Here is a 288,358-nt window from a genome sequence, read left to right on the forward strand (position 1 = left end):
TCTACAGCGTTCCAAAGCTACCAGTTTCTCTTTCGAGCAGGCGAGTCTATTTTGACTAGTAAGCTTAGACACTGCGCTAGCCGAACACACAGTTGACGTTGTGTTGGTACACTTAAGATTGATAATGCTTGTGACACTTCCGCTGTGAGATTTCATAATACAGGATGTTTATAAATGAATATAGGGTTTTTAACGCTTTATAATATTTATTATATTAAACTTACAGTTATAAATGATATGTCAAATGAAAGAGCAACTCAGACAGTGTCACCAGGAACCTTATAAATGTTCAATTTGAAGTATATAGCCGAGTTCTTCCCACACGTTGATAAGAGTGTCTTCAGTGATTGTAGCAACAGCTTCTACAATCTGGTTTCTTAATTCATGGATGTCTGCTGGTAGTGGAGGCACGTACACACGATCCTTGATGAAGCCCCAAAGGAAAAAATCGCATGACGTTATATCGGGTGAACATGGAGGGTATGCAAAGCAAGCCCTGTCATTGGGCCTCTGCAGCCTATCCAGCGCTTCCGTACAGTGAAGTTCGACCAGTCGCGTACTTTGCTATGCCAGTGAGGTGGCGCACCATCTTGCTGGTGCCAAACACAACTGTTTGAAGTGCTCTTTCCTTTGACACATTGTAACCCCCCCTCACTTATCGACCTTAATGACAGTGAAAACTTAAACCGCGTGTACCTAATGGAAATTTGGAAAAAGCACTCGTCACCGAAGTTAATCTGTCGGTAAAGAGGGAGGAAAGGGTTACATCTAAATTAAAGGAAACATGCAAATGAAACTGGTGGAAATTAATTTTGAAAAGGGGTAAAGTTAATAAAGAAACTAAATGTGCGGCCGTTACGTTAACAATTAACTAGCGGTAATTAGATATTTGAGATTTGGGGCAAATTACGGTCGCCAGTCCTATGGACAATTACTATAGTAACTGAAAAAGAAAGGTTATTGCACATACAATTAGCACTAGAAGCGTGGCAACTGAAGGTTGACGCGTGTAGTGTGAAAACTGAAAGTTTGTCAGAAGTTATAAATTTCGGTACCCGTGGTCTAGGGGTAGCGTCTTTGATTCATAATCAAAACGTCTTCGGTCCCGGGTTCGATCCCAGCCACTGCCTAAATTTTGATAAATAATCAGCATTGGCGGCCGAAGACTTCCGGCATAAGAAGTCAGCCTCATTCTGCCAACGGCCTTGTCAAAGAGGGCGGAGGAGCGGACAGAGGTTCAGGGCACTCTCTTGTCCTAGTGGGTGGGAAATTGCCCCTAAAGGCGGAAGAATCAGCAATGATCAACGACATGAGGATGCAGAAGGCAATGGAAACCACTGCATTAAAGACGCGTAACGTGTATCCACAGGATATGTGGCCTGTATTTGAAGAAGTGTCATGATGATCTCTCCATTGGCAAAAGATTCCGGAATAGTCCCCCATTCGGATCTCCGGGAGGGGCTGCCAAGGGGGAGGTTACCATGAGAAAAAGATTGAATAATCAACGAAAAGATAACGTTCTACGAGTCGGGGCGTGGATTGTCAGAAGCTTGAACGTGGTAGGGAAACTAGAAAATTTGAAAAGGGAAATGCAAAGGCTCAATCTAGATATAGTAGGGGGTCAGTGAAGTGAAGTGGAAGGAAGACAAGGATTTCTGGTCAGATGAGTATCGGGTAATATCAATAGCAGCAGAAAATGGTATAACAGGTGTAGGATTCGTTATGAATAGGAAGGTAGGGCAGAGGGTGTGTTATTGTGAACAGTTAAGTGACCGGGTTGTTCTAACCAGAATCGAAAGCAGACCAACACCGACAACGATAGTTCAGGTATACATGCCTACGTCGCAAGCTGATGATGAACAGATAGAGAAAGTGTATGAGGATATTGAAAGGGTAATGCAGTATGTAAAGGGGGACGAAAATCTAATGGTCATGGGCGACTGGAATGCAGTTGTAGGGGAAGGAGTAGAAGAAAAGGTTACAGGAGAATATGGGCTTGGGACAAGGAATGAAAGAGGAGAAAGACTAATTGAGTTCTGTAACAAGTTTCAGGTAGTAATAGCGAATACCCTGTTCAAGAATCACAAGAGGAGGAGGTATACTTGGAAAAGGCCGGGAGATACGGGAAGATTTCAATTAGATTACATCATGGTCAGACAGAGATTCCGAAATCAGATACTGGATTGTAAGGCGTACCCAGGAGCAGATATAGACTCAGATCACAATATAGTAGTGATGAAGAGTAGGCTGAAGTTCAAGACATTAGTCAGGAAGAATCAATACGCAAAGAAGTGGGATACGGAAGTACTAAGGAATGACGAGATACGTTTGAAGTTCTCTAAGGAAGATATAGGTACAAAGAAGGTAGCAGCGAAGAAACCATGGGTAAAGAAGAAATACTTCAGTTGACTGATGAAAGGAGGAAGTACAAACATGTTCCGGGAAAATCAGGAATACAGAAATACAAGTCGCTGAGGAATGAAATAAATAGGAAGTACAGGGAAGCTAAGACGAAATGGCTGCAGGAAAAATGTGAAGACATCGAAAAAGATTGTCGAAAGGACAGATTCAGCATACAGGAAAGTCAAAACAACCTTTGTTGACATTAAAAGCAACGATGGTAACATTAAGAGTGCAACGGGAATTCCACTGTTAAATGCAGAGGAGAGAGCAGATAGGTGGAAAGAAAACATTGAAAGCCTCTATGAGGGTGAAGAATTGTCTGATGTGATAGAAGCAGAAACAAGAGTCGATTTAGAAGAGATAGGGGATCCAGTTTTAGAATCGGAATTTAAAAGAGCTTTGGAGGACTTACAGTCAAATAAGGCAGAAGGGATAGGTAACATTCCATCAGAATTTCTAAAACCATTGGGGGAAGTGGCAACAAAACGACTATTCACGTTGGTGTGTAGAATATATGAGTCTGGCGATATACCATCTGACTTTCGGAAAAAGCATTATCCACACAATTCCGAAGACGGCAAGAGCTGACAAGTGCGAGAATTATCGCACAATCAGCTTAACAGCTCATGCATCGAAGCTGCTTACAAGAATAATATACAGAAGAATGGGAAAGAAAATTGAGAATGTGCTAGGTGACGATCAGTTTGGCTTTAGGAAAAGTAAAGGGACGAGAGAGGCAATTCTGACGTTACGGCTAATAATGGAAGCAAGGCTAAAGAAAAATCAAGACACTTTCATAGGATTTGTCGACCTGGAAAAAGCGTTCGACAATATAAAATGGTGCAAGCTGTACGAGATTCTGAAAAAGGTAGGGGTAAGCTATAGGGAGAGACGGGTCATATACAATATGTACAACAACCAAAAAGGGGATAATAAGAGTGGACGATCAAGAACGAAGTGCTCGTATTAAGAAGGGTGTAAGACAAGGCTGTAGCCTTTCGCCCCTACTCTTCAATCTGTACATCGAGGAAGCAATGATGGAAATAAAAGAAAGGTTCAGGAGTGGAATTAAAATACAAGGTCAAAGGATATCAATGATACGATTCGCTGATGACATTGCTATCCTGAGTGAAAGTGAAGCCGAATTAATTGATCTGCTGAACGGAATGAACAGTCTAATGAGTACAGAGTATGGTTTGAGAGTAAATCGAAGAAAGACGAAGGTAATGAGAAGTAGTAGAAATGAGAACAGCGAGAAACTTAACATCAGGATTGATGGTCACGAAGTCAATGAAGTTAAGGAATTCTGCTACCTAGGCAGTAAAATAACCAATGACGGACGGAGCAAGGATGACATCAAGAGCAGACTCGCTAAGGCATAAAAGGAATTTCTGGCCAATAGAAGTCTACTAATATCAAATACCGGCCTTAATTTGAGGAAGAAATTTCTGAGGATGTACGTCTGGAGTACAGCATTTGAAACGTCCCCTTTGAACAATTATACACGACTGTGTTTAAAGTGACACACAATATTTTTAGCGCAACGCAATCTGACTTTCAATAATCCCTACAAAAAAATGGCCCTGACTAACATTAAACTATACCTTTCACAAATCACTTACCTCACAAAAATCATCGTTACTCAAGCTACTGCAATACAGCGAGCCCCACTACTTCCAGCTAAATAAAAGATTCAAACTACAGAAGGCACTAACTACTGATAGGCATAGTTAGCAAATGAAAGATTTTAATAGAGAAAAAACAATGTATTTACCTTAATATTGTTCAAAAGTCATAATATATATAGCAGTTCATGACATCCAGTCTTACAAATATCAACACTCCGCCATTTCTCTCCCCACATCCACCACTGCTGGTGGCTCACCTCCAACTGCGCAACGCTACGCGCTGTTCGCATCCAGCTGCCCAACACTACAATGGCAGACAACAATGCAAACTAGCCACGTACTGCACACAGCACAGCCAGTGATTTTCATACACAGCGCTACGTAACGTTGCCAATAAGAAAACATAAACAGCCTACTTACATAGCCGCCATGCTCCCCACAAAAAATTTTACAAATTGTTTTGGGCAGTGGCCAAAAATGATTTGATAAAAATTTTCATAATTACAATAACAAAGAAATCAAATGCACACACTGATTGATACAATGTTGGTCAAATGCTAAAATTTTCTCACAGCCCATAAAGACAGTCCTGATCATTCATCACAGTAAAATTGTTGTGTTTTTCTCAAAGTCTGAGCAGTAAAAGAAAATGCACATGGAAGTAGTGGATTTCCATGCAGTCTTGAAGAAGTAGTGTTGTCCTTCCAATGGAATGACAGTGCTGACTCTCGACATGTAGACAGGTAATGGGCCACAACAGAGCAAACCCACAGCAGTCATTCGAAGTTTTCAAGAATATTGGTAGGTAGGTCATCACAGAGTAGACCCACTGTAGTTCTGGTAGAGATTACGGTATTGGTGGGCCTCCAGAGGTGCAGACCCACTGCAGTCCTTGTAGAGATTGTGGTATTGGTGGGTCATCAAAGATACAGACCCACTGTAGTCCTTGTAGAAATAATGGTATTGGTGGGTCATCAAAGATATAGACCCACTGTAGTCCTTGTAGAGATTACGGTATTAGTGGGCCTCCAGAGGTGCAGACCCTCTGTAGTCCTGGTAGAGATTACGGTATTGGTGGGCCACAAGAGGTGCAGACCCACTGCAGTCCTTGTAGAAATAATGGTATTGGTGGGTCATCAAAGATGCAGACCCACTGTAGTCCTTGTAGAGATTACGGTATTGGTGGGCCACCAGAGGTGCAGACCCACTGCAGTCCTTGTAGAAATAATGGTATTGGTGGGTCATCAAAGAAGCAGACCCACTGTAGTCTTTGTAGAGATGGCCAGCAGCCATCTGCTGCGACTGTGCAGGTGCACAATCACCATCGAAGAGTCTTGCGGGCACAATAGCAAGTCCATAACCACCACTTGTGCACTCACAAAGTTTTTGGAATTGTCCTTAGAACCAGCAATGCTGTTATCCAGTCCCTTGCTGAATTATTAACACACTTGCAAAAACTAACAGTCCCTACTTTTCACATATTGTCCATATACTATGACAAACAGAAACGTGTGCAGTGAAATGGAACTTACAAGTTAATAATATGATGAACTGGTGTCAATTACAATTTTATAACATAAGAATACAATTACAAAGGTACAAAACAATACAGATAACATTTGTAGTACAGGCTTTACAAAAGAATGGAAATAACATATACATCAGTGTTACAGGAATTATGACATGAGTACATACATAAAAGATCAGAATAACTTTCGAAACATCAACTTCACACATGAGCATTAAAACAAAACAGAATAAATAGTGTCTAAACATCGTTACAAAGAAAATAACATATTATCAGAAAAATTCTACAACATAACTCATATCAGCTAAACACATAAAGACAGGAAATACACAAATATACAAGAGTGCACAAACACATAGCAGAATAACACAAGAGGAAGGGGCAAGGTTTGTTTTCAGTGTAACATTTGGTACTGCAGTCCAACCCATAACTTCATTCGATAGATCTTTCGTCTTATTTCAACATTTGTTTCCACCAAAAAAAATCCTATCCAAGCATGCTTTCTGTATTTCTATGTTCACATATTTCTTACCTCATTATTTATTTTCCATTATCTTACCTCATCATTTATTTCCAAGAAAATCCTACCTAAACCTGTTGTCCCTAAACCCTAATTTTTGTTCATATCCTCTTTCAAAATCCTTTTTTGGCCAAACCATTTTCTTATAGCTTCTCAATGCATTTCATTCAGTTCATCACAACTCGTTCTCATATATAGCCTACCCCATCTTAAGCTAACTTAAATCTACTGAGCTCAGATGCTAAACTAAGGAACGAGGCAATGCAGCAGCATAAAACAATTAACACACACAGCAATGACAAAAAAAATGGAAATTGGCAAATCAATTGCAATATTACGACTAATATAAGGCAATGCACAGCAAACAAGAATAATAAATTCGTAGTAAAACTGGCTTAACAGAGTAATGTAAAGTGAAATTTAGTAGCACTATGCCTGGCAAACAGCAGGAGCAAATGCAATAACTTATATCTATACATGACATAGCTCAAGCAGAAAAAATATTACACTAAAAATGGCCATGTCTAATACCTATGTCACATTTTAACATTAGAGTGATGCATCACAAAAAACTTACTCTGCAAGAAAGTTACCAAGTCATTAAAAAAATTATTTATGCAATTCCTGTGAAGGGAAATGTCTATTTGTGCTCTCTTTTCTAAGAAAGTATAAGAGAAACGTATTCTTCACTGGGTCTGTAGACAGAAAATAGTGATATTAGTACACATATTAAATTTTATAATAACCCATACTGCAGTGCAACTAGAAACTAGATATTAAAGAAAATGAGCAAATATGTACAAAGGAAGGCATGAAACATCATTCATTAGCCATATGGCATTTCATAAGGTAGTAAAAAAAATCTCTCAACTAGAAAGACAGTAGTCATAATCAGGTGTATAGACATAAAATATTTCTCGTCATTTCATTAGACATTTCAGTAAATATAATAAATTAAGAGCTCCACAGTGTTATCATATGTTTCCAAGTTTGAGCGTGTCGTATTTGCGATGCTTTCTACAAAGGAATGTCAATAGCGAGGACAATGGCCTTTTTTTCCACCTGTGCCTCTGAAAGGCACACACTAATGGATTTTTCTCCAGGTGACTGGCACACCTGGGCGCCACCTGTGTCACATAGGTTCCTTACCGAAATATTTACGACAGCAGTTTGCACTACAGTGACAGTTTCATATAAAAAAAAATTTCAGAGTTCGAGAATTTGTGTTACGAATGTGTAGAAACAAAATCCTATAAATATAACAGCGTCCAAAAACACTTTGCCGGCATTGTGATACACTACGCATACACATACATTTCATGACTCTTAAAGTACGATTCTTGGTTTCCAACAACATTTTACACAAACCAGAGTCCCTAACCACTACTCATTATTCCTTACCTTATTACGTATACATATTCGTCTACACTTATTCAATACTTCATCCTAAGAAATATGTAGCATAATCAAATTCCTCATATACTGTATCATCATCTTATTGATCATAAACATACCTCAACAGCATAATACACATCGTCATCGTAATAATACCATCATAACAGATCAATCACATCTCAGAATCGTTGCAGCTTCTTTCAATAATTTTAAGACCTTCAATAAAGTCATCTACCTCAAACGTACTTCAAAATCATGATCCCATACCAAATACATCATTCAGAGCTCTCATAGTATAACAATGGTTCCGAAAAAAAATATGAACATTTCACAAAGTACAGACAAAATACGATTTCATAAGTGTGAAGTTACCCAACTGTGTAATTGCGTAAACATCTGTCACTGATGTAATAAAAAAAATGTTTGTCTCTTAGTTAAATGATCAGATAGCTGTGTAATTTATGTGTTAGAGAAATACGGTACCAAAGTGTAAAGTTGTATAAGCAAATACCATATTAGCTAGGGCTCCTTGTGCTTGCCAAAGACATGGTACACAAAGTAGGCGTGGACCCCCCTGACGATTAATGTAATTATACCCTCAGGTGTTACAGATTATTGCAATGGAATGAAATGTATCAGGGAAAAACTTTATATCATTGTACTTCAAATATCATTAAAAATAAATGTATTAAGTACAAAATTAATCACTCAAATACGTGTACTGTAGCGCAAAACTGTGTGTCTTGTTGTAAGATAATCTCTGTGGAAGTGTCGTAGTTATCATCCTCCGAAAGCTAAGTTCTGCAGAAGTCAATGTACTTACCTCATGATAAACAAAAGTGAAATGCTTTGCGTATGGATATCGTAGTTATTACGTACCTTACCATGATCAAGAAAGTACTGTAATGTAACGTATTGTTGTGCTACGGAAAAGGCTGTCTCATTGTAGCTATACTAAAGCATGTTTTACTTTCCAGAATAATCCACAAAAACTGTGCAGATATAAAACAGAAACACCGCAAAAGCAACACTGTAAATTGTCACTCATTAGTAGCGTCGTGATAAAATCGTGTAGCTGTCACATAAACTAACCACTGTGTCATCTGGTATCTCACAGAAAGTACTTTAAATCGAGAATGTATTTTCAAGTAAACCAAAATGTTGCATTAAAATCTTATTAGCAGTACTGGTAAATGTTCTAAGTATGTGAGCCTTATAGTCGTTGCGTAATCATGCAACCAATAAGCAAGAATGTACAAATAACAACACTGTGTCATCTGCTCACTATAACAATGCTTTCATAATTACTGTCTAAATATGTTCCCTAGGTTCTAGACTGGATAGTTAACTGTAAAACATAGTTGCATGTTAACCGGTTCTAAGTCTGACGAAGCGTATTAGTAACGTGAGGTGAATAATTTTATAGCAAAGACTTAGTTAAAAAGCACATTATCTCCCAATAAACGGTTTTACGTGTGAAATGTGTTGTACACCTTTACTCTTCCTAGTGCGCAGAGTTCCAACTTGAAGGCAATTATCATGTGGTATACCTCGGTAAAGAATACTGGAATTTTTCTCAAGGTTAGCGTCTATGTTATTTTTCGCTGAGCCAGCCGGCGCACATGGCTGTCTGCGGGTGCGAGTTATTGTCTGTTTCTTTGTTGGCGCGCGTCGTTATTAGGATTAGGAGACCTAACTTCTACAAATTCACCTTGTCGAGAGTGCCCTGCTCTGTTTGAATCTCGCCAGTTCTGATGCAATTCAAGTCTGTCGTTACAATTATATCGTCTGTCGTCATGTCGGTAGTTCCTGTAGTTTCTTTCTTGTCTGTTAAGTGGTGGAGAAATTCTGCATGGTGGACCGTTGCGTCTGAAGTTATTTTGTCTCCCTTGATAATATTTATTTTGGTTCCCATATTGTCTGTTTCTCTGATTGTCTCTGTGATAGTCATTACCGTGGAGAGGTGATCTTTCCCTGTAGTTATTACTACTCTGCCAATGGTTGTCGTACGGGAGGTGTCTGTTTTGGTCACGATTTGTGTTGTGAGAATAGCCTTGTCGTGTCCAGTTACTATTTCTTTCATCGCGGAATTGCGACGGATGTGACCTGTAATTGTTGTGTTCCTGTTTTCGCGTTCCGCGATGATCAGTGTCAATTTCTAATTCTTGTAAGAGTCCCTGAAAAGCTTCAATGTCGTCTTTGCAACGTCCTGCCAAAATAATATGTCGTAAATGTTCAGGTAATTTGATTAAGCAAATGCGGATGAGTTCTGAGGGGCTGTATGGGTTTGACAGGTACTGATTCTTGTGCAACATGTCTTCAAAATATTTCACAAGACTGGAGAATTCAGATTGTTCGAAATGTTTCATCATTATGATGCTATGGTTTACTCGGTCTTGTGTAGCTTGAGACCAATATGCTGAGAGGAAGGCATGATAAAATTCTCCTTCACTGTGACAATCGTGAACGACCGATCGCATTCTTACAGCTGGTTCATTCTCTAAGTAGCCACATATAAATTCTAATCTGTGCTGCAATGACCATTTGGGAGGAAAACAATGAGAGAATTGATGAAGCCATGCTCGTTGATGAATATCGTTGCCAGAATTCTTAAATGATTTGAATTTACGTGTAGTAATAAACAGCTTATAGTCAAAATCATCACGTCGGCGGGTCGCATATCGGTCACTGTTACGTCGTTTCGGCGGTTCCATTTCAAAATTCGGTGCACCTTGCCAATTTCTTTCATACTTTCCGAAATGCGCTGTGTTATTATTTTGTGGTTGTTCCGTATTTCTATGTCCCTCTTTCCGTACTGGAGCGCGAGTGTCCTCTGAAATATGTAATTCTTATATTACTTGTGCCAACTGATCTTGTACTTCCCGGATTTCTCTTTTGTACTGTGTATTCATTTGACTTTGATTTTGAATTTTCTAATTTGTTCATACTCTTCAGTTTCCGTGAAGGCTACAGGTCTTGTGTCATTCAGATCATCATCTACCTTTGTAGATAAGTTAGTGAACTGATCTGAAAGTTCGGCTACTTTATCCGTTAGTGAAATTATTTCCTCTGTGTGTTTTTCTGAACCAAGTTTCAGAGTGTCCATTTGTGTTGAAATCGTATCTACTGTGTCCTTTAAGTTTTCCTGAGTTTTTGGAAGTTGCGTAACCGAAACGGTAGGTGCAACTGAGTCAATTTGAGCTTGCAAGGTGTCGTGATTTTGATGCAGTTTTTTTATGGCTGCTTCGTGATTCTGTAATGCATTTTCATGACGCGAAAAAATAGGTTGGAAATGCTCACAAATTTGTGTTTTTACGTCATTACAGACTTTTTGACATTTCGATTCAATGTTATGTAACTCAGTAGTTAAATCTTCACGTGTTTGTTCAAGTGTGGTGTCTAACTTTCGAAGATTTTGTTCCATTGTGTCTAACTGTTGCTGTGTTTGTCTCTGGTGTTGTTCCATTGTGTCTAACTTTCGAAGCTTTTGCTGTGTTTGTCTCTGATTTTGTTCCATTTGTTGCATTAATTGCAATAATAATGTATTAGTGTCTGGAATGTGTTTCTCTTTGCTTTTTGGCAGTGCATTTTCACCGGCAACATTCACGTTTTGACAAGCAGAAAATGTCTCTTGACTCATTTGAGAAAACGGTGAGGACCCAAAACCTGAGTCTACAGTATTTGCGATATTGTGTTCTGTCATTTCGGATTCCTGAGGTGAGCTGTTGCCGACCGATCGATCGTTAATGCTTCCCTGTTCACTAATTGTTTCACTGCCTACACCATTATTTGCAGCCCACTCCATTTCCCTATGCACAATTACCAAGTTACTACTCGTACTTTGAACATTAGTTAATTCATTGCTCTGCGGCGCTAACGCACTGCTTTCGTCTTCACTGTCATTTCTCAGTTTACTTTGAAACCTAGTATTACGTTTTTCACACGCCATTATTGTCACAATATTTCATACGACAACACAGAAAAGCACAATTTGATGAGCAAAATTAAGAGAACACATTAACATAGCACTGAAAAAATGTCTAGTTAATTGCAAGCGCAGCTGCGAAATACTTGGTGCAAATTTACATGCATTCCAGAACTGTTTTACTGTACAACAATGAAAGACTGCAACTACAAAGGAGATTCTCTCTACAATTACGCGCTAGCAATAAACTAAAGCTACACTAATTACACAAACTACAAGAAAAAATCAGAAGTTTCCAGTGAGGTATCCTCGGCTAAGGGTCGACATATGAAACGTCCCCTTTGAACAATTATACACGACTGTGTTTAAACTGACACACAATATTTTTAGCGCAACGCAATCTGACTTTCAATAATCCCTACAAAAAAATGGCCCTGACTAACATTAAACTATACCTTTCACAAATCACTTACCTCACAAAAATCTTCGTTACTCAAGCTACAGCAATACAGCGAGCGCCACTACTTCCAGCTAAATAAAAGATTCAAACTACTGAAGGCGCTAACTACTGATAGGCATAGTTAGCAAATGAAAGATTTTGATAGAGAAAAAACAATGTATTTACCTTAATATTGTTCAAAAGTCATAATATATATAGCAGTTCATGACATCCAGTCTTACAAATTTCAAAACTCCGCCATTTCTCTCCCCACATCCACCACTGCTGGCGGCTCACCTCCAACTGCGCAACGCTACGCGTTGTTCGCATCCAGCTGCCCAACGCTACAATAGCAGACAACAATGCAAACTAGCCACAGGAGTATGTGGGAAACACTGACAAGGAGAAGGGACAGGATGATAGGACATCTGCTAAGACATGAGGGAATGACTTCCATGGTACTAGAGGGAGCTGTAGAGGGCAAAAACTGTAGAGGAAGACAGAGATTGGAATACGTCAAGCAAATAATTGAGGACGTAGGTTGCAAGTGCTACTCTGAGATGAAGAGGTTAGCACAGGAAAGGAATTCGTGGCGGGCCGCATCAAACCAGTCAGTAGACTGATGACAAAAAAACACTCTGACTTAATTTAGCAAAAGAATTAATAAAACCGGAAAATTGAAAGTTAATTTAGTGACTGAAATTAATAGTGAGCTTTGTTTCTGAAGTACATCGAAATTCAGTAAAATACGGTTGGTCTTGGGCTACCTCAACAATCATTTCAAAAGCTACTTGAATCTACGCAATTTAGAAATAAGTGATTTAACTTTGAACTTGAATTAAATGATTCTGGATAATTAACAATAGTAACTTTTAGTACGTACCAAGCTGAGCTGCAGTTACAGGTAAGCTAAAATATGCTAACAAAACTCGCACTCTTAATTTGTGCTTGTATAATCTAAATATTGTAGCCAGCTATGAATACTTTAACTGAACTTTAAAATTAAAGCAGTGAAATGGAATGATATTACTTTAATGCTGGCGTCTGAATTTCAACGACACTCGGGTTCATTTCGGGAAAGGAAGGGACCCTGCTTGATAATGCAATTGGGACAATGAGCAACAAAGGTTCATGCTAAGTTGCTGTAATTTGGTGATGCAACAATTTTAAAAGCTGAGGTCTGCCATACAGTTCTAAAACTTTACGTGCTTCCAGTCTTCCTTGTTGGTTGATTGAAGGTTTGCAGTCGTCGGTCGAGGAGGTGGCGACAGTCATTCACTGTCGGCCGTCGCTGTTGCAGAAGCTGTATGTTGGCGCGCCTTCTTCTCGACACTGTCACCAGGAGAAACGGGCTCTTGTTGTGCGCCAGCTAATGCTTCCCATCCACGACACCGTATTAGAAACTATCATAGCAAGTCGAGCGCAATTACATGCTGCCAAAACCCGAAAGCGCGGCAACCCGCGGGAGCGTCACACAACACACCTGCTCATCACCACTACTCCAGCCAGACTCCCCTCTGCCCGCGCTCCACGCGTCAGAGTTAACACTACCAAAGATCCTCAACACTTTGGTTCTCCACACGACCTATCGATGTATTCGTTCGATAGCATAGTTTTCCCTAGGCCAGACCCAGCGTATAAATACAAATAATATTCACAAAACAAACCAATTATACATGACATAAATGCATATATATATACAAATAGTAAAACAATTACAATAATCAAAGACACAGAAATGTTATATCTTCAGGTAACAAAATAAGGAAAAAATTTTGCAGTGCAATAGATGGAAATAGGAGGATATGCATTTCCGGCGTTACAACATCATTTATAACTGTAAGTTTAATGTAATAAATATTATAAAGCGTTAAAACCCCGATAATCATTTATAAACACCGTGTACTAAGAAATGTCTCATTGACTTTTACAAATGAGCAAAGTTTGAAATCTGTGCGTATTGTACTCGGGTTTCGGTATTAGGTCCTATATTCTTTTCACTGTATGTCAAAGATGAAAACCCTCACTGACACGTACAAATTAGCAAAGTTGAAAATCAGCACTCAGCGTCCCCAGATATTAGATCTTATACTCTTTTCATCATATGTCAGTGATGTGTCATCAGTTTGTTCCTACTGAAAATATCAGATACATGCTGATATACTCCCGTTGTTTCTCAGTACAGAACCAATAACCCTAAAGACAGCTATCAAAAAAGGTACAGAATATAGGGTCAGAGCTCAGACCGTCCAAATCCCATGCGGTACTGGTTCTAGGCTCATTAGCCCGAAATATCTGGAATCACTACCATCTTTAATCCTAAGTGAGTCAAATACTAACGTCTCCCTCAGAAAATAGTCTAGAAGTAATAAAAGATAAGGAGCTAAATTGGACTAACCACGTAATTGCAGTGTCCAACCAGGTATCAACAGCCTCCCATGCCATACAAAAATGTACAAAGCTGTTATCTCTCTACCTGGAAAAGAAACTTTTACAAAAACCTACACTTTCAATTATTGATTAGAGTGACGGTGTCCTGCAAGGTCTTTCTCAGGAAAGCTCACGTCGCATGGAACCGGTTCTGAATGTCTGCATTCGATGTATCTGTGATGTTAGACTCTTTCAACGTGTTTCATCACAACATGCACCATTCTGTCTGATTGAACGTAGGCACATAGATTTTATACCCTTTGCCTTTCCTAGTGACACAAACATAAGCTGTCCCCCATGTCTTTCCTTGACCTTAATGCTCTTGTCTGATCAACATGGCAGAAAGAACCGTCCCATGAGAGAAAAATCGTTTTTGTCCCACTCCATCGTTCAGCCACTTTCTCCAAGTCATTCTCAGTAGCAGGAACCCGGCTCTGCATACTTTAGAGAACTGACTAACATTTCCAGTCTAAAAGCCAGTTAACAACATATCTATCGAAGCAACAATAATGATTGTCATTGTTCCTACGCAGTCGTTACCCCTTTACATCCCTCTTGGTGCAGTCTCCTTGAATTTCCTTTTCCCAGAACTCGCTGTATCACAAAGCATCTATTTTTACGCCCATAAATTCTTTTTATGTCTGCCACTATCATTATTGTTGTTAAGTAATTATTATTTTTTGTTATTGTTATTATTATTATCATTATTATTAGTCGCAGCAGCAGCAGCAGTAGAAATACTACCAATGTTAAATTTATTAGTTCATAGTCAGTGTTATTTAGTCACATTCTCTCTATAGACAAATGATAACAGTACTATTCACCATATTAAAATTCTTTTTCTTAGGTAACTACGATACTATTTCTCGTATTAAAATTGCTGTTTCTCGAGTAACTATGATTTAAAGTAACTATGACTTAAAAACTGTACTGCATATGTGAAAACCTGGTCTGATGTAGGAGAGGGCCTGATGGCCCTAATCAGATCATGTTAAATAAATAAATAAATTAGAACGGACTATAATTTCGAATAGCGAGTGGCTTCAGAGATGACGATGCGCAGAGCGGTCCCGATTCCACCATCCAGCCCAGCTGCCAACAGGCAGGTGCTCGCCTCTCACGATCCTGCAGTGCCCTGCTGAGGTCCGTCCCCACCTCCGCCCTTGTCGCTCTTGTCCGCCCCCGCCATTTATCACCCGACCGCCCCCGGCTGTCTGTCACGTCGGGGCTCTCCAGATGGGATGCCACTCACGGCTGCTGAGTGTTGTCATCCATCTAAAGACAGCTTAATCGATGGATATACCTCAAAGGTATGCCACGATTCGCGTATGAGACGTACATTACAAACATCCTTGTTATGATAAACTGACGAGGGTGTATCAACAGAAAGGCAATTACCTTGTTCAAATTTGTTATTCAGATAACCTGTTTCGAAAGGGACACGATCATCATCAGACCATTCAAACTCTATGAGAAGAGTGATACTAAGTTTCAGAGAACTATACTTAAGCATAAATGTAAATAATACTAGTAATTTCAAATACGATTCCATATCTATCCGTGGGAAAGAATGACGAGGAGCAGCCTGCTATTTCGTGACAATTAACACTGATGACTGGTACGAGGCCTTATTACCGAAATTAGATGAGTTTGTTAACAATGCAGAGAAAGCTATCGCTGCCGCGAATATTGTTGAATAAGGTAGTAATAACATACAGTAGACCAAAGTAGAACATGTAAGGGAGCGAGACGCACGTTAGAACATTTTTCAGACGTTCGCCTGTAGCCTGCCCTGCAATATAAGTTTAACTTATTTTGGCCGGCCGGGGTGGCCGAGCGGTTCTAGGCGTTACAGTCTGGAACCGCGTGACCTCTATGGTTGCAGGTTCGAATCCTGCCTCGGGAATGGGCGTGTGTGATGTCCTTAGGACAGTTAGGTTTAAGTAGTTCTAAGTTCTAGGGGACTGATGACCTCAGATGGGACTTTAGTGTTCAGAGCCATTTGAACCATTTTCTGTGTGGCAAAGAGTTACGAACGTTGCCCTGCTTTTGCAGTACTGGCACTCTTCGCGTGCTCTACATTACGGTTGCGACACGCAGTCTTAGTCGGACTTAGTCCCAAAGTGCTCAGAGCCATTTGAACCATTTAACGTATTTTGTTATTTCTTTTTGAAATGATAGCATTCACTTTATGTGTTTGCTAGTCTCTTTTTTCAATTATACCAGAAGAGTAAGGTTTTTTAAATTCGAGAAACTGTTCCAAGGTACAAATGGGCAGGTAACTTGGAACAAATATTTTACTCAAATTTAGAATAATTACAAGCGAGAAAATCTTTTAAATGCTGCATTTAATAGTAATGTGTTACATTATTACTCTACAAAACGCCGATGATCAGTAAATGAAATCATATTAAGAAGACATTGTGTCGAAATCCCATTAGAAAGTAAAAATATTTTGAAACGGTAGCTGTTGGCAATTTTACGTGTCCAGGACAGGGAAGAAAGACAGAGAAGATCGTTAGGACATTAAGCAAACTCAGTTTAACTACAGCCATTACTTGTTCCATGGTAGAGACCTTCCGTTTCTAGGTATGGGATGGTGCACGACTTACGAAGTGTAGCTTAACTGTCTACGAGATACGTAACTAGTTTTTTTTTTTAAAATAGAGAACATTTTTCAGCATAAACCTCTGTAACTGGAGAATTAAAAATACCTTCGAAATAATTTTAACGTTCAATACTGCACTTACCTATGTAGAACTCGCAATATTTGCAGACTCTGCACAGAACTTAATCGCAGGTCCCACAACAACAAAACATCTTTCCATTAGGTGAGCGGCTAGCCTCCTGACAAGAGGTCACAAACAATTTTCACGTGGCCGCTATGTATATGTGTAGGCAATGGTTTTCAGGGGGGCCGTTGCGACCACAGGATATATACTTTATTTTCTGATCGGCCACTAAATATAAGTTATATACCAATACGTTCTGCTCACCTGAGAAGAGAACACTACTAGGCTTTGCCAATATCACAAATTACAAAGCATCGAACCAATTCAGTTAATTGATCTTCACGTCCTTACTGAATGACCACCCAAAGCAGGAGTGTAAATTTCCCAGTAACCTTTATCAAATGACAACCTTATTACAGTAGGTAGTCTTTTCACAGTGTCGCATGCGTCTCATAATAAAACTCAATTTAGAATCCAGAGCTCAATTCAGAATCACTACAGCCTGTAGCATAAGGCCAACATACGCTGAGATTACAAAGGCCACGGGATAGCGATTTGCGCACATACAGATAGTGGTAGTATTACGTACACAAAGTACAAACGGGCAGTATCTTGGTGGAGCTATCATTTGCACTCCGAAGTGATTATGGCCGCAAGACAGGAATTAACAGGCCTTGAACGCGGAATGTTAGTTGGAGCTAGGTGCATGGGACATTCCGTTTTGTAAATTGTTAGGCAATTCAATATTCCGAGATCCACAGAGTCAAGAGTGTGCAGAGGATATCAAGTTTCAGGCGTTACCTCTCACTGCAGACAACAAAGTGGCCAACGTCCTTCACATAACGACGGAGAGCAACGGCGTTAGCGCAGAGTTGTCGGCGTTGACAGACAAGCAACACTGGGTGAAATAACCACAGATATCAATGTGCGACGTACGACGAACGTCACCGCCAGGACAGTGCGGATAAATACGGCGGTAATTGACTATGGCAGAAGATGACTGACGTGAGTACCTTTGACAACAGCATGACGTCGCCGGCAGCACCTCTCCTGGGCTCCTAATTGTATTGGTTAGACCCTAGACAACTGGAAAAACCGTAGCCCGGTCAGATGAGTCCCAGTTTCAGTTTGTAAGAGCTGACGATCTGAGGATAGAGCTCGAGTATGGTACAGATCCTAGGAACCCATCTACCCAATTTGCCAACAAGGGTTGTGCAAGCTGATGGTGCCTCCATAATGGTGTGGGTTGTGTTTATATGGAATGGACTGGGTCATCTGGTTGAAATAACCCGGTCATTCACTGGAAATCGTTATGATCAGCTACCTGGAGATCATTTGTTACCATTCATGGACTTCATGTTCCAAAAGAACGATGGAATTTAAACGGATGACAACGAGTCATGTCACCGGGACAAAATTGTTTGAAGAACATTCTGGACAATTCGAGTGAATGATTTGGCCAGCCAGATCGCCCGAAATGAATTCCATCAAACATTCATGTGACATAATCGAAAGGTCAGTTCTTGCACAAAACCCTCACCGGCAACACTTTCGTTATCACACACAGGCTACAGAAGCAGCATGGCTCATTATGTCTGCAGAGGATTTTCAACGTCTTTGTGAGTCCATGCCACGTCGAGTTGTTCCAGTACTTCGAGAAAAAGGAGGTCCGACAACATATTCGGAGGTATCCCATGACTATTTATACCTCAAACTATAATTACTCCTACTTCTTATCCCTGATCGGAAGAAGAGGGTAAAATATTCAAACAGCAAATAAAATTGGCAGTAAGCTTACTAATGTAATCGTGTCGTGTATACATACACGAGAGGCACAGTATTATCAAATGCCCCCGCGTCTGAGTGTTACAGAACCAACTCAGTATCGCCCTAGAATCCATTAATTCAAATCAATTTCCAGCAGCCGAGCAATCTTGTTAACTGAGCCATACACTTTCCGACATGACAAGAAGAGGTTACATGAAACTTAATTCCTATAAAGTAACACACCCCACAGCGTCTGCTATTATCGAAATCACTTTAGTAAACAGAAACGACATACCGTTTAAATTAATCGTAGATGGAGTATGTTTTAAGTATGCACAATCATTTGTTCTTCTGGCAGTTCAGTAGTCAGACTAGACGTCCATGAATTTCCAACAAATGAAACCCATTCAGTCCTGGCATTAATCCAAATTTTGTTGACATCAAGAAACTGAACACCCGACAGAGCTATAATCAAACTCTGAGTCCACTACTACACCTATCCGTTGGACAAACTAGCCAACGACAGGCGACAACAACCGCATTCTCTACTCAGTACTCAATCACCACTTCTCCCATTCCAGGCCCAGCACTCCGCAACGACTCACAGGTGGCGCATGTGACATGGTAACAATGCATGTGTCGTTAGCGCCACACAGTATAAAAAGCCGGAAACTGCTTATAGTAGTCTCTAGTGTGCGTCTCTTCATTTGACTCGGTAACTAGACTGAAACATCGACCAGGAAAATTATGAATTCCTAGGTACGATGTCCTCCAGGTACGCTCCTTAAAGAAAATCTTTTGCCAATTTGTAATACGTAAAATGTGGTGTAAAAAGGTATGATTATGATAACCATATTCTTCAAATGTTCAAAGATACGCCTTATTTTATGTCAATAACCTATAATATCTAGAGCTTTGCTACTACTGCACAATAATCACCAGTACTCGTAAATAGTATCATTATTTTCCGTTCACAACTGCTTATGTTTCTTTTTTGTGCGGTGAACCAGACACTGGGGTTGCAGGGCCCCGACAGTGCAGGGCCCGTAATACACTGACGGAAAAAAATCGTAGCACCAAAAAATAATTAATGTAGGGTAGTGTAAGTTCGCAAATGTATTTGCCTAGGTGTTTAACATTGCAGGATCACAGGGCAACTTAAGTCCGAGATAAGCCTTTTCAAATGTGAAATGCTGGTACGTTAATAGCTTGTGTAACCGCCAGAATGTTGAATGCAAAGGTGCATGCATTGTTTTGTACAGTTGGTGGGACGTCAGTTTGTTGCTACTGTTGCACGTAGTCGGCCAACACAGAGCGGTTAATGCTGGTTGTGGAAGACGGCGAAGTTATAGTCTGATGGTGTCCCATGTGTGCTCTATTGGAGACAGATCTGGTGATCGAGCAGGACAAGGCAACATGTCGACAGTCTTTAAGGCATTTTGGATTACAATAGTGTTATGCAGGGAGCGTTATCCTGTTGCAATACACCGCTTGGAACGCTGTCCTTCAACGGCAGCACAACAGGTCGAATCGCCAGATTGACGTACAAATTTGCATTCACGACGCGTGGGTGACAGTTAAAGTGTTCCTGCTGTCATACAAAATTAAAGCCCAGATCATAAATCCAGATGTACGTCCAGTGTGTCTAGCACTTAGACAGGTTGGTTGCACGCCTTCAACTTACCACCTTCCAACCAACAAACGATCATCATTGTCACCGATGAAACACATCATATCCCCACACTGTCCTCCAATGAGCTCTCGCTCGACACCACTGAAGGCGCAAATCGTTGTGGCTTGGGATCATTGGAATGCACGTTACATGGCGTCTATCTCGGAATTGTCCACGAAGTAACTCATTAGTAACGGTTCGTTGTTCACTGTGGTGCCAACTGGTGCTCAAATTTCTAGTGAAGAGGCAGTATGACACACCAGAGCCTTATGCCGAAAACGATAGTCTTCCCTGTCGGTAGCACCATATGCCACCCGGTGCTCTCTTTTCTTACCACCTTACACTCTGCTGACCACCGCTGCCAGCAATCATGTACAGTGGCTACATTTTCGCCAAGTCTTTCTGTAGTATCGCAGAGAGAACATCCAGCTTGACGTTGCCCTATTACACGACTCTGGTGAAACTTAGTGACGTATTGATAATTGCTTCTTTTTTCACCTTAAGGCATTCTTGGCTAATATCAACTCATCCTGTCCAGTGTCAAGGGTAGCTAACGCTCACGACCATCACAGTTTTTATTTAGAGCAAACCTGGTTTGCATCCTCTTAGTGGCTCTACTAGCGCCACTCTTACGCGACTGGCGCGAAATTTTAACAGACATCACCTTTCCGACGTAGAAACACGCCTAACAACTCTCGTGTATGTCGTACAACTCCTTCTTGATATTGCGATTCTTTTTCCGTCACTGTATGTTGCTACATGGTCCACATAGGTAAACCGTCTCTGTGTGCATTGTTGCCGTATACATTATTAAAGCGGTTGTTCCATTCTGATTCAAGAAAAGGAGCTAGGTAATGTACATACTCCACTTTCACAGGGCTCTGCGTCACATAGTCTCTAGTGCAGTGCTACTGTAGTGTGGCCGCGGATACCAATGTGTACCAGACCTTCAGAAGTACTTGCAAACAAACAAAAATTTAGCCACTTAACTTTATGTTTTCAAGAAGATATTGAAAACTCTATTTAATTAATTGTTCTTCATACACTATTAGCATCATCAGATCTGCCAAAACGATACAATATTTAGTGCCAAAAAGTGAGACATGGGGGAGGGGAGGAGGGTACACTTGTAAAGAACGATTGCATTACAGAGTGTTCTCTCATATGTACCATTTAAGAGAGTCTGTGACGGGTTTTCAGGAAGACGTTGAACATATCAGTTTCAAATATAGTGGCTTAAATAAATCTGTTTCTGATTTATCTCTAGGAGATGGCGACAGATTTTATACGACAGTTCTGTTTCTCCAACGAAGCCAGCACAGTGGATGGATCTTCCGTAATTATATGATGAACGCCAGTTTTAGCATATAGAATAGTTATTATCCAGCTAAACATTACACTTACAGTACACATTATACGCAAATTAGTACTGGTGATTTCTGTTTTGATTCTTTTTATTGTTTCCGACGATAAAAATTCGGAGATTCCGTTTATTTTGGAATAAGATACCCGTGATGCCTGGTAGTTCATTTTACTGAATAATTTCACTTCATTTGAATTCTTCACATAATTCCTCTTTCTATCTGCACTACACTGATAATTTGTGAACAGCGCAAACACCGATGATACATGCCTTTTGTCTTGTTACGAAACGATTACGTTCCGTTCTCACGATAATTGTTCCAAAATACTCAGAAAATGTCCCTCTATCATTTTCCAAATTTTATCGCGTAAGTTCGGATTCACATTGAATTCCGTATTGAAGGGTTTCCACATTGCCATTTCTCAGATGTTATTTGCAGTACAGCAGACAAGTGATTTCGAAATTCTACTCCCATGTCCTGCTCTCATTTCTTCAGAGCGGCTTAAATGAAAGCCGAGTTTAGTTCAATTACAAGACAGACGGAAATGCTCAGATGCACTCAGTAACATGTGTAGGAGGGAAACCAATCGCGGAATTATATGTGTAGTGAAAGGCCGCTGATTGCCGTCATTCCTTGACCACCCTTGCTCACATTCCCCATCCACATTCCCCATTGCTTTCCCAATAAATCCGACGTCGGCTCTGAAGGATGTCCGCCGGCTCCCCCTGCGCAGATGGCAACCAGCTACCCACAATACTTGCCCACTCGGTTCGCCGCTACGCACAGTACCCGGACTAGGCACTCGGTTTGCCGCGCCGGTGCTTTGGCGACGGGAGCTCTTTAAACTGTCGTAGGTTCGGCCGTCGTAATTACGGGCCCTTTGCAGGCCGGAGGGCTCAATTTACCAGCACCACTGCTGGAGGTGGCTGTTTCAATTGCAGAAACAAAGAAAACCGCCGGCAGAGAGGAAGAAAGGATGATAGCGGGAGAGAAGAGGCATGCCAGCCCGCCCGCTTTGTTTAGGCTTATCTGTTTAACGTCCCTTCTCCGTAACTGGCCCCATTCGTTTCCTTTGTAGTCCTTTCGTCTTTTTAATCTGCGTAGAACTGCCTTTGTTGCTTAGAGCCATTCTCGAGCCCTCAGTCAGGAAGTTCTTCCCTTGCGTTCCATCCACCTGTCCTGCTCCTAGATTTGTTTTGAAGACTTTGACTCTACGAGTATACAGTCAGAGGGCTTTCGCTATGATCGTATCGCTGTATTGCTGTAATATCCACAATCTGATACCTCTCCTTACGTCGATATTGCAATGTCTGTGTTGTTCAGAATTAAAATGTAATGTTCCTTCTTACATTCTAGCATGTCCGAAGGAACAGGCACAGCCGCGACTACAGTCGTTACGAAATACATGAAATGTATTCGCAGTGGCCATTATGGACAACATCGGCTATATATGGAATGACGACAGTGAAAACGACGACACTGAAAGTTTGTGACAGACCGGGACTCGAATCCAAATTTCCCGCACACCGAAATCTGTCGTGACCACTGTGGAGCATTCTCGAATAGCCTAACGCCAAGGCGACAGATAGCGATAAGGGGTGAGTCCGGGTTCTATTCCTGGTCCGCCATAAATTTTCATTTTGGTTAGTCCATTATACAGCTGATGGTTCTCCATAATTGTGTATACATCTCATGTAGTTCGCAACGGCTGCAGTTGTCACAGAGGACGTTCCTTCGGACATTCACGCATCTCTGAAGCTTCATTGCATCGTAATTCCAGACAACACAGGCAGTGTAATATCATATTTATTCAACATCGGGCAAGCTACTTGCAATTAAAATGTCCCCACTGTACGGGAATATACATAATACATATACGAGTGTGTTTTGTAAACATTAGGTTGACGACATGTGGAAATTACGGTCTGCCGTAGAGTGTGCTCGGACAGCCTAATAGTAAGGCGACAACCTGCGTCAAGCTGGAAATGTGGGTTCGAGTACCGGTCCATTATACAGCCGATGGTTGTCCATATTCGCACCTGCGAATACATTATATGTGTCACATCACATTCTTCAGTCTTATTACGTAGAGCTATCATAAGCTATAAAGAAATGTAGCTTCATGGATTTAGTGTCATAGTTTTACACACATTCTTAGCTGAGGTTCCTGACAATAGTGCGACTGACAAGGGAAGCGGAAAGGGTACAGAAGGCTAACCTAAGGTCCAGGCTTTGAATCCCGCTTTGAAAAACTTTTTATTTTTTTTTTCAATTTTACGTTACTCACACTATATATAAAATTAAATAATGCTCAATACATTGTTCTTACTCATATTTTCATAAAAGGCATGAAGAGGAAAGGCAAAGGAAAAGTTGGGATTGCAAATAAATTTCCAGGAAGGGATTGTAAGACGTACACGAGAACTTTGTATACAAAATTAGATAGTTTTATTACTTTATAGTTGATGGTTTACAAATGCTGGAGTGATATTCACTCTACAAACGCGGGTAGCGGTAAGTTTTTCGCCATTTTCAGACGATATAAATGCTGCATTTTTACAGTTATACGCTTGTTTAAAGTTGCTATTGAAAAAAAAAACTTTGTTTACGGTCATGAACTGGTTTCTGTACGCACAGTTTGGTAGCAAACCAAGCGTAACGCATCATTTCGCCAAATACTGGCAAGTATATTTCATGTACAATGGAAAGTATACTTTATGCAGCCTTCTCGATATGTGATTTCTTTTTCGTGATCGATAAGAGCAGTTTTGAAGTTTTTTGATCGAATTCTTTACATGAAGTCTTTTAAGCTTTAATTTCATCTCCTTTTTGGAGACTTATTTGCAAACTCATCGGGGACGCTGTAAGTAAAATTCTGCCTTCCAATTCTTTTGCTATCGCAAATGTTCGTTTGTATTTCCTTTTCGTGCCCTTTATGAAAACATTAATAACCACAATATAATGAGCATTGTTCGTAATATTTGCAGTGTAAGCCCAAAAGAAAAACTTAGAATAGTTTCTGCGTAAGGACTCGACCTCACGACACTCTGATTACCATTCTGTACTCTTACACTGCGCAAACCGCTGCTGGGAAACTGCGCTAAGTAACTGCTGCCCCTCTCTCGACCCGCGCCAAAAATGATATTTTTTTAAACCTTTGGAAATCTGGATCTCCTACAACTTCAGAGCCTTGCATATACCCAAACTTTGCACGAAATCGCTGGTGACAAATAGGCGCAGTCCACGTGTGAGCTAGATGAAAAGGTAACTGAAGTTATAATCACCAGAACGTATCGGGAAAGTTAACGAATGCCACACCGGTGTGTGAGTCAATGTATTGTGTTACATGTCAAATACAGCCCACAGAACCCCATCGAGTCAAGATACACAGAATTAACCCGAATAACACCGAAAGTATTCCAAAAGGTCTTAGGGGATATTTTCTGAGTATGGGCTTCGGTGGCTCATAATAGTTATTTGGTTTGATTTATTTTCTCCTTTTCTCTTCGTATCTGCATTGCATTACCATATCTGTAAGCAGTGCAAATCTTAACGGTATGTGATATGTGTCTTAGTCGGGAACAGACGTATTCCACGGTACTTGCTGTAAGCAACATTGAAGCTCAATTTTTTTTCCTCCCCTCGAACTTCGATTTAGTATTGCTTATTTCTGTCCACGGAATTTTTTTCTGACAGTGTTTCGCACGCCAACAGCTACACTTTCCACTTCATAAAGTTTATCGCGAATATGACGTACGAAACACGTAAATTACTAAGTTATTTTTTAAAATTTGTCTCGATCACAAAGAATTTGAACAGAATTACCGATTTCGTCTATACAGTGGCCCTCGCCACAATCTACAATAAATGTGGCATACGTTTTTATTACTCACATATAGCCGAGAAAACTTGAAAGAAATGCACTTTTAAATCGACCTTCATTTAATTACCTTGTATAAGGATCTATGCTCATGCTTGCACCAGTAACCTGTACGATCACTTTTTATCCTATACATATCCGGTTAAAGCACGCATGGCAGGTTTGACATATATTTCTACATAATTCTACGTGGTTATAACGTTGCAGTGCAGCAGAATGACAGATATATTTGTGTTTATATTATATGTCGTGGCCTTCGTTTTTAATCTCTTATTGTAGTAGAAAATAACGCTTTTAGTTTTCTTTTTTATTTTCTTTCTACTGTAGATTCTGAAGACCGCAGTTGCAAGGCCGAAACAGGTAATTTTATTCAAAAAAAGACTTTGAGATCAATACAATTAAATAAAAAATTAGGTACACCGTATGACTGCTGTCCACATTGTCGGTTCTTTCAAATTTTATTCAGGTATGTAACTAACTAGCCAAATATAGGCGATCGAGAATTATTTAGTTTTGAGGATTCAAACAAGTTATTTCCATATTGAGCACGATATATTTGGGTTTCGACAACGACTAAAGGCACTGAGGCAGCAGTTACCCGCCAAATAATAAGGCATCGTTTACTATCGTCCCTTGCTATCAGGTTAATCACGCTTTAGTTGTTAAGAAAAGTCACCTTTTCTGTCGACTAGTGGCAGCTGCTGCGTTGGCAACTGCGGCAAGGCTTTTGGAAGTTCTGAGGTCGGTTCGCAATCCTGAGAACCTCACCGGGAGGGATGCTTAACTGGCACCTGGTCTGTTTCGCGGGTTGTCTCCTCCCCTGCGGTGTTGACCAACAGTCTGAGGCTGGAAACTTTCAGGTACCAGCCAAACAGCGCAGAGAGTAGACGTGGACAGTTCACCTAGATAGCTAGCTACCTGCCTAGAAATCCCTCGCCACTGTTCATACAACTCACAGTTTCCAGCATTGCACAATGGTGATGTTGTCAGAAGCAGCTGATTTAAAAATACAAAAGACGGTATATTTCGATTATTTCATTTCATAGTGTCATTTTTCCCAAATTTATCACGCCAAGCTAACGTTTTTCGAGTCCAAAAGCGTGTAATGCGTATTTCCTGTGGCATGAACTCAAGAACATCTCGCAGTCCTATTAAAGAACTGGAATTACTGACCATTTCTTCCCATTATGTAAATTGCCTGATGAAATTTGTTATTAATATTACATCTCTTTCACAATTTACTTTAATTTTTGTCTCGCATTAATAAGATAAAGTATTTTGCGGGAAACAGTTATCAATTTTAATACGAAGACATTCGTTTTGTTCAAGTGACTTCAGTCTCATTGACAACCATACGAAACTATAAGTCGTAGGAAAAGCTTAATGCATAGTTTTTGATGTACTTAAGCATGTTACAGCGACGCAACCACGCTCTCTTGGGTCCACTGTACCGATGCTTTTGTTTCTTTTTTATACATTCGTTACGATAATCACATTCCCCATTAGTGAACGTGCATCGGTTTAGTGAATTAAAATCACTCTTAGCAGTGGTGCATCAAAAAAATCTGTGTTAGTGAAATGATTTTCCAAAAACATTTAACACTTGTTACATCAAGAATTGGATGTGTTTATTGAATACGTTATATCGATGATGTCTTTGGACAGTATTCCATTCGATGAAGTCTTCCCATTGTGCTTAAGTGGGAGCGTTATTGTGTACATGGTACCATCAAGCAAGTCAAATTATAGACTGTTGTTAGCATATTCTATAACTTCTCTCTCAGTTCGACTATGTAATGAATAAAGAAAGAATAACAAATTGAATTACTTACCATGCTTTCTTTGCTGTTCGCCTGAAAGCCACAACCTTTATCATATTCTACTTATTACATCGAAAGGGCATCAGAAATATAAATATGTGGCCACATTATAATGTCTTAGGAACCAACGCAATTATGTGATTATAGATGTGTACATAAAAACTGGAGACCAGTTATTATGCAAGACTATATTGGACTTGCGTTAAGTTTTGGAAGGTGACAGGTGACTCATTTACCACACTGACAGCAATCACTAGCAAATATACCACTTGCCTATCTGCCACATGTATCTGCTAAATTGAATTTGCTCTTTAACTGTGTCTGTTATTGACAGTCTGCATTAAAGGTTATCACAGTTATCAGAATCTAAATGAACGTGAATGCTGAAACAGTATTAATGAAATGGTGGTCCTACCATTATTTCTGTCAATGGTTGAAGTGTGTTTAATATATATATCAACATGAGATTCATCTTTTATAAAAGCTATGATACATGTTTATTGGTTAAAAATTGGACAAAGATACATGTTAAGCATGATGACAAAAAGAAAACAGGATCTGATACCAGCAAAAATGTTGAACAAGAGGTTAACAACCCTGTGTGGCTACTGGCTAGCAAAGACGATGTTTCATCTGATTCAGTTATTTACTCGGGCTGAAAATTTGAATAACGAAACATGAAAATATCTAAACTGTGTTGACCTTGATGGATTTAATCTACACAGACGTTATACTATGTTGGTGCCGCTGAGAACAAATGGCGATAATGTGATCTTGTTTGCCCTAACAAGCCCGAGCAGCAATACAATACCCCTTTTCTCGATATGACTCCCTGTCTCGATTGGTGGTCATGGTTCAAGCATCTGCAGAGATTTGCAGCACGTGTAGTTCTCTATCAGAGGCATGAGATGTGAAAAGTCGCAGCTGGTGATCCGTTAGACAGATTGCAATTACTCTCTAACAGAACCCTTAAATCTCGGCAGATTCCAGTGTGTGACACTTCCATTCACCAGCCATACCATGGGCCAATGTGACTCAGTTATACAGCAGCGCTCACAAGGAGATCAAACATCAGAGCAGCTGACCCGTCAGAGATGACTGAGTTATAAACAGTCGATGCAACTAAGTCCTCACCAGAGGCTCTAAAATTAAGACCAGTGCTGGTGCAAGTTCATGCCCAGAACGAGCGTCCCTAGTGCAATCCAAACATAACAAAAGTCAAGACCAGAATCCTCACCAGACTGGAGCGTGAATCCAAAGGCACACTCCAGAATCTGAAGATCAAGTTTCTCCTCCCTTCACCACCCACAAAACCTTGGTAAACTCCCCAAAAGCACTCCTGCAACTGCTAACCTAAGGGTTTCGTGCCAATAACAAGCTCCATGAGTTCCATGTCTCTCCTGCTCATCTTCTCTACTCATTGGCCAGTCCTAATCAAAGTTAATAAGATTCTCGTCTTTTCAGGAAGAGTGGTCAATCCCAGACTCTCAAACTCTCACAGAGAGAGAGAGAAAGACATTATGGTCCCGACTTGTTTTTTTTCTATTTCCATGGCCACTAGAAGCAGCATGTTATTTTGAGTTTCCATATAGCTACAAAGCGTACCATACATCTGAATGGACTGAATGTCCGAGGGGCCCCAGGTAAACTAAGAGAAGTGCTTTTTTATCCCTACAAAGATCATTTCAGAGCACCATAAATGTTGCATTCCTTCTAAAACAGTTTTTAAGGCGTAAGGCTTCCTGAAAATCTCTGCAGGTCAAGGGACGACACAAGCTAACAGCTACCTTGATAACTTACGATCCATGGTAAACATGGAAACTCGTGAATTTTTACTGTCGCCATCCCTGTTCAGATGATGGTTCAGATGGCTCTAAGCACTATGGGACTTGACATCTGAGGTCATGAGTCCCCTAAACTTAGAACTACTTAAAACTAACTAACCTAAGGACATCACACACATCCTTGTCCGAGGTAGGATTCTAACGTGCGACCGTAGCAGCAGCGTGGTTCTGGGAAGAAGCGCCTAGAACCACTCGGCCACAGCGGTCGGCATCCCTGTTCACAAAGAACGTTTACGACGCTGTCGTAAGGCACTGACTGGGCGATCTAGATTTCTCTCAGGTCCTGCCTCTGCTGTGGCAAGAAGTGCCCAACAGGTAGGTCCAGGTATTCCGTTTCTGCACCTCTTTGACCGAATGCATTGTCTGCACATTGTGGGAGAAATTCTTGGGCCCAGCATTCTGTCCCCAGTAATTGCTTTCAGATGGTTCTTTCCCTAATAGCTGCACATTGCTTTCAAGCCCCAAACGTCCACTGCAAGATTTACGGTTAAATGACTAAACTGCTTGCCCAACTCCAGGAAAATACTATTCGCAAGGCAGCCATCATAAAGATACCACATGCATTAACAACGTATATGCTTCCATCTGTGCCTGCTCCTGTTGATACCTTCTAGTTGTCTCGCTAACACGATGTTATGGGGGAAAAACTGATATTAAATTTTGGTTTTGAATATAGAGAATGGTGAGTGAGTGACTCGTCCTCTCTAACTGCCCCACACCTTGATTGATTTCTGCGTGTGTAGTGTCGCACTTCAAAATGTCATACTATGAAACAGAACAAAGGAAATCAACAAATAGTATTGAGGTCCCACAAAGATCACATGAGTGTCGGGGCCGATTTGGTCAATTTAGACAAACATAAGGAAATATCCTAACTTGATCTCGTTCACCTCGGGGGTCACTCGCTCAAACAAAGTTGCATGCCTGCAAGATACATTGGCAAACAATGCTGAGTGCAGTGCGACTCTTGTGAACCCAAGGGTCGTTGCCACACCCCAGCCTTCTGATGGACAACTACTAAGCACTTAAAAGGCGATGCAGCAGTACACAGTGATTTATTCCTACTCAATCATACACAAGGTTTCAGTCATCCTTGATACGTAAATGGACAATAATCATAACTTAAGAAACATACTCATTCTCAAAATCTAAAGTAGTAAATAACCTATGTCATCTGTTGCGCTTATTTCCTAGGGCAGTGTAATATTGTTTCTTCTACCTCCAATACGTTTGGCAACCACTCTCCTTCAGTTACTCAACCAACACTTCACAAAGTATGTACCCTACATTAGCTGTAAAAAATTACTTTCACAAGAAAATATACTGTATTACATGAATGTCTGAAACGTGAATCATCCTACTGCTCCTTCCACAAGGATCCCTGGGGAGACATGTTACATTTATAAATACCCACTGATAGAATATGGCACTAAACACACACAAATGCTCTCTGGACTGGGTGAAGCATCAAGGTGCAGCAAGGTTGCACCAGAGTGAGGGGCGCCCTTCACTCAGCATTTGACGTAGGAGCATCAGCAGTCTGGGCCCCTGAGCTCAGTTCAGTCAACGTGCAGAGGCTATCAAGCCACAGAAAGGTGTCAGTTAATAAAAAGCGCCGTCACTTACGACGAATTTCTATACAATCCTGAGACAGCGGTGAAAGCGCTGATAAGGTAATGTAACTACCACGCACCTCATTTGAACACGTTCCTCAAGGAGTCTTACCATTAGCTAATAAATGACTATACAAATAAATCAATTTCAAAAATTCTATAAATGAATAATGTAGACCACATTACACAATATCATCGAGAATTTGCTAATTCCGTGATGATCTATGTACAGACTGATTCTAACATAACTGAACTACTACAAACACCTGTTCTGTAAATGGTTTCACATGACAGATATGGTGAATAACCAGAGATTTCCTCGACTTCCAGGTTTAGTGTCATTGTGTTTATGTGAGCGATCCTACGGATTCGGACAGGTCCACTGTACACATGGTAGAATTTTTGGCACAACTGTTTCTGCTTGTTAGACAGACAGAAACTTTTAACCAAAACGTATTTACCAAAGCATAATTCTCTTACGCATGCCTTTCTATTCTAGATCTCCTTCCTTTCCACTCCCGCCTCACGCAACCTCCTGAGTGCCAGGTCAACAAATTCCTCATGTTGCTCTCGGGTTCTCGGGGGGAAGTCTACGACTTCACGGGTTAGATCTCTGGGTTGCCTGTTCTTGAGAACAGTCATGATGCTGTCTTAGTGACTCCATTGTGGCAACATGTTTATAACGCCCTGGAAGTTGCATAGGAAAACATCCCAGGTGGAATGTCCTTTCGCGCAGTATGTATGGCAAAGCGTTTCCAGGCTGTTCATTATTTTTTCTGATGAGGACGACTGGGGATGCCGTATGGATGCGTATATTGGTTTAATCCTGTGTTCCCTTAAAAAGCTTTCCATTTCTCTGACCGGAACTGGGATAGATTGTCGGATATAATCCTATCTAAATGGCCTACCTGGGTGAGGAAATCTTTGGAGAAGGCTCAGTACAATATCTTTGTTGTTGCCTTTTTCAAGGGGTTAAGGTGACATACATGGATGTCAGCACCGCTAATACCAGGACCATTAAATCGATTGCAGCGAGATATTTTAGTTTGGTTGGGATGCAGAAGTGCCGGAATTGTCCTCATAGGATACTTTGATTACTGACAGGCTTCGTACACCACCAAAACCTTCCGAATTTGTTGCCCATATTTTTAAAGTGGCACAGTGCACTTATTTCAAGTAGCATTTCCTGGTTCCAAAATGTACATAGCTAAGATGAGTGTGCCAGATAACATTGTTCACAAGTTCATTTGGAATGCAAACATCTCAGGGCGCTCCTTCACCTTCACTGCGAAAGAACAAGATTCCCTTCAACAATGGTTAGCATTGCCTGAGCTCAGTTTCCGTCCTGTCCTTTAACATTCTTTCAAAGCAAGCAGGCCTGGGTTCTTGTCTTGCTTCGTGCTGATGTCCTTCCATGGTGATTTAATTCTCAAACGCCACCTATTTAATATCATGCAGGCGTGAAGAATCTGACAAAGCAATAAAAGACTTAGTCGAATCAAGGCCCCAGGAGTAGACAACATTCGAATAGAGCTACTGATAGCCTTGGGAGAGCAGGCTTTCACAAAACTCTTCCATCTATTGAGTAAGATGTATGAGACATGCCGGCCGGAGTGGCCGAGCGGTTCTAGGCGCTTCAGTCTGGTACCGCGCGATCGCTACGGTCGCAGGTTCGAATCCTGCCTCGGGCATGGATGTGTGTGATGTCCTTAGGTTAGTTAGGTTTAAGTAGTTCTAGGTTCTAGGGGACTGATGACCTTAGCTGTTAAGACCCATAGTGCTCAGAGCCATTTTTGGAGCAGTTGAAGGTAATTGGCAGTGTCTTGAAAGGAGGGTGTAAGATGAACGTCAACAAATGTTCAAAATTAGGGACAGCCCTCGGTGTCGGCAGAAAAACATCCACGTTTTCAAGTAAAGTTTCTTCCAGGTCTTCCTTGTCATTCATTGAAATGTTTTCTAAATTCTCTGAAATGTTAGCAGTCGTATTGAGCACCTCCCTACGAGTTTGTTGATCTTACTGCGCGGTGCGATAACACTCATCACGCCAAAATTGATTACTATCTTCCTCCCGTCTTGTGTTGTAGTTTAAGTTGAGGCATTCGCTAGAAATTTGTGCCTGTATTGAGTGATCAGCAAATGTACATTTCTTGGCAACATCTTTTTGCAATGTGAGCTCTCCTTGTCACGTCGATTACGGCCAGATGTTTGTTCAGGAAATCCATGAGATTTCGGTAGCTCAGATGGTAGAGCACTTGCCCGCGAAAGGCAAAGGTCCCGAGTTCGAGTCTCGGTCGGGCACACAGTTTTAATCTGCCAGGAAGTTTCAAATCCATGAGAATACTATTTCAATTGCCAGCGAAGGGACGACCAGAAAGTTTGTTTACAAAAGTCACTTGAACGCCAACCAACCAGGTTTGAATCTGCACCTCCGTGTGCCTTCCTCTCATTGCGCCAGTGAGTGCTGGCTATGGGTGATTTGCAGTGCATCTCTTGTACGGAGACTCCGAGACGGCCGTTACGTGGCTTCCATCGTCCACAGTTCCGGTGAGGTATGTTGCCTAGGGTGACGTGAATAATAGGATGTAGGTCCGGTCGTCTTATAACTTTTTTTTCCTCGTGCAAAAGTACTCTTGTATCTTTATATTCTAGCATGTTGATGTTCCTCGTTCCGATTGTTCCTGCGATCTAATTTTGAGGTGTCCGCAGCAGCTGAGTGTTGGTTTCTAACTAAGCTTCTGCTTCGTTTCCCCTGTGACGGGTTGGATTGCCTAATATGGATACCATGATTTTGTTGGCTTTCATGCTGCCATTGGCTGTTGTTCTCCCAGTTGTTTCTTTGCTGCTGTGGTTCTCCAGTCTCCCGCTGGAACTGATTTGGTCTTCGTTGTTCTCTCCAGTTACCTTTTTGCCGTTCGTTGTAACTGCTTCGTCTACCTCTGTTCTCCGACGGTGGCTGGTTACTCCCTCTATAGTCCGAATTGTTGTTATTTGCCTGTGCTCGATAATTTCCTCCATTTCGTCCGTTGTCGTTCCTTGCTGACGAACCTCACCAACTGCAGTCATTGTTTCTCTTTATGTCTCTCACATTTTGTATCTCTTTGACCCAGTATAATTCGCGTAGCGCGCTCTCGAAGGATTCAATAGAATCGTTGCACCTTCCCATGAGGAAATGTTGGTATTTCGGTTGTAATTTAACGTAACAGTGCGTCGCAATTCTCTTGTACTGTATGGGTGGTCCGAAAACCGATTCTTCTTAATTAGCGACTACGGAATCCTGTCGCTTCTAGATCTTTGCCCAGCACAGTCTCCTGCTTGATTCTTCCTTGCACCTCTCGCAACCATTATGTGTTGTGGAACGCGTCATTATGTGAGCGACAGCTCTCAGCAAACACTGCGCATATGTTCAGCAATCAGTCTCTCTAAAAGTTCGCAGGTAAGTTCAGGCTTCTATTTCAGCGGCCACAATTTCGGTGTCACTTTATCGTACTGGGCTATCCAATTTTTTTGATGTAATGTATTGTTATTCTGTTTGTAAGTTCCGAAATTTCTACTAGATAAGAAATATTTGTGGTCCATTGGTTCGACATTTGCTACGAACGAATTTTCTCTCATATCTGCAGCACGGGTCTCTATAAATCGGTGTCCAAACGATCCTCGTGCATTGTTAATACGACCTTTTGTGTCGTCAGACTCATGGAGTAATGTCACCTTTCTGCGGAGAGTGCACAATTGTATTCTGGTTCGATTTCTGCCATATTTTGCGTCTTCGACGACGCGCGCTCTGACGTGCGCCCTAGCGCTAGGGGTGTATTCCCCTGCGCCATTTGTCTTTTTGCTGGTGAAGTAGCCCCAAGCTGCGCATCGAAATTTCGTAATATATACTCTTCTCTCCTTCCCTGATCATTGGGAAATGCTGCCGTTGCAGACTGTGATTCTAACTCCACAACCCGCTGACGTGCTTGCTGTTTTGCTGTGCTGTGATTCGAGTCTGCTCTTCTTTCACCTATGATATTTCTACCTGTTTGATCTCGATCTGCTAGATGCACTTCACGTTTTCGCTAATTTTTTCCTACGTTTCCTGGACGATCCTTCTTTCACGTATTTGGAGCGTGCCGAGAAACGTTTTTGTTTTGCACATCTCGGTTTAGGCCTCTTTTACTTGTTCTTGCGTGCACCTTTGGCTATTAATCTTACCGTCCTGACTTCGTGTTTTGCCTCATTCGCGGCCTCTCGCGTCTCAGTTAATGTCTCCTTCAAGCTTCTTACCTCTTATTTAATACCCGAAACTTTCTTCTTAACCTGATCTATACTTTCAACAAACTGTTCTGCTACCTTTCGTATCTGCTTCGTCTCCTTAGTGATTATGACCCTCATCCTTGTCTCTCTCCTACCACTTCTTCTCCGGTTCCTGCCTCTTGTTCTCCGCTTCCTTCATAAATCGAATGAGGGCCTCAAATTGAGATCCTCTGCTAATATCTCCAGGACTAGACGAATGCGATTCCATCGCTCTGTGACGTTTTGTTCGTGAGTCTGATCAGGTACTCTCGCTCACGGTACGTCTTGCCATGCCTGGAGATTCTATTTGGCGATGTGCTGCGGTTTCACCTTCGCTTTCTTCGTCTGACTGAAGTACCTCGACATAATCAGTAAATTCGGCGTTCGTCATATCCACAAGGTCAGCTACTACACGCGTCTGAGAATTCTCCACAACTTTCTCCTACTCAATGCTACCGGTTTGACACTGATCCATTTGTGATGAGATTCGAACATGCTCACTTCTTTGGAGCATACGTGCCTTACTTCTTGTGAGCATGGACTCAATTTTCTACTCCTGAGAAATTTAAATTGCTCCTCCCAGCAATGCCACACAATTCTACTCCGAAGTTTGCTCATGCAAGCCACTAACACTAAATCCCTGATAACGGGCATCAAATAAAAACAAACCTAATCTACAATAAATGCAACAGCCACAGATAAACTGCCATCCCAGGCGTTCTCTGTCAGGATCAATGAACAAGCGGCACAGATATCACAACAACAAACGAATGAAAAGTAGAAACCAACATTACAAACAAAATTTACAGATCATCAAGATACTTAGTGCCAGCAATTGTTATGATTACGTGAAGTTAATTTGCTACAGAGCACCAACTGAATTTCAACATGTGAAGAAAGAACTCTGCGAACGGAAATCGCATCTGACGGTTACAGAAGGTACCCTCGATTAAGGATCCTTACAGCGGTCGCCAAACTGCAAGACTACACTGGAAGGCGACAGGCGACTCTGAGTCACCGAACTGCCAATAGTCACTTTAACCTGTAAAGTCTCCACTGGACTACCTGCCCCGTGCATCTGCTAAATTGATTTTGACCTTTAACTGAGTCTATTGTTGACAATCTGCATTAGAGGTTATTTTAATTATTAGAATCTAAGTGACCTTGAAAGTTGAAGTAGTATTAATGAAATGGTGGGCCGGCCGCTATGGCCGAGCGCTTCTAGGCGCTTCAGTCCGGAACCGCACTGCTGCTACGGTCGCAGGTTCGAATCCTGCCTCGGGCATGGATGTGTGTGATGTCCCTAGGATAGTTACGTTTAAGTAGTTCTAAACCTAGGGGACTGGTGACCTCAGATGTTAAGTCCTATAGTGCTTGGAGCCATTTATTTTTTTTATAATGGAATGGTGGTCCTGCCATTATATCTGTCAACTGTTGATGGGTGATTAATACATCGATATCGATCTTCGATAAAAGCTATGTCACACGTTTATTGATTAAAAACTGGGCAAAGATACGTATTAAGGGTGATGACAAAAATAAAACATGATCTGATGGCAGCACAAATATTCAACAAGCAGTTGACTCTGTGCGGTGGATGATTGACAAAGACTATGGTTTGTCTGACAGAACTATTTACTCAGGCTCAAAATATGGATAACGCAATATGAAATTATCTAACACTGAGTAGGCCTTGATGGATATATTTCGCACAGAAGTTACACTACGTTAATGCAGCTGAGAAAAATTGGCGAGATTGTTATCCTGTTTGCCCTAACTAACGAGAACTGAAAGCAATACCCCTTTTCTTGATATGCAGTAGAGTCTCAGGTGACGATCGTGGTTCAGCCGTCTGCAGAGCAATGATGTGCAAAACCTCTAATTTCCTGTCACAGATGCGAAATATGCAAAACCGCAGCTGGCGATCCGTTAGACGCATCCCACTTACTGTCTGAGCCCTAAAATATCGCCATATTTCAGCGTATGAAATTCCCGTTCGCCAGTCATACCACGGACCAGTCTGACTCACTTGTACAGCAGTGCATACAAGAAGGTCAAAAGTCAGAACGGCTGACTTGTCACGATTAAGATTCTCCTCCGCACAGTGAGTTGTCTGAGATGACTGAGGTCTACACTGTCGGTACAACAAAGTCCTCACTACAGGCTCCAAAGTCAAGACCAGTGTTAGTGTGAACTCATGCCCAGGAGAAGTGCCCCCCTAGTGCACTCCAGTCATAACAAAAGTCAAGACCAGAGTCCTCTCCAGACCGGAGTCTGAATCCAGAGACCAACACAGAGTATGAAGTGGAAGACCAAATTTCTCCTCCGCTCACTTCCATCAAATCTGTCTAAACTCCACAAAAGCACTCCTGCAACTGCCCCCACGATGGTTTCATGCCAATTACAAGACTCCACAAGCTCCACGTCTCCCCTGTTCGTCCGCTCTACTCATCAGCCAGACCTACTCAAAGTTAAGATGTTCTTCTCTTTTCAAAAGAAGCGGCCAATCCCTGACGCTCAGATTCCCGCGCAGAGTGGAGGAGACGTTGCACTACCGAGCTTTTTTTCCGCAGCCACTTCAGTCAACATGTTATTTTGTGTTTCCATACAGCTCTAAAGGGAACAACACATTTGTCATGGAGATAGTTATCTGGATGGCCTTAAATTATCGCAAGTCTGAGGAGCTCCAGCTAAACTAAGAGAAGTGCTTTCGTGTCCCAACATAGACCATTTCAGATCCGCCATAAATCTTGCATTCCTCCTACATTTGTTTTGAAGAACTGAGGCTTCATCACCTGACAACCCTCTCGATAGCGTCTGGTCCACGGTGACCATGGAAACTCGCCAACTTTTACGGCCACCATGCGTATTTACAGAGGGCGTATACGAAGCTGTTACAATGCGTTGACTGGGTGACGTAGATTTCTCTCAGGCCATCAGCCCCAGCTGTGGCAAGAGGCGCCTAACAGACGGGTTCAGGTATGCTGTTTTCTCGCCTCTTCGACCGAATGCATTGTCTGCACACAGTGGGAGAAATACTTGGGTCCAGCATTCTGTCCCCAGTAAGTGCTTCGAGACATTCTTTTCCCCAAATGTCCACTGCAAGATTTAATATTGGATAAACAAACTGCCTGCAGAACTCCAGAAAAATACTATTTGAAGGGGAGCCACCATAAACATCCCACAAGCATTAACAATGTACATGCTTCCGTCAATGGCTGCTTCTGCTGATAGCTTCCTATTGTCTCACAAGCTCGATGTCTTGGGTGAAAAAGCAACATTAAGTTATACCTCTGAATATGGAGAATAGTGAAATAGTGACTTTCAAGTTCAGATTTCTGCTACCTAGGACACAAAATTACTCCATGGTGGATGAAGCAATGAGACAAGGAAAAATTATTAGCACAGTAAAGAAAGCATTCCTCACCAAGATTAATTTCGCGGAGTGGCCGTGCGGTTCTAGGCGCTAGAGTCTGGAGCCGAGCGACCGCTGCGGTCGCAGGTTCGAATCCTGCCTCGGGCATGGATGTGTGTGATAACTTTAGGTTGGTTAGGTTTAATTAGTTCTAAGTTCTAGGCGACTGATGACCTCAGAAGTTAAGTCCCATAGTGCTCAGAGCCATCTGAACCAACCTCACCAAGAGAGTTCGTTACGTATTCCATAGATTATTTGAACGATTCTTTTATCGCAACGATGTGGAATGAGTCAGTTTACAGGTTACGTATACATGATTAGTATTAACATTAATGAACGCATTATCTTTTTTTTATCCTACTCATGCAACAACACTTAAAAACAAGGACTTTTTTTCATTGGTTACCATTTTTAAGTAGAAACTCCTCAATGGAAAAATAAGAGTTTTCCAGAGGAAATTATTTTAAGTTTTATTTAAAACTTGCTTTCCTTCCTGTCACATATTTTATGTCATTGGGAAAATGACCGAATATCTTTGTTTCTGCATATTGAACTCTGTTCTGAGCCACTGACTTTTTATTAGTGATTTATATAGGTCATTTTTTCCTGTAGTGTTGTATGTATTGTTTTTCTCAAACTGTGATGGATTATTTACGACGGATTTCTTAAGCAAAGATATGTATTGTGATGGCGCAGTTAAAATAGCTAGCTAATTCGAGAGGTATCTAAAGACATCGGTGGGTGAAAACCACATATTATTATTACTGATAGATTTTGTGCAGTCAGTACTTTTTAAGTGATGAGTTACCCCAGAAGGTTATTCCATGTCATAGAAGCCCAGCAATATGGTTCTTTCAGGTAAAGTTCTTGTTAATATGTACACTCAAGGATTTGGAGCATTCTTCCCTGTTTACTGAGTCCTGTTCATGTGTTACATCAATTGTTTGTATAACTCTGTACAGAACTGAATATAATGTTGGTTTTTTTTTTCAAAATTAAGAGGGAGTCCATTTTCTGAGAACCATTTTATAAGTCTTTCGAAAATACCATTCTGCATGTTGTTCCTTAAGTATGATTGAAAACAGCTGTGTAAAGTCATGAATTCCATGTTCCAAGAGAATGAAATACTCTACACAGTCAAACGTCTTGGAAAAGTCACAAATAATATCAACTAGCGTTGTTTTATTGCTTAAGGTTGGTACCATTTTATGTGTGAATGTATATCTAGCATTATCAGTCGAGCAGCCCTTCTGCAATGCAAACCGTGATATGCTAAGTAAATTGTTTCCACTTAAGTATGAGATTATTCTTAGGTACATTACTTTTATTCTTGGGTACATCACTTCTTCGAATGTTTTCGAAAAACATATCACTAAGGAAACTGTAAGACAATTGTGTAACTCTGTCTGTTCATGAGGTCGGATAACCAGACGTACGAATTTGCAGTCAGTGTGCGTGAGACAACCAAGCTTTACACAACAAAAGTCGCAAATGGCGGTGGTTTGGGGTCACCGGAATACACAGTACAGGGTGTCCTGCTCGTGGCTGCCCTTGAAGTAACTGATTTTAAACTGTTCCTTGCGTCGCTGTGGCTCAAATTGCCGCTCAAATTACTGCTGCAGTCGCAGCACGGTGCGCCAGATCCATTCGCCATACGCGATGGTCTTACCTCTCGGTAGTGCCACGTTTCCGTCCAAAGCCCTGTCTTCTTACGCCCGCACATTCTATCGACAAACGCTGCCAATAATCATGTACAATGGCTACGTTGCTATCAAGTTTTCATGCAGTATCTCAAAAGAAACATCCAGCTTGTTGTAATTCTATTACGCGACCCCTTTCAAACACAGTGAGGTCAAGATAACGGAGTCTTCGTAGCCTTAAAGACCTTTTTCACTAATATCAACTCACCATATCCCATCACGAGGGTAACTAACGCTCACGACCGTTACAGTATGCATTTGAAGCAAAAATGATTTGCATCCTCATACGACTGGTGTGAAATCTAAATAGACTCATCTTTCAGATGAAGAAACACAACTACCAACTTTACTATATGTCGCACGTTTCCTTCTTGGTTTTACTTTCTTTCCGTCAGTGAAACAGAGTAACAGAGGAAGACGTAAGAGAGAAATTTGTATGGAAGACAGATATTGGAGTATATCAGACAAATAATTGGACCGTTATGCGTAAAAATTTCCATCACGCACAGCAGCAAGGAGCGAAATGCATGCAGACAACTTGTGAACCACCTAATCTCTTGGTCAGTACCCATAAACTTACATCATGACCTTTTTTCTTTACTCAAAGCACGTGTTAATGATCCTGTACCAGAAAATTTTAGTGCTAACGTTATGGGCTGTCCTTAAAGATAATCGCTCTCCGCCATAAGTAGTGCGCAGTTTATAAGCTGGGACGTTAAATGTGCGAATAGTGCATGAAACAAGAGCGGGCGCAGCGGCGCGCTATTCAGCATCCACAACAAAGAGCGGCGCACACCCTGGGGCGCTGAAAGCCGACCGTAATGTGGCGTCGGCGATGACCGCCGCCAGGAGCCCGCCACACAAACGCTGGCCGCGATCGATGCTCATTTAGCAGACCGCGGGCCGCCACAAAAGAACAACAAACGCCGATTTACCGACGTACTGCGCTGCAGTGGCGGCGTGCCTAGGGGATGGACACTGCCGCGCGACCGGCGAATATGGCAACCGTGATAGGCTGCAGCCAGTTGGGGAGAGCGCGCTGCGGTCGTTATGACACTCGAGTTAAGCACGCATGTTATGACCAGATAATCAAAAATACAGCAGCAAAACCGGAATAGCTGTGGCTCGCCGCAGAGCGGTTGTGGGTTCCATGTGCGCCGGGATTGTGGCTGCTTATCGCAGGCAACTTTTGCAACCCATAAAACACTTTGTTCGTTGAAATCGTTGATTGGAAAAGTAAAACACACTGCATGCCACTGTACAGTTCACCGCACCAGTACCAGTATCAGGATTCAAGTCAAGCCGCCATCCACCCTCAAGGTACGCGTGGTTTCACTAAATCACTCGCGAACTGCACAGGAGATGCTGATTTCATTCCCAACTCCATGTTTCCTTTCTACTCCTACATCTATATCTTCATCAATATTCCACATTCCAGCTTGTGGTGTGTGGCAGAGGGTACTTTTTTACCACTGTCACTTACCACTTTTTCTGTTCCAGTCGCGAAGAGTTCGTGGGGGCAAGCCTGTGGGAACAACCCTGTTTGTGAAGGTACAAGGAATATTCGAAAAGTAAGGAAGCGAAAATTCGATGAAGCTTTCCGCAGATGTGTTGGGAAGTGTCTCTAGTATCCCCGTAGATAGGGTCACGTCGCTCTTCTCAGTTCTGAGCGCACAGTGAGCGGAAACAGATCCCTAGAAAGTAGTGTCTCCCACGAAGTACTGGTACCCGCCGAAAGATTTCGCCTGATTTCACGCAACCCTGCGTAACATCATGCATTTACTTCTTCATGACAATCCTCGGCCACATACTGCAGGAGCAGTGGGCACGCTTTTCATCACACACCATACTTGGCTCCTTCTGATTTTCATCTCTGCTGAAATGACCCGCCGGCGATGAAATCAACATTTTGGCACAGACAACTAGCTGTAGTCCGACGTAGAAAATTGTCGGAAAGCACAGGCGGCTGCCTTCTATGACGAGTGTATTGGAAAGTTAGTATAACGCTACAGCAGATTCGAAGGCGAAATGGCGACTCTGTAGAGAAGTAGCTGGAAGTTGTAGCTAACGGTTGCAAATAAAACACTTTTGATTTTTCACTGTTGTTCCCATTCCGCGACCGATCGTTCCTTACTTCCGAATGGCCCTCTTATCTAATTTAATCCATCTCTTAATCTCTTCTGATCACGAAGTTCGTTTCATACTTACGAATAGACCGAGAGAAAATGTCTGTATGTAAGATTCGGCTTGCACCATTACATCTGTTGTGTGGTTCACATTGCCCGTACAAGGTACATACGGCGGACTAACCATAAATACAGCCTACCTCGATCAATAACAGAATTTGACTTGAGTCGCATTTCTTCCAAACATTCTGCTGTTACCACATTTAAGTGCCGTAAACAAGACTGTTTCATTTTCGGAAGCCCTTAAGTGACGTTCTACTATCCTAGCTAAATGTTTCCGAATGTCTTCGTTTTCTTATGTCACACCAACTTGCAGAGGTCTGCGTGGATGTGGCTGTGGAAATCTATAATAACATTGGTTCTGCCTTATAAAAACTTGTGCCGATGTCGATAACCGCATTAATAATTACTTCGTCGTTAAATGTTAAAGGACAGTGAAGTTTTGCGTTAAAGGTGTTGACACTAATGGTTATTACTATTTGTGTCATTATTATTAACAATTATTGACGGAATTTCGCTTTATCGACTTGAGTTTGAACTATGCTAGAGACACGTTGTAGAATCTGTGGTAGCTAAGGATTGCAAAACAGGCATCTTCCTGACTTTGCGCACAGTCCCATGTACATGTGGCTTCGTGTGGCAGCAGGTAAAATCTTAGAGTTGTTTGCTTGCTCTGTAATTTTGTAAACTGAAAATTTTGGTAGCGTTGTGCGATTTTTAGATACTACAGCCATTTACTAGCGGCTTGAAAACTATTCGTGTGGATAGCTAGAAAGCGACGGAGAACGTACTGTACGTAGTATTCGTTCCACAGGCCCTCTTCTCAGCTCGCCTTAACTGAAATAAAAAGTTCTAATTCTCAAAGAATAATGCAAAGGAGTCAGTCTACTGTCGTTTAACGAAACATCATATTATGATAAGCATTCACTTGCACAAGAATAGGTATGGAAATCGTTGAAGCTTGTCTAGCGTATACAGCACTCGAAACAATTGAGAGACGACTTCTGCAGTCTGTTTCCTTTTACATGTAGGTAGTTGCTAGCGCTTAGAAAAGGAGAATAATCTCGGACACTTATCATGCAATTTTCTACACCGATGGAAAAATATCGCAGCACCAAGAAGGAATTTGCGACATGAACGAAAGTGGGTAGGTCCGTTTCTACTTTGAAATGTTATGTCTATTTCCAGTTTTGCGCCGTTCGCTTAGGAGTGGTGTTAATAAATGAGGATTCAAATCATGTTTGCTTTAAATGCACGCTTTAACGGTCGTTAGCTTTAGGTACCTTTGAGAAACAGCGTGGTGAGTTGATGTTAGTCAAGAATGCCTGTAAGGTGACGAAGACGTCTTCGTCAACACCTCACTCAGTTTACGCTATGTTATGTAATGAAACTACGAGAAGGTGGATGTTCCTTCTGCGACATTCCAGAAGAACTTGGCAGGAGAGTAGCCACAGTACGTGATAGCTGGGAATGGGGGTCGCGAGGATGTACGGTCGAAAGATAGACTGGGCTCTGGAGAATAACGCAGCACTACCGAGAGGTAAGATAATAGAGTTCCGCGTACAGCAACGGTGTGTCCCAATGTCTCCACAGCAGGAATCTGAGCAGCAGTTGGCACGACAGTGATACAACTAAATGTTACAAACGCCCAGATAGAAGTTTTATACCATGCATTCCACTGAGCCCAAAACACGACCACTTCCGACTTCAGTGGTGTCAAGCGAGAGCTCATTGGAAGATCTTCCTCACTGGAAGTGATGGCCGTGTTGTGGTTAGGAGGAGGTTGGTTGAGCGCCCTCAAGCAACCAGTGGGCCTGGTTAACACACAGGAACTACACCTGCAGTTATGGCTTGGGATGCGATTTTGTATACCAGGAGCACTGTCGTGGTTATACCACGCACCTTGACTGCAAATCTGAACGGCAATCTGGTGATGCGACTTGTTATTCTGCCAGTCAGGAACAGCATTCCTGGGAGTGTTTCCCAATAGGATAACGCCCAACCATATACCGCTTTTCGAATCCAACATGCTCTACAGAGTGTCGACATCTGTACGGCCTTGGCTGCTCGATCACCAGAGCTGTCTCCAATCGAGCACATATGGGACTTCATCTGGCGACAACTCCATAGTCATCCAGAACCAGCATTAACTGTTCCTGTATTGACTAACCACGCTCAACAGGCATGGAACTCTATCCCACACACTAACATCCACCACCTGCACAACATATTGCACGCACTTTTGCACTCTTCTGTAGATGACATCGGTTATTTATGTACCAGCATTTCATACACTACTGGCCATTAAAGTTGCTACACCACGAAGATGACGTGCTACAGACGCGAAATTTAACCGACAGGAAGCAGATGCTGTGATATGCAAATGAGTAGCTTTTCAGAGCATTCACGCAATGCTAGCGCCGGTGGTGACACCTACAACGTGCTGACACGAGGAAAGTTTCCAACCGATTGCTCTTACACAAACAGCAGTTGACCGTCGTTGCCTGGTGAAACGTTGTTGTGATGCCTCGTGTAAGGAGGGTAAATGTGTACCATCACGTTTCCGACTTTGAAAAGGTCGGATTGTAACCTATCGCGATTGCGGTTTATCATATCGCGACATTGCTGCAGGCGTCAGTCGAGATCCAATGACTGTTAGCAGAATGTGGAATCGGTGGGTTCAGGAGGGTAATACTAAACGCCGTGCTGGATCCCAACGGCCTCGTATCACTAGCAGTCGAGATGACAGGCATCTTAGTCGCATGGCTGTAACGGATCGTGCAGCCACGTCTCGATCCCAGAGTCAACAGATGGGGACGTTTGCAAGACAACATCCATCTGCACGAACAGTTCAACGACGTTTGCAGCAGCATGGACTATCAGCTCGGAGACCATGGCTGCGCTTACCCTTGATGTTGCATCACAGACAGGAGCGCCTGCGATGGTGTACTCAACGACGAACCTGAGTGCACGAATGGCTACACGTCATTTTTTCGGAATAATCCGGGTTCTGTTTACAGCATCATGATGGTCGCATCCGTGTTTGGCGACATCGCGGTGAAATCGCATTGGAAGCGTGCATTCCCCATCGCCATATTGGCGTATTACCCTGCGTGATGGTATGGGGTTCCATTGGTTACACATCTCGGTCATCTCTTGTTCGCATTGACGGCACTTTGAACAGTGGACGTTACATTTCAGATGTGTTACGACCCGTGGCTCTATCCTTCATTGGATCCCTGCGAAACCCTACATTTCAGCAGGATAATGTACGACCGCATGTTGCAGGTCCTGTACGGGCCTTTCTGGATACAGAAAATGTTCGACTCCTGCCCTGGCCAGCACATTCTCCAGATATCTCACCAACTGAAAACGTCTGCTCAATGGTGGCCGAGCAACTGGCTCGTCACAATACGCCTGTCACTACTCTTGATGAATTGTGGTATCGTGTTGAAGCTGTATGGGCAGCTGTACCTGTACACGCCATCCCAGCTCTGTTTGACTCAATGCCCAGGCGTATCATGGCCGTTATTACGGCCAGAGGTGGTTGTTCTGGGTACTGATTTCTCAGGATCTATGCACCCAAATTGCGTGAAAGAGTAATCACATGTCAGTTCTAGTACAATATATTTGTCCAATGAATACCTGTTTATCATCTGCATTGCTTCTTGGTGTAGCAATTTTAATGGCCAGTAGTGTATATGCAGTGGCTTATCTCGCTCTTGCTTTAACTGTGATCTGGCAGTGTTAATCACTTAAATATTTTAAGTACACAAATGCATTCCCTAAATTTCAATACTCTACATTAATCATTTCCTGGTGTTGCGACTTTTTTCTGTCAGTGTATAATATAGCGGGCGGCACACAAAGCAGAACATGGTTACCAACTGCGGGGTTTCCAGATATTTTCTTAACTCGAATATATTCTCTTTTAGGCAGTTTCATAAGTTGTACGAGATGTTGTTCAACCGAAACACAATAATTTTAGCTTTTATTAGCGCCAAGCAAGGCATATGTGGACATGAACAGCTTCACACTAGAGCGTATCACATTTCCGTTTGACTGACAACCATCGAATACCCTCTTACGTGCAGACACATCGTTATTTATATATGCTCAGTCCAGGCATCTAAGGGAACGATTGCTTCGAAACTGCTTCTAGCACTCGCAGCAGCATCCAGCCAGCATCCTTTATGAGTAGAAAATTATTCATAACGTTGCTAGTTCAAGACTAATAACGCTCCCAACTTTCCTGTACGTGTTTCTGTTCTCTATTTATGTTCTGTTAAATTCTTAGCCAGATAGCTCCTAACTTTGAACTACAGAATTTTACAAATGTAACCGACGGCTAATGGCGGCCTCTAAACTGCCTCTGCTTTTATCTTCTGTGCCGTGAAGCTTTACAATATTATCTTGAAACTTGACACATCATCAGCATCACTTATGAATATAGTTCTGTCATCTTGGCTTTATAGCTTAATAAAAAAGGTTTCTTAATCCAACTCGTTTTACAGAATACGAGTACAAAATTTTGGTTTCTCCTTAATACTACAAAAAATGTGATGAGGTATCTTCCTGGAAATTTCCATCATGTGTTTTTATGATAAACTGAACCCAAATCCAGAAGTTAAACTCGGTAACGTTAATATTATGCACGTATAATATTCCGAAAAATGTTGAATAATTCAAAAATTAAGATTTTAGCTTCCTGTAAACTCTACAATGATAAAAAAATTAGAAGTTTATAGCTTTAATACTGTAAGCCTCTTAGAATTTTACAAAAAAGTGGATTTTTGAAGTACCAACTAACCATTGGCATTTTGAGATTCACAGTGTTTAACATTTTCACAGTCTTCCGTACTGATATTAAAACATTGAAGTTTTACTTAAGTATATGGCGTAATCTCTTTGATAGCGGCTCACAGCACACGCTCCGCCGCTCTCTTGGACTGTCCTTGACATAGCGACTGGAAGCGAAATCAATATTTTACTCGCCACACTAGCATGGGCTTGTTTCCCTAAAGATTCCACCATACCGTCAGTTGCCTTACAACAGAATAATCCTTGTCTAATTTACATGAGCAGGGATTACTTACGTAATTATCGAAAACTACCACAAAACAATGTAATGCTATTCTAGCACACTTCATCCGTTTCAGTTTTCGCTTACTTTTGTGTACCACGAAAGTCATTTTTAATGGTCGGAATAAAATCAATATTTTGTAAGTGCGGGTTAGACAAAGCTTCCCTGATTAGTTATCAGGACGTCGCGTAGTGAGTCTCTAACAAATAACGTGTTAAGTAGCTGTACCTTTTTCTGTGCAGTTATATCAAAGCTGATTCGTTGTGGTGACTGGTAAATAGCTTTCTATGATTTAGTTTACAAACTGCAACGGCTAAACTTTTCACACTAATCAAGGCCATTAAAGCATGGTCTTTTCTGAATATACACACATCAGAAAAAGTTTCGCATCACCCCGGTTCCCAGAACTCCTGATGATAGACGTTGAATGTGGATATATTGTATCACAGACACAGTCCCTTTGACTGTTCAGTCATTAAGCACCCCAAAAATGTAAACAATCATGCAAGAGCAGCGCCTATTAGACAGAGAGGGTCCGACAGCCGACCAGCTCCAGTCATTCCACCAGGAAGGAGGAACACGCCTCGTGTTGTCTGTAGTTCAACCATGCCCAGACGGTCAATACCGCTGTTCGATCGCGTCCGCATTGTTATTTTGTGCCAGAAAAAACTCTCAACAAGGGGAGTGTCCAGGCGTCTCGGAGTGAACCAAGCGATGTTGCTCAGACATAGAGGAGATGCGGAGAGACAGGAACAGCATATAGGCGAGGCATTCGTCCTCATGGACGACAGTTCCCGACCGCATCGTGCACATCTTGTGAATGTCTTCCTGCAGGATAATGACACTAGTGTGGCCAGCATATTCTCCAGATATGAACCTTATCGAACATGCTTGGGATGGATTGGAAACGGCTGTTTATGGACGACGTGACCCACCAATCGCTCTGAGGGATCTACGTCGAATCGCCGTTAAGGAGTGGGACAATCTGGACCAACAGTGCCTTGATGGACTTGTGGATAGTATTCCACGACGAATACGGGCATGGTACGAATACAGGCATGCTAGTGGGTATTAGAGGTAGCAGTGTGTACAGCAATCTGGACCACCACCTCTGAAAGTCTCGCTGTATGGTGGTACAACATGCAATGCATGGTTTTCATTAGCAATAATAAGGGCGGAAAAGATGTTTATATTGATCTCTGTTCCAATTTTCTATACAGGTTCCGGAACCCTCGGAATCGAGTTGATCCAAAACTTTTTTTGATGTGTGTACTTTTATCCAGAGAGTGATTTTGGTAACTGTACTCGGTGCCTGTAGTTAATCTTTCCTTTTGAGTTCTTATGGTGATATTTCTATACCAATTTTCATCCCTAACACGTATTTCTCTAGTTATAACAGATAATTCAAATATCAGATTTCATAGATTCAGCTATAAAATGTCTTACTGTAAATAAATATTTTCATAAAAATGTTCATCCCCTATTTTCCACCTTTAAGGATTGAATTTCCAAAGGCATTGAAACACACTTTTTTTTAATTTCTAACTCGGAACTCAAATCCAAGTTTTCATAGATTTAATTTGGAAGATTCTATCATAATGAAATACTTACGTTACAACCTTCGTCACCTATTTCACCCCCTTAGGGGCTGAATTTCCAAAAACACTGAAACACGGATTTTCATATTTCCAATCGAGAAACCAAATACAAATTTTAGTGGGTTGAGTTTTAAAAATCTTTTCACAATCAAATGTTTTCATAAAACTTTTCATCCTCTACTTTGTCCCCTTAGAGTTTGAATTACCAAAACCACCCAAAACTGTATTCTCTTTATCTATAACTGAGAAGCCAAATACCACTATTCACAGATGTAGCTTTAAAAGTGGCCTGGTACTTCTGTAATATCGATTTATGTTGAAAATGAAATTCACTCACTTATGGAATGAATTTCCAGAAATCATGAAACACACAATTTTTTTATTTGTTACTGAGAAACCAAACGCCAATTTTCGTAATTCTGACTTCAAAATTTCCATAATTCTGATATATTTTTACCCTTTGGGGATAGAATCTAGAAAAATCCGTTCTTAAGATATTCCTTCCACTCTCTTCAAATTTCAAGTTTCCATCCAATAATTATTAAAGAAACAACTTTCGCTTCGATTATAGCACCGGGCTAGTCGTATATTTTAACATAAAAGCTACCAATGCATTGGTTACTCAGTCATGACAACATCCGAACATAGATATGTATACAAGGTGTCACAGGAGGAATGTACGTTATTCAAGGATAGACAGCAATAATCATTTGAAGCAAAAAAGGCTAGTAAACTTTGGAATTAAAATGCGTAATTTAAGAGCTATGAGTACCTGGACTTTTCACTACTGTGAAACACATCTCTTCCACTAAACAAATATTTAAAGCGCTTGAAGTACTCACTTGAGAGCGTACTTTTACTGGAACTTTTTTCCTTGCTTTTTTTACGTATTACCAACTCTCGAAATATGCCAATAAAAGAGCTAACAGTAGACGAGATTTGTTTTAATCGAAGATGAAGAAGTTCCCGTAGCTCTTGAAGTATACATTTTGCAGCCCATGTTTATTAGACTTTCTTGCATCGAATTATCGTTCCAGTCACATCCCTGAATATTGACCATTCCTTTTGGGACACAGTGTACCTTCATAACTTCCAAACCAAACACGTACCGAAAAAAAGCATATATAACAGTAGAATGACCAAAGTATGATGCAACATGCAAACTACACTCCAAATGCCATCGAAAATAGGGGTAGGACAATTAGAGGTAATTATAAAATACAGGGTGAATCACCTAAAACTTGCATCGCTAAGGTTTCGGAAATGCAAAGTGCTGTTGATGGCCGGCCGCTGTGGCCAAGTGGTACCACGCTGCTGCTAGGGTCGCAAGTTCGAATCCTGCTTCGGGAATGGATGTGTGTGATGTCCTTAAGTTAGTTAGGTTGAAGTAGTTCTAAGTTGTAGGGGACTGATGACCTCAGATGTTAGGTCCCATAGCGCTCAGAGCCATTTGAACCATTTTTTGTTGCACGAGTGTAGTGCGAGTCATTTATGAGATATCGTATTTTGAAAATTTTCCACAATGACACTTGCTTGTCCCATTCAACCTACGTCGTTATGTTTGGTTACAGTGTACTTGTGTTTTCCTTGACTGCATTGCGACTTGCTAGTCAGTTCGTGTGTGACAGTCCAGGCAGTAGATCGTGAGTATATATGGGATTTACCAATACAAAAAAAAGCCGAAATGCTCCTGGTGTATGGAAAATGCAGGAAGAATGCGGTTCGTTCTTGTAGGGTACGTACACACCGACTGTTTTGTTGAAGCGGTAGCGCACGGACTTTGGTGCACCCAGCGGCAAAGCTGGACAGACGAATGGCAACTTGTCGTCGTTTCAGATCAATTCCCGTCTGCGCAAGGCCTCACGATGGGCGTATCTATGTGGAAGCTGTGAAGAGAACTAATGTTGACAGATTACAATCGTTACTGTTATATGGGCGAAGCAATAGGCATATTGGTCTGAGGTGCTATCTCATCTTCTGTTTGCCTTCCAGTAATTTGAACAGTAGCAGTTAGGCCACTGAGGTGTTAAAGCCGGTGGTGGTAGTCTATCTGGATGGTCTCCGTGAATTATCTTTCAACAAGATAACACAAAACCGTCTCTGCTGTCCCGACGTATCTTGATAGTCAGACTTTTCGACTGTGACGCTGGAAAATACGTTCTTCAGTTGTCATATCTGCTGAAATAATTTTGTCGTGGAATGAAAACAGGCTGATGCCTCAGGTATGGATGATGATGCTGAGTAAATTCTTAAGAATACCAAACAGTTAAGGTCATCAGTCTCCTACTTACCCCCTGGAACAGAAGCAGTGTCGACAGTTTATGAAAAGATTAAATTCGTGGGAGCCATCCCGGTATTCACCTAGTGAGTTGTGGGGAAACAGCCTAAAAACCACATCCTGGCTAGCGGGCACACGGAACACTCCTTGTTAATCCACCAAGTGGATCCGATCTGGGGTCGGCAAACCTCCCCGTCGTGCATGTGGTCGCATTAATACTTGCTACCCGGGCGCGTACCATTTGCTACCATCGATAAACAATGGCACAGAATTGAAGCAATTAGTATTGATATACAAGTCACCCAAGCTCACTTCCATTCTTTATTTTTCAGCTGAGTTAAGGTCACTGTTCCCGCTAGAGGTAGAAGCCCGCTTACTGAATTTTGCTCTTTGTATAATCCGAAATACATGTAAATATGCGGACCAGTCACACTAATTATACTACCGGTCAAAAGTCTTAATTACGACCTTGTGCAGCGCGGACGCGCAGCAGGGGAGCCAGTGAGGTTCTGGAAGTTACCGACAGGCATGTGGAGCCCTGCCAATTCCAGTGACGTGCTAGTTTGTGATAGAATTCTCGGTTGAACATCCATGGCGCGGATAGCTCAATCAAAGTTGTTCCACAGATTGTCGATTGGGGGTGTTTGATGTTAAGGAAGTACTATAAATTCTTACTGTTGCTCTTCGGACTGTGTATGTACACTGTGGGACTAGTCCTGCTGGTAGATGCCACGACGCTGAGGAAAGAGCGAACTATATGGCGCATGGAGATGGCCCCAACCACAGATTATACTTTTGTTGATACTTGTCCCTCCCAAAATGTCGAAATCATTCAGAGAATGCAGTGAATAGTTTTCTCATACCACAAAGCTCCCACCTCAGGCCTGGGTCCTTCCGATGATTGTTGCAGGACCGTGTATGCCAGCGACCATGTGTCCAATGGAGCACAAAATGTGATTCATCTGAAAAGGCCACCTATCAACAATCATTGGACGCCCGGCTGCAATACTGCCGTGTAAATTCCAGCCCTTGGCGCCAATGAGGCAGTTATCACGTGTGCGTGAATCAGGCACCCGATACAGAGGCCCATACGCAGCAAGTAGTTGAGGAGACTCTGTTGGTAGTCTCTCGGGGTCATTCACGGTATACTTTAACCACGGCTGCACGTAAACAGTTTAACTTATCCGTTTCGAAAATGCTTCCACCATTGGTCCGAGAGCCAATGATCACGCCCTTTTGAACGTCAGGTAAATCGTCCAGTTTACGACAATGACTGCATTGTTTTCCGCATTCTCCTGACGCGCTTTACACAACCTCAGTTGCTAGTGCTGACACCTGCTGTCTTTGAGTAGTTACTGTACGTTGATGTCGAGCGCAGGTGACGGTCACAGTAATGTGATTGCATCATGTATAATCATTTTTCCTATTGTAATCAATAAGCACAAATAGCAAAATTTCGTTATTTGTTACGCGTGTGTTGCGATTTTTGTGGCCAGTAGCGTGTGACACGAGAGCTGTTTTGCGCCTACTACGAGGGCCGTTCAGAAAGTAAACTATTTTTCTACATAGTCTCCATAGCGATTGAGGCACTTATCGTATCTCTTCATAAGCTTTGAAATTCCTTCTGCATAAAAATCACCCGCTTGTGCCTGGAGCCAGCATGTGACCGCATCTTTGAGCTCTTCGTCGTCATCAAACCGCTGTGACCCGAGCCATTTCTTCAAATGCATGAAGAGGTGATAATCACTTGGCGCCAGGTCTGGGCTGTAAGGTGGATGGTTGATAACGTCCCACTTGAAGGACTCAAGAAGGGCCGTTGTTCTGCGAGCAGAGTGAGGACGGCCGTTATCGTGCAAAAAAACGATACCGGAAGTCAGTATACCACGGCGTTTGTTCTGTATAGCCCGTCGTAACTTTTTTATTGTTTCATAGTACACGTCTTGATTAATGGTCGTACCACGTTCCATTAATTCAACCAACAACACCCCTTTGGCATCCCAAAACACCGTCGCCATCAGTTTTCAGGCAGAAAAATCTTGCGAGGCTTTTCTTGGTTTGGTAGGCGAATTTGAATGTGCCCACATCTTTGATTGTTCTTTTGTCTCGGGGTTCACGTACTTAATCCAGGTTTCGTCACCGGTCACGATTCTGTTTAACAATGGTTCTCCTTCGTCCTCATAACGTGACAGAAAGTCTAATGCAGAGGCCATTCTTTGAGTTTTGTGGTGGTCGGTAAGAATTTTGGGCACCCATCGTGCACAGAACTTACGGTAACCCAATCTTGCTGTCACTATCTCGTACAAGAGAGTCTTAGAAATCTGTGGAAAACCAGTAGACAACTCCGACATTGAGAAACGTCGATTTTCACGAACTTTTGCATCAACTGTCTGAACGAGTTCGTCAGTCACCAATGATGGTCTACCACTCCTCTCTTCATCATGAACGTTTTCTCGTCCACTTTTAAATAAACGTACCCATTCACGGACAACTCCTTCACTCATAACTCTTGGTCTGTACACAGTACAAAGTTCACGATGAATAGCTGCTGCAGAATATCCTTTGGCTGTAAAAAACCTTATGACAGCACGCACTTCACATTTGGCGGGGTTTTCTATTGCAGCACACATTTCAAACTGCCACAAAAACTAAACTAGCGCAGGTACGACGTTCACTCGACCACGGCTTGATGCCGACTGACCTGTTGAGTGCGTGAACGCACAGATGGCGTCGCTACTCCCCCCACAACCCGCACTGTGACCAATCGAAGGTTACTTTCTGAACCGCCCTCGTATAACCATGAAAGCTGAAAGCTCTAAAAGATTCTCATAATTTCTTTCAGTGAGAAAGATGGTAATAACATACGAACTCTGTCCTGAAGTTTTCTTATCTGGCCTACCAGTAAACCACGATTCTTTGAAACATCGACTCCTAGATGCAGAACTGCTTCAAATGTCTGGTTAATATCCAAATAAGTCTATGCTTTAATAATTAGATGTTAAGCACGTAAACGAGAAAACGTTTCAGATGGTTTGAAACTATGTTTTGCGATTGTTGGAAGTAACTACGTGCTCTCATTATCGAACGCTTGATGTGTACAGTCTGGGTAAATTGCGCTCCATTTTAAGCTAAAGCTACTTTCTCACGCATCGCAATGTTTACGACGTCGCATCTCCTGAAATGTGTATCGTTCGATGATATAATTTTGCAAGCTTACTCAATGGTATATTTGGATACTGAGGCTGGAGTATTAGTGCATGCGCAGCGAAAATATAAGCGACAAACCTTTTTCCTTTTATATTTCTTTGGGAGGAGTCAACGAAAAAAGATTGGTAAGGGTTTGAAAAATTGTGTGTACAGCTTGATGATTGTCGCCAAGTGCCGTAATTGTCCAGTATCTTATGAATAATATAATTATACACAGTTTCTAACTGTAATACTTGTCTTACTGCTTTAAGTCGTTACTCTTAATGAGCAGATTATGACAACATTTTAAATATTTCAAAATAAATCAATAACTATATTGACGTAAAATATAGCTACACCAAAAATTAGTTAACGTACAGTAATGACATTCTGGAATTCATTTATCTAGGTAATTGTAACATTGAACGATGACAGGTTAATGTAAGCGTGAGGTAATCCACTGAAAATGGGAAATACTGGTGCATTAATAACCGGTGTCACCGACAGAATGTTGCATGCAAGAGTACAAACGTGCGTGCATTATGTTGTACAGGTGGCGGATGTTAGTTTGTGGGATAGAGTTCCATGCCTGTTGAAAATGGTCAGTCAATACCAGAACAATTAATGGTGGTTCTGGACGACTATGGAGTTGTCTTCCGATGAAGTTCCATATGTGCTCGACTGAAGACAGATGTGGTGATCGAGCAGGACAAATGTGTCGACACTCTGCAGAGTATGCCGGATTGTAGCAGAGGTATGGTTCAAATGTCTCTGAGCACTATGGGACGTAACTTCTGAGGTCATCAGTCCCCTAACTTCTGAGGTCATCAGTCCCCTAAAACTTAGAACTACTTAAACTTAACTAACCTAAGATCATTCCTGAAACAGACAGGCCGCAGACGATGGAAGAACTTCTTCAAAATTTTAATGGTGTAAAAGTGTTGTCTTCCATTGATCTCAGATCCAGCTTTTATCACATCGAACTTCATCCAGAATGTAGAAAATACACAGCTTTTCTTTGTTTCGGCGTTTGCCATCAATTTCGGAAACTTCCTTTTGGTTTGAACATTTCTTCGGCAGCATTCATTCGCGGGCTAAATTCCATATTACCTGAGTTCTTAAAATGTCACATCACCTTATATGTGGATGATATTCTAATAGCAGAAGCCTCATGGGAACAACATAATCGCATCCTCAACAGTTTGTTACGTATTTTTGCAGAATCTGGAATTACAGTTAACTTGGAAAAGTCTGAATTCGGTAGGTCAAAGGTGAGGTTTTTGGGACATATTATTTCTTCTGAAGGCATTCAGCCGGATCCTGAAAAGTTAGAAGCAATCAGAGCCATTCCAGTTCCATCCACAAAAAGACAACTCCGCAGTTTTCTAGGTCTCGTAAATTTTTACCGTCGTTTTCTGAATTATCAAATTCTAGTTACACCAAAACTTTGTTCTCTCACTGGAAAAAATACTATTTGGAACTGGAACGAACGAGCACAGTTGGAATTCAATTCTTTGAAAGATTCGCTACTTAACGCGCCAATACTAGCTCATCCAGATCTCTCACAAGATTTTTGCCTTAGCACGGATTCTTCTAAAGTCGGTCTTGGTGCCCACTTATTTCAAGAAGCCATAGAAAATGACACTACTGCTCAGAAAACCATTGCTTTTGCTAGCCGAGTGCTAACAAAATCTGAAAAAAATTATTCCGCTACTGAATTAGAAGCTTTAGCTATCGTTTGGGCATTTAACAAATTCCGTTTCTTTCTTTCTGGTAAGCACGTAAAAGTATACAGTGATCATCGTGCATTACAATTTCTTATGTCTTCAAAATTAAATCATGACAGGTTAAAACGTTGGGCATTGTTTCTGCAAGAATTCCGCTTCACAATAGTCTACATTCCCGGCAAGGAGAACATTGTTGCGGACGCACAGTCACGCGCACCGGCTGGGCTTGAGAAAAGTAACACAGAAGGCAACCTCGAGAAAAATTTCAGTATTCTTTACATTCAGAAAGTCGCCTTTGAAAACTTCATCACCACATCTTTAAAGGACATTGCTCATGAACAAGATAAAGATCCGATTTGGAAAGACATCAAAAGTAAATGGCATGAAAAGCTGCACACTCAGATTCGGCATTATTATCTGGTTAGAAACAACATACTGTTCAAACGCTGCACTGTTGATGACAAGCTATGGGTACTTTGCATTCCTGACGATTTTGTTAATAAGCTCATTTGGTACATTCATTTCAGCTATGCACATTTTGGCCCACGAAAATGTTATCATATTCTTCGAACGACTTGTTATTTTAACAATATGGAAAAGAGAATTAGAAGAGTCTTGTCTATTTGTAAACTTTGTCAAAAGGCGAAACCATCTACTATCTCACATCGTGCTCCGTTGTTTCCTATCATTCCTTCTAAATTAAAAGAATTTGCTGCTGTTGATCTCTTGGGACCCCTTGTCAGAACATCGAATGGATTTTCGTAGGTTCTAGTCGCTGTTGAACTTACTTCAAAATTTGTGTCTTTCACTCCGTTACGCAAAGCCACTGCATGGTCTGTATCCATCGCCTTTGTTAAAAATGTCTTATATGAAGTTGGACACGTTAGTAAAGTCATTTCAGATAACGGACCGCAATTCAGATCTGCTGTTTGGTCACGCATGCTTCGGAATCATAAAATCAAACCGGTTTTTATTTCATTGTACTCACCACATTGTAACCCGTCTGAACGGATTATGAAAGAAATCAATAAGCTTTGCAGACTTTATTGTCACAGAAAGCATCAGCATTGGGACAGATACTAACACGTATTTCAAAACGTGCTGAATGAAATGCCTCACGACTCCACTGCTTTACCACCTACTCTTGTACTAAAGAATGAAGTACCACCGAACAGAATCAGAGAGCTTGTACCTTTTCTGAATACACGTAAACTTCGACACAAAGACAAAAGGAGAAAACTACATGACAAAGCAAATGCAAAGACATTATATATTGGTCAGAAAGTTCTCATTAAAGCTCATTCATTATCACATAAGAAGAAACTCTTGAGTCACAAATTCTTTCTAGTTTACAATGGACCTTACAGAATCCGACGTATACCACATGATAATTGCGTTGAAGTTGAAACTCTGCGTACTAGGAAGAGTAAAGGTTTACACCACATTTCACATGTAAAACCGTTTATTGAAAGATAATCTGCTTTTTAACTTTGTCTTTGCCATAAAACTTTTCACTTCACATTTCTAGTATGCTTTCTCGGACTTAAGAAATTGTTAGCATGCAACAATGTTTGAAGTTAAATATTCAGTCTAGAACCTAGGGAACATTTTTAAACAGAAATTACGAATGCATTGTTATAGTGAACAGACGACACAGTGTTGTACTTCTACATTCTTGCTTGTTAATTGCACGATTACGTAACGACTATCAGGCTTACATACTTAGGACATATACTGGTACTGCTAATGAGATTTTAATGCTGCATTTTGGTTTACTTGAAGATACATTCTGGATTTAAAGTACTTTCTGTGAGATACCAGATGACACAGTGGTTATTTTATGCGACAACTACACGATTTTATCACGACGCTAATAATGAGTGACAATTTACAACGTTGCTTTTGCGGTGTATCTGTTTTATATCTGCACAGTTTTTCTGAATTATTCTGGAAAGTAAAACATGTTTTGGTAGTAACGTTTGTGGTATAGCTACAATGAGACAGCCTTTTCCGTAGCACAACAATACGTTACAGCACAGTACTTCCTTCATCACGGCAATAAGCATAATAACATATCTATACGCAAAGCAATTCACTTCGTTTATTACAAGGTAAGTACATTGACTTCAGTAGAACTTTGCTTACAGAGGACGATAACTACGACACTTCCACAGAATTATCTTACAACAAGACGCACATTTAGCGCTACAGGACACGTATTTGAGTGATTAATTTTGTACTTGAACCATTTATTTTTCAAGATTTTTGAATTACAAAGGTTTTCCGTGAAACATTTCATTCCATTGCTGTAATCTGTAACACCTGAGGGTATAACTACATTAATCCTCAGGGGGACATGCCTACTTTGTGTACCATGTGTTTGGCAAGCACAAGGAGCCCTAGCTAATATGGTATTTGCTTATACAACTTTACACATCGGTACCATATTTCTCTAACACACAAATTACACAGCTATCTCATCATTTATCTGAGAGATAAACTATTTTTACTACATCAGTGGCACATGTTTACGCAATTACACAGTTGGGTAACTTCACACTTATGAAATTGTATTTCATCTGTACTTTGTGAACTGTTCGTATTTTTTCAGACCCATTGTGATATTATGAGAACTTTGAATGATACATTTGGTATGGGATCATGATTTTTAAAGTACGTTTGTGGCAGATGACACTTTTGACATGAGCAGAGAAGTTTTTTAATTATTGGAGGAAGCTACGACGATTTTGTGAGTTGACTGAGGTGTTATGATGTTATTTTTACGACGACGATGTGTATTACACTGTTGAGGTATGTTTATGATCAATAAGCTGATGCTATATGAGGAATTTGATTATGCTATGTATTCATTATGATGAAATATTGAAGTGTCGTCGCAAGATTGACATGTCGACGAATATATATATATGTAATAAGATAAGGAGTAATGAATAGTGGTTAGGGACTGACTTGTGAAAAAGGATGTTGGAAACCAAGAATCGTACTTTAAGAGGTATGAAATGTGTGTAAATGCGTGAATGTATCACAATGCCGGCGAAAATTTTTTGGACACTGTTATATTCATAAGATTTTGTTTCTACACATTTGCAACGCAAATTCTCGACCCGTGAAATTTTATATATGAGACTGTCACTGTAGCGGAAACTGCTGTCGTAAATATTTCTGTAAGAAAGTTAAGTGACCACCTGCACGTAATGTGTTGTGGGCACCCAGCTGTGTCAGATGCCTGGAGAAAAAGCCATTGGTGTGTGCCTTTTCAGAGGCACAGGTAGAAAAAAAAGGGGGGAGGCCATTATCCTCGCTATTGACATTCCTTTGTAGAAAGCATCGCAAATACGACACACTCAAACTTGAAAACATATGATTACACTGTGGAGCTCTTAATTTATGATATTTACTGAAATGCCTAATGAAATAATGAGAAACATTTTACATTTATTGTCTTTCTAGTTGAGATAGATTCTTTTGCCTTTGGAGACGACATTTGCCCAGTGAATGACGTTTCATGCATTGCTCTATATAGGCTATATACACTGCTGGCCACCGTAAATGCAACACCCTGAAGGAAGCATCCGAATCAAGTGAAATTTACACCATGGGTTTGCAGCGATGAGATATGCTACTGATTAGAATTTCAGCGCAGACGCACATCACGCGCGCCTGTGGCGCCACCTCATAGCGCCATTTAAGGCTTGGCGATTTCGACGAGTGTACGTTCGGCACGTGTGTTTACCTTGTGGTTGTTTCACAAGACGATCAGTTATGCCTCGTAGACAACAGCAAACATCGTTTGATCAAGTATCCGAGTTCGACAGAGGAAGGATAGTGGCTTACCGAGATTTTGGATTATCATACAGAGAAATCGCTAGTCATGTTGGACGAAACCAAACAACTGTAATGCGGATATGTGACCGTTGGATGCAGGAGGGTACGACGGACCGACGTGGTTGATCGCATTCACCTCGGTGCACCAATGCACGTGCTGATAGGCAAATTGTGCGCATGGCAGTGACGGATCGCTCAGTGACATCCCGAACCATAGCACAGCACATTGCGTCTGTAACAAATCATCCAGTGTCTGCGCGTACCATTCGACGCCGTTTACAGCAGAGTGGTCTGTCCGCAAGACGTCCATTGCTTCATCTACCACTGACGCAGAACCACAGATGTCTCCATCGCCAATGGTGGGATGACAGACGGATGTGGACGGCAGAATGGAATGACGTTGTCTTTACTGACGAGGCACGCTTCTGTCTGCAGCACCACGATGGTCGGATTCGATTGTGGAGACACCGTGGAGAGAGGATGCTGGACAGCTGCATTATGCACCACCACACTGGTCTTGCACCGGGTATCATGGTATGGGGCGGTATTGGATATTACTCTCGCACGCCTCTAGTACGCATTGCCGGTACTTTAAATAGCCGGCGCTACATATCCGAGGTGCTGGAGCCAGTTGTCCTTCCGTACCTTCAGGGCTCGGCCACAGCCATATTTCAACAGGATAATGCGCGACCACACGTGGCACGCATTGTCCAAAGGTTCTTCGTCAATAACCAGATTGAATTGCTTCCCTGGCCGGCTCGCTCTCCGGATCTTTCGCCTATAGAAAACATGTGGTCCATGGTTGCTCAACGAGTGACCCAGATTACATCCCCAGCTGCCACACCAGATGATCTTTGGCAACGTGTGGAAGCTGCTTTTGCTGCTGTACCCCAGGAACACATCCAACGTCTCTTTGACTCAATGCCGAGACGTGTGGCAGCAGTGATCTTCAACAATGGCGGCTACTCTGGCTACTGATTCTGGCAGGAACCACATGTCACAGACGTCTGTAAACGTAATCATTTGATACTTGGTCAACATGTTATCTACAAAATAAATTTTGTTGCGCTACCTCTTGTCTTTCTTGGTGTTGCATTTATGGTGGCCAGCAGTGTATATTTGCTCCTTTCGTTTAGTATCTAGTTTCTAGCTGCACTGCAGCATTGGTTAAAATAAAATTTAATAGATGTACTAATATAAATATTTTATGCCTACAGATCCAGTAAAAAATAACTTTATAATGGATGCACTCCAAAAAAAAAATGAGGGAGTACAAAAAGACATTTCCCTTCAAAGGAATTGCATAAATAATTTTTTTACGATTTGGTAACTTATCTGCTAGCGTAAGTTTTTGTGATGCATCACTCTAGTGTTAAGATGTGACATAGGTATTAAACATGGCCATTTTTACTGTAATATTTTTTCTGCTTGAGCTTTGTCATGATTAGATATAAGTTATAGCATTTGCTGCTGCTGTTTGCCAGGCATAGTGTTACTGAATTTGACTTTGTATTACGCTGTTAAGCCAGTTTTACTACGGATTTTTTTTTTTTTTGTTTGCTGCACAGTGCCTTTAATTAGTTGTAATATTGCAATTGCTTTGCCAATTTGAATTTTTTTGTCATTGCTGTTCGTGTTAGTTGTTTTGTGCTGCTACATTGCCTCGTCCCTTAGTTTAGCATCTGAGCTCAGTAGATTTAAGTTAGCTTAAGAGGGGGTAGACTATATAAGAAATTAACTATGATGGATTGGAAGAAATGCATTGAGAAGCTATAAGAAAATGGTTTGGCCAAAAAAGTAGTGTACGGTGAAGAAAAACTATTTTTGAAAGAGGATATGAACAGAATACAGAAAGCATGCTTGGATAGGATTTTTTTTGGTGGAAACAAATGTTGAAATAAGAAAAAAAAGATCTACGGAATGAAGTTTTGGGTTGGACTGCAGTACCAAATGTTACACTGAAAACGAACCATGTCCTTTCCTTTTGTGTTATCTCACTATGTGTTTGTGTACCCTTGTGTATTTGTTTTCTTCCTGTCTCTGTGTACTGTTTCATAGAATTTTTTTTTCTCTTCTAATACTAAGCTACATTCACTATGATGAGGAATACTGTTATCCTCAAATATAACTGGCATTAATAATATGTTATTTACTTTGTAAAGATGTTTAGACATTATTTATTCTGTTTTGTTTTAATGCTCATGTGTGAAGTTGATGTTTCAAAATTTATTCTGATCTTTTATGTATCTACTTATCTCATAATTCCTGTAACACTGATGTATATGTTTATTTCTATTATTTTGTAAAGCCTGTGTTACTACAAATGTTTATTATTATGTTTTTAATTATGTATTTTGTACCTTTGTAATTGTATTCTTATGTTATAAAATTGTAATTGACACCATTTCATCATATCAGTAACTTGTAAGTTACATTTCACTGTACACGTTTCTGTTGGTCATAGTATATGGACAATATGTGAGAAGTAGGGACTGTTAGTGTTTCCACGTGTGTTGATAATTCAGCAAGGGACTGGTTAACAGCATTGCTAATTCTTAGGACAATTCCAAAAACTTTGTGAGTGCACAAGTGGTGGTTATGGACTTGCTACATTATCTGCAAGACTCTTCAATGGTGATTGTGCACCTGCACAGTCACAACAGATAGCTGCTGGCCATCTCTACAAGGACTACAGTGGGTCTGCATCTTTGATGACCCACTAATACCATACTCTCTACCAGGACTACAGTGGTCTGCGCTGTGATGACCTACCTACCAATATTCTTCAAAATTTCGAATGACTCTGCGGTGGGTTTGCCCTGTTGTGTCCCATTACCTGTCTGCATGTCAAGAGTCAGCACTGTCTTTCCGTTGGAAGGACAACACTACTTCTTCAAGACTGCATGGAAATCCACTACTTCCGTGTGCATTTTCTTTTACTGCTCAGACTTTGAGAAAAACACTGCAATTTTACTGTGATGAATGATCAGGACTGTCTTTATGGACTGTGAGAAAATTTTAGTTTTTGACCAACATTGTATCAATAAGTGTGTGCATTTGATATCTTTGTTATTGTAACTATGATAAATTTTTAAAATCTGTATTGGCCACTGCCCAAAACAATTTGTAAAATTTTTTGTGGGGAGCATTGGGACTATGTAAGTAGGCTGTTTATGTTTTCTTATTGGCAACGTTACGTAGCGCTCTGTATGAAAATCACTGGCTGTGCTGTGTACAGTCTGTGGCTAGTTTGTTGTTGTCTGCCATTGTAGTGTTGGGCAGCTGGATGTGAACAACGCGTAGCGTTACGCAGTTGGAGGTGAGCCGCCAGCAGTGGTGGATGTGAGGAGAGAGATGGCGGAGTTTTGAAATTTGTGATACTGGATATAATGAACTGCTATATACATTATGACTTTTGAACACTATTGAGGTAAATACATTGTTTGTTCTCTATTAAAGTCTTTCATTTGCTAACTATGCCTATCAGTAGTTAGTGCCTTCCGTAGTTTGAATCTGTTATTTAGCTGGCAGTAGTGGCGCTCGCTGTATTGCTGTAGCTTGACTAACGAAGATTTCTGTGAGGTAAGTGATTTGTGAAAGGTATAGGTTAATGTTAGTCAGGGCTATTCTTTTGTAGGGATTTTTGAAAGTCAGATTGCGTTGCGCTAAAAATATTGTGTTTCAGTTTAAACACAGTCGTGTATAATTGTTCAAAGGGGATGTTTCATACTTCTAACGAACACACGGCCATCACTGTCACCGGACACAACCAGCTTTTATAAGAAAACACAACAGACGTCCATTCTGCCGTCGAATAAGTTCTCTCTTGACACATTTGAAGTCGCAAATGGTGGTGGTTTAGGATCAGTGGAATGGATGTTTCAGGGAGTCTGGCTCTGGCTGTCCTTAAGAAACCGACTTGTAACAGTTCATAGAGTCCCTGTGGTGGCAACTACTATTCAGATTTCTGCTGCAGATGCAGTACTGATGCGCGAGAGACCATACGACGAACGCGAGATCTTTCCTCTCGGTAGTGCCATGTGGCCTTCCGGAGCCCCGTCTCCTTGCCACCGGGCACTCTCGTGACCACCGCTGCCAGCAATCATGTGCTGTGGCTACATTCCTGGAAGTCTTTCTACGATATCGCAGAAAAAACATATAGCTTCTTGTAGCCCTGTTACACGAACCTCCTTCAAACTCAGTGAAGTCAAGATAATAGCTTCGTTTTGCCCTTAAAGCCTTCTTGACTAACACTCACTTACCAAGTCCAATCTCAAAGGTAACTAACGTTCATGACCGTTACAGTGTTTATTTAAAGCAAACCTGATACGCTTCCTCATAATGGCGCCACTAGAGCCACTCTTATGTGTCTGGCCAGAATTGTGAACAGAAACCACCTCTTAGATGTAGAAAGACGCATACCAACTTTACTTTATGTCGCACAACTCCTGCTTGGTGTTGCGATTTTTTTCCGTCATTGTATTATCATCCCTCAAAGCATGTACCTTTCCTCCTGAAACTCATATAAGTGATAAACGTTTTTCCTTTTGTCATTGTGTAGGAAGTGTCAATGAGAAAAACCATTGTAATGGTTTAACGTTATGTGCACAGTTTGATGGAAATCGCTAAGTGCTCTCATTCTCCAGTAATGGATGAGTAAGGTCTGTGTAATTTACTCGCCGTGACTTAATGCTGCCTCAAGACATGGATACAGCCTCTAACTGTAATGCCTGTATTGGTGGATTAAACATTTAGTCTTGATGAGTAGATTATTATAACATCTTAAATCTTTAAATTCAATGAATAATTATTTGAAATATTGGAAATCAAATTTCTTTTGCACCCAGAAGCCATTGGATAGGTAACCTGCAACTGGGGCTGACTCACGTAAGTCGTTAATATAGATCCAGTGCTGCTCTGCTGACAGAAAAATATTTTCCTTTTTATGTTACGTAATATACCACTCAACGTCATACAGATGTGACTAAAATGGCACAACTGTTCTTCTGTTACAGTTGCTGCGTCTCCATTGGCAGCTGGAGTGCAAGTAGCTGTAGCCTACCCTGTGACACTGGTACCACGGCAACAGCTAGCAGGCGAGCAGACATCACCAGGGGTGGCCAAGCTCTAATGCTGGCAGGAGCCGCCGCGCCGCCGGACATGCTACTTCCAGCAGGACAACGCACCCCTGCCGCCATCGCAGTCGCCCCATCCGCCCACGGCTCCCGGACCACGCGGCCGGAACGCGTCATGTAAATCCGCACCAGCGCTCTGTCGTTGTAGCATGTAACGCGCCGAGTCGCTTGCAGGTAGCCACGAGTAGAGGTAGACTCATAGATCGCGCCGCGCGTCCCGCACCTCAGAGTAGACAACCGCGTCGCCGTAGGCAGTGAAGTGCGAAGCAAGTGCCGCCACTTTCCTGTCGCAAGTGCACAGTACACTACAAGAGAGTTTGCTTGCTAGGCATAGAGTCACTTTTAAGAGAAGCTACAGGCTCGTTTAGAAACTGCTGAGCAGGCCATCTCTCCCGATGAACTAACAGATACCATTAATTACAAAGTATCGCCTGCTACGTACCAACAGAGTAATCATATTCAGAAGAAATTTATCTGCTTGTCGTTGCGAAATCAGAACAGGTGCTAGCAGCAGGTTCTTGAATTGCTTGCATATGTCTGGATCGCACTAGACAATCTACATACAAACTGCATTCATAAAATAATAGTTTATGTTTATATTGGGCAGCAGGCATCTGATACGCGTCAAACTAGAAAATATCTGAGGCAGTTTAAGCCTGTCTCTACAGCTGAAGAAGAGAGTATCTTACAAAAGTGCTCTTTGGTTTGTGTAGGACCACATCAACTTTGAAATTAGTGTCGCCAGCGAAGGACAAGTTCGTATTTTGAAGTAAAACATCAGCTCCTGAAGTTGTCCAGACGCTTCTCAGGAAAGGTGCTTGGTAGTTAGCAGTACGTGACAATTAAAGGATCCGGCAGCTGAACACGAGAATCGTCGACTGCTCCCCAGAGATTCCTTACCAGCAACTGAATCACCAGTCCAACGAGTGAGTAACTGTCGAGCCACAGAGTGGACATCAACCAGAATTACCAGCTGAACATCAGTGAGCTTCTTGATCAGAAATTCACGCCATCTCAACAAGAGAGAGACTGTCTCTGACCTTAGACAGATACCAAGCAAAACTGCGAACTGGACATTCAACCACTTGACCAGCTCCTGAGTTCTCAAGAAGAGAAAGAAATCCCTGACTCCCTGATCGTGTATCAAGTATTATACACTTGTGACACCTGCTCTCCAGTTCGACCCCAGTGCGAAAAGGTATAAAGCCTCTTGACTCATAGTTAGGTGAGAGCAGCAACCAATCGGCAGGATGAGCTTCTTCAACTCGCTGCAGCAGTACGTGACGAGCAGTGTGGCCAACCTGAGCCTGTCGCCCAAGCGCTTCACGCGCGGCGGCTCGGGCAGCTCCACCGAGGGCGAGCAGGCTCCAGCCGCCGCTCCGCCGCCATCCCCACGCAGTTCCAGTGCCGGAAATGTGCAGCACGGCTTTCCCAAGGTAAGCACCACTTGCTAATCACATTTCACACGTGGCAAGCGAAACACGCTGAGGTCCATTGAAGCACAAAGTGAAGCAAAGAAACAGGAACTTTAAAATGTATTGCGTGTATAAACTTCTCCTCCTCTTACTATATTTAGAATGCTCATTTAGCAGCTGAAAATTTAAAGAAGGCCACCGGAAATTATGTACTTGGGGGTGAAGAAGTTACGTACTGATGAAGAAGTGAAGTTTGAAAGCAGTGGCAGTGTGCATATAGCTAATCCAATGATACCGTTTATATCCTGGCAAAATGCAGAGTATTAACTTCTGATAACAGTCACGTTGGTTAAGCTACACCTCCAGCTAAATAGTTTCTCCATGTTCTGTTACGTAACATTTTCCTACACAGTCTGTGTAATCTCACTAAATAACTACACCCAGATTGAAGACAGGCATCTGACTAAGTCGATTCTCACGTTTGTGCACGGGAAAGTTCTTCCGAAAAGTTTCTAAGTTATTCGCACAGAGAGAGCAATTTTATCAATCCCTGACTACAGACTTCCGAAATACACACCGGCACGTAGGAGAGCTCGAAACTCGCAACCTGCACCCCACCAGGGCTACCAACTGACTCCTCTACTTCTCAAATCGTAACCACTCCAACAAACTATTCCCATTGTGAAATATATTCGCAAATTGCGAGTGCGACCCTACATCATCTGTGTGGCTTAAGACAAACACACACAAATTTGTTAAATGGCTCTGAGCACTGACTTAACATCTAGGGTCATCAGTCCCTTAGACTTATAACTACTTAAACCTAACTAACCTAAGGACATAACCCACATCCATGCCCGAAGCAGGATTCGAACCTGCAACCGTAGCAGCAGCGCGGTTCCGGACTGAGGCGCCTAGAACCGCTCGGCCACAAAGGCCGGCTTAAAAATTTGTAACCGACCGGGACTAGACACAGGATTTTCCGCTTATCCCGATTAGTCGCCTTAACCACTTCAGATATCCGTGCACGTCTCCTGGACCGGTTCAAATTTTCATACGTCCTATAGCGCTCACCCACCGTGCCGACCGGTGTGGCCGTGCGGTTCTAGGCGCTTCAGTCTGGAACCGCGTGACCGCTACGGTCGCAGGTTCGAATCCTGCCTCGATCATGGATGTGTGTGATGTCCTTACGTTAGTTAGGTTTAAGCAGTTCTAAGTTCTAGTGGACTGATGACCACAGATGTTAAGTCTCATAGTGCTCAGAGCCATCACCCACCGTCCCTGTGTTTCCCGCATAAGGAGGACAATGTTCTTCTCATCAATTTGCCTCACTTTGGCATGAAATATAGTTAGTGCAGAGTCTGTATTTGACAGTGTTTGTATAATTCGATTGAAATGTCATTCACGAATGGATAAGGTGACCGCTCACGGTAAGTGGAAAACCCGATTAGAGTCCCAGTCCGCCACAAATTTTCATGTGTCTGTAGTAAACCATATAGCACATGCAATATCGTATTCGTAATTTGCACACACATTTCATAATTTATTACGGCTCTAGATGGTCAGCAGTGTCTGTTCCTTAAGATATGCATGCTTCTCTGAAGGACATTTCCATTGAACTATACGGACACCATCAAACACAGACACTGCACTAACTGTTAATGACTTTAACGTCCAGGCCTTTAGGCCAGGCCAACCAGCCTCCAGAGGAGAAAGAAGGTATTTCGATTGGACATTTCATGTTAACGTTTACAGTAGGGGCTACTGGCTGCCAACACTTTCAGTAGTTTTTAGCTATGGATTCTTCCGTAGCTTCTTGATACAACATTTCCATATTGAGGGTTGAATAACACTTAGGCGGTTTTTTGTTCTACTGACTTTTATTTGTATGAACTAGTTTTCCGCTTATCAGGCCCTCTTAAAATATCTACTGGCTATTGTTTACAAGGAGCTTGTGTTCTTGCAAAACAAACATTCTGGACTAAGACAAAACGCACTTAAATATCATCTTTAGTTGTGGCATTGTCTTTGGAATCGTCAAACGGATCTTTTGACTTTTTGTTCTGTAAAACAGTTCTATAACATAATAAATCACATTTTATGGTTTGTCAATACCATGAATGGCAACAATCAGAATTATTTAAAATACATGTTATAACAAAATTACAGTTATTCTTTTGGTATTTGTTGTGAACAGTTGACTGGACACAAATTGTTGTTTGTACAACAGCGATGTTTTTTTTGGGGTTATATTTTGTTATTAGAAAAATTGTGCATTAATAAATACCAACTATTACACTACTGTGTCTGTTGTTGTGGGCTTTCTGTAAATTTTGAAAGTATGTGTATTTGTGGTGATATCTATGTTAAGGTCTAAAAACAGTAATACCCTTACGTTCACAACGCCCAATTACACACAACCATGCAGCCTTCAATTCCATGGCGCATCGCCTCACATCCATACCAATGCCAAAACAAAATTTACAAACAGAAGTAGAAGTAGTAGTATTGCGTATAACAATGGCTATAGCCCTGAATTAGTTGACAAAATCCTGCACAAGAAACAAAGAAGGTAAATCTTGCCCTACATTTATGCCCCCTCTGCAATAACAACCACACCAGAAACCAACCTGTATCTAGGTAAGCTATCAGACAAACTAACCAAAACACTGAAATCCCAAACCTATAAAACATCATTTTATGTAAAAGGCACTACAGCTAATCTCCTATTCAACAGCAAGGACAAAACTGATAAACTAAGCAACAATGGGGTCTACAAAATAACTTGCACTGACTGCAATAAAATGTACATTGGTCAAACGGCCCGGGCCATACCAACAAGGTTGACTGAACATGAACGCAGCTGGAGATTAAATAAATCAGACCCCACCTTTGCTGAACATGTGCTCAAAGAAGGACACAAATAACTAAGACACACAGAAGTGATACATATAGCCAACAAAGGCAGAAAACTCAACCTACTAGAAGCATTTGAAATTAACAAACACATAGACCTAATTCCCCAGCTGGTTCTAAATGACCAATTGCAACTGAGCACATCACCACTCTTAAACTTTACACAATACGGTAAACCTGCTACTGACCACAAAGTGTCCCAATAGTAAACAAATTCACTCCCCAATGTAATGTAATATGCCTTATGTCTTTACATTCCTAACTGTAACTCAACTGTAACACAGAAATATTTGGTATTTATTAACGAACAATTTTTCTAATAACAAAATGTAACCCCCAAAAAAAGCGTCGCTGTTGGTACTGACAAACCATAAAATGTGATTTATTATGTTAAAGAACAGTTTTACAGAACAAAAAGTCAGAAGTCCCGTTTGACAATTCCGAAGACAATACCACAACTAAAGATCGTATGTTAGTGAGTTTTATCTTAGTCCAGAATGTTTGGTTCGCAAGATCACAAGCTCCTTGTAAACAACAGCCAGTAGATATCTGAAGATGGCCTAATAAGCCGAAAACTAGTGAAACGTCCCCTTTGATAAATTATACATGACTGTCCTTAACCTGACACACAATATTTTTAGCGCAACGCAATCTGACTTTCAAAAATCCCTACAAAAGAATGGCCCTGACTAACATTAACCTATACGTTTCACAAATCACTTACCTCACAAAAATCTAGGTTACTCGAACTACTGCAATACAGCGAGCACCACTACTGCCAGCTAAATAAAAGATTCAAACTACGGAAGGCACTAACTACTGATAGGGATAGTTAGCAAATGAAAGATATTAATAGAGAACAAACAATGTATTTACCTTAATATCATCATACATATATATATATACCAGTTCATGACAAATTTCAAAACTCCGCCATCTCTCTCCCCACATCCACCACTGCTGGCGGCTCACCTCCAACTGCGCAACGCTACGCGCTGTTCACATCCAGCTGCCGCTGCCCAACACTACAATGGCAGACAACAATGCAAACTAGCCACAGACTGCACACAGCACAGCCAGTGATTTTTATACGGAGGTGGTGTTACCAATAAAAAAACCTAAACAGCCTACTTACACTAGTTCATACAAATAAAAGTCAGTAGAACAAAAAACCGCTTAGTATTATTCAAGTTTCAGTAGTTTCTTCTCAGACGGTATTAAGCCATGCGGTGGAAACCACACTTCTTTGAAAAGCACCTTGTCGGGTCAGACTATCTCACTGTAGCCCGATTAGAGGAGCCCCGCCCTATTACTCCAGGCTGGAGAACAGCCGCAGTCCCGCGGAAACCGGAAGACCGGGGCTTCCGTTCAATTTAACGACCAGCATTCGCCGACGAGCTAGACCAGGAATTATCGCTGTTTGTCACATAGTTTCAACCCAACAATACTTCAGTACGCATTCGTCCTGATAATTGTCTTTAGAACAGTAGTTTCATCTGGTTATCGTCATTCTGGAATATTTTCCAGGAAATTTACTTAATCTTAAATCAAATACAGTTTCGGACAAGTACTATCTCTTATCGTGCATGAGCTGTTATTAAACTCTTGAGCAACTAAACTACTCGCATGTTTCGTTCATAGCTTCTCCTTCCATTATTTTTCGCAATAAATTATAATACACTTTTCCTTTTTGGACAAGTCACAGAAATTTAAAACTTAACCACATTCGTTTGACTATTTCCTAAAAGAGATGGCAGATCGGCCGGCAAGTCAGCTGGGCGTCGCTGGACAGAAAATAAACCTGGACGCCACAAGCACCACACACTGGAGGGTCCTCTCGCCGGAGCAGGAAGCCATGCGCCATAGGACTGTGTCCTATCCGAAGCCGAGTGTGGAGAAACTCGTCCCTTCTATAGGGCTGGGAGGAAGTGCACCGCACTTGCATTGTGGACTTGACTAAATGCCTTAAGTGTAAGAAGAATAATTTTCTCTATACCTCTTTTCACTCAGTATTCATTCTAGCTCCCATCGCGCCACGCTTCCATTCCTGCTCTTCGGCTCTTTTCCCTCAGACTCGAACTGAATATTTAAAACCACACTTGCACTCATATAGAAAAACTTGTCTCCCAAAGATCTTGTCACGCTGGTCGACATGGTAATTTTACTCATGGCAGCCATTTGAAACTGGCAGCGTTGTACTGCAGGCACCAGGCAACGTTTGTTTAATAATCTTCTTTAGGTAGCGTTCCACAGGTAATAGGAAATACGTTTTTATGTATACCGCTACAAAGCTGCTAAAATTTTTATTATTCTGGTGGATGTAATGTTTTTCTGCTAGAAAACAAAATCTATTGATTAGGTATCTCCGCTGATTCGTATCTGTGCAGGCGATCCCTATCAGAAATGATAAAATATTTTAGATCCTAAAATATCAGAAAAAACAGGAAATGATTAAGCAATAATACAGGACAGTAGAGAAGACTTCCAGTTTGCAGTACATCGGCTAAAACAAATATTTACAAAACTGATTGCATTAGACGAGGGCTTCAGAGGATGCATGCTTAGCGAACAGACGGTAACCACAGAACTGCGATCAGTGTGCACTATACTCGCACCTTAGTTTCAGGAAGTGCAGTGGAGAGTCGTGTTGAGTGCTATGTAAAGTAGAAAATCGATCCTGAGGAGAATATTGCAAAAATATGTAGTGTCTTAATATTCCCTGTCGTCTTGCAGACAAATTAGTTCCAGCAGCAGATCATCACATATTGGCTACTGAAAGTTTTATTTTGCAACTCAGTTGTGCTACGAGTCCGGATTTTTTCCCAACACGATAAAACAGTAAATTCCATAAGAAATTTTCATTTTCTACACGTTTTCAGTGACGCTTAGAATGTCACGTTTTGAAACTACGAAATTCTTAACACTGCAGATCAAAGTTGCGAAGACCTTGCTGAGTTACCGCTGCTACTATTAGATGGTAACACTGTCAAAACTGACGCTCCCGCTACGTCACAGTTCTCCCGTGTTGTCGCATCACGTGGTGCGCTCGCATCTTCTTGACTCCCCACGACACCGCAACAGCTCTGCTCGCGACCAAGAGCCTGAGCAGATGCTAGTGCTCACGCTCAGAATCAGCAAGTTGTTAGACCCTACATTAAACGAAAGCCCTAGCTTTTCGGGGCGAACACCCAGTACCGTCGAAACAGCAATTAACAACAAAGTAACTGTAGAGATATGGTAGTTTAAATATCCGGTCTGCGACGCGAGTTGTGGTTATGAGAAAAGATGCACAAATTTCAATTCAGTGGAACGATTTACTGGCCATCGGGGATCAGTTCGAAGCAGGACTCATCACGGAAGACAATTATACTCCAGTCAGTGAGATTCCAGACTGAAGGCGTGACTGAAGACGTGTCTGAAGACGCCGGGGACAGTGGAGGGGTTCCAACCCGCCGTAAGGCCCCGCAACCAGGGTTGACTTTTGGTTATGGTCCTCGGCACCCTTAGAGCACAGCAATACGTCGACGATATTCATCGCCCCTTTTGTTGCCCTTCATGGGAAGCCACCCTGGACTTACATTTCGGCACGATAATGCCTGATCCCACAGAGGGAGTGTTTCTACTGATAGTCTTCGTACTTGCCAAAGTCTACTTCGGCCAGCACACTCGCCAGCTGTCTCCCAACGAGAACTTTTGGAACAATATGGGTAGGGTCCTACAGCAATCTCAGGGAGCTAAATGGACAGAATTTGGCCCTATGTCCCAATGGATGATACGAAGTAAGTCTGTGAATGCCAAGCCGAATAACTGCTTGCATAAAGGCCAAAGGTGGACCATCGCGTTTTTGGCTTGTTCAATTTGTGAAGCTCTTTCTCTTGAATAAATCATCCAATTTTTATGAAATTGTAATCGTTTGTTTGTCTGTACACGTAAATCACATCTACCGATGTCTATCCCATTCGGATAATTCCATCGTGATCTATTTAGAAGAATTACTAGAACTTAATTTACAAAATTCTGTATTAAAACTTCACACATTATTATAAAAATATTGAATATAAATATTCAGGCGTGAAATACTAGATTCTTATGGATACAATTTTCTTTTCAATTTTTCTTTATTTAAACAAAGACTTCGATACCGATGGTATCATAAGATTCCTAACATAGCACTGGCTTTATTACAACTATGGCGGACCGTAAGTCCAAATGGAATTAATTTTAAATTATTTATTACACCTTACATGATGACCCTCTCCTAGTTTTGATAAATATCAGACTGGTACTTCGTAATGTAACAGCAGATGTTAAATGCACTTGCCGAGAAACTCAGTCTGTACGCTCATGAACAAATAAACTTTCACGTACACTAGCTTTCGTATTTCTGTCTGGGATACATCGTTCCAGAATTCAATTACAATCAGTTTCCAAACAATATCCTCATTTTCGCCCAAGGTGTACAGAATGTTTCCCTTGATTGTAAGATAAATGAAGAAACTTGAAATCTCTCCTAAATATTCCCAACGTGGATCTCTTTTGCTCCATTACCACCTCGCCTGGTATCTGGCCTTAAAAGTGCCAGATTATTCATAGCAGCAAGCCGTCCTAAGTCTCGGAATAGATAATTAGAAGAATTAAAAATAGAAGCATTTGCATTAATGGTGTAACACCTTCCATTTCTGTCACTGTGTGATGGAGTAGAAAGTATCTTAGAACAAAATTTCTGAGAAAGAATTGTGTATGTGTGTGTGTGTGTGTGTGAGAGAGAGAGAGAGAGAGAGAGAGAGAGAGAGAGAAGGGAAAAGTGGGAAGTCCAGACGGATTCAAATGGTATTTTTATACAAAAAACTTAGAAAGTTATTAAGAAGTGAAAAGATTGAAATCTTCTGCATGAGTATAAACTGACTTCGTGATCTATGCAATCCTGTATTTTCTGTTTTTCTAAGAGTAATAGTTGTTTCGGACAGACATGTGTGTTATATGTTGATAAAAAAGTAAGCCCACAGATGTGGAATGGGCAAATAATATTGTGTATTCGTACGACAAATCTTATTTTTAAAGTTCACGTAAGAAGATGAAGTGGAATACAAACTATTCTTACAGGTAATAAGCAGAAGTAATTAACTTCATGGCCTCCACTACCGCCTCATGTATACAGTCTATGGCTAAAGCGAGAACCATACCAGTGTAAGGTATATTTATTTTGTCAGTTTCTAGGTGATTTCATCATATTATTCACTGTAAATAATAGTTCTGCAATAAAACGGGTACTACAGAAGAACAATTTCAGCTATGACAGATCTGAAAATCACAGTAACCATCCAACAGACCATCTCAATATGCATAAAGTTATTCTAGCTTTATTTCACATCTGCAGAATTCTTGTCCCTGGTATATAAAGATATGGATAATAACATAACGTCACATCGAAAAGTGTAAGTTCTAACTCTATTTTGCATGCAGACTGAAGTAACACACTGAGTCAGCTCTTCCCATATTTCTTACCCCACCATGCACTAATATTTTTAATCCTTGTATCTGTTGATGAACGAATGTTTAAGAATGTTCTAAAACGTTTGTTACGAATATGCATAGTTCTCTGGCCTTCGCTTATTCGTCAGTTACGATTGGGAACAACCCTTGTGCTCAGACTTCTCTCTCTCTCTCTCTCTCTCTCTCTCTCTCTCTCTCTCTCTCTTTCTCTCTGAGGTTGCGTTGTGTTGTTTGCGGGAGGAGACCAAACAGCGAGGTCATCGGCGTTTCGGATTACGGACGGATGGAGAAGGAAGCCGGCCGTGCCCTTTCAAAGGATCCATCCCGGCATTTGCCTGGAGTGATTTAGGGAAATCACGGAAAACCAAAATTAAAGCGGGATAGAACCGTCGTTCTCCCGAATGCGAGTCCAGTGTGCTAACAACTGCACCACCTCGCTCGGTTGCTCAGACTTCGAAATGGATTTTTTTTAAGTACATGGAAGGAAATTAGATGAAGAATTTTGGAGAATTTGTTCTGTAGTAACGAGTGTAGTAATAGTCACGTAACAATGATTAAACTTACCAGTGTATTTATACGTTTTAACATGCATTCAGTTTCGGACAGCCAAATACGCTTCCTCTGATATAGGCAACAAGCGCTTGTATCTTAGGACACCAACCAACAGGACCTAGAGGAAGGGCTGGGGAAAACTATTGAACATCATTTGTTGCCAAGTACTCTTTACTGGTAAAACAATTTCTGATTCAACAATAATTTAAGTTACTATTGGTTTTTCCGTCTTAACATTATTGCAATTTAATTAAAAAGAATATTACAATAGATGCGTTTCGCTTTCATTTATGAAGCATCTTTAGTGGTTATTCTGAAAATCTTCCACAACAGCTGTTAAAATCAGTTGTAATTGGTTTTCCATTATAAGTTTACTGCTATTTAATTAAAGATGGCCATCAAACGATTATGGACGATTGGTCAGGCATTTCCAAGTGGCCTCTCATGAGGTTTAAAAGAATACATCTCAACCGGGATAAATCTGTCCAACATAATGTTTAATAGCATTTGCAGATAAAATAATGTTATACTGAAATATATTGATGTTTATGTTAAATCTAAAATAACCAAAAATATACAAACACATGTATCCAATTTGTAGAATAACCACGGAAGATGCTTTATAAATAAAAGAGAAACAGGTCTAGTCTAAAATTCTCTTTAATTAAATTGCAGTAAGCTTAAGACGAAAAAACAATAATAGCTCATTTTAACAGCTGCTGCTGCGGTAACATATTAATAATTTACGTTGAAAGTCGTGCCAAAGCACACCATAACCTAAAAATTACAATAGAGTAAGAGGTTGAAACCTCAGCCAGACAGCTGCACACAAATGTTTATTAACCCTTGACCCTTTCGATTTTTGTAAAAATATCTTCTTCAGAAGCAATGACCTTATTACATCACATAATGGCACAATAGATTAGATTAAGCCATGGTCAAGGGCTAATAAATCTTTATTAGCAACTGGTTGGCTGATTTTTCAACCTCTTCAGATTTTTTTTTTTTTTTTTTTTTTTTTTTTTTTTTTTTTTTTTTTTTTTTTTTGTCATCAGTCTACTGACTGGTTTGATGCGGCCCGCCGCGAATTCCTTTCCTGTGCTAACCTCTTCGTCTCAGAGTAGCACTTGCAACCTACGTCCTCAATTATTTTCTTGACATATTCCAATCTCTGTCTTTCTCTACAGTTTTTGCCCTCTACAGCTCCCTCTAGTACCACGGAAGTCATTCCCTCATGTCTTAGCAGATGTCCTATCATCCTGTCCCTTCTCATTATCAGTGTTTTCCACATATTCCTTTCCTCTCCGATTCTGCATAGAACCTCTTCATTCCTTACCTTATCAGTCCACCTAATTTTCAACATTCGTCTATAGCACCACATCTCAAATGCTTCGATTCTCTTCTGTTCCGGTTTTCCCACAGTTCATGTTTCACTACCATACAATGCTGTACTCCAGACGTACATCCTCAGAAATTTCTTCTTCAAATTAAGGCCGGTATTTGATATTAGTGTTCTCTTGGCCATAAATGCCTTTTTTGCCATAGCGAGTCTGCTTTTGATGTCCTCCTTCCTCCGTCCGTCACTGGTTATTTTACTGCCTAGGTAGCAGAATTCCTTAACTTCATTGACTTCGTGACCATCAATCCTGATGTTAAGTTTCTCGCTGTTCTCATTTCTACTTCAGATTTACACAATTACTATTCCGCAGCCATGTTTAAGATTTTACAATAGAGTAATAACGCCGCCACACGTCAGCTCAGGGCACAAACCCGCAGACGAAACAACAGACCCCAGACGTAGATCACGGGACCCAGTTCCCCGGAGACAAGAAGCCGAGAGAGGGTAGGTAGCGCACTACAACATATACAGCATAGCTCGATTAAGCAGTAAACAGGTGAAATAAAACCTAAGTCTTTGTCTCGGCTCTAAAGGGAATCCAATAACAAATATTAAGTTAAGATTAAAGTGACGCTGAATGTTAACTCGCCTCACGGTGCTGCTTAATGTTAATAGGTTTGAGCGAGGTACATACTTAAACCCGGAATTGCTACCGGCCAAGGATAAAAATTATTAGTATCTCAAGTATAGATAAACATCACCCCAATCTTAATGAATGCAGAAATAGCCTTCAAGTAAGTGTCCATAAAACAAGGTATACAAATGGACCTTTATTAGCTTAATGATGAAACCAGAAGCTTCCAGAACCTAAACTGTCCCCATGGGATTATTTTTAACACTGTTTTACATATAAGTTAACAGAGGAAAGCATCATATAAGAAATTCCACTTATTTTTCCTAAACGTTGTTGAGGTATATGAGGAAGAAAAATGTACTGGCAGCAAGAAACTAATTAGTGTCGCTAAATAAAGTGAATCCCTTTTCTTAAGAGCAACATAGTGATAAAATGTGACTTAGAATCGAGCACAAAACTCTAGCTTTTCAAAATCAAGTTGAATGGGGAATGAAGGAGGACAGCATAAATAAAACAATCGAAAAACCAGGAGGAAAGGCAGGACCAGGTGGTTTCAGACACAACCAATAGCAGGCAAAGGAGACAAATCTCACCAGAGCATGCAAATGACCTACATAAACATATGAAGCGGAACAGGACTCTTTCGTCGACCAAGGAACCCGAACAAGGGTTTTATTCAGTGCCCAGAAAAATCCTGTGGTGAAGGTGTTCCGGTCGTCTGGTGCGGAAGGGGGCAAGAGCGATGGCCTTGGCCAAATTGCGACAAACTCTCTGGAAGGAAACCGGGTACGGCACGAACAAGTACAGCCAGAACAGGACTAGGCTAGCCCAGCACAGCACGTCAACAGCCCCTCCGTCCTGCACAGAGAACGCCAACCGCCAACGCTCACACCAGAAAAACGGTGCTCCCGCAGTGCTGACCATCCACTTCTTCTCTTCCGCCAGAGGGAGTACCAAAGGCCCTCTGACTGGCAAAGAGCATGCCGAACTTGCCAGGCGAGAGCTGTTGATCTCGGCGCTCGACTCATTCTCAATATCGGAAGTTGATATTTTGGTGGGACGATCTTTTGCCCTATAACACGGAGTTTCATATCCGGGAGCTTGCTATTGAATAGATATAATACTCTCTAACCCCCCATGAGTTCCAAATCGACTAAAGTCCCAGAGATAGTAATTGGTGTCAGTTCTATGTCCTATCGCCAAGAAGACGGGAATCTGAATACCGATCAGGGATTGAACTCTACTAAATGCTTCGTAGTATCTTTCTCTTACAGGGTGCATGATATTAGTTACCACATAAGGAGGGATGAAGTAGTGATGTGCACGTTAGGGAAAATTGTAACTAACTAAACTGACGTTTACAGAATTCTTATTCAGGAAGTGGAGCGTAATCTTGGACTTCATAAAGCATGTAACACGTATAAAATCTTGACGCAATGCATTCGTATGAGCAAATTGTATTAATCATCATAATCGTCATTATTCAGGAGGGATTGGGCTGTGTCAAGTACAAAACATCGACGCACATGTTAACCGCACATTTTTACTAGATTCCTGAGCAAAGGATGTTGGAAGCGGAAGCTTGCGATCGGCTCGAAGCATATTCACTGCTGAGACCGGCCGGTGTGGCCGTGCGGTTCTAGGCGCTTCAGTGTGGAGCCGCGTGACCGCTTCTGTCGCAGGTTCGAATTCTGCCTCGGGCATGGATCTGTGTGATGTCCTTAGGTTAGTTAGGTTTAAGGAGTTCTAAGTTCTAGGGGACTGATGACCACAGATGTTAAGTCCCATAGTGCTCAGAGCCATTTGAACCATTTTTTGACTGCTGAGATAAGCCCCTCCTCCTTTTCCCAGGGCAGCCAGCTTGTATCTTATAAAAGAAACGAACATGTAACGGATTAATGCGTCGCAGAAGGGACACGAAAGTTCATGGACAGTCGCTAGAATGACCAGCTCAATTTTATAAGTAATATCAACAATCATTAATAAGAATAACAACGAAGACGCATCAACACTACATTCACAACCGCTACTTATTGTCGCTGTGCACAGTGCTATTACGTGCCTAAGGTTGGCAACGAGTGTAAACATTTCGGAGCGGCACATGGTCAGTCGACTTCTATCGATCACAGCTCACGTATAAGTCTGCCCTCTGTATGCTCACCCGCAAAGACTCAAACATTCACAGAGCAACCGAAGATATAGTTCACCATTCTGTAGCAGAACTTGAGTTTACAAAACTGGCTTGTCCCTAGCAGCAGAAAGAAATACGAAACGAATTGGAAACACCTTGCTATCATGGCCGAGGAAAGAGCAAGTCGGGCCCCGTTAGAATTTAGTTGAAGGATAGAAAAATTAACACTCGTGATATCCCCGGAATGTTTCCAACAAATAACTTTAATCATTTTTCTTTCCTTTGGAACCACAGTCCTATGAAACTTACGGATAGATATCAACGCCATTTGGCTGTATAATATTCTTTATTACACGATACAGGTTTCGGTAATAGACCAGTTCAAACTGTAACAACTGGAATAAATGAGTACATAATAAAAGTACAAATAGCAGAAAAGTAGAACAAAAATGTAATCAATGCATAGATTAAATGATTTGTTTCTTTACTTTCACCACAAAAATGATCTAACTTGAACTTGGACGCATGAGCTGTTAAGCTAATTGTGCGATAATTTTCGCACTTGTCAGTTCTTGCAGTCATCGGAATTATGTGGATGATTTTTTTCCAATAATCAGATGGTATGTCGCCAGTCTCATACATTCTCCACACCAACGTGAACAGTCGTTTTGTTGCCATTTCTCCCAATGATTTTAGAAATTCCTTATTTGGTCTTAACTGTTCCAAATCTCTCTTAAATTCTGATTCTACTATTGAATCCCCTATCTCTTCTAAATCGACTCCTAATTCTTCTTCTATCACATCAGATGAATCTTTTCCCTCGTAGAGGCCTTCACTGTACCATTTCCACTTATATGCTCTCTCCTCTGCACTTAACAGCGGAATTCCCGTTGCACTCTTAATGTTACCACAATTGCTTCTATTTTCACCGAAGGTTTTTTGGCTTTGCTATATGCTGAGTCAGGTCTTCCAATAGTCATTTATTTTAGGATTTCTTCACATTTTTCATGCAGTCATTTCCTCCTAGTTTCCCTGCACTTTCTACTTATTTCATTCCTCATCGACTTGTACTTCTGTACTCCTGAATTTCCCTGAACATATTTGTACTTCTTTCTTTTGTCTATTACCTGAAGTATGTCTTCTGTTACCCATGGTTTCTTCGCAGTTACCTTCTTTGTACCTATATTATCTTTCCTACTTGTGTGATTGCCCTTTTTAAAGAAGTCATTTCCTAGTCAACTGTAATGCCTACTGAGCTAATCCTTATTGCTGTATCTATAGCCGTAGGGAACTTCAAGTGTATCTCGCCATTCCTTAGTACTTCTGCCTCGTTCATCACTACAACCGTCTTAGCAAAATGTATGTTTGGTACATGGTGCATAATGTAAAATAAATGGTTATAAACGTCGTTATAGGTTACAACCATCTTTATATATCTTTAAAGGTTCTCATGAAAGATCAAGTATTCAAAATGACAGTAGAGAAAGAATGGTGGAGCCATACTGGGAAAGGGTAAATTGCAGATTCGAGTTAACAGAAATGAATATAAGGAAGGGATAGAGAAGGGCTGGAGGATTGTGAGTGGTGATGGAGTGAAGGGCCGTGTAATGGTGTGGTCTAAGTTGGTGGAGAAGAAAAGGGGGAGAAAGAGGAAGCTAGTGTACATAGTGTTCACACTATTACTCAGATATACAGTCTGTAATGCAATATTATTTATGTGTTTAAGATAAAATGTAAGCCTCTTACTGTATAAGCGTTAACACATATAGTAAATGTACTATGATTTGGTCATCTGTTTTATTTCACAACCTTATACCGTTCATAGGTCATGAAAGTCGCCAGCTAATTAACATGTCACAAAAATGTTCTCACTGTTACCTACGAAACATCAGGTTTATGTAACCGATGATATATTTCGACGACGAAGTCACATTAATTATAATGTATAAATAAGAAATCAAATAATTTAATCTACACCTTAGTTACATTTTTGAGCTACTTATCAGCTATTTGTACTTTTATTATGTATTCATTTATTCCTGTTGTGACACTTGAAATTGGCTTAACATGTCGTAAAGTCAAATGAAGGTTATATATCTTCGTAAATGATTAAGATTACAGAAAGTTACTAACTCCAATAATTTGAGCTAACTCTCACGTCCAAATTCGCCATCTGACTACAAGAGCAGTACGTCGTACTCACTACCGATCACATCAGTGTCTCCTCTACGACTATACAAAATTCAACTTGCCTGAGCTCCATGCACATAACCGAAAAGCGTTGGAGGGAACGAATTGTCCAATCGGTAAGACGCTTCTCCAGTCAGAATTCCAGGGAGATGAGGTATGTTTACGCGTCCTAAAAATTTTTCACTGGTTCGAACTCTAAAAATAGATCACGTCGATGGAGAGTCCAATGTGAAGTGACGCTCCGTGGCTGTCTGCCAGCATAAATATGGTCGCAGCCCACGGATACAGTGCAACGTACTTGAAGCCACGTGATATTTGCGCCCGGTGGACATAGTTGGGTGCAAGAGCATTTGAAAAGTACATGTTGGTGCAAAGGCCGGAAAGACTATCATACAATCCAAACGGAGCAGCAAACAGTAAACAAAGTCCCTACACATGAAAAAGGAGGGAGGGGGGAGGGGAGGAGGAAATTATACGCTACGCCCTATGCCGCGAACATAGCGGGCATCTTGAAAGCCGCCATCTTGGATTCAACTCAAAAATTTCCTATGGGAATGTGGTAAAGTGTATGAGACAGAGAATTTCACCAGAAAATCAATGTCGTTGTTATTTTGAATACAGCTTCATTCATTCTCGAGTTATAGCCAGTCATGTGTGGCGGCAGTGATATGTTCGGCAGTGTGAGTGTTACATATCTAAAAGGCATCAAGCCGACGTTATATATCTCCGAGAGAACATCAGCAGCCGCAGAAATCATTCGAAATGTTGTCTATTATGTCGGAGTGTTAATGCTATCCTAAAAACCCAGTCTTGATGAGCTTTGACCAACAGATCGGGCTGAATTTGACGGCACGCGTTGACAATGAGCGGCTTAAGATGAACCAGATCCCGTACTTTCACGACGTAAACCAGTGCTTTGACGTGACCACACAGGTAGAAATCCGAAGGAGTTAAATCTAGTGAACCTCGTGGCATTCCTATAGTCAATCAACTTCTGAGGAATCTGCACATCCAGGTAAGCCCGCACACTGCACCCGTAATGCGGAGGGGCTCCATTGTGATCAAGGATTTCCGGAAATGTCCTCTTCTTCGTTAACAGTGAAGGAAACACCTCTTCACCCAACAACCTCAGATAACAGTTGGCTGTTAATGAACCTTCAGTAAAAAACGGTTCCACCAATTGCTTACAGCATACACCACACCAGACCATCACCTTTTGCGAGCCGATCGTTTTAGATCCATCAGTCCAGTGAGGATTTGTGTTCGACCAATATCTGTGATTCTCCTTGTTCACCTCGCCACAGATAAAGAAATTGGCTTCATCACTGAAGTGTACATGATAGGAAAAACGAGCGTTTATCTGCAGTTGCTGGTCACGCATTCTGTAAATTGTACCTGATAATCTGGGTCATACTCATTCAGGTGTTGGAGCTGGTGAATTTTGTATGGGAGTCATTTGAGCTGCGATAAAATTCAAAGAACTGAGATACGGCTGTCTCCACATTCTTGCGACAGACAACGAGTGCTCCGTTGCGGACTCGCACTATATGATGCCAGCACAGGCATTGCTGTTGCTTCACCGGTGGCAGATTTTGAACTTTCAGTTTACCTGCGACGGAACCTGTTGCCCAGAATTTGGTCAAACGTTTGCCAACTGCCCTGTGAGGAATGGGTTGTCTGGTCGGATGGCGACTGTAGAAATCATCACCAATGACCTGTGTGCTACGTTCTCCTGATGCCAAGCTGATTTCGATCAATTCTTCCTGTGTTAATGACATTTTCGTAACCCGTAAATGAGGAAACAACGGTTAAAACGTGAGCATGAGTACATGTTACCTAACATTTGAACATTAACATTACAATAATGATATTTGCACATTGCGCTGTTTGATACTCCATTTGCTACCTTTCCGTACCTAATACTCACACCGCCGAGAGTTACACTGCTGCCACACATCACTGGCTATAAATCGAGAGTGAATAAAGTTATGTTCAAAATAACAATGTCATCGTCTTTCTGGTGAAATTCTCATCTCTCTGATACACATTACTACTGGAAATTTTCGAGTTTGAATCCAGTATAGCGGCTTTCAAAATGGCCGCCATGTTGGCGAAATAGCCTACAAGCTCCCGCCCCCCCCCCCCCCCTCCTCTTCCACATGTTGAGAGACTTCGTTTTACTGTTTGTTGCTCCGTTTTGATTTTATGAGGGTTTGCACCTAGTGGGCGTATATGTGTGTGGGAGCAGCTGAGGAGTAGGAATATTGCGCCAAGACGGTTTATATGCATGGGGGAGCATTGGGGGTGGGGAGTGTGACAAGGAGAGAGGACTAGCATGGAGTCATAGCACGTCAGTAACGACACATCCAATGCGGTGGGACATGAAAAAGTGCTAGAAAAAGAGACATGAGCTTTCGCCGTGGGATCAGGAAGATGCTCGACTGTTCAGGTCACTTTACGATGGCGAGGAACGTCAGGTGAAATGGTATGGACAACGATAGCACGTTGATGGGTTTGGCTGGAAGATCTATAAGTGATGAAGTACAGACCCCTCTATGGAGCACGGATGTACTACGGAACTGTTGCAAAGCAAGAAGAGGTGGGTGGTAGCGTTACTATCTGGAGCACATGGACCATGGAGCAGCCTAGTGAAAGGCGGCTGGGTCACTTCGAAGCTATGGTAACACTCTCTGCTGCGTGCCACGCAATGGAAATAGAATGCTGTAACTACATCCAAACCAACGTTGATACCGCAAAGAAAACTGGAAAGATACGCACCACATTGTGGAAGAAAAGCTGACAGGTCCTGTCTGGCTGGCGAGTATCACAAAGTTTCACAAAAAAGCTCGTTGCTAATTAAGTTTGATAAGAAGTTTGGAAGTATCGCTGAAGACAGGGATGAAATCGTGGTGAAATTCGTAGAGTTATCGATAATTGTGTTTACGTAGCTTAAAATCCGTCGCCAACTGGTATGAGATGAAAAAAGTTAAACCGTCGCCAGGAAGTGGGATGAAACTCGAAACTATCATCAGTGGTGAAACCAAAAAGAAGTTTCCGCCGGGAACTGGTATGAAATTGATTGCCGTCAGCAATGCTGGTCCAAAACATGAGCATTTTACCCTCATTGCCAATCGATGCGTCAAAACATTGAATGGTGCTGCTGGAGCCAGTGAAATACGTTTATTCTTGTCGTCAGCTGTTACGAACAACATTTGGATGATGTGGACAGAACTGGTGCCTTGGCCACTGTGACTGACAAGTTTATTGAAGACCAACTTCAAACCTCATTTTCTCCTTCTTTGAAGCTCAGTTACACACGCACCATGGATAGTTTCCAGGCACGTCCCTGTGTTAAAGTGGATGCGAAGCATTAAGACCAGTGTCTGTCAGCCATGGAAGACTCAGTCACAGTTAATGTCTCAAATAGTGCCCTAACTGCCTCTGATTGCATGAACGCCACAACGCGAAATAATATGAAAATCCTGGAGGTCCGCTGCGGCAAAGGCCAAGTCTTGGTGTGGCATGACGACGACTGCTGACAGCTACACATAGCGTCGAAGGCGACGATCCGAGGTATGGTAGACTAGCTGAGAGCAGGCCGCTGAAGTTTGCAGGAGAAATTCTAATCAATAGACCACTGTAGTGGTAGACGTAAATTCCAGAGAACTCCATGTTAAGTGCCGTCCCATAGTTGTGTGACCACATAAATATTGTTACGATGCACAAATACGTTGTGACGTACTTGCTGATACGCGACACACGGAGATGAAATAGTGCCGCGATAGCAGCACCACGGTCGTGAATGCGTGCACTACTGTCTGCATGCTCGTCGCCTCGGCGTCTACCGTAGGCTCTGTAGGCAGCAGAACAGCCTGTTTATTTGCCGGCTGGACTATATTTTACTAAGACGTGTGGCAAGCGCTGTTCAGTTACGAGCTTGCGGAGGTGGACGCTGCCCGCAGTGTAAGACGTCCTATACTTGGCAACAGGTGTGTAGCGGGTTGCTGTCGTGTAGGCGCTTAGCTGGAAAGACAGCAGAGTGCGTGTACTTCCCTGGGTCGGGAGGTTGGCGCGGGAGAGTATTCCTTGCTGGCTGCATCAAACCAGAAAGCTGATAAGTGCAAAGGTAAGACAGACTGATGAAGCCCACTTGCAGCCGTATATGTAGAGCTACTACAGATTGGGTACACTTATGTACATAAAGGGCTCTCAAAAATTCAGTGCCCATACTGACAGATACGATAGCAGAGACGACATCAACAAATTTCTTTAAGCAACCAGGTGTCGATAGCACATATTTTCTGGCTACAGAGTGTCTTGCAGGTTACTATTTATGACTGAGAATGATATAATGTTAAATTTGTTTCAGTCCCTTACTGTTCTGACAAATGTTACTATTAATGTGCGGAATGACCATCATTAACTTCAGACCACAGCCGATATCGACTTAGCAGGGCGTTGCTTAAACGCTGTTCGATAGAGAGCGGACAGGTGAAAATCGGAGGGTGCAAGATGAAGTGAATAAGATGGGTGTGGAATAATTTCCTAACCCAAGTCCTGTGCCTAGCACACTGCCGGCGGATGTTACCGTGAAGCAGCATCACTCAGTCTTTCTTATCGTTGTTCTTGTACTGCTTCTGCAAGAAGTCTCAGTTGTTGACAATCTCAGTTGCTGACAACAGATGTCAGCAATAATGGTTACACCTCGGGGAAGCAATTCGTACAACGAAATCCTAGACACAGAATGGAATATATATCGCAAGGATAGGATAAACGCCAATGGTGGAGGAGTATTTATAGCAGTAAAGAATTCAATAATATCCAGTGAAGTTATTAGCGAATGCGAATGTGAAATAATCTGGGTTAAGTTAAGTATCAAAGGTGGGTCAGATATGATAGTCGGATGCTACTATAGACCACCTGCATCAGCAACCGTAGTAGTTGAGCGCCTCAGAGAGAACCTGCAGAACGTCGTGAAGAAGTTTCGTGATCATACTATTGTAATAGGGGGAGACTTCAATCTACCAGGTATAGAATGGGATAGTCACACAATCAGAACTGGAGCCAGGGACAGAGACTCTTGTGACATTATCCTGACTGCCTTGTCCGAGAATTACTTCGAGCAGATAGTTAGAGAATCAACTCGTGAAGCTAACGTTTTAGACCTCATAGCAACAAATAGACCAGAACTTTTCGACTCCGTGAATGTAGAAGAGGGTATCAGTGATCATAAGTCAGTGGTTGCATCAATGACTACAAGTGTAATAAGAAATGCCAAGAAAGGAAGGAAAATATATTTGCTTAACAAGAGTGATAGGGCACAAATCGCAGAATATCTGAGTGACCACCATCAAACGTTCATTTCTGAGGAAGAGGATGTGGAACAAAAATGGAAAAAATTCAGAAACATCGTCCAGTACGCCTTAGATAAGTTCGTACCGACTAAGGTCCAAAGCGAGGGGAAAGATCCACCGTGGTATAACAATCATGTACGAAAGGTACTACGGAAACAAAGAAAGCTTCATCATAGGTTTAAGAGTAGTCGAATCATAGCTAATAAGGAAAAGCTGAACGAAGCGAAAAAGAGCGTAAAGAGAGCAATGAGAGAAGCATTCAACGAATTCGAACATAAAACATTGGCAAACAATCTAAACAAGAACCCTAAAAAGTTTTGGTCATATGTAAAATCGGTAAGCGGATCTAAATCCCCTATTCAGTCACTCGTTGACCACGATGGCACCGAAACAGAGGACGACCGAAGAAAGGCAAAAATACTGAATTCAGTGTTCCGAAACTGTTTCACTGCGGAAAATCGTAACACGGTCCCTGACTTCAGCCGTCGCACGGACGCCAAAATGGAAAATATTGAAATAAACGATATCGGAATTGAAAAACAACTGCTATCACTTAGTAGCGGAAAAGCATCCGGACCAGACGAGATACCCTTAAGATTCTACAGTGATTATGCTAAAGAACTTGCCCCCTCTCTATCAGCAATTTATCGTAGATCGCTGGAAGAACGTTAAGTACCTAACGACTGGAAGAAAGCGCAGGTCGTTCCCATTTTCAAGAAGGGTCATAAATCAGATGCGAATAATTATAGGCCTATTTCGCTTACGTCAATCTGTTGTAGAATAATGGAACATGTTTTGTGTTCTCGTATTATGACGTTCTTAGATAATACAAATCTCCTTCATCATAACCAACATGGATTCCGCAAACAGAGATCATGTGAAACTCAGCTCGCCCTATTTGCCCAAGAAATTCACAGTGCCGTAGACACTGGCGAGCAGATTGATGCCGTATTCCTGGACTTCAGGAAGGCATTTGATACGGTTCCGCACTTACGTTTAGTGTAAAAAATACGAGCTTACGGAATATCGGACCAGGTTTGTGATTGGATTCAGGATTTCCTAGAAGAAAGAACACAACATGTCATTCTTAACGGTTCAAAATCTGCAGATGTAGAGGTAATTTCGGGAGTACCGCAGGGAAGCGTGATAGGACCTTTATTGTTTACAAAATACATAAATGACTTAGTTGAGAACATCGGTAGCTCCGTGAGGCTATTTGCAGATGACACGGTTGTCTACAAGAAAGTAGCAACATCAGAAGACTCGTACGTACTCCAGGAGGACCTGCAGAGGATTAATGCATGGTGCGACAGCTGGCAGCTTTCCCTAAACGTAGATAAATGTAATATAATGCGCATCAATAGGGGCAGAAATCCATTCCAGTACGATTATGCCATAGGTGGTAAATCATTGGAAGCGGTAACGACCGTAAAATACTTAGGAGTTACTATCCGGAGCGATCTGAAGTGGAATGATCACATAAAACAAATAGTGGGAAAAGCAGGCGCCAGGTTGAGATTCATAGGAAGAATTCTAAGAAAATGTGACTCATCGACGAAAGAAGTTGCTTACAAAACGCTTGTTCGTCCGATTCTTGAGTATTGCTCATCAGTATGGGACCCTTACCAGGTTGGATTAATAGAAGAGATAGACATGATCCAGCGAAAAGCAGCGCGATTCGTCATGGGGACATTTAGTCAGCGCGAGAGCGTTACGGAGATGCTGAACAAGCTCCAGTGGCGGACACTTCAAGAAAGGCGTTACGCAATACGGAGAGGTTTATTATCGAAATTACGAGAGAGCACATTCCGGGAAGAGATGGGCAACATATTACTACCGCCCACATATATCTCGCGTAATGATCACAACGAAAAGATCCGAGAAATTAGAGCAAATGCGGAGACTTACAAGCAGTCGTTCTTCCCACGCACAATTCGTGAATGGAACAGGGAAGGGGGGATCAGATAGTGGTACAATAAGTACCCTCCGCCACACACCGTAAGGTGGCTCGCGGAGTATAGATGTAGGTGTAGATGTAGATGTATCGTCGCTGTTCCACGAGATGCATAGCGTTCTCTTTTGTGGAAGCATGCAGGATACTGTACCGGGAGTTGCTGCTTTGTTTGGGCTCAACGATTCCTTTATTTTCCTTACGTTAACAGAAATGTATAATTTCTGGTCACCAGTAACGATACAGGGTAGGAACAATCGGGTTAGGTTCACCATCCAACCGATGACGAGCAAGCAGAGATGCACGTATGACAACCCGCTGATTTTTGTGATTTTGGCTCAGAGCATGCGGTGCCTATACACCGCATTTTTAACCTTCCTCGTTGCATAAAAATGTCACACTTTGGTGGAATTATCACAGCGCTATACATTTTCGAGTTCTCGAGCACACTGACGTGGGTGATGGTGGATTAGTGCGCCTAAACGATCTTCATCAAACCCAGAAGATATTCCTGAAAGTGGAGAGTCACTAATTTCAATATGATCCTATTTGGAACGAGAAACCTGTTTTATTGTCGTGCTCTGTCCAGTGGCATTATCCCCATACACGATGCAAATATTTCTGGCTGCCTCGGCTGCTATCACCTTTCTATTGAACTCAGAAGAATATGTTGGAAATGTTCCGATTTCGAAGTCTTCTCGGGTTATCAGTCGGGTCAAGGTGTCGTTATGCAGCAACGTTTCGACAAGTTTTCTACTTGTCATCTTCAGGCGAAGTCACCTGAAGATATCAAACAGAATACTTGTTGAAACGTTGCTGCAGAAAAACTCCTTGACTCGGCTGACAACCCGCGAAAACTTCATAACTGAGATTCACCAAGAAAGTCTAAACTCTTATGTTCCGGCTTCTCCAACTAGCACTCTATTTTCGTGTGTGCACAGCTACACTCATTATCTCCAAATAATAAAATAACAATATGTTAACTCAGATACGAAAAGTGAACTATAAATAAAAAATTACAATCGATAATTATACCCGTAGCAACTGGAATACCAAGATGCAAAACAAAAGCACTGTCTACTTTTGCACTAACCTAACAGAAAGTCACAAAGAACATGGATGATTCTCTCTTAGAACACGTTCCGCAAAGGCTGAATCGGTTTTCGTTCGTCTCGACCCTTATGTCATGTCCTGACAACGCAACTGTCACATGTCTGTGCGGCTAATATCTGCTTTACCACATTAGTTGCAGTTGATATTATTACACCACTAAGTGCTGAAAGTTATATGGTTCCTGCTGTTGTTGTTGTTGTGTTACGGTTAGTATAAAACGAAGGCCTATAACTGCGAAATTTTAAATTTTTATTTTAACTTTTGCCAAATTATGGAACAGCGCACCTGTCTTATCACTACTGACTGTTTTCTGTTTACTAGCGTACAAGAATGGTGTACTTTACGCATTTATTTTTGTTCACCGTTATCACTCACGTCAGAGCTATAGCCCCCACTGAAAGTGACGAGTTTTACTAACTGTTTGAAAGATACCTCTTGAAAACAAAATCGTTATAAAGCAATGCCCATGCAATAAAAAGCATATCTTTATGACTTCATGGTTACTTGGTGTACGCATGGACTACAGTATTGGTAGCTTTTGTTATTCATCTCATTTCCTTTCATTTATTTGCAACATCCCCCACTACAATATTTATAATACTACATGTTTGGATACCAAGGTACATAAAGAACAATTCTAATTGTAACAAATTACAATAGTGTGGATGAAAAGTATTAAAAAAAACTTCCATATGATCGATGTAAGATTTTTAGATAGTAAGTCACGAAAATTATACTAATAATTATACTCACAATAGTAAGCTTCTGTATGATCGATGTAAGGTTTTCAGACAGAACATCATTTGTTTTATCTTTTAGTATCATAAATATTCAAATGCAGGTAAATGTTATTAAACTGCAAAATTTATGAAATTCGTTCATGTATTGCTTTATTGAAACTGGTTAAACGAAGAGCCAGCTGCCCCCATTTTCTATAATAATCTTCCTTAGGGTACCTCTCTCTGTATCAAGTGACTTGGGTCTCCCGTCGGATAGACCGTTCGCCGGCTGCAAGTCTTTCGATTTGACACCACTTCGGCGACTTGCGCGTCGATGTGGATAAAATGATGAGGATAAGGACAACACAACACCCAGTCCCTGAGCCCAGAAAATCTCCGACCCAGCCGGAAATCGAAACCGGGCCCTTAGGATTGACATTCTGTCTCGCTGACCACTCAGCTACCGGGGGCGGACTCTGTCTCAAGTTCGAGATACACATATAATACATGATATACTATTTAATTAGCCTCTCCGCATGTGATTACTAAGTACCTTAGGAGTGATTATCTGTGTTAATATCTGTATTACAGGCAATTGTCAACAGATTTTATAATATTGTAAGTTTAAATATTGATAGGATGTACTTAATTTTCCACTTATATCACTCCATAAATACAGCACATCATCCATATAACTTACCTAGTATTTAATTTTGGAACTCAAAGGCAGTCTTCAAACCTGATCTCAAATACGAATGATACAAATACATTGCTGTTTCTGCTCAATGAAGTTATAAGGTTTGATATAATGGGTAATTAAACTTTATACCAAGATGAAATTAGCTCCATTTGAGATAATAATAAATCGTCAAGTCTCCAATCTTGAGAATAGCACTGAAGAAATCTGACGACAATTAAATAAGTTAAATAAATATTTGGAAGTGTCGCTCATAATAAAGACCATAACAAACAATTATGTGAGGCATCTAAAGTGGAATCCAAAATATCGACTTGTGCACTTATTCATACGATGAAAAATGGAAGTGGGTGGAGTGTCTGACAGAGGGAATTGTCACAGTTCTAGGTGACCAATAATGGAATACGTCTAAAGGAGTAATTTAGCTGCAGTCTGTGGGATGTCTTGTTCATTACGTGGAACGTAATTTCGTATCAGTAGAAGAAATTTTATTTGCGCGGCTGCATGCCCGAAATTTAATGGATTATTCATTACGCCGCGAGAAGTTGAAAATGCACAGGATTTTGCATAGTTTTAAACTGCAGGTGGATGGGATTACGAAGTTACGGACGATTCTGATTCTGGTGTAGTATTTTAATTACAAGCCAATAATCCATAAATACTACTTCCCTGTTTTCTGTTAAAACCTAACAGTCAGGAGGAAAAAGAAACAGCACATATCTATGTATACAATTTTTGTTTAAAATCGTATGAAAGAAGTAATAGTATACAGGGAGATTCAGCTACCCCTATGGGTGGGTTTTATGCAAACGATAACGCCTTCAAACATCATACGCAAGATTTTCATAGTCTCCTCCCTACGTGCAAACAGAAAAATGAACAGAAACTTTTTTAGTAAATTTAACGTAGCTAAATTTTTTACTGGGATTCATTTTCGCTAGAGACCATAGTTTTCGTATTATTCAGGAAAAACGCACAAAAGCGACCTTCAAATGCGTTTTTTTAATAACTCCAAAACCGTCGCCTCCAGCGGAAACGTGTCCTAGTACAAAATTTAACTGCATTCAATTGCTTACAAAGAGGCCCTGTTTATTTCTTCTGTAAAGCTAATAGTTTACTTCCGGTAACTGAGAAAATATGAAAATCTTGTGCGTGTTTCTTGTAGGCATTGCTGGTTGCATAAAACCCATCGGCAGGACCAGCTGAATCACACTATACATGGGAGAAATAATTTGTCTAATGGTTAAAATGCCCTATTATTTTAGCTAATACTGACTGTGAGGAAGAAAATGAAATTACACCATTTTACAGGACAGCATTTTATTTGTCACAGTCGGTTGTAACAGAATGCCCGAACATCGTTCTGTAGAAAACTATATATAGCTTATTCCAACTTTTTGAGATATTTCAATAGCTTCAGTTAAATAACCTGTATATTCACATACCATATAAAATATTCATCTAAACGTAACATGTACAAATTTCAAGTAAATCGGTAATGAGCTTTTCGACATTTTCCTCAGAACGTTTCCTCTTTACGTTACATGGTATATATTTATACATTACAAACATTCAAAGTGTAGCCTATGTCGGTCTGAACGTTTACTGGAGTATCGCGTAAAATTTTGGAGTAAACCAGTCAAGAACTTTCGAAATTTTATAGGAATGAGGAGGTTCTACGAAGAATCGGAGAAGAAAGGAATATGTGGAAAACACTGATGAGGAGAAGGGATAGGATGATAGGACCTCTGTTAAGACATGAGGGAATGATTTCCATGGTACTAGAGGGAGATGTAGAGGACAAAAACTGTAGAGGAAGACAGAGATTGGAATACATCCAGCAAATAATTGAGGACGTAGGTTGCAAGTACTACTCTGAAATGAAGAGGTTAGCACAGGAGAGGAATTCGTGGTGGGCTGCATCAAAGAAGACTTATGACAATATATATAATGTGTAGCCTATTTCTTCGTTCTCTTTGTCCACCTCATCTTCTTGCCTCTCTCTGTCCATCACTTCCTCCCCTCTCCGTCCATCTCTTCTTCACTCTCTTTGTCTCCACTTCCTCCTCCTCCCCCCTCTCTGTCCATCTTCTCCTTCTCCGACAGCTTCCACCTCCCCTCCCCTCTCTGTCCACCTCCTCTTGCCCCCTCTCTCTAATCTTGATCCTTTTTTATTGTTATGGCCAACAATACCTTCATTGGGAATTGAAGTCACTTACAAAAATGTTCAGATGTGTGTGAAATCTTATGGGACTTAACTGCTAAGGTCGTCAGTCCCTAAGCTTACACACTACTTAACCTAAATTATCCTAAGGACAAACACACACATCCATGCCCGAGCGAGGACTCGAACCTCCGCCGGGACCAGCCACACAGTCCATGACTGCAGCCCCAGACCGCTCGTCTAATCCCGCGCGGCAAAGTCACTTACAATAAATGGGCAAATCTGTTGGCATCATTAGTATATGGGGTAATATTTATAGCCAGTATGCACCCAAATATTTATTAGAGTATCACGTAAGAATCTGAAGTAAATCGGTCAAGAAATATTCAAAATTTTTGCTAGCAAGGTTTCCTCTTCATACGTTATTATACATATATTCATTTATGGCAAAAATTTTCCTATGTCCGTCTGAGCGATCTCTTGTTGCTGGATTTGTGAGGACAGTAGCTTCAGTGACAGCATTTTCGAAGTTCCTGCAACCGGGGAGGGTTGAAAGGTTTCAAACAACACATTCCGTAGTAGTATTCTATACATAATACGATAAGCTATTAATACAGCTTTCCTGTTTCCTGTTAAAACCAACTGCGAGGACCAAAACAGAATATCACACAGATGTACACAAAATTTTTGTTTAAAATTATATGTATAAGGAGGAAGAATATATATTGGAGAAACAATTTGTCTAATAGTTTAAATGCCATGCTACCGTAGTTAAATCTGACGGCGAGGAAGAAAACGAAACTGGACATTTCTTACGTCAGCAGAGCACAACACAGAATTTTCTTTCTCGTTGTCTGTTTTAACAGACAAAACATGTATACAAAAGTATATAGCGTAGTAAATCAGTCTAGAACTTTTCGAAAGTTTTTCTAACAATTTTCCCCTCTATTTAGCATCTATATATTTACATGCCGTAGTTATTTAAAAAAATGTAACCTGTGTTCACACGAACGGTTACGAGAGTATCGTATAAAAATTTGAAGTAAATCAGTCAAGAAATTTTCGAGATTTTTGTTAATAACACTTAACACCGACTTGTGTTTATAAAATAGAAAGAACTTTTTCAGGTCCATGATGAGTACCGGTCACTATATGTAGAAGGTACTAAAGAGATTTTAATACTGTTCTTAATGCGTCTATTCATATAGATAATGACTGCAATGTACAGCCTAAACAAGCAAGAAAGTATCTAGTCAAGGAGGCAACCTAGAGCAAAATTCAGCAAACAAGATAGTGAGGACGTTTGTAAGAAAGAGAATGCGAGGGTGAACAAAAGAAATCGTGAAACAAGGGTGCGCGCGCCTGTGTGTGTGTGTGTGTGTGTGTGTGTGTGTGTGTGTGTGTGTGAGAGAGAGAGAGAGAGAGAGAGAGAGAGAGAGAGAATGAGTGAGATTGATGTAGAGAGAGAGAGAGACAGAGGGAGAGAGAGAGAGAGAGAGAGAGAATGGAAGGAAGAATAAGAAATAAAGAAAAAGAAAGAGAGAGAAAATGAGAGAGGAATAGAAAAAAGAGAGGGAATGAACTTATTTGCTCACGAAAACTGAAGGACAGTTCCCTATGAAGAACCCTCTACAGTCTGCATTCTCCGCGGAGAAACAAAGAAACCTTCGGCACATTCCTCTTCAGTAACTTAGTGCTCCTTGGCCTACGCTTGTGCCTGGAGATGCTGACGAATCTGAATTTCTGCTGCTAGAGGCGACGTGACTCAGGAAGAATTTATTTGCGCTGTCCAATTTCCTCGGAGAAAAGTGGTCTGACGGGAACGTTGATGCTGATTTTCGCCTCCATAAATTCCTAGCGCAGGCTATTAAATCATTTTAGCCGTCATAAATCTTAAGCAGGAGCTTGGAAAATTCCGTGTCTTCCGTAATGTAGATCCGCCAGCAAATTCTGCGACCCAGTCTGACATTCTGTGCCTGAAAATAAATCAGACGCCATGGCGGTGATAAAAAGAAATGGTTAATGTGTCAACGCATCTTTTAACTGCACGTTTATGGCTATCAAGACTTTGTCAGTCACCTTAAATCACAGATTAAAACTGAATCTCGCAGCGGGACCAGAATGAGGATTCTTACTTTCGCAGACGGTGACGTTCCAAATCAGCATCCGCAAATTACTCAATGCTTTAATCTTTCATTCTCGACCTCCTGCAGCTAATTTCGGCCTGCAGATCTCAGATAACTCTTCTCTTATACAAAGACAGCTGTAATAAAGTACTTATCTTTCTATAACAGAGAAATAGAAATAAGGTGTTTTTATTTCCCAAGTCGTAGTTTGTAAACTACATTTCTTCTTGTAGAATTATATTTGCTTCCTGTTCTCACAAACAAATTCCCGTACATTGGCACCAACCAAATGAGCGCTGGGAAACTAAAAAATAAAATTAAATGCTGTAACTGGAGATGATTTGAGGAGCTTAGGTATTGAAGGTGAATGGAAGGAAATAGCCCAACACAGGTACAGATGGCGAAAATACGTTGCTGCGCTAATGGACTCTCGAGTATGGTATGACCAGTGAGTGAGTGAGTGAGTGATCTGGAGAAAAAGAGTAAAAGGAGCTGTACAGCTAGTGCTCCAACAAGAAAATTGTTTTGCTGCTATTGAAGCGTTTGTAATCCACTGATGGAAAATTCTTTGAGGGTGTTACGTTTAGGGCAGACAGAAATGGAAACGTTAATAAATGCCATTTTGTAAAGTATATTTTTTAAATACCGTTAGGGAATAGCAAGAAAAGTTCATATGATTCGTCGAACTGGAAAACGCATTATAAGATGTCAAATGGTGCAAGATGTTCGAAATGCTAAAAAAAATACGGGCAAGCTATAGGAAAAAAGAGTATTATACAGGGTGTCCATAATTAAAGCTCCAGTTTCATAACGCTTAGAAAGAGAACCACTGCCCAGAATGACTTATAATTTGAAGAGCTTATTGTTAACGTAAGAGAAAATGTCATGGAACAAAAAAATTTAATAAAAATTTTATTGACAGATGTCGCTGTAAGCGTCTTAGCCTAAATAGGGTCAGCTACAAATGACGTACGAATGTAATTCGATAGCTATTGTTTGAGATGCGCATTGTATCATCTGTCCTGTTCAAAGTGCGTGACTACACATGTTCGGCAGTTAACACCTGTAGCATTGTTAGTTGGGTAGGCCAATCCACCACGGTTAGGTCATACCGCATCGGATGTGAAAAATCGGTTTTCAATTGTTCTGAGGCCAAAAACCGCATAAAATTCTAAATTGCATCGGTTCTTGTCCTGGGGCCAAAAAACACATAAAAAGAAAAGTGGCATGTGTTTCTAACTGTAGTGATACTGGCGCAATACATTTTCAATATGTTGCCCACCGTTTTCTACCACAAGTTCAAATCACGAAACAGCATATTCCACAACAGATTGCAGGGTGTCAGGAGTCCCGTTCAGAATGCGTTGCGCAACAGGTGCCTTCAGTTCAGCTACGTTCGTAACTGGAGCACTGAACACGACATCTTTCAGCTAACCCCACAACCACAAGTCATACGGATTGAGGTCGGGTAATCGGGACGACTAGGCTGTAGGGAAACGACGTTGATAATTCTAGCATTTTCGAAATGTCTGTGTAGCAGAGGCTTCATTGGCTATGCGATGTGCGGAGGAGCGCCATCTTACACAAAAATGATCCTGCTCACACAACCACGCTGTTGAATGGCTGGAATGACGTTGGTGCGCAAAAGGATCTCACAGAGTTTACGAGTGACAGTACAGATAACTGGACCTGCAGGACTCATGGTTCGAAAAAATAAGGCCATCAATCCGCACCACACAGTCACCTTCGCCTTCGCCGGTACCGGTTGATGTGTGTGTGCGGATTTTCCGTTGCCAATTTCCTGCTATTTTACATATTGGCATGTCCTTGGAGATGAAAATGGGCTTCGTCTGTCCTAAAAATGCTTCATGACGGTTCATCACTGTCCACTTCCATGCAAACCCCAGAGCAAACGTTCGTCTTGCTGGCAGGTCTGCAGGAAGCAATTCTTAAACAAGGTCGATTTTGTATGGATAGCAATCCAAGATTTTCGTAGGATTTCGTGCACCGGGCTCGCAGGCATGTGAAACGTTCGGGCAATTCTGCGTGTACTGCTCGTTTACATACCGCCGCTCAACCCCTCCAGCAATGCTGTGGCCACGTCTTCAACAGATACTGGATCAAACAATTTCCTTCCTATGCCACATGGCACCTCAAAAGAACATGTCTTTTCGAATTTTGTACTCATTTTCTCGAGGCCTTAGCAGACATCGAACCAAACATTGTTTCATGCCGTTAAGTGTCTGGATCTTTTGCATGGCTACTGGCGCGCAGTCACCGTTCCTGTAAAAGAGCTTTACCAGCAGCGCGCGATCCTTCATGAAGACATTCATGTTGGGCGTCTCGGACACGCTTATGTTGGTATGCAAATTTTGACGCTTACAGTGGGAGCTATTGGTCTAATTTTTATTTTATTTTTCGATGACGTTTCCACCTGCTTCAAAGTATCTGTTCAAATTTGACGTCGTTCTGAGCAGTGGTTCCCTTTCTACGACGTTTTGTAACTGGAACTTTAATTATAGACACTCTGTTGTGTGATAGGTATAAGAACCAAGAGGGAACAATGAGACTGGAAGACAAAGAACGAAGTGCACGGATTAAAAAGGGTCTAAGAGATGGCAATGCTATCCTCGGTGAAAGTAAATGAGAAGTACAGGACCTGTTGAATGGACAAGTAGTCTAATGAGCATAGAGAATGGATTGAGAATAAAACGGAGAAAGACAAAAGCAGTGAGTAACAGCAGGGACGGGAATAGCAAGAAACATAACAACAATATTGGAATCATGAAGTAGTCGAAGGGAAGAAGCTCGGCTACCTCGGAAGCAAAATAACCGACGATGGGCGAAACAAGGAGAACGTGAAGACCAGACTAGCACAGGCAAAGAGAGCATTCCTGGCCAAGAGAAATCTACTAGTATCAAACATAGGCCATAATCTGAGGTAAAAGTTCCTGAGAATCTACATTTGGAGCACAGTGTTGTATGACAATTAAAAAACATGGACTGTGTGAAAACTGGAACAGAAGAGAATCGAAGAATTTGGGATGTCGTGCTACAGAAGATCGTTGAAAATTAAGTGGACTAAAGAGATAAGAAATTATGAGGCTCTCGACAAGTCGGCGAGGAAAGAAATATATAGAAAACATTGACAAGAAGAAGGGACAGGGTGATATCTGTTAAGGCATCATGGGATAATTTCGACAATACTAGGGGGAAATGTAGAGGGCAAAAACCCCGTAGAGAAAGGCAGATATTTGAACAAATCCAGCAAATAATTGCGGACATAAGTTGCAAGTGCTATCTGAGACGAAAAGTTTCGTGGCGGACTACATCAAACCAGACAAAAAGCTGAAGACAAAAAAATCCTAACTGAAATATTTTTGGTTTAAATTTGTAAATTCTTTCGCACTTCAACACAGGTAACAGCGTTTGAATGTGAGTTAAGAAGACCTCTCCCTAATCTGATGCAGTCATCCATAATATCTTCTCCTGAGGTAATCCATTGATCTCAGGTTTGCACTTACACACAATGTCATCAGTTTTTTGTTGTATGTCTTCCAGTCTCAGCCAATCCCCATTTCTTTCATTTGCTTTCGAATATCACGAAAACTCGTCCCTGAAGTCTTGGAACACGCTCTGTCAATCTGTTCTGACGCCAATTCCACTAAGAATCTCCTCGTTGCTTTTATTTTTAGCAGCTAAATTTCTTCATACTTCTGTAACAAATCATTTCAAATGTTTCTCTTCTTCGCCGACTTATAATTCTATGGACCAGAAGCACATTCTTAAAAAAAATTTTTCGAAAATTAAGACTTATGGTTCATATGGGCTACAAACGCGATATTCACACGCGTTGCTTTAGTGAATACAGTCATTATTATTATTATTATTATTATTACTATTAATTCGTGTTCATTTATTGAGTACAACTATTATTACTGCTACTTTTGCTGTTATATCTACAACTTCCCAGTATTTCGCACGCCTGTGAGATGTAAAACCGCGGACACCGGTTGGTTACAGTTTGCGGCTTCAATGGAACAGCGTCTGCAGTTGCTGAGCCCACATGTTCTTAAATAGAATCAAAATTTTATTTGGGTACAACAATATAGCAGAACTGTGTTCTTTTATGGTTCCTCATGAAAAGATAATAAACATGGTGATATTAAATCGCTTTTCACATTATTGTATCCCCATTATACACAAGTATGCCCTTTCTGTTATATGCCTAGCTCCAAATGGGAATAATACTTCGCCTTTCACCCTCAGACTAATTCAGAAACTTTTCTATACTTCTTACAGTGGTTTCCATTGGCTTCTCCATCCTAATTTCGTTAATAAATATTGTTTATTCCTCCTTTACGATGTTTTTCGCCCCAAGGGCAAAGCGTTACCTTAACTACAATCTACCACTCCGTTCTAATATTTCAATTCTCTGAGTGTCCTCGAGATTTGCAAATGTGATAGAATACATTGACAGAAATATAAAGAAAGATTTTTTTTAAATATAGATTGGGAAGGGACGGGGATTTGATGGGGCCCACCAGGAATTCCTATCCTATGACAGCTTCTTCATCTCAGAGTAGTACTGCAACCTAAATTCCGAATTTACTTGTTACATACATTCCATTTCTGTCTTACGACACATGTTCTGCCTTCTACATCTCCCTCAAGCACCATCAAATTACAGTGCAAATTGTCTATGCGTCCTATACCCCTGCCCATTTATCTTCTCAGTGCTTTCCACACTTTCAACTACTAAACGAATCTGTGGGCAACCTCCTCATTATCAGCCCCAGTTACCCTGAACATAAGTCTATAGCACCCCATCTTTAACGCTTCAATTCTATTCTTTCCTGATTTTTTTCCAGTCAACGATTCACTTCCATATAATGTTGCGCTGTAAATGTACATTCTCACAATTTTCTTCCTCAAGCTAATGTGATGCTATTGGAATTCTTTTGACCGGAAATGCATTCTTTGCCTGCACTCGTATGCCGTTTTGTCCACCTTTCTTCGTCGGCCATGTGTTACTTTGCTTTCAAGATGGCAGAATTCTTCCAGTTTATCTACTTCGTGTTCCTCAATTTTGATTTTAATTTTACAGCAAATCTCTTTTCTGTCTTGTGTTTGCCTCAACCATAATGCCTGCTAGTTAGATCGTTCATACCTAACAGCAAGCTCAATAATTATTCTTCACATTGACTGAGTATAGCAATGTTGTTAGCCATACAATTTCAAATTAAATCGTCAGATGCGCTGAAACGTTTGGTTTTATCACTCATCCGGTATAAAAGTAATGAGTGCGTATATATACATATAAAAGTGGTACAGATTTTATATATCGCTATAATCATCTTTGGGAGTGCCAAATGTGTAAAGTATTTCAGTAATGTTGCATTAATTACGCCGAAAAGCCCATTGAAAGTGCCGAACGCAGTGCTGAACATGTGCGCACTGAAAGCAAAGTGAGCTAGAGGAATCCTCGAGAACAGCCATAAAGTATATTTCATAAGAGAAGCTTTGGCTCATGCGACAACTTCTATGGATTAAATTATGAAAGAATTAGACAAGATTAGATTAAGGCCTGTCGAAATCAAGATAGCTTTTATGAACAGTTTTCTTGATCTCAGTGGATGTACTTACAATAGTTTAGCGATTTCTACATTTGGGTCATCATCATGACCATCAGTACCTCCAACAGTCCCCTAACGCCCATCTTGATCACTTGAAGTAAGGAGTAGCTGCCGTTCGGCGACTGTTCACAGCGCTATAATTGCAGCACGGTACGGGTTCTAATGAAGACTAATAAGAAATGAAACCTGTAAAATGATGTGGATCGGTCCCGTGCGACCAAGAAAACTGCGAATGAAACAGCAGTTTCTAATGTCGGTCACGTGATTAAATTAACAAATTTTGTACTCTGCTGATTCATGCACGCACGAACACAGGCAATGAGTCGTTTTAAATCCTGAAGACTACAGTTCTAACAGTTGTATATATTCAGATAATGAGAACTGAAACAGCAAAAAAAAAATTTGTCTTGAAACGACAAAGATTAGGATCGCACTGTATAGTGCAGTGTTTGTGTTGTAGGTACATATATTGAGAGGGAGAAATGATCCAGGAGTCACAATGCAGACCTGGTGAATAATACGAAGGAAACAGTTCATCTACGGCCGCATCAGCGTCAGAATGGTATGTAGCTAAGAAACTTCGTGTGGCACGTGCTGTTTGCAGAAAGAGATATTGAGTACAATACCTCACCGTGTATTCACTGATGAGCCAAAGAATTATGAGTACGCGCCTAATAACATAGCGGTACACCTTCAGAACTCAATAAAGTAACGATTTTGCCTGGCTTGGATTCGACACGTCGTGCATGTGCTTCAGGAGATTCGCGGTACCAGAAGTCTACGCACTGGTCACGCATTTCCCGTCAATTATGCGGACTTGATGGCCAAAACGCCAGTATGTGTTCATTATCAAGTTCCTCAAATCACTGTAGTACGCTTCTGGCCTTGTGGCATGGACAAATATCCAGCTGAAAGACGTCATCGCCGTCGGGGAAGACATCAACCAATGCGGGACGTTGGGTGGTCCGCAGGTATCATGACTCTTTCGGTTACTTTCACAAATTCCGTGGAAGCTCATGTGAATGCCTCATATCACAATACTGAACCCATCCGCCTGCATCCATAATGTTACGCATGTCTCGAGCAGACGCGACCATTGATCTGCTTTAAAAAGAAACATGATTCATGCTACAAAACGACCTGTTTCCATTTAGTAGCGACACGATCCAATCTCTGTTATTCCATATTCATTATAGTCGTAATTGGCAATGTCGTTGAGTCAACATGGAAATACACAGAATTCGTCTGCTGCGGAGGCCCTCGCTTAACCATATGCACTGAACGGTGTGATCCGAAGCAGTTGTAACTGCACCAGCGTTCTACTTTGCCGCCTATCCTGCTTTACAAAGCAGGAATCCTCCGATCCTCACGTTCATCAGTGATTTGTAGACGTATAGCGTCATGTCGGCCACTCGTGGACTGCATCATCCTTCAACCACTTTCCAGATATTCTCACGATGGCCGTGCGTGAGCAACCAACCAACTTCACCGTTACCAAGGTACTCGTTCCCATGCGTCGGATCACAACAATTTGCTCTCTGTAAAAGTTAGTTATGTCAGTGAATTTCCCCATTTGTGGCCCATTACGTCAGCAGAATGATTTCCAGTTCGTCTGTGCTCCTCTTACAAGCTTTGTTTACCGAGTAACGTACCCGCAACGCCAGCAGTGTTACATTCAGTTTCGCGGCGGGCAGTGATCACAATGTTTTGGCTCGTTAATGTCTGTCCTTTACATATGTCCATTTCTGTTCCAGCAGCCAGCAAAGTAGAGTCGTCCTCTAAATGAGGACTCAGTTTACGCCCTTTCCTTGAATTACTCCTCAATTTGGGGTGATCTCACAAAATTCGTAGACATCATGTCTCACTCTGTCATTATCTCTGGACAAGATCAGCATCTGTAACGATTTGCACATGCATATGCGAAACAAATATCAAGAGTTGCTCTATTTAACGAACACCACGTCATCAAACACTTCTTCATCTGTCCACATGAAGAACGACTGGACAAATCTTCGTATCAAGAGTTCATCGAAAATATCGGTTCCAACAGAAAATCATTCAAAGCAGTAAACTGTTTCACTGACTCTTTCAGAGTTTTGTGCATGGAATATCAGTTATTTCATTATCGCGGGGTGGCTGTCCTTAGGAGTATCTCTCCACTTCCATTCCTGCTAGTATCCTTCGAAATGGAGTGATAGCTTAATCCCCACATATTTTCTTAGACTTTCAGGCATCATTTCTCTCTGTCCCCTGTAATCATATAAAGCTGATAGTTTCAAGTAATAGGTTAACTTCTGGGCCAAGGTATTCAGCCTTCAATGTTTAAAGGAAATATTAGCCCTTCTCAATAGGTATTAACTCAGCCAGGTTGGAGCACAGAGCGGTCTTGATATACACCATCCAGTCACATAAATATGACCACGGCTATATTCGATGTCAACTTGTAATAACCACTCACAGACGGCAAGTGGAAGCACTAGCAATGTAGGGTACATAAAGGGTATTGGAGGGGGGGGGGGGGGGACGTGGAAGCAGTGCTGCTGTTTACACTTGTTGTAGCTGGGACTCACAGTCACAAAAATTTTTTGAAGGACATCGTTTTACACCAGTGACTGTTATAAGTTTTTATTACACATTATTGCAATTTCGGCCTTAGGCCATTATCAAGTGATATTAAAGCCGTAATATCACTTGATAATGGTCTAAGTCCGAAATTGCAACAGCGTCTAATAAAAACTTATAACAGTCACTGGGGTAAAGATGATGTCCTTCAGAAAGTGCAGCTGTTGTCGTAATGCGGAAACGGAGCGATTTATAAGGCGTCCACTTATGAATGATCATCGGCTTTAGGGCCAAGAGTGGAAGAATTTCCGAAAGGGCTAAGTTTGTAAGCTGTTCGCCTGCCACCGTGGTTAATGTATACCCTCCATTGGAAAACGGCGCTATTCAAAACACGCGCCGAGGCAACCGTTGTGCACCATGGGCCATCGATGACAGAGGTGAAAGACGGCTGCGGAGATGTATACGAGCTAATAGACGTGCACTGTTGAGCAACTGATCACCCAGGTGAACCAAGGGGCTATCAACAGTGTCTCCTCAACAACCGATCTGAGAACGTTGCTGTGTATGGGCTTCCGCATCTTGTTCGCGCACCCATGCTGACTGTTGTTTATCGGCGATAAAGGATGGAATTTGCACGCAAGTACCACAACAGGACGTCCACCGACTAGCGAAATGTGGTCTTTTTATGACAGACGGTCGTGGCGTGTGTGGCGTGAAACGTCTGAAAGCAGGCATCCTTCGCCGGAAGGGTCCAGATCGAAGCAGGGAGCGTTAAGGTCTCGGGATTGCTTTGATGGCATTTCAAGGGTGACCTCGTCATTGTCGAAGGCAAACAAGATGAAGTTTGCATCTATGCTTGGGAATCACATATACCAGTACAGGCAGTTTGTCCTACCACGGCACGATGGCTTCCACGAGGAAGACGTAACAAAGCTAGCAGTGTAGGTGGGTGGTTCGAAGAGCACCAGGATGAGCCGCTATGACCGAGCGGTTCCCGGCGCTTCAGCCTGGAACCGCGCTGCTGCTACGGCCGCAGGTTTGAATCCTGCCTCGGGCATGGATGTGTGTGATGTCATTAGGTTAGTTAGGTTTAAGTAGTTCTAAGTTCTAGGGGACTGACGACCTCAGATGTTCAGATGTTAAGTCCCGTAGTGCTAGAGCCATTTGAACCATTTTGAGCACCAGGATGAGTTTGCAGTGCTCACCTAGCCGCTAAACTCCACGTATTTGAATCCAGTCGAGAATCTGTGGGGTCACTTTGATCGGGCTGTTATATTTAACGATGTCAAGAGAAATACTGATACCAAACAGTTCCGCAAAGAAAAAGATCAAAGAAAACGTAAGATTGGATTTGCACAGGGGCACAAAAATACAAATCTGTTCTGTTAACCGCTACGCTACCGCCTCACTCTGTTACACAATGAGAAAGCATACGGAAGCTAATGAGTGTCGGTACGTAAGCGAAAATAGATATCGCTTCATTTTAACCTTCTTTCATTCTGGAAGGTTTCGTCTGTGCCGAAGAACGACTGTTGGTGGGTTTTCCTTGTGAGTGCACACGAGCGGAATGTTCGTGGAACATCAGCTACGCTGTTAAGTTTTGAGGAACTCCCGCGTTTGAAGTTCTGAGAAGCTTTCACTTGAAATCGTGTCGGAATCAGTGAATTGTCAACATCGTAATTGCATTTATAGATTCTAGAAACATCTAAATGTCACATCCATTCACTTAAGCGAATATCGTTGTAGCCCCTGAACAATGACACACGTGGAAAGTCTGCTACGTCAAAGCGAAACATTTTGTCAGTAACAATTTTGATTTTCCACACTCTGTACCGTCTGTTGCGTCCTTATGTTCCTACCTAACATTGGAATGCTGAGTGCGTTTGCGCTTAGACAAATATTTATCGTTGGCACACACGATTATCTCAGTTTATGCCAATATAGGCACATCGCCTATTTCAGGCCTAGCACAGAACCACGCGGGATACCAGACACCATTTCTGTACCGAATAACGTGTTCGTCGCAGCTAACAGAGAGCTGTCCAGCCCACTCCGCACACACGCATACGCATAAGCGCGCACGAACACACACACACACACACACACACACACACACACACACACACACACACACACACCGGAACGGGCCAGTTTCGTAGGTACTCAAACAGTGATGCGTACCGTGTATAGATAACACGCAACTCTGGTAGTATGATCCCGCTGAAGTGCGTGCGTGATTGTATAAAGTTCGCTGACTGGAGATCAATTTTGATCTTATTTCAGTAAATAAATCCAATTCACGAACTGGCTTTGTTGTGTAAGAATACATTTGTGTCAAATTAGCAAATTTGAGAATTGAACTAAATTTGCAGGAAACGCATTTGGCAGCACCGCGAAATCATCTGTCGACACAATTATCACGTACTGACTGCAGATATTAATTGTATATCCTAGACAGACGACATTTTTTATCGAAAATGATTTATTGCTGAATATCATGTATGACCAGTACAACAACACAAAGAAATGAAAAAAAATCAATGTTAAGATAACTATAGCCAACAATGAAAATGCGTAAAAAGAAGGCGCTGTCGACTTTTATCCACGAAACATGCGGAAAAATCATTACCAGAAAAGTTTCAAAATTTGTTGTGATAACGTAAAGGAAATGACTAAGAAGTCATTCGCAAATGTGAAGGTATATAGAATTAATGACGCAGCATCTGACAGAACACAATCACCAGGCATTTATCGTTAGGTGACGCGGGTGATTTGACAACTAACACAAACAGAATATCGACCATTACGGCGAGTTGAGTTTTACTTATCTGCCAACCATGGTGAATACTTACATATTATATATCATTGGCCATGGATTTAGGTGGCCTTTAGTTGGACGAAAGTCTCAACAGTTCACTGTTTTTAAAGCCAATTCTTACTCAACGAAAGAGAAATTGTTAATACAAAGAGTGGAAGAGACATGCACTTGCATCAATTTCATTGTTGAAGGACTTAGATGTATCAGTATTTTGGTTTACAATTAGTATTTTGGTTCATAACGTGCCTACAACTGTCATAAGAGTCCAGGCACGATGTGAGCATTGGGTACTCAAATGTGTGGCCTCCCGTGAACAACGTGTAGAATGTAATATGAAATTTTCAGCTACTGCTGTTCAAGATTAGAGAGCATTTTCACAAAAGATGTTCATTCATTACTGACTGCTGTCTAAACCAATATATTTGCTCTTTCGAAAGCCCGCATTTCAACAGTGCGCAGCAAATAATTCCCACTTTCTTTTCTTAATGTGTCGCTAAGTCAAATTCATTTAAACTTTTTCAGCTTGATTACGAGGTGTTTCTGGAACTTCTTATGAGAGCAATTATTGTGTGTACTCATTACTCGTATTATTTATATTTCGTTTACCAATCCCTAAAGGTCGGAAGAGAGAGGTCGAAATTCAGTACTGTAGGAATATATAATTAGTGTCTCATTAGCATATTCTGTGTCAACAGCAACTACTTCCTTCGTTATTCTGTTTGTATAGAACAAAAATTCTTTATTTTGTAGTGTCGCAACATTGTGAACTGACGACTGCCATTGAACATGACTTGATCGATGGAATTCTGCTAATTAAAATTGTTCTCAGTTTGTGGAGAAACAATCCATGGTTAAAATTAATAGTTAAGTTAATGGGTACACACATAATTCCTCCCTTCCCGAAGCTAGTCTCTTGACGCTCTCATATTTCCTGTCGTTTTTAATTTTATCTGTAAACTATCGTCTCATTTGTGCAGGTCTGCTTTTTCCGCTCCATCATTTCTTCGATCTTAGTAGTGAACAGAAATGAATACTGAGTTGGGTGGCTACACATGTTGTTCTTTCTAGCAGTGACTGTTTTGAGTAGGCTCCTTGTCTGTCCTTTTCTTCTCCGCAAATCCTCGTTTGAGACTATAAGGCCATCTTATTGCATCAGGCAGATCATCTCTTGAGTTTGTAGTACACTTAAGGCAGAAAAATAATAATAATTTTAACAAACATTGGTTTATGGTGTTTAGGATGAATCCGCTGCATCATTAGTAACCACGCTCTAGTCTATAAACTTATTCATTGACATGAGAATAAAACTCATTAATCTGTTACATCCTCTAACGAACACCACGGCATCAGGCACCGCTGTATTTATGAAACATGTGCTTCCCAAGTGCGAGCTGCAGGCTTTCAAATATGATGAAATGATGTGGTGTGATGGCCCTCAACTACGTACACTCAGACTCAGAGATGAAATATTAAAATTTTTGGTTGGTTTCGTTATCTAGATGCTGGTATACGTAGTTGCCGCATTGCAAGCCAAATACTGCTGAGACTACAGTATACAGTATTAATATACACATGGATCGAATGGTCAAAGGTTCCTATCACTCGGAAGTTGCGAATGTAAGGTAGAAATTTATAAATGAAAGATTGCAAAAAGTGGTTCAAATGCTTCTGAGCACTATGGGACTTAAGATCTGTGGTCATCAGTCCCCTAGATTCTTAGAATTACTTAAACCTAATTAACCTAAGGACATCACACACATCCATGCCCGAGGCAGGATTCGAAGCTGCGACCATAGCAGTGCTGCGGTTCCAGACTGAAGATGAAATTAAATAAAATCTGCAGGTACTATCTTAATAACTTTAAATTTGAGTACAACAGTAGAATTACTTTTCAGAATGTGGTATATTTCTGCAAAACACTTACTGGTGTCGATGGTCCAGCAACAAAATAAAATATAAGTCGAATAACAGGGAAACAATAGATATTCACTTCTAAGTGCATACTATGTTGCTAGTGCAGAAGCCACAGAAATCTCACAAGTACAGAAGTCGGCACTACGAAATGTTTCTGTCTCCCACGACCACACACAAACTGCTCCACTGCAAGTCTTTCCCGTAACTGTAAGTCCGTCGCGCCATGACGTCCAGCACTTTCCGTGTCCTGTCGTACTCCACCTCGCGCCACCCTGTCCAGAACTCCCCGCACCACTCAGAACCACCTTGTGTCCTCTCCGGAAACGATGCTCCTCCCCAACCTCCATACGTCTCTCTTAGAAACGAGCGCTGTGATTGGCTAGAGCGCTCCCTCCATGTCTCCAAGCCAACGTGCACTCACAAACATATTGAAACACATACAAAATACTCGATTTACATTTAAATACTTGAAATTAAATAAATATTCCTACGGCTGGACCATAAACACGCTCTAACATAAATTATTAAATACATTAACAAATTAAATAAACATATATCAAAGGAATAGCAAGCAAAAGTAGGCAAGTAGCCTAATGTCTCTGCGCTTTCTAAAACACAGCAAATATTTGACCAATTCCTTCATGAATAGTATACATCCGATACAAACAAAGACATAGACGAATAAATATATTTATAAGCATGCTGCTACCGTTTTTTCGTGTAACTGTGGAGTACTTATGGCCTGGCGCGATCGATAGTAATCGGCCACTTTCACCTCCAATAAATCATGTACTATTCAACTTAAATGCCTGTAATTTATTCCAATTTAGGTTTACGCTAATAGCTTTATAAAGACACGTAGATCGACGAAATAGGATAAACCATTTGGATTTTGGAAACTCGTTGCAGTATGTTACTTGTATAATTTACAGTCAGATACTAAACTTTAAACTAATAAAGAAATTGAAAAGTGCAAATAAGTAATGTACATGTTACTTTTTGAGGTATCATGATTCATCTGGCTACTTCTAATTTCCATACGAACTGTGAAATGTCTGCCATTAAGGTTTCACAAAGTCCGCCATCTTTGGCTCTCCTGGCATAGAAAGCTCCTTCATCGACACAAGGCACAGTCCTCGTCACAGCGTCAACATGGAATTCCCAGCCACGTGGCTGGACCCCTCTTGCTTCGGCCAGCGTCCAGCACCACGTGGTCGGTCTGCCGAGCGGCCCGCGCCCGCCATCGGCCCGTGCGGCCACGCCAACTTCGAACTTAGAATATTTCAAGAACGCCACAATTCGCCCGTTACCTCACACAAGGCTCACATTGTCGGTGGAAATATTTTTTTGCTGATAATATAATTGAAGCTTCAAAGTAACATTGATTATATTGCACTACTCTGTCGCTGTCAAGCTATTTCCTGTATGGCACAGAATTATTCTGCCAAATTCACTTGACATCTTCTTGTCATTTCCATTGAATAATCTTAGTGACTTTCCCTTAAGTTGTGACATCGGGTTACCAGTTTATGGTTTTGAGTCCAGGAAGGTCATTCCACAAAAAGCTGCCACTAATCTCTTCTTTTATGATTTGATTTATTTCACCTAGCCACCACTGGGACAATAAGGGAGAGACAATGTCTCAGTTCTTCACTAGCTCAGAGGTGGTCATGCTGTAAAGTGAATACTGCAGTTGCTCTGAGTGACAACCCTGAAGCCACAGTAACTAAGCTGCAAGCATTCAGACCTAAAATCAGTAAGGAAATCTTAAGAGAATTTCTCCATCGTAAGTTTTCTCGCTACTTCCAGTACCCCGGAGCGTAGGGCCAAAAAAATTTGTGATACTGCACACTTAATAATATTGTTTTCTCCTACCGCTAAAACAATTTTTGTTTTCTCTGAATGTACCATTTGATTTATGAAATGGCTTATTTTCATATTACTTGAGCGTGAGTAATGTCTCACTAATTTTTGCCGGTTTAGCCACGCTCATATGACACGTAGTTCATGATTCATTAAAATAAAGTTTCGTTGTAATGTTATCGTGATATGTTGTAAATCATTTTTATTAGAATTTTGCACATTTAATAGCGTTTATCCATTAATTTAATAAACACAACAGTAAATATAAGTTATATATTAATCAAATACACATTATCTAAAACGTTCTGACAATGCTCAGGTAGTTTACCACTCCCATGTTTGCCAGCCGAAGTGGCCGAGCGGTTCTGGGCGCTTCAGTCTGGAGCCGCGCGGCCGCTACGGTCGCAGGTTCGAATCCTGCCTCGGGCATGGATGTGTGTGATGTCTTTAGGTTAGTTCGGTTTAAGTAGTTCTAAGTTCTAGGGGACTTATGACCTCAACAGTTGAGTCCCATAGTGCTCAGAGCCATTTGAACCATTTGAACTCCCATGTTTGTAGAAAACTACTCGTTCTGAATTAAAATGTCGCCAAGCCAGCCAGGTTTGAAGTTCATTTTCGTCCTTAAAGGAATTTTCTTGACAGATGTCTGATAAGAAGTGCTGAAGTTAAACATTTGAGGGCCCAAGACAAGAAGAATAAATGTGTGAGGAAAAACTTCCAATTCAAACTCTTGGATAGTTCTGCTTTTTGGTAGTTTCCTTTTTACAATGTGATCGAAAGGTGTTTCAGTTGTCGGCAGCAGATGCCAGTTCAGTGGATACGCACCCGGGGAGAATAGTTCGTACTGTACAGCAGTCTTTTTGAGCCACCAGATGCAAAATGAAATGTTCACACTGACCTTTGATTGAATATGTGTCTCTTGCTATTGCTCAATCATTAATTTCTTTTTAAGAAAAGAAAGGCTTCATAATTCGTCAGCAGTAATAATATTTCATAAGAGTTCTAAATGAGCGAACTGAAGATGTTCAAGGTAATATTCGTTACAGTCATTCCTTTGATTTCTGTTGCTGTGAATTGGAGCATGCACTACTCCTGTATCAGACTTCTGAACTTTTCCTGTTGAATGGAAACCTCGGACGAATGTTACGTTGTAGTTCATCACATAGGTCAATTATTGAGACTTAATGAGTGTGCAATATCATTCATACCTGAACGACCTTTCTTGAAATAAGAAAACCCTTCCGTGACATGCTTTACCCGAAAGCGGTCACTCACGCACAGTACAAAAGACTCAAGCTGCCACTGGTGCCTTCAACTTTTTTTTAACCCAAAACGATCGATGAGTCGTAAATGTAATACTAGAATTTAAAATAAGGAAATGACAATTGGTAAATCCATTCACAGCAACTTACGCGTGATGTGTTACTGCACGATTATCACTTGGTTCAAATGTGATGAAGGAGCGCCACGCCGCGATCACCTGGTCGGACGGCACCTGACGTCATGTATGTGGCCGCTGGCCACTGCAGTGCAAGGCAACTCTCGACAAATTACTGATCTTCAGTCAGGTACGAGCTCTTTGACGGAGATGTTTCTGGAAGTGCTGCGAAGTGCTGCAAATTATCATAGAGGTTCAATCCTTGATACCTTGAGTAGGAAGTTGAATTGCGGTTTAAAAAATAAAGGATGCACTCGAACTCGCGACGTTGTGTCTACAATGCGCGACGTTTACCAGTAGGCCACGAGCTGTTGCAGCATTCTAACAGCTCTTCCGCACGATAACACTTCTTCTAGAAATTTCCACATCTTGCAGTGTTACCACATAGAGCTTAAGGACCGACTTGGGAATGGCCGGTTCTATTAGCGCCGTAAGGGGGTTGCTCTGTTTGAAACCATGCAACATAAGTGTCTTTCGTGATTTTTTCAAGTAATATAAAGAGTAGTGCTAAGTATGGTGATACAGTTTTATTCCTCATACTTTTGACTTTAAGAAATCATTTTTGTATCCATACCGGACGCTCCCTGTAAGCTCTGCACCAGGTGGAACAATCTCTTGCAACCGCAACATTGGTCATCGGCGGAAAATCCTGAAGCCCTCCTGTTGGTCGTGTTACAAAATAATTTTGTATAAATCATTTTCAATATATTTTCTATCAGCATGCATAGGATAATTAAAAAATATAAAGTTCTACCCAATACTGTGTCGAAGCAAATGCCATTTTATTTGTTCACAAAGTCGAGACCTAAGCGTACCACCAATAGACTTTTGAAGATACTGCAAATCAGCTATGGGTGTTGACGGAAAATTCAATTTAGAATACTGGCATCATATTCTGATCGTGGTCGTGGTGGTCCTGCAGGTCATTTTGATAGCTTCTGTCATCAGCTGCTCTGCTCGGTCGATACCCTATCCGTCCGCTGCAGAAATTGTTGCTAACTGGTCCATTCTCAAGTTCGAGAACGTTAATGATTTTCATAATGCCCGTTAGGCCGTCGTTGAAATTATACGGTGACACAATGGCTGCAGTGTCGACTATTTTCTTCCAGCTGGGTATGGTTTTCGGAGACTTTTTTTTCGCAAAGTGCCTTGTTACTCAATAATGGAGTTTATGGCGAACTTGGTATGAACACAACAATGCAATAAAAATACGAAAGAACAGTTTCAGCCAAACAAAGTGTTTTTTTTTCATTTTAAAAGAGAACTACTCCATTATGTGAACAACGCTCTCTCTGTGACGGCCGGTCGGTGGCCTAGTTTTAGTTCCAACTTTTTACCTGAAGATCAATTGTGCTAGATTTGCTCCTTACATATGTATAAATATGTCTTTTTCCTCTCTATCGAGCTTTCTCTCACACTTCTCCATTAAGATTTGAATCCTCTGGTGAAGCTGCTTTTCTAACTCTTGTATTGCTTTGAACCATACTTCATTAATCGTACTCTCATTGCGACTGGTTTCTGACAATTCCTACATTGCACCACTTTACATAGTCAAAAGCTTTCTTTAGGTAGATATATCCTATAAACGTGTCTTGATTTTTCGCAGTTCTTGCTTCAAACAACAAACACAATGTCAGAACTGCCCCCTCTAGTGCCTTTACTATTCCATTTTCCTGTATATTATTCTTGTCGCTTATATGATACTTGAGCTCTTATGCAGATTGTGCGGTAGTTCTCGCAATTATCGGCGTTTGTTATCTTTGGAATTGTGTGGATGATGCTTTTCTAAAATTGTACACAGCTCTATATCCGTTTGGTTGCCGTTTCCCCAAATGATTTTAGAAATTCCGATGAAATGTTATCTGTCTCTGCTAATGTATTTGATCTCAAGCCTTCGAAAGCTCTTTTAAATTCTGATACAAAAGAATACAGAAATAAAATCCAATAGTGACATTGCCATTTTCAGTGAAAATGTGTTTGAATTGCAGGACCTCTTGATTGAAATTAACGATCAAATGCACACAGAGTAGTAGTTGAAATTGAAATAAATACAAAATTAATGGACAGCAGCGGGAACTAGATTAGCGATAGGGTTAACTACAGAACTTTTGACTACAGAGTAGACGAAAAGAAGGAATTGTACAATCTTGAAACTAAAATATCGCGTGACTGACTAAGAAAACAATATATAATAAGCAGACTAGCAAAGGAAAAGACGCTATTCCTTGTTAAAAGATGTCTGCTAGCAATAAATGTAGTTTAAACATAGCATTATACAGACAACGGTTTGCAAATAACTGTTAGGTGCAATGACCTAGATTTCGACACCTACTGAGGGTCTCTCAATCAAAGTGAACCTTTCGATAAACCGTAAAATTACATTGCGAAAAGGCAATGGTCAGAAATTGCAGCAGCTATGCTCAAGTCAAAATTTTCTGACCATTGCCTTTCGCAATGTAATTTTACGGTTTATCAAAGGGTCAGTTCTGATGAAGACACCATTAGTGGTGTCGAAACCTATGTCAGTGCACCTAACACTTACTAGCAACCGGTTGGCTGCATAAACCTAAGCTGAAAATAGCATACAGTTGATGAATAACAGCCATGTTTAAAACTGTAATAAATATAGGTCTTACATTTAGAAGGAAATCTGAAAAGGTAAGTTTGGAGATAGCATTGGATGTATGTGATTCATTTATTCGGGAAAAGAAAGGAATCGTAGTGTTTCATGTGTGCTCCTTTCAAAGAATTATGGGGATTCGTAAGATAATGAGGTTGTCTGCAGAATCGCCAAGGAAAGAAATGTGTAGGAAAAACTGCCAAGAAGAAGAGACAAGATGAGATGATATCAGGGAATAAATTCTTTGGTGTTAAAGTGATCAATAGATGGTAAAACCTGTAGAAGTGGAGAGAGTTTGTAATATATTTTGCATTCAATAAACAATTGGAAATGTTGTATAAAAATAACAAAAACATCGAAAAACTTTGTTGCACTTTTGTTATTTTTTGGTGGTGTCCTAGATCTATTATCAGGATGAGGCCGGCAGGCCCGCCTCGCGAACGGGAGGCTGGGAATCACTGAAACAAGATCGCGGTAGCGCTGTAGATTTGTACCAACGTGAAGCAGCAGAGTGTGATTAGATTTCTGTTAGCAGAAGGGCTGAAAGCAATCGGAGTACACCATCGGGTAACAGTGCAATGTGGTGAAAGATATTCAAGTAGAACACAAGTGTACAAGTGTGTAGGTAACTTCAAAATGGGGTATAACAGATGCTGAAGATTCGCTACACCCATGACGCTCTATCCTTGCAGTCACCGAGAACAACATTGAGGGAGTTAATGAGTTGATACGAGAAAACATGCGTATTAAGATGAGTGATATTGCGCTTACGATTAATGTTAGTGTCAGATTAATCAACCGTATTGTTCATGAGACTGATGTTCTAAAATGTGAGTGCGATATGGGCTAGAAAACTTTTGACATCGAAAATAAAGGGGAGACGTATGGATTTGTGCAGGTAGACCTGTAGTTCTACATCTACATCTACATCCATACTCCGCAAGCCACCTGACGGTGTGTGGCGGAGGGTACCTTGAGTACCTCTATCGGTTCTCCCTTCTATTCCAGTCTCGTATTGCTCGTGGAAAGAAGGATTGTCGGTATGCTTCTGTGTGGGCTCCAATCTCTCTGATTTTAACCTCATTGTCTCTTCGCAAGATATACGTAGAAGGGAGCAATATACTGCTTGACTCCTCGGTGAAGGTATGTTCTCGAAACTTCAACAAAAGCCCGTACCGAGCTACTAAGCGTCTCTCCTGCAGTCATCCACTGGAGTTTATCTATAATCTCCGTAACGCTTTCGTGATTACTAAATGATCCTGTAACGAAGCGCGCTGCTCTCCGTTGGATCTTTTCTATCTCTTCTATCAACCCTATCTGGTACGGATCCCACACTGCTGAGCAGTATTCAAGCAGTGGACGAACAAGAGTACTGTAACCTACTTCCTTTGTTTTCGGATTGCATTTCCTTAGAACTCTTCCAATGAATCTCAGTCTGGCATCTGCTTTACCGACGATCTACTTTATATGATCATTTCATTTTAAATCACTCCTAATGCGTACTCCCAGATAATTTATGGAATTAATTGCTTCCAGTTGCTGACCTGCTATTTTGTAGCTAAATGATAAGGGATCTATCTTTCTATATATTCGCAGCACATTACACTTGTCTACATTGAGATTTAATTGCCATTCCCTCCACCATGCGTCAATTCGCTGCAGATCCTCCTGCATTTCAGTACAATTTTCCATTGTTACAACCTCTCGATACACCACAGCATCATCTGCAAAAAGCCTCAGTGAACTTCCGATGTCATCCACAAGGTCACTTATGTATGTTGTGAATATACACCTGCTTGCCACCCCCTCTTCCCCGTATTCCGCACATCTCGTATCTTCAGATCATTATAGTTTTAACCCGTCGAAAGAAGCTCGTAGAGGCTCAAGTTTCGGTGTTGAAGTCCAGGCAGCAGTGTCTGACTGCTTACGCACACGATACTAAGTATTCTTTGCACGTGGAATTGATAGTTTATGACTGGAGAGACAACATCCCGTTTACAGGTAGTCTGCGTAAACAAGTATAGATGTTGGCCACTGATGCATCGTATATAAGGATGGTGTTAACCCCTTCAGTATCAGCGAAGGCCTGAAGATGATGCTCTGAAGCACCGAAACTGGCCGCAATAAAATAAATAACATCATAAGGACGGCTGTAGGTGTTTAAATTTTTATACCATGGCTCAGGACACAAAGTGCTGGGCTGTATCAAACCAGTCAGAAGACGGCGAACGGAGCAAAAAAAATTCAACACTCGGTCAAAACTGGCGTAAGGCTATCAAGCTATTCCGGATATGTGTAAGGTGGTCGCGTGTCGCATTACATCGCTGTTCATTTTGTTACGGCCAGCCCCTATAATTTTTTCAGTGGTTCGTCACTGTGAAAATGGGCATGTGACATGGAAACGTTTGTCAGGAAGCTAGCATACACAACAGCCCGCAGCTTTGAGGCAAGGGCAGCATCGGCTAGGCAGCGCTGCTATCGATCACAGACAGACATCGCGTCCCATTGCAACTCGTTCGCTGTCCTCTGCTCCCTCCCGCCACCCCCTCCCCCTCCCCCCCGCCCCCCCCCCCCCCCCACACACACACACCGACGTGCTGTTCGGTTCCTTTCGATCTCCGCGCGATGAGTGGGCGACGCCGCTGTGCCTCGGGCAACGTCCAATCTGCGCCGATTGCTCTTCCTCTGGTAGCCAGCGATGTGGCACGCGGTGTGTATGTGTGTGCCGGTGTGTGTGTGGGTGGGTGGGTGGGTGCGGAGAGGCCTTGGACGAGGGTGGCGGGAGGGAGGGATGAGGTGGGAGGCAATGCTCACAAAGCTACAGTCGTGCCTCTAGCCGTTACTGAAGCCCGCTCACGCAGTGTGGCGGAAACGATCTACCAGAGACTCTGAAATCCTTCTTTACAACAGCAACAATAACAAAAAAGGAAAAACAGAGGCAATAACATCTCCAGAAGGCGTAAAACTATTGCCGTTCTGCAAAGTATCGGAAACGTTGGATTCACACTGTCTCATCGATTTGTCGAGAGCCACCCCCGTATGCAGTACCGCTTATATTGAAATCTTTTCTCGTGCTGCCTGGTGTTATCACAAGCACTCGACATAGCAGCCACCATTTTTTTCTCCGTCTATCGCAGAGCTGTTCTCGAAATTGAAGGACATTCATGCTAATAGCTTCGCTCGTCATTGTTTTCGTAATTATTTTTTGGTCGATCCCCCTTACGCCAGAACGTTACCCTTGGACTAAGAAGTATTGTGTGTAGTTTCCTTCATATATACATGTTACTAGGGATATAGGCACCAATAATGTGCTAATTAGTATCTTAATATGTACCCACTTCAATATGTTGTGTTTTTTTTTTTTTTTGTAGGGTAAACATCAATGGTTTGCTTGTGCCATTCTTACTTGAAGGTACTAACCAACTTAAAACATACTACTTCTAACAGCTACAATTAGTAGTCTGAATCAGAATTTACTTCAGATTGAAAGTAATAAAAATGGCTCTAAGCACTATGGGACTTAAGAGCTGAGGTCATCAGCCCCCTAGACTTAGAACTACTTAAACCTAACTAACCTAAGGACATCACACACACCCATGCCCGACGCAGGATTCGAACCTGCGACCGTAGCAGCAGCGCAGTTCCGGATTGAAGCGCCTACAACCGCTCGGCCACAGCGGCTGGCTTGAAACTAATAATAGCCGGCCGCTGTGGTCTAGCGGTTCTAGGCGCTCAGTCCGGAACCGCGCGACTGCTACAGTCGCAGGTTCGAATCCTGCCTCGGGCATGGATGTGTGTGGTGTCCTTAGGTTAGTTAGGTTTAAGTAGTTCTAAGTTCTAGGAGACTGATGACCACAGATGTTAAGTCACATAGTGCTCAGAGCCACTTGAACCATTTTTGAAACTAATAATTATATTTATTATGAGTAGTATGTTTTTAGGTTGATTAGTGCCTCCATATAAGAATGACAGAAGTAAATCGTTAACGTTTATCTTACACTGATCTATACCAACAAGCATACATATACATATATATATATATATATATATATATATATATATATATCAGAATGAAATTCATTGGCCAGCTCAATAACTTCTTCATAGAAACTATAATCCAATGACATGTACAAATATGTGCATATAGTATGTGATAATCACTCACACAAATTGATATTTTATAGTTACCACACGAAATTTGTACAATTTTGAACATTTCATCGCATTATATTTCTACAAATAAGATATTGACATTTCCTAATCCATTATTGAGCTTCTGAAGATGATAGATTAACCTGCTTAAAGAAGTGAGGCGAAACAATTGTGCAACTGACGACTCAAATTAATACCGAAAGACATACCATAGCTGCTAAGAAAATAGCAGCTACGAATAAAATAATTTTTACGATTTTCGATTCTTTCCCTTTAAGAGACCATGTAAAGTGGAGCCAATCACAGCTTCAGTTACGTTTCCTCTTTTCTTCCTTTGCACCTGTCCTTGTTTGAGTCATCAGTTCGATGCGGCACGCTGCGAATTTCTCTCTTGTGCAAACCTCTTCATCTCCGGATGGCACTTGCAACCTTCGTTACTTGTTGGAAGCATTCGGAGAGGACAGAGGTGCGGATAAGGTTAGAGGATAAACTCCTGCCCGGAATCAACAGTAATCAACGGTATTAGAATGTAGAAAACAATACTAACTTTTGCATTGAAGACACAAAATGTTTATTCACAGGACAAATGGAAATGAGCGTTTGGTGTCACTGGCCGGGCGGCCCCTTGAGGGGCAGGTTCGTCCGCCTTGGTGCAGATCTCATTACATTCGACACCACATTGGGCGACCTGCGCGCCGGATGGGGGTGAAACGATGATGAAGACAGCACGATACACAGTCCCTGAGCGGTGGAAATCCCAGACCCTGCCGGGAATCGTACCCGGGCCAGTAGGACGGCAATCCGTCACGCTGACCACTCAGCTATCGGGGCGGACATTCACAGGACATGTAACCAAAAACGTATCGTGATGATCTCTCTATTGTCAAGAGATACAGAATCGCCGGGAGGACACTGCCAATACCTCTGTCTTTATCAGGGAATTCCCATTGCACCCTTGAAGTTAACGCTCTTGCTTATAATTTTATCGACGGTTGTTTTGACTTTTCTATATGCCGAATCAGTTCTTCCTATGGCTATTTGTTTTACAATTTCTTCGCTTTCTATTTGCAGTCATTTCACCCTCGCTTCTCTGAAAATTCTGTTTATTTCATTAGCATGTGTTTTATATTGCTATATTTCTGTCTTTCCATGAATTATTTTGTTCTTTCTTCTTCCCTCGATCGATCTGAAGTCTTCTTCTGTTACCCATCACTTTTCATCGTTTAACTTCCTCATACTTCAAATTCTTCACATCATTCTTCAGAACTTTACTATCCCAATTATTTTCACTTTTATATCCAGACGATTTTCTTATTCCTCGTCCGAACAAACCTTAGAGGGTCTTATGGTACCGACTGACCGCCGTGTAATCCTCAGTCGACAGGTGCCACTGCATATGGCAGGACATGTGGTCACCATACCTCTCTCCCGGCCATTGCCAGTTTTCGTGACCGGGGCAGCTACTTCTCAGTCAGACAGCTCCTCAGCTGGCCCCACAAGAGCTCGGAAGACTCTGAAGATCACTCATCCAAGCGCTAGCCTCGTCCGACAGCGCTTAACTTCCGTGATTTGACGAGAACCGGTGTTACCAATGTGGCAAGACCGTTACCACATTTCAGTCTACTGTTCATCATTGTTAAATTGGGATCTGATTCTGTATGTACTCCTCTGCCCGTCTTACAATCCTGTATCTGATTTCAGTATCTCTGACCATGACTGCATCTAGCTGAAATCTTCCCGTATTTTACGGGCTTCGTCATCAGTATAGCTGCTCCTCCTGCGATTTTTTAACTTTATAGTCACTTTTACCATCTGAACTTTATTGCAGAACTAATTTAGTCTCTCTCTTCTCTCATTCCTGTTATTAAGCCCAATTCCCGTAATTCCTTTCCAATACCCTTATATACTTTTTCTATACCTCCATATTCTGCTTGCGACGTTGTCATGTATTCATCAACCATAGTAGTCGGCTTTTGTTTTCTGTCGAATCTGATGAGGAGAACCTTACGACTGAGCTGTTCCCAGTACCTCTCTCTCTATTCTTCCTTCCTGTTAATAGCAAATCCTACTCCAGTTATACCATTTCCGCTGCTGTTGGTATTCTGTCGCCGTTGCTGATTCAGATTATAAGCAGTTTCCGGTATCAAATGCGGGACACAGCACGTTTTGATTACAAGCCAATGCGGCTAACCCTTCCTTGTTTTAAGGAATATAATTAGAGTTTATTTGCATTTATTCTCATAGATACTTATAAAGCACCAACGACGTACACTTCCTGAGACTCTATTGGGGTATTGATAGTTACGGGCTTATGTGTCAAACCTTAGCTACAGGTACTAGTTACACGTAAGTATTATTTCTATTTTTGAGGAAGATTGTAAATAAAATTAAATGACAAATCTTGCGTAATCTCTAACACCTTGCATACTTCTCTTCAGAAGTATCAATGATTCATATTTCATCCTCTTATTATTTCCCGAGGTCTTCAGTGTGAATTATGATATTTGTTTCATCATGGATCAAGCATAGTACTGAATAAATATACCTTAGAATCCTCACAGAAAATGTTGGATGTTAATAAAATAGAAGATAGATCGGCTGCATGAACTGGTTGTGTATCTACTACTAACTGAAATTGCCGTATACCATATTGTCTGACCGCTTCAACCATCCGCTCTCTAAATACAAATTTCATTTTTGACAGTAATACATTGTTGTTGTTGTTGTTGTTGTGGTCTTCAGTCCTGAGACTGGTTTGATGCAGCTCTCCATGCTACTCTATCCTGTGCATGCTTCTTCATCTCCCAGTACCTACTGCAACCTACATCCTTCTGAATCTGCTTAGTGTATTGATCTCTTGGTCTCCCTGTACGATTTTTACCCTCCACGCTGCCCTCCAACGCTAAATTTGTGATCCCTTGATGCCTCAAAACATGTCCTACCAACCGATCCCTTCTTCTAGTCAAGTTGTGCCACAAACTTCTCCCCAATCCTATTCAATACCTCCTCATTAGTTACGTGATCTACCCACCTTATCTTCAGCATTCTTCTGTAGCACCACATTTCGAAAGCTCCTATTCTCTTCTTGTCCAAACTGGTTATCGTCCATGTTTCACTTCCATACATGGCTACACTCCATACAAATACTTTCAGAAACGACTTCCTGACACTTAAATCTATACTCGATGTTAACAAATTTCTCTTCTTCAGAAACGATTTCCTTGCCATTGCCAGTCTACATTTTATATCCTCTCTACTTCGACCATCCTCAGTTATTTTGCTCCCTAAATAGCAAAACTCCTTTACTACTTTAAGTGTCTCATTTCCTAATCTAATCCCCTCAGCATCACCTGATTTAATTTGACTACATTCAATTATCCTCGTTTTGCTTTTGTTGATTTTCATCTTATATCCTCCTTTCAAGACACTGTCCATTCCGTTCAACTGCTCTTCCAAGTCCTTTGCTGTCTCTGACAGAATTACAATGTCGTCGACGAACCTCAAAGTTTTTACTTCTTCTCCATGAATTTTAATACCTACTCCGAATTTTTCTTTTGCTTCCTTTACTGCTTGCTCAATATACAGATTGAATAACATCGGGGAGAGGCTACAACCCTGTCTCACTCCCTTCCCAACCACTGCTTCCCTTTCATGCCCCTCGACTCTTATAACTGCCATCTGGTTTCTGTACAAATTGTAAATAGCCTTTCGCTCCCTGTATTTTACCCCTGCCACCTTCAGAATTTGAAAGAGAGTATTCCAGTTAACGTTGTCAAAAGCTTTCTCTAAGTCTACAAATGCTAGAAACGTAGGTTTGTCTTTTCTTAATCTTTCTTCTAAGATAAGTCGTAAGGTTAATATTGCCTCACGTGTTCCAACATTTCTACGGAATCCAAAGTGATCTTCCCCGAGGTCCGCTTCTACCAGTTTTTCCATTCGTCTGTAAAGAATTCGCGTTAGTATTTTGCAGCTGTGACTTATTAAACTGATAGTTCGGTAATTTTCACATCTGTCAACACCTGCTTTCTTTGGGATTGGAATTATTATATTCTTCTTGAAGTCTGAGGGTATTTCGCCTGTCTCATACATCTTGCTCACCAGATGGTAGAGTTTTGTCATGACTGGCTCTCCCAAGGCCATCAGTAGTCCTAATGGAATGTTGTCTACTCCCGGGGCCTTGTTTCGACTTAGGTCTTTCAGTGCTCTGTCAAACTCTTCACGCAGTATCTTATCTCCCATTTCATCTTAATACATCCATTTCATCAGTAATACATTAACTGATTGAAACAAATGTTCAAACTTAAATTTACTATTTCAAACGTAACTAGCAGTACGTTTTATAATTATTTTTCATATAATCATAGAAGCAATTACTAAAATGACTCTCTCATTTGATTTCAAGGGATTGTAAAATTAGTACATTTTCGAAAAAGTATAATGGTTTACTCTTTGTTCTTCTTGGAAATATTTTTTTGAGGTAAAGAATGGCTTCATGTTCTCTGAGCCTTTTAACAATGTATACCCTTTTATTTGCCGCTTATTAGTTGGGCTGCCACTCCCCGATTTTTCACATGACTTACGATCACTCTCAAGTGTATCACTCGCATATCTCCGTTTTATTTCACATTTTATTCATCTTTCGATTGGTCTATTTTTCTTGTGCTTTTTTATTTTCATAAGGTACTTAGTAGTCTTTGCTTTAGTGGTTCTTCAAATAGCTGGCCAATTTCTTCGGGGGCTACGTCATCTTCTGGAAAAAGCTCGTAGGTTTCTCCAGCTGGGCCCTTGAAGCAATCCCTCACTAAATGTCCATAAGTAGCGCAGTAGTCCATGCTGTTTTTAACTCTACTTCAACTCCGAGAACAAAGATCAAATAACTTTCTTTTCATTTCGTATGGACGAATTTGAACTCCTTTTGGATCTAAATCCTTCCTGTGCCCCAATCCCCTACTATCATTGACGATGAATTTTTCTTTTCTGTTATACGAACAGCTCTGTACCATATTCTTTCTCCAGCCGCAACAAATCATTTACATTATCTATTGCAGTTTCTGAAATTTGGCTATGATTTATTGGCCTACTGGCAGAACATATTGGTTTAGTAACAAATGTTTCGTAGTTAGGAACCGAACGCACTTCACTCAAGATATGGGGACTCACGTTTACTGTTTATTTAAGACCAGCGAATGTGCTGTAGATGTTGGAGATAAGGAACCTTTTTATTAGCTAGTACACTATGTTAATGGGAGAAATTAGAAATTAGTCAGATAAGGGATACAAGGTGGATAGCAGGTCGTTCAACATTTTGAAGCGGGTGCTAGACATTTTGAAGAGCTTAGGTACATGCGATACTTATATCGGTGAGCACCTAGTATCTGCATAGCAACTGTATGATTTATTTTTCACATTCAGAAAATTAGCAGTTTTGTTTTATTGTAGACATTATTTTTGATGAGTTAGAGATGGGAATCGTGCCATACATTGTACGTCAACTTTCCTGGCGCTTCAAAGACATTTAAATGAAAAAAATCTTGACATACCGGAGCTTTTCTCCTTGGTAATGTTAGCACCCGTATCATGTAATATAAAGCATTGTGTCATGTAAAGTAACATGATGTCATTCCCCCCCCCCCTCCAGGAACATCGTAAACATGATGTCATACCGCTACCCCCCTTCCAGGAACAAATCCATCTTCCCAAATATTTTCCCCCCACCCATACGATACTCTGTGGGGCCTATAATTTACTGTAGCTGGAGAATTTTCTAGACTCTGGACACTTTGGAGACTTCAGCCTATAAATTGGCAAGACGTATCAACACTACGCAGCTTAGAGAATTCACTGCGCTAGAGAAATAGGATTAACTCGTAAAAAAACAGAAATATGTCAAGATGTTTTGATTTAAATGTATTTGAAACTTCTAGGTAATTCGAAAAGGCTGTTCCCTTCCTTTATATCGGTAATTTCAACTCAGAGAAGAAAGATCAGATAACTTTCTTTTCATTTCGTCTAGGTGAATTTGAACTCCAGGACATATTCGCTTTTTTTATGCTATGATAGGAACGTGTTTCATTTTGGTTCCCAGCTTATAATCAACCATAATTTTGACATTAGACTTCCATAGCTTTGCAACCGGTGCGACGACTGATCTGGTATAGGTCTTTTTTATTGTTCTCAAACCATGTAGCTTATATCGCGAGAACGGATAAAACTTTTACAAAACAACAGGGCGACCATTAATTAAATGAAATTTATCTACCTTCTTACCAAATCTGAACCAATTCGCTCAAGTGTGAAACATATAAATGGCGCACGTAAAGAAAAATTCACAAAAGAACACGTTTTTTCACCTAAAACCCGGTTGAAGCTCGATTTTTGAAATCAAGTTTTCAGTTTTGTAGTGAGAACGCATTATTTATTTATTTGAATCGCTTTAAACCGTTTACGTGCATTTAGTTCAGGTAAGAATGATTTTTATATGCTACATTTGCCTCGACTTTGAAACCATCGCATATTGATAACGGATAAAGATTATTACGTGAGAAATATTTCGCTTTTACTTTATCCATTTAGCTACTATCAAAGTTTGAACCGATTCGAATAAGTTTAAAGTACAGAATTGTTTTGTTTTTGCGAGTAAATTCCGAATGGTGTACTAACAAAAGCTGCCATTAGCTGTGCACTAATTTCAGCCATATTAACATCTCTTGCAAAATGAGTTAATTGATTCGCTCAATTTGCCTTGGTGGCAGACCGATTAGTCGTTCAAACGTTGCTTATTACACTGGGGTACCGACACGTAGATATGCAGTCGGCGGTAGTTTCGCGTCCACACGATGCAAAAGGAAATGCATTAGCAGAGCTGTCAATTGTACTCACAAAGGACCCTCCCCATCGCACCCCCCTCAGATTTAGTTATAAGTTGGCACAGTGGATAGGGCTTGAAAAACTGAACACAGATCAATCGAGAAAACAGGAAGAAGTTGTGTGTAACTATGAAAAAATAAGCAAAATATACAAACTGAGTAGTCCACGCGCAAGATAGGCAACATCAAGTATAGTGTGAACTCAGGAGTGCCGTGGTTCCGTGGTTAGCGTGAGCAGCTGCGGAAGAAAAGGTCCTTGGTTCAAGTCTTCCCTCAAGTGAAATGTTTACTTTCTTTATTTTCGCAAATTTATGATCTGTCCGTTCGTTCATTGACGTCACTGTTCACTGTAATAAGTTTAATGTCTGTGTTTTGCGACCGCATTTGATCGCAAGGTCATAGTTGAACCGATTCCTCCACAGGAAAACACGTCTGATATATTCTATAGGACAGTGGTGACGGCATGTGCGTCACATGACAGGAATATATTGTCGACCCACCTAACTTGTACACTTGGCGAATGTGTAAAAAGATTCTTCTATCTTGCCCGATTTAGGTTTTCTTGTAGATTCATTCTACGGCGCAGTTACCTCGCATCGGACGGACGAACGAACAGATAATAATTGTCTGAAAATAAAAAAAAATTACTTTTCACTCGAGGGAAGACCAAGGACCTTTAGTTCCGCAACTGCTCAGGCTAACCACGGGACCACGGCGCTCCTCAGCTCAGCCTTTCCTTGATGTTGCCTATCTTGCGCATGGACTACTCAGTTTGCATATTTTGCTTATTTTTTTCATAGTTCAGCACAACTTCTTCCTGTTTTCTCGATTGATCTGTGTTCAGTTTTTCAAGGCATATCCACTGTGTCAACTTATAACTAAATCTGAGGGGGTTGCGATGGGGAGGTTCCCTTGTCAGGTGATTTTTGTGTAAACGTGTTCGACGTAATTACAGCCGCACGGTGGATATTAACAGACTTTTCACACGAAATGATAGTTGGAGCTAGACGCATCGGACATTCTATTTCGGACACCGTTAGAGAATTCAGTATTCCGAGATCCACAGTGTCAAGAGCGTGCCGAGAATACCAAATTTCAAGGATTACCCCTCACTACGGACAGTGCAGTGTCGTTTGCGTAGGGTTGTCAGTGCTAACAGACAAGAAGCAGCTCGTGAAATAACCGCAGAAATCAACGTGGGACGTACGACTAACGTATCCGTTTGGACAGTGCAGCGAAATTTGGCGTTAATGGGCTATGGCAGCAGACGACCGTCGTGAGTGGCTTTGCTATCAGCACACCACCTTCAGCGCCTCTCCTGCGCTCGTGACCATATCGGTTAGGCCTTAGACGGCTGAAAAACCTTGGTCTGGTCAGATGAATCCCGATTTCAGTTGGTAAGAGAATCCCAATTTCAGTTGGTAAGACGTAAATGGCCGAAGTAGTCAACAACATGGTTCCTCGGTAATGGTGGGACTGCATTTACATGGAGTGGACTGGGTCCTCTGTTCCAACTGAATCGGTCATAGATTGGATGCTGTTACGTTCTGCTACCTGGAAACCATTTTCAGTCATTCATATGTCTTATTACAGAAAACTAAATTTCACTGTGCGTTACGTCTGTCAAAAGGAAGGAAATATTATAAAATTAGTCTTTTTTTAATCCTATGGCACTTAACTGCTAAGGTCATCAGTCCCTAAGCTTACACACTACTTAACCTAAATTATCCTAAGGACAAACATACACACCTATGCCAAAGGGAGGACTCGAACCTCCGTCGGAACCAGCCGCACAGTCCACGACTGCAGCGCCCAGACCGCTCGGCTAATTCCGCGCGGCAAAATTAGTCTAATAAAGTAGAGGACATATATCTAAAATTAAAAGCAGGAAAAAGATGGGACAAAGGTACATATTAACAGACTCGTAGTGAATAGAGCAATGTAGTACATAATTGAAATAAACACGGCTATCAACTTTTAATAAGTAAAAAGCATAAAGAAGTCGGTGAGTGTAACTGCACTACGACACTTGAACAGAAAAACTCTTTTACATTATCGTTTGTGTATGCCAAAATTTGACTGGAGGTTAAATGTTGACAAAGTGCTCACGGTTATATAAAATTAGACATTAGGAAAATGATAATAAAAAAAGCAATCTACATCAGATTTACATAGGCATATATACATTATTTATGATTGCTATGTACGTCAATGAGAAGTACAGATAAAAAGGAGGATGTGGGAAGGGATAACGATAGCAGTCGATAAATAAGGTTACTGAACAAAGTAGTAGTTACCACCTCAAAAGAGCACAATGGTGGCTTTGGAGCGTTGTAGATGGAGCAGAAATGGTGCCTGGGGGCGTTGTGCCGCTCCACAGCTCGTATAAGTAGTGCGTATGCGACAGTCGGTTGTATGGAATCAGCCCAGTAACGTCGTAGGCGACGATATGTCACAAACTGTGCGTTTGGACATGCTAAGGTAAGGCCAGTAGCAATAATTCCTTTAAAAAATTTTAAAAAATAAATTAAAAGTAAAAGCTTTTGGTTTAAATTTATCTTCCTATAGTGTATGTTAAAATCCTGATTCTACGTTCCGTTTCGTTGTTAAATCTTTGCTAACTATCTCAGACTTCATAAATTATAGTCAGATTGCGGCGCGGCACGTTACTTTTTACCGTCCTGCCAGTGTCCAGCAATGTTCATTTTTCTAGCTAAAAGCTGTAGTAGAAAATACTAGACCACTACTGTCTATTGCAGGTCGCAACATACACAGAATTGACTGGTAAACGGAATGTGGCTAGCTACTGAAATAAAAGTTTTAACTTGGCAATGTAAATTTTCAGGTGTATTTTTACGATAAAGACCACAGTTAATACTGCCAAGTCCGTACTAAGTGGCAACACAATGTAAAGTTCACACGCACACCACAATCACACGCGTAGCCAGTTTATGGTACTTACACCCGTTACTGAAGTTAATAGACTTCACCGGATCGTTTAGTTATGAAAATGCTCGCTCAAATGTTGTGCACTCTGCTCTACACGTAATACCTGTTCCAGTCTTAGATGGCACAACACGCCACGCGGCTTTAACTAACAGTCAAAAGCAATAATTTTGATATTCCGTCCGAAATTCACTTAAATACACTTTGTACTACTTCGCGAACTCGTAATTAGCATTTTTCCGCAATTTTACAGTACTTTCGTCGGAGCTGCTTTCAATGAGATGTTACTAGTTCGAACCCTCAGCCCCGACCCCCGCAGATCACACCAAAGGCTTTGTTCCCGCATAGATTGGCGCGAGCCTGCATTTTTCTGATTGGCTGATATCACAAACAGTAAACACCCAGGTTGCAGTATTATCCCGCACTAACATGCGCTTTACTTCAATGACCAATCATACTAAAACATTTCTTTCTATGGCAATTGCTAAATAAATAAATTTAGAAAAGTATCAAATATTAAATTACTCCTTCTGAAATTACCGATTAATTTGTGTTCTACTCACAATTTATTATTACCATAAACTGACTGCACATTTAATTATAGTAAGTCTCCTGTATAGTTTAACTGGTACTTCGTGAATAAACAAAACAATTTTCATTTACTTCTGTTCTTCTTCACTCATACAACACCCACACATATAAAACAATTATAATTATGCAAATACGTTGAATATTAATCAAACATAACTTTACAACATTGTTTTGACTACGACTGCTAGCACTGTCCGTCAGCTGCTGACCTCTGCCTCCTACTAGTACAACTACTTGCAGCTCTGTAACTCACAAGGGAACCTCCCCATCGCACCCCCCTCAGATTTAGTTATAAGTAGGCACAGTGGATAGGCCTTGATAAACTGAACACAGATCAATTGAGAAAACAGGAAGAAGTTGTGTGGAACTGTGAAAAAATAAGCAAAATATACAAACTGAATAGTCCATGGGCCACATCAGCAACATCATGGACGAAGTGTGTTTAGAAGCGCCGTGGTCCCGTGGTAACGTGAGCAGCTGCTGAACGAGAGATCCTTGGTTCAAGTCTTCCCTCGACTGAAAATTTTACTTTATTTATTTTTGCATAGTTATTATCTGTCCGTTCGTTCATTGACATCTCTGCTCACTGTAATAAGTTTAGTGTCTGTGTTTTGCGACCGCATCGCAAAACCGTGCGATTAGTAGACGAAAGGACGTGGCTCTCCAATGGGAACAGAAAACATTTAATCGCAAGGTCATAGGTCAACCGATTCCTCCACAGGAAAACACATCTGATATATTCTATACGACACTGGTGACAGCATGTGCGTCACATGAAAGGAATATGTTGTCGACCCACCTAACTTGTACACTTGGCGAATGGGTAAAAGGATTCTTCTACCTTGCCCGATTTAGGTTTTCTTGTGGATGTGATAATCACTCCTAAAATAGTGATGAAAACATAAGAGTTTGTCACATAAACTAAAAATAAAAAATTAAACTTTTCACTCGATGGAAGATTTGAACCAAGGACCTTTCGTTCCGCCGCTGTTCACGTTACCACGAGACCACGGCGCACCTGCGTTCTCATCGTCCTTAATGTTACCTATCTGCCATTGAACTACTCAGTTTGTATATTTTGCTTATTTTTTCACAGTTCCACACAACTTCTTCCTGTTTTCTCAATTGATCTGTGTTCAGTTTTTCAAGGCCTATCCACTGTGCCAACTTATAACTAAATCTGAGGGTGGTGCGATGGGGAGGTTCCCTTGTCAGGTCCATCTCAGCTGGTGACATCTGTCGATGGCTCATGCCTATAACGATATCGTCCTAACAAGTGACAGGAGCGATGCGAAGGCGCTACGCTTCAAGATCGCGTTGTTGTTCATTCATGGGTCAAATTTCATACAATGGGGAATACCTTCAGAGCCTTATCACCAGCGTCATAACTATATTTGCACTCACGTTAAATTGTGACAGGTAGTAGCTGCTTTCGTGTCGAAGAATCTTTCTCTCTCTCCCATTTGATACCATTATCAAGGCTAGAGCAATCTTACACGGTGATGGCTCTAGGAAGTGAATAATTATTTTCCGCTCTGGTCAACATAAATGCCTTGAGAGATTCAGCAACTGTTTAGATAGTTAAAATTCTCATTGTGCCGCCTCAGTTGGACGTTTGTAATTAGATTACATGTTATGATCACACTGGATCGTCTTCAGATCTAAGTAGTCTGATAAGTGGTTCTGAGTAGGCAAGACGGGTTGCTGACGCAACTATTTTGATCTGAAGATGGACCAGTGTGATCGAAACATGTAATGTAATTAAAGATGTGCAACAGAAACAGAACAATAAGTGAAGATGGTCTTTATTTTTCCGATGTGCTTGGCTTCGATTTACAGTTATTTTCTACATACTAATAGAAGTCACGGTGGATGTTTCCTTACAGTTGACTTGCTTTTCGCTGATATCTGCTTTTCATGTGATCAAACAAGAGGCAGTTTCAGAATTTATATGCGTGGATTATCCTCGTTGTCGGGCGAGCAGCGTAGCAAGGTACGAGCGACCGTGCGCTGATCCCGCGTTGCAGCCGCTGCCACTTTGCGGATTACGTAGGCGGCCGCGCCGCCCCTCTCCTCCCCTCCCCTCCCCTCCCCGCACCGCCCCATCCCACCCCTCCTGTGCTGGCGGTCGCCGGATTACCTGCCGGCCGTTATTCGCGGAAACGGGAGCTGGGGCAGAAATCGCGCTCGGGCGCCCATCAAGTTAACACTCGCCGCCTCGGATGGCAGGCCGACGCTCGCGCTGCAGCAGGCGGCTACAACGGACGAGGTGTTACTCCTGCCAAACGCTACGCCTACGCTATCTGTGTCGGAGCGTGGAGCATGTAATCCAGGTCACTGCACCTGCCCGCCTTGTGCCAGTATACATACGAAAATGCTACTGATGTGCCGTTTTCACAGAATGGATTGGTAGTCGTGGGCTCGATTGTGATAACACTTACAAAGTGTATTTTTTATTCAGGCATATGCTTTTTTAAATGGAAGAATGACTATTGACATTAAGACTAAAAGAAGAAAAAATGGTTAAAATGGATCGGAGCACTATGGGACTCGACATCTAAGGTCATCAGTCCCCTAGAACTTAGAACTACTTAAACTAACCAAGGACATCACACACACCCATGCCGGAGGCAGGATTCGAACCTGCGACCGTAGCGGTCGCGCGGATCTAGACTGAAGTGCCTGAAGCGGCTACACCGGCCGGCAAAAGAAGAGAAATTTAGAACGTCAGTGGTGTTCGTTGCAGTATTCAAGTGCAAGTCGTTTACGAGATATCGTAATTTGAAAATTTCGCACACTGACACTTGCACAGTACCTGTGGTAGCTAACACTAAAGAACAACACAAGTGCATAAACTGGATATGTGGGTTCCGACCAGAAACGAGATAACTCACCATGACAGGCTGTGTTCAAAATGACCAGCGGCAGCGGCAATACACACTTCCAGTTTGGTATAGAACGAGTACTGGACACGTGCTAGAATTTCAGCAGAGATATCCGAGCAGGCTGCAGTAATATGACGTTGCAAATTATCGAGTGTATATAGCGCCTTTAAGCTTTGCCCACAGAAAAAAGTCTACAGGTGTCAAATCCGGGGAATGGCCCAGTCAAGGAAGGTATAGGTTCTCTGCGTCCAATCCAACGATTTGGAAACAATTCGTGAAGACATACATAGTACCTCGTGCACTATGCTCTGGAGAGCCATCATGTTGGTACCACACGTTCCTCCTAGTCTGCAGAGGAACGTCTTTGGCATCCGAGGTAGATGGTCTGTTGGGAGGCTGCTATACTTGTGAGCGTTCAATGTTTCGTCTGTGAAAAACGGGCCTATGAGTAGATAGTTCATTATACCACACCACACGTTTACACTCCATAGACGCTGATGTTCCACCTGAAGAAGGCAAAAGGACTATCAACAGACCAGTAGTGCATGTTTCGGTGGTTTACCTGCCCACGACCGTTAAATGTGGCTTAATCACTAAACAAGATACGTGATACATCTGGAGTATCCTAAGGCATATGTAAAAAAGTTAACACAATTCTCATAATCTTTTCTATGCAGCTCTTGATAGAGAGAGACGTGATAGGGATGGAACCTATGTCGATGGAGAATGCATAGGACGCTTGTCTGACTCACGCCGCTTCCTCGTGCGATTATGCGGGAGCTAAGGTGCGGATCAACTGCAACAGCGGCAAGAACATTAATTTCCTTCTCTTCTGTCGTCACTTATTTCTTCTGTTGCGTTGTCTAGTGTTATTTCACGTAACTAGTTGAGGATATTGATAAATAATTGCTGAGATGATCGACTTCTATTGGGATACCTTGCCTACACTCTCCATACATCATGAGCTTGTCGACTTTCTCTGTATTGGTAAATCCCATCGATCACACACGACCTATTGTTTGGAGTGTCACACAATAACTGAGCAGCAAGTCGCTGTGCACTTAAGGAACACACGAGAACACCGTAAGCAAACATAACAACACTGTACCTAGCAAATACGGAGGCTGAATGGCACAAACAAATGTAGGTGTGGAAACTTGTTAAAATACGGGTGCGAATTTCACTAGAATCCAGCAACAAACACCACTGACATTCTAATTTACGCTACTTTGTTGTTAAAATCTGTTTATTGACTAACAATTCGAACGCTGACTACTAATCGATTCTGTAGAAGCCGTACATCAATAGCACTTTCCATAAGAGCAATACCTACGGCGCAATTTTCAAGTTCTTCATCCTGTATAGACGAACGCAAGTCAAAAATTAAATACACATACGCGAACAGTCCATAATTCACACATAAGTGTCAGGCAAGAGGTTCACAGAAAACTCTCTATTCCTTGATTCTGCCTCTCTCGAGTAGCGCGTGTGATAAATGAAAACTTATATCTTTCCGTGCGAGCTCTGATTCCTGTTACTTTGTCACGGTGGTCATTTCTCCCTATGTAAGTGGGCCTCAACAAAATATTCGCATTCTGATGAGAAAGTTGGTGATCGAAATTTTGTGAAAAGATCATGCCACAATGGTTAACGCCCTTTTGCCACGACAATTCGATTATCACATCCGTGACATTCTTTCCCTTTTTCACGACACAAAACGAGCATACCATACTTTCACTTTTTCGTTATCCTTAGTCAATCTTATTTCGTAAGGACTCCATAATTCGCAGCAGAACTCCAGAAGATGGCAGACAAACGTAGTAAAGGCAACCAATTCAGCAGATTTGTTGCATCTTCTGTATATTCTACTAATAAAACGTAGCCTTTGGTATCCATATAGTTTACCTAACAACACACGACATTTTTTGGTCGTTTCTTCAGTCTAGCTACTGATTTAAGGATCACATGAAGGAATGCTCTCTAGACACTGTCATAGACAGTTTCCACCGTTTTCTACTGTTTCTGTTGCTATAATTTGTAAAATTGTATTTTGTGTAGAATTTGTAAGTTCTACAGATTTAAGCGCTGCGTAATATATTAAAGTTATTTGCAGTATATTTCTAATTCTGCAGGTACAGAATTTTATGATGAGTACAATGCTAGGTATTTTTAGAACTATTTGTACAACATGTTGACAGTTAAGCAATACTTAATATGGAAATATGGCTCTACCTTGAGCAAATCCTATTTTACTGGTACCCAAACTTGTTTAGTAGAAGTTTCTCCATTTTCAGTGGCTTTACTTATTCTCCATGTCCGTCTCTGGTAGCTGAGTGGTCAGCGCGACGGAATGTCATACCTAACAGTCCGGGTTGGATTCCCGGCTGGGTCGGAGACTTTCTCCGCTCAGGGACTGGGTGTTGTGTTGTTCTTATCATCATCATTTCATCCCCATCGACACGCAAGTCGCAGAAGTGGCGTCAACTCGAAAGCCTTGCACGAGGCGAACGGTCTACCCGACGGGAGGCCTAGCCACACGGCAGTTCCATTTATTCTCAATTAAATACCATATGAAGAATTAATGCATTATATTATATAACAGTTTTTGAGATTACAGGGTTTACATTAATATAAGTTCCAAAGGAAAATTAACAGGAAAATGTAAATATATAGCTTAGTATTACATATCGGTGTTCACATGGCTGTCTGATATTTTCCGCACAGCTACAACTATTGCTTCCTGCATTTAATCTGCAACTAAAATGCGTTTATCAATGTTTTGTTATACAACTTGCCCAGTTTTAGCAAGAGCTCTTCACATAAACTTACAATAGAAGAAAATTAGTATCTTCAGAAAGCCATAGTGGAACGAAAAGAAATAATGAACGAATAGCACTGCAACTGAAACCAATTCTCAGAACACACACACACACACACACACACACACACACACACACACACACAGAGAGAGAGAGAGAGAGAGAGAGAGAGAGAGAGAGAGAGAGAGAGAGAGAAACACCTGCAAAATTCAAAATTCCTGACAAGTGAACATCACACAAACAGCGAAAGAGTGCATGTTAGGAATCTCCACTCAGCTGCCCTGTAGAAGCGTGACTACGTGACATCTACAAGAAGTAAATAAACACACTTACATACACATTCTGTCCTCATCCTCTCCTGCTGACTATTTCACAAAGACTATTCACATTCAACATATCCATCAATACGTTTTCCGAAAACTGGTACTATAATCTAAAAACAGCTAGTCACAGAATAAAATAGCGAATGTTTATTTACAGTACAACATAACACTATACAATGACAGTTGCGATACAGAAAGGAGAAAAATACATCGATAATTTCATATTACGCCTAAAATTAGAAAAATTACACAACAATAAATAGATAAATGCATATTAATTGCAAATAACATAATTGGAGACAATAATTACAGTTGTGTTGCAAATTCAGACGGCTATGTTAACACCAATATGTAATACTAAGGTATATATTTACTTTTTCTTGTTAATGTCTGTATTTCTATTTATATTAATGTGAACACTCTAACTTCAAAAATTGTTATGTATTTTAATGCATACTTTTTTGTATGTTATTTAACAGGGAATAAATGATCCCACTGATGGCGTAGAAACTACTCCAAAAGATATTTGGATACTAGAACAAGAAAAATTGTTTTTGCTCAAGGCGGAAACACATTTACTTATTATAGTATATTAAGAAGAACACACGGATAAGAAAAAAAGCTGCAAACACAAGATGATTCTCTTAACGATACTTCGTCGGTTGTGCACCATTTTGTATCTTGAAACAGAAGAATGCGTTTATCACAGGACATGTGATAATTCCAAATAAACTTGTTCCTTTTATGTCCTAGAAATTTTACCTATCTTGAAAATTAATTTTGGTTTCACTTACTGATATTGGTGTGAAGTAGATAAATAATGTAACAGATAAGCTTTTAAATATAGTATTGACAAGACGTCTCGATTACAACTCTTTTAAATTTCACTTGAAAGGACCATATTGTTCCTTTGAAACAACCTTAATTTTCCTGAGTATTTTCTATAATTTCCGAAAGAGACTAAAGCACGTAAAAATTGAATGCCATAACCTAAAAATGGAGCAAGAAAATATATCATCTTCTATTACAGGACTGGCTAGAGGCGAAAGTACCAAAGTAAAACACTCCCCTACTTATGTCGAGGCCCTCACACTTGTTATTGTTTATGGTCGACTGACACTTTTCGCACCATGCACCATGGCGCAACAATTCGTTTAATCTGATTATAACTTAATGAGACAGTACATACTTTTTTCTGATTTATTATAACAACAGTATAAAATATCCAGTGACATCGGTTTTCCACTTCCTCTTCTTCTTCCTTGCCTTTTCCTCTTGTCTGTATGCGGTTGGAAATCTTGCAGATGTTAGTGATAGTGGCTGGATACCCCACCTGACACCACTAGGTCCCTACTTACCACCTCATCCCCCTTCCCCACCTGGACAAAATTCGTGTTCAAGTGTCAGAAGGTTTTCAAAGTGTTTGCAAGAAGTGTATCTCTGGCGGCAGGCTCGTAACAGACCTATTTCTACTTCGTTGGATGTGGGAAACTGCCTAAGTCACATCCATGTTGACCTACTCACCACCCCTCGTCGTTAGTCCGTAGGGCGGATTCGACCCGCAGAGGGTTTGCCGCTTAACATGAAGATTAACAACGGCCTCACAACCTAAGTGGACCAAGAAAATGGATAATCCGATATGTTTGGTGCGGGTAGTGTTAAGTGGACGCACTGTCATGCAAGAAACAACGCAGTTTCACGATACACCTCAACGTCCGTTTCGAATTCCAAGCTATAGTGTCCGTTACACGCGTTCTCAGCAGAGAACGGTATGACAAAAACCTTTCAGATTAATGTCCAAAGTCGGACTGATTTACTAGCGTATCGTAGTTTCCGATCACATGCAACGTTCGTCACATCGATAAAAGAAACAGCTATACTGAAGTTTCTCATAACAAATGTTTTACGACAAAATATCTCTCTCACGCTGTAATTGCGTAATGAGAAAACGAAGTATCACTTCTGGATTAACTGGCTCGGTTAGAAATTCTATGACCGTGGAATTCAAAATTATAAGCGCACCAATTTCTGTTCACACTGGAAAATCGGACTTCGTCAGAATAAAACAATCAGGTTCTTTATAATAATTACCAATAATAATTATCTCACTGAGATGGTCACAATGGCGTCCAGATAGATCGCGACCAAGCCGGCTAATCCCAATCACAAAAACTCACCGCTTGATCCATGGCCATAGCTACTAAAACATGATGTTGACACCAAAATGATACAGCACAATGCACTGAATATCCTTACTTATTATTCAAGGAGACTTACATGGACAATACGCCCGTAAAGATATAAGCAAAAAAGAGATCATAAGAACATCTGAAAGGCCACCGCGAGGAAGCAGAAATGTCGCAACATGACGTGGCATGAACTCGACTAATGTCTGAAGTAATGCTGGAGGGAATTGACACCATGAACCCTGCAGAGCTGTCCATAAATCTGTAAGAGTACGGGGGGTGGGAGCGGGGGGGTCGCGGTGGAGATCACTTCTGAACCGCACGTTGCAAGGCATCCCAGATATGTTCAATAATGTTCATGTCTTGTGAGTTTGGTGGCTACCGGAAGCGTTTAAACTCAGAAGAGTGTTCCTGGAGCCACTGTCTAGCAATTCTGGACGTTTGGGGTGTCGCATTGGCCTGCTGGAAATGCCCATCTGAATGCGTAATGGATATGAATGGACGCAGGCGATCAGACATGATGCTTACGTACATCGACCTGCTAGAGTCGTATCTAGACATATCATGGGTCCCATATCACTCCAGCTGCACACGCTCCACACCATTACAGAGCCTCCACCAGCTTGAACAGTCCCCTGCTGACACGCAAGGCTCACGGATTCATTAGGTGGTCTTCATATATGTACACGTCCATCCGCTCGATACAATTTGAAAGGAGACTCATCCGACCACGCAACATGTTCCCAATCATCAAAAATCGACTCTTGGCGTTGACTGGTCCAGCCGAGCAAAAATGGTTCAAGTGGCTTCGAGCACTATGGGACTTAACATCTGTGGTCATCAATCCCCTAGAACTTAGAACTACTTAAACCTAGTGAACCTAAGGACATCACACACATCCATGCCCGAGGCAGGATTCGAACCTGCGACCGTAGCGGTCGCGCAGTTCCAGACTGAAGCGCCTAGAACCGCTCGGCCACACCGGCCGGCCTGTGTCGTGAAGTCATCAAGTGTACGCGAGATGGGCCTTCGGCTCCGAAAGCCCATATCGATGATGTTTCGTTGAATGGTTCGTACTCTGACACTTGTTGATGTCTCAGCATTGAAATCTGCAGCAATTTGCGGAAGGGTTGCACTTCCGTCACGTTGAACGTTTCTCTTCAGTTGTCGTTGGACCCGTTCTTGCAGGATCTTTTTCCGGCCGCAACGATGTCGGAGGTTTGATGTTTTACCAGATTCCAGATATTCGAGGTACATTTGTGAACTGGTCGTACGGGAAAATCCCCACTTCATCAGTACCTCGGAGACGCTGGTCTCATCGCTCTTGCGCCGACCATGACACCAGTTTCAAACTTACTTAAATCTTAATAACGTGTTATTGTAGCAGCAGTAAGCTATCTTATGTTATATAGGCGTTGCCGACAGCAGCCCCGTATCTGCATGTGTGTGTATCTCTGTATTTGAATACGCATGGGTATAACAGTTTCTTTTGCGCTTCAGTGTAACAAGAGAAGAATGAAACAATGACTTAGATTTTTGCTTTTACTCAAGGAGATAAAAATTAAATGGTGTTATCACGCTTCAAGTCCAAACACCCTCTGAGTTTTTTTTGTCATAAAAATAATGTTTTCTGTTCAATAAAACATCATTGTCTATTCAGCATGGAAGGGGTGTTCAGTAAGTAATGAATCATTTTTTTTAATGTAGGCTGACTTTACTCAGGATTCAAATACAGAATGTTATTTCCCACTCGTTTGGCTACAAAACCCTGTATTTCAGCATATTTTTTGTCTTCAGTGCTCTGAGGATAGCACAGTACACTTCCGAATAGATAGTTGCATAATGAGGGAGGACATCAAACAGAACAAACCTGCAGAATCCCTGAAGTCCGTCGCCCTGACTTTATTGGCTGAGGGTAGGCTTTGAACACTTTATTCGGGGGAGAGGTTGTGTGGCGCCACTCCATGGATTGCCATTTTGTTTCCGGTTCGAGGTAGTGAACCCAATTACATCACCTGCGACTATATTCCACAAAACATTGACACAATAAGCCTCCTAAGAGGCAAGCTGTTTTGCGTAGATGGTCCTTCGTTGCTCTTTATTGGTTGTTGCTAGGCGACAAGGAAATCCAGTGGGCACATGCCTTTGAGTACCCCAGCTGGTGGACTAGTATTTCAGCACTAGCAACAGAGATGTCCAGTTAAGCAGTGAGGTGTTTGATTGTGATACCTCGATCTCCTCGGATTAAAATGTCCGTGCGTTCCAACAATACAAGAGTCATAGCTGTGTGGAGCCAGCAGACACGCGGGAGATCTTTCAGGTTTGAGCGATCTAGTTGCGATGATGACAGACGCCTCGCCCAAGGACTTACCGTGCTTTTGTTCCTGACAGGTGCCCGTAGTCATTCTACAAGCGCCTATGGACATCTTCGATGCTCTGGCTTCCCCCAAAAACTAACTCAATGAAAGCTCTCTGCTTGGAACGCATCTCCGTCAGAGACGCCATTTTGAAGCCTACGTATAGCACAGCCACCTATTAGAACTTCATGAAACTGTAGGGCCGAAGCGGGAATATTCCGTGATAACCTCACGACAAATTCCACGTTTTTTCACCCGAAATTGGCAGAGAAAAAAATATGTATTGCATCACTTATTGAACGCCCCCCGTATGTTATACAGGGTACAAAAAAATCATTATGACGCTTCAGGACTTCAGTTCATTGTAAAGCATATCATTATAACGTTCACTTTTTACCGATGACCTCTTTTCCAGCTATTCTCCAGAACTGGCTCTGTGCGTCTAAAAACAGTGAGGGTCGCTTTTCCTGCAGTGATTTTATCATTAATTTCTTTTTTTTTTTTTTTTTCTAAAACCGCGGAATGCTTCCATTCCATGCTCTAGCGTTTCATCTCTGGCTCAACGTGAGTGACCCAGTTTCTATCTCCAATGATTAATTTCAATTCATTTCACCTTCACTACCTTGAAGGTCTAGAAGCTGCTGAAGAAGTTTTTCACGATTGCGCATGTGATCTTCATTGAAGTTTAAGGGACCAATGCTTGCACAGACCTAACGAAAGGATTGCCATACACAAAATCACGTCTCCGTCTAATGTACTTTCAGTTCGCTACTTCATCAACAGTTACCAATCGGTTATTCAATACCTGGCATAGGTAGTGGATGTGACTGGATGTACTACTCCTTTTCTAATGCTTCGTGATTCTTCAGCAGTGTTTAGCCTATTCAGTTGACTGATAATACGCCGCCGGAAAACGGCGACTTTGCATCGAGCTGAAGAAATGTTCAAATGGCTCTGACCACTATGGGACTTAACTTATTTGGTCATCAGTCCACTAGAACTTAGAACTACTTAAACCTAACTAACCTAAGTACATCACACACATCCATGCCTGAGGCAGGATTTGAACCTGCGACCGTAGCGGTCGCGCGGTTCCAGACTGTAGCGCCTAGAACCGCGTGGCCACTGCGGCCGGCGAGCTGAAGATATTCTAGGGTTTTCTGCACCTGGTACGCCTTCAGACAACCAACAACGAATTACAGAAAGGCGAATGGTCCACTCACGTTTACTTACTGATGTTAGAACGCTGATCTACTAGAAGCGAGTAGAGTGGTTGGCGATTGTACCAAGCCGTACTATCAAACTAAAGAGGATTACACTAAAAGTACCCATATTTATTGACATTCTTTTGAGGTGCACGTAAAATTTCAGATGAATTACTAGAACAAGGGTACGGTATTAGATTTTCTTTTAGTTTGATGTAACAGTTTTTTTCTTTTTGTGGCTCCTTGCAGTGGGATGCTTCAGCGTAGATATCACTTCAAAATGCGCTGGCTTCGCTGGGTTTATCACATAATGGAAATTCCAAGCAAATTAAATTCCGTTCCTCGACGTTGTTTCCAAGACAAAGCGGCAAGCTACATTTTCTATCACGTACCATGTTTACATTTGACTGCAAGCATAACAATATTGTTATAATATATTTATACAGACAACAGTCTTGAAAAATAGCCTCAAATTCGCCGTAAGTACCTGCTAATTGAAACATTCAAAAAAAGCTACAAATTATCAGTACAGAACCTCACAGTTAAATTATATTCTAATTGTATGGGCAGATGAGAAAATCACCCCGTGTAGAGCACTTTCAAAACAGTTTGGTAATACAAGAAATTCATACGTATAGGTCAACTAAAATTATCCCCTGTCAATTCCAATACTAATCCACTTCCGATTATATTGACTGTCCTATCTGCCACTTGTTAAAATCCTGCGTACTTCTATTCGTTACGTAAACGACACAGGTAAGCATGTTTGTAAGAGAAATTGCCTAAATGTGTTCCACAGTGCCACTAGATCATTGCATGACCTCTATTACCGTACATATCTCTTTTGTAGCTCTGAAATAGAAAGAGATAAGCGGCGTTTTGATTTCAGTTACATTATACGTTTCGTAACTGAAATTTATTTTGGTATCAGCACATATATCTGCAGAACATACGTGCTTCAACAGGAAGTCATTGGAATCGAATACTGTGTGCTACTACTGATAGCGTACACTAGTTTGTTATTTTGAGTGAGTTAACAAATCAAATTCTGTAAGTTGAGTCCAGTGCGAACAAACGATGAACAAATATTCGAATATAATACGTATTTAGCACAGCTACAATTAGTTTCGTGTTAACTTTCCAGTCTCATTTACATTTTTTAAGTAACATATTTTCATTTACGACTGTGTCAGCTCAAATTAAACTGTCAATTCCAATTAATCACTCTTGCACGATATACAGATTTATTGCTCTTCTTCCAGTTACAGTCTAGTTTCTACTTTGTTGTTTTCGTCCTTGTATTCTAGGAAATGTTATTACGTAGAAATATTCAAAATTTTGACAAAGTTTTTGCTATGCTTTTTTAAGAATGCCAGTTTACCTCTACGTACAATGACTTGCATTTACTTTTCAGTTTCTCAAACTTTCCGTTTTTTTCTCATTTTAGGGCACATATTGTTGATAAACCCGTAAACACTCAATTTCCTTTACTTCCATTTGAGAACCGTTTTCGCAAAACTTTACGGGAGACACATTTATTTAACTAACAAACAATTTTACAGGGGCATTTTTTTTTACAATTAACAAATTTAGTACAGTTCTGAATATGTCGTAAGATAGTCATTCCATATATACATAAAATCTGTGGTAGTTTATCAATTTGGGAACAGAAGGACAGTTTTCTTTTTTCTAGACTTGTTATATGCTCAGACTTCATCAGTGACACTTGAATATTAAACGCCCTTTTTTAACATTAAAGTCTGAAACTAATGCTTCTTTTTCCCTTCTACATAACTTCAGGGGACTCTTCTTCTCATAAATTCTCTGTGAGCTGTCATGAACTTCATATTCCTCACTATATATGTCATTGTAGAAAGTTACTGCATCCTCATGAATGATAAGGAAACGCACTGCTTTCATTACATACTTCTTCTTTTCTGCACTCAAATGGTTTATCTTGGGAATAATCACAGCACGTGTCATAGCTTTGAATGAAGGAATGTCCTTCAGAACATCACAACGTACTTCTGATCCAGAGAAATACGTCGGTTTAACAGCATATTTAATCTTATCATTGCTTCACCAGTAAGTTATTGCTTGTACATCCATCATTTAGAAGGACACGGTAGACTCCGATATTTATCCATAAAACCATATGAAGTTGTAGGAAAACCAGTCTTTACCCGCACATCAGCACGTTTCCAAACCTCGATCGAATGTTCCTGTATTCACCAGGTGATATGATATCCACTCCACTGAATACATGAATCGATAGCACAAAACTATGTCCATGAAAAGTAAATTAGTGGGTATGTTCAAACAACACCGTAGTGCACTTCATACAATGTCTCAGCATACAGTGCATTATCGTATTCTTGTTCTGGCTGTTGCTCAAGTCTGAAGGAAAGCTCACGTTTCAATACTCTCTTCCCAGTATCTCTAGTCCTCTCTTCCAGTCAATGTAGGAGAAAGTTTCGTAGCGGAGATGTAATTTGATCTGCTCTTATTGATGTAATAAGGCCGACTCCTTTAGAAGGAGATATTTTTAGAAATATCGAAACCTAGCTCAAGGGCTAATAGACCTATGTTTTTCAACTGGTTATCTGATTTTTTCAGTCTTTTCAGAATTTCAAAGTTGCTGTTTCTCAGCCATGTTTAAGATTTCAGCTTCTGTTTCATACCACGCATGTAGAAAAACGTCTTCAGTACCTTGTTTTGGTTCTTGTAGCACAGCATTCAGGGAACAGAATCAGTTTTGTGTGAAAGACTTCTCCAGTAGAAAAGTTTGGTAGAGCTTAATTTTTACAATGTCTTCAAAGTGTGTGTGAAACTACCTTGCACGGATTTTATACAGGCACGTGTCAGCTTTACACTTCCTGGCATTCTTCGGTCTCTGCGACCTATACTTTTAGTTGGAGCTCTTTAGATACTCAACAGGTGTCAGTGTGAGGATTACCAAAGCCAAAATTAATAGTCTTATAAAACACTGTCTTAAATTTTGACACACAACAGCATTTATTAATCGCTTGTCTTTGTTGTTTGCAAAAACTTTCCCGCATAATATTTACATTTAATGCTGGATAAAATATGACCTACTCATTTTCCCTCTGCTGTAATGATACTCTCTACAGTTACACTTAAAAATGTGCTCTTTCACTTCTTGCGTCATAACTATATCGGCTTGAGTTGTTCTTCAGCCGCATCTTCGTTATGTAGTGCTGTCCCATGTTCTTGATAGTGCTAAGCAATCCGGACTAACCGATCCGTCGATACACGTGATATTTTCTGATATGTATCAGCACAAACTGGTACGTGGGAACCATCTCGAAGTTTTATCGTATATCTGATAGATACTCATTTAGAAGCCTTAGCTTCAGTGGGATGAACAACATATCTAGCTGGTGCTGAGATATCCACGTATGACAGAAGGAATGCAGCTCATCTTCCTTGCTCTTATCTCCTGAAGAATTTTGTGTAATAGGCTATTGAGATACCACAAGCCTGCATGAGAAAGTCAGGAGTCAATGTCAGGTGCAGAATTTTGCTTTGAACATCGAGATGATTTTCAGATATGTCAATCTTGAACCTTTATCTTTCTTAAAGCCAAACTGATAGTCTAACAAAGCGTCACTTTTCTTCCTCGTCCTTCTGTGTTTTATTCATATCAGTAACTTAAATAGGCCTTGAAGATAACACAGCGACTGTTGTCGCATTTATGTGGCCTTAATGCGACTTTTACAAAGTTCATCTGCCCTCTAAATCGACGCCTGTTTCTTTGTAAATTGGGTCAGCAAAGGACTCTTCTGTAGCTTGAAGGTCTCTTGGTTCACCAGTGGCATTACTGTTGCTCTCTTTATGTTGTTGTCCTAACTGTACAATTCTCCGAAAGTTATTTTGGTTTTATCAAATGGTGAATCTGCTCCTTCGACGACCATTTCCTTTCTGATTTCTTCACATTACATCTGTATGCTTAGCTTCCCAGCACTTTTTATTGATTTTATTCCTAAGTGACTAGTTATCAACTTCAGTACGAAGACTGCCTTCATTGAGCCCTCTACCCTTGTTTATTTTGTGCAAGAACTTTCACTTCTATGTAACTAGTGCAACCTACATCCATCCTAACCCTTCACCCATCCTCTCCACCTCCTCCCCATAAATTCCTTCATTGAAAAATTGAAAATCCCTTGTTGCCTCGGAATGTGTACTTTCATCAGATTTCTCCTTTTAGGCAAGTTGTTCAAATGGTTCAAATGGCTCTGAGCACTATGGGACTTAACAGCTGAGGTCATCAGTCCTCTAGAAATTAGAACTACTTAAACCTAACTAACCTAAGGACATCACACACATCCATGCCCGAGGCAGGATTCAAACCTGCGACAGTAGCTGTCGTGCGGTTCCAGAATGAAACGCCCAGAACCGCTCGGCCACACCGAGTGGCCAGACAAGTTGTGCATAGATTTCTTTTCTCAACTTGTATATTCGATTCAGCGCCTCCTAGTTGGTTATCTTATCTATCCATCTAATTTTCTACATTCTCCTGTAACACCATATTATAAAACCCTCTGATCTCAACGTGTCCGAACTGTTTATTGTGCACGTTTAACGTCATACAACGCCATACTCTAGAAGAATAAATGTTCAAATGTGTATGAATTCCTAACGGACCAGACTGCTGAGGTCATCGGTCCCTAGACTTACACACTTAAACTAACTTATGCTAAGAACAACACACACACCCATGCCCGAGGGAGGACTCGAACCTCGGGTGGGAGGGGCCGCGCAGTTCGTGACACGGCGCCTCAGATCTGCGCTACTCCAGAAGAACATATCCAGAAAACGCTTCCTAATACTTACATTTATATTCGATATTAACATATCCCTCTTTTACAGAAATATTTTTATTGCTAATGACAGTCTGCGTTTTTTATTATCTCTACTTCAGCAATCGCCAGTAAATTTGCTGCCCAAATAACTATATTCATTTACTACTTCTTGTGTCTCGTTTTCTAATCTAATTCCCTCACCCTCATATTATTTAATTCGACGACATTCCATATGTATACACTGGTGTGCAAAACTGAACGACGAAAGTGACTTTCGCCTGTTCAGTCACTGCCAAGTAACGTAACTCTATGAAACTTAGACCATACATAGAAAAAGCTGCAACTGTATAATAGAGAAGGTAATTGTCAGGAATACGTAATGAGACGAACAGACATGATACTTTTATTCAAAGACGATAATTACACTAAAATCACCGCGATTTATGACTATCTGCTGGATATTACAAAAGGCATGACATGGTTCTTAATAGGGTGTATGATAACCACAGACGGCAATACATGTTCTGTAACGTGCCCCAAACCTCGCCGCAAGATTGGTCGGCACTTCTTGTGGCAGGGAGCCCCATTCCTCCACCAATGCGGTTGAAAACTGCTGGAGCTTCGTTGGTGCAAGCGGACGTGCTGCAGTAGATTGTTCCAACGCATCCGAAAAGTGCTAGATGGGATTTAAGTCGGTGGAACGGAAAAACCTGTCCATTCGCCGAAAATCCTTTCGCATTGTCAGCCATATAAATCTATACATCCTCAAAAAACTCACTTGAGAAGGGAGTACAGTGTCACAGTAACGTTGACTGGCGAATGTACCGTGTTCAAATATCTGGAACTCAATATGCCTAAGCAGTATTATGTGTCCCACACCATAAAACGTCTACCTCCAAAACTCTCACGTTCTACAACATTCCTGGGCGCATTACGTACCCTCATACAGGGGGAGGAGAAAACGTAATCCACCCAGGAACACTGTCGAACATGATCGTTATGGCGTTATTTCTTTTCAACATACTGTTAATTCTGTTTAACTGCTCTTCCAATGTCACCGGATAATCTCAAAGTTTTTATTGCTTCGTCTCGAATTTCCTCTCTGCAAAAATTATTCTTGATTTTCTTCAAACCTTGCTCAGTTTACAGATTGAATGACATCGGACAAATTCTCACTGTCTTCGCAGTTATTGCTTCCTAGTCATACTTTTTGGTACTTACAGCTGTAATCTGGTTGCTGTACTAGTTGTAATTAACCTTTGTCCCCTGTACTTTATCCCTTATACCTCATACTTTCCAAGAAAGTTTTGCAGTCAGCAGTGTCAAAATATTTCTCTAAATCTGCAAATACTTTAAACGTTGATTTCCTTTTCACAAACTATTTTCTGAGAATTATTGTGCAATCAATATTGCCTTGTGTGTACTTACCCTTCTCTGGAACATAGAGATCGCCTTCTACCATTTTTTTTATTCTTCTGTAAATATTTAATTTCAGTATTTTGGAGCAATGAGTTACTGAGCAGATAGTTCGGCAGTATTCACGCCTGTTAGTAACTGAGTTCTTTGGAAAAGGAATTATTACATTCTTCTTACAGTCCGTGCACATATCTCATACATCTTGCATGGATGCCTCTCTCAAGAACCTCATTATTTCGGAGGGAATGTCATGTACTAAATAGGTTCTTGTTTCTGCTTGGATCTATTGGTGCTCTGTAAAATTTTTCTCGTAGCATCTTATCTTCTACACAATCCGTATGAACACCTCATCCTTCCCTGTAAAATTTTGTTGAAATTCATTTTTCTTATATAGGCTTTCTGCCTATTGCTTCCACCTTTATACCTTCTCCTCTTTGGTATTACTGGTTCGTCATTTGAGCTCTTGTTATTGGTGCAGCAGCTCATGTTTTCTCGAAAAGTCTAGTTTTCATGTAAACGGCATCATGTATTCCTCTAGTTATGCACGCTTCAGCATCCCTGCATTCGTTCTTCAGCCGTCTCTGTTTAGCCATTGAACTGTTTCTGTCAATTTCAGGTTTTTGCCTGCTTCATTTACTGCACATTTAAATTACTTTCTTTCGCCAGTTGAATCCAACATCCCTGAATTCAACATTTCTACTGAGCCATGTACCTTTTGCCTGTTTGATCAATGCCCTCATTATTTCTGCTGTCAGATATACTTATTTTTCTACTGTATTCCCTTCGTTGTAGCCAATCATTGCCTAATGTACGTTTTGAAACTCTCAGTGGCCCCAATTTTTTTCAATTTATTCCGATCCCATAGCGTTGATTTCATCCCTTTCTGCAATTCATTCAGTTTTAATCTGCAGTTCATAACCACTAAATTAAGGTAGGAGTCCACTATCTGCCACTGGAAATGTTTTTCAGTTTAAAATCTGGTTTCGAGAATATGTCTTTCCATGATATAACCCATGTTTTACTTTTCGCTGTCAACTATTACACTTACTAGTTTCAGCAACTAGTACTTTGTGTATGGTTCAGATTTTCTTTTTAATGTGACTCTGTTCTGATATTCTTGTCATTGTAATGAAAATTCATATGCACATGAAACGTTGTTTAACTTAGGCGTCGAAAAGAATTTACCCTGATTAGTTCAAATTCACAATCTTGTGCACCTACAACTCAGTCAACTGTCATTACCAGCTTCGTTACTCTGTTACACTTGTATCCAACAGACGTGCCCCTTTTATACATAACGTTCAAGAGATAATCAGTCTGCAACAGCACTTCTCGAGGCAACCGAGGCTTTTTAAACAGTAGCTCTTTAGGTATTTTGTGCTGAGTTCCTGTGTCTTAGATTTATGCCCCATGGAGCTAACATTTATTCCATTGTTTGTGTCGCTCACACGTGTGCAGCCAGGTGCAGTCTTTGATGAAATACGACATTTCGACAGCGTACCTTTCCGCCATCTTCAGATGTTACCTGCAGAACGATCGACTTTGATATGTTACGCCTCTTTTATACCCATGACGTTCACCTCCATTCCTCCGCTGATACCACGCAGTATGCCTCGCTGGTGGAGTACTGGGGGCGGGAAAGGAATTGGGATCTCAATCATCGGATGCTGGTTCCAACTTGAGCCCCTCAGTGCTTCTACATCCATCGTTGGTCGCTGTAACAGCTCTCGACCGACGTTGCGACCTCAGTTGGCTCAGTTCTGGGTCCCACGCTCTGCTGTGACTTAAGACGGTCCATACTGATCGTGTCTCAACGGTCTCCTTTAGGACATAACACGAAAACCAAAAGGTTTATCTCAGCACTAACGGTTATTCATATTTCATGGACACCCTTATAGTTATGCAGTGTTCCGCAGTCGCAGATCTTGCGGGTCGGTTGAGCTCGGCGTGTCTCCTGTGTTCCTGGTGCCTTTCTTCAACTGTCTGTAAAGGCAGCCCGATATATGCCCCAGCACATTTACGTGGAACAACAAAAAAAAAAAAAAAATAACCGATTTGCGGAGCCACAGTTCATCTAGTAGTGATCGCGGTTTCGAAAAAGGCATCGAGTCTCACGCCGAGCTAGGATTCTGCCGCTCATGTTCGATAATTGTCCGCCATATGGCAGGTCCTATTTGCCTGTATTTTCAGCCTGAAGGCACCTCGAAATTGTCTCTCGCAGTGTCCCTCCATTAAGGTGGTCAAGTTCCGTTGGTAGGCCTTCTTCGTCAGGTAATGTACAGGACGTGTGGCGTACCAATACGCTGTGAGCGACGATGGCAGCTGGAAGCATACGAGTACAAATTGGAGTGGTGGATGTACTGAACACACAGTCTCGCCTACCGCCGTCGACTTTTCGCTGGACCAAGACATCCAAATAGGGGAGCTCGCTGTTCACTTCCATCTCTACGGTGAGTCTGATGCTGAGATGCAGAGAGGCAGAGAGCTGAGACGTTGGAGGAAATCTTCAAGCTATTGACGCTTTTCTGACCACGCAACCAATATACTATCAACATATCTGAAGAAGCAAGAGTGCTACTTCTCCAGCGCTTTCTCTTCAAAGCCTTTCAACAGCAGGTTCGTCCGGACCGTTAACGGAGATCATCGCGTGGAGACACCGTCCGTCTGTTCGCAATCTCATCAATCAGCTCAGAACGCAGATCACCACTCAAAACAGTTATGTTCTGGGATACATGATGTCATGCGATACCTTAAGTGGGCTACATAGATAATTTAAAATGTAATATATGGACAAAGAACCAAGGTATTAGCATTTGCACGCTTTGGCAGGCACTCTGCTGGCCAAGGCGATGTTCTACATCTACATCTACATCCATACTCCGCAAGCCACCTGACGGTGTGTGGCGGAGGGTACCCTGAGTACCTCTATCGGTTCTCCCTTCTATTCCAGTCTCGTATTGTTCGTGGGAAGAAGGATTGTCGGTATGCTTCTGTGTGGGCTCTAATATCTCTGATTTTATCCTCATGGCCTCTTCGCGAGATATACGTAGGAGAGAGCAATATACTGCTTGACACTTCGGTGAAGGTATGTTCTCGAAACTTCAACAAAAGCCCGTACCGAGCTACTGAGCGTCTCTCCTGCAGAGTCTTCCACTGGAGTTTATCATCTCCGTAACGCTTTCGCGATAACTAAATGATCCTGTAACGAAGCGCGCTGCTCTCCGTTGGATCTCCTCTATCTCTTCTATCAACCCTATCTGGTACGGATCCCACACTGCTGAGCAGTATTCAAGCAGTGGGCGAACAAGCGTACTGTAAGCTACTTCCTTTGTTTTCGGATTGCATTTCCTTAGGATTCTTCCAATGAATCTCTGTCTAGCATCTGATTTACCGACGATCAACTTTATGTGATCATTCCCTTTTAAATCACTCCTAATGCGTACTCCCAGATCATTTATGGAATTAACTGCTTCCAGTTGCTGACCTGCTATTTTGTAGCTAAATGATAAGGGATCAATCTTTCTGTGTATTCGCAGCACATTACACTTGTCTACATTGAGATTGAATTGCCATTCCCTGCACCATGCGTCAATTCGCTGCAGATCCTCCTGCATTTCAGTACAATTTTCCATTGTTACAACCTCTCGATACACCACAGCATCATCTGCAAACAGCCTCAGTGAACTTCCGATGTCATCCACAAGGTCATTTATGTATATTGTGAATAGCAACGGTCCTATGACACTCCACTGCGGTACACCTGAAATCACTCTTACTTCGGAAGACTTCTCTCCATTGAGAATGACATGCTGCGTTCTGTTGTCTAGGAACTCTTCAATCCAATCACACAATTGGTCTGATAGTCCATATGCTCTTACTTTGTTCATTAAACGACTGTGGGGAACTGTATCGAACGCCTTGAGGAGTCAAGAAACACGGCATCTACCTGGGAACCCATGTCTATGGCCCTCTGAGTCTCGTGGACGAATAGCGCGAGCTGGGTTTCACACGACCGTCTTTTTCGAAACCCATGCTGATTCCTACAGAGTAGATTTCTAGTCTCCAGAAAAGACATTATACTCGAAGAAAGATAAAGTTTCGATTCCTTGCACAGACAACTAAAATGCTCTGAGTGACGTATTTTTTGGACAGGCGCTGATTTACCTTTGGTCATGATCTAATAAAGGTTATAACAAAATGGTATGGCCAAACATAGAGGAACGTCCTCACTCAGAGAGGAATAAAATGTCTTGTTTGGATATGAGTCCGGTAACGCTTTATGTCCATGTTACAGCTCATTCTCCACTTCTCTTCATTCACTTTTCACATTAAAATATAGGAGCCTCGCAGAAACAGAACGTACCAGTATTACACTACCGCCAAGAATCCTCAAGAAATTGTGCACTCCTGTTGTCAACAAAGATTTTCTGTCAACGTTTGGTCCGGCATTGTTGGTGACTGCTGGCGCTCATGTCCTTTCACCCAGACTTAACGTGAAAACTTGCCGCGCTTTCTGAGAGACTAGTCTACAGAATAGTCCGCCTATTCGGCGAGAGCAGTGGTCGTTAAACTGCAGCACGTGGGCCGTATGCAGCCCGAATTAACTATTCGTGCATCCCACAGTTCTTAGCTGTATTTGCATTCAGCAGCTAGGATCGAAGTCCAAAAATCGTCAGCTAACGTTAAGAGCTTCTTAAGAGTGTATTTTTCCTGCTTAATAACGAACAATAATACTTAGAGAGACAGATATGCTTAATTTTAATTGAGCTGGTGAATTCGGCCGTGAGCTAAGTATTGGCCGTTTGCTTCAGGCGCAGAGGTCCGGTATTGGTCCGATATTGCTGGTGACTGTTAGCGCCTCACGTTCTTCCACTCAGGCTCAATGTGAAAGCTTACCATGCTTTCCGAGAGAATACGTATTCTGCTAGAGGTGTGATTATCACTGCGGAATTACGGGATCTGAGAGAGACTGTATAGTTTGTCCTCCATTACCGACAACTCACGGGCGTGCGCGACTCTTACCGCCCACCTACCATTGTAGAAATTTTGACACTGGCTTAACATGGTGACAGAGACCACGCAACTGTACTGTCGCACCTGTAGACGGCTCATGTTGGTAACAATCTGATACAGACCACAATCAACACGAAGAGTTCCAGATGGTACCGACGTGTGCCATAGAATATTACTATTGATGACAAAGTTGGCGAGCGCTCTTCAAATGACAGACAGGTCAAAGTTCCACTTAAAATTGTCCCATTGTAATTATCACTGGGTAAATATCGGAGCACAAACCGAGAAGTTAACCTAACGTGTTGCAGATTTTAATTGCAAATACAGGCCTGCCGTACTGGCCGTGCTGTTCTAGGCGCTCCAGTCTGGAACCGAGCGACTGCTACGGTCGCAGGCTCGAATCCTGCCTCGGGCATGGATGTGTGTGATGTCCTTACGTTAGTTAGGTTTAATTAGTTCTAAGTTCTAGGCGACTGATGACCTCAGAAGTCAAGTCCCATAGTGCTCAGAGCCATTCGAACCACTTTGTTTTGCAAATACAGTGCAGTTAATATTATATTGCACTTGACGGTTAAGAGTACGTGTTATCTGTATCATACTCGGCCAATCATTCGTTGCAGCCTAGCGTACGAACTATGGAGTTGCCATCTGCCCGACATGCGCCCAGTTACTATTGTCAGTGCGCCTTGACAGGTGGCAACGCTGTGCGTCCCTTTCGTGGGCTGGCAGGTAAAATGTAATTTCAATCGCACTGTAAAGAAAATATTGTCCCACACGATAATGAAGGAGTCCGCATTTCGAAGACGAAGTATGGACTACATACACTTTGAATAGGTGCAAATGTGATCATAAAACCAAAAAAAACTACATCACAGAACACACAATTATACATCTTTTATACATAAATTTACCAGTAAACAATAAATACTTCATTGGTTCACGGGCGCCTCGTCGGATAATGTTGAGCTGCACAATATTTCAAGGAGACAGTTGCTCATCATCTTCAGGCGCTTACTGACGTGTTGTTGTAACGGCTCGCCAAGATATAGGCTAGCTGACTATAAAAGTGCAGGGGTCAAGAAGTGATGCTATAAAGTCATCGTAGACGGATCGCAGAGAACGGCTACATCCATTGCCCGCTAATGGAGAAACGGGTCACGGTCTTCGCAGGCGCGACGCGGGAAAAGCGCGGCCACACATCGCCATCCAGCGCGCGCGTTGGTGCCCAGTTCAAGTGTGGGAATTCCGATTGCCCGTCTTTGTTGATTCGAATTCGTTCGTCTGCGACCGACGATGCTTTAGTACCGCCGACGCTGGTTCCCATGCTTTGCTGAATTGACATCCCTTGTCTCTGTTAATCATGTCATTGTATGTAAGTCGACTGCTTCTTTAATGGTGGAGTCTGGTACTAAACAGCACAGGAAGAATAATAATCAGTATTTGCAATTGTGAGCTATACCTGACTCCGTCGTAGAATCAGAAATGTACTGGAGGAATTGTAGTAGGCTTGCGAAAAGTTGGTCGGTCATCTCATGGACGAAGCTGGGTGCAGGGACAAAGAGATTTGTCGTAACAGGTCGTTGAGGGGGCTGCTTAGAGGAAAGATTTTCTTGTTTGTCTTCCGGTGCTGAAAACTCAAGGGCATTTGCATCTCGTACCGATCAGTTGCTATGGTATGAATTTGAAACTGTAGTAACATGGAGTGGTCGGTGTCCGTTACAGATACGGTCCGGTTCAGACGCGGTACGTACTCGTATATGTAAAAACGATAACAACGAGTATCAGCTTTAAGGCTGTTGGAATACAACGCATCCCACGCCCGGGTTCCCGGGTTCGATTCCCGGCGGGGTCAGGGATTTTCTCTGCCTCGTGATGACTGGCTGTTGTGTGCTGTCCTTAGGTTAGTTAGGTTTAAGTAGTTCTAAGTTCTAGGGGACTGATGACCACAGATGTTAAGTCCCATAGTGCTCAGAGCCATTTGAACCATTTGAACCAATACAACGCACTGAGCAGATGAAAAATGTCATTCAAAGAATTTTGTAAATATTTGTAATATTGCCTCCTACTGAATAACGAATTCAAATATAAGTACTATTACTGTTATTAATCAATTGATTATCCGCTCACACAGAAACCACAAAAACACATCGTCAGACGACTGCAGTGCCACATCCTTAGGGTCGCTGAGGGTAGCAGAAATCTGAAGAAGAGATCACCAGACACGAAGTGTTACGAATGATGCGGATTTTTAACGATCAGTACTTAGGGATCAGCCGACAACTTTTTACACCCTTACTGCAGCTAGTCAATTTGGTGCTCATAACATACTAATTTATGCAGGTTACCAATTAATAACATGATCTAAAGATCTGCATTTCGAAGTGCGATGTTAGTGTTGGCGATTGGGCCAAAACGTTTGACGACTACAGTATGCCTAATGGGAAACAGGCACATGTTACCGCTGATGTAAGACAGTCCAAGACACTTGGGTCAATAGGGCCTGTACTTCAGCCTCCAATATCCCCTGTCATCAATAGGCAAAAGTTTCTAAAACTGCTAACAGACCGTAGATGGGAATCACATCCACTCAGCATCTTCTACAACTATAAAAGACTTACTCGATCCATCCTCAACTCTGTTCAGTACCGGGACACGGTCCTAATCTGCCAAGAAGTTTAAATAAGCCCACACTCCACTGCAGAGTGAAAATGTATTCTGGTAACTATCAATATATATAAAAAAGCAAACACATATGGTATGTCGTACGGTTCAGTCTGAAGATGGCTCAACGATTCACAGCCGAAACACCACAAGAAGAGAAGTGGTTCGACTGCATTCTCAAACTTCATGAATCAATAAATAACAGTTGTACACCATTCATATAGTAAGAAAATCGTGTTAGACTAACCTCAAAGCAGGCGTCCGCCTTCCGTAAGAATGATTACGTGATTAGTAACTGTTTAAATGAGTCGAGAATGAAAGATTTTATTGCATGTGGAGAAACAAAACAGTATTTCGTGAAAGCACCTCAGATCTGGTAGTAATAAGAGTCGTATGACTGGCAATAGGTCTAACATTGAATGAGGAAGTAGGATTGCGGTTAGGCTTCTGTGAACGGAATAGTGAACGTATTATCGTAGAGAAAATACACACGAATCGAACATTCGTCACTGTTTGAAAAACGTGACGCTTTACCGCCAAAAGCTACTGATAAAAATTCCTTACTGAACAATCAGTTTCGGTCCAAGGACTATCATCATGTTCATCAAACATATACATCATACTAGGCGACATAAAATAAATGGCGTTAAATAATAACATCCATGAATTCGTCACTGTTGTCAAACAGTAATGTAAATTACGTCGTCAGTCATAAGAATGTGTCAAACAGTGCACCGATTCATATTATATAAACAGTCAGCACCGACGTTACGGCGGATTTTTACATACTGCAGTACTGACGAATTCATGGGTTTTATTATTTGAAGCAACTGATCGTCAGGATGAACAAACGTCTTGAGTTTTGTGTACCTTTCAGCATGAATTTGTAACAGCGAATAAATTACTGAAGAGGGAGGTAAAAGAAAGTAACTTGATGGTTCAATGTGAACTGATGTGAAAGTAACTGAAAACATTAAATACACTTGGATCTGATGTTCTGCAAAAAAAGTCCGTTCATCATCTCTGGCAAAGTTTCACACTAATGGTTTTCAACACCAATACTCACAGAGTAAAGTACAGATTCATATTTGAGCCTTTACTGTGAAAGTGGTGTGAGTCCATTTGCAGTCTATAGTTGTGCCTCTCCTAACATGATTTTCGGCGAACGCAAATGAGATTGAACGGCAGGTTGCAGATCGCTCAGCCTTAATTGCCTCCAATTTATGCTACCAGCATAATAAAGACGTATAGCGTTCTACATATCAGCCAGGCGCAAGGGACAGTAAATACAATCATTTTCTATGACCCATCAGTGAGAGAGCTCTCTGAACAAAAGAGATATGGCATAATCTGTGGTTATTTTAGTAAAAGTCTAACTAAAAACGTAACTCCCTCTGAAAAGGCCTTGGAAGGCCCAATGGTACCGACCGGCAGCCGTGTCATCCTCAGCCCACAGGCGTCAACGCACGTGGATATGGAGGGGCATGTAGTCAGCACACCGCTCTCCCGGCCGCATGGCTGTTTACTAGACCGGAGCCGCTACTTCTCAGTCAAGAAGCTCCTCAGTTTGCCTCACAAGAGCTGAGTGCACCCCGCTTGCCAACAGCGCTCGGCAGAGCGGATGGTCACCCATCCAAGTGCTAGGCGAGCCCGACAGCACTTAACTTCGGTGATCTGACGGGAGCCGGTGTTACCACTGCGGCAAGACCGTTGGCTTAGTAAAGGCCAGTGTATTAAAACAGCAGCTTCGAGAGTATGATTAAGATCGGCGACTCAAGCCGAGGAATAAGAAAAGCAGCGACACCAGATAAAGTGAAGTATGAATACGCGCTCCGCCCCGCGGCGAGAAAAAATATTTGTCAGCACCTTCGTGAAGGTGTTAAATAAAAGTTCAACTAATCATGTGCTCACGCAGACAACACAACACCACTTCGTCAGTCAATTGCAGCGTCACAACTTTGGGGGTCGCTGAGTGTGGCAGTCATCTGAAACAGAGGTCGACTCTAATTGTTTCTAATGGTGCCGACTTTCAAAGGTCAGTAGCTGGGAGACGGCGGCTAATTCATCGCTATCTTACTGTACCTAATTTATTGGGGGGGGGGGGGTCGTAACATATGAATTTATGTAGGTTACTAGTTATTAATAATAAAATTAGTACATATGCGGCTCCAAGTGCCTCCTCATAATGTCCGTATTTATCCTTGCGCAAATAAGTTTGACTAACACTGTGCTAGACCATGTGTCTTCACGAGTGCAACAAAACAGGTACTTCAAGCACAATGAACCTCCTATTCATTTCAGTAGGCTTCTAAATTCCGTGACAGATGAATAGGTAGAAATGGACTTGTTCCTTGGGCTCCATACTCACCGTTCCTAATAGCGCTATATTTTCCTTTCTTTGTGATGGCATTTGGAAGCTCTTGTGTACGGAACCCGTGTACGTGATGTACAGTCTTCGTGCCCTTACTGTGGAAGGCTGCAGGGCATGCGACGGCGGATTGGTGCGTGTGTTCCAGCTAACAGAGGGCATTTTGAACACTTAATTTAGGAAAGTGTTTCATGTTGTACTGAAGTGTTCTTTTCTTGAGTGTTTGCCATAATGAATGTGATTCTGAAGGAAAGTAGAAAATGAGGTCGACATGAAAATAAACCGTTTGCGGACCTATGTCCATACTACAGATTTTCTTTACCTACGTGTGAGGAATGTTTGCATACATTTTGGACACACCTTTTTGTTACCTCCTGTATGTTTTCCTGCAGTTACAAGTAAACATTATTGTGCGACCTACAGAGAACGACGAACTGCTGCATACACAATTCGTTGCGTCGGCGACTGGAGACCCTGTACAGGAATGCTAGTTTTGAAGTACACTCAATGTGAAACGCTTCCGCGGCATGTAGGAACCAAACAGAAAATTTTCCAAAGCAAAGGAGAAAGAGAACCCTTGGTACAGTGGCGGGGATTGGTTGATAGAAATCTTGAACTCAGCCAATCGTTACGACGCTGACCGAAGACCTCGTCTTACGGAAGGAGTCGAAAGGAAAACTAAGTCATTACGTGTACTGAGGGAATTCTACGATAAGATGTGGACTCCAGGAGGCTGAGGGAGACACCTCGGAGTTGAACATCGGGTACGAACTGACGCCCGTCTCCAGACCAAGACGGCCACACAATACAGGCAAGCGGCCCAGCTCGGTCGACAACATGTATAACGTTTTCTTACTGAAATGGAAACGAATAAACGACCATGTCGATAACCGCCATAACAGCAGCATTCTTCACGCAAGCCAAGCAACGTAATGTGCTTCCCAACTTTCGACCTAGTTCAAGCGACCATGAGAGCAATGGGCAGTGTTAGGAAAGTTTATAGAGTTCCGCATCACAATCGGTAAGAGCCGTCACCCGCGTAGCATCACTTTGTTGTCCATCTGCCTGCCCATCTGCAGTTATCAAGTAGAAATTTTTCTCAGATGTTGAAGTGTACGGTTCTACGATTCCTTGGCAGTGCAAAAAATTTAAGCTTCTTAGTCGATGCAGTCAAAAGATAGAGTCCTTTATGTCACATATTTTGATACTCGCAAAATCACTCATCAGCACCTACAGATGAAACATCAATATACGTAATTGTTTCTGCCGAACTCTGACTAGATAAAACATTATAAATGTATGTTTATACACTGACAGATCATGCGAAGTGAACAGCGTCTTCGTTCTGGTGGCAATGTGGTGTCCACAAATCACTGATCACTGCATAATATCGCGATGGACAGCCGAATATTGTGTGGTCTATGACCTCCTGCGTGCAACAGTCACACAGAGACGAGTCAGTCAGTTGTTGCCGATAGAGGGGGCAGTTGCATTTTATTAATTGTGGCATTTTAATTTATTACACTTGGACCGCTCCTCTTTAGTTACGACTTCACATAACAATTAGTCGATACGTCGCTTAAGTTTTTTCATAGGTGTCATATGATTTTACATTCAGTTTATTCTCTGTATGACTGTTAAAGCTATCTGATGTTTTTATGGCACTTTATCGATGTATAGACAGTTTGGCACTTCACTCCATAGGTATGAGAGTCTTATTTTCTGTGACGCTTGTGCTCATGTTCATGTCCTTGCTTTGTATTTCGGTCTAAGTCTGAGTAGAACTTGCTGTATCATAGATGGAAAAACTTTTTCATTAGTATTTCTCAAACTGTATTCTTGTTTTCGCCACAGCTGTGTTCTGATGATGTTGTATCGAAACGCGTAACAATGAATAAATTAATTTGCGATCAAGAAATTTCCAAAATCGTATCCTGTATAGTCGTAATCATTTGTAGTCAAAGCGGAGCCGGAACATTCTGACCAGAAACTTTCTTTTGTGCGTACCAGAGGAGTACCAACGTTGTGTTGTCATGCTTGGTGGTATGGCTGCGTAACGTCTTCGCCTATTATTGTACCAAAAGGTACTGATTAGGCGCTGCACGTCGATCCGAATGTCCGTGTGAGAAACAGGCTCGTACGTCTTGGTCCCATGGCCGACGGTACTCTTAACGAGAGCTTCGACAATTTCATTGCCTCTGATACCGCCATGAACCTTTACCCACAAAATGTAATGGTGCTGAAGTTCTGTAGTCCTGTGTATAATTTAGTATACCACATAACTGTTGGTATTATTGACAACATGATTCCACATGAGCAACAATTCTAATAGAGCGCCTCATAGACTTATGATTTAGCGTCATCTACGTCACCAGCATATTAAAACCCCAATAGTATTGCAGTTAGCTCCGGTGTAACTACTGAGACTACCAGAGGGAGTTGATTACTATGGTGTGTCTATTCGTCATTATACGCTTCATCGCCATCTACAGTAGGTGGTCAATCTGTGTATTGAGAATGTGCATGTTCCCATGCACTTAAAAAGTCCATTAGCTGTTTAGGAAATTACATAGAATATATATTACCCCTTTTTATGTCTCAGCTGAAATCTGCAGCCTAATTCCCTCCATATCCCTTATAAACAATTTTATGTAGCTTTAAGTCTAGGTCTGTCGCTCAGGGCAGGTCGATGTTGTGAGACAGGAGGTGATTCATGAGAAGCTAAGGTAACCTAAGCCCGTCGTCTATGGGTAGCGTCTTTGATTATAAATCAAAACGTCCTCGATCCCGGGTTCGAAACCCTCCTCCGCTTAAAATTCGAATAACAATCAGCATTGGTGGCCGAAGAATTCCAGTATAACAAGTCACCCTCATTCTGCCGACGGCCTCGTCAAAGAGGACGGAGAAGCGGACGGAGGTTCAGCTTACTCTCTTGCCCTTGGGATGGGAAGTTGCCCCTAAAGGCGGAGGAGTCAGCAGTGACCAACGGCACGAGGATGCAGAAGGAAATGGAAAAAACTGCATTAAATACACATAATGTGTATCCACAGGATATGTGGCCTGTAATTGAAAAATGGTCATGATGATCTCTCCATTGGCAAAAGATTGCGGAATAGTCCCCCATTCGGGTCTCCGGGAGGGAACTACCAAAAGGGGAGGTGACATCATTAACTCCAAAATCCCACAGAAGGTAAAAATTGCTTTCGTTGTTCCTCTGCCATCTCTGAAATCAAATCGATCTTCCCCAATATACGTATCCACTTTTCATTTTTAGTTTGCTTTTAACTCTATTAATATTTTAGACATGTTACATATATTACTTTAAAATTCTCAAGTCTGAGGAATAAGACACATTTCAACAGATTTATGGTGGCTAAACATAATAATGTCATTTCTCTTGGTGTGTATGCGTTTGTATCTGAGGAGTTCAAACATTCTGCGCTACTTCCCAGGGTCGGACGCTTTTTCTACGTCACGAAGTCCTTTGAAACGGTCTAGTTGGATTATACGATTGGTTGCTGTGAACTCAGATGGCGCTCGCTCTGTATGCAGGTGGTGCCGCCCCCCGGCACGGTTTCTTCGCGTCGGCGCACGCTGGAATGCGCCTCGGCGCTGCAGGTGGGGGCGGCGGGGGCGGCGGCGGCTGTGCCGGGCGCGCTGGGTCTGCCCCCGGGGCACGCGCCGCGACGCCAGGGCTCGTTCCGGCGCCAGCAGCAGCAGCTGCAGCACCCTCGGCCGCCCCTCATGTTCTGCCGCCGCCGCCAGAGCTGGCCGGAGGTGGACCAGCAGGCCACGTCGGGGTAAGTCTCCCCACCAACAGCTGCACCTGCTGCCAGCTCCTCAGCGCCCTAGTTCAACACGACAGTTACGGCGCAACCGCCAGCATAACAGAGTTGGCGTCTCGAAAAGTCGGCGGCAGAGGGTACTACGCCTCACCATCGTTAATTTATTAAGACGGCACTTACGCATGACATTTCTTCCAGAGCAGTCGAAATCAGTTCAGCGTCAAATGTTTGCCTCACTTGTAGTATAGATTTACTGACACAAATGCTTCTGTAGAAATTATTGAAGTTTGTCTAACGGAAACTAATTAACTTAGCTTGTACTTCAACTAAAAATGACACACAACTACATCTCACTAGTGATAAATATACGCTGTCTGTTCAATAGTATCCTGACACCCCTGAGCAACGCAGAATTGACTACTAAATGTCATCAGAGGCGCGTACGTCAATATAAAATTGGCAGGGAGCTTTTTCTTTTCTTTTTTTTTCTTCGTGAGAAGAAATAGCAAAGGAACAGTCCGGTTAAAAAGGGCAGCGGTTTCAAACGTACTCTAATCATTGGTTGTCACATGTGTAACAAATCAATCGAGGATAATAGTTAAACTCTGCTACAGACGGACGAGGCGACAGATGATAACGTAATAATGAAGCGGAAATGCGAAAAATCGAATGAAAACGGCGGAAGCAATCAATCGTGACTTCCATTACGCTACCAGCAGTCCAGTTAATGCAATGGCTCCATGTAGGCAGTTAAACAGAATGGTATGGACTGGCCGAGCAGTTCCTCGTAAGCCACGCGTTTTTCTAGTCAACGATAAGTGATGCTTTCGATTGTACAAAGGGTGACGTCATTGGAGAATGGATGGCTGGTAGCGAGTGATCTGAGTGATGTAGCCTGTGGCAATCCAGTGGATTGGTTTGGTTTTGGGTCTGGTGAATGGATGGAGAAAGTTACCTGCAATCGTTTGCGGTGTCAACGTTTAAGTGCGGAAGAGGTGGCGTTTGGCGTATTTAGGATGTGGTTCCCGTATTGCGCTCAAGAAAACTTTAAATTCGAAAGGAAGATAAACACATTTTACAGCATAGTGCACGTCATACAGCAGAGGAACTTATCGGCGACGACGACTGCTTGTACCAGCATGACAGAGCACCGTGTCATGAGGTAACATCTCGGAGGCAAGGTTTTATGGACAACTGGCCTGCCCACAGTCCCGCGCTGAACCCAGTGGAACACCTTGCTATGATAGAATGTCCACTTCTTGCTGGACTCCTACATCCGTTACTACCTTCTCTGGCTTCTGCTTTTGAGGAAAAATCGGCTGCCGTTCCTTCACAGACGTTCAGATTCGTCATTGAAAGTGTCCCCAAGAGAGAGCACGCAGTAATAACGGCGAAGGGTGGACAAACCCCGTATTAATATCCACTGATGTGTGTCCATATGCTGTTGATCAGGTACTGTGTACACGTTATGGAAACCATGATATTCCAGTTGGCTGAAGAGGCAGAGTCACGGTTTTGAAAATAATTTTCCGTTAACCACATCGGTCATCTTCAGATTATAAAAATCATGCTGCTGTGCAGTCCACTGCAGAAACCACATTGTGATTGCTAGTAAAATTTGACAATCTGGTTTCAGCTCTGGTATGATTGCCGAGTTTAGTCAGTTTGTTTGAAATTAGATGGGTCGTGCCAGACAAATTATTTTCATACACAGTTTTGTAGTGGTTCAACAAAGTGCCAGATTTCGTGGCACCGATAGGTAGTTATGTCACAGTTCAATCTATCTCATAACCCATTTTTAATATTCTGTAGAAGCTACAAAATCTATCACCTAATAATATGAAAGCCGTCATCATCATCGTTGCTTTTCTTTAACGGTATTGCATCTCGGAATTGAAGTTAAGCGTCACAAATTTACAAATACAGTTAGGCAAATCTGAAAACGTGAAAAGAAATGTTCCAAATTCTAGTGTACCAGTTAGTGTTAGTAAACAGAAAGAAAATAAACCAGCGAGCGCTAAATTTAATCAAAATAGCGTGCAAGTGTAAAACATAAAGAAGTGATTCCCCACAAGACGTCAGGTGAGCATTGATAAGAAATGTGTGCCCATAAACATCGGTCTGAGGTACGATCTTCAAGGATTTCTTCTTACAATCTTCCGTTTCACTCATGTACTTCAACGAATCACGTTCAGCGAAGTTGCCGACACCCTCCTTTGGCAACCTTTCACTATTGTTTTTCACAGACTGCAGAGTCGAAGCAATGTGCATGTGAAATCTTTCACTGATTAAAGCTTTCGTGTAAGGATAATAATCGTACCCTAGTGACCAACAAGGCAATGTGGCTACAGTTTATTCTTCAGTGGATCACGATCGTTATCAGCAATTAAGTCTGTTAACCATATAATCGGCTTTCCACTGTCTTGGGATAAACTAATATAAGAGACTTAATTTTTTACGTCGTAACACGTAGACATTAACCTAGCTGTTTAGAACTGGTTTCATATTCAGCCGTGACGGTTTCTTGCAATCAATAGAGTAATGATTTATTTCAGCATTAATGGAACACACGCGTCAGAAACTTACCACAGATTTTGCAATAATATAAAAATAATAGCTGACTTCGTAACTTTAGGCGATCTATGCTGGAATTAAATTAAAGATGGCTTGCATGTGTTACTATGAAATTGCCATTTTACAAAGTGTCAGCAGCTATTCCTAGGAGACCACGATGCAAAGCTACCATCCAACTGCATCTTGGAGGTGGTGATGCCCCTTGTTATTTCATAAAGTGTTGCTCATTCCTCTACACTTGGTGCCTAAATATTATATGTCTTGTTGCAAGCTGAAGAGGAGTAATTCTGCTATAAACGAGATTCCGGATTCGTGATGTTATTTCTCAGTGTACAAATTTTCACAAACTTTAGTGTAACGTTATAATCGAGATGAAGTAGCAAATAACACGTCCGATCACGAATGTGGTGTATTCTATTACCAATAGCAGATAAACTGATGCCGAACTGCAGAACGCTTTGTGGCAAAACAACGAACTGCTCGAGGAGAGCGTGCATCCAGCTTTTTATCCGCTGAAACGGTGGACGTCTGTGCTAACCGATGTCGCGTATTTCATAAAATGGACAACGTAGACCTAAGTTACCCAACGCACGAAGCATCCTTAACGCAGTGCAACAGACGCTTTAACCCTATTTGCAACTACGCTCTCTGATCAAAACTTTCCGGACGGCTGTTAGTGAACATCAATATAAGGGGTGGCCATCCTTCGCCTTTATGATGGTAGAACTCCGATGATAACTACAGTGAGGTGTCTGAATGTCTTTCAAGGAATAACAGCCGATTCCTTCTCAAGAACTAAAACCAAAGAAGATAGTGATGTTGGAAGTTGGGGTCTGGAGCGCAGTCGACATTCTAACTCATGCCAAAGGTGTTCCACTTGGTTCATGTCGGAGCGCTCGGCAGAACAACTGATTTCGAAAACGTTAACGTGCACAAGACACTGCCACCCAATCGCTGCTTCATGAGAAGGTGCATAATCATGCTTAAAGAAACGATCATCTCTGAACTATTCCTCCACGGTACGCAGTACACATTGCTGCAAAATGTGTTCATATCGTTCCGTAATAGTTGACCACACCCTAACGACGAAAAAGACCACTATACGGTAACACCACATCCTGCGTACTTTCCTCTTGGCCCTACACCTGATAGCAGGTAACGTACTCCGGGTGTTCGCCAAACCCACACCGTCGGTCGGATTGCTGCAGTCAGTAACGTGATCCAACATACCGAATCAATCGTTTCCAGTCATCCACACTCCAGTGGCGTCGCTATTTACTCCAGCTCAAGCATCGCTTAGCAGAAATATGTGGCTTACAAGAAGGTGCTGTACCATTGTAAGCCGTTCTTCCTATCTCCGTACACAGAGTAACTGTGCTAGACAGACTGCAGGTAGCACGGGTGATTCCTTCCTTTGATTTTATGAGACTTTTTTGCAACCATCCTCCGCAACGTTCGATGCTCGACTTTCTCTGTCCCTCAGTACAAGAAGTCCGTCTTGGTTTAGCTGTAGTTGTTTCTTCGAGTTTCCATTCCAGTAGCGTCACCAATAGTTGACTTGGGCTGCTTCAGAAGGGTTGAAATGCCCATGATAGATCTCTTATGCAGGTGACATCCAATGACATGTCCACGTTCGAAGTCACTGACCACTCCTCGCTGACGCTTTCTCTCGTTACTGTCCCTGTTACGACTACACAGTACTCCGCTACCTCATTTTACGCTGGCGGCTGCTCCTCTCGCGACACCTATTGCTAAATTACGCATTACTGTGTGGGGACACTTTTGGTCAGGTAATGTATGTAGTATGATTAATCAGACTTTGACGGTGAAGCTATTATTTTTAACCTAGGTGGTGGGAATAGAGTCTGAGAACTAAGGACTTTGAAGCTAAAAAGCTGCTGCCACATATTGACAGTTAGTTTCTCAAGAGGAGGAAATGAATACTTGTATTTTCCACAGGCACAATGTAATCTGCGCTTAAATCTAGTGGAAACAATATGGAATATCTGAAAGACTAGGCTTCTCGACACACTATCAAACATCCTCAAATTTGGGTCTCGAGAAGGAAATAATGACGCCATTGCATTTCGTGCCGTTGCCATTCATAACTGCAGAAATTTTGTCATATACAAATGCATGGAATCTGTTTCTCTACAGAGCGAAAATATACACGGTTCTCCTTTAACCTGTATTGATAGAAATGTGTGGAACAAGTTTGTCTAACAATTCTTTGAAAAACAATTGAACGCACTCAAGAAACACACTTAATGAGCTGCGTAGAAAAGTGTTGGTCTTGAAATTTAATTATTACCTCCAGAAAATAAATTTACTTATCTCAGTTTTTTGAGTAAGTACATAGACTGCGCCATTTTTATTTTATTTATTTATCTATTTTTGCTCCAATCGCCGAAATTTTAACGAGTACGTGAACCTGTAGACGAACCAAAAATTGTTACTAAAACCAACAAACTACAGGGACCGATTACTAACTGGAAATGGAGGAAAGGAAAAAAATGTCCTATGAACATGTGTCGGGAAATTCATTGTTGCCACGGTAGATGGCGCTAACGAATGAAAGTTCCTCTGACCACGTGTCGTATGACACACACACACACACACACACACACACACACACACACACACACACACACACACACACAGACAGACACGACGTGCCGTGTGACTCACGCAGCGTACTGTAAGCAGCAGAATGGTCCGCTATTCACGTCGGGAACAAGTCGAGTCGGTGTTTGTGTACTGCCAGGCAGGTGGAAACGACCAAGAGGCAACACGGCTGTACCAAAGCAAGTAACCATACAGACACCAACCGCACCGCACAACATTTCAAGCCCTTTATGGGGGTTTGTGTGATCATGGGTCCTTTCAGACAGAGGAACGTGCAGCGAGGCGGCGGACACTGTGTACACCAGATGCAGAGGACCGGGTTTTACAGTATTCTGAGACGAACCCTGGTACAAACTCCTTGAAAGTGACCTGCCAACAAGGTGTAAGCCAAAGTACTACTACGTGTATGCTGCATGACAAACGCTACTATCACCATCACCTGCAGTGCAAAGATTATCAGCAGCGGATTTCCCTCTACGGGAAAGATTTTGTTGGTGGTTTTTCCACCGGGTATCAGAATTGCGGGATTTCTCCCACTATTTCTCTTTACCTACGAAGCAACCTTTACCGGAATTGGCATCATCAATACGCATAACTTTCATCTGTGGGCAACAGACAGTTCTCGGGGAATGGTTTAGACGTCTCAGCGGCATCGTTCAACATCACTGTGTAGACAGGGATTAATGGAGACTACATATACTAGAAGGTTTCAGATAGGTTATATAATGGTAAGACAGAGATTTAGGAACAAGATTTTAAATTGTAAGACATTTCTAGGGGCAGATGTGGACTCTGGCCACAATCTATTGGTTATGAACTGTAGATTAAAACTGAAGAAACTGAAAAAAGGTGGGTGCTGGAGCAACTGAAAGAACCAGAGGTTGTAAAGAGTTTCAGGAAGAGAATAAGGGAACAATTGACAGGAATGGGGGAAGAAATACAGTATAACAAGAATGTGTTGCTTTGAGGAATGAAATAGTGAAGGCAGCGGAGGATCAAGTAGGCAAAAAGACGAGGGCTAGTAGAAATTCTTGGGTAACAGAAGAGATACTGAATTTAATTGATGAAAGGAGAAAATACAAAAATGCAGTAAGTGAAGCGGGCAAAAACGAATACAAACGTCTCAAAAATAAGATCGACAGGAAATGCAAAATGGCTAAGCAGGGATGGCTAGAGGACAAATGTAAGGATGTAGAGGCTTATCTCACTAGGGGTAAGATGGATACTGCCTACAGGAAAATTAAAGAGAGCTTTGGAGAAAAGAGAACCACTTACATGAATATCAAGAGCTCAGATGGAAACCCAGTTGTAAGCAAAGAAGGGAAAGCAGAAAGGTGGAAGGAGTATATAGAGAGTCTATACAGGGGCGATGTTCTTGAGGACAATATTATGGAAATGGAAGAGGAGGTGGATGAAGATGAAATGGGAGATACGATACTGCTTGAAAAGTTTGACAGAGCACTGAAAGACCTAAGTCGAAACAAGGCCCCGGGAGTAGACAACATTCCCTTAGTACTACTGACAGCCTTGGGAGAGACAGTCCTGACAAAACTCTACCATCCGGTGAGCAAGATGTACGAGACAGGGGAAATTTCCGCAGACTTCAAGAAGAATATAATAATTCCTATCCCAAAGAAAGCAGGTGTTGACAGATGTGAAAATTACCGAAATATCAGTTTAATAAGTCACAGCTGCAAAATACTAACGCGAATTCTTTACAGACGAATGAAAAAATTGGTAGAAGCCGACCTCAGGGAAGATCAGTTTGGATTCCGTAGAAATGTTGGAACACGTGACGCAATACTTACCCTACGACTTATCTTAGAAGAAGATTAAGGAAAGGCAAACCTACGTTTGTAGCATTTGTAGACTTAGAGAAAACTATTGACAATATTGACTGTAATACTCTCTTCCAAATTCTGAAGGTGCCAGGGGTAAAATACAGGGAGCGAAAGGCGATTTACAATTTGTACAGAAATCAGGGACATGAAAGGGACGCAGTGGTTGGGAAGGGAGTGAGACAGGGTTGTAGCCTCTCCCCGATGCTATTCAATCTGTATATTGAGCAAGCAGCAAAGGAAACAAAAGAAAAATTCGGAGTAGGTATTAAAATCCATGGAGAAGAAATAAAAACTTTGAGGTTGGCCGATGACATTGTAATTCTGTCAGAGACAGCAAAGGACTTGGAAGAGCAGTTGTACAGAATGGACAGTGTCTTGAAAGGAGGGTATAAGATGAACATCAACAAAAACAAAACAAGAATAATGGAATGTAGTCGAATTAAGTCGGGTGATGCTGAGGGAATTAGATTAGGAAATGAGACATTTAAAGTAGTAAAGGAGTTTTGCTATTTGGGGAACAAAATAAGTGATGATGGTTGAAGTATAGAGGATATAAAATGCAGACTGGCAATGGCAAGGAAGAGAAATTTGTTGGCATCGAGTATAGATTTAAGTGTCAGGAAGTCGTTTCTGATAGTATTTGTATGGAGTGTAGCCATGTATGGAAGTGAAACATGGATGATAAATAGTTTAGACAGGAAGAGAATAGAAGCTTTCGAAATGTGGTGCTACAGACGAATGCTGAAGATTAGATGGGTAGATCACATAACTAATGAGGAGGTATTGAATAGAATTGGGGAGAAGAGGAGTTTGTGGCACAACTTGACTAGGAGAAGGGATCGGTTGGTAGGACATGTTCTGAGTCATCAAGCGATCACCAATTTAGTACTGGAGGGCAGCGTGGAGAGTAAAAATCTTAGAGGGAGACCAAGAGATGAATACACTAAGCAGATTCAGAAGGAAGTACGTTGCAGTACGTTCTGGGAGATGAAGAAGCTTGCGCAGGATAGAGTAGCATGGAGAGCTGCATCAAACCAGTCTCAGGACTGAAGACCACAACAACAACAACAACAACAACATATTTGGACCGCCTCACTACACGCCTCGACGGAGAAACGTACCAGGACTTCCTGCGGAATGATTTGCTAGGGCTGCTGCTTGAGAATGTGCCTTTGGCAATACGACAAACTATGTGGTTTCTGTATGACGGAGTACCTCCCCACTTCCGCGTTACAGTTCGCCAACACCTCAACAATATCTTCCCTGGACTCTGGATTGGACGCGGAAGTCCCGTAGCGTGGCCTGCTAGATTACCGGTCTTAATACCCCTGTATTTTAACTGTTGGGTGCATCTGAAAAGCTTAGAGTATGCCGAACCAGTTCCTCATACGCAGACGTTTCAACAACGATTTCCTGGCGCCTATGACCCTATTCGGAGAGAGGCCGCAACATGGGAACGAGAGCGGCAATACACGATGCGACGTGTGAACGCGTGCATTGCATCCCAAATCTGTGTTTTGATGCAGCTCCTTACTATGTTCCGGCACCATCTTTTGTCGATGCAGACCAGCCATTTCCGGATACATGTTCATTAACACCTTTTCTCCTGCACTTCCACTCAGGAATCTGCCCCTGCAGTTTGTCGGATTCATTAATGTTCACCCTTTATACTGTCTATGAGTTTATATCCGAACTGTGTGATTACCTAACAAAAATGTTCACGATGAGTTCTTCACTCCACGTCCTCGATGTGGTTCTGTATCTCCACTAATTTAAGAGCTGTGTCCTTGCCATGTCATTGACATGTTTCCCTGGTAGTGACATTGATTTCACAGTGTTTTCACGCCATAGGTAGGTCTGTGGATGCTATTTCTGTGTAACACTTTTACACAGACTTCTGTGTGTAAGCTCTCAGATGAGAAGTAATAAAACTCATTTTCTCTGCCTTCTGCTTAATGTGTGCAGGATGTACATCACTCGTCGCTACAGTATCTTCAGATGAGCTGTCATTACCACAGTCACTTGCATCAATAAGTAAGACCCGAGGAAACATGAAACTAGAATGAGAAAAAGTTTCCCCTCATACCAGAATATTTGTGTAGCAAAGGACTGTTTCCTGTTTATCTTAGGTACGTGATTCGAAGACTACGAAAAGTTGTGTGTTGCACCAAATGTATTCCTGGTTGCACATGCGTCGTGAATAGAGTATAATCTCTTCCCGAGTTCGCGCACCATAAACACGCTGTTTGTACGCTGCAAATTTTAGTGGATTCTACGTGCGTCCTCGCTCCAAACTAAACTACAATATCTTCAATATAATATTTCAGTTGTCATTGATAATACTTATGATAGCTACTGCGTAAAATTCTGCATTAAGGGAGCTTACACAACATTTGAAAATTAAATATGCACCAAGTTCTGTTACTGATTGTCGCCAGTAAGAACCATAATGTAATACTCTTGTTCCAAATTTTATCTTCTCGTAAGATACATGATGGCTTTCCGTGATAATTGAATGTTATTACTAGTATTGGTTGACTTTGTCTGTTGGGCTGCAAGAAAGACTGTAAATCATTATTAATTGTGACTGTGCGAATTTCGTAAAGCACCTCATAAACATACGCGGATAGCACGGAAATTATACGGTACCTCTCATCACAGGATGGCTGGCAGGTGTGTTCAAATGAAAATGAAAACATCGAACAGAAGTAGTTCTCCTCAAACAGGGCTATTTAGAGACTGTAGGTCGTATCGACACATCCATTGTTCTCTGATCTTTGCCACCCCGAAATAAGCCCACGATTCGTAATAATTGGTATAGTCAGAAATGATGTACAACAGTATGTTAAATAAATTTGATCTATATTTCTACGTAGTATGAACTCAAATCTCTAGTTCTGCACTTGCAAATCTTGAAGAATCAGTTCACAGTAAGGGATGATTTTACAAATTCGTCAATATTCTCAATACGGCGGCCTTTAAAAACTAGTATTGTCGATAACAAAAATTACGTGACCGTCTCTACTACGATAAGTGGTAAAGAAGTAACATAATTATATTTTCATAAAGACTAGTTTTGCAAAGAATAATTATATTTTTCTTTCCCACAGCGCCTAGCGCTCGCAGGCGTAGTACTCTCCACCGACTACAATCCCAGGAGGACGGCGTGCGCTGCTTTGAACAGCTTTTACGTTTCTTATCAGCTTCACAGGAGTGACAGTACAAAGGTAGAGTCCTCGGATACACTGAAACAAGAAATACCGCAGTCTCATCAGCGTTTATCGGCCTAGAAAACGTAGGATCAAGAACTGTTCTGCGGTTACGATCCATAGGAATAGTAGTAGTAGTAGTAGTAGTAGTAGTAGTAGTAGTAATAGAGGGTTTTTAGGGCGCACGACAGCAAGGTCTCCAGCGCCCGATCCACAGGAATAACCACTATGCAAGAGAAGTGAAACGTGGTGTTAATTGCTCCATGAAATGGAAAGGTTCTATCTACTGGGACTTCATGCCCTTCAAGCGCTTACAGATAACGACCTTTCTGCCGAGTGCTTCTTCGCTATTGTCACGTGACAACTAACTGCCATGACCCAAATACCGAATTGGTTGTGCGGCAGAGGGAATAGAATCTGGGATATTTGTGAGGGGAATTACAGCTACAGCATTTGATTTACAGACAGTGAAAAATCTAGTGAAATTCTGGTCAAGAAAAGTCTAGAGCTGTATGTACCACACAGATATTAAATTCGAGTATATGTGAGACTGTGTTTGTTAATACAAAGAGCAGAGAGATGAATACTAGACAGTTGGAAAGAAACTAAGCATACTGTTTTTATTCCAAAAGTAGTCGCTCAACTTTCAATATTTTTATCCCATTGTGAGACAAAAAGGTCAATTCCTTCATGGAGAAAAGTTTGCAGATGCCTACGAACCCACGATGGTACCCAGGCATGCATCTCTTCCTTCGAATCAATTTGATGGCAACGAAGTCTTTCTTCAGGGCTCCTAAAATGTGGAAAACGTATAGGGAGAGATTGGGACTGCATGGAGGATGTATAAGAACCTCCAAGCGAAACTTTTGCAGCGTACTCGAAACAACCGGCACAGCGGTACTTGGACACTTTGCAGCAACTGAAGCGCACCATCTAGACCAAACGTCCAGGAATGTTTACGGATGGGATTATTCTGTTGCAGGACAATGCCCACCCACGCGTCACCATGGTCGTTTCAATTACGCTGTGATAGTTTCGTTAGGAAGCCTGTACACATTCTACGTATATGTGATTACCATAATTTTGGAAGCATGGCCGTCGATGTGCTTCGGACGAAATGGTTCAAATGGCTCTGAGCACTATGGGACTTAACATCTGAGGTCATCAGTCCCCTAGAACTTAGAACTACTTAAACCTAACTAACTTAAGGACATCACACACACCCATGTCCAAGGCAGGATTCGAACCTGCGACCGTAGCGGTCACGCGGCCCCAGACTGTAGCGCCTAGAACCGCACGGCCACTCCGGCGCTTCGGACGAAGAGATGCACGTCTGGGTACGGTCATGTTTCCATGAAGCCATAGACCGTCATGTCTCAGTGAGCGATTACTTTTGAAATAATAAACAGGATACTTACTTTATTTCCAACTGTCTCCTTTTCATTTGACTGCCCCTTTCATGCCCGCGGTGTAAAGTCGACATCGTGTCCGATGTGTGCGATTCTGGCCTGCCTATGCCGTTGCCGCTGCCGCGTGGTGTCTAGTCTAGTCCATAATATCCCTGGAGCAGATGTGACTCGAATTGTGCTGAGACTATCGCCGCATAAAACGGCAGTAGTCGAACACTCTTGAGAAAAGGGGTATAAAATTGCATTCAACGACACGTCTATCATCACGAGAGCAAATGGTTCATCGGGCAGTATAATAAAAGGAGCTATATAGATCAAAATATCTAATAACATCCTCAGTAACGATCGCAGCTGGCACCAAAATACGACGTGACCTTGTGGGTATGTTACGGTGGACACAGCTGACGCGGGACAAAGACTGTACCTTATATGGCGATAAATCGATTACCATTGACCTTCACGGACAAAATTTTGGACTTGTTCAGGGATATTTACAGAGAACTTTGGTTTAGGTGACCCGCGGTTTCCGAAGGATGTTTAAAAAGGTCTTTCGTTGGCAGAAATGTGTTCGACACTAGGGAGACTATGTTGACAAATAATTACATTGACATAAAGAATAAAGACCTAGCATTTTGATTTGTTCAGTATGTTTACCCAAATTCTTTGGCTTCTGAACAGTGAAAAATTCTGTAATGTGATCATTACCCAAACATACAACACAGTGTAAAGCAACAACCCTTAGACAGACACAAAAGTTCTGTGACATGTTGGCTGGCACTAGTATTGCACTGTGGTGCCACTCTTTGGTGCACATCGGCAAACTGCTATTTAGCACTGCTGGTAAACAAATGCGAGATGGAACCGAGCAGTACTGAAAGCCGCCTTGAGCTCGAAGAGGAATGAGGGAATTGCAGTTGTTAACAGCAACTACTGAGGTTAATACAATAAGTTTGTTTCTAAGCGAGATATATATCTCATACTGTCGCCATTTGCACCCTTTTGGACGTATTTTCGGTGGAAAACAGAAAGATAAGTGGGGATAAGATACGAATCGAAACGTAACTATTTTGTAATGAGCCACTGGAGACCAAGGGCCCTGTATTCAAAACTACCCACCAAATACCACTGAACAATTTTGTCTGTTCAGTTTGGGATCACCCTAGATAATTTCTGAACCTCATATATACTAGAAGTTACTATCATATTCATATGTACCTGCTCGAATGAGGCCTAATTATGACGAATACTAATTTTTATACATTGCCATAGATCTTACCAGTGCAAGCTCGCGCTCTCTCTCTCTCTCTCTCTCTCTCTCTCTCTCTCCAGCCGCCCCAGGCGACGGATGAACTGTTTAAATTTTTCCAACGTGACATGACTAGTTATACAACACTAATTGGTTGTGCTGTAGAATATGTAAGTGGGCGTGGGCTGTTTAGTTTTTTATATTGGTAACGCCACGTAGCGCTCTGTATGAAAATCACTGGATGTGCTGTGTGCAGTCTGTGGCTGGTTAGCATTGTTGTAATACGCTATTGTAGTGTAGGGCAGTTGCCTGTTAACAGCGCGTAGCGTTGCGCAGTTGGAGGTGAGCCGCCAGCAGTGGCGGATGTGGGGAGAGAAATGGCGGAGTTTTGAGAGCGGATGATCTGGACGTGTGTCCATCAGAGACAGTAAATTTGTAAGACTGAATGTCATATATTATGACTTTTGAACACTATTAAGGTAAATACATTGTCTGTTCTCTATTAAAATCTTTCATTTGCTAACTATGCCTATCAGTAGTTAGTGACTTCAGTAGTTAGAATCTTTTATTTAGCTGGCAGTATTGGCGCTCGCTGTATTGCAGTAGTTCGAGTAACTAAGTTTTTTGTGAGGTAAGTAATTCATGAAAGGTATAGGTTATTGTTGGTCAGGGCCATTCTTTTGTAGGGATTATTGATAGTCAGATTGCGTTGCGCTAAAAATATTATGTGTCAGTTTAGTGTTGATCAGAATAGGCAAAGAGCGAAATGTCTGAGTACGTTCAGTTCTGCTCAGCTGTTTGAAAAGCAAATAATGTAAGAGGTATATCAGCTCAGTAATTCACTAATTTTTCTAAGGGGACGTTACAAATAATATGGCGTTTTCCAATTCTTTCAGTGTAAATTAATGTGCGGGGGCGTGCTGAGAATTAATTCCCCCGAATTTTTCTAGTGAAAACTCTCGTAGCTCTTTAAATAACTCAATCGCTACTAACATTCTACATCTTTATTATTCAGGTCTACATATCTGCAGCCATCTGCCGCTAGAGGGCTCGAAATTGTTGCGTATAACATAATTATGTCGGTGAGTGAGAAACAGCGTACTGTAAGCGAGCTTCAAATTCTAAGCGTTCGCCCACAGATTTAATATCCTCTCTTCAGCATGACAATACCAGCCCACAAGCGTGCGCTGAGACATCTGCAACAATCCGACGCCTTGGATTCACTGTCGTCGATCATCATCCACACGCACCGGACATTCCCGTTTGATGTCCATCTGCTTCTAAAGCTTAAAGTGAGGACTTCACTATGATAGTGATGAAGCGATGCAAGCAGAGGGAACGTTGTGTTTCCATCAACAAAGTAAAAAATTGTACGGTGACGATATCACCAATGTGTACTTTGGTTGAGAGAAATGTCTTCATCGCCATGGTGACTACATTGTCAAATAAATACATACACGTGAAGAATAAAGACGCAGAATAATAATAACCCTTGTTTTATTAAAAAAACTTAGAGTTTTCACGTAAAAGCTTCTGAGGCATCACTTTTCAGTACGCCTTCGTACATCATGTCCTGAGTGGCGTCTGGCACAAGTATTTTGTTTGGTAGGCTCAGTAACTCTATAGGTAGCTGCTTAAACTGTGCTGTTTATCCAGGCTGACCGGCAATAACTGTCGGTCATCGTCACCTTTTAATGCTGCCCAAATGGGTTTCCGATGCCATTCACATCTGCTGAAGCCAAATGAGTAATTAAGGGCGCCTGAATTGGTCCAAACGTGTTCCATCTCGTTTGCTCTGTTTCCATCCAAAAAATAAAAGGCCCTCGAAGCGACTCGCGTACATTTTAATAATCCCGCAATCATTTCGACTTTTCACGAGTAGCGCACGTTTCCAGGGATATTGACGCCGGCTTTTACCAAAGTGGGCGCTATCGACCGACAGATTAACATAGTTCTGAATGCCATTATTTTAATGGATGTTTCAAGTCCGACTGCCAACTGTGAAATGAACCGGAAACAGCACCGCAGCAGTGCGCCGCATAATATAGTTGCTGATTTTTAACCGCTAATGAACATGTGCGCTATGACGTAATATCCTCAAATAGCATTTCAAACAAATATTGGTTTGCATTAAATATGAGTAGTGGTGACTACAGCCACTTCATTAGCGAAACGTACACATAAAGTGTACTAGGTCCGGTGCAATAAAATATATAAAGATAGCTTAAACTATTCATTTAAGACAATCCCTCGTTGCATCGTCTCCATTTCAAAGGTGTGACAAAAGACGTTCTCTGTGACTTATCTTGGGTTAAGATTTTCATTTATTTCAGTTCAGCAATACCCAAGATTTCAATGGTTCTTTAGGAGCAATCTGATTTTTTTTTTTTTCAGTTTTATTTGTTTCTCAGTGAAGTCTTTTTTGTTATCAATACCACTGATTAAATATTGTAGTTTTCACTGAAATGTTTTTCTTATTTATGGTTGTATTGTAAACGGAACATTTACGTCTTTAAGCTAAAAAACACCCACTTTTCTCTCATTGGTGTTACCCAAAACCCATTTTAATTTTCCGCTTGTTATCAGTGAAATACGTCTCGAATTTATATTGGACCTTATAGCATTGTTACCCAAGACATACAAAGATATTTGGGTGAGATTTTTTACAAGGGATTGTAGCTGGACAGGTTACAGACAAACGAGAACCAAGAGCAGGAGCGAAGTACACACAGGCGACTGCCCTTCGTCTACAGGGATGAATCGAAAGTGATGGATGTGGATAACTCGGCGTTTTATGCCCGTAGTTACAGACTAATCGAATATCAAATGAAACTATATGGTTCCAGACACCTTTTAGCGACGAATGAAAATTCCTATCGATACGGAAGTGCTATCCCAATACAGTTGGAGAGCCTCTGCAGTGCTGTTTACGCGGAACATCAAGTCGGCTGAGGTGTGAATGGAAAGTTGAAATGGTGAGGCAGGCGTGCTAGAGTAGACCGTGCAGTTATGCAAAGCCACTGCGCCAGGGAGGCATAGGGTCAGCTCGTCTGGACTAGTGAGCAGAACGCGTGGGTTCGAATCCTGACCTCGCAATAAATTTTCATTCATCACCTCAGTCTGCATATATATTAATCGATTATTCAGTCTGCCAGCGGAAAATATTGAGATTTTGATGGCCATTAAATGCTGCCAAAACCTGTCTTCCAACAAGTGATTAACATTCTCCAATTGGTTAAGTTCTCTGTAGTCTGTATCTAATGCCCGGTGGTGCACGAGGACAAATAAATAATTTTCGAATCTACTACGAATTTGTTAATCAATGCAGGGCGAAAGTGTTGAGTAAAAGTTGAGACTGGTATCGACACGAATGAACGAACTGACGAACTCACTAAAGAGACTATTCGCCAACTTTTCCAGAATTTAATCTAGGAAAGAGCAGTCTGAGCGGCAGCAAGAATGGCACCTTACATCCTGTTTTGTGGGCAGACATTATACTGACAGCGAGCGTAAAGTAACAACACAGCCATGATTCTATTTCTGTAGTTGCCATAGAAAAGGAATATGCAGTTTACTACGATGAGATTCAGCCATGACTGTTACCCAACCCATTTACACAAGATTAATTAGTGAGATTTTCCCACCTGCGTCTACGATAATAGTTCATCGGGAAATATTGACCAAATTATTTTTGATGGCAAACAGAAGAGTAGAATCATTTCTACGCATACTGAAAAAGATTTAAGTTCCTCAGCCAAATTTTGTTAAATGTCTTTTATGTACTAACAACCCATAAATATACGGTATTAATTTAGGCTATGTTTTTGAAGCGGATATTCAGTTGTGACTCTACAGGGCGATCGGAAACAGTCTAAAACGCTTGTAAGGATGTTGTGAGGTAAGTTTTGCCGAGAAATTATTGTTAAGATAAAAATTCGATACGTTGCACCGTTTTTTGGTTAATTATCATTGAAGTCAGACAATCGGATGGTTGTGCTCGCAAATTCAAGCGGCTCGACACGCACTGTTAGTGTCAGATGTTCTCACAACATAGATAATGCCCCACAAGACTGCTCAGTGTTTGGCTTGGGTTCTATCCTTAATACCTTTCCATGTCCAATTCTTGTGTTGCTGTCTTGTTGGGGTTTAAGAAACAAAATGGTGGACACAGTTGGCAACACACTCTCTGTTTGTGCGAACAACAGCCTGATTGGCTAACTTCCCTGCTGATTGACTACAGATAACATTTATTTCTCAGCACAATCCATCTTGCAACACCCTTACAAGCTCTTCAGACTGTTTCTGACCACCCTTTACATTGATAAGGATTGTTTCGTTTATCTGTGATTGACTACGAGTATAACTGTATCACGTTAAATTAAGATAACTTAGATGTATTTTATGTGTTAAAAAACATTCGAGAGCTTTATGTGGTGCTAATGTAGATTGTTTGTGGCTAATGCTTTATTGAACAAAGCTAAATAAAAGAATAATTCAGAGAGCCCGCAGTCGTCAACAGAGTATTCAACAGATCCAAACTATATGCTTCACAGCGATACGCGAAGTAGTGGTTGAGCTTCGTCAGCTCATTCGAACGATCGTGATGTAGCAGTGGATATCTGCCATGGGGATTGAGTGGGTTGCGGTTGACGGTTTTTCAGCGTAGGTGTTTCAACTGGAGGTGGTCCTGAGTGGTTTTATCAACAGCCCGTAGTAAATTTAAAAAAATAAATACATAAAAAGTGGACTGGAACTGGTGGGACGTGGGCTGGGAGCTGGACTGAGAGTGTGGGTTGGGTATGCCAATGTTTCAAGCGCTTACTGGAAGGATTTCCGATACGCAGATCTGGCTGTGCTTAAGGCAGGAGAAAGTGCAGATGGGTAGGGCTGCTGTGAATGCTGAGGGGGAGTTGTGGTGGGACGAGATTATCTTCTACACGGAAGAAATTGAAATGGTAGTTGTACTTTCCCTTATCGACCAGGCGCGGACAAAATTTCTGTGGGCGTATTGTTGTGTCTTTGGCTCAAAATATACCATTGCCACTCACTTCCTGGCCTGACTGTTGGAAGGAATCTGCTATGATTTGAATCGTGTAGCAGTTTCATCTCATAGGTCCGAAATGTTCTAGTTATCGTTTCTGCCACCCAAAGTCTCTCCTTCTGTCACATCATGAAAAACATGGTTACAGGAACTGTTAGTTCACTTTTCAAACAGTTAATCCGGGTACTTCTAACGACTACGTTTATGAAACAACCGCATCATCTGCTAGATGCAAAGGCTTCATTTAGACACGACAAATAAAACGAAATACTCAGAGTACCACGGCTTCTTTCTCATAAGAAATTGAAAGAGAGAGAACTAAAACATTTTACTATAACAAAAACAAATAAGAAGCTGAAATTGCTATGATCAACAATTTATATTACTTCTTAATTTAGTTGAGTGCAGTACATTAAGAACCAGGGGGACCACGTCATCTCGAGATCACTTGTGACGGTGCCTCTGTAGCCTACGAACCTCTCGGCGAGTTCAGCTTGCGCAACGATACGTGAGTGAGCCGTTGACAGCCGTACAGGGCATCCCGGGTGCAGTGAAACCTCGCAGCACCGGTCCCGACTCAAAGAGAGACCGCACCTACTCAATGTACCGATTTCATCTAAGTTAACAGTATATGCAAGGCTTGGCAAAAAAAGAAGGTGACACAAATGGGAACTCCACATGGCCAAGCGGTTAGAACAAAACAGCATTTTTGGCCTACGAAGGGCGAGGCATCAGCCGTTTTATGTTAAATGTAGATGTGAAACAGTGGTTCGCGCAACAGAAAAAAAAAAAACAATAATCCGAGGGTTGGTGGGTCGAGTACTTACGCAGAAACTGTTTCATTTTCGATTTTTACGTTACTTACACTGCAATTAAACCGAAATAATGCTCACTACATTCCATTTATTAATATTTTCATGAAATGCATGAAAAGAAAAACCAAGGAAATTTTTGGACTGAGAATTCAGAAAACGGTGGATGTTCACGTCTCAAAATACAGAAATTTCATCATTACTGCATCAGGGAAACTTACAACTGCATTACCAAAAAGTTTTTGACTAATCTCATAAAGCCCTGCGTGCCAGAGAACAAATTTATCCGGCTAAATCACTCGTAGCGAGGACAGAAAAATCCACTATTGTACGATGACATATTTCAAAATCGAGGAGGGCTGCCATTGTACAGTGTTAAAGTGATTCCCTATAAATCCATTCCGCTAGTGCAGCCCCACGGCGTCTGTTTTTATCGCCAGGTAAAGAGAGAGCGAAAGAAATTAGACCCTAGAAGACTGCATAAAAACACATTCAGCTGTACATGACTAACTCCCCTCATCAATATTTGACGAAATGATGCATCACGCGCGGTTTGCTGCCAAACTGAGCGATGAAAAAACCTTTTATGAAAGTAACCCACTGTTTTTATGTCTATAGGAACTTTAAAACAACCAAGTAATAGTACAAATGCGACGTTTATAACATATGCAAGATGGTGAGAAAATTATTGTTTTTTTCTGTTTTTATGGTGTAAGTCTCTCCGGCACGTAATTCATCAAATGTGTAATAACAAAAGAACCCAACTTTGTATTAGAACATCTCGTGTACGCCTTACGATCCTTCCTAGAGATTTGTTCGGAATCCCAAATTTTCCTTTGCCTTTCGCTTTTGTGCCTCATAAGAAAGTATTAATAAATACAATACTTTTCTAATTATTTTCAGCGCACGTAAAAACTGTACAAAAATTTCCGCGTAGGGCCTCGATACAACGACCCTCAAATTACCATTCTATTCTCTTTCCGCTATGCCAACCGCTACTCCACCGCTACGAAAAAATAAAATGCCTCGTTCCTCGCCCGACCTGCACCAAAAATGCTATTTTTTTCTAAACGCTGAGCCATGTGAAGGTCCCAATTGTGTCGCTTTTACTCCTGGTCTAGCGCTTTATATACCGTAAATTGAGACGAAATCAATGATGACGACTAGGCACAGTCCCCCTGTGAGCTAAGTGGAACAGCCCTTCCGAGGTGGGCTACCATGCCTGTGACACAATTTTACAAATATAAGTAATCTAAAAGGCGAATAATATTTGTTGTACAGCTATTGATTACTGATTTTCTTGGTCTGTTTGCTTGTTGTAACATATCAAAGTTCCTTGCAACACATCTCAGGGTTGAAACAAATACCTTGTAAAATTTTTAAATTATTTTTTGTGGGCTACCAGGCTTTACCATTTTCGAGCTCTTGCATATCTTGCCCCAACGATTAATTAACTGGGTCCATGGATTGCAACCATGTGTTGCTGCTAGTGCAAGTGTGCTGGGCCGAAAACCCAGAAGTCTGTGGGTTGAAACCACACTTTGCTGCCATATTGTACACAGCTGATTAATTGTTGGGCTACGTAAACAACAGCTTGGGAGTAGTAAGGTCTGGTAGCTCGGGAAACAAATTTAAAATTTTCGCAAGGTATTTATTTTAACCCAGAGATGCGTTGCAAGTAAATTTGACGTGTTACAACAACCAAATAGTGCAACTGATAAAATTACATGCCTTTTGAAAATTTAAAGGAAAATGATGATAATGAGTTCACTTTTATTTACGCGAAATCTGATCTGACAGCACAATAAGAGAAAAATGCCTCAACTTCCTTTAACTAAACTTGAGCCCCAGCTAAATCAAAATTTATACTGACTGAATTAGGATGCAAAAAATAATATTACTGTGTCGAAAATGTGAGGTAACGTGAAGATAAAAAAATGCTTACCTCTTTTTTTACAACGATTACAGGTAATAAACTAACAGTTGACAAATATAAGATACGTATTTTACAACATATAAATTCTGTGAGTATATATCCTTTCGGGCGAAAATCACACTCGACAGAACGGATACAAATAGATTATTCCGCCGCCTCACGAGCTGGCAAAACACAGTACGGAAAACAGCAGAGTGATACTTATGAACAACAGTGAGAACTGTTCAAATGGCTCTGAGCACTATGGGACTCAACTGCTGAGGTCATTAGTCCCCTAGAACTTAGAACTACTTAAACCTAACTAACCTAAGGACATCACAAACATCCATGCCCGAGGCAGGATTCGAACCTGCGACCGTAGCGGTCTTGCGGTTCCAGACTGCAGCGCCTTTAACCGCACGGCCACCTCGGCCGGCCAGTGAGAACTGTTCTTGACACCAGAACACACCAATTACAATAACAGAAATGCAGTCAAATTCTTCGTAACATAGCAATTGGCACCAAGTGGTTATAACATCAGCTGAATCATTGTAGTTGGTACAACTGAATGAACTCTAGAACGAAATTTTAAAAAAGCAGTTCAACGGACGGAACACTATGACCAGAAAACATAATTGAAAGTACGTAAGCGTAGCTTGAGTTTGTTTTAGATGAAACAATAATATCAACAGCTCATAGAGAAGGTTCAGATCAATTAACTGTGACTACAACTGCCGCGTGGCTATAATCGGAGCACGGCATGGAGAAAACTAGGTATCAGGGGGCACAGTGTTCAATGTTTTCAGACGCAAGTCCTCACCAGTAACGACGACTGGCGTGCAGTCGCTCTGATCCAGTCGCAGTCATGGCATTTAACATGCCAGCAACGAATCAACTACAAAACGATGAAGGGCGTATATGGCAGAAAATAGTTTTTTCTCAAGACTGCACATCCGTGTAGTGCTCCACTAGCAACGCTGAATGGTTGCGCTTGCGCTGCTGTGTCCTTACGGATAGACACAGCAGAGCAAGCGCAACCAGACTGTCGGAGCCTCCTCCTGGCGACTCACACACCTCTCCAGTAGGCTCGGCCGCACTGCCTTCCGTAGTCAGAGACAAAGCTCGCGAGGTACGCTACCGGAGATCTTTCGCACGACGAGATCGATTACTTTGATACAACGGAATCGATACGAGCCGACCACGGCTCAACTTCAGTTCTGGTACAAGCATTACAGAAACGCGTGAACATTGACTGATGATGACTGTTCCAGTCGGCTGTCAACTGGAATCATATCAGAAGGCGAGAGATCTGATTCTGTGAGATCGTAGACGGACTCTCCTAAATTTCTGTAGGACCTTGGGAAAAGTAATAGTGTACGTGAATGAGGTCTGTCAGAAGGACTGAAATGTCAAGGATTGTGGTGAAGTTTGCGTCACTAGTATCTGCGTGTTGGATAATGCTGCTTCAAGACGCTCACAAGCAACCTCACGTGAAACGTTGGCTGTGGCCATATATATAAAATCCCTGTGTGATGCAGCATAGTTTGTGTTGAGAAATAACTGTTAAGAAAGCAATACGATGCGGTACGCCAATTCCGAGTTAATTAGCACTGAAGTTCCAATTAGTGCGTTGAGAGAGCGAAGTCAAGCGGCCGGTCAAATACAATTAATGTCAGTTGTTCTCATAGCGTAGACGATAGCAGAGGAGACTGCTCAGCCTTTGGCTCGGGTTCGATCCTTACCACCGTCTAACGTCCCACGTCCAACTTTTGTATCGTTCTCTTGTTCGGTTTTAGGAAACCAAACGGAAGACACGTTTGGCGACAGCTCCTTTGACGGGGCGCTTTAATTCGAACTCGCAACAACCTGATGGCTAACGTCAGTGTTAATTAACTTGTAAACGGTGCAAAGTATCTAATATTTTTTTGAGTAACAACTATTTCTGAGCACAAACTACCCTGCAATATCCTTACAAACTTTTCAGACTGTTTCTGACCACCCTTTACATTATAGACAGAACTGTTGATTAAGAGTTTGTCCCTTGTGGTCAGACGATCAGTATATAGTTCTACTGCGACTTTCTATGCCGTTTGAGGAAGAACACAAGGGCAAAATGGTCAACGGAAATGGCGTATGAGCTACTGGATACTCCAGCATGACAATCACAAACGGTGCGCAGACAATAATTTGTGATTACAAAAAAGATGACCATTGTTCCCCACTCACTAGACTTGCCTCAAAGTGACTTTCCCTCTTCCCATGGATTAAAATCTAGTAGAAGAAGAAAAGCTTTGATATGGTGGAAGGAATTCAAGCGTAATTACAGACGAAAGTAAACACCCTAATAAAGAAAGACTTCCAGATACTACATTTACATACGTATATGAACTAAACAATTTGCAAACCTCCGCGAAGTAGATAGTAGGGGATGCTTTCTGTTGTATCATTAATTTGGGCTTTTGTCGGTTCCATTCGTGTGTGGAACACGGGAAGAATGGTTGCTTAAATGCCTCTGTGCTAGCTATAATTAGTCTAATTTGTCTTCACTGCGTCTACGAAATTGAAGTACATTCCTAGATTCCTAGAAGTCGCTTCTACAAATTTACTAAGCAGGCTTTCATGGTATGGTTCCGTTTACCTCCAGGCAACGGCCATTTTAGTCGGTTCAGCGTCTCCACGACGCTTCCCCAGAGGTCAACCAAAGAGTAACCATTTGTGCTGACTATCCTTGTATACGTTGAATATTCTCTGTAGATCTACTTGATACGGGTTCCACAAACTTAAGTAGTATTTTATGATGGGCAGTCCAAGTTATACGTAAGCAGTCTCCTTTGAAGATCAGTTGAAATTCTCTAGTTTTCTACCACTCAAACGAAGTCTGTCACTTGTGTTACCCACGAATGGGTCTACGTGATCATTCCCTTTCATATCCCTACAACGTGTTAAATTCAGTTAGTTGTGCAAGTTGACTGATTCCAGTTATGACTCACTGATATTGTACTCGTAATATACTACGTTTTCTAGTATTTGACATAAATTTACGTCTCTGAACAGTTTAAACAAATTGTCAATCTTTGTATCGCTTTGAAATCTTATCGAGGTCTGGCTAAATATTTGTGCAGATTTGTGAGACAGTACTGCATTGTAGATAACTGCATCATCTGCGAAAAATCTTCACTTATTAATTATGTTGCCCGCAACGTCATTAATATACAACATGAACGGCAAGGTGTAATGGAACTGAACAGTTCTCCTGTCTCTCTCTCTCTCCTCTCGCAAAATACGATATTTACGTCAAATTTTTCATATTATCCAACGGAACTCTTTTTTATCTAGAAACCAAAGCCACATAAAAAACACAAGATTTATTACCAAATACTGTCATTACAGAAGATTCAAAATCTCGGATTTTACAAAGATTTCGATAAATCTCGGCCATGTTCATTAAAAAGGAATTATCCTATCATTCATCCAGAGTGAATTACGGTAATTACGCGAAAATGAAATTTTAGCCCCACCCTTCCCGATTGCGTTTCTATTACCTTAACCACAGTGCAATCTTGTTGGCGTATATTTTCATGAAAACACAAATGGTTTGTTGTGTGAATATGAAAAGGTAAGAGGTAAATGTTTAACCAGAAAAATCGAGAGATTCGTCATTGCGTCATTTCTCCGAATCTTTTCACGCTATGAAGACAGTCAGGCATTCAGTGTGTAAATCTATGTTCTTTGACGGTTTGGGGAAATATAATACTCCTATTGACGTTTCTCAATGGTGGACCGTCAAATTCCATCGTGGTTCGTTGAAGGAAAGCATCTGCAGTTAATATTCAGTCATGCCGACAGTGAAATCGAAAAGAAGCGTTATAATGAGGTGGCCGGTGGTTTTGTGTACTAAGATAACCGTTTGTGACAGCTCAGTGGCGAACTTGAAACAGGAATTTAGTTCATTTTGACCAGTTCTAATTCTTTGATACCAGTATTTTAGAAACGAAAAGCTAGAAATACTATTGTCTGTACGCAGCCTTTATGGGATCACAGTGGCGTTGCTGGCTCGTGTAACCAAGGTTTGTGGCTTTGCTCTGGAATTGGTGTCGTTTTTTTAAATATACTGGGACTGTGTGTTTTGGAGTGTTTCACACACACACACACACACACACACACACACACACACACACACACACACACACACACACGGAAGCGCGCGCGCGCGTGATGGTAGGGAAAGCTGGAGAAAAAGTGGAGAAGGAGAAAGATGTGGAAAATATTTCACACTAATGAGATGACAAAAGGGTGCAATAAAATCTTCTCACAAATGTGATCGAAAGGCAAAAAGACCGATTGAAAACAATGGCTCTAGCGCGTTCACTAAACTAACAGCTATTTCCCTTCGTGTTAGTGGAGTAGGAGCCCGGAATGAGCCCGAAGCTAGAAATCTAGAACCTGAGTTGAGAGTTACTAGAGTGGAATTTGGGACTCTGCTCTCACGATATGCAGATTCTTCAACATGCACTCTATCACTGACACTAGTTTCCCTTAAATGCTGCTTCACAGGAACTCTAAAGACGACCTACCAAGCGATATGTGAGTAGGTCCTCAGATTCGGCTGCTTAAATTCTGTGCACCGGCGAACTTGACATTCCACGTCGTCTACAGGCAGTTCCGTTAGAAGTGCAAACTTAACTTTCCGGCGAAATCAGTTTTTCTGATGTAGATGAAATCAAGAGTTCGCCCACAACAGTATACAGAGTTCTTGGCCTAATGCTCTTAAGTTACCTCCGCAGTTCTAACAACAGGCAACAGTTAATGTACAGCCAGGACGGCGACGCTACATTGGTAAATAACTTCGTTGGGTTTCCTCTTACGAGAAAGCAACGAAAGTAAATTTATGAATTTAGACTTAACGGCGAAGCAGTGAGCAAGCCTCACGGCCTGATAGATGTGATTCCTCCATTTTTATGCTAGAAGGCAGAAGCCGACTGTTCTGCAACAGCAGAGGAATCCGCTTGAGTGTTGTTCCTTCCGCTACTTTCCTTTTACTCACGTCAGTGGCGAATAGTCCGATCTCCAGTAAACATCTGTTCTTCTTAGTGCGAGGAGTTTTACACCCACCAATTTTAACGAAACTATTATCATATTCAAGAAAATGTGCAAGAATTATAAGCATTTTTAACGAAACTTCCCTGTATGTGGAAAGTAGTAAGTCTTGTTAAGCCTGTCGCATTAGCACCAGTCTTGGGCATTGCGTTCTTTGCTCAAGCTTGGAGGGACAACCAGCTCTGCAGACAAAAATACTAAACCCGTATTTCATTTTCAGCGATTATTTTCGGAATGTCAATTTGAAAGAAATCAAAATGAGAAGAGGAGCCAATGAAGAAAACTGCCGTTGCAATACTGCTTGGAAAATTTACCATCAGGAAAGCAACACGGCACATTGCTGAAGCTTTAAGCTCAATTGGAGAATATGTTGCTGCCCTCAAAGGAGAAAAAGTACAGAAATGGTAGTCAATGGAGCAGGTTTAAAGACGCTTTACTATCAGTATGAAGTCCGTCGCCGGTAGCTGAGTCGTGTTAGTCTGCCTTCGGCAGGGCAACATAGCGGACGCGTACGTGTTGACTGCGTGCGGAGCGCGAGCTCGCCTTGTTTACATTCTGACGGCCGTTGCTTAAGTGCCAGCTTACCTTGTACGATCCATGGCGAACCGTAAATCAACACTCCGATTCACTTTCTGCAACGATTATGCCCGACCCAAAGCACTCGAGGTGGAGCGTTTTCTGCGAGAGGAAGTGAAGATCCCGGCGACCGATATTATCGGCATACATTTGTCCATCGTGAGCAGCACGGTCTATGTGAAAATCATTAACGACGCGGCGTGCGAACGCATACTACATGAGACCAAACAGGGGCTCCGCATCTGTCATGCTGATGGCAATGTGGAGGAGGTAACCGTCGACCACGCAGGCTTAGGTAAGCGAACGATACGCATTTTCGAACTGCCATTCGAACTTCCTGCTGAGGAAGTCGTCGCGACACTTCACCCATACGGCACAGTCCATGGCCACACTGCGCAGAAGTGGACACAGTTTCGGAAGTATCCTGTCCTAAAGGGGTCCGACAGGTCACCATTGATCTCCGAAGCCACGTTCCGTCCTACTTACAGATCGGCGGATGCCGTGCAATAATTATATACAACGGCCAGCCTCGGACCTGCTCGGGTGCGGCAAAGAAGGCCACCTTAGATCCGAATGCCTACAACGGCGTATTACGCAACTTCCAGCTGCCGAAGAACCACCCACGTCGCAACCTACAGTGCTACCGGTGACCTATGCCGCTGCTCTAGCGTCTCCTACCGCTTTGCAACGTCGCCCGGTCACCACAAACGATGCCACCAACGAGCCCGACCAGACACCGACGGAGACCGCCTCGGACGGCCCGCCGCCTCTGCCGGCCACCGACGCCGCCCCGAAGATGCCGGCGCAACCAGACGCTGACTCTGACCTCGGAAACACGAGGGAGATCGACTCGCTCATCGTTCCTACAGCGACCTTTCTGCCAGAACAACGCGACTCCCTTCCGTCGTCGGATACGGAGGGTCGCACAAGGAAACAACGTTCTCCGAAACGTCGCAAGTGAAGACGTCGCACAGTTTCCGGCCAAGAGGAGACGTTGCAAGTCGGGGAGGCCGCAACCGCCGACCAGCACGAGGCCTCAGAACCCGCTACTGCTGACGAAGACGTTATGAGCGCGGAGACATCCAGCGGTGTGCCTGCGCCCCGTGCTGACGCTGAACTAAACCATGACCGTATCACTGGCGACACTACACCACGCACAATTACACTATCTTCTGCAGACAAAATGGAAGATATACCAGTGTCCGCTTCCACGGCGTGGCACGAGGAGGAGGTCGAGAAGCAGGACCCGTTACGAGACCCTGCGCCGTCACGGCCGCACCACTAATCATACTCTCCCCAGACTCCCCTGCGGGCCAGCGGGATAACGTTCCGCTGCGACGCCCACACCCTTGCGCGGACAGCGGAGTGGACCAGCCACCAGCAATCCGACACCAGGCCTACCGGATAGCAACCATCAACACCAACAACATCCGTTCCAGGGTGAAAATCCGCCTTATGCAAGAGATGTTCTGGGCTTCGGATATTGATTTCGCCCATCTGCAGGAAGTTCACTTGGCTAGTCTCCCGGATATCAATGGCTATGCCTCCGCGAGTGATCCTATGGGCCGCGGAGTGGCCATCTACGTCCGCCACGGGATTTCTGTGACCGATGTCGCCTTCCTTCCATCAGTTCGGGGCATGGCACTCACTGCCATGGGGACACGCATCATTAATGTCTACGCTCCCTCAGGCACCGACCGACGGCATGAAAGAGCCCAGTTTTATTCCGAGGAAATCGCGTCCCTGTTTTTAGAGCGTTATGACCATTGCCTACTAGGAGGTGATTTTAACTGCGTTCTGCATCCTAAAGATCAGATTCCCAACTATGCTACATGCCAGGAACTACGTATAGTGGTGCGAGACCTCCTGCTTCACGATACCTGGGAAGTTCAACACGGTGACCTTTCTGGCCATACCTTTCTTAGTAGTCATTCCGCAAGCCGACTAGACAGGATATATGTCTCACAAACTCTTAGATCTGCGATACGGGGCGCCGAACGCTGGCCGCTGGCCTTTTCCGACCATTGTGCTTACATCTGTGCGGTCCTCCTTCCGCCGCAATCAGTATGGCGCAGCCGTGCGCCATGGAAACTCAATACCTCACACTTGCATGACCTGGCGTGTCGCCAACAAGTCACTGACACGTGGACAGCCTGCGAACGACGCCTTCCTCGACATTGACATGATGGTTGGACTGCGCCAAGCCGGCGATCCGGAGGACACTAATGAGATACGGGAAGGACATGGCCGACTGGCATCGCACCACTGTTGACATCTATTACGCGATTCTCCGAGATCTGGACGCTCAACCGCCAACCCCGGATAACCAGTTGGAACGGCAAAGAACTAAGGCGAAGATAATTGCGCTGGCACGCCGGAAACTGCAAGGGGTCGTGATACGGACGTGGCGCCACGATCATGCGGATTTAGAAATTCGATCCATGCATCATATAGTGTCCGAGAACGACGGCGTCGTCGGCAGATCATCAGCACTCTGACCACGCCGCATGGAACGCAGGTGACCACTCAGAATGACATCGTCCACGCATTCGTCGAGCACTACCGTCGTACTTATAAAGAAGACGCTGAAACTGCAGCAGACGACTCCATTTTGCATTACGTCACGCGCACCCTCTCCCACACGGAGGCGGATGCTTTGTCAGTGGCGGTCACGCTAGACGAACGCAATCGCCAAGGGTGCTGTCAACAGATCGCCCGGCATTGACGGCTTACCGATTGAGTTTTACCGTACCTTTCGGGACCTCATGGCACCACGGTGGACGACTGTGTATCAAGAACTGATGACTTCTGACCAAGCAATCCACCCGCCTTTGCTGAGGGCATCATCATACCAGTCCACAAACTAGCCCGTGGTCCGATGTTCACGAGTTACAGACCGCTCACCCTACTGAATGCCGATTACAAGATTTTCGCGCGCTTACTGGCAATGCGGCTCCGAGCAACACTCCCTCATATCCTCTCGCCAGAGCAAACGACGCCTGGCGGACCGGTTAACATACAGATCGCCACAGGGGAATGTCGCGACTTAATTGCGATAGCGGCGGCCTGCAGACTCCGTGCAGCGGTCATCGCTTTAGACTTCGACAGCGCCTTCGATAAAGTGCGTCATCGTTTCCTGCTTTCGGTGGCAGCCCGAATGGGCATCCCCCCTCCGTTTCTCGACGTCATCCGGCGTCTTTACGACAGTGCCAGTTCACGTGTACAAGTCAATGGACGTTTAGCAGGGCCGGTACCTATCTGCCGTTCGATACGGCAGGGATGCTCCCTCTCTGCCCTCCTGTATGCCATTGCCCTTGAGCCCCTTATTGGTGGCTTGACGACCAAGCTCTCTGGCCTCACCCTACGCCAACACACTTTTCGCTGTCGGGCATATGCTGATGACCTCCTCCTCCTCATTCGCTCCGGCTCTGAGATTCGGGAAGTCCTCGAATTGATTACCCGTTATGGGGCTGCCGCTGGCAGTGCCATGAATGTCGCCAAATCTTCTGCAATGCACATTGGACGAGGCCTCCAGGAGGGTGAAGTGGCGCCCCTGCCACTTGTGCGGACTTTCCGGTACCTGGGTATTACCTTTACCCCCACGGTCACACGCACAGCGGCAACGAATTTCCGTCGCCTGTTACACGTCATCCGCAACGACGTCAGCCAGAACCTCTTGCGCCGCCAGGACACACTTCAACGGGTTGAGTTTCTTAATCTATATGTGGTATCAAAATTGGTTCACATCGCGCAAGTTCTCCCTCTGCCAACTGCAATTGGGCGCAACCTTCAGCCGGCTTTTGGCTATAATCACATGGCTGGTTCAATGTTTAAAGTCCGTTATGAGACACTTACCCTGCCCTCACGGTATGGTGGCGTCGGGCTCGTCAATGTCCGTATGCGAGCTGCCGTCTTGTACATGAGTACCATGAGAAAACAGTGGCTGGGCCAGGATACATCTCTAACACACAGCTTGCTTGAGGTCCTCCTACCTGCTTGCACCTCACCACCGGTGACTGTCGGCCATATCGTGCCTCATTTGTCTCACATTTCGACCTTTTTCGTCGACTACAGTTACATACATACCAGTCTCCCAGATACACGCCCACCTAGGACTAAGGATTTTTACAGCCTGTTGCTGCGGTGTGTTCCGCGGAATGTGATGGAGACCAAACATCCCTCCATCCAGTGGCCCATAGTGTGGACTACCGTCCACCAGCCCTTCCTCCCTACGAACGTCCGGGCACTGTGGTATCACATAGTCAACAGGAAATTTGCCACGAAGCAGCGCCCGCACAACATTGGCTTGTCAGAATCCCCTCTTTGTCTCCTTTGCCAGCAGCTGGGCACTGATGAACACCGTCTGACATGCGCCTCGTCGCAAGATGTATGGCGCTTCGTGCAGCAAATCATTGCCTGCTATCTCCGAGTGCCACCAGACACAATCGAACCTCGAATGTTTCTATACCCGGAGGACCGAAATTTTCTCGCCGCAAATGTCATGTTATTACGTGGGTCAAAGGGTGGGCCGTCGCTTATCTCGTTCATGAGGGACCTAAATCCCGCCTCGACTTCTGAACCTATTTACGAACAGCCCATGCAGCTCTCGAAAACACGCCACGTTACCGAACATTATTTGCTAACTATCTTCGAGCGGTCTTTATTAGACCCCCACTGAGTTGGGGGGTGCCTGGCTCAGAGGGCACCCTCCCCTCCTCCCCCGGCGGTGTCTAAATTTCAACCGCCTACGATCTATTCTAGTTCTGACCTCCGCGGATGGGAGAGCGCGTCGCAGATTGCGCGGATTTTATTTCTTTTTGCTTTTCCTTTTTCCTTTCTTTTTCTTTAACCAGAATTTATATTTATTTGCTCTTTCGCCGATGTGTTCACATAATTTCATGATATTAGTGAATATTACAAAAACACATGCAAATAAATAAATAAATAAATAACAACGCCTTCCACTACTGTCGATTGCTGTGTCTCCCATTTCCCTAAGCACCACAGGCTCGGTGGTGGTGAGGAGGACACTGTGGTTAGGCCTCGGGTTTCGCCCCCTGCCCGCTTTGTCGTCAGCGCGACAGAATGTCACTCCTAAGGGCCCGGGTTCGATTCCCGGCTGGGTCGGAGATTTTTCTCCTATCAGGGAATGGGTGTTGTGTTTTCTCCTGATCATCATCATCATTTCATTCCCATCGACCCGCAAGTCGCCGAAATCAATTCGAAAGACTTGCACCCGGCGAACGGTCTACCTCGATGGGAGGCCCTAGTGACACATTATTTACATTTATCAGCCTAAAGACAGGCTAATCAAACGTCTTAAAGATTTAGACTACCATTTTTTGACACTGACCTAAAGAGAAAATAGTTTATGACTTCACAGAACTTTAATGTTGCCATATCAGTTTAGCAAGGACAAGAAACTGCAGGCAGTAAATTTTTCCTGGGTTTGGTGAAGCGACATTACGAGTTTTCCTTACGGTTCGCACAATCTACCAATCTTCAAAGAGCACTAGGTTTCAAGAGAGAGCAATGAATTATTTTTAAGGTGTATAACAGCATTAATATTACTGTTTTATTTAAATTTGTGTTAACATTTGCCATGTTTTGTTTCTCACGCAGTGTGCCCAGTGTTGCAGTTATTTGGAACATACCAGTTTAAACATTTTTCATAAAATTTAATTAATAATTTGAGAAACCATCTCTTTCCTATTAATTCCTGAGATATTTTGGAGTTAACCTCCTTGCATTATGGAACAGTTTTATTGTAATTCGTTATGCGGCTCGTAAAAGAGTGCAAAGAAGCCTATGTGCCTGTCACTGGGCAACTTCCACCATATTACGGACGAGGAGCTCTCGGCTTTTCATTACGACGGCAGAGTTCAGATATTGCGACGTGTTGAAGAGTGCCACACCCTCCACCTTCTGGCAAAGTGTCGAGATATTGTCGATTGCTGCATAGGGCGCTGCCACCTCCACCTGACTTTGGGCGTCTGGATGACAATAAGAAAATCAATAGAAATAAGATTTCACGAGAATTTCGTCAGTAGGAAGGAAAATCATCACGAAGATTCTGCGATTTTAAGCTGAAAGCGTGCCCAGTAGCGGCCAGCATGCAAAGTGCATCAGGTTGTCTACGCAGACAATTTGACTCGGGTTCACATCCAAACAGCCGCCTCTCCCCGCCCTCCCCCCCCCCCCCCACCGTCCCCCCGCCAAACCGGTCAAGCCATTACTCCTGTAACCCCATCACCCACCCTATCATTGTACGTGACTCTGTGGGTCACGGGCACGTTAAGCTCACAAGATGGTGCAACACTCGTAGGAACGTCTTATTTTAATACTGTCACCCGATAGGAAAACCTAACGCTTTTAATCTACATAAAATTGTTCTCACATTCGATTCTGCTGGATATTACGATTGCGTAAAAGTAGAAAGGTAGTTACAGCTTAAATCGTTTCATACACTTTCACACATTATTAGTACCCGCTCCCGTTGTAATTCCTTAGCTTTGTCGCCAGTATGCCTTGCCAATGACGCCAGCGACATCACATTTGAATAGTTATTGAAAGTGGTGGCGGCTGCCCGACTACTCGCAAATCAATCTCTCTGAATAGCATAAAAGATCTTCGCAAGAAAAATTCTTACTTATTTTACCGGTTCCTATCCTGCATAATGTCGCAGTTACGTTTTGACATTAATGCTGTCCCTGCATTTCATCCCACAAATCTAATACGATATTTGTGAAGAATTTTCTAAATTTATGTTTCATTATATGATACTGTATTTTGCAAATTTTTCACAAGTTGGCATAATGATGTGTCATTAACTCTCCATGTGTAGAATTGTATAGTTATATTTCTTACCTCCGTAATTATTTCGTAGCCTGTTTCATAAGTGGGTCTACCAACGTGTGAGGGGCTTCAATAAGTAATGCAACACATTTTTCTCGGCCAATTACGGTAGAAGAAAATGCAGATTTTGCTGTGCGACATCGCGGAATATTCCAGGTTGAGCCTCTATAGGTTCATCAAGTTCCAATTAGTGGGGGCCTTCAAAGCAGCTTCTGTAATTCAGGTGCGTTCCAAGCAGAGAGGTATCATTGAGTTTCTTTTAGCGAAAAACTAGAGTTCGCAGATACCTATAGGCGCTTGGAGAATGTCTACGGAGGCCTGGCAGTGACCAAAAGCATGGTGAGTCTTTGGGCGAGGCGTCGGTCATCATTGCAACGAGGTTGCGCTAACTTGCTCGACCTCCCACGTGCCGGCCGGCCGTACACAGCTTTGATTCCCGCAATGTTCGAACTTGCGGAAACTCGAGGTGATGATGGAGCACGATCAAACACCTCGTTGCACAACTGGACGCCTACGTGGGTAGTGCTCACACATTTGTCCAACAGTTGGGGAACACAAAGGTGTGTGCTCGCTGGGTTACTCGCCACCTAAATGAAGCCAATAAAGAGCAACGAAAGACTGTATGTAGCTGCTTGCTCATTACTAGCCTGATAGTAACTATTTTTCATCGAACATAGTCACAGGCGATGAAGCATATGTTCATCACATCAAACTGGAATCAAACCGGCAATGTATGGAGTGGCAACAAGAGTTGGAGTATAGAAAGGTACATTCCTGCTGGGTTCCTCGCCACTTAACAGAAGAACAAGAAGAGCTACGAAGAACCATCTATGCGGAATCGCTTGCGCGTTACGAGGCTCATCGTGACAATATTTTGTTGAACATCGTCATAGATGATGAAACATGGTCTCATAACAATTAACCGGAAAAAACCTCAATTCATGGAATGTCGCCACACCATCTCTCCTCCGAAGAAAGAGTTCAAAGGCGCACCCTCAGGCGCTAACATCTTGGGACGGTCGTCTGAGACTCTGAAAAGGTTATTCTGTTCGATGTCCTCCCTCATTGAGCAACAATTTTGAAGTGTGTTGTGTAACACTTACGACACTGAAGAAACGACTTCTGAATTTTCGTCGCTACAAAAATGCTAACCTCCTCCTCCATGATAACGCAAGGCCTCACACAGGTCTGCGCACGCGAAAGCATCTCACAAATCTTCATTGGATTGTTCTTCCTCATCCACGCTACAGCCCGGATCTCGTATCTTCTGACTTCCATCTTGTGCCGTGTGCGGCTCGCGTTGATGCCGTTCATACCTTGGCATCTCGTAATAGCGATTGTGGCGTCTCGTTTTCTTATTGTGTTCACTGGCGCCACTACGTTTACTCGCCTTGTCTGTCCGTGAGTGGCAGCAGCAGCGCTTATCGATAGCGCGTACTGTGGTACCATCTTTGGAGCGGCCTCTAGTATTTCCTGGTCGTCGTGTGTCGAGTTAGTGGAGTTCGGAGACGGAGCAGCAGTGAGATCCGGGCAGCCAGTACTCGCCCGACCGCTGGGCATGCTGCCAGTGCTGGATCGAGGAGGGGTAGCTGCGAGAGCGACGACTACGTTGCACAACGAACCCTGGTCGTTTAAGTTGAGTGAAGAGTTAACTGCTAATGCAACCTCGACTATTCTAAGATCTCGCCTTTGGTTGGCGGGTTGTTGCTCTCGGGGCCGCTGAGCCTGGCGGCAACGAGTGAAGTGTTTCGAGGCTGTGAAATATTGCAGCCGTCTTTCTCTGTTCGTTATTCGTCATTGAATTTAGTATTATTGTTATTAGTGAATTGCAACCAGCGGTATTTTCTGCCTTGGGGCGGCTAACGCCTCAGTTACCGGCCGTGGAGGTTAGCCTACTTTTCCGGCAGTGTACCTTTCCTCGTCGTGTTGATGTTGTCTGACACGGCGTGTAGTTCGACAGCCTCTTGTACTGTACTGTGTATATTTTCTGGGAGGCATACCTTTCTTCTAGTGTTTTCTTCGGCTTTGCGTGTTTCCTGAAGACGTAGTGCTGTCTGTCTCTTCGCCCTTGCCTAAAAATATTCCATCGTTGTACCGGTAATCGGACGTCATACGGATTGCTTAGTCGGTCGGTCGGCGCTTAAGCTGCCCCTAGTTTGAGTAGCCATCCTGTTACGTGACTACAACTCTTGGCTGCCTGTCTCACCTTACCTCATGTTTGAGTTACCTTCCCAGGCCGACCCTTGGAACACTTGCTGAGAACCGCTTTTCCTGATTCCTTGGATTGTGGTGTTTGTTTTAAGGATATTTGTAATTTTCTGATTATTGTTGGTGTGGCCTTAATCAGAGTAATAATTTCACTTCTTCGTGACAAGGCCTACAGCCGTGTTACAGGTGTTTCAAAAGGAAGTATTTGTCTTAATATGTGCTATTTGGAACTGTTCTTGTGACTTCTAATTCATTCTTTCAGCCGTTTGTTGTTTGAGGTTATTGTTGGTGGCATTCGGCACCAAAATTGTGGGATTTTTTTCTGTGATAAAGCCTTCAGCCGTCATACAGTGAATTGTGTTTTTCTTAAGAGATTGTTTTAAAATTTTAATTTCTTTAAATAAAGTTGACGTATTTGTTTTGCAACAGAGACTAACTGATTACGGCCCCGTCCACAATCGTAACCTTATCCTGCTCCATCCTGAGAAGCCTGCTTTCACGTCTGTTTGCCCCAAGTACGTGGATGACGGGATGTTATTGCTAGTACAAAACGTTGGCTCCGACATCGACCAGGCTCTCCCTGTAAGGTGCTGTAAGGCCGTCCCGTTCAACGGAGATTATGTTGAAAAGATTTTGTAGGCAAATAATATGGTGGGTAATAAAATGGCGTATTGAAATACTGAATAAAATCAACTTGCTTTCAGAAAAAATGTGATTCCTTACTTACTGAACGCCCCTCGTATTTTTGCGCTATACATTATTGTCAGGAAATCGATTTAGGCTTCTAGAAGCGCAAAGAAGAATATTAAAACGGCTACTGCTTGAGAAAATAAACATTTAAAAAAATAATAGGATGTACGCACTGTAATTAAAATGTTGAAGCCATTTTCTCTTTTGTCAAGAATGAGGCCGATAGAAAATAATGCAGAACTTGAAACGGCAGCGGTAAGCTGATCAGGATCTACGGGCTGATGAGCAATCAACAGAAAAGTTCTCTGTGTGCGAGGTATTCCAAGTGTGAAGCTCCTCAGATGAGTGAGCAGCACGACTATGTAACATGTGATAAGGAAAGGAATAATGGTGACGATGACTTACAGAGTGTTACAGAAATTGGAATATGTAGAACAGAATACCGAAGGTGTTGACAGCACTGTCTACTTAACCATGAAATTCATCACACATGGTGGCAATAAATGTACACTTCTGGCCATATAACTTACAACAACTGGAAAGATAACGAATAACAAAACTTCACAGTACGGTAGAAAGAAGACGAGATAAAATGTATAGGTGAGTTAGAAGTATACAGGATGCTAAATTTTGGGCACCCTGGTAGCAACAATGACTGTAGCCCGGTTTGCCACAACGTAACCAACGGCGTCTCACAAGGTCACAACAACTGCTGGCGAATGAAATGCTTGCAAAAACTGACATAGTGTTCTTGAAGAATAAATCTGCAATCACTGTTTTTTAAACAGATCTGTTATGCCTCTAAACTGTATTAATTTATTTTAGAAAGTCCGACTTCGGTTCAACGTATTTTGAATGTACTGTTTACAAGAGTAACTTGTGCAACTATCAGTAAAATTTACATCCCACGTCACGTAATAAAATACTCGAGCTCCTTCCCTTCAGAGCCTCCATGCGTGGTCACGTCATCGTGATTCCGAGCGCAGGAATGAGACTCCTCTGAAAAATACGATGTGGTGTCACTCCTGTGACCATTTTCGTGGTTGGGCGCACCACTGTCAGAATTAAAGTATGATGTAATAATTTCTGTTTATTTCTTAATCTCTAACTCGGAATTTGACTATGTACAACTTTTTAAACTAGAAGAACGTGTTAGAAAGTACTGCCTCCAACTTTTTACGTGAAAACTTTCAAATGTATTTAAATAAGAAATACGTTTTTAACATTCTGCATTTGCATTTTTCGTGTCTACATATTTGCAGCTCTCTGCCGCTAGTGTGTAATATGGCGGTGTGAACAGAACTATATCGGTGCTTGGAAATAAATGCGTGCTGTAATCGAGATTCGAATTGAAAGAGTTCGTCCACACATGGAGAACGCTGTCCTTTAGCTTGAAAGTGCCAGATCATATACGACCGCTGCGACGTTCGCAACAATACGACACCTTGGGTCCACTGTCGTCGATCGTCCTCCAGACAGTCACCACTTGGCCCCATCCGACGTACATCTGCTTCCAGAATTTAAAGAGCACTTTCGAGGACGTCGCTTTCATAGTGATTAAGCGGTACCAGCAGAAATGAGGTTGTGACTCGGACAATAAAGTCAAACATTCTTCAGTGAAATTTGGAAGGAATTTAGTCGTCGCCAGGGTGACTATGTTCATAAATAAAGATGTAGAAGGTTAATAAAGTCTTTTTTTAAGTTTTAGTGTTTTCTTACAAAAAATTGCGATGCATCAGTTTTCTGCACGCCCTCGCATAAACATTAGAATTTGAGTCTGAAAAGAAAATTTTTATAAGTGGAATGGTTGAATACAATAATAAATCTGATGTTGTGTTTGATTTAACTTCACAAGATTATTGCTTTTTAAATTATTTCAAGTAAAATCAAGTTACGAAAGCACTACGCCTCTATTATTCATATACCGATAAGTGTTAGTGCCTGTACGTATACAGGCTGTTCCACTTGAAATCGACGGAAAATGAGAATGCTGACTTCGTACTTTTCAAAATCACAAGAAATTTTACATGGGTCAATTAGTGTAAAAGAAAACAACTTGCACAAAGTAATCTCTTGAATGTTTACTAGCTTTCGAGTTAAAATTTGGTAAAATTTGCATTATTTTCCAAAGGCAAAAATTTTTCTGCAGTGTAACTTAAGAACCTTATGTCAGATTTCTGTGAACTACGATCCATTTTGAAGCTGAATGTTTGTTATTGACGAGAATATACAGGGTGCCCCAGCTATCTTGTCCACCCAAAATATCTCTGGAACAATAATAGCTATTGGAAAATGACTTTCACCGGTATCAATGTAGGGCTGGGGCCCATGAATGTACATATCTGGAAACATTCTAAAAGGAAAGCATATGTGTTTTTTAACACAAACTTATGTTTTCTTAAATGGACCTCCTATATTTTTTCTTCAGCAATCCATAGCATGACAAAGCACATACACAATGGCGTTGATTGCATCGCAATATTCCCATTACATCCCGAGATATTGAGACGCGAAGTTGACGCTTGAAACACCCGACATGCGCTGCTAGCGCACGTCCTGAGGCTCAGCCGTGAACCCCATGCTGCCCGTAATCGCGATGTGATTGTCGTGTGTAATCACACCTCCATACTTATCAAGAGGTCCGAAATGAATAATACGGTCTGCTGCGATTACGGGCAGCATGGGGTTCACGCCTGAGCCTCAGGACGTGCGCTAGCAGCGCATGTCGGGTGTTTCAAGCGTCAACTTCGCGTCCTAATATCTCGGGATGTAATGGGAATATTGCGATGCAATCAACGCCATTGTGTATGTGCTTTGTCATGCTATGGATTGTTGAAGAAAAATATAGGAGGTCCTTTTAAAAAAACATAAGTTTGTGTTAAAAATCACATATGCTTTCGTTTTAGAATGTTTCCAAATATGTACATTCATGTGCCCCAGCCATACATTGATATCGGTGAAAGTCGTTTTCCAATAGCTGTTATTGTTCCAGAGATATTTTGGGTGGACAAGATAGCTGGGACACCCTGTATAACAATAATACAACTATAATTAACATATTTTTTTAAAACCTTGTATTCATGTGTAAAATATAAGCACAATTCTCTTAAAGATTAGACTTACATGGGCTTCAACATCTTTTTATTAAACACTGATTTAAGTTTTATGGAGCTTCTCGAGTGAAATGTCAGAAAAAATAATCGAACAATAAATATTTAGACTCACGCCGTTTATAGGTTGCGATGGCAAGCCACGAAACATAAACATCTGGAGACTGATAAAAGCATCGTCATCATTCATGGGTATTGACACTGTTTCTAATTTTTATTGTTTCTGCAACTCTCCACTGAAGATGACAAGAAAAAGGTTATTAATACATTTTTAAATGTAATGCTGAACATGATAGCATAATTTTGATTCTGCTTAAAACTGTTCATATCGGAAAATTGTAAAACATGATCAAAATTACATTAACTTTCATTTCTAAAAATATCATGTAAATACCACCTCAAACTGTGCAATATTACCTTCATTTTTAATTGGATTTGAGAATTGTACTTTGGATAGCTTCTGAGGTAGAACTGTCAGAGTCGCATGATTTTATTACATTACGTTAGCTTTGACGCTTAGAAATTGTTTATCACTGCTACGAGTTAGTAAATATACACACATAAAAATTTTTGTATCTCCTCGGTTTCGAGGGTTCCGGAACCTGAACAGAAAATTGGAATAGAGATCAACATACAGATCATTTCCGCCCTTTTTGTTGCTCATGAAAACCACACATTGCATGTTGTACCACCATATAGCGAGACCTTCAGAGGTGGTTGTTCAGATTGCTGTACACACCGGTACCTGTAATACCCAGTACCACGTCCTCTTGCATTGATGCATGCCTGTATTCGTCGTGGCATACTATCCATAAGTTCATCAAAGCACTGTTGGTCCAGGTTGTCCCACTCCTCAACGGCGATTCGACGTAGATCCCTCAGAGTAGTTGGTGGGTCACATCGTCCATAAAAAGCCCTTTTCAATCTGTTTCAGACATTTTTGATCGGGTTCATGTCTGGAGAACATGCTGGCCACTCTAGTCGAGCGATGTCTTTACCCTGAAGGAAGTCATTCACAAGATGTGCACGACAGGGGCGCGAATTGTCGTCCATGAAGACGAATGCCTCGCCAATTGTGCTACCGATATGGTTGCGCTATCAGTCGGAGGATGATATTCACTTATCGTACAGCCGTTACGGTGCCTTCCATGACCACCAGCGGCGTACGTCGGCCACACGTAATGCCACCTCAAAACAGCAGGAAACCTCCACCTTCTTTCACCCGCTGAACAGTGTGTCTAAGGCGTTCAGCCTGACCGGGTTGCCTTCAAACACGTCTCCGACGATTGTCTGGTTGAAGGCACAAGCGACACTTATCGGTGAAGAGAACGTGATACAAATCCTGAACGGTCAGTTCGGCATGTTGTTGTGCCCATCTGCACCACGCTTCAGGGTTCCGTGGATGCAAAGATGGATCTCGCCATGAACGTAGGGAGTGAAGTTGCGCATCATTCAACCTAATGCGCACAGTTTGAGTCGTAACACGATGTCCTGTGGCTGCACGAAAAACATTATTCAACACGGTGGAGCTCCTGTCAGTGTTCTTCCGAGCCATAATCCTTAGGTAGCGGTCATTCACTGCAGTAGTAGCCCTTAGGCGGCCTGATCGAGGCATATCCATAGTTCCGGCATCTCTGTATCTCCTCCATATCCGAACAACATCGCTTTGGCTCACTAAGAGACGCCTGGACACTTCCCTTGGTGAGAGCCCTTCCTATCACAAAGTAACAATGCGGACGCGATCGAACCGCGGTATTGACCGTCTGGTCGTGGTTGCACTACAGACAACACGAGAAGTGTGCTTCCTTCCTGGAGGAATGATGGAACTGATCGGCTGTCGGACCTCTTCCGTCTAACAGGCGCTGCTCATGAATGGTTGTTTCATGGACTGTGCGGCTGGACCCGGCGGACGTTCGAGTCCTCCCTCGGGCATGGGTGTGTATGTTTGTCCTTAGGATAATTTAGGTTAAGTAGTGTGTAAGCTTATGGACTGATGACCTTAGCAGTTAAGTCCCATAAGATTTCACACACATTTGAACATTTTTTTGAATGGTTGTTTACATCTTGGGGCGGGTTTAGTGACATCTCTGAACAATCAAGGTGACTGTGTCTGTGATACAATATCCACAGTCAACGTCTATCTTCAGGAGTTCTGCGAACCAGGGTGATGTAATACTTTTTTGATGTGTATATTAACTCAGTCTCTACTTTAGTTGAGAGAACATTGAAGACTCGAAAAAAAAAAAAATGCATGGTTTCCTGCTGTCCGAAGTGAAATGGAACAGCCCGTAAAACGTAATAGTAAGTCGAATAATGGAGGATAAATGGTTTTATAATTTACACTAAACGCTCAAAAAGGTACATTGTTAATATTCACGCAAATTACTCTTTGGAAATTGTCGATATCAGCGATTCTTATTGCACAATTTTCCGATTTGGTATTAATGTGATACAACGTTGTGCCCCTCTATTGTAGCCTGAAGGGAAGTCTCTACGATGGTTAGCATGCTGACAGGCCATGGCCCTCCAGAAGTCGTGAACACTGTTCGTGTGGTCATTTTCCCGCTGCAAGAAAGCCCATTTCGTGAGTCAACGTACGTGGCGTGGCTGGACGCACCTGCACTGCCGGGTGGGAGACATAGTTGTCCCCTCAGGCGATAGACGTTCAGGACCTCTGACATTCCGCATGGCGTTGAATATAGCACTCCTGGAGCCATGAGAGTAGCAGGGCCCCGCATAATGTGAGCAGACTACAGCTCAACAATGAATTCCTGCCTACAGCCGCTAGACTTTTTTCTACTCCAAAAGGCATATCTGTAAAACGATCTTTCAGAATCAATCAAAATTCAAATTCAGTTCCTGAATGAAGAACTTGTTGCGTAATCTTTACAAATACACATAACTCAGATGGAATTACTCCTAACTAGTTTCTGCGATAGCGCTGACATGTTATTCATTTGCATATCCAAGAATGTAGCACTCTAGCTGGCAATTTGGCGCATGTGGCATGCGTGTTTATGAGGTTGCAATTTTAAAATAACGACAATCTGTTGTAGGTTTGTGGAACGAGTTTTATGCCCTCACTTTATGACGTTTTTGGCGAACAAATATCTTCTCTTTCAAAGTTAATACGGATTCCGCAAACAGATTTTGTGGAAACTCATCTCGCTCTTTTCTTAACGTGACATCAAGGACGCAGTAGACAAAGGTGCTCAGGTTGCTGCTGTTTTTGCTCACTTCCACTAGTAATTCGACATAGGTCTCCACTGTCTGGTGAAAAAAATTGAATCTGCAGAGTATCGTAACAGATCTCTGTCGTTCGTAACGAAACAAAAGCGACAGATCTGAAGGTAATTTTGGGAGTACCCCAGCAGCTGTTTCAGAATATAACTTATATTAATTATCTGCCTGAGATCATTCAGGTTATTCATCGACTATACTACTGTCTATAAGAGGCTATCGAAGTCAAAAGATGGTAGTAAAGTATAAGTATACTTGCAGAGGATCGACTGTTCTCTCTGGGATAAAAAGTTAACTCACAATTTAAATATACATAATACTTTTGCTTATAGGTAGACTAGGGTATCCACTACTGCTCTATTACACTAGTAGCGCCAAGTAATTGGAAACACTTAGTACTGGAAAATACCTAAGTATAAACATCTAGAGCGACCTAAAGCGGAGATATCGCATGAAAAAACCAACAGGAAAAGCAGAAGCCAGACGAAAGTTCATTGGGAGAATGTTAAGGAAATGTAATTCATCCACGAAGACAGTGGCTTCCACAACATTCGTTCGATTTACTCCTGAGTACTGATCACCAGTATGGGAATCTTGTGATGTGGAATTAACTGAAGAGATGTAGAGAATCCAGCGAGGAGCAGCACGATTCATCGCGGGCTCCTCTATTCGGCAGGAAAGGGTTACGGAAATGCTCCATAAACTAAGGAGGCAAACGTTACAAAAGAGGCTTTGTTCATCACGGAAAGGTTCTCTGTTGACATTCTCAGAGCTTTCATTCCGGGAAGAGTCGTCAACGTATAACTTCTTCACACATACGTCTCGCGAAAAGACTACGACCATATCATCAGGTATCATATGGAGATTTATCAGCAATCATTATTCCCACACAGCGTCAGTGAATGGAAGAGGAAAGGGGGGGATAAGATAGCAGTGCCAGTTGTTTGCTTCCCAGGTGTCAGTTTATAAGGAAACTGGCAGTTTAATGATAATCAAATGAATATAAAGAACAACACTCTCCAGGTACAAAATAAATATTGAAATGTGTATGCTATATTACCAAAGTCGTTGAGAGCAGTGTGTAGGCTAGAGTGGAATCAGTTACAGCTGATACAAAGAAATACACGTTATAAAACGCAGCAGTGGTACGCTTGGACGTTGATCAAGCTGTCACAGAAGACAGTCTGCATGTTTTCCTCTATGTATTGATTTTGTCCGCTCAAGATATACATAGCGCTTGACATATTGTCCATCGATCATTCACGTGCCGCTGATAAGGTCATTCCCTACTTGTTCCACGAAACCAGACGTAATGTAGCGAACGGATCCATATTCTCCACATTCTGACACGTTAGTCGCCTTATTTTTAAAAACATTAATTGTAACTTTTGTTCTGCCTAGTCTTGTAGTGTACTCCTTGAGTGATTTCTCTAAATTTTCGGTGTTACAAACACAATTTTCCAGTAGCTCAAAACATTGTTCTGCCTCATCTTGTAGTGTACTCCTTGAGTGATTTCTCTAAATTTTCGGTGTTACAAACAGAATTTTCCAACAGCTCAAAACAACCAGAGTATGTCATCGAGCGACTAATATCACTCCTGGTGGTTGCGTCTAAGCCATTTACATTAATTAAAACGCTTTCCATTACATGCCGATGAATGTTAAACTTTCATGTCAAGCATTGTTCCTCAAACTGTCTCATGCGGTATATATAGTACCAATCAGGCGGCGATTCTTAAAAGAAAGGAGATCCACTGAAAAGTGTTACATCCAGGAAATACATAATTCTACTTAATTCTGTGGTACTTTACCTTGACGAAAATCAGAGACCAGCTTCGAAGTCCATCTATAGAACAGAATTTTTTTCGGTCAGTTTATGTGAATGGTATGGATTTTTCTAAACTGAAAGGTAATAGAGAAAATACAGCTGCTACCAGCCACACTGTTTCTCAACCGACAGTTTATTTTCAATAACTTTTTGGGACCTAGCCTGCTTTTATCATCGCACTCTCTCGACGAAATAGATGTACCAAACGAAGTATGCTTGTTTCAGTGTCCGGGGCCTAAGGTTCTTCGTTAAATGGAACGCCTCTCCATTTGTGTATCACCTTGAATACTTTTGTAATGTACTCACGCAAACTAAGAAAAACTGTGACGAAACGTCCAGCTTTTAATTGAATCTTCCATTGTATATTCCATTAATCTTTCTTGTCAACAGACTGTGGTCGGCGAATAGTACTCAAGAAGTGATACGATGAGATTTGTTTTTAACTTTCTCTTTCGTGTATGAATTATACACTGCCTGATAAAAAAAGCGAAACACTCAGAAGATGTTGTCGGATGTCTGTGTAACTATGTACACATACACACCATCGACAGCTATGTAAAGGGTTAGAGATAAAATTCTCTGTGACAAATAGAACGGCAACAACGCTCCATTGGTGTTGTTCGGGTTCGGTTTTGTTACCACGTTTCCTAGGATATTCTGTATGACGTGCGTGGACAGCCTCAGGTGTCTAGTGATTACCGCGAAGAATACGGAGATGTCACGTAGTCTTAGAAACAGCGTTACCAGCACCTGACAAAGTCTGAAAGGGGCTCGTTCGTGGGCCTCCATTTGTCTCGCAAGGTCGAATACGGTAATATTCACATTTATCATTTATGGCTCACTCAGACGTGGCAGTGACAAAATGTTAGACCGAATGTCAAAGCGAAGCCAGGCACACTCATCATAGTGGTTCCGGTCGACGACATGTGACCACAATAAGGTTCACCAAGCGCACCGCAACCCCTTCACATCTGCGCCCACCATCCAAGTCCATGTACTGGACTCCCTGCTACATTCCGTGTCATTTTGCACCATTGGCCAGAGACTAGAAGCAACCAGGCTAAACCAGACTAGGAAATTAGCGTCCCATGCATAGGCTGCCGATAGCACCACAAAACAAACGGTTGCGTTTCGAATGGTGCCGTTACCTGGAAGCACAGGCTGCTGATGAATGGTGTCGAATCGTGTCCAGCTACGAATCTCAATTTTGCATTACCCTCAACAGCTCCCACTGTTTCAACATTTTGGAGAGATACTGCGACATCTAGCTTCCTTGAAAATGGTGTTTATGAGGCTGCGATACTTGTGAGCTTTCAGTGTTCCGTGTACGTAAAACAGGCTTATGAACTGATGGTTTGCTATCCCGTACCACATGTTTCGACTCCATGGATGCTGACGGTGCTCCTGACGAAGCCAACGGGAATTGTGAACACACCAATAGTGGATGTTTCGGCGGTTTAACTGGCCATGATTGGCGAATGTGGCTTCATCACTAAACAAGATACATGATACATCTGGAGGATCCTCTCTTAGCGCCCATGTACAGAACACGATTCTCACAACAGTTTCCCTGTAACTCTTGGTTCAGGGATATGTGATAAGGATGGGACCTAGGTCGATGTAGAATTCGTAGTAGTACACCTGTCTGGCATCACGATGTGGGGAGGCATCGGGTATGACATTAGGTCACGGACAATTGGTTTTACTTACCTGTATGTTGATTCAGGTTTTTCGATGGCCATTTCTTTCCGATTCCTTCATATTTTTCCTGCAGCCATTTCGTCTTGCCTTACCAGCACTTTTTGTTCTTTCTATCCTAAGGAAGATACTGATGCAGTCTTGTCGTTATCTGAACATTTCGTACTTCTTCTTTCGTCGATAAATTGAAGTATTTTGCCGTTATCCAAAATCTAATTGCAAACACGAGAAAATTATCACAAGTGACTCCATGAGGGAAGCTTACAACTGCACACCATGCAGTTTTTCTAATATTTAAAAAAATGCATACAAAGAAAAGTACAACACCAAAATTGTGTACAGTATAAGATAAATAGTGCATTGCAACTCAACCACATGTTCGTCACTGACGGGTATAAACAAATAGTGCTTACAAAAAATCATATTGAATTACAAGCGTAAAACAGTGGGCAAATGTGGTTACACGACATAATCTTGGTTGACGGTTACAGAAATGGTAATTACAAATAATTGTATGCTCATTACATTTGTCAAGCTGTTAAATTCCTAGTTATGATGGTTGTGAGCAATAAACGTTATCAGCGACTTGTTCAAGTGCGAGTCCGTGATGATTTCCTATAGAATGTATCCAACTGTGGCTCAAAAAATTCGCCTACAGTAAATGAGGTGCTGGTTTTCTGATACTTCATTTTAATCAGCCATAGAAGTTCAATATGATCCACAAAATGAATAATGAGTAATATAATTTTATTCTCCGCCCTTGTAAATAGAGTTAATTTTCGGTCCTAAGATGAATTCGTTAGCATCAGAAAGAATTGGGCGTCATTTATCATTGTCGTCATCATAATCCTTCACAATCCTCACATAAACTGCAGCAGACTTCGACACGGTAACAGACGTCAGGAGAGTCCGAAGGGACAAATTGGCATCTCTGGAGGTGGAGGCCGCCGAAGAAGCGGACAACGGAACCGAAAGGGCTGGCCCTCCCCGAGGACCTAGGAAGCTTATAGCGCTGCTGCAAGTCGGCGGCGCTCCCCAGGGATCATAACTCTGGCCGCACAGTTTCCCGAACGGCAGCGGCAGGAAAGCGGAAACGCTGCTCCGCGGCCAGATTGGAAGGGAGTGACACCCAAGTTGGTCGTTCGTCATACTGTCCAGACTTTCACCTCTGCTATTCTTGGAGCCACGTGGCCACAATGGTCGTACTGTGACGAGAGAAGAATCCTAATTCCATCAGGTTCTTTTCCCTCTCACAACGGACTGCAAGTCTGTTTGCGAAAGAATCCACTGTTACTTGGTAATAAAGCAAGTCCATGCCTATTATAAATATGGATGTAAGTATGTACTGTAAGCATGTATGTATGCACGTTTCATATTTCCTCCTAAACCACTGAACTGATTTCAACTGAACTACACACACACATCACTTCCTATCTGGAAAGAATCCCTGTAGAGACAAGAAACATCTCCCTGCCAAAGTGGTATGGGTGGTCCTGAGAAAGGAGTGTAGTCCGCGGCGTGCGAATATCCAGCCTTTATTCATCCAGTATTTAAGAATGAGAGCATTTAGTAAGTGGCAACAAACTTTACTCATATTTATAAACCTTTACGAAACTTTTTCACCCTGACATACCCACAAAATTAGAAAAGGACAAAAGTTTGTATGTCAATACATTTTCGCTATCCGCGCAGTAAAACTGCCGCATAGACATGACGTTTTAATTTATTACGTCTTTACTATAATTCTTTTCGCAACACATTTTGTAGACAGTATTCAAATACGCCACTCAATGTACTTGCAAATGGACGGGGCGTGAGTCGTACTTGGGTAACACAGATGGTAGAGCACTTGCCCGCGAAAGGCAAACGTCCTGAGTTCGAGCCTCGGCCCGGCACACAGTTTTAATCTGTCAGCGCACACTCCGCTGCAAAGTGAAAATCTCATTGTATACTACTTGGCTTGCAGGCGTGTTTGCACAATGCCTGAATGCTATGTAGTCAACACTGGGCAGTAAGCTGGTTGTATTGGAGAGGTAAGGACGACTGGCGAGATATTTTAACCCGCAGCGACATCATGCTAAAAGCAAGTAACATCTCTTGCTTCGGTAATAGTCTCATTTTGGCGAGGAATAGAGTCCAAAAGATCCTTCAGGTATATCATGTACAACTGAAAGCAGTCTTCCGTGTCCTAAAACAGGATGGTGGGAACAAAAGAGGATTACTGGTCAGTCATCAGTTTCCGAGAAGTTGGGAGCAATTGCAGAGACACAAGCTTGCAATGGTGGCAGGTTGATTGCTTGCATCAGTGCCAAACACTGTCACAGAGCACTTACGGGCGGCGGGGACGATAGGATGCTCGCAGCAGGAGACTCAAGGAACTCTTTATTTTCGATCAGACTAACTACTACACTGCAGGCTAATTCTAAACATTTGAAAGATCAATACATGCAATTGGCTGCACAACAGAAGTCAGTGTCTGAGCTAACAGAACTAGCAGCCACTAGCAGACCTGTAGCACTGTTGTAGTACTCTAAAGTGCGTAAACTCACTCACGTTGCGATTCTTAGGGGTATGCTTTTGATGCCTCGCTAATACGTGCCTTTTTGTGACCATCTTCTACTGTGACGCCTTCCAACAACGTGTAGGCGGTGGGTGAAATTACCAGTTAATTTTCTGAAGTGAAATCTCTCCCCTGAGACAGCTGCCCAGAACGTCCGCAATTCCGACGGCTCTAGAGTTATTGTTTACCTCCGGTAACATTTGTCTATTCTCTTTATTCTCTGCACTTCCTATCATGGAGTGCCGTAGCTGACTTCCAACAGCTTTAAGCTTAATAATGGACAAATCAATACGTCGTCGATATATGATTAGTCATTGATGATTAGATACCGCAGGTATTTTTCTACGGTTTATCTGCTTTTTCAAACATTTTCTATTGGATGAAGATCCGATGAGCTAGCTAGGTTCTCGACATGCAGTAGAGTGCTTGAGAGTTCGTCAAACCAGCAACGTACTCGTCGGTCTTCAAAGATTTCTGTTATCATCTTGGAATAGGGGATTGTCAACAGCATACTAATCAACGCCTGATCGCCAATGATTTTGGAAAACGTTCTGGTTCATGCCCACAGTAACATGAATGACTAGGATCAACTCAGAGTAAAACAAATCACCCAAAACGCCTCACAACCACTTCCATCCTGAACTACACACTCCACGCAACGTAACTGGAATGCCTCATTTGCCCGTCAGTTCATTAGACACTCCGCATCATTCGAAAAGAGGCGTTATTGCTATCTGTCGAACCACACATCACGCCTCCAGTCTGCTGGTGTCTAGTTTCTGTGTTGTTTGGGCCACTGAAGACATGTGACTTCATGTGCTGCTGTGAGCAATATCCTTCTGAAAGGTACCCGTTTTAAAATGTCCCATCCATCCAGTTCCCTACGCAATATTCGCTCGAAACTCTGAAACGGGCCTGGTTTCCTTGACAGCAACAGTTCTGCCAGGTTTGCAAGCGATGCTCATTGACAAAGAACGACGTCAGTCTCCACTCACTGTCGGTTAGGGTCTTTTTACGACCACTCCACTTATGCAGTCTTACACTGCTGCTAGTGGTACACAATTCCTTGCACACACTTTGCACTCCGCGATGATACATCAACTTCATTCACGGTGTGGTCATGGGTACTGCCAAACAAGACAGCTACTTTTTGCATTCCGTTACCTTTTCAAGTTGATTCATTCTACAGCGGTGGTTCCATGAAACCAACTGACACATACATGCCACTTCATTACCATGACTTACATCATTGGTTGAGTGTCACGTGTTGAAGAATCACATTAAGAAACCGTAGAACTTTTATTTTATTCCGTTACTGTCTCCACATAGCCTCTTGAAGGCCGCCGCTTTCTGGAGCTGGGAGCTAAACATCGTCATTTTGCGACATTTTGTTCAGCTGTCGGGCTGCAGTCACCTCGTATGGCCTTAAATAAATTTGGCAGTGCTGTAGATCAGTCGGATGCAGCTTTGCGTAATTACCCGCTGTGCTGATAGCAACCGACCTAAATTAACAGTCATCAATCGTAGCTGTCGCTGTTCTCTTACCCAACTGTTGCTTCAGCAAACACCGATGGTAGTGTGTTTTGGACTCACAGTTTCCCACGGGAACACATCAACACTGACGTTGGCTTCAGGTCCACTAAAAAGTTCCTATACAGAAATTAAAAGCGTTCGTAAAATAATTTAAAGAATATTTTTGCACATGTTGTCCTCTCTGTTTTTTCAGTTCCTTTTTTCCGCAGTCGCGGTTATACGGGTTATATATGATAAATTCAGTCTTTTGCGACTGTAATGGATGGTAATTGACTTTATAACGCTGTCATTACAGTTGCAAAAGATGGCATTTAACCTGTATAAGTTGAATATATAAGCAACTGGAGCGACTATTTATTAGTTCAGCATTCTGTTGTGAAGCAACAGCAATTTATACACGTAGAGAGATTAATACATTAACGTTTATCACATGGCATGTGCGACGCCCTTATCGTTGCCCCACCATTGAAATTATATTAAGGCCTGTGCTTGTATCGAGTGAAAGATTTACGTCAAATCGCCATAAGTATCTGTACCGAAAGATCAATTCCAGCGAGTTACACACCGAGTTTACGATAATATCTTTCTTTCATGTATTAAAGTATTGAATAGGTAAAAGCGACAAATGGCCTTATGTCGCCATCTATCTATTCACTGTTATCGTCACTGGAAACTCTAAAATCGCCAAAAAAGGCACCTGCAACGTTAAATATTGGGTATTGTACTTTATAAACAATCTTATCCATCAATCTAGTATTTAAACATGACGGATCATTGGATAAAGCACACCGTCACTTTTCAGCTCCGCAGTCTTTCGTCCGTTTTGGTGTCATTATACCATTCTTCATTGCTTCAGCATCTGTACAATATTTTCGATTTTTCGTAATTACCAAACCCGATATTAAATGGTAAAACACTCGTCTTGACGGTCAAGATATTTTCATTTGTCATTCTACCAACAAGTTAGATCACTTTTATGGAACGACTTGACCGGCCAAACTGATGATGGTAAATAACTATTTCACACTAATATTGACTAATGGTATTGAAATATGTACTGTCACAAAAAGAGAATCATCCAGGCTGCAAGCATCAGAGATGAAATTTCTTAGATCCACCATCCAGAAAACCAAGATGGACAAATTAAGGAATGAGGAGGCGAGGAAAGAAGCCGGAATAAAGATATTCCTATTAGATCGAATTGGCGCATCTAGACTTCGATGGTACGGGAATGTGACGAGAATGGACCTAACTAGAACAGCCAAAATAAATTTCGAAAGACAGGTGCATATGAAAAGACCTCAAGGAAGACCTCGTACCCGATGGATGGACTTGATTAAGGCTGATCTAGTGACCAGAGGATGGACAGTGGATGACGTTCTCTGTGAACACGTGTATTTAGACAGGACGAAGTGGAAGTGGCTCATTACCAGTATCCAGGAAACTGGAACTGTTAAATGACGACGATGATGATGATGATGATGATCTGACGACGTAATTCGAAAGAACGCCATCATCAGATCTGTGGCGTGAAACATTGGATATCAATCAGTGCATTACAAGAAAGTAGGAACAGCGGAGAACTTATTTACGAAAATCAGTATACAGTGTCTTGTGCCTAACTACTCCGTAACACTTTTGGTGCCCAATTGACGCGGACAGTTCGACATCATATAATGAAAACAATTTCATCAGTAGGTAGCGTTAGTGAACGTCATGCCTACGACGTCAGGCATAATTCAAATGTTCAAATGTGTGTGAAATCTTATGGGACTTAACTGTTAAGGTCATCATTCCCTAAGCTTACACACCTAAATTATCCTAAGGACAATCACACACGCCCATGCCCGAGGGAGGACTCGAACCTCCGCCGGGACCAGCCAGGCATAATTGTTACATCGTAAATGCTTGCTGAAGGCTACATACGTTATTTAATTCTATACAGAAGAAAAAAGTAAATAAGGGACAAAATTTGCACCGAGGCCAGAGCTCTCTGACCTCTCAGGCGCTAGTCATGCAGGACCTCTGACACCCTGCATTTCAGTCGAACTATTTAAAAACAACAGTATATGGCAAAACAAAAATTATAATTGGCCTGTACAGGGCGAATCACTTAAAACTCGCACCGCAAGTATTGCAGAAGTGGAAAATGCTGTTGATGTGCTGTTTTCACAGAATAGATTGATAGTCAGGGGCTCGTCTAGTTAGCCAATAAATAGATAATTATAATACTTAGAAAGTATATTTTTTGTTCAGACGTATACATTTTCAAATGAAAGAATTCCTAGTGACATTAATAGACTAAAAATAGGATAAATTCGAATGTCAGCAGTGTTTGTTGCAGGATTCTATTCCGAGTCGTTTACGAGATGTCGTTGTTTCAAAATATCGCACACTCACATATGCACAATACCAGTGGTAGCACACGCTGAAGAACAACAGAAGTGCATACACTAGTCATGTGGATTCTGACCAGTACTGAGGCAACTGCTCTTGACAGGTTGTACTCAAAATAAACAGAGCCGGCGGCAATGCACGTTTCCAGTCTGGTATGGAACGACTACCTCACACGTGCTAGTATTTCAACGGAGATGTCCGTGCAGGCTGCAGCAATACGACGATGCAAATCATCAAGGGTAGGCGAAATGTCCTTGTAGACAGCGTCTTTCAGCTTTCACTACAAGTGTCAAATTCGAAGAACGCGCCGGCAAAAGTACAGGTCCCCTGCGTCCAATCCAACAATTTGGAAACAATTCGTGAAAACTTGGTGTAGTCCTTCGTGCACTATGGGATGGACAGCCATCATGTTGGTATCAGAGGTTCCTCCTAGTCTCCAAAGGAACGTCGTCTAGCATACGTGGAAAGTGGTATGTTAGGAGGCTGCGATACTAGTGAGCGTTCAGTGTTCCTTCTGTGTAAAACAAGCCTATGATCTGATGGTGTGTTATCTCACACCACACGTTTACACTCCATGGACACTGACGTCCCTCCTGACGAAGCCAACGGGAATTGTGAGGAAGACCAATAGTGCATGTTTAGGCAGTTTAACTGGTCATGATCGGTAAATGTGGCTTTATCAATAAGGAAGAGACAAGATACATCTGAAGTATCCTGTCTGAATACCCATGGACAGAAGTTAACACGAGTCTGATAACAGTTTCCATGCTGCTCTTGATCCAGAGAGATGTGATACGGATGGGACCTATGTCGTTGTACAATGCACAGGGCACTTGTCTGACTGATGCCACTTTCCCGTGTGACTGAGTGGGAGTTAACTTGTGGATCCACTGCAACAGCAGCAGGAACATTTCCCACTCTTCAGCCGTCGCTTATTTCCTTCTATTACTTTGTCTGGGTGTTACACTACCACCTTAAAGTTACTGGTTGAACTGGTTGATGTATAAATACCTAGATGGTTGACATACACTCCTGGAAATGGAAAAAAGAACACATTGACACCGGTGTGTCAGACCCACCATACTTGCTCCGGACACTGCGAGAGGGCTGTACAAGCAATGATCACACGCACGGCACAGCGGACACACCAGGAACCGCGGTGTTGGCCGTCGAATGGCGCTAGCTGCGCAGCATTTGTGCACCGCCGCCGTCAGTGTCAGCCAGTTTGCCGTGGCATACGGAGCTCCATCGCAGTCTTTAACACTGGTAGCATGCCGCGACAGCGTGGACGTGAACCATATGTGCAGTTGACGGACTTTGAGCGAGGGCCTATAGTGGGCATGCGGGAGGCCGGGTGGACGTACCGCCGAATTGCTCAACACGTGGGGCGTGAGGTCTCCACAGTACATCGATGTTGTCGCCAGCGGTCGGCGGAAGGTGCACGTGCCCGTCGACCTGGGACCGGACCGCAGCGACGCACGGATGCACGCCAAGACCGTAGGATCCTACGCAGTGCCGTAGGGGACCGCACCGCCACTTCCCAGCAAATTAGGGACACTGTTGCTCCTGGGGTATCGGCGAGGACCATTCGCAACCGTCTCCATGAAGCTGGGCTACGGTCCCGCACACCGTTAGGCCGTCTTCCGCTCGCACCCCAACATCGTGCAGCCCGCCTCCAGTGGTGTCGCGACAGGCGTGAATGGAGGGACGAATGGAGACGTGTCGTCTTCAGCGATGAGAGTCGCTTCTGCCTTGGTGCCAATGATGGTCGTATGCGTGTTTGGCTCCGTGCAGGTGAGCGCCACAATCAGGACTGCATACGACCGAGGCACACAGGGCCAACACCCGGCATCATGGTGTGGGGAGCGATCTCCTACACTGGCCGTACACCACTGGTGATCGTCGAGGGGACACTGAATAGTGCACGGTACATCCAAACCGTCATCGAACCCATCGTTCTACCATTCCTAGACCGGCAAGGGAACTTGCTGTTCCAACAGGACAATGCACGTCCGCATGTATCCCGTGCCACCCAACGTGCTCTAGAAGGTGTAAGTCAACTACCCTGGCCAGCAAGATCTCCGGATCTGTCCCCCATTGAGCATGTTTGGGACTGGATGAAGCGTCGTCTCACGCGGTCTGCACGTCCAGCACGAACGCTGGTCCAACTGAGGCGCCAGGTGAAAATGGCATGGCAAGCCGTTCCACAGGACTACATCCAGCATCTCTACGATCGTCTCCATGGGAGAATAGCAGCCTGCATTGCTGCGAAAGGTGGATATACACTGTACTAGTGCCGACATTGTGCATGCTCTGTTGCCTGTGTCTATGTGCCTGTGGTTCTGTCAGTGTGACCATGTGATGTATCTGACCCCAGGAATGTGTCAATAAAGTTTCCCCTTCCTGGGACAATGAATTCACGGTGTTCTTATTTCAATTTCCAGGAGTATATATAGGGATATCTTGCCATATACACCGTACAAGAAGGAACTGCATTCTTCCTACACTTTCAATACACCATGATGATGTCGGCTTTTTCTGCATTGGTAAATTCTATCGTTCACCCACGACAACTGCTTGGACTGTCACAGTCTAACTGATTGACAAGTCGCAGTGCACTCAACGCACACATAAGCACACTCTAAGCACACATAACAACATCTCACCTAGCAATTACGCAAACCAGTGACGGTGTAGAAGGTTTTCCAAATACGACATCTCGTAAACGACTCGCGCTAGAATCCTGTAACAAGCACTACTGATATCCTAATTTACCCTACTTTTACCTTGTTAGTGTCAATACGCATTCTTCCATTTATAAAATGTATGTTTAAACAAAAAACTAAACTTTCTAAGTATTATTACGATCTTTTGATTAACTAACAATACTCCTATGAATTCTGTGAAAACCTCACATCAACAGTTCTTTCCGTTTCCGCAATATTTGCGGTGCAAGTTGTAGGTGATTCACCTTGTATAGCCGGCCGCCGTGGTCTAGCGGTTCTAGGCGCTCAGTCCGGAACCGCGCGACTACTACGGTCGCAGGTTCGAATCCTGCCTCGGGCATGGATGTGTGTGATATCCTTAGGTTAGTTAGGTTTAAGTAGTTCTAAGTTCTAGGGGACTGATGACACAGCTGTTAAGTCCCATTGTGCTCAGAGCCATTTGAACCATTTTTTTTTCACCCTGTATATCAGTAAATACAAAATATTACAAATCTGGAAGGAGGCAGCATGAACCAACCATTACGAGGAAACACTGACGTTTATGGTCTAGTAACAAGTGACATAACATCAAGCTATCAGTCTTTACAACTACACTAAAAGACATCGACATCATCACCTAGAAATTTAATACTCTTTTCTTTCTACTATACTGTGTGTGCAAAATTTCGTAAAATTTCGCTATTTGCTGTCCTCCTTGGTTTTGCAGTTTTCATGGCCAGCAGTGTATTACGCCTACATCACGGGTGGGCAACCGGCAGACTGCGGGTCGGAACTTGCATGCGGGCTGAATCTGGCTCGCGATTGCTGAGGAAGAAATTCGTGGGAGAGAGAGCTAGAAGCTGCACCGTTTTGCGACACGTACTGTAAAACTTTGTAAGTCATAGGCATTATTTGTTGGCGTAGCGTGTTGGGAAAGGGGTACCATTCGTATTTGAACGTTACCCCATACGCATAACGTCGCAGAGACTATAGTTTGGACTTATTAGCTACGAAGTGTTAATGCGAAAACCGAAGAGGCCGCCCATGAGTTTAAGTAAGTATGCGAATCAGGCACGGGGGACACCAAAGGTTGTTTAAGCCTGGCCTACATCATCTATAATTTGTTTCACATATTTTAGTCTTGGTCTGGCTCTCCTATTCTTCATGGTGACAATACTGAAATTCTTGTTGATTTGGTGGTTTACAGGGTGTGAAACTTAATACCCAGAGCTGCTACCATACCATTCTGTAATCCTTGCGAATAGTGGTGAGCTAGTAGCTCGACAACCCATGACCAGGGGTTTTGAATGCTTGAGTTACCTGGAAACAATCCTCGGCAGGAGAACAATATAACATCTTCTCTATCGAGGTAGGTCAGAACAGAATGGGAGACATGGAGTCCAGCATTATCTTGCTATGAAGTGTAACACTGTTATCGATATTACCTATAAGTGTCTTATCTAAGTTCTTTGTCTGTTTTTACTTCATGTGACTTCTGTATAACCATGTTCTTTGATGTAATATCCAGGTAAATATTTTATTCTTTATTTATAGTAATTTACGTAATTATAATTAATTTGTGGATGTAATTCAAAAGTAGTACATCGTAAGAGAACGGAAATGTTAAACATTTACTCGTAATACTGGTTCATGTATAAGGAAAATAGGCTTGTAATCACGTAAAACTTGGAGGAAGTCCTTTCGCAACGGAGCTGGCTGGGCGGGAATAGAAAAGGAGGATCTGGCGATCGAGCTGCAAGGCTCCTGTGTGATTCAGTCGGTGCCTAGGAGGAACAGTATGCGCCTCTTGCGAAATGAAAGAGGCGAGAAGAACTGAAAGATTATATAATACAGCCTCTAATGCGGGAGTAATTTGGCTTATTATTCATATCATACCTTAGGTAGCTCTACACTAAGAAAATCCGGCGCTAAGACGAGAATTTTCAGAGATTGTTACACAAGAAAAGCCATGGATACTTTTTCCAACACCAAAGGAGGTTATGCTGCCACCACCTTCATGTCAAAATATCAGTTGAGTACTGTATAACTGTATACACCAATTATGTGGTTTCTGTTCCAATAACAAGTTTCTGTTCCGCAAACTTTGTGCTGAGTCACCGTATTTTATCCTTAGGTGTTTAAGTAGACGGAGTCCAATCCCAGTTGCTATGATAATTCCAAGTACCCTATTTCACTGAACTGAAAAGCAGTAATTTTCTGTAATAAAAGTTAATAAACTTTGTAGAGTTGTAAAGAACAGAGTTATTTAGTGAGCGTAAGTTTTGAAATGCTCCACTTAATCTTCTTAAAAGGAAAGTCAAAGTTTCATCAAAGTACAGTTAATAAGATAAGACTGAAAGCATTCAGTTTAAATATTCTTCTTATTGGGATAACTGTCTTTATTATATCATGTCTTATGTTGTTAACGGTGTTTCTAATATTGGGTAGTAACTAAAATGTTCAGGCGTGACCCGAGTCTAGTTATTAATTAGTTTCTGGGTACAGATGCTAATAGTTGACACAGAATTAAATTTAATATTACAATAACAGTACTCAAGAAGTACAACTTCCATTATTATAGCTTTTATGTACCACAACAAGCAAATAGCTACAATTATTCAAACTGTATAAGATTCAGGTATCACATGTACCATCTGAGCTAAATAGTATAATGAAATGAATGTTCCTTGAAAATACAAATGTAGCCACTACAAAAGAGAAATTTACTTGATAACAATTTCAGTGGTAGTAATTTCCTATAGTTAAACTGACAAAAGAACCCCTTGTCCAAGTTAGTAGTGCTCCACCATTAGTAATCATTTACATATTATGATCGTTACCTTCCTAGAATAATGCACTGATTGTGTTATTGAGAGCCAGTGTCTGCCTAAACGTATTAATACTCCTCCTGTCAAATCACTGATACATTACTTTCTAAAGTGCGTTATTGCCTTGTATCTTATCAGGAAAACAGAATTTCAGTATCAAGTTAATCCCAACAGCTAACTTCCTTTGTGAACCATGCCAGTACTTGATACAACTTCGCCTACTTAGGCTGGCGGCCGTTTCTTTTTACGTAATTACAATTTGCTTGATTACTAGTAGACTCTTGGTTCGATTCCCGATTGTTGTGCTATCGCTTTCTTTCTATATGAATCTGTAGAGATGTAAATGGCTCTGAGCACTATGGGACTTAACATCTATGGTCATCAGTCCCCTAGAACTTAGAACTACTTAAACCTAACTAACCTAAGGACAGCACACAACACCCAGTCTTCACGAGGCAGAGATGTAAAAATAGTCCGATACCTTTCCATTACTCACGACTACAGTCAAATAAGTATCCTTACGGTGTATTGCTAGTTTGGTACTAGCCGGTAGTGCTATAGACGTAATGTAAGTGTCGACGACAGGGCGCAGCCACCAGCAGTAACAGGTCAGAAGTATAACTGTTGATGTCCAAATTACAGGCTATGCTATTCAGTGGTGCCAGTGCTGTGTACCCTGTTGAATTCAGTACCTTTACGTCAGCTGTTGGCAACGTCAGCTCTCTGCGGAGTCTCCACATACCGATAAATCCGCCTTGATACTGCTCACAGAACCAGGAGTCGTCTGAAAAGTTTCCTTCGGGCGGGCTGCTGTTCTCTCTGCTGGATCCTCAGGGAGTCACATCAGTCATAGCCGTGGTACCAGTAGGTGATTGTTCAGACGTCGTCGTTCTCTTTTGTTTGTTGAGCAGGAAAGTGAAGAGCAGTAAAAACGGTTCGTTAGAATTTATTGATCAGCAAGGTCTAGTGACTGATGCAGAGGGAGAAACATCGCTAGAAGTTATGAGAAGAGCAATATCAAAACTTGCTCTTTCCTACGAAGCGAGTAGAGAGGAGTCTACGGAAGATCAGTGGAAAAAGAGCTGTCAATAGGAGACAGCCTTTGTGAATATATCTTGGAGACTAAGTAGCTGCTTCAGCTACTTTTAATCTATTGATTGTCAGATCACATCCGGGTTCATGGCACTGGAAACCACATCCCCAGGTGACACGTAACTAACTCAAAAGAGCTAAGCTGCCATTCGTTGTCGGACGAAACTAATATATCGATATATGGCGGTACGTTAGTGAAATAAAATCAGCTTGAGATAGGCATCTATACACAAACTCGTCGCTGAAGACACAACGCCCAGAACTTGGCAATTATTTCACAGTATGCAGTCTCGTTCCATGTTCTGGGAATGCGCATAGAGTAGCGTTGTGTCTCCACAAACCATTTTGGAGTTGAATCCCTACGTCCGATTCATTTTGGTTCACTGACACACCAGCATTTAGCGGATTGTTAGTTTAGTTTGACAACAAATGTTGGGTTTTACATTCCGGGCTTCGTTACTTTTATGACTCAGTTAAACGCCACCTAAAGATGTGGTTTTCAATGCCACTAAACTGGTTGTCATCTGATAACAGAAAGATGAAATGCAGGTGAAGTGAATTCTTAATCCCCAAGATGATAAGTCACAGGTATGGTTGCATTCCTGACTTTCTGTTTGTGAGTACAGCTGGAGCGGCGGGGGTCGGACTATTAGTGACATGCTCCCCCGGGACATTGCAGTGGCTCCTGATGTGTCCAGGAATGTGGCGTTGGATGCTGAGACAGCGCCACTCTGAGGGTCTATACAGGGTGTTACAAAAAGGTACGGCCAAACTTTCAGGAAACATTCCTCACACACAAAGAAAGAAAATATGTTATGTGGACATGTGTCCCGAAACGTTTACTTTCCATGTTAGAGCTCATTTTATTACTTCTCTTCAAATCACATTAATCATGGAATGGAAACACACAGCAACAGAACGTACCAGAGTGACTTTAAACCACTTTGTTACAGGGAATGTCCAAAATGTCCTCCGTTAGCGAGGATACAAGCATCCACCCTCCGTCGCATGGAATCCCTGATGCGCTGATGCAGCCCTGAAGAATGGCGTATTGTATTACAGCTGTCCACAATACGAGCACGAAGAGTCTCTACATTTGGTACCGGGGTTGCGTAGACAAGAGCTTTCAAATGTCCCCATAAATGAAAGTCAAGAGGGTTGAGGTCAGGAGAACGTGGAGGCCATGGAATTGGTCCGCCTCTACCAATCAATCGGTCACCGAATCTGTTGTTGAGAAGCGTACGAACACTTCGACTGAAATGTGCAGGAGCTCCATCGTGCATGAACCACATGTTGTGTCGTACTTGTAAAGGCACATGTTCTAGCAGCACAGGTAGAGTATCCCGTATGAAATCACGATAACGTGCTCCATTGAGCAGTACATACTGACGAAACTAAAGTGAGCTCTAACATGGAAATTAAGCGTTTCCGGACACATGTCCACATAACATCTTTTCTTTATTTGTGTGTGAAGAATGTTTCCTGAAAGTTTGGCCGTACCTTTTTGTAACACCCTGTACATGCCTAAATACTTGCACAGTTACAAGTGGTGTTATACAGTCTGCATCAGTTAGCAACACTACTTCGGGTTTAGTTTCATTGAAGCAATGAATATAAAATGTTTATGTGGTTACTTCTCTTGCTGCTGAGAAATCCATTTCCTGACTCATAGCACTTGACGTCGATGTAAGAATGTAGATAACATTATTCGTACTTAGTATGGCTGCGCAATAACACCAAACATTTGCATATCCAAGGGTGTGGTACACCTGATGCCAATTTGGTGTTTGTTGTATGCCGCCTTCATGGTTCTGCAATTTCAGTGACCAGCTGAGTAGTTACGTACAGATGAAAATATCAGCACGAGACAGAGGAAGGGTGCTGACGAGGTCAAACCAAATGAAAAATAACGCTCTGGGAGACAGCACGGTGTTGGCACAGAAGAAAGGGAGACGCACGGGCTAGTGGAGCTGTGTAAACACCCCTCAGTTTCCTCTTACATCAATCTCCGGCCTGAGAGATTTGGCAGCCCGTCTGGTTGCAGCTGGAAATACTGACACCGCTTCTGCCTGTCTGGAGGGGGAGGCTGCAACAGACCTCCCCCTCCCCCCTCCCCTCCCGCCACCTTTGCCCCCAGGCAAGGCCGGCGCCCTCGGCTCGGCCCGGCGGAAATCGAGCGGCGGCGCTAAGCGGCTTTGGACTGTGAGGCGCGCCTCAACCTCAGCTAGCGGCCAACCGCTCAGCAACAGCGGCGGCGGCAGCTGCCGGACAAGGCGGTCGCTATCCGGGAACACCGGCAATTCCAGGGGGTCGTTGTGCTCCATAAATGCAACAGGTCCAGCTCCAACACTTCAGTCGGAAACGATCGGCATGTTGGGTATGAAATTAACGCTATCGTATCTCCGAGGATGAAAGCTTCTTCAGAAATCGGGTTTTGCATTAATACGTTGAAGCTAAACCAAACTACACGGTGCGACATTTATGCAAATCTCCAGTAGAGAAAGCTGTAGGGACATGAAATGGAGTGATCAAAGAGGGGTATTCGTCCATAAAATTGGTGGCAGTCTCCATTGACAGACATCTAGGAAACCTCAGTCTACAAAGGACACTACTTACAACCGACTTCTGCAATCAATTATAGAATTTTGGTCAAGTGTGTGGGACCCGTCGCAAATAGGACTAACAGATAACAGCGAACGCATAGAAATAAGGACAGCATGAATGGTCACAGTTTTGTCTGGCCCTTCAGACAGCGTCAGGGAGATTATGAAAAATCTAAAGTGGTAAACGCCTCAACTGGGCGGAGATTATCCATTTAATGCCTTCTAAAGTATATTACTTTACTTTTTAAGTTAAATAAACTATCACTGTCATATAGCTCGATTGAGCAGGTAATGCTTGGCGTGTAAAAAAAATTCGAATTTGTTAATAGGAATAATACGATTAAACTCTTCACTCAGTGCAGACTGTCGATATAGCCGCACGATTAATTTCCAATACAAATCATGCCAGAAAATTTTAACAATGAAAAGACAGATTGTATGCTAATTCAAGTATAACCACGCGGACACTAATACAGGGATAACACGCACCATAAGCCAGTGTAGACGTCTCTTGAAGCCCGCATCTCGTGGTCGTGCGGTAGCGTTCTCGCTTCCCACGCCCGGGTTCCCGGGTTCGATTCCCGGCGGGGTCAGGAATTTTCTCTGCCTCGTGATGGCTGGGTGTTGTGTGCTGTCCTTAGGTTAGGTTAGGTTTAAGTAGTTCTAAGTTCTAGGGGACTGATGACCATAGATGTTAAGTCCCATAGTGCTCAGAGCCATTTGAACCATTTGAACGTCTCTTGATGTCTTCACTTATAGTCCATAAATCTAGACGTCTGAATAATCATAACGCCATTCTTCTTGTCCAAGTTTACACAGAGTTCTACTACATCATTCCTTCGTAAGATTATGGATGTTGAACAAAAGACTAGCAGCAGATAGTGCAATATGCATTGGATTCAAAAGATCGCTACAGTACAGACTCCAAGAACTCTGATGAACAGAAAACTGGTGACTCGTAACACAACATGATATATTACACTACTTAGTAAGTTACAAGAACCAAATTTAAGTTATGAATTCAGAAAAATACGAAAACCATATAACTTGCCCCATGGTGGACGCCAAGACAAGATTAAACTAATTACATCGAGCACATAGACATTTAAGAAATCATTATTCCCATGCTCAAATCTTGGAAGTAGAGAACTCCTAATAATTGGTACAAGGTGATGGACCCTCTCCCATTATCCCCTACTAATCTGTAGAATTTAGATGTAGATGTGTCACTGTAGCTCCTGCATTTTTCAAGTATCATTTACTAATCCCCAATTAGGTCTTCACCCTGCTCTTTTTCCATGTCTTGGAATACAGTGAACAAGTATCTTCGCCCGTTTACCACCTATTCCCTTCTCTACATGTCTCACAGTCCTCAAATTTATTTTCTTTACTATCCCTATTTGCGTCAAGTCTACTTCTCACTGCCATAATGTAATATTTGTGATGTACACTGATTCTTACCTTTACCTTTCTGGCAGATACGATATTTAGTCATTTTAAATTAATTTCAGTTTACCAAGAGTACTGCAGATCATTGTTATTTTTTGCTTATTTCCTTTCCATTTCCAGTATCAAACTGCCTATTATAAATACTCCTTTACTAATGTAACTTGATTGTTAATTAGTATAACTTTCACTTGTATACCTTGATTGTTTGCTTTTAAGGAAGGTGTACTCAATCTGAATGATTACCTGCTACCAATACTTCACTTCTGTTAAATGTGCAAATGCAGGAACTCCAATCCCAAAACTTCTTTCAAAATCCAAAAACATCCCTTAAGTGATGTATACCCCCATTTTGTTCCCACAAAGAAACACATTTCAACAGTGAAAACCCACTGTTTAAATTTATAATTATCAGTATTTAGGTCACACGATATGTCGTGTTGGGAGGAAAGACACGAGATCAGTACATAAATGACTATAAATACATTCAGTCAAAAAACGAATATTATTGAAGGGAGCTAGAAAACAACGCTATTTAACGACTCTTGTTTTATACGAGGGTTGCCCAGAAAGTAAGCTTCGATCGGTCGCGAAATGTAAACCACAGTGAAAAACAGAAACATTTTATTTGCAACAGTTAGGGACACTTGCCACCTACTTCTCTACATAGTCGCCGCTCCAACTTCGAGTTTTGTCATAGTGTTGTATCAACATTCCAATATCCTCGTCATAGAAAGCAGCCGCCTGTGCTTTCGGCCAATTACCTATACTGGTCTGCAGCTCGTTGTCTGTGGAAAAATTTTGTCTTCATAACCAGAGGTTCTTGTGAGCAGAGATGAGACTCAGGGGGAGCCGATTACGGACTGTATTGTGGGTGATCAAACACTTCTTATAGGAAATGCTGCAGGAGCGTCTTCATTGCACCTGCAGTGTGCAGCCGAGAATTGTCATGAAGAAGGAACTGTTCGACAGTTGTGTTATGTGGGCTGCATGACACGGGCGAAATCTCTAACCAGGCTCTCATACCTGACGGGAGACCCTATTCCATATGCATCTTTACATTCTCACTGTTCACTCAAAACTGAAAAGAGCGACGCGACACGATCGTCGGGCATACTAAAGACACTGCCCAACACATCTGTGCAAAGTTTTACCGGATTTTCGCAGTAGTTTCCATTTCCCGACCGATCGGACTTCCTTTCTGGACGATCTTCGTATTCTAGACTTCGGCGGGCTAAGCAGTATCCGTGTACGAGTTTTCAACCTCGGCCATGAGTGGTTATATTGATATTGCTGTTCATTCTTTCTGAAACGTACACGCATGCTGTTGCTTACCGAGGTCAATGCACTGGCGTGGCCAAATGCCAGATATTTCTAAGCAATGGAGTTACAAAGACAAAATCACACCAAAAGAAAGTAAGCATTTTTGGTGTGCTGCCGTGCAAGATTTTAAATGAGATAAAGTAAGTATTTTGTGCACGTTTTTACAGATATCAGTACTATACGAAGCGCACCCTGCCCCATGTCACGTCCCGGGTTCGATTCCTGGCGGGGTCAGGGATTTTCTCTGCCTCGTGATGAGTCGGTGTTGTGTGCTGTCCTTAGGTTAGTTAGGTTTAAGTAGTTCTAAGTTCTAGGGGACTGATGACCATAGACGTTAAGTCCCATAGTGCTCAGAGCCATTTGAACCATTTGAACCCATGTCACGTCTGCTACACTCAGTTCCTCACTACTCCATAAATAGTGACGTAATTTATGGACCGCATATTATAGGTAATGTAGCTGATAAGTCTAAGATTTTACTCACGTTTATTTGTTCTGAAATAATACTGGAGTTGTATGGACAATCAAACAACGTGAGTACTTCCCGTTAAAAAGTGTTTCGACGATTTTGTATCCTTCTTGCGATTTTCGTAATTTTTCTTTTCTCCAGGTAGCACTGTAATCGATATTATTGCCTGTCATGCACCAAGGTAACTACTCCAGACAGAAAGCTCCTTTCATTTCAGTACATCTATTCCAAGCTTACCACGTGTGCTGCAATGAAAGGCTGCCTTTTCCTTACGCTTAGAATACTGCAGCGGGGGCTGCTCTAGACTACGTATCTTCGGCGAAGACTCGACGTACATTCCATTCTGAAGTTTGCAGTAATAAATAATAATAGTACAGCATATACTAAGAGTGTGATACACACTTATCTCACGCAAAATCCCTGACTGTGATAGGACGGAGCATGTGTGACTCAATATTGGTTCGAGCGATCTCCGATGTTGAAAGGAAGGAAATGTGGGGTTAAATGTTGCGTTTACGTCAAGGTCACTCGAGGCAGTGATGGAGTAGAAAGTTAGACGAGGTGTTTATCAAGCAACTATCTCCATTTTCGCCCTAAATTATTTAGGCAAACCGCAAAGATTTCTATAAGTTCGGTAAATTTTTCCATTTTGTAGTTAAATTTAACTGATACATCTGTGAAGACGTACACTGTTTCAACTGATATCTTCATAATAAAATAAAGGAAATTAGAGCTCGCAGTGAAATAAATAGGTACTTTTTTCTTTTCCGCGCGCCGCGTGGGATTAGCCGAGCGGTCTCCGGCGCTGTAGTCATAGACTGTGCGGCTGGTCCCGGCGGAGGTTCGAGTCTTCCCTCGAGCATGGGTGTGTGTGTTTGTCCTTAGGATGATTTAGGTTAAGTAGTGTGTAAGCTTAGGGACTGATGACCTTAGCAGTTAAGTCCCATAAGATTTCACACACATATGAACATTTTCTTTCCCGCCCACTGTTCAAGAGTGGAATAACAGAGAATTATTGTGAAGGTGATTTGATTAACCCTCTGCCAGGAACCTGAGTGTGCTTTGCAAGGCAGCGATGTAGATGTAGAGATACATGTGCACTGTCGATAAAGTCTAACTAAGAATGCGGTGCCACAACGCCACCTACGGAGTAACAGCGGTCATAAGATTAGACTCGTACGATGAACATTACGTGTTTACTGCCTGCCCATAGAAGTGTTCCTCATTTCCGGCAGCCACTACAGAAGCTTAAGCCCGCTGTGATGATGGTGCCTCGTACCGAACGAGTATAAAATGCACTCGTAAAATTTACTCACGGCAAGTGGTCGCGCAATATCCCCGCCTAGAAGGAAGGTCAATCCAATGAAATCCGTGTGAGATTTCGACTACGATTTTCATAATCTGATGGAAACCACTGGCAAAATGTGTACTAGTACGGAACGAAGCATCTTTCTTTGAGTATTTTTAACAACTTCGTTGCTTTTCAAACCATTTATAAACCACTTTCATGGATCGTTGAAACTACGCTACTAGGGAAGTTTGCACACTAACGGTGTAGCCATCGACCTGCTGGTAGCTAACTGTAACGACGACTAGCGGTTGGGAAAATGCGCAGGTCATTCCGTCTTTCATGAATTGTTATTGGACCGATGCACATAATTAATGGCCTATATTGTTGATGTCAACCTGTTGCAGAATTATGGAATATATTTTATTCTCAATAATTATGGCGTTTTTGGAGAACGTGAATCTCCCTTATAAAAGTTAGCATGGATTCCACAAATAGAGATCTTGCGATACTCAGCTCGCTCTGTACCTCCATGAAACCCACAGCACTGTAGACAATATCGCTCAGTTTGATACCGTGTTCGTTGGCCTGAGGAAGTCATTTAACACCGTCCCGCACTTCCTTTTAGTGAAAAAGTACAAGCGATAGATGTAAAGGTAATTTACGGGGTACCCCAAGGAAGAGTGACAAGCCGCTTACTGTTAACAATGTATACTACTAATCAAGAAGAAAGCGTCGGAAACTCTTTAAAGCTTTTAGCAGACGATGTGGTTGTCTATAAGAATGTAGCAACGCCAGAAGACAGTACTAATTTGCAAGAGCTGGCTCTGGTAGTTGACTCTGAATATAAATAAATGTATCATATTGCACATACTTAGGAAAAGAAAGCTACTACTGTACAACTACGCTCTTGATGACAAATTGCTGGGAACATTAACCATTGTAAAATGTTTGGGAGTAATTATCCAGAGTGACTGCAAGTTGAATGCCTGCATGAAACAAATAATAGGAAAGGTAGGTGTCACACTGAGATACGTAGGACGAATCTTAAAGAAATGTAACTCATCCACGGCTGACAACGTTCTTTTTCGACAGCTTCTTGAATATGGTTCATCAGTCTGCGGTCCTTACCAGATAGGACTGATAGAAGTGACAGAGAAGACGACCCAGCGAAGAGCGGAGCATTTAGTCACTGGATTGTTTAGGCAGCGCAAGACCGTTAGAGTTACTCAACTAACTACAGTGTCAGACGCTAGACGAGAATCGTTGTGCATTTCGGAGAAATTTACTACTGAAATTTATAGAGAGCACTTTCCACGAAGAATCAGACAACATATTACTTCCTTCCACACGCATCTCGGTATTTACCGCTAGACCGCGGGTGTAGATACTACACAGGATCTCTTACAAAAGATAAGGCTTTCTCCAGAACCTGTCACAGCCTGCAGTGTTGCCAGATTGCGCAGATAGCCGAACTTAATAAATTATCCCCAGGGACATCTTACGAGTCGCATGCCGCGATCCGCGCAGACGTTGCCTCTATGGCGGCCGGCTGCGGACCAGGTTGTATGTAAAAGAGTGTACCTTCTGTGTGCTTACATTGATATTTCTTGAACTGTTTATGATGTTAACTAATTTTAAAGGTTCTCACACTAACTTTGGATTGCGCTCAATTGTTGAAACTACACGCAGGTGTGTGTGTGTGTGTGTGTGTGTGTTTGTTCTAATTTTAGGACCAGTAATAGGGTATTTAGTGGTGCATACCAACCCACCATCTCGAAAAATTACTCTAATGGCAAGACAACTCTAGCTCCCTAAGAATGAGATGAGGATGGGGATGTGATAGATACGCACAGCTCCTGATCGCATGGAGTAGTTTATACCTTTACGTAATAACCTGAATATGAACGTGAAATGAGTGCATTAAATCCGAGGGATTGGGACTGGAATGAAAAGGGAGCGGAGATAAAAACTGTCGATAATGACAGACTTGATGACATTTCACCCTTGAAGGTGGGTACTATCAACGGTAGTGGCGAGTGCACAGTTTTCGTAACTGCTAAAATAGTTCCTCTTTAATACATAGATTATTATTACTAGAGCTCTGTAGAGTTTTGGAAAATGAACTAAAAATGTACCAAATAATTTTCCTTAGATTTAACGTTTTTCGAAATCATTTAATTCACTATACACATACGTTCATTTATCTGCATTTTCGTATGTTGGATGAATCGGTATAAAGAGGGGAGTGTCCTATAAACCAATTTTGTTTAGAAATAATTGTGTGTGTATAATATACTCAACTAAATAATTTGGAGCACATGTAGAAAACGTGGTCTGCTAAAATAGTATAAACACCTGTAAAAAGAGGTGTAAATTTTATTATGTTTTTGATTCTCTTTTGGTATAAATTACGGTTTATATCGAACTTGGGATGGACAAATACAAGTTATGTATAACAGTCTGAGGAATAAAGGAGTGCATGCACATCCCTGCAGATATATTGATAATTGAAAAAGTGTTGTTATTACAAATATATTATGTAATTTGTTCTTCGAAATATGTCACAAAGATTCTATTACATCGCGATCTGTGATTTTAGGCTTCTTAGATAAAAGCACGCTATAAAACAGTCTCTCAATGTGGACGATTTGTGCACAAGTCCATCTCTCTTCCACTAATTGCATGAATGAAGAACAAATGCAATAAGTACAGTTCGCATGAACAGGAAAGGTACGCCAAAACTTTAAACCAAACTACAAAGAGGTGAGATGGAAATTAAACACGCATTATGATGGCTTTAGAGTGAAAAAAGAGACTTACATGTGTTAACGACATGTCATACAGCTGCAGAGAAAGCAGCTGTGAAAAGGGACCGGCAAACTAGTACCGACTAATTTAAATCAAAACTGTGTTTGATTCCAAAGAGTTAATCGGTGCAGTGGACAAATGGGATATTCTATTAATTATTAATTCTTAGCAAAACGGAATGCGTTCACTAAACACTGAGATGGAAAAAATCTCTTTTTTCGCTCCTTAGATATATGCGTGCTAAGTTCCAAGGGTACTCACTTCATACCGGGAAGAATAATTCAGTGGGCGAATTTCATCTCAGTCTCATTAATGAGATTTTAGAGACATACACCACGAAAGGAAAACATTAAAGAGACGGCGATCAGACGGGGAAAATCCATTGCGGCCTCGAGAAGGGCACTTTCCAAGCACCGTTGAATCGTCAGTAAACATGCAAGGAGATGCAGCATGAACAAAAACCAAAAGCAATCGTGTTACTGCAGTAAACAATATCGTACCTTGTTTTGAAACATATCACATAAAGAAACTTCCCGAAACACATTTCTCTGTAATCTTCTCTAGTTTTAGAAACATTATGTAATAAAATCCATATTGCTGCTACAGTAGTTTACTGAGGTATGTATTGTGATGGATCCGCAACGGGAGGGTAGCTGTATTCAGACCATCTGCGGAAGTTAGATAATATTTTTAATTTTATTGTAGTATTGTCTAATTTTGTTTTAGGATATACAAATTTGTTATTTACTTCCATATATCATCAGTGGTCGCCGTCAAACTATATTGTATTACAACGTGGTGGAGATTTAACAGCCTTATTCCTATAAGAGGTTTTGAGGTTTTCTGCTGTTGTTAGTCGTCCATTTTACAATTTGATTGCTTATCGTCAGATATGGTAGACTGACAGTTGTGAGAGTCGGCCAAAGATGCTGTATAGTTACAGCTACTATTGTTTGTTGATGTCATCATTTTGGGCTGTATGTATTATATTCGTAATCGATGTGTCTGTGCTTAGTTGCTTGTGTCTATCCTCTATCTCCGGTTAGTAATTTGATAAAATTTTGTATAATGTTTATATTTTACATCCGTGTTTTTGGTTTAAAATGTCATCTGGGAGTTGTATTGTGTGTATGTAGATTTCTATCTCTTCAAGTACTTTCATTGTTAAACCTTTACGTTATACACTCCTGGAAATTGAAATACGAACACCGTGAATTCATTGTCCCAGGAAGGGGAAACTTTATTGACACATTCCTGGGGTCAGATACATCACATGATCACACTGACAGAACCACTGGCACATAGACACAGGCAACAGAGCATGCACAATGTCGGCACTAGTACAGTGTATATCCACCTTTCGCAGCAATGCAGGCTGCTATTCTCCCATGGAGACGATCGTAGGGATGCTGGATGTAGTCCTGTGGAACGGCTTGCCATGCCATTTTCACCTGGCGCCTCAGTTGGACCAGCGTTCGTGCTGGACGTGCAGACCGCGTGAGACGACGCTTCATCCAGTCCCAAACATGCTCAATGGGGGACAGATCCGGAGATATTGCTGGCCAGGGTGGTTGACTTACACCTTCTAGAGCACGTTGGGTGGCACGGGATACATGCGGACGTGCATTGTCCTGTTGGAACAGCAAGTTCCCTTGCCGGTCTAGGAATGGTAGAACGATGGGTTCGATGACGGTTTGGATGTACCGTGCACTATTCAGTGTCCCCTCGACGATCACCAGTGGTGTACGGCCAGTGTAAAAAATCGCTCCCCACACCATGATGCCGGGTGTTGGCCCTGTGTGCCTCGGTCGTATGCAGTCCTCATTGTGGCGCACACCTGCAAGGTGCCAAACACGCATACGACCATCATTGGCACCAAGGCAGAAGCGACTCTCATCGCTGAAGACGACACGTCTCCATTCGTCCCTCCATTCACGCCTGTCGCGACACCACTGGAGGCGGGCTGCACGATGTTGGGGCGTGAGCAGAAGACGGCCTAACGGTGTGCGGGACCGTAGCCCAGCTTCATGGAGACGGTTGCGAATGGTCCTCGCCGATACCCCAGGAGCAACAGTGTCCCTGATTTGCTGGGAAGTGGCGATGCGGTCCCCTACGGCACTGCGTAGGATCCTACGGCCTTGGCGTGCATCCGTGCGTCGCTGCGGTCCGGTCCCAGGTCGACGGGCACGTGCACCTTCCGCCGACCACTGGCGACAACATCGATGTACTGTGGAGATCTCACGCCCCACGTGTTGAGCAATTCGGCGGTACGTCAACCCGGCCTCCCGCATGCCCACTATATGCCCTCGCTCAAAGTCCGTCAACTGCACATACGGTTCACGTCCACGCTGTCGCGGCATGCTACCAGTGTTAAAGACTGCGATGGAGCTCCGTATGCCACGGCAAACTGGCTGACACTGACGGCGGCGGTGCACAAATGCTGCGCAGCTAGCGCCATTCGACGGCCAACACCGCGGTTCCTGGTGTGTCCGCTGTGCCGTGCGTGTGATCATTGCTTGTACAGCCCTCTCGCAGTGTCCGGTGCAAGTATGGTGGGTCTGACACACCGGTGTCAATGTGTTCTTTTTTCCATTTCCAGGAGTGTATATGTAAATTTCCCATAGCTAACTCCATTCGTTTTGCGTTGTGGTTATCGTCCTGTAATTGGTTGAAGAATGTGGATGGATTATTTTCGCTGATTATGGTGTGCTCTCGATAGACTGAAGTTGCCCCACGTCTGTCTCATGTAAAATTTATTGCATGTCTGGTATCCGATTCTGTATGCTTGGGTTTGTGTATGCTGGTTTTTTTTTTTTTTTTGCCTGGCCTGATTAGAAGGTATGTATGTTGTAGTATGTATGTGTGTGTGTTGGTTTAGCTTTTTTGTGTTTCTCGGACAATTTTATGTCCGTGTTAATTTTTGGTTACATAAGCGTAGTTTTCCTTTTGCATATTTGCAATACTACCTCTGGGTTCGAACCATTTTGTTGTGCTACTTATCGTAATGTATGGAGTTCCTTTTGTGCAGAAGCTTGGTTTGGTGGCAGTTTTTGTGTTCTGTCGATCATGGCTTGGAAGCATGCGTGTTTTTGTGCCTCTGGTAGCGTGGATTAACATGTGTAATGTTGTCACTTGTTGTGTGCTTTCTATAAATTTCGGAAGTGCGTGAATTGTCGTTTTTAGCGATTGCGAAGTCCAGTCATTGACTGATTTGTTTGTTTCCATTTTCATGGTGAAGGACATTTTAGGACGTGGTTTATGTATTGCTTGATGCTTCGTGGTTCCCTGCCTTGCTTGTAATTTTTGTAAGTTGATGTTTTATCGTCAAATTTGACAGATTATCAGTTGTGACAGTTGGACAGAGATGCTGTGTGGTTTTAGTTGCTATTGTGTGTTGGTGTTATCATTTCTGGCTGTACGTATGATCTTTGTAATCGATGAGTCTGTGGGTAGTTATTCGTGTCTATTAGTTATCTTTGGTTAGTAATTCCATAAAATCGGATGTGATATTTTTTATATCCGTCCATAAAGAGAAGCGCATCGTCCACGTTTTAGGAACTTCTACGATAACGAATATTCAAAGAATAATTTATTTCAACAACTTATTTGTGAGAAATACAGGAGTGCCTGCGGTAAGAACGATTCCGCGCAGCAGGCGCTGCAGTGCTCAGCGCCGTTTCGTATCCTGCACTGCCATGTGCAGCGTCACGACCGCACGCGCGCATACGCAGTGTTATGGCGCACTCAGTGAAAGGCTTAATGAGACCTCAACTGACCGGAAACATGAAAGCAAATTATATTTCAAGCGAAGCCATTCTCTTTGCTGATGTTTCTGCATGACAGGTATCTTTAATGTGTGATTGTGTGTGTGTTGAACTCATATATTAATCAGTGAATACGTAAGGAAATAAGTAATACTCTGAAATGGCGGAAGTGGCGAGCAAACTGTGCTGAGTACTAGCTGGCCAGGGGTGATCTGAGCTGAACACAGGGCGTGCGGTCGGAAGGCCGACGGCGACAGGACTGTGCCGTGGCGCAGACAGGCTCCCGCCGCGGGCACGAGTACTAATTAAGAGCGAGCTTCCGCGGCGCGCGTTCTGCGAGCAGCAGGGTGTGTCGTGTCGTGTCGTGTAGTGTCGTGTCGAGTCGAGTCGTCTGCCGGCGGCAGCGCCGCTCCGCGCCGCGGCGCAAGTTAGGAGTCGCGGGCAACTTGATTAGCGCCGGGAGGCGGTCCTCGGGTGCACACGTACGTGTAGCTCGCTACCTGGCCCGTAGCTAGGGAGAACTCTGTCTAATGCGTCCTCCACCTAAGCGCTGGAGCGATCAACAAGTCGCTGACGCAGCAGCCGCGCTGGAGTCGAGCTTCGCCAGCAGCCCACTCAGAAATTTCGACAAGGCGGGACAAGTGAACGGTGAACATGCACCACTAATTGACGTCTGTTTCACCTGGCCACTGTCGGGCTCGTCGCGAGCACTACATCTTTAGCATATACCCACAGGTATAGACTGACGCTCCCATAGTATTCGCGACAGATTTGTTGGCTTGGCCATCATACAGGGTGTAATGGGTATAAGTGCAGATGTTTCTATTTTTGACTGAGGGCGGTGTACTGAACAACATTACGTCATTATTTACTTCATTTGCAAACTAATAGTTATAGATATTAGTAGTAGTATTTTTTAGGTTTGTTACTACCTCCAAGTATTTGTGGCAATTCCAAGTAATTAATGTGTTGAAGTGTGTATGCATCAACATAAAACGGTTGTTCTATACTGACAGGCGAAGTCCACTTACAGCCACGCAGAAAACATCAGGTCGTAAACTCGCGAAGTGTTTGTGGAAAGACTGCCCGACAGAGAGGAAAAATACCAACGCACACATCTGTACATATTAAGGTACCACATATAAGTACATCTCCACTTACACCTGTTACACCATGTTTAAAACGAATGTTATGACCTCCTGTATGACAATGTCTTTGGAACACAATACAGGATAGATTCTACATGGACGGAATTCGACAAGTCCTTGGCTGGTTTCGGAGGTGCTTTCCACCTATCCGACGCCCAATAGAGTCCCACACACATTGTGTCGGATCTACACTAAGGTGACAAAACTCATCGGATACTTCCTACTATAGTGTCGAACATCCTTTTGCCTTCTGTAGGGCAGCATCTCGATGGCGCATAGACTCAACAAGTCGTTGGAAGTCCCCTGCACAAATACTGAGCCATGCTGCCTTTATAGCGTCCATAACTGCGAAAGTGTGGCTGCTACACAGATGTTCAATGAGATTCATGTTCGCCAATCTGGATGGCCAAAGCTTTCGCTCAAATTGTTAACAACTTTTTTCAAACCAATCACAAACAATTGTGTCCCGCTGACATGGCACATTGTCACCCATAATAATTCCATCGTCGTCTGGGGCATGAAGTCCATGGAAAAATGGAAATCAGCGTTTAGCGTCATTGGCCGGGACGCCCTTTGCGGGCCAGGTCCGGCCGCCGTGGTGCAGGTCTTATTACATTCGACGCCACATTGGGCGACCTGCGAGCCGGATGTGAATGTACGACTGCAAATGGTCACTAAATAGTCGAGCATAACTATTTCCACTCGGGGATAGGTTCAGTTCACCCGAGGACCCAGTCTGTCCCTCGTAAATATAGTCCACGCCTTTACGGACGCACCACCAGCTCCCACTGTGCGTTGTCGGAAACTTGTGCCCGTGGCTTCATGGGGTCTGCGCCACGCTACCATCACCTCTTACCAACTGAAATCGGCCAGGCCACGGTTGTCCAACCTATTATTGCCCAACCGATATGGTCACAACCCCAAGAGAGGTGCCGCAGCCGATGTCGCATTGTTGAAGTGCGCGTTATTTATGTTTGCGGCCGAGTTTAGGTTCGTTCTGCGCATCTGACGTCACAAAACACAGTTAGCCAATGAACAGAGAACGACGTTGCCAGATCTCGACTGCAGTGCATAGCATGGACGAGTGTCTTCAGTTTTAGAAACGTTCAGTTATAAATAAAGTAATAGAACAAAAGCAATGTCTTGATAGCAGACTTTCTTTTATAGAAAGTTTGGAAAAAGCATTCTTTATACCAATTGCTTCATATTCTATTAATTAATTAAACCAAACAAGCAATGAGACTCCTAATTCAGGCGATAGCAAGGAAAGGTGTTTGTATCAATCTCACGAACCGCTTTTTCGCAATAAAGAACAGCGGTAATTGTTTATTTCCTATTGTACTTCGACGAAGCGTGAGTGACTCATAGTCACACCAACAGTGTTTGTCAGTATTTTGCGTGACATGTTAGAGTCCTCATGGCGTTTTGTTGTCAGTCGAGCTGCGTTAGCGTAACGGTTAAGGTGTTGGGGTTCTACACGAAAGATGCCGGCATGGTAGCTCAGCGTGTTCGGTCAGAGGGTTAGCTGCCCTCTGTAATAAAAAAAAAACTGAGTTCATCGATCAACAACGAACTTAAACGAATGTCTTACGACGTCCGCCCCGAGCATATTTAACGAACAAAAGCGAACAAAATGAGATTAAAAAAAAAGGTTATGGGTTCAAACCTTGTGCGCTGCTTAATATTTTCATTATTTAAAAACAATATCGAAGTGCCTTACTTCACGAATTATATTCATTTGAATGCAATTTTTTGAAATCTCTCGTGGCTTTACTTCATGAACTGAACTGCGCACTCCCCCCGAAACGTAAGCTTGCGAACTATGCTATACTATGGCGCTGCTTCTATTGGCGCGTGCGTCGTGTGCAACTGGCAACGCAGCAATCTCCCGTGCCTGGGCGGGCATGCGCGGGCCGCCAAGATAAAAGAATTGAACTATAGTAACGACACTTGCGTCGGTCGTCTTCTCCCATAGCCCATTTAACGCCACATTGCGCCGCACTGCCCGAACGGATACTTCGTCGTACGTCCCACACTGATTTCCACTGTTACTTCAAGGGGCGTTGCTCGTCTGTTAGCACAGATAGCACAACGCAAACGCTGCTGCTCGCGGTCGTTAACTAATGGCCGTCGGCCACTGTGTGGCCGCAGTGCCTGAATTTCTCGTCACGTTATTGACACTACAGTTGTCGGAATATGGAATTCCATAATGATTTCCGAACTGGAATGTCCCGTACGTGTAACTCTACTTACCATTCCGTGTTCAGAGTCTGTCAATTCCCGTTGTGCGGCCATATTCACGTCAGAAACCGTTTCACATAAATCACCGAATACAAACTACAGCTCCACCAATGGAATGCTCATTTATACATTGTATATGCGATACTGCTGGCACTGGTGTATGTGCATATTGCTATCTTATGACTTTCATCATCTCAGTGTGAATCAGGCGGATTTGATGGCCAAGACGTCAACTTGAGTTCACGATCACCCTCTTCACACCACTGAAGCCTGATGATGGTCTTTTGAAACAGATAGTTATCCTGTTGGAAGGTTACTACCACACATCACCCAGGTAAATATTTCCTGTAGCCTAATCTGAACCCACCGACCTGAGTCTGAGCCGCAATGCATGTTCCGATTAGCAGTTGTCCTGGATGACGATATGTCCATACACGACAACCGGCCTGGTGTAACAAGAACCGTGATTCATCTGGCCAGGCGACGCTTTAGTTTACCTACGGTTCAAACTCGATGATTCCGTGCACAGTGCAAACGTAACTGTGATGACATTGGGTACACGTGTGAACGCGTAAAGCAGTCCGCTGTGCTGCTCTTGTTCAACTGTATGCGCTTATAATATAGCTTATAAATATGAGAGGGTACTAAAAAGTGATGCCTCTGAAGTTTTTATTTTGCTCTCTATATCGGTTGACGTATTATACAGGGTGTTACAAAAAGGTACGGCCAAACTTTCAGGAAACATTCCTCACACACAAATAAAGAAAAGATGTTAGGTGGATATGTGTCCGGAAACGCTTAATTTTCATGTTAGAGCTCATTTTAGTTTCGTCAGTATGTCCTTCCACTTACGCTCAATGGAGCACGTTATCATGATTTCATACGGGATACCCTACCTGTGCTGCTAGAATATGTACCTTTACAAGTACGACACAACATGTGGTTCATGCACGATGGAGCTCCTGCACATTTCAGTCGAAGTGTTCGTACGCTTCTCAACAACAGATTCGGTGACCGATTGATTGGCAGAGGCGGACCAATTCCATGGCCTCCACGTTCTCCTGACCTCAACCCTCTTGACTTTCATTTATGGGGGCATTTGAAAGCTCTTGTCTACGCAACCCCGGTACCAAATGTAGAGACTCTTCGTGCTCGTATTGTGAACGGCTGTGATACAATACGCCATTCTCCAGGGCTGCATCAGCGCATCAGGGATTCCATGCGACGGAGGGTGGATGCTTGTATCCTCGCTAACGGAGGACATTTTGAACATTTCCTGTAACAAAGTGTTTGAAGTCACGCTGGTACGTTCGGTTGCTGTGTGTTTCCATTCCATGATTAATGTGATTTGAAGGGAAGTAATAAAATGAGCTCTAACATGGAAAGTAAACGTTTCCGGACACATGTCCACATAACATATTTTCTTTCTTTGTGTGTGAGGAATGTTTGCTGAAAGTTTGGCCGTACCTTTTTGTAACACCCTGTACATCATGCATATCACGCGGACGACTTCCGGCCTCGTTGATGTAAGTTGCAACCCACTGACGTTAGAAGGCTCCGAATCGTAGCGCGTAACAAGGCGGTGTGTAACGTAATCTATGTCAGTCCTCTAATTGAGATTCTAACGGCAGAAAACATCCACTCGTGGAGCACCCTCTCGTTCTTCATGACAACCCCAGACCATATACGCACTATACGACATCTGCAGCGTTAGGTTCACTGTCACTGATCACCGCCACAGTATCCCGACTTGGCTCCATCCGATTTTTATCTGTTTTGTTTGCAAAACTTAAAAAACATCTTCGAGGACTTCACTTAGATGGTGATGAAGCGGTACAAGCAGAGGAGAGGTTATCGGTCCGCCAACGAAGTCAAACATTCTGCAGTGACGGTATCACCAAAGTTGTGTCTCCTTGGCTGAAATGTATTTGTCACTAGGGTGACTATGTTGAGAAATAAATATTAGACATGAAGAATGAAGATGTAGAATCTTGATAACGCTTGTTTTATTTAAAAGCTTTTAAGGATTCGATATAAGGAATTCGGAGGCATGCCCTAGTAGTATGCTCTGTTGTATTTGAAAGTAAAATAGACCGAAATTGGAAAGAATTTTGAGCTAAAGGTAGCAAGTGCTTTCAACCATGTGACACACGATCTAATTTCTGACTAAAAGGTTTTAATGCACACATTACTGACTATGAAACATCCGGTAATTACTCTCAAGAATGTGAACGGGCTTCAGTAGATTATTTATTAAAATAAGGCACAATACAATATGGGGACAGTATATGCCTATACACAGATCGACCAGCGTCAATACCAGTCCGATTATAAGAAAATAGTTCACAGAACAATGGCGGATAATTCCTTTTACAATTTACGCTAAGGCCGAAAGAAAGGAGGCGGCGGACAACCATTTTCAAACTCTTTGCGACTGCTCTACTTCATGATTCCCAATTTTGAATGTAAGTTTATTGCTAATCTCATTTCTGCTACGCCTCGTAAATTTCACCTTCCTTCGATTTGCTCTAAACCCATTTCCTGTACTCATCAGACTGCTCATTACATTCACCATATCCTGTAATTACCACATTTACTGTGGGTAGCAAAGTCTTCAGGCAATCTTATCTCTGGCAAACTGTCACCCCGAATTTTAATCGAAGTCTAAAAACTTACTTTTATTCCGGTCATTGTTCTTTCGCTGTGTAGGTTGAAGAGTATGTACTTTTTAACCAGGACACTTTGTTCTTGGCTTTCTTTTCCTGGATGCACCCGTATCCATCAGTCTTCTGACTTGTTTCGTGCGTCCCGTTACGAACCTCTCTCCTATGCCAACCTCTTCATCTCAAAGTAGCACTTGCAACCTACATCCTCAATTATTTGCAGGATGTATTCCAATCTCTACCTTCCTCTACATTTTTTACCCTTACAGCTCACTCTAGTACCATGGGAGCTATTCCCTGATACCTTAACAGATGTTGTATAACCCTGGCCCTTTCTTTTGTCAGCGATTTCCACATATTTCTTTCCCCTCCGATTTTGCGCAGAACCTCTACATTTCTTAGTTATCAGCCCACCTAACTTTCGACATTTGTACATCTGAAATGTTTCGATTCTCTTCAGTTGCGGTTTCCCCATAGTCCATGTTTCACTACCATAGAATTTTGTGCCTCAAATGTACATTATCAGATATTTCTTCCTCAAATTAAGGCCTATGTTTGATACTAGTAGACTGCAACGCCGAGGAATGCCGTTTTTGCCAGTGCTAGTCTGCTTCAGATGTCCTCCTTGCCCCGTCTGTTCTTGGTTATTTTGCTGCCGAGGTAGTAGAATACTCAGTGACCATCAATCCCAAAGTTAAGTTTCTCGCTGTTCTCATTTCGGCTATTTCTAATTATTTTCGTCTTTCTTCGATAACCCCTATATCTAAACACTATACTCATTAGACTGTTCATTCCATTCATCAGATCATGTAATTCTTCTTCACTTTTACTCAAGACAGCAATTTCATCAGCGAATTGTTTTATTGATACCCTTTCACATTGAATTTTAATCCCATTCCTGAATTTTCTTTTATTTCCATAATTGCTTCCTCGATGTGTAGATCGAACAATGGTGGCGAAAGACTACATCCCTGTCTTACATCTTTGTCTCTTGTACATATTGTATATTATCCGTCTCTCCCTTTAGCTTATCCCTATTTTCCTCATAATTTCGAACATATTGCACCATTTGGCACTGTCGAACGTTTTTCCAGGTCGGCAAATCCTATGAGCGTGTCTTGACTTTTCTTCGGACGAGCTTCCATTATTAGCTGCAATGTCAGAATTGCCTCTTATTGCCTTTACCTTTCCTAAAGCCAAACTGATCGTCATCTAACATATTCTTAATTTTCTTTCCAATGCTACTGTACAATATCCTTGTCAGCAATTTGGATGGATGTGCTGCTGAGCTCATTGTGCGACAATTCTCCCACTTGTCAGCTCATGCATTCCTCAGAATTGTGTGGACGATATTATTCCGGAAATCAGATAGTACATCGCCAGACTCATACACTACTGGCCATTAAAATTGCTACACCAAGAAGAAATGAAGAGGATAAACGGGTATTCATCGGACAAATATATTATACCTAGAACTGACATGTGATTACATTTTCACGCAATTTGGGTGCATAGATCCTGTGAAATCAGTACCCAGAACAACCACCTCTGGCCGTAATAACGGCCTTGATACGCCTGGGCATTGAGTCAAACACAGCTTGGATGGTGTGTACAGATACAGCTGCCCATGCAGTTTCAACACAATACCACAGTTCATCAAGAGTAGTGACTGGCGTATTGTGACGAGCCAGTTGCTCGGCCACCATTGACCAGACGTTTTCAATTGGTGAGATATCTGGAGAATGTGCTGGCCAGGGCAGCAGTCGAACATTTTCTGTATCCAGAAAGACCCGTACAGGACCTGCAACATGCCGTCGTGCATTATCCTGCTGAAATGTAGAGTTTCGCAGGGGTCGAATGAAGGGTAGAGCCACGGGTCGTAACACATCTGAAATGTAATGTCCACTGTTCAAAGTGCCGTCACTGCGAACAAGAGGTGACAGAGACGTCTAACCAATGGCACCCCATACCATCACGCCAGACGATACGCCAGTATGGCTATGGCGAATACATGCTTCCAATGTGCGTTCACCGAGATGTCGCCAAACATGGATGCGACCATAACGATGCTGTAAATAGAACCTAGATTCATCCGAAAAAATGGCGGTTTGCAATTCGTGCACCCAGGTTCGTCGTTGAGTACACCATCGCAGGCGCTCCTGTCTGTGATGCAGCGTCAAGGGTAACCGCAGCCATGGTCTCAGAGTTGGTAGTCCATGCTGCTGCAAACGTCGTCGAACTGTTCGTGCAGATGGTTGTTGTCTTGGGAACGTCCCCATCTGTTGACTCGGGGATCGAGACGTGGCTGCACGATCCGTTACAGCCATGCGGATAAGATGCCGGTCATCTCGACTGCTAGTGATACGAGGCCGTTGGGATCCAGCACGGCGTTCCGTATTACGCTCCTGAACCCACCGATTCCTTACTCTGCTAACAGTCATTTGATCTCGACCAATGCGAGCAGCAATCCGACCTTTAGCAAAGTCGGAAACGTGATGGTACGCATTTCTCCTCCTTACACGAGGCATCACAACAACGTTCCACCATGGAACGCTGGTCAATTACTGTTTGTGTATGAGAAACCGGTTGGAAACTTTCCTCATGTCAGCACGTTGTAGGTGTCGTCACCGGCACCAGCCTTGTATCAATGCTCTGAAAAGCTAATCATTTGCATGTCACAGCATCTTCTTTCTGTCGGTTAAATTTCGCGTCTGTAGCACGTCATCTTCGTGGTGTAGCAATTTTAATGGCCAGTAGTGTATATTCTACACACCAACGTCAATAGCCGTTTTGTTGCCATATCCCCCAACGATTTTAGAAATGTTGACGGGATTTAACTCATACCTTCTGCCTTATTTGATCTACAATCTTCAAAAGTCTTTTAAATTATGGTTCTAATATTGGATCCCCTGTCTCTTCTAAATCTACTCCTGTTTCGTCTTCTGTGAGATCAGACCATTCATCCCCCTCATAGAGGCCTACAATGCACTCCTTCCTCCTGTCTGCTCTCTCCCCTGCATTTAAGTATGGAGTTCTCGTTGCGCTCTTGATGTTATCACACTTGATTGTAATTTCACCGGAGGTTATTTCGACTCTCTTATGCGCTGAGCCCGTCCTTCCGACAACTATTTATTTTTCGATTTCTTCACATTTTTCACCCATCCATTTCGTTTTAGTTTCCCTGCACTTCACATTAACTTCATTCCTCAATGACTCGTATTTCTATATTCCTGCATTTCACTCAACGTTTTGTACTTCCTTCTTTCATCGATCAACTGAAGTATTTCTTCTGTGATCCATGGTTTCTTCGTACCTAGGATTTTATTTCCGACTTCTGTGATTTCCATTTTTAGAGATATCCATTCCTCTCAACTGTGCTGCCTACCGATCCGTTCCTCATTGCAGTATCTATGGCCTCAGAGAACCTTAAGCGTATCTGGTCATTTCTTGGTATTTCCGTATCCCATTTCTTTGCATATTGATTCTTCCTGACTAATTGTCTTAAGCTTCAGCCCACTCTTCATTACTCCTACACCGTGATCTGAGTCTATAACTGTTCCTGGGTACGCCTTACAATCCAATACCTGATTTCGGAATTTCTGTCTGGCCATGATGAAAGTTAACTGAAATCTTCCGTATCTCCTGGCGTTTTCCAAGTATACTTCCTTCTCCTGTGATCCTGGAACAGAGTACTCGCTGTTACAAGCTGAAATTTATTACTGAACTCAATTAGTCTTGCTCCTCTCTCGTTCCTAGTTACACGTCCGTACTCTCCAGCAACCCTTTCTTCTACTCCTTCCAATATAACCACATTCCAATCACCCACGACTACTACATTTTCATCTTCCTTTACGTACTGCATTACTCTTTCAATATCCTCATGTACTTTCTCTATCTCTTCATCTCCAGCTTTCGGCGTCGGCATGTATATCTCAACTATAATGGTCAGTGCTGGTTTATTGCCGATTCTGTTGAGAACAATCGTATCACTAGAGCTTACTTATATTTTCTCAAAATTTCAGACATCTTCCACCATTTTACATTGTCGACCGCTCTTTCCTGGTCCACAAATCCTGAGAACTCGTCTTGTTTCTTTCAGTCGACCGCTCTTTCCTGGTCCACAAATCCTAAGAACTCGTCTTGTTTCTTTCATATGTCTTGCTTCCATTATCAATCGGAACGTGAGAACTGCCTCCCTGGAGCCTTTACCTTTCCTAAAGATATGGCTCTGTCACCGTGAAACCAGTTGTATCTTAAAGATTTATCATACAGTTGAAGCAGTCTTATTCTTCATGGTACAGTTGTACAGTTGTAAACGCCCACAATACAAAATTTGCTGCGAAAAATTAGAGCTGATACAGAGGTTTACCGACAATTGTTCTTCATACTCGCCATTCGCGAGTGGGACTGATTAGAGGGCATCAGGTAATAGTACGAGAAGTATCCTCCACAACACAACTTTAGGTAGCTTGAGGGGTATAACAAAGATGTAGATAAGTAGAGTCTTATAGAAACGTAATTCATCAGCGACAGAAATGGCTTGGCTTACAAAACTGTTGTTCGAGCCGTTCTTGGGTATCGATCATCACATTAGGATCTTCAACAAGTTAGATAAAAATTTCTGCCGGTCGATGTGACCGAGCAGTTCTAGGCGCTTCAGTCTGGAACCGAGCGACCGCTACGGTCGCAGGTTCGAATCCTGCCTCGGGCATGGATGTGTGTGATGTCCTTAGGTTAGTTAGGTTTAAGTAGTTCTAAGTTCTAGGGAACTGATGACCTCAGATGTTGAGTCCCATATTTCTCAGAGCCATTTGAACCTTAAAATTTCTAAGAGCATTGTGTTCATTTACCGGCTCGTTTAGTCGATGGAACACCGTTACAGAGCTGCTCAGCAAACTGCAGTGGTAAACGCTACAACGGAGTTTCGGTGTATCACGGAGAGGTTTACTGTAGGAACACAGAGGGCTTATGACCTAAGAAGACTGGGTAACATATTACATACATATGATCACTCACCATAAGGTGGCTTAATGAGTACAGAAGCAGAAGACTGACACTGCAGTTGAGTGTGTGTTGTGAGACACAGGTGTCGACAAGCTCAGAGTTGTGTGGCAAACTCTCAGTAGTTGCGTGAATTGCTGAGCGGATAAGGACGTGGTTCACGGATGCTAATGTTCCGTGTTTGGGTCCCGGTCCTGCACACAGAAACCTCACATATATTGTTTCATATCCAAAATGTAATATATCAACAGCACCTGTTGTGTACTGGCTGTAAACTTGTGCTAATGACATGCGAGGTGTGTGAGACAAGAAGAAACAATCAAAAGTAGTGCAGAATGGAATACGTATAATATCTTTCGGTTTTAGTGTTTGAAAGGCAAGGGAACGGAAACATATAAAATGGTGAAATGGCCATCAGCAGAAACGAACAGCATATTGTTTATGTGCACTCCACAGAAATGAAAAAAAAGAAAAAAAAAGCAGTCGTCTGTGAAAGAGATTCATTTATGTGCTAGTGAACGAAATAATTGAGTTTCATATAAAAGGCCGGCGCGGCAGAATGGCAGTTGTTTTATTGCCAGCTGACCTGACAGGTGCAACAAGGCGAGCATGAAGTGAGCGTTAACCGAGAGCTGTTGGGCGGCTGCAAATTTGAGTATTTCTGCCTTGCTGTGGTCACTGGAGTGCGGCAGTGCTGGGTTGGGGCGGCCAGTAGACGTGAATGACGTCAAAACGCGAGCGGGAGGCAATGCCGCGAGCCCTCTGCGTCAATGGTGTCTCATCTCTGGGAACGCAGGCTGACTGAAGAGGCCTGAGCTATTTGTTTAGAGACGGGGAGCTGAACCCACATTGACCAGTTTCAGCTAATAGGTTTACATATTCTCCTTGCTGGCGTCATATCTTCTGGGTTATCAGGCTATCTAAAGTTTGTTTTCTAGAACCAAGTGACCTGTTGACTGCGGTAAACACATACAATGGATGCCATACTTAAATAATTTAGTAGTCTCACAAATACGAAATTTAACGCAATTGTTATTGTCAACAAGAAAAATAAATTTGGTTTGCGGATCTACAGAATTTATTAAACTGTAATGAAATGTTTTAAAGAAACAATTGGGATAATTAACAAACAAGCCTAGGTTTACAGATTTGAACGAATAATATTACAACGGAAAACTCCAGGCGCAGATTTATGTCCATGACATATAAGGTACCCTAAAATGTATAAGTGTAAACAGTATTTCTGGCGTGCTTCACTAGTTAGGAATGTAAAAATATAGCAAAGAGGTCTAGGGAAAGGTAGTATACAAGCCGAGGAAAAAATGTGCGGCGAAGTACAACAGCATGGCCGTGTTCATTACTTAACTTCCAATTTCTACCCAGAGACCCCCCCTCTCACCCCAATCAGCATTAGAGTCCGCAAGCCGATGACAGTGTTGTTGCTTAAGAAAGCGTACAGCTTGACCACTGGAGGGTACATATACCAGGTAGTCCACGAAAAACGTCCTCTGTACTTTTGTGTTTCCCGCATACGTTAGTCAAGAATGGTTGCCTCTTCACTGTTGCCCAGAGGGGAAGTGCACGTACAAGCGAAACTCCAGCGAGCTTTCCCACCATCTACGTGCGTTTTCGTCCTGGTTTTGCTCTGATAAGGTCGCGTGGCTGACTGTTTGTAGTTCGAGTCAGGTCTTGTAGTCAAACAGGTAACAACTGAAATGGACTCCCAAGAAGACTACAACGATATGATCTTCATCTATGAGGAGACGCACCGCAATGCAGCTGAGGCCCGAAGGTTGTATTCACAACGTTTTCCAACACGAAGTCTACATACTGAGCATGTTTTTAGACGTACAGAGACGCGTTTGAGAAGCGTTTCGAGGTACAACGTGTCGTGGAAAGGCCAATCTGCGGCGCACCCGATGTTGCCCGGAATGTTATCGAATACTTTGGTGCACATCCAATGCATGGCAAGCTTGGCTTCAATGTAGTATAAACGAAAGTGTTATGGTGTTATTGTATTTAGATACATTATTATTTGTAAATATAATAATAATAATAATAATAATAATAATAATAATAATGATAATAATAATATGTCATTATTGTTAATGTTATGAAAGTCATTAGATCTCGCCCAGTAATTTCTCATCGTAGTTGGGACAAAGAAGAGGTGCACCGGACTTGTGAATAAAGCAGTTATAAAGATCTGCCAATCTATAACACAAGTTTAAAGGAACATAATTTATGATATTCATTGTTCTGTATGAGAGCATTTATATAATACTGCCAATTATGAAGCACGAATTTATGCATCATCTGTTGTTAATAAAATAGATATCACATGCTGATACGCCTTGAAACAGATAATTGTTTAGGGCCAATCATTCTTCTACACAGACATCTTTCTCGAGTCTAGGAATCAAACCCGGCGCCCCTCGTACAGCAAGTTTTATAGCGACGAGCTATAGGACCAGTTATAGCTGTAAAGCGTTTGTTTTCAAGCGCTAATCTTACGGTTAGCAAGGTCTCCTCCCTGTTGATGTGGAGTCCCCTTTACCGTTCTGCTTAGGCAAACCTTTCGGTGTGTGTGTCATCCAGGGCTAACCAAGATCAACTGAAGACGGCGTGCATGGACCACCTGGTACAGTGTCTTACACGAGAAACAGTCAATATCAGGGCTAACGCAGGAACGAATCACTCTAAGCAAAACCGTCTAGTATGAATGGGCTCTGAAATGCATACCCTACGACCTTTGAGCAGTTTTTCAATAAAAGAGATTTGTTTCACACTAGAGATGATGATCAGTTTCTCATAGGTTTTATGGTATAGCTTTAGAGCCCATGTTTACTAGATTTTTTTTGCTTCGAATGATCGTTCCTGTCACATCCCTGGATATTGTCTAATCCTCCTGGGACACCCTATATTTTGACCACACTGGTAACACCCCAGTTCACCACTTTCACACTTTCAGTTCCTGCCCAACTGGTCACCCGTCGCTCTCGGCCTGGTGACACTCTTCACGCTACTGGTGGATGCTCACTGCACTGCACTGCACCTTCACCTCGTGCTGTCGTGATGAGCGATTAGTCTCAGCAACACCAGGCGATGTGCCACAAGGTAAAAAGAATGTGGGATTCGAAATGTACTACATTTCCTTTTCAAAGAAAGATAGATAAGAAGCAGTATCGTGTACACTATTGAGAGGCACCCACATGCCTTGCTCATACTGTGGCATCAAGCAGTCAGGCCTGCAAGATGAGTGGTCTGCCAAGCGAGTGGATTCATTCTTAATTTATCGAGTAACATGAACTCTCGTACTCACAATTTAGTTACAAATTATCCTCCTGTATGAATAATACGCAACGGAAACACGCATCTGACTATCAGTAATTTACAGAACTCTGACTGTACACTACGCACTGGCAATACCACATTTTCTTTTTGTCTTTTACTTAACGGCTTTTGTCAACACGTGGCCACCGCACTGAATATGAATGGCGCACACATTATAAATTCGGGGCATTATGACAACATACAATTCGGAGGAGAAGTCCACCAATCTTTTTCTTTTCACTATCTTATTTATTCCGATAAATTCTCTAACCTAAACACACAAATTCTATAACCTACAACAATAACACATGAGAAATTCCCCCCAGTGGGCATGGGTTTACAATGGTGAATCTCTATATTATGGTCTCGTAATTATTTTAACGCTACAGTGCACTTTCTGGATAGGATGGTGGATCTTTTATTATACCTCACACTTCGACTCTCACAATCATCATCACTAAACTTTCCTCCAGACCGAGCGGTACCGAAGGAACAAGCATAACCCACTAATCTTTTGAAACTACCTTGCTACTCTCCCATGCAAACCACACATACCCAAATTACATGACATACATCACACTACAATAGGAAATACTACACAGAGAATGGTCACAACATTATCACTTTCAGCTTTCCCACTTTAATTAATATTTATCCCAGTTTCACCCGACACTGCCCCACTTCGTAATTCTACTTTCCTACTATGAACTCTGGAGATATATGCACGTCTTCCTGTGCAATGCAAGCCAAGTGGCGTTGCTGGATAGACGGCCGACTCACCTTGATTCTCTCTCAGAGTTTAAATCTAGCGTCACACGGAATCATATCACGCAAAGTAACATTAAGAACATATTCATCACACACGTGAGTCCTCAACTGATACCATGGACGAGTACTTCTCTTTATCCTTTGTCTCATACACAGATTGAGACTCACACAGTACTCACCACGTGGAAGTACTCGTCTCTAATTCCAAGTCCTGCACACGCCATTTCTTAAATATTTCAACTTATGGTACACACGCTATTTCTTAAATATTTCAACTTATTGTACACACGCTAGTAATTCAGCTTAACTTAAGCACACGGAAGTATTTCAACTTATTGCTACACGTGGTTTCATTGTGACCGTTGGTCACTTCCGAAGATTACTACAATCCCATTAATATTACATGCCTGAATTTTAATTCTCCCCACAAAAGTTCCTGAAATAGAGAAATTAATATTTCAAACTACTCTTAAATATTCCACATGCATACCATGTCTCCACTCTTTCGTCATTACGGAGCACAACTAAAACAGGTCATAACAGCACAAGATCCAGCAGCAGAGTGCTGAAACATGGCCGTTCTCGAGGTCCTCTCCACCTCTGCTGAAGTGGGGGAGCACCTTGTTACCGTATTGGTCAGCCACATTTCAGGCGCTCAAAGCTCAGTTAAATTTCATCTCTTTGGTCCCACCAAAGGTGGCCAAAGGATCGTCTCAAAGATGATCATATATTCACATTCACTATCTGTGGTTAGCAGACGACCATACATTCATTTATTTCACAGATCTCACCAAACTGGATGTAGGGATTTACTTTGTGGCTGGCCGGAGTGGCCGTGCGGTTCTAGGCGCTACAGTCTGGTACCGAGCGACCGCTACGGTCGCAGGTTCGAATCCTGCCTCGGGCATGGATGTGTGTGATGTCCTTAGGTTAGTTAGTTTTAATTAGTTCTAAGTTCTAGGCGACTGATGACCTCAGAAGTTAAGTCGCATAGTGCTCAGAGCCATTTGAACCAATTTACTTTGTGGGAGTGCACATGTGATCAATTAAATAAATAAATTGTCATTCTTTCCCACACTGGTATCCGGCTTCGCTGTATTAATTGAAATTGATTTATTTTACAAAAAAAATGTGTTGTTCTGACAAAAATAATGAAGTATGTTGTACCTATTTTCAATGTCGGGCGGTACTGTACCCTTTCACTATATCTCAAAACCACTCAAATTCTACAGCGTTCTTCTGTCTATCAACATAAATAAATACAACATACTGAAAAAGAGCCCCAGCCACCAGTTGTCGTTGGATTAAACGACCGTTGGTCTGTCGCACAACCCTTAAATATTTATGAGCAGTGCAAGCAGCGATTTACAGTGAAATCACGATGGGGAGTTGAAAAATAAAGCCTCCGTTATTTTTATGAGAAAAATCTTAAAGTTTTTCGTATAAAACAAACATTATTAACATTCTACAACTTTATTCTTCATTCTTCATGTTTACATATCTTTCTTTCAACACAGTCATCCTAGCCACGAACACATTTCTCCCAACTACAGCCCGGTTTGTTGATAGCGTCACTGTAAAAATCTCTGCTTGCACCACTTCATCGCTATCAAGGTAAAGCCCCGGAGGTGTTCTTGAAGTTTTGTAAACAGATGAAAATGGGATGGGACCAAGTTGGGTCCGTATGGAGGAAGATCGATGACAAGACAGCGGGAAGACATAGAGAGTCCCTTCACTGTGCAATAGTGGTAGTACTACTGATGACAGCACTCCTAATGCTTGGTTATGTAACAGTTTTCCGAAATGGCACCAAAGGTGACAAGGTATATATTCCATAATTCCAATCGAGAACAACTGCCAACAGGAGTAACTTAGAAGTAGCTTAAAGCACTTAATAAAGGCAAATCTTCCTGTCCAGATAGCATACCAATAAGGTTCCTTCCTGAGTATGCTGACACACATACTTAGCAATCATGTACAACCGCCCGCTCGATGAAAGATCCGTATCAAAAAACTGGAAAGTTGCACAGGTCACACCAATATTCGAAAAAGGAAATAGGAGTAATCCACTTAATTGCAGACCCATATTACTGATGTCGATTTGCAGTATGATTTTGGAACATATAACGTGTTTGAACATCATAACTTACCTCCAAATTATCTGTGTATTGACACACAGTCAGTACGCATTTAGAGAACATCGTTACTGTGAAACAATGGCACTTAATTCATACAAAGTAATAAGTTCTATCGCCAAGGGGTTTCAATTTGATACCGTATTTCTATATTTCCAGAAGGCTTTTGACAGCGTCCTCGCAAAAGACCTCTAATCATATTGTTTACCTTTGAACTATGGCTTCAGTTGTGAGGTAGGATCCGCGTTTTCCTTTCAGAAAGATCACAGTACTAAGTAATCGACCGAAAATCGTAGAGTAAACCAGAGGTGATATCCGGAGTTCCCCAAACATTTAGATGATCTGAGCAGCGCTCTCAGATTGTTTGCAGATGATGCTGTCACGTAACGTCTGATAAAGTCATCAGAGAGTTAAAAAAAATGCAAAATGACTTAGACACGATGTCTGTGTGGTGCGGAACGTGACAATGGTATTTCATAAGTAAAAGTATGAGGATATCCACATGAGTACAAAATGAAATTTCAGTTAGATGGTACTTCACACAAATTTAAAGTCTGTGAATTCAATTAAATACCTAACAGTTACAATTACAAACAACTTAAGCTGGAACGATCACATAGTTAGTGTTGTGGGGAAAGCTAACAGAAGACTACGTATTATTGGTAGAACACTTAGAAGATAGAAAGGGTCTACTAAATAGACTTCCTACACTAAGCTTGTTCGTCTTCTCCCAGAGTAATGCTGTGATGTATGCGATCGTTACCAGATAGGATGCTACGGTCGCAGGTTCGAATCCTGCCTCGGGCATGGATGTTTGTGATGTCCTTAGGTTAGTCAGGTTTAAGTAGTTCTAAGTTCTAGGGGACTGATGACCACAGATGTTAAGTCCCATAGTGCTCAGAGCCATTTGTACTAATAGGATTGACGGAGGACATCGAAAAAGCCCAGAGAAGGGCAGCTCGTTTCGTACTATAGCGAAACAGCGGAGCTAGTGTCACAGATATGATAAACGAGTTCGAATGGCAATTATTAAAACAAAGTCGTTTCTTGTTGTGGCGAGATCTTTTCACGAAATTGCAATCACCAACTTTCTCCCTTATATGTGAAAACATTTTACTGTCGCGAATCTATATAAAGAGAAATTATCATCATAATAAATCAGAACTTGTACGGAAAGATTTAAGTGTTCATTTTTCCCACGCATTGTTAGAGAGTGTAACGGTAGAGAAATAGTCTGAATGTAGGTCGAAGAACCCTCTTCCACGTGAATTGCAGGGAAGTCTCTTGGATGTAGATGTAGACAATGAACCCAAGACGTCGGGTTGTTGCAGATGTCGTAGTGCTCCTGTGTGAACTGGCAGAGTCACTCTAAAAGGGAGGGTGGCTGCACGTGTGGACGAACTCTTCGAATTAATTCGAAACCCGATTACTGCACGCCGTTTCTCATGCACCGACATAGTTGCTTTACACACTGTCGCGTTAAACACTGAAACTCGGAGTCCTCCAGATCCCGAGGAGTACAGATATGTACATATGAAGAATAAAGACGCACATGTTAAAAACATTTGTTTTATTTTAAAACCTTTAACAGTTTTCACACAAAAAAACTCGGAGGCATTACTTTTCGGCACTCCCTCGTGCATTAAAATATCCAGTTTCTTGGCACATTAAAACCGAGACTGGATCTCGGGACCCTTGCCTTTTGTAGCAAGCTACCAAAGCACGACTTCACAGTATTTATTCAGCGAACCCTGCAAGACTAGAACTCCTGGAAGAAAGGCTGTTGCGGAGAGTTGGCTCAGCCGCAGTGCACACTCCAGTGCAGTGAAAAATTCATTCTCGAATCATCTGACAGGCTGTGTTAGGTCACGTTTCCGCAGTATCGTGTCTTCCAGAAGTTCCAGTCCTGCAAGTTCCGCAGATGAAATTCTGTGATGTTTTGATGAGAGGAGACTAGGTACTGGCGGAAGTAGATCTGGAACAGCTCGGTAGGTAGGAACCGTGAAAGGCAAAAGTCCCGATTTAGAGTCTCGGTCCGGCTCAGTTTTAATCTACCAGGAAGTTTCATATCAGCGCACACTCCGCTATAGAGCGATAATTTTATTTTGAAATACACAAAAATAATTACAGAATAAGAATTATTAGAAGATTTAACGAAATGTATTTTCCCTATGAATCCGCTATGTTACAAAATCTTGATTTGCCACATTCTTTAATCTTGCTGGTTAGTTTAGAAGAGCTACCGCCAAACGTTACGCCGGTCTATTTTGTGAGAGCGAAAGTGGCACGGAAAATGGCAGACAATACACATTCCAGACGAGCTGACACGTACGCTTCTCAAGCGGTCGATTTTTTCACGTACAGTCCTAAATATTGCGGAAAATGAAGGAAATTATACTCGATCACGAAGTGCACGCCATCACTCACAGTACGGCGGCTTCTGCGGGGTAGATATACAAGTAGAAAGAAACCTCTGTTATCGATGCCCGTTATAAACGGTCCCACTTGGTAATAAATATCCTAGGAAAGAAGTCACCCATAGCCGACTCTGAATTTCGACAGACAACGGATTCAGAACTAAAAAAAATATGAATCCAACCTTTTGAAGTGGAGTATTACAAAAAGAATCCCGAAAGCTAATCGTGGGTGGACATATAAGAAATGAGATGGTGTTCGGTGGAAAAGGAAATTATGTGAAAAACACTAACTGTAAGAGGCACAGCGATAGGAAATGTGTGATGATATGAGGAAGAAAACAAAGGTAGAAAACAAAACCCGTCGGGGAAAAAAAGAGATTGAAATATATTCAACAAATAACGAGGAACGTTGGATGTAAGTCCTACTATGAGCTGAAGAGAGTCGTTGTGGACCGCAGTAAACAATTTAGAAGACCGATGAAACCAAACGAAAATAATTATGTATTTGACTCTAATTAATAAATAAACTATCTCTGCACTGTATCTTAGAAACTTAGTAGAACGAGTGGTTACGTAAGATCTGGACCTGAAAGAATTCATGGTCAGTTCCTTGTTTGCTTAGCACTGGATACATCAGAGAGCACTCAAATGTTATTGTCCTTCTTGTTCTGGAATCTCCGTCCACGTCGAGCAGTAATGGTATTCTCCAAAAGAATAACGCCTATTTCCTGGTGGCAATATCTGCAAATGAGCTATCTTTCGAAATGTGGATCGTAGTATTCACGGAAGCCAACCTCCACCGCCTCGCCACTCGGGGTACGACAAAGGAGATTAATTTTATTGAGAAATTATTGTTGGACACAGCTGTATTAATCAATTGATTACACAAGTTTGTCATAGACAGACCGTATTCTGGTATCTTTTGACCTGGAGGTGTTGGATTGTGAAACGATGCTCAGTGGTGGTTATCAATTATAACATATCTGACTACGATGTTATAATGTCCCTGAAGACGATCTGTTTGTGACTTAAACCAGCTGTATAATGAATTGATTAATTCAGCTTTATGCAAGCAAGGCTTTTCAAGAGTTTTTACAATCTGTAAATCATCGGCTCCTCAAAATAACGTAGCTTAATTTTAATTATGAAAGAAATTGTTACTGCATTAATTTTTTAGCGACAGGTGGTGCCGTAATGCGCCCCGGGCTGTAGGTCATTCTTAATTTAAACAGATGTGCTGCCTCGTACAAAGGAGGAATGATAACTGTTGTCTACAAAGCACATTGAGGCCAGGAGGTTGCAAAGTTCGCTTAGCGGAAGTGGTACACCCGTACGCAGCAGTCAATAACTGAGTTGAAAGGTTATCTCGATGTGTGGAAGCAATTTCCTTCCGAAACTGTCACCTACCTACCTGTTTTCCCTTTGAAAACTTCGACTCACTACTGACAAAACTTTTCGAATACCATTCTAATTGGAGGCAAGACAGCGAATGAGCGTTATGAGACTGCTCTCAGCACCTGGAGAAGACGATTGGGTCGGTCTTCGAAATATCGAGCGGGAAAAAGCATCACAGCTGGCCTGAGCACATGAAAAAACTCCATTAAAGAATATGCCGAGCAAACCAAATACATCACAAGAGAAATACAGAATTTATTTACTACTTAGGGAGAAAGCAAAATAGAACAAATGCAACGGCTGTATAAAGGGCTCAATACATATCCTTGAAACTATTGGTCGACGTGTTTCTGGGTATATATTTTCTTGAGAAAATTTATGTCGACGTTCCGAAGTGTTTCATTGACGCTTTTCCCAACCTTTCACTTCTCAGTAGTGTGGAAAATATACTTCACTAGCTCTGTCAAGAAAATCCGATTTGAATTTTGGTTCCGCCATTGTTAAATTCGATCATTTCTAGTTCCTTATTTTGTCATAGAGGCTTTGGAACACTTTCAAACTTTCGGCTCTAGCGAGCCATGTAAAACAAAATGGACATATTTTATTACTCCATTTTGAAATAACATCCGCTTTATGTGTGCTGCAATCTTATCCTGAAATTGCAAAAATTACTCCGGAAAAATAGGGTGTTTCCAAATGTGAGAAACTGTTACATGGTATAACGTGGTCAGGTACTAGGGAAAAATACTCAAATTTGAAAGCGTTGTAATCGAGAAAATCTCGTCAATACTGTATTTAATAGCCCATGAATTACTTTATTACTCTACTACACACCAATAATATGTAAGTGAAATCAGATTAAGAAAATGTATTTTCAAAAACCAATTACAAGTTAAAAACATTTTCAAATATAAACTATTGGCCACTGACACAAATTTCAACTTAAAAAAACAGGGAAAATTGTTAATATGTTAGAGAAACTCAGGTCACTGGTAAATATAATGTGTTCTATGCTAGAAAATCTTCTATTTCAAGTATTAAATAGCACGCAACTGACGAAGCATGGCTTAACCGTCACACGCTATGCAATCACTTATAGAAACATATAGAATTATCCAGACCACAGAATTGTGTAACTGAAGAATTAACAGTATTCTCTAAATAACATAATATATTATACAGCGCTTACATTTGTAGAACTCTAATATTTACAAACACTGCACGAAACATAGACTACTGTCTCGCAATAGAAAGAGTACAAAATTCCTGAAACTCTTTATGATCGTTTCTAATGCAGATTCGTAAATTATACTGAAACACGGGCCAGTAAACTGTTCCTAGGTACGCTGCCCTCCTCGTACAACGCTCTCCCCTACGACACTGTCGAGTCACGTTAGTGTGACGCCGTCAAAAGTCCGAACAACAACGTTTTGCATTGCAAACCGCTACGTGACGTGCAGGGAGAGAGTCAACGACATTCTGGAAGGTACTGACACAGATGTGGAGCCACGCCGACTCCGGTGCCGTGTCCAACTGCGTTAGATTTCTCGGTTGAGGATCCATGGCGCATACAGGCCTATCGAGGTGGTCCCACAGATTCTCGATTTGGTTTAAATTCGGGAAGTTTGGTGGCCAGTCAAACGATGAACTCGTCCTGGCACATTTCGAGTCATGCACATTCACTGCGACCTGTGGGACACGTTGAATTGTTCTGCTGGAAGATGCCATCTTGCCGAGAAAAACAAACTGCATGTGGGGTTGGAGATGGTGCCCAAGGATAGATGCTTACTTTCTTCGATCCATTGTGCCTTCCAGAAAGACGAGATCATGAGATGAATGCCACGAAAGCATTTCCCAGACCGTAGCGCTCCCTCCTCCGGCCTGGAAGTTCCGATTATTGTTGCAGGTTGTTTGCTTAGAGACGATCGACGCCTTGCGCGCCAACGGCCAACAGTTCGATGGGACATACATCTACATGGCTACTCTGCAATTCACATTTAAGTGCTTGGCAGAGGGTTCGTCGAACCACAATCATACTATCTCTCTACCATTCCACTCCCGAACAGCGCGCGGGAAAAACGAACACCTAAACCTTTCTGTTCGAGCTCTGATTTCTCTTATTTTATTTTGATGATCATTCCTACCTATGTAGGTTGGGCTCAACAAAGTATTTTCGCATTCGGAAGAGAAAGTTGGTGACTGAAATTTCGTAAGTAGATCTCGCCGCGACGAAAAACGTCTTTGCTTTAATGACTTCCATCCCAATTCGCGTATCATATCTGCCACACTCTCTCCCCTACTACGTGATAATACAAAACGAGCTGCCCTTTTTTGCACCCTTTCGATGTCCTCCGTCAATCCCACCTGGTAAGGATCCCACACCGCGCAGCAATATTCTAACAGAGGACGAACGAGTGTAGTGTAAGCTGTCTCTTTAGTGGACTTGTTGCATCTTCTAAGTGTCCTGCCAATGAAACGCAACCTTTGGCTCGCTTTCCCCACAATATTATCTATGTGGTCTTTCCAACTGAAGTTGTTCGTAATTTTAACACCCAGGTACTTAGTTGAATTGACAGCCTTGAGAATTGTACTATTTATCGAGTAATCGAATTCCAACGGATTTCTTTTGGAACTCATGTGGATCACCTCACACTTTTCGTTATTTAGCGTCAACTGCCACCTGCCACACCATACAGCAATCTTTTCTAAATCGCTTTGCAACTGATACTGGTTTCGGATGACCTTACTAGACGGTAAATTACAGCATCATCTGCGAACAACCTAAGAGAACTGCTCAGATTGTCACCCAGGTCATTTATATAGATCAGGAACAGCAGAGGTCCCAGGACGCTTCCCTGGGGAACACCTGATATCACTTGATGATTTGCCGTCTATTACTACGAACTGCGACCTTCCTGACAGGAAATCACGAATCCAGTCGCACAACTGAGACGATACCCCATAGGCCCGCAGCTTGATTAGAAGTCGCTTGTGAGGAACGGTGTCAAAAGCTTTCCGGAAATCTAGAAATACGGAATCAACTTGAGATCCCCTGTCGATAACGGCCATTACTTCGTTCGAATAAAGAGCTAGCTGCGTTGCACAAGAACGATGTTTTCTGAAACCATGCTGATTACGTATCAATAGATCGTTCCCTTCGAGGTGATTCATAATGTTTGAATACAGTATATGCTCCAAAACCCTACTGCAAACCGGCGTCAATGATATAGGTCTGTAGTTAAATGGATTACTCCTACTATCCTTCTTAACCACTGGTGCGACCTGCGCAATTTTCCAATCTGTAGGTACAGATCTATCGGTGAGCGAGTGGTTGTATATGAGTGCTAAGTAGGGAGCTATTGTATCAGCGTAATCTGAAAGGAACCTAATCGGTATACAATCTGGACCTGAAAACTTGCCCTTATCAAGTGATTTGAGTTGCTTCGCAACCCCTAAGGTATCTACTTCTAAGAAACTCATGCTAGCAGCTGTTCGTGTTTCAAATTCTGGAATATTCCATTCATCTTCCCTGGTGAAGAAATTTCGGAAAAATTCGTTCAATAACTCCGCTTTAGCGGCACAGTCGTCGGTAACAGTACCATCGGCACTGCGCAGCGAAGGTATTGACTGCGTCTTGCCGCTTGTGTACTTTACATACGACCAGAATTTCTTCGAATTTTCTACCAAATTTTGAGACAATGTTTCGTTGTGGAACCTATTAAAGGCATCTCGCATTGAAGTCCGTGCCAAATTTCGCGCGTCTGTAAATTTTAGCCAATCTTCGGGATTTCGCGTTCTTCTGAACTTCGCATGCTTTTTCCGTTGCCTCTGCAACAGCGTTCGGACCTGTTTTGTGTACCATGGGGGATCAGTTCCATCTCTTACCAATTTATGAGGTATGAATCTCTCAATCGCTGTTGCTACTATATCTTTGAATTTGAGCCACATCTCGTCTACATTTGCATAGTCAGTTCGGAAGGAATGGAGATTGTCTCTTAGGAAGGCTTCTAGTGACACTTTACCCGCTTTTTTAAATAAAATTATTTTTCGTTTGTTTCTGGTGGATTTGGAAGAAACGGTATTGAGCCTAGCTACAACGACCTTGTGATCACTAATCCCTGTATCAGTCATGATGCTCTCTATCAGCTCTGGATTGTTTGTGGCTAAGAGGTCGAGTGTGTTTTCGTAAACATTTACAATTCGCGTGGTTTCGTGGAGTAACTGCTCGAAATAATTTTCGGAGAAAGCATTTAGGACAATCTCGAAAGATGTTTTCTGCCTACCACCGGTTTCGAACAAGTATTTTCGCCAACATATCGAGGGAAGGTTGAAGTCCCCACCAACTATAACCGTATGAGTGGGGTATTTATTTGTTACGAGACTCAAATTTTCTCTGAACTGTTCCGCAACTATATCATCGGAGTCTGGGGGTCGGTAGAAGGAGCCAATTATTAACATAGTTCGGCTGTTAAGTATAACCTCCACCCATACCAATTCGCACGGAGTATCTACTTCGACTTCACTACAAGATAAACCACTATTGACAGACACAAACACTCCACCACCAATTCTGCCTAATCTCTCTTTCCTGAACACCGTCTGAGACTTCGTAACAATTTCTGCAGAACTTATTTCAGGCTTTCTGTACCTATAACGATTTCAGCTTCTGTGCTTTCTATTAGCGCTTGAAGCTCAGGGACTTTCCCAGCACAACTACAACAATTTACAACTACAATTCCGACTGTTCCTTGATTCAAGCACGTCCTGTATTTGCCATGCACCCTTTGAGATTGCAGCCCACCCCGTATTTTCCCGATGCCTTCTAACCTAAAAAACCGCCCAGTCCACGCCACACAGCCTCCGCTACCCGTGTAGCCGCCAGCTGAGTGTAGTGAACTCCTGACCTATTCAGCGGAACCCGAAACCCCACCACGCTATGGCGCAAGTCAAGGAATAAAAGTGATGCATCTTAAAAGGCCACCTGTCACCACTCAACAGACGTGCAGTTGCGCCATTTGCGTGCAAATTCAGGCTTCGTCGCCGATGAACAGCAGTGGTAGGTTCCTGTGGGACCAAACTACTGACATCATCGGTCCTTAGGCTTACTCACTACTTAATCTAACTAAACTAACTTACGCTAAGGACAACACACACACCCATTCCCGAGGGAGGACTCGAACCTCAGACGGAGGATACCGTGCGAACTATGGGAAGGCGCCTAAGACCCCGCGGCTACCCCGAGCGGCGATGAACACCAGTCAACAAGAACGAGGTACCTGCTGCGGAGGCCAATATGCAGCAACGTTCGCTGAACGACCGTTGAGGAGACACTGTTCGAGGTCCCTTGGTTTATTTGGGCGTCAGTTGCTTAATATGGTTAAAATGGCTCTGACCACTATGGGACTTAGGACCTGAGGTCATCAGTCCCCTAGACTTAGAACTACTTAAACCTAACTAACCTAATGACATCACACACATCCATGCCCGAGGTAGGATTCGAACCTGTGACCGTAGCAGCAGCACGGTTCCGGACTTAAGTGCCTAGAACCGCTCGGCCGCAAAAGCCGGCAGTTGCTCAATAGTTGCGCGTGTATTCGTCTGTTCACAACTCTGCACTGTCGTTCGTTGACGTCATCTATGCCCTGTGGTGTACAACAGTTGCCTCGGCACCAGTTTCGAATATCGGCATTTTGCCATGTGCGGTACGCGGTACACTTGAACAACGGCGGCACGGGAACGGTTTTCAAACTTAGCCATTTCAGAAATGCTACCACCCTTGTCTCGAGCGCTAAGGAGCATGCCTTTTCGGACGTCAGATAAATCTCTCCGTTTCTGCATTATGATAACGACTGCACTGTTTTTCCGCGCCCCCTTGACATGCTTTACATACAATCCATCAGCTAGAGCTGCCACATGCCGTCTGTGATTTTTTATTTCAGGTTGACGTCGAACATAGGGGGTAGTCACGTGAATGTGACTGTGCCGTGTATATTGCGACTATTACAAATGCGGAAGGTATCTTTTGACCTAATATTCACTGGTCAGTATTGAACTAAGCAAAGTGTATGTGTTAACATTCCGTCTAGTGTGAACACACGAGCGCTTGATGATGTTTTTCATTCCGTTTCGATGACGTCCAGTGTGAACTGGCCACACTGCGACAATTTGATGAATTATATGCACTTTCGAAGGATTTCATCGAGTAATTGAAGGCTCTAAACTGTTATTCTACTGTAAATAGGTGCTGTCGACGCTATCATCGTTCAGAGGTGGTGGCAATGGATGCAGGAATGTCTTTACTTCCAATACGTACAGCGGACACGATCACTATCAGAAGGCACCGACAAGGGCCAGCAACCACAACTTCCAGTATTACTAGTGTTACGCAAGAGGTGACGACCTGTACAGAGCATTCTGTGTATGTGTCAGCGCAGTTGGTCGATAGCTGCTAGACCCTGAAGTAATTGCATGCCGACCGTTGCGGCGACTGCTGTGAGCGGCGCACTACCGTTGCCACAGACATATCGCTGTCACCAGCAGCGGCCCCGGTGCCACGCAGAACGTCCTTAGTGGCAAGCCCCGTGTTTCTCTTGGTGGCGGCGATCGACGTATCTGTGTTTGGAGGCAACGCAGACGGCGCCGAGGTCGATAGTTTGACGTCGCATTTCACGCATGCTGATGCCGTGGTGTATAGCGAGAGTTCGTTTGATGGACACATCTTCTGTTTCATTATAGCCACTTTGACAATCCGACGGTACGTTAATAACGTCCTGCAACTAATGGCTCTGCCTTTTGTGAAGGCTCAAGCCGATGTTATATCTGAATAGGACAACGTATCGCTAGCTTAGCGCCCGATTGGAGACTAATTCTGTGCGTCCGAATTTACCATCACAGCCGGCAGCAACTGAAGAGTCACTTGTCGACCTGTTATCTATTAAAGGTGCAGTTCAAAGATGTGTTATGTGAAATCTCTACACAAACATTTTCTGCTAATTTTTTTCATAAATATCATTGTTGCATAAGTTTTAAACTGCAACAGAAAATGTTTTGTGAACCATCTGTATGGAAGTGCAGATTATGTTTCTTTGAGCTTTTCCGACTTCCGGTGAATCTGAATGATGTCACTAGATGAACTGCTGTCTACATTCCAGAATGATATAAAAATCCATGTTTCATTATCAGCGAAGGGTGCCCATACCCTGCAAAAGGAGGCCGCTGCCTCTCCTATCTCTTAGTGGGCGAAAAAGATTTGGCGTACTAGGGTGTTTTACGTTTGAGAACTTTATTTGAAAGTCGTTATTACGTAGATTTTTAACAGGATAGGAAATGGAACGTTTTATGGTTACTTAAAAGTCACCATTCGTCTTCGAAAACGCACTGACGTAGAAAAAATTGTAACTCCAATAAGGAATCGTGTGACATAAACGAAAGTTAGCATGCGTTTATCTACACCTGAAAGATGACGCCTGTTCAGATTTCGCCCCAGTCGCAAAAGAGTGGTTCTCGAACCGCCACTATGAGGAGTCAAATCATGTTTGCTTTAAATGCCCGCTGGAACGGTCGTGAACGTTAGTAAACTTTGAGATTGGACGTGGTGAGTTGATGTTAGTCAAGAAGGAGATAAAGACGCTATCATCAACATCATACTGCGAATGAACGTAATAGAGCTACGAGAAGCTGGATGTCCCTTCCGAGATATTGCATAAAGACCTGGTAGGAATGTAGCCACTGTACGTGATTGCTAGCAGCAGTGGACACGAGAAAGTACGGTCGCAAAAAGACCAAGCTCTGGACGGACAAGTATCACTACCGAGAGGAAAGACCATGGTGTTCGGCGCATAGCTCTGGCGCAGATACTGCATTTGCAGCAGCAATTTGAGTATCAGTTGGCACCATAGTGATACAGCGAGCTGTTACAAGTCGGTTAAAGGACAACTCCGAGCCAGAAGCCCTGTAGCGTGCACTCCACTGATCCCAAACCAGTGTCATTTCCGACTTCATGGTGTTCGAAAAATTGGAAATTTATGGTTAAGTCTTATGGGACCAAACTGCTGAGGTCATCGATCCCTAAATTTATACACAACTTAATCTAACTTAAACTAAGTTACGCTACGGACAACACACACACCCATGCCCGAGGGAGGAATTGAACTTCCGACGGGGGAGGCCGCGCAGACCGTGACAAGGCGCCTGAGACGGCTCGGCTGCCCAGCGGCGTCAGTGGTGTTACACGAGAACTCACTGGAGAACAAGATAGAAATCTGTTGTGTTCTCTGAAGAAATCTGGTTCTGGATTGGTGCCAGCGATGGCCGCGTGTTCGTTAGAAGGAGCCCAGTTGAAGACCTGCACCCAACCTGTCTGCGTGCTATACAATCTGGACCTATACCTGGCGTTATCGTCTGGGGTGCGATTTCGTATGACGGCGGGAGCGCTCTCGTCACTATCTCACGCACCCTGACTGCAAATTTATAGGTCTACCTTGTGATTCTACCTGTTGTGCTGTTATTTATGAACAGTATTCCAGCTGGTGTTTTCCAACAGGTAACGCTCACCCATATGCTGCTCTTGTAACCCAACATGCTCCGCAAAGTGTCGGCATGTTCTCTTGGCCTGCTCGATCACCAGATCTTCTCTTAGTAAATGTGGAACATCATCGGACAACAACTCCACTGTCGTCAACAAACAGCATCAACCGCCCATGTACCGAGTAAGCAATTGCAACACACATCGAAGTCCACCCCACAAACCGATGTCCTGCATCTATACAACACCGTTTATGCACGTTTACATGCTTGGATTTAACATTCTGGCGGTTACACTAGTAATAAATGCACCATCATTTCACATTTGCTATGGCTTATCTTGTGCTGACATTGACCTGTAAAGTTACAATGTTAATCATTTAATTGTGTTAGCTAGACAAATGTATTCCCAAAATTCCATTAGTCTATGTTAACAACTTTTTTGTGTTGTAATTTTTTCCGCAAGTCTATTACAAATACTTCATGGCCCCAGGTCTATCCCCGTCCCCTACAAACAATCGTAGGGCGCCCTTGTTATTAGCCACTATGACGAAAGAAAAAATTACTTCCGTACTTCTTAGACCGATACGAATGTTCAAATGCACATTCCATGCATGATTCCATGCTTGTAGGTCATATGCCAACAGGTTTGGCACCTATCTTACACAGTTGTCGATGATTCGGTCTATCACTGTTTTCCAAAAATAGCTGTGGAAGATGTAGACCTAAATGACTAATTACGAGCGTAAGATAAAGCACGGATACAAGAGTAGTTTTAACGTTCTGGAAGATGTCATATAGTCCAAGCATTTAGAACAATGAAAAATCGAGAAGAAATGGAATGAACAGATAAATCAGTAGTAATGAAAGCGAATGGTACACTTAAATGTGTTGGAAGGGTTCTAGGAAGTGTAGGATATTTTTAAACGTAACGCCAAATATGAGTGTGGAGACATTATCACATAGGAACGACACCAAACATCAAACGAATTGAGAGATGCGCTGCTATTGTCGCCACAAACCGAAATAGTCCGTGTGTCCACTTAAATTTCGGCATTATCGTTTAACGCGACTGTTAAGAAGAAAGATCTAACAAAGCAATACGTGGAAAACACTAACTACACTACTGTTTGAAAAAAAAAATGGAACACGAAAACCGAGAGACGTGATAACAATGAAATTTATTCCATCGATTACGCACATGGCAATACACAAATGATTAGCATTACAGACCTCTGCATGGATTGTAACTGTGGAAATTCAGTTCGAGTAGTATTAGATGTCGTGGCATGGAATCAAATAGCGCCTTAATATTATGCTGTGGAATACTCTGCCACGCGGTTTGTAGGCGCGTCCGCGAAGCAAGTAAACAAGTTGACGACCGCCCATATCACAGATATGTTCGGTGGGCAACATATCAGAGGAATGGACAGCCCAGGGAATCAGTGGTGCCCGTCGTTCTTCGAAGAAGGTTTGCACGTTCCTCGCCTCATGCGGCTGAGGTTTGTACTGCTGAAATACGGCATGTGGAACGGCTTGCAGCAGAGGCAGTGCCTCGGGCTGTAAGACCTCCCTGAAGTAGCGGTAGCTATTCAGACTGCCCTATAGATGTAGGAGGCGAGATCGCGAGTTATAGGCACTGGCACCCCAAATCATCGGGCCTAGCGTTTGTCGGCTATACTGCACAATAACACAGTCTGCACGACTGCGGACAGCACGGCGGCGGCGAACGGCTACCGGTATGCAGCAATTATTGTAGGACACGTTAAGGTGGGACTCACCCGATAACACTACATTTTGCCCCTCAGCTCTCCAGTCTCAGCGTTCACGTACCCATCGCAGTCTGCAGCGTTGGTGTATTCTGGTCAATGAAAGCCGACGCATTGGTATGCGTGCCACCACTAGAAGACGGTATCGAACCGCCGACGCAGACATGTCCACATTGCAGTGCTCCAGTATCGCGCCAACACTGTCGAAGAACTATTCCGACCGTTACGACCAAGCGGGCGAGCTGGTGAGTCATCTGGCGATGTGGTCACGCTGTGTCGTCCAGTACCCTGTCGGCACCGTATACGGCCCTCTTCTCTCCACTGGTTCCACATACGTCTCACTGTTGAAGCACTGTTCGAGCCGCAGTGTCGCGGAACGACTGACCCTCCTCCCGAAGACCAATCTCTCTGCCCAGTGCGAAAGCGTTCACGTGCCGATATTCTACCCTGTCGGCGAGGCATAGTGGCACTTGGTTTCACGTCTTCGCTTCGATGACGGCTCCACGCAGACTGAGCATTGCGTAACGCTGAACTGTCCGGTCACTTAAAAGAGGACGCTTTTGGGCCTACATGTACGCTACCAGTTATCATGATTCCGCTGTTCTAAACGTTCTCTTATCGTGGCGTGTTGCAGACCATTGATTCCGGGTGTTTTGCAGACAGTAGTGTAGAATGAACAGGACGACAGAATGCGTGTTAAGACATCATGGGATAGCGAAGTAAACCATCGAGGGCAGAAACTCTAGAGGAAGATAGAGTGGAATATATCCACTATTCAGGACGCCTGGTGTAAGTGCTACTCTGTGATGAAGAGTTTTTTACAGTAGAGGAAGTCATGGTGGATTGCATCGTACCAAAGAAATAACCGGCGAAGAAAAAGTCATACAAATGAATAACAGAAATCATAAGGGAACTTAAAAGGGAATCTTTTGAGACAGGCAACCTTATCACGAAGATACGCTGAGTACGTTTGGGGAAGCGTTGAGAAATATCCAGTAATGTCGTTGTCTCTATCGTACACCTCACGCTGAAACGCCAGAAAGTGTCGAAGATGGGGAGTTGAGGGTTCTGGTTGCTTTATTGAAGATATTTAACTTTAACACTTATTAATAGAAATAAAAACAACTTTGAACTTCATTGCAAGAGCAAGTTCACGCAGGTTGGTCACAGCAGTTAAATCTCGAAATATATTTGCTACATCTGGCTGAAAATAAAAAAATTAATAAATTAAAAAAAATTAATCTTGCAAATGACATAAAATTGTATGGCTGTAATCTTTCATGCATATTATATTAAAATAACAAATAAGAAACTCAGACACATTATAAAACCACAATGATACAGGAAAGACGATAAACTGAGTGCTAATGGCCACTATTAAAATTCAAAAATTAGATCCAATATTTGAGCAAAATATTTAAAACGAAATTATTAACTCGGAAGTGTGTACATAGTCTGAGAGAACTGCAAATACCGTCTGGTCAGAAACAGTCTCAAATACTTGTAAGGGAATTGCAGAGTAGGCTGTACTGAAAAATAATTGTTAGGTTGTGCTTTTTTCGAGTGAATTGGCATTTAACTTAGCTAATCAAGCCTTTACACGCAATCATTTAAACGAACCACCAGAGACGGTGTCACCAGATGTGATCTTCATTTTCTTTCCTACAACCGAAAAAGACAACGATACAAGAACTGGACATGGGACGGTAGCAACGATTCAACCCGTGCAAAACGCCGAGCAGTTTCGTGCGTTGTCATTTACACTGAAAGAAGAACTGACACTAATTGCATCTGGCGGACCGCATGAATTTGCGCGCACAATGGCCTAATTAGCCAAGTCCAATGCTAATTAACTTGGAAACGGCGCAACGTATGGAATTTTTTCTTAACAATTGTTTCTCATCACAACCTACCCTGCGAAATCCCTAAAACGTTTTCAGACTGTTTTGGACCACCATGTATTCATTACTGTCATCATCTATAAACCATGTAGTGACACAGTACGTGTATGCTGTGATACGTCTGCGGAAAACAATATTATCATAATCAGTAGTTTGTGCTCATTATATCACAAATCGCTAACTGTCTTCATATCAAGGTAGTCATAAATATTTTTCCTTTTAAAGAATATAAGACTAGACCAGGATCTCCTCCTTTCATAAAGTAGCACTCTGGCAATTTTTAATCTGCTTCTCTCATTCCATACATATGTAAAATTTGTGGAACAAACACAATTAACTTGTCATTTGATCTCGTGCCTATAACAGGCGAAATTAGTAATGGTCATGAATGCCAACAAACATTTTCATGTGGTAATCCCAATTCCACCAAATTCTAACAGCTTAGTTGATAGAATTTCAAATGAACACAAAAATCGTGCGTATGATCAGAGAGAGACTGAGCATAAAGTTACTCACTGGATTAAATATCTGGAACTCCTCAGATCAACACACTGTCATGCAGCGATAATCACGATAGATCTGTTGTAGCTACTGTTTCAATGAATTATGCGAACATATTCATTAAAAATTATTTCATCATCTGGAGCCATATTGTGAACAAGTATCTTAAGTAATCTTATCTCTTCCTGATAACTTAAAAAAAGATCGAAAGAAAGAATTATATTAACAGTTACTATTAAATTACATACTCCAGAAAACTTTTACTCAAGAATGTACATGGCGTATACATAATATCACTTTAAACACATCGAAATGCTTGCATACTTCGGCGCAAATGGCGCATTAAACCTTACGTATTCACGGTTAACTCTAGATAAGAACCTACATGGCATCTGTGCTCCAGATAACTTCAGAACATGCAAATCTTATGTCTCAGTAAAGCTTGATTACAGACAAAAGTACACTGCAGGCCACAATTCACAGAAGTTTTAATAAATAGGAGCGGACGAGAACGAAACTTAACCCGTCATAACTGGCACCTCTTACTTACACCTGAGAGCATCGAACTGACATACACAATTTGAGAAGACACTATCTCATGTGCGTTATGTAACACCAACACAACTCCTCGAACAACACGAACATGATATAGGACACAGCTATATATCAAAAAAACACATCTCCGGTCGAAGCAGAATGACCGACGGAACACGTCGCTCACACACATGATCGACCTGTAGCAGTCTCAGCTGAGCATAATGCTAAAATAAAAAATAGCGATCAAAGACTGAAATGCCCTATTTTTATTTAAAGAACGATCGCGGAAATCCCATTAAGACAATCATGTCTAGTTTTGATGAGCATAATGCTAACATCCACCGGGCGCCGTCCGCCAGACAATCACAGCAGCGATAAAATGGGAACCCGACAGCTTTCACCAGTTGCTCGTGAATCCACAGCGTCCCTGTGGGTGCGGTATTTTGTAAATGGCATCAACGTAACGATAGACCTACAGCCTGCTCCCAGTGTCTCGTGCTCCGTAACATGTATGCGACCCCCGCAGAGAAGTGGCAGATAAACGAACAACACGCACTCGATGAGTGCAGCTGAGGGCTGCCCTATAGATTCAGATGTCAGGGCCACAACTTCAGTACACCGGCGAACTTGTTTTCCTTGACCTTATGGTTTTATTTATCCAACTTGGTTACCCGCGTCATTTAACTGTGACATGTCCGAAAGAACAGACACTACGCATTCATATAATGTAATTGTGACATATCCGCCACAAGTTTAATATCATTATTTTGGAAACAAAAACATTTGTCCAAACTAAAGCACTCTCGTTATTTGACTATTCATTTCGTCCCTTGTGTACACTGATGTAATTTCGGTTCTGTAGTCATTTTCAAGTAATTCATTCTTATCCTATAACAAACAGTACCATTGCATGCCGTAACACATGTCAGGAACATCATATTCCAAATCTGACCGTACTAACGTGTCTTATATTGTACGTCCAACCAGCAGTAGCGTCCAGTTGAATACAATTCCAACTAACGTCTTAACACACGGTTTATTTTTTTTTTTTAAAAAGCCGTCCAGGTCGCAATAAATTAATAAATTATAAATTTGTTCGTGACAAGCAGCAATCGATACATCGATACTACACGTGGCGCCGTGCACTAACTCCTCGCCTCATCTAGAGCCTCTCGTTTGAGTAATGGTCTTATAGAACGAAATCGATTACCAAAATTAAAAATTAAAAAAAATACATTCTGGCTTATGTCAAAATTGTTCACTGGTTTATTAATTCAGTAATTTAATACCCTCAATGCATCTGTGAACAACGTGGGCTTTTGCGAAAAACGCCACCTCTCGTTGTGTTATGGGCTGACTTGATGCAACCCCTCATGCTAGCCTATCATGTGCAGGGACTCGGTTGAGTTTGAATCCGTATACTATATTCAAACCTTGGTCTCCATATTTACTGTTCCTTGATTCCTCAACCTACTCTTCAGTTAAATAATTTCTTCCTGTTTGGGTGAAATGATTCTGACAAGGACTGGGAAGTCAGTTCTTTAGAGTATCACGCTTAGGTGAAGTATTGCAAAATGTGTGCTTAGAAGCAGTTTGAAGGAAGGTGTGTGGAAGAACTTTCTGGCCCCACGTAGCAAGAAACAGCTTTTAAAAACGACACACGCATCACCGACGCAATACTTTTGAAGCTGACCTGTATACATGGTACAATAAATGTATCTTGCATAACAGAATTGACAGCTTAGTGTTTTTTATCCCTTTTTTAATTAACTACATCGCATTTAATTACCTAAAATACCCATCCAATATTCAACAATCTTCTGATGAACCTCATATCAAATCTTCTGTTCCCTTCTTGTCCTAACTATTGATCGTCCACCTTCCACTTACAGAAAACTGTCTTCAGAAGAGATATCCTAACATTTACATTTTTTGTTCCTTATTAACATTTTCTTATCTTTTTCACAGAACCTTTTCTTCATATTTTCTTTTATCGTCTCCACTTCAACTATCGTTAATTTGTTGACGATATACTGACTTATAAACTGAAGTCCGGAATCAGTTACTATATCATCTATGCCTCAGCGGTGTAGAATCATATAAATTAAAACTTTGCAAGGTATGCATATAATTTGCTAATAACACTCCCTGCCGTGGCAACCATATCGTTCCTCGTCCGGGATTTGAACTGATGGCGCAGTCTTTTTCTTTCTTTCTTTTTCCTTTTTTCTTTTTCCTTACTCGCTTCATAATAAATTATAAAAGAAATATACGACGACTTTCATCCCACACTTTTATGTGATTTGTTCTTTTTTGTGGTGTGTTTGTATAATTAAAACAGATCTTTACGTAAGTGTTTGCTCTTTAGTGATTTGATTAATTTTCATAACGAACTTGATTTACACCTAAGATTTATGAGGAGTGTTAACTCTACTTATTATTAATCTAATTTTTCTCGAGTATATTTAGCATCTGAGAGAGTCATACTTCAACTCATGAATATTATTGCGAATTTCTTGATCAGATGATGTGATAATGCCAATAACCGACACGTTAAAAAGAACATTTGAGTGTAGTGGCAGGTCGAGTCGAGAGTTCGAAGTGGATGGATATATTTAAGCGATTTAAGCGGTTTTATTTGTAAATAATTTATAAGTGTTACGTTGTGAATTGGAGTGGAGTTGAATTAGGAGTCAATGCTGGTCTAACATACCATTTAAGTGGCATTGACGTAATATTCGCTGTATTTACAGATATTGCATATGATGTTTCTGACATGTGCTATGGTGTGGAATGTGATTGATTGTCACAGAATAGTATGAAGCTGAAGCTTCAGCAGAATGCGAGAGGAAAGATACGGTGAAATACCGAAAGTGTTGTCATTTAGACGCTTCTACATGACTGTAACTTCCAAAAATATAAAGACTGTTACTTTATGCCGGCTTCAGATGTTCATCTATTAAATTCTGTGCACAATAATTCTAGGCACGTTTGTTATGTAACATTGTGTTGTGGCAGCCAGTTTTACAATCGCAGCACAGCAAATGCAGCGCCCACATCAGGACCTGGTCGGGCCATAAAGGCGCCACTATCTTTGGCGTGTTTATACACGACGTCCATCAGATAGAGTCGCGTGTCCGATTCGCCGGCAGAGTGGCTTTTACTCTACTCGCTTTGCTGTGACAGTGGCGAATCGATGGCCTTTTGATAGGGCTTTGTGTTGCGTTCAGCACAGTTTGCGTAAATCGAAGGCAAAAGCCGCGTAACCTTTCCGGAGATTAGCCAACAGGAAGTTAGCGTAACTTTGTTTTAAGCACGCCAGGCTTCACTAACACCACATATGTTTTTAGTTTTCTTTTACTACGGGGCATAGTTATAATATGTCAATTCCCACAAAAAAAAATATCACAACCTCCAGTGCGAGACATTTCTTACGATAGAAAGCTTGGCATAAGCTTTGGTTGTAAAAGGTTGCGATTTAGTTGTCCAGGAAACGTTTCACGTCGGGAATCACCACGACATTATTCTGAAAATGCCTGTCAGAGGCAAGCAAGGAGAAAGAACTCATTGGAGACCTTCCATAAAAGGAGAATATGGGAATTGGGGCACGGTCTAAAATTTGATATTCGAAAGAAGCAACCTGTGTAATTGTGTGCCATTCAGAATGAACAGGGCCATTGCCGCAGAGCAAAGCGACTCTCTTGCCTAGCTTCCTGTGACGCTTGATCTGGACGAGCTCTGACAGCATTGTCAGTTGATTTCGGTAGTATTCTTTCGCAGCGGTTTTGTCCCTCACGAGCTAATCTGCCAGCACCATGCCATGGTAGTCCCGGAAACCACTCACCATAAACTTGGGTGATAATTGGAAATTTATTCCCGTTTCTCGCAGGTTTGAATACACATATTTCCTTTCTTAATTCTATTCCTCTAGAAGCCAATGACGAATGTAAACTGGGGTTAGCAAGGAGGACTGCTGGTGGATTGACTCCCTCCCAGGACGACCCTCAACAATGATCAGTACTGCAATTCACTGCGCCAGCTCGAACGACGCATTCAACAAAGCCACAGGGCAAATGGGCCAGGGATTTATGCTCCAACGCGACAATGCGCTGCCACAAGCCAGTTGCCTGGCCATTGCCACCATGTCCAAACTAGGGTTTGCTGTGCTGCCACATCTTTCCTGTTCTGGCACCTTGCAACTATACCCTACAAGACGCAATGATAGAGGTCATGTGGAGTAAGAAGTTTACCACCTATGACGAACCTGACGGAACTGTTCACCAGTGGCGCTGGGATACCCCCAAAGAACGGTTTGCTTCGCAAATACAGAAGCTGCCGGAATGATGTCAAAAGCGAATAGACATGGCGGGAAATCATTGTTCTGTAAATGTTTTCTGCGAACACAAAAAAGTAGTAGTGACAAACATTGTTGAACGTCTATCTTCATGGTATGAATAAGTTGAACAATTATGTGTATAAGGTATCAAGCGAATTTTCGGCTAAGTGATAAGCGTACTATTTGGCAACTTATAGTGAAAGTACACTTAGAATTGTTTCACACTTTGTAACGTCGCAAGTCAGTACGCAATAGCATTTATTGCACTACTTCGCAGTACGGCTCGTAGCTTTGGAGCCGTTGGCAGTGATAGAAACAGCCGCTTTTATCTTAGCGTGACTCATTCGCACCCGTCGCTAGCCTAGCCGTGGGAAGCGGTACCTGTGTAACTCCGAGCGACAAAATATTCAGGTCCCTAAGAATCTAAATAAACTATATTAAATATTATTCAATTTAGTTAAAAGTCAATATACTGACCTTTTTTGTTAAAAATAAGATTGTGTAAAAATCTCAGCTTTCTAGCTGGCATACTTTCAGAGTTAGAGAAAATTATCTAAAACACCCCAAACCGACACTTGTAAGATTAAAGTCAGTTAGAATTCATAACAGTTTGTCTTATAGTATCATGTGGAATCACAGCGCGTTCGATCAATTTGTTTAGAGTTTCATAGTTAAAAACATTAACTATTTTTCATTTTTCGTAATATGAAATTCAGAAAACATCAGTATTTATTTAAAGTGTTGCTGTGTGAGTAAATGAGAACGAGTGAGAGCGTGTATGTGGGACGTACGAAAAAATTCAATATTATCTCATGTTACATCATTACGTAACTGTGTCGTGGGAAAGTTGTGTTTTACCCACATTCCTGATGACGTATGTCTAAGTATACTTACTTTTGTAAGGAGACAGCGACAATAGTCGTTCGCAGAGTAATAAGTTTCTAAATTTATTTCAAGTTTAGTTTTCCTTTCGTTTGGTTTTGTTAAACATTATATGAATAATTGCATATTGAAATGACTTTAATGCAACTGGGAATAGTGATTGGCTTAGGACAGTTTTGGAGCGAGAATAATCTCGAAGGATAGTTCTGATTTGTTGGTCATTTTGATCAAATAATCAGAGTTAAGCATTTCCCGCGCTCTATCAGGTAGTTATAGGCCCTAGAAGGAACGGGAGGGAGTCAGTCGTTGGCTAGCTATCGGACGTGCAGGTCATGTTGGACGTGTCCGTCTACGTTATGAGTAAAATGAAGAAGTTACTGGTATTGCCGTGAAAGCAGCTGCATTTACGGACGGATTGTAGAAGTTTGAGCTTTGTGAAGTGTTTGTATTGTATTGTATTGTATGTTAACCGGGGACCTAGAAACGCCGGAGAGGCTCTGTCCCCGTCGCAGCCACAGTGGTCCAAAACCCCACGACGACTACCGCAGTACACTTCACCCCTCCGCCGCCCAACACCAAACCCAGGGTTATTGTGCGGCTCGGCCCCCGGTGGACCTCCCAGACAACGTCTCACACCAGACGAGTGTAACCCCTATGTTAGCGTGGTAGAGTAATGGTGGTGTACGCGTACGTGGAGAACTTGTCTGCGCAGCAATCGCCGGCATAGTTTAACTGAGGCGGAATAAGGGGAACCAGCCCGCATTCGCCGAGGCAGTTGGAAAACCGCCTAAAAACATCCACCGAACCTCGACACAAATCCGCCGGCCGGGTTCGTGCCAGGGACCAGGCGCTCCTTCCCGCCCGGAAAGCCGTACGTTAGACCGCACAGCCAACCGGGCGGGCTTGTGAAGTGTTTAGTTGGAGAGATAAATGCGTGTGAACTTTCGGCTTCTGTAGAATTCTGCTTGGCATTTCATATTTAACTATGGAATAGTTGTCAAGCAGTTTTTTTAATTAGAAATCCACTGAAAAAAAACGACCGAATGTGAAACTCATATATTGTAGCAGAGCATCGACTATAGATCACGTAATAATTCGGGTCGGACTTTAAAGTACATTTCTGGCTGTCTTGGGTGTATACTGGGTTGTATGAACTGTGAGATGTGGACATTGATATCAGTCGTTTAAATAAATACGGGCTGATGGCTAATTCTTTAATTTTGAACCGAAACAAATAAAGAACTTGTTGTGGAATTTTGACATTTTTCTAAAAGAATGAAGCAATCGCCCTCCACACGAAAATCATTATAAGATATTACAGGACAGCTTGCTACCAGAGTTCAGGCGGACATTGCAAACCTAAGTATTGCCGATGTTTTTCTTCAATGCTGCTTTTAACATCATCTCATGCGAGCTCTACGTGCAATACAGATGAACAGCTGTGGCAGCGAGCATAGAGTCCATCCCCATATGAGCGCCTCCCTCGTTCACGCCATTCGTGCTTAGCGCTCCTCAGTCTTCCCGGCGTCGTCAAACTGCGTTGTGCGCTCCATTTCAGTCGTCACCAGCAGCCCAATTCAGTTCCGCTGGGCTAGCGTACACGCCGCAACACTCCCCCTTCGTTCAGTCCTGCGCCGTACCCGGCCAGAGCAGGCATCTAAAATCCGTTACGTAACCCTGCTGGGATACAGCGAGGAGGACGGGCGGGCAAAATTCAATTTTTACGCCACTCGGCTACTGTAGTAGACCCTGCCCCCACTCTTGCCGCTCCTTCCCGACTCCCAAGTGGTGCGCCAGTATTTGTGGTTTGCATGCGATATCGAGCTTCAAACCGGCGCCCGAGTCACGGCCCCCAGGGGACTTCGCCTGACTTGCATGCAACCTGCAGCGCAAGAAACGTCCAGCTCAGTATAAAGAAGGGCCCTCCAGAACGCAAAGCGACCAGCAGTTTTGTGCACACATTGCGTGAAGGCGACCAGTTTTTGACCCCGCGTGTAAAGCGCCTGGGACGATTAGTGGTGATTCAAATTGTCAGCACCAACACACAATACAGTAAGTAAATATAGTATTTCCGAGCGACTGTTTGCGGAAAAACGTTATTCGGGGTAGAATGAATTAGATGCTCAATTTATACTTAATTGATAGGGAGGACGATGACTTTGACTTGAGGGAAGGTAAAGACACCAGCGAGACAATTCACACATTGCGGCTACTAACGGAAGCAAGATTAAAGAAAAATAAAGATACGTTCGTAGCATTTGTCGACCTGGAAAAAGCGTTCGACAAATGGTGCAAGATATTCGAAATTCTCAGGAAGACGGGGGTAACCAATAGGGGTTGACTGTAATATAAAATGTGTACAAAAACCAAGAGAGAACAACAAGACTGAAAGACAAAGAAGGAAGTGCTCGGATTTAAAACGTTGTAAGACAGGGTGTAGACTTTAGCCCCTATTGTTCAATCTGTATATTGAAGAAGCAATGATGCAAATAAAATAATCGTTCTCGAGTGGAATTAAAATTGGAGGTGAATTTGGTATCAATGATAAGATTCTCTGATGACACAGCAATCCCAGTCAAAGTGAAGACGAATTACAGGGCGTGCTGAGTGGAATGAACAATCTAATGAGTACAGTATATAGATTGATAGCGAATTGAAGAAAGAAAATAGTAATGAGAAGTAACAGAAATGAGAACAGTGAGAAACTTAACATCAGGATCGATGGTCATGACGTAGATGACGTTAAGGAATTATGTTACATCGGCAGCAAAATTACGGGCGGAGCCAGGACATCAAAATCAGCAGACTAGCCCTGGCAAAAGGGCATTTCCGGCCAAGGGAAGACTACCAGTATCAAACATACGTTTCATTTTGAGAAAGAAATTTCTGTGAACGTGAGTTTTTTAGCACAGCATTGTACGGTAGTGAAACATGGACTGTGGGAAAACCGGAGCAGAAGAGAATAGAGCGTTCGAGATGTGATACTACAGAGAAATGTTGAAAATTATGTGGAGTGATAATTTAAGGAATGAGGAGGTTCTCTGGAGAATCGGAGAGGAAAGGAATATGTGGAAAACACTGACAAGATGAAGCGACAAGATGATAGGAGGAGATCTGTTGAGATGTGATGGAATAACGTAGGTTTCAATTGCACTCTGAAATGGAAATGTTGGCGTAGGAGAGGAATTCGTGACGGACCGTATCAAACCAGTCAGAAGACTAAAAGAGAGAGAGAGAGAGAGAGAGAGAGAGAGAGAGAGAGAGAGAGAGAGAGAGAGGACAAATCAATGTAACCACTTCTCTTTCTGCTACACGTAACTGGCCTTTCATCTTATATTGTTTATTTTTTTTTTGTTAAAAATGAAACTCCTCCAGCTGTACTTAAGATTTTATATTTATTTGGCTACTAGTTTCGACTTTGCGTCAACGCCATCTTCAGGCCCGTACACTTAGATGAAATCAATTGTGTGTGGCTCAGTACTAGAAGGCCGCGGTAAGACCAACACGTGCTCCACATGGATCCATGTGCTGGTCTCACCGCGGGCTTCTAGTAATGAACCACACACAATTGATTTCATCAAAGTGTACGGGAGTGAAGATGGCGTTGACGCAACGTCGAAACTAGTAGCCAAATAAATATAAAATCTTAAGTACAGATCCATGTGGAGCACGTGTTGATCTCACCGCGGACTTCTAGTACTTAGCCATACACAATTCATTTCATCAAAGTGTAGGGGCCTGAAGATGGCGTTGTTTATAAGATCTTAAGTACAGCTGGAGGAGTTTCATTTTTAACAAAAATTATACCAGCTGTGTCCCACCTTCATCCAATTTAAATATGGATGTACGAAGATGATATATCGTTTATTGGTTGTCGTCTTCAACTTTCCATCTTCTACTGTTTATTGTGGTCGTCAGTCCGAAACATGGTTTGACACAGCTCTACACGCTGTATTAGTATGTGCAATCATATTCATCTCTTCACTTACATCTATTTGATCCTACTTATTGCACTGAACACCTGGTTTCCTTCTACTACTTTTACCCACAACACTTCACTCCACTAACGAACTAACGATTCCATAGTGCCTCAGATTGTAGTCTAACAAATCATCACCATTTTTATTCAAGATGTGCCATCAGTTTCATTACTTCTCATTTAGATTCCGTATCTCTTTATCATAAAACATATCTATCTAACCTTCAACACTTTTATGTATCTTGCATTTCCATAACCTTGTATTCTCTCTTCGCCTGAAACGTTTATTTTCTACATTTCACTTCCATGCCAAGCTACAGTCTCGACAAATACCTTCGGAAAACACTTACGGATATTAAAGTGTACATTCAATTTTAACAGATTTCGCTTTTTCCAGATATACTTACAAGCTTTTTATGGTACTGACAGGCTGTACGTTTTACTTTCTCTACAGCGACCGTCGTTAGTTACTCTGGTGCACAAATAGCAAAACTAATATTACTGTAAGGTCGTAGGCTTCCATGGCCATTGTCAGTTTCAATAGAAATTACTGTTGGTATTAGGCTAAGTTGTTATGGAGAGCACCGAGAAAACTAAAACGCCGACTTACTGACCGACGTTGAAGCCGTCCCCTTGAGGGCGACTAACTCACTTAGCTAGCAACAGACTAACAACAGCCTCACAGAACATTAACACTCTTACAAAATTGCCTTTGAAGAGCAAGCAAGTCACAATTCGAAAATTTTGTTGCTAGTAATAAAGGTAACTCTAGGAACAAAAATGAATTTCAAAATACTGAAAGGAGCAAAGTATGAAGTCAAAAAATATTTGGTCGCTTCCATTATGACCTGAAGGTGCTAGAAGATAATGAATGTCTTAAAAACAAATTGAAATTATTTTCCCTAGATAATTTCTGCCAATCCAGAAATTAATTTCTGAATAAAAAATATCAACATGTGGTTGTGTTACTTTCAGAAATTAATTTCTAAATAAACAATAATCATATGTGATGGAATTACTTTTATAAAATTGTTTTCTATCTTCACACTGAAGTACAAAATTTAGTTGAGCAGTGCTGTCCCCGGCTTATGCGTTGGTTTAAACCTTGACTGTTCCTATTCGTTTGGTTCCTCACGGTTATTGAGGTTATTCCGTGGTTCTTCCTCTTTCTATGTGTGGCAGCAGCGTTGTGTATCGACATTCGCACCTTGTATTATCTTTTGTCTGGTGCTGATAGTTTCTGGCTAGCCTGTGTGCGGCAGTCGGTCGGTTGGTGTGGATCAGCCAAGAAATCTCTGTGCGGCGCAGCGGGCCGAGCCCGCTGGCGGTCTCTACGCAGTGTCGGAGTGTGTGGGAACTATTCCGATTGCTATGAGGTTCGTGGCTCACCGACCCAGGACATCAGAGTTGATTGGTGATTTGATCACCAAAGCCAGTCTGTTCACATTGTGCCGTTGGTTTTCATGGTTGGCTGTCGGAGGTATTCCTGTGAGCAACAGCGAGTGTTGGAATTGGCGAAAGTTTGGCCACCATCCCGTAGAGTTTAACTGTATTTTGGTTATTTGAAGTCCAAGTGCACCAGCGGAATTTTCTGCCTTGTGGCCGTTAGCGTTCCGGTTACCTGCCCTGTCCGCTGACGTAAAATTCAGGCAGTTTGCTTTCCTCACAGTGTTGTCGCGGTGCAACTCCTGTGTGTAGTCTTGAAAGCTTACGCATACTTGGTTATGGACGACTACGGCTTTTACGTTTTGGCTTTGCAGTTCCTTGTGTACTGGTCGGGTGGAAAGCAAGTCGTCTAGTCGGTGGGTCCGTTGACTCTATCTTGGTTGGGTTGCCGGAGGATCGGATATAATTGGGCCGACTACCTGTCTCCCCTAAGCAAACGTTAATATTTCAACTGCCGACCTATCCCCGGAAACTTCTGAGCGCCGCTGGCTGTACTGCCTTTTCTTATTTGTGTTTGGGTGTGTATTTTAATGAATCGTAGTCGATGATTTGAATTTGTATGCTTTTAGTTGGGGTTTAAAGAATGGGCCTTCAGCCGCTTTATAATTCAAAGTACCTTACTTGTCAAGTCTTGCATTGTTTGGGTCTTCAGCCTCGTTTAAAAAATTTTTTTGGATAAAGCTTTGGGCCTTTTGCCTTTTGAAAATTCATTGTAGTCGTGTTTTTCAATTATGGGCCTTCAGCCGCCCCAAATCAAAATTCCTTACTTGCTAAGTCTCAGATTGTTTGGGCCTTCAGCCTTATTTTAAAAAAAATATTTAAGGATAAGGCCTTGGGCTTTCTGCCTTGTAAAAATTTATTGTAGTTGTGTTTTGAATCATGGGCCTTCAGCCGTTTTAAAATTTAATGAGGTTGTGCCCTTGAGCTATAAGATTGTGTGACATATTCAGTCGATAGTTAAGCTCGGAAATTTGTGCTGTAATGTATGGGCAACTAAATAAAGTTATATGTGTTCGAGTGTAACTGACAGCCGCTCATTTTTGGTCCCTTTCCACAATTCCAACTACCTGATCTGTCCTGGGGATTCAACCAGGCGTTTCACTAGTAACATAAATTTGTATTCAGACAAAATTTCTTTTATTTGTAAAAGTACTGACGCATAGTAGTTATTTTTAATCAGATCCACACAGCTGCAAGTAATTAAATTAAAATGAACAATAAATTGGTGTTAGAGTACTACCACTCCCTTACATTATGTTTACATTGCGTTTTAATTCAGTAGGTGGCGTCGTGTTTTGAGAATGATTTGGATATCTTCAGTTGCTTAAAATGCTTACAGCTGATTACAAAGCTAGGAACGTAAACTATATCGAACGTTCCAACGTTATGTTTTTATGGCGAAGCTGAGGCCAAAGTCTCTTTCTGTCAGTTTTTTGTCGTAACTGTTATTAAGTCATGCAACCATGTACAGTCAAGTACGTCGAGTCTCATTCATTACAGGTTTGCATATCACAGCTTCCTCGCCTATACTGTTCTTCGTCTGTTTCATGTTTCGTATTGGTAAGACTACACTAAACGATATTATCCAGCAGTTCACCTCTCAAATTGCAGAGTTACACTGCGCAAGGACATAATTTTTCATTACAGTTGTATATTTACGTTAATTACATAGTAAATTTGCTTTTGTGAACCTCAGATATGTCTGCGTTAATTTTAGATCTGTTATGCAACTTTTTAACAGTTTCTAATCCACATGTCGGATAGCTCGAAAAACAGTAGAGCATAATTAAAACTTGTCTCTGTGTATTAATTTAAAACATGAAGGTATACTACATCACATGTAAATACTTCACGGTAATCGCGGACTTTGATTTTAATGACTTTGACCTTATTACTACGACCACAATAAATTGTGACCAAAGATACTGTTGCGACATCGAAGTAGAAAGATAAATAAACCCTTCGGCCTTCAGGTTCTAATAAATACATTTGCCAGCGAGACATTTATAATCTGAACATCACATTCCGAGCTACTATCAGTTCAAGGTAGGGAGATGAATCAAGCTGTTAATAGTTTTTAAAAACAGCAATATTTCACTATAGTTGGTCAGAGCCCGAGCAAGGAGCACATATTAAGATCACTATTCACATCTGTGGGGTCTTGCCCACTCGTTGTTTATAGGTTGCCTAGAGGATGTTACGTTCTCGGAATGCTATACAACAATTCAAACAAATAACAATAGTAGTTTTATTTCTAGAAAGCAAAGTGACAATACTTAACTTTATTACGTCAAATGTCGCTAGCGAGAGGCGACATTAAAACAGTACATTTCTTGCTACACAGCGAATTCAAGGAAACACTTGATACGGACCACGACAATCTGACAGTATAGCACTAATCACGATGCAGACTCTGGGTGATCTGAGCGGCTGAGGCTAGCTGGACCGTCTGTTATTCAAGTGCCAGCTCCGGTGGCCGAGCGGTTCTAGGCACTTCAGTCCGGAACCGCGCGACTGCTACGGCCGCAGGTTCGAATCCTGCCTCGGGCATGGATGTGTGTGATGTCCTTACGTTAGTTAGGTTTAAGTAGTTCTAAGTTCTAGGGGACTGATGACCTCAGATGTTGAGTCCCATAGTGCTCAGAGCCATTTTGTTATTCAAGTCTTGCAATTCCGCGTACCATTGGCCGCCGTTTCCTCACAGCCTTCTCTGCTCTTGCGCTCCGCCTCTTCGTTCCGGCGTTTGTGGTTACACCAGAACAACATCAACAGTTGAAGACGCTACATTATCAAAATATAACTCCTGAAGTTCACGGACAGAATCCTCAAAAATACTTTCTATTTAACTTCTTTATAACAGAGTAATTGAAGTTATGAAGCATTACAATAGTAATGAGCTAATATAAATTACAATCAAAGAGGTCAGTTTTAACAATTGCCGGAAAAGTAAGACCGACCACAGTAAAGTAAATTCCCCAACAGAAAGGTTCACTATAAAACTTCATATACTATCCATGAGATATTAATATGTTCTGGCAGGTTGACGAACACGTGTATCTTGTCCATACTAATATTAAAAACTAAAAGTAAACCTTTATATTTATTATCTAAATTATTCGCATGCAAGTGCAACAATCTCGCTGATAACGCAGCAGAATTCAAAATCTGAAATTAGTGTACAATGTAAACATTTATCGGTAAAACATTCGTGAGCTTATCGCTGAAAATCAATGTATTTCATCGATTCAGGAGTTAGAATTGGTCTTTTATTCCCTACTTGTGGAACTCTTATTCTGGTACGTAAAATGACACACTGATGTTTCTTCGATGTTGTGATTCAAAGCAGGTACTGGAGGTGTGCACTAATGACGAACGACTGAAAAAATTGAAATTTTGTGTCAGACGGGTCCAAACTACTGTCCACGCATTTCATAGACAAAAATCCTTCCTAACTGAGCGGTCCTCAAGCTCTGATGTAATTAGGGCTTCGACTTGTTACAGCTGTTCTCTTTATATTCAAAGGTATGCGTATAACGCTGACACTGCAGAAGTCTCGTCCCAGTACGACTTTTCAACCAGTACTGAAGTTAATGGAACTGAATAGAGAACTACTACTTCAGTTAACACGAAAAACATGCGTAACTTAATAATACTTACAGTTTAATTTTTTATAATTTCATTTTTGCCCATTACTAGACCGTTAACGATATGAACAACAGTTAGATGGACAGGGAAATGAGTCGTGAGACACCATTTAGCCTTTATGGAATTACAGACTTGGTTGTGACACACCCATCCAAATCGTGTGCTGGCGATATAATTGAAATTTCCATCGAGGTAAAAAATGTATTCCAGCTGGAGCTTTTTTCGAACAATGCATTTAATAACGGTTGAGAAGACCAATCAGTAATTTGAAAGCGCCTACGCTGTTTTATTTCAACGGCTATAAATAACTAAAAACGGCGGAACACTCAGATTGCCTTTAAAACTGATTATCGACTGAAATAAATAAAAATGCCAGGTCCTCAGTCGACATTTATATGTGAGATTGCAGTATCTCTCAGAACGCCAAGGTAAAATGGCAGTTATAAATAAGGAACTTTAATCGTAAATCGTGACATTGGTACGTGGAATATTTCGAGCTCTCACAGACATTATAAAGTTTCGTTTCACCCACTGCAGAAAATTTACAAGGCGCATCTCATTTACGGTCATCAATGATGAACAAATTGTTATTCGTACATTCTCTTTTCTTCTAAACTGATGGTTATGAGAATTGGTCGAGAGATAGTGTGATTAAGGCTTAGGGCATCAAAAGGAGCTTTGGAGTACATTGTCCATAAACAGCTGATCTAATGCCTTAGTGCGCTGGTCCCTTTCTTTTCTACCTGTATATGTGAGCTACTTCATCTCTCTTACATTCTTATAGCTATCACTTGTTTTGCGACGACATCCCGCGGCATACACCACTTTTTCTTGGAAGGAGATACAGGCAGAAGTGAGTAGGTCGTGAGTCATGCGTGGTTAGATCAGTCGGTAAGAGCATTGTCTACGAAAATTCTTAGTTCGAGCCCATACAGTTTCAGCCTACCAGGAAGTTACAAAGTATCGCCCACTTCTTTGCAGAGTAAACGACTAACTTCAGAAGTGATAACTTTTGTTCACAATCAAGATAGACGCGGAACCTGCACCTAAAATTTATCTGCAAAGAAGTAATGTACTATAATTCTTATTCCGTAGCCAAGGTTTAACACTGGACATTTTCTTCTACCAGCAAAATGTCCTGGCATAAGCTTGGACAATAAAATAAGGCAGAACAGTGTGTCACAGCATATGCGTACTTCTCCATCATCACATTATAACTCTCTTCCTTTTGTTCAACTGCGAAACAATGTCTAGCACATTTTCTATATCTTTCATGATTTCCTTGTCTCTACCTGTTCCCGTTTTTTCTATTATTCTTTCACTATTTTTTCTGACAAATTATCGTAATTATCACGCTTCTCTGGACCAGTTAGATTCTTTCCCAGAGTTTATTCGTTCCGAAGTCACGCTATTCTTTATTATTACAAAATTATTACTCTGAATTTTTGCTGTACTGAGCTAAATCAAAGTAGTTGAATTTCACTGGATTAATAATTGGACTAAGTTTTGTTTCATTTGCCTATCTTCATTCCTATTACAACTGCATATTACTACATACAACTCTTGCACCATACACGCTGCAAAGTTAACTGTACTGATTACCTCCAAGGAAGCCAGATTACAAGTAAACGAGGCCTGTATGTGGTCTCACCTACATCTACATCTACGTGATTACTCTGCTATTCGCAATAAAGTGCCTGGCAGAGCGTTCAATGAACCACCTTCAAGTTGTCTCTCTACCGTTCCACTCTTGAACGGCGCGCGGGAAAAACGAGCACTTAAATTTTTCGGTGTGAGCACTGATTTCTCTTATTTTATCGTGATGATCATTTGTCATATGTAGGTGGGTGCCAACAGACTGTTTTCGCTATCGGAGGAGAAAACTGGTGTTCGAAATTTTATGAGAAGATCCCGTCGGAACGAAAAACGCCTTTGTTTAAGTGATTGACACTCCATTTCACGTATCATGTTTGAGGCACTATCTCCCTTATTTCGCGATAGTACAAAACGAGCCGCAGTCCTTTCAACTTTTTCGATGTCACCTGATGCGGATCCCACACCGCACAGCAATACTCCAGAATAGTGCGGACAAGCGTGGTGTAAGCAGTGTCTTTAGTAGACCTGTTGCACCTTCTAAGTGTTCTGGCAATGAACAGCAGTCTTTGGTTTGCTCTACCCACAACGAGTCAAAATATGTGAAATAACAGGTAAGAAATTAAGGAAAAATGCAGCCGATAGTTATCTGTACAGGATGATAGAAAATTACTGCCCCCAAGCGGCATCGTTTGCTTCCTTAGAACATCGGAAACTGAAAACGTACGACACAAAATTTCATCAATACTAATTAAGTTTTGCTAACAAAGGATTATGGCAGTTTTAAACACATGAACTACGGTGACTGTCACAAGTTGGTGAAGAAAGTTATTAATTCTGAATATCATTCATGTGAAGCGAATTCATTCACTACTGGATACTCCTAAATGATTTCATGTTGTGTGAATACAGTTTATTCTTTGTGAATCGAGTCAGCCAAATACTGTAATTGCAAAGGCACAGTAAAATGTCTGATACATAATGAAGGTTGTCCTTAAAAAAAGTACTATTTATTACCAAAAATATATATTCAATAGGAATTTGAATAAAATTAAGCATTCGGTTACATTTCGTGAATGTATTGAAGTCGTTCGGGTAATCTGACGTTTTACATCATTATTCGATATTGTTGACCTTCCAGAGCTTGGTGGAAGGGGTAGCTGGATATTCGCGAGCCTGTAATCAGAACTTTTATGCTACAGCGTGTAATGGGACAGCCTCCTCAAAAACTACTTTTTTTATATATTGCATGGGGGCTTATTTAAATTTATGTGATTGAAAATACTTTTGTAACTGTCTGTCCGATTACGCAAGTCTCGTAAACGGTTGGCCCTGACTAGAATTATTACGCTATCTGACTGCAAGGAACAATGTAAGAAAATTTTCGTAAACACAGTTAGTTAATTAAGACCCCAGCAACTATAAAAATCTACGAAACCAATGAGCACAAGAGTAACTGTTCTGTATGTGGGAGTGTGACTCAACGCCCACATCTGGCACGGTTCTTTTCCAACAAGACAAGAATTTTTAAATACCAACTATACTGACGTGACAAAAGAAGTTTAGAAAAACTATAATTACGCAAGAAAATCACAATTACACTCTAATCCAAGAACACAAGCCAGATGCTTTGTTGACTGAACCTGTAGTGACACATTATTTCAGATACACAACCAATAAAAGAACATTGTAATAAAAGAACATTGTAAGTTTTACCTTTATATATATTGACGAAATGCACTCATTACAATAACATCTGCTATCTCTCCCATCAAATAACTGCATAAGACATGGAACAACACTCTTTACTACAACATCTTACTCCAACTTCACGACAACCACCAGCTCTTAACACACACTGTCCTCTACGAACTCTCAACAACCACTGACTGCTACGAACTCTAAACACGCACTGTGGAGGCGGCTTAATAGTACTCTTTGGCGCACTCTCTGGCGCAGTGGCACAGTGTAGCCACCTTTCATATGCCCCTCCTCCACAGGCCAGAATTTGATGGTATTTTTGCCAGCATTGGTGGTGAAAATACCACCAAATTCGTCCAGAAAAATACAGACAAAAATAAAAGATAATATTAATACCTAAACATCACATAATTAGTTAAAAATTTTGGCTTTGCACTGACCTTTTACTAACCTAATATATGAAAAATACAGTAAGCAATACAACTTCTTTTCATGCATGTGGCTTTACATAATAGTTTACACAATATACAAAAAATCAGTTTATACAAATGTTCACATAAAATGCATTCAATGATTGGTTTATACAAAAAAAAAGGACACTAACAGGTTACATGTTTTCCGTAGAAGCAGTCCATCAGTGGCACCCAGTAAAGTTCAGCAGGTACACCCAGCAACAAGTCACATTAATTCAGTAGAAGCAGTTCATCAGATGCACCCAGTAAAGTTTAGCAGGTACACCCAGCAACAAGTCACATTAATTGAGTAGAAGCAGTTCATCAGTGGCACCCAGTAAAGTAAAAAAAAAAGCAGGTACACCCAGCAACAAGTAACATTAGTTCAGTAGAAGCAGTTCATCAGAAGCACCCAGCAATGTTGAGTAGGTGCAGACAGCAACAAGTGACTTCATTTCAGTAGAAACAGTTCATCAGTTGCACCCAGCAATGTTGAGTAGGTGCAGACACCAACAAGTGACATCATTTCAGCAGAAGCAGTTCCATCTGTGGCACCCAGTAAAGTTGCAGAGGTACACACAGCAACAAGTCACATTAGTTCAGTAGAAGCAGTTCATCAGAGGCACCCAGCAATGTTGAGTTGGTGCAGACAGCAACAAGTGACTTCATTTCAGTAAAAACAGTTCATCAGTTGCACCCAGAAATGTTGAGTAGGTGCAGACAGCAACGAGTGACTTCATTTCAGTAAAAACAGTTCATCAGTTGCACCCAGCAATGTTGAGCAGGTGCAGACAGCAACAAGTGACTTCATTTCAGTAAAAACAGTTCATCAGTTGCACCCAGCAATGTTGAGCAGGTGCAGACAGCAACAAGTGACTTCATTTCAGTAAAAACAGTTCATCAGTTGCACCCAGCAATGTTGAGTAGGTGCAGACAGCAACGAGTGACTTCATTTCAGTAAAAACAGTTCATCAGTTGCACCCAGCAATGTTGAGTAGGTGCAGACAGCAACGAGTGACATTATTTCAGTAGAAGCAGTCCATTAGTGGCATCAGCAATGTTGATCAGATGCAGACAGCAACCAGTGACACCATTTCAGTAGGAGTAGTCCATCAGTTGCACCCAGCAATGTTGAGCAGGTGCCGACAGCAACAAGTGACATTATTTCAGTAGAAGCAGTCAATCAGTTGCACCCAGCAATGTTGAGTAGGTGCAAACACCAACAAGTGATATCATTTCAGTAGAAACAGTCCATCAGTTGCACCCAGCAATGCTGAGAGCAGGTGCAGACAGCAAAAAGTCACATCTCTCAGCAGAAGCAGTTCGATAAAATTCATTAGCACTGATCACACAGTTCATCAGCAGAAATTAAACACGACCAAATGTCACACATCATATTGAAAAGTGCAGGTAACAGTTCAGAATATTTATCTTCACTAATCAGACAGTTCAGGCATGAACAATAGTTTGAATGCACATACAGTGCTTTTACACTAAACATACAAATCATAACAAACACATAAATGATATCAGATAATTGTCCTATTAACTATTACAATACACAAATACCAGTAAACCTATAATATTCATGGGTGTCAGTGCAAGCCACTACAAACAAATAAAATAATATTTAGGAGATAGGTGGGTAGGATTAGGAAAGGAAAACACACAGAACACACTCACTCATCTCTCATCCACATTAAGTACTACTGTGTAACTGAATAGTGTTAATTGTGTAAATGAAATTCTGCCTAAATCTGATGTTCATCATG

At 42.1% G+C, this 288,358-nt stretch overlaps 1 protein-coding gene across 1 annotated transcript; it reads left to right on the plus strand.

Moving 5' to 3' along the window:
• The first annotated feature begins 66,636 nt into the window (after positions 1–66,636).
• On the plus strand, positions 66,637–188,733 carry LOC124788795 (wiskott-Aldrich syndrome protein family member 2-like). The gene is made up of 4 exons (XM_047256077.1): positions 66,637–66,822; positions 161,195–161,442; positions 163,064–163,068; positions 188,378–188,733. Exons 1-4 carry the CDS (start codon positions 66,637–66,639, stop codon positions 188,731–188,733), a joined length of 795 nt encoding a protein of 264 aa, XP_047112033.1.
• The last annotated feature ends 99,625 nt before the right edge of the window (positions 188,734–288,358 follow it).

This window comes from Schistocerca piceifrons, chromosome 3 (genome assembly GCF_021461385.2).
Source record: "Schistocerca piceifrons isolate TAMUIC-IGC-003096 chromosome 3, iqSchPice1.1, whole genome shotgun sequence".
NCBI lineage: Eukaryota > Metazoa > Arthropoda > Insecta > Orthoptera > Acrididae > Schistocerca > Schistocerca piceifrons.

Excerpts from the sequence above, each read along its gene's own strand:
- LOC124788795 (XM_047256077.1), top strand. The coding sequence starts at position 66,637 with ATGAGCTTCTTCAACTCGCTGCAGCAGTACGTGACGAGCAGTGTGGCC. Across the intron at positions 66,823-161,194 it reads TGCAGCACGGCTTTCCCAAG|GTGGTGCCGCCCCCCGGCAC; the intron begins GTAAGCACCACT and ends CTCTGTATGCAG.